We start from the raw sequence: 222,887 nt of genomic DNA on the forward strand, positions 1-222,887 counted from the left end.
AGGCACGGCGGGGTGGACCACACCAGGGTCTGCAACAGAATGCACCCCCACTCCTACCTTCAGGCTGGGGTTGCCACTGGCCCTCAGACTCCAGAGCCTAAGGCAGTGCGTGAGATGCAGACCCTGGGGGAGCACACAACAGTGACTGCGCCCAGCCTGACACTACCTGGGGTCCCCTCCAGCACACCCAACTGGAGAAGCAACATAGGTCTGGTGCCTGCAAGCAGGGCACAATTTTCACTTGTCCCCTGAATAATTTGTCACCAAGAACGGAGACACACACCCACATGCCAGTGTCCACGGCTCCGCAGGTGCCTGGGGCCGACCAGCAGGGAATGGATCAGGAAGGAGTCCCTGGCTGCGCTGCACAGCGCCCAAGGTCCTGAGCACTGGGGCCGGCCTATCCTCTGCTTAGCTCTTCCCTGGGCTGGCAAAGGCAGCAGAAACCAGACAAGAGCGGCGCCCCCACTGCGCCCGCCCACAACCGGCCAGCACTAAGGAGGTCCCTGCAGGAACAGGGGAGCGCCTGGCACAGGGCAGGAGATGCCTGCAGGAAGAGTTGGGGGGTGCCAGCACAGGCGGACGGTCCCTGTAGGGAGGGGAGGGGGTGCCGGCACGGGGCGGGAAGTCCCTGCAGGGGGGAGGAGGGGGTGCCGGCTCAGGGCGGGAGGTCCCTGCAGGGGAGGGGAGGGGGCGGTCTTCCAGGGGAAGAGAGGGGAGGGGGTGCCGGCCCTTCAGGGGAGAGGACAGGGTGCCAGCCCTGAAGGAGGGGAGGAGAGGGGGTGCTGGCACGGAGGGGAGGCCCTGCAGGGGAAGGCAGGGGAGAGGGCGCGGGCGCGCGCGGCTGGTGCTGCGCTCGCGGCCCGTCGCGTCGCCCCCGCGGGCCCGGCCCGGACAATGCCGCTCGCAGGGCCGTTAGCCGCCCGCGCCCGCCGAAGCCGGGGCCGCTCCCCCCCGCCCGGGCGCCGGGGGCCGCGCGATCGCGGCGGCCCGCCGGGGGTCCCCGGGTCCCGTCGCGGCCGCCCCGCCCCACCACGGCCCGCGCTCCAGGGCCCACTCACCAGCGCGATGGTCGCCGTCGCCATCTTGCGCCCGTCGCCGCCTCACGCCCCGCCCCGGCTCCGCCCGCGCTCTCGCGAGATCTGGAGCGGCCGCTGCGCCAGGGGCAGGCCGCAAGTCTCGCGATGAGGCCTCTCGGCCCGACGGGGAAGAAGAGAAGCGCGCGCTTCCGGAGAGGTGGGGCCGGGCACGCCCCCCTCGTGGCGCCAGTACCCCCGCGGCCTCCCCCTCAGCGCTGGGCGCACTGCTTGGGGCCGGAAGGAGGCCATCTGCAGATGGGGAGTCTTCCGCTCGCATCAGTGCGGCCTCAAGCTCCTTGCGCTTGGGGATTTTATAGCCGCGGATTAAGGGATTATCCGCCGGTCATTCGAGGTGTTGGTGACACAGGCCGTGGAGCCCAGAGCCCCCAGTCCCCGAGCCCCGTATGAAGGCCCCCAGATCTCAGTTTTGCCGTCATGGGTCTGAAAGAAAGGAGCGATTCCTGGGCCTGAAAATCGTAGGGGAAAGGGCGTAAGAAGGCGGCACCTGGTGAGAGACAAGTGGAGCTACTCGCCTCTGTTCCTACTACAGGGTCAAACACAAGCGAGGCCTGAACGTGGAGGAGGAAATGAGGGTGGTTCCTGTCTTTGCTGCTGCTGCCCATGTCTGATGGCCAGTTTCTCCTCGCCTTAACCTCACACAGCAGACTCCTCACAGCTGCAGTTCTGAGCTCAGAAGAAAAGTCGGGAGCTGGGGCGCTGAGGGGTTCATGGGCAGCACCTGCCTGATGCTCGCCAAGTGCCGGTGCTAAGGTCGTCTCAGCTATAAGTACAGCTCAACAGCTCAGCCTCAGCAGGCGCGAGGAAGAAAACACAGGAACATGGATGAGGAGCCATAGGAGGAGAAGTTTTAAGGATACCCTCAGAGATGTGCTTGCATCTGAGCCAAGAAGATGCTGTCAAGAAAGGACATTGGACTGAGGGGATAACTGGGAGGGCTGGCATGGGTGCTCGAAGGACCAGGCCGCTGGTCCCTCCACAGCATCTCATGCTCCCCCAAGCATTGCTGGGTATAGCCCTGATGCTACCCAGCACCACCAGTCTGAGCACCAAACCGTCAGGCTCTCATTACCAGACCAGCATAGCTGGGAGGTGCCTTGGGCTTCCCCGAGCACTGCTTGGGAGACCTCCAAAATAAATAACATCAAGCAAACTAGAAAAAGAACATTTACAAATGAAAAACATGAGAGGAAAATAGTCCAATACAATAATTGCAGTTGTTGGATAACATTAGGTTGTCCTTGCTCCTCCCACAGGGAGTTTAGGTTTATTGAGCTACTCCCACAACAGTGCCCTGAGGCACACCCAATTCCATCAAGCACGAGTAATCCTATATTGCTTTTCTCTTTTCTTTATGTCATTTGCATGGCTTAGCAATGCCCTTTTTTTGTGTAGCACGGTCATGAAACAAACTCTATTATGACCCAAAAAGAAGTAACTGAATAAGGACCCTGCTGGCCTGGCCTGAGGACTATGGTCTGGAATATGTAGCAAGATGTCCCCAGAAAGAGCCAACCTTTACACTTAATATATCTCTTACTGTGTTTATGCAAAATGACATTGCTAGAAATATTATAAGAAGTAAATTTACTATGATTGTTTAAATGGATGACTAGCTGAGGAAAGGAGAAAGCAATATACACCCTGGATGGAATCCCATGCTTGAGGGGATCTCCTAGCAATCTGGAGATGAGATTTTGTCCTTGAGTTAATCTCCTGAAGAAGTGGCTTTACCTCTGTTTGTTGTGATGACAGTATCAGTAATACAGTTGTTATGACAATGTTCAACCCTACCTTTGTGTATCCACCCTTCATGATTTCTATATAACTATGCTGTAAGGGAACTAGAGGTTGAGGACTAGAATGTCGACGACTGGAAGTTGAAGACTAGGAGAATGAGACTTGGAGACTTTGGGACTTTGAGGTCTTTGAGGACTAGAAAGTCGATGACTAGAAGGAGGATGAGAACTGAGACTTTGGGACTTTGAGGAGTAGAAGGAGGACTAGATGACGATGATGACTGGAAGTAGAGGACTATGAGACTACGACAAGATGAAAAAGAAGAGATAAAGAAAGAGAGGACTTTGAGGTCTACCAGAGACGAGGATGTTGGACTATGATGGCTGGGACAACCACCAAAACTATGACTACAGTTGTACTGTAAGGGCAGAGATTGGACTATGCTGGGAGGAGAGAGAAATAAACTGTCTGCCAAACAGCCTGGGTTCCTGTTTCTCCGTTCCCCGGGCCTTTGTCCATCCTTTGCCATTGACCGGCCTGGGGAGGTGACTCTTGGCCACCTTGAGTTCCATGTGTGCCCCTGTTTTTCTCTTGGAAACTCAAACGCAGGCAAAGCAGAGAGACAGAAACAGAAAGCAAGGAGGTCAGAGCCTGGGGGCACCTGGACTTTGCACCACTCCCATCTTGGTGGGAAACTAAACTGTCACCTTGGTGGACAGTGAGGTATCCAGAGAACTTTGTGGTGGGCACAATCCTCTTTTCTCTGCGCACTTTCTTCTCTGTAGTGTGGTCCCTACCACATTTCCATGGAGGGGGTACCATCACTAGCCCTTCTTTGCTGAGGAAGATATGGAGACACAGACCAATACCAACCAGAGGGGTACAGTAGCATGACCCCCAGACCCTAGACCCATAACCACAATTGACTGCCCCTCTCAAAAGATAAGCCCAATTACTTGTCCTAAAGCAAGCAGCAATCAACTACCAGAATGGAAGGATGGAGGGACAGGAAATTGCCTAAAACTGAGGCTCTGGAGCTCTGAACAATCAGTGACAGAATAGGTCTCTCTTAGTGCATTTTGGAGAGGCCAGGAAGATGGGACAAAGGAATAGCACTGAGACACTGAGCACATGCCCCCCAGTAACCCTGCTGACTCCGAGCAGCTCTGTATCCTGAGTACTGAGCTCCAAATCATTAGGCCCAGCACTATCGGGACAAGTACTGCAGGCAATGGCCCTGGACTCCCTAGCACTGTTAGGGACCTTCCCTCTACACAGAAAGACACAGCCTTGAGTATTTCCAAAATTCTGAAATGATCAAGAGATCACAGCTCAGAATTCAGGAAGCCGTGGGAGTGCTTAGGTCTAGAAAATAATGTTATCCGCTCATCTTAGGATCCTGGGAAGGAGAAACTGCCAACCTGGCCATGCTTTGTACTTCCTCACACTAACAGGCAACTGTGAGGAGCATAAGTGCCGGGTCAAACTCCATTGCTTCCCACACATCCTTTCTCAGGAAACTTGGAAGAGGTTTGTTGTGAGGTCAATAGAGAGTGAGTGAAGAACACAGAAAGGAGAAAAGGGTTCAAGAATGTGGGTCCAGCTTTTTCCAGGAAGACACAAAGATAGCAGACATTCAGACAGAATATGCCAACCAAAAGCAGCTATCTTCCAAAATAAGAAGAGGGTCCTCATTGGAAAAATCAGCTAGGAGGCGCTGTTAAGATACTACAAGAACATCAGTCTGGGCTTCCGGACCTCAAAGGAGGCCACTGTGAGCATCTGCATTGACAAGAAACACCCTTTCATGGGTAATGTCTCCATCTGAGCAGATCCTCTCTGACATGGTGACCAAGATGAAGATGCAGAAGACCACTGTTGTCTGCCAGGACTACCTCCACCACATCTGAAAGTATAACTGCTTCAAGAAGTGCCTCAAGGGGGCTGGAGTGATAGCACAGCGGGTAGGGCATTTGCCTTGCATGTGGCTGACCCGGGTCCGATTCCCAGCATCCCATATGGTCCCCTTAGCATTGCCAGGAGTAATCCCTGAGTGCAGAGCCAGGAATAACCCCTGTGCATCTCCAGGTGTGACCCAAGAAGGGGAAAAAAAAAGGTGCCTCAAGCCCTGGCAACTGAAAACCTCCACACTCCACAATCACCGCCATGTTCCCTGCCAGACTCTACTGCTCAGGATGAACCTCATCCAGAAATTAATCTGTTGAAAAACTCAGGTATGCGGGTTTGTGACTGAAATCTCCAGGTTTTTATGGAGTCAGGGGTGGGCTAACCCCATCTCCCTGAACTTCCAGAAGCCCTGGCAATCATGCACATGCCCCAAAGCCATCATCCAGTGAAAAATTAACTCTAGGGGCTGGAGCAATAGCACAGTGGGTAGTTTGCCTTGTTTGCCTTGCACACGGCTGACCCAGGTTCTATTCCCAGCATCCCATATGGTCACCACCAGGAGTAATTCCTGAGTGCAAAGCCAGGAGTAACCCGTGTGCATCATCAGATGTGACCCAAAAAGCCAAAAAAAAATTAACTCCAGTTGTTATCGCCTCATTAAAATTTGGGGGCTGGTGCTGGAGTGATAGTACATCAGGTAGGGCATTTGCCTTGCATGCGGCCAACCTGGGTTCTATCCCCAGAATCCCATATGTTCCACTGAGCCACTGTCAGGAGTAATTCCTGAGTGTAGAGCCAAGAGTCACCCCTGAGGATTGCCAGGTGTGACCCAAAAAGAAAAAAAAATTGGGGAACTTCCTGGAGCATGCTGCTGTATTAGTGGCCGCACAACATCTCAAACTACAACACTGATAAACCAGGAATAGCACACCTGATTGGGTGGGATGTAACGTAGAAGGTTACCAATCTCAATCAACAAAATACAAACACAGAAGGCTTAACCTATAACAACATCTTAGCACTCTCTTCTACAAGGATTTAATGGCTCCATGGTGAATACAACAATCTTCACTAACTTTCTTCAAAGGAAATATTCTGATCATTATTTTAGAAATTTTTTTTTCCTTTTTGGTTCACACCTGGCGATGCACAGGGGTTACTCCTGGCTCTGCACTCAGGAATCACTCCTGGCGGTGCTTGGGGGACCATATGGGATGCTGCAATTGAACCCGGGTGGGCCAAGTGCAAGGCAAATGCCCTACCTGCTGTGCTATCGCTTCAGCACCCCCCTTTTTTTAAATTTATTTTTTAAAATGTTTTTTTTTGGGGGGGGTCATACCCGCAATGCACAGGGGCTACTCCTGGCTCTGCACTCAGGAGTTACCCCTGGCGGTGCTCAGGGGGCCATATGCTGGGAATTGAACCCGGGTTGGCCGCGTGCAAGGCAAATGCCCTACCCGCTGTGCTATTACTCCATCCCCCCCTTTTTTTTTTTATAACAAGCAATATAAAATAAATTATTGAGGGCTTGCTATGGGGGCAGGCTTAGGAGTGGTTGGAAAAATTAGAAATAATGATGGTGGGATTGGTGTTGGCATATTGAATATCTGTAACAAACCATCATGAACAACTTTGTAAACCACAGTGCTTATATAAAGTGTAAGGTGGAAAGTAAAAGAAGCATCTCAAGAACATGCCTGTGCACCAGTTCTGCTTTGGTGATGTGCATATTGGCGACATTGTCACTCTGGGCAAATGTCAGCCGCTCATCGAGACCGTGCCCTTCAATGTGCTCCAGGTGACCAAGGTCGCAGGCACCCTGGGCAGTTCCAGAAGTTCTGAGTTCATGTGACCCTGACAGAATAAAGATCTTTTCTATTCATGTTAAAAAAAAAGCGTGGGCCCATGTTGACAGCAGGGCCAAAGACGCCAAAGCAAGCAACAGAAGGCAGTGAGAGCTAGCACAGAGGGCCCCTGGAAAAAGAGGAGGTCAGCGGTCAGCGAAGTGAACCAAGCATGGCAGGGAAGCTTGGGCAGGACAAAGCAATGAGATCTGAAGGGAAAATGGAAGAAACCACAGACAAAAGGCAATTATTAACCCCAGGGCAAATAAACAGATGATCTGAGGGCAACTCGTCCCTAAGCCCAGTGTTGGTGAACTTGTAATTCTGTGCATCACTGGCAGTAACATTTCTGCCACACATAGGACAGAGGCTGAGAACTGAGGACACCAGTAGGAAACACCTAATGTAAAAACAAAAACAAAGAAACGACTAAAAACCCTGACCAAAACCAAACAATAAACCAGTACAGATCTGTGTGGTTTTGTGAAATGGATTTCTCAAAGCCTGGAGAAACACTGTGAGAATTAAATTTGAGGACGAGAGAGCAGGCTGCATGCATTATTCATTTATTATTGGCTTCAAAAGCACATTCCACTGTTTTTTTCCTTCACAGGGGTGAAGGTTTGAACCAACACAGTGGTGTTGGAGCTACTTATTTCTATGCCCAGATGTTGCTTCTGGCAGTGCTCAAGGAACCATGGAAATCAGTCTCTGCTCTCCCACACATCAAGTGTATTCTAGCCCTTTGAGCTGTCTCACAACACCCCCCTCCCATTCCATTTTCTCAGGGAGCTATGCCTGGCTGTGCTCAGACATTACTCCTGGCTCTGTGGGGATTGGGGGACCATATGAGGTGCCAGGGATCAAACCCAGGTTGAACAAGTGCAAGGCAAGCAATTTCACTCCAGTACTATCTCTATGCCTCCTTCTGCTTTTTAAGTAGTGTGCACATGTATAAAGCAAATACATTTATATATTTAACTTTGCAGAGATCCAAGTTAAAACCTCAACAGAGACATGATTAGATGAAGCTTCGGAAGGACTGACACTTTCAAGTTCAGTTTAATCACAACCTCTGGTGCATTTTCCACTTGAACCGTTTCAGATGAAGCAGACATCTGAACATCAGGACTTCCAGCTGGAATGTGTGCGTTCCTTCAGACTTGTAATCTTACTCGGAAGGCGTGAGCACTGGAATCAGGTCGTAGTGTTGGAAGTATAAGGTAACAGGCGTTGCAGGAAGTCTGCATATTAAAGTGATAGGCCTTGCTTTGTTCTGGTGAGGTGAGAGGTGGAGCGATGTCTGTGCTCCCAAATCTGTCACTGTCACTTTACATGGCAGAAGTGTTTTGCAGATGATCAAAAAGCTCAAGAAGAGATTTTCCTGATAGCCAGCCTGACCCCAGAATGCTATCTGGGCACACAAAACCACACAGACATCCAGGAGGGAGACTCAACCTGTTGTTGCAGGTCTTGAGGAAGGAAGACGGGGCTGTGAGCCAAGACTGAGAACAGCCTTAGAAAATGGGGCTCCCACCTACCAAAATGTATGTGCCAAATCTGTCGGCCTCTCCAAAGAGGAACAAAGCCCTCCCCACCAGCAGGATTTTAGTCTGGTGAGGCCTGTGCCAGAATCACTAAAGCTCGAGAATGAGTTGATGTCAGAGCCTGAAGTACCCCTCTTCAGAGCAAACAGACAAACTAAAGCGTCAAGAGCTTTGCTGGACTGAGACTGGAAGTGCTCACAAAGAAACCCAAATGCCCTAAATTTACACATGCAACTAAAAAGGCTTAGAAGTGTTCAGCGATTTTGCAAATGAAGTGGAGGTGGTTGGGGAGAACCAGAGCTGGGGACAGGCAGCTCTGAGTGGCCAGCCCCAGTGGGGAGCTTGAGCCCAGGCCAGACTGGAGTGCAGGGGAGGAGGCAGCCCCTGAAGGGGACTGAGCCCAGGGCCCAGTCCCAGGACTAGGAAAAGTCAGAGAGGGGCTCATGGCGACGGTGACGGGGGTGCAGGAGTCACATGGGCTGACACTTGAACTTCCTGGGTTTCTGCACATCTGGTCTGCGGCTTTGGCTGGCCAAGCCCTGCCCAGCACTTGTGGGCACTTCACCACTGGCTTGCAGGGGATGGAGATCAGGTTTGTGGTACCAAGTGGGGACGGAGAAACTCCTGGGGGCTGATATCTGTCCAAGCAGAGGCTCCTTAGTTGGGAGGCGCCCAGCAGGGCAGCCCCTCGCTCAGAGGTCAGTCGCCAGCCAGACCGTTTGAAGTGGGTGAGGAAGGTCTCGCCTGGGAAGTAGAGGCCCTGGGAGGGGTCCAAGATGGCCCAGAACCCCATTCTAGGACAGGGGATGTCTAACGTGATTTCATAGGCTTGCTTGTTTTGTCTGCCCACCCCAATAGCCCTCCCCGGCTCTCCTCCTGGAAGCTTCGGGAAGCAGAGCTCCCTCACTAGCTTTTCCTGGGTTTGCAGGCAGAAGGCAGCTCCTGTCCCTGCAACCCTGCCCTGTGCCAAAACTAAGCATCCCAGTGGGTGGCTAGGCCTGTCCCCTGGGGGTGGGGGAGCATGGTCAGGGCTGAGCACCCCGGTACTTGAGGAAGGTGCTCTCCAGGAAAGTGGCCAGCTTTGTCCGGTCGTCCTGCGAGGGGGTGGGGAGAGGTGTGAAAGGCCGGCAGGATGAGGCCCACCTGCCTCCCTGCTCCTGGGGCTGCTCATGTACCTCATGGAGGAAGCCATAATGGACGAGCTCAGCCGCCAGGTCCGGGGCACTGTCCGCTGAGACAAGGACAAGGAGACTGGGGCCACGCATCACCAGGCACACCTCCCAGGGCTGGGCCCACTGCGTCCAGGGCCAGCCAGCCCGCCCACCATGCCAGGGCCTCTCTATCCACCACCCCCTTCCCCACAGGCCTACTTGGAAGCAGATCGTAAGTGAGCTGCCGGTGCAGCCGGTCCTCCAGCACTAGAAGCAGAGTGAGCTGGGTGGGCAGAGGTCGAGGTCAGCTCTGGAGCCCACGGCAGTGGGGGCACCTCCAGTCTCCCCGGCCCCACCTCACTCACATGCCAGCGTGCCTTGTCCTCGCTTCTCTCCAGGTTACACTGCATATGGATCACCTGTGGTGGGGGTGGAGTGGCAGCAGGCTGCGGTCAACCCCAAAGGCTCAACCACTCAACCACTGGGCAGATGCTGCCTCTGAGGGCCGGAGGCACAGGGGGAACTGGGAAACAGGCAGATCTCCAGGGGAGGCCTAGAAAGTAAGACGGGGATGCTTCCCCGGGCACTGATCAACCTGGACAGAGGGGCTGTGGGAAGTGGAATAGCAGGGATGTGACAGGGCAGGAAGACAGGGGGGCCAGTGGGCCCTGGGGGAGCTTCCCTGTGGGTAACGGCCTCCTGCTGCCATGTGGAAGGGGACAGGAGAAAGGAGGCCAGTGGGCGGCTCCTGATGCTTAGGGGCAGAGCCTCTGGAATCCAGCTGCAGAGCAGGAAGAAATGGGGCCCTGCCAGGAGGTTGCCTGATGCCCGAGGGACAGAGCCAGCACGGGGAGGAGTCTGAGGCTGGCAGTGTGTGGGAAGGAGGCATCCCAACTCTCCTGCTGAGGACCCCACAAAGACCTAGCGGCTGGCAGCTGGAGGATGTGAGTGGAGCAGGGCTGGGAGGGAGCATCCGGGGTCCAGCTTGCATAGTGGGCATGGGGCTCACCTTCCTGGTCTCTGAGTCAAAGGGCTCCGGCGTCGGGGTTTTGGCTTTCTGGGCCTCCTCTGGCGGCGGGGCCAGCACCCGGGGCAGCCCCAGGGGCCGAGCATCAGCAAAGTTCATCAAGGGGTAGATCCCATTTCTGGGGACAGACCAGGGGTGGCTGGGGGCTCAGGTTTGCTGCTGCCCACTTCCCAACCTCATGCCATGCTCACCTGACATCCTCCAGGAACTTGTCCAGCTCTAGGAAGGATACCTCCGAGTACCTGGCCCAGGCAAGCAGAGAGTGAGGGGAGCCCAGGCGGGAAGGATAGGCCTGGGGGAGGCCGGGAGGTCCACTCACCGCCACTGCAGCGGGGGCCGCGGGGGCCGCGGGATCTCTGCCAGGACGGCGTGCAGGTCCATGGCCTTGGTCTTCTCCTCCACCACGTTCTCTGGCATGAGGTCTGTGGGCCATAGGGAGGTCAGGGGCAGGGTGTGGGGGTGGCAGCCCTCCATAGTCCGTCCAGCCCGCCCACCCTTACACTGGTGCTGGATGAAGCAGTGGGCGGCCAGGAGCTTCAACGAATGCACCTCAAACAGCACCCGGTGGAACAGAAGGTTGTGGGCAGAGGGTCGGTGTGCAGGGTCCCGGGCCAGGCAGGACAGGATGAACTCCTGGGGTCAGAGGGCAGAGGCGCAGGGGTCTCTGCTCTGACCCCACAGTGTGAGGAGATGCTCCCTGTTCCTCATGGGACAGGCAGGCCGTAGGCCCAGAACTCCTCCTGCAAATGCTCCAAGGAGCACAAGGGGCACCTGCCAGCCCGAACCCCAGGCCCACTCTGCACTGCTGAGGACACAGCCCAACTGCTGCCCCTCTGCCAATTATGGAGGAGCTGGGGGTCCTGGCCTGGCCTTCCCTCCGCTCACCCACCACCCCCACACTAGCCTGCCCCTGGACTGCAGCCTGGTGGCCTGGGTCCAGCATGGCTGCCACTGCTCCCTCCAAGCCTCGCCAAAGTCGAAAGTAGCTGACTCCTCAGAGCCTCAGTTTCTTTGTCTGTGAGATGGGCTGGATAGTGGTGCCTGGATGCACTGGGCACCTCCCTGGGAGCACCTTGATGGGGAGGAACGGGGGAAGACAGGCTTGGGGCACGTGCTCACCCGCATATTGGCATCACTCAGCGAGTGCCTGGCTCGAGCGATGGCCTCCTCAGTGACCCGCGTGTCCCCATTAGCTTGGATCTCCAGGACGGCCATCTGGGGAGCAGGGCAGAGTCAGGGGGAAAGAGCTGGGAGTGCAGGGGTGCCCCCTGGGGTACAGGACCTGGGGCTGTACCTCCAGAGCACACATTCCGAAGGAGAAGATGTCCACGGCGGTCCTGTCAGCCACCTCTGAAAGGGAGGAGCGTGTGGGAAGGAGCCTGGAAGGGAGGGGTGGGAGACAAGGCACAGGCCACCTCCACTCACCGCCATATTCGGGAGGGAAGAAGTGCAGGTTCCGCTGTTCCTCCTGCTCTGCCAGGATGGGGCTCCGGAGGTCGTCTGGAAGGGCTGTGGAGATGGAGAGAGCCTGCTGAGTGGGCTGAGGGGAACACCCCTCCCAGGGGAACTCCCGCCCCCCCATGGGGACCCCCGCCCTCCCACCCCCCCGCACCTACGCACCATTGGAGAAGATGCGGTGCCACACTGCGGGAAGAAGAGCTTAGTCAGGCGAGGGCCTGGGGCTCCCCAGCGGAGCTCCAGTGTCCCTCCCCGCCCTCCCCCGACCCCCCCAGCACCAGAGCCGATCTTGATGAGGCCGTTGTGTTGGATAAAGATGGTGTCACTGGTCAGGTTCCCGTGGATGATGGGGGGGCTGCAGGCGTGCAGAAAGCTGAAGGCAGAAGTCTGGGTCAGGGCTTGGGAAGGTGTGTGCTGGGAGGTGGGAGCACAAGGAAGGCTGCACAGGGTGGGGGCTGTAGGGAGGCGGGGGGGCACAGGGAGGTGGGCTCAGGGAGGGGTGCAGGGAGCTGAGGTGCAGGGAGGAGGATGCAGGGAGGCGGGACACAGGGAGGGGGCCCAGGGAGCTTGGCACAGGGAGTGGGGTGCAGGCAGGTGGGAGCTGGGGTGCAGGGGCATGGGAAGGGGGCATAGCTGGGGCACAGGGAGGGGGTGTGGGGAGGTGGGGTGCAGGGAGCTGGGGCTCAGAAAGGGGGCTATGGGAGGAAGTGCAGAGAAAGGGCACGGGGAAGGGTCACAGGGAGGGGCATGCAGTCAGGAGGGAGCTGGGGCGCAGGGAGGCGGGAGCGGGTTAGGGGCACAGGGAGGGGCCGTGGGGATGTGGGGCACGCCTGGGCAGGCGCAGTCCTCACCTGAGCGCAGACAGGATCTGTGTGCACCAGCGCTTCCAGGCCTGGTGGCACATGGGTGCGGTGGGTGAGAGGGGTGCAGAAGGCCTGACATGCCAGCCCTGCACCCTGTACTGCAACCCGGGTTCTGTCCCAAGCCACCTTGGTGCCTGCACAGCATCTCTATCCCACTCCCCAGTCCCGAGCCCCATACCCGGGCATTCATGGCCTTATGGTTCTTCTTAGTCTTTTTGAGGAACTGCTTGAGGCTCCCTGAGGACACGTACTCGGTGATGAAGATGACCTGCGGGCAGCTGGGTTGGAAACCTGCCCCGTGGCAAGGGACACTCCCCACCCACCGTGGCCGCTGCCTGCTCTGTCCAGCTCACCCGGGCGCGTGCTTCTGAGGCGTCCAGCCAGTACTTGTGCAGCTTGACGATGTTGGGGTGATCCACCAGCACCAGCTGCTCGAACATGGTCTGGATCTTCTCCTGCAGAGGGGTGGGAGGTCACAGAGGGTACGGAGCAGCAGGGTGGGGCTGTGGGCAGGCCTCACCTCATGGGCAGCGAAGGCCTTCCTGTCTCCGAAGTGCAGCTCGTTCCACACCACCTCCACCCCCTCCTCTGTGTCCATGGCCAGGAAGGTACTCTGGACCCCCGGCATGTTGCCCTGGTTCACCTGGTAGGGGGAGTTGCAGGTGCCTGTAGACTCAAGCGCGCCGAGGGTGGGGCCTTTCCTGTCGGGCAGGCCCCGGCTAGCTGTGGGCTGCGGGGGGGGGGGGGGGGGGGGGGGCTCAGGGGGGCAAAGGACGGTGCCCAGGGCAGGGGCTCAGGGGATCGGGGTCGGGTTACAGGGGTTGCCCGGGGTCCGGCCACTGCGCCTAGAGGCCCGAGGCGCGGCCCAAGGAGGGAGTGCGTCCCGCCCAGAAGAGGGGCCGCGCGCAGGCCCCGGGAGCCTCGGGCCTGGGCTCCTCGCCTCGCGGCTCGCGCCCACCTGCTCGCGCCGCTTCTGCCAGCGGCCGCACGGGCTCTCCTCCAGGATGTCGCTCTCGTCCTCGCTCTCGTCCTCCCGCTCCCGCTCCCGGCCGCGCCTCGGCGTAGGCTCCGGGGCCGCCATGGCTCGGCGGGCGCAGCCGCCGCCTCTGCAGCTCCGCCCGCACCCGGGAGCCCGCCGCGCCTGGCCGCCGCCGTCGGGATCTGCTCCGGCTGCGGGGTCGGTGGCGCGGGCGCAGCGGCGGGGGTGGAGCCGACCCGCCCCCAGGAGCCGCCTCCCGGGGCCCCAGCCCGAGTGGCGCTTCCCGGGGTGGGCCGAGCCCGCGCCCCGCCCGCCGGCCGCGCCCCGGTCGGTCACGCCCCGGCCGGCTCCACCCCGCCCGGCTCCGCCCCCGACCGGCCTGGTCTCACCCCACCCGGCTTCGCCCCGCGCCCCGGCCCCGCCTCCTACACGCCCTAGGCCCCGCCCCGCCCCAGCCGTTCAGCCCCTCCCAATCCCCCCCCCGCCCGAGCCCTGGCCCCTTCCCGGACACCCTGATTCCGCTCCACCCCGCGCCATCCCACGCCCCGGCCCCGCCCCGCCCCGGACACCCGGGCTTCGCCCCGCCCCGAGCCCCGCCCGCCTGACCCCCGGGCCTGTACCCCGCTTCCCCCCCACCCCGAGCCCTCGCCCCGCCCCCGGGATTTGCTCCGCCCCTGTCCCGCCCCGCCCACCTAGCTACTGGTGCCCCGCCCACTCCCCCGCCCCAGAGGGCCCGCTGTTGGCCTTGGCTACGGTCCTAGCGCGGGCAACACCCATGCCGGCCACTCCCACGCCGCCAGGACATGCCTATCCCGCCCGGTCCCCACCCAGGGGCGCGGGCAGACGGGGCGGCTGCTGGTGGCGGCTCGGTTCCCAGAGAGGTCTACTGGGAAGCAGCCCTGCCCAGCTCCTGGCGCCCGCCACACTAGCGCCACCCCCACCCCGAAGTGCTCTGAAACCGTGGTTCGGTGTCGGGGGTCCTGCCGAGCCCGCGGCCGCATCTGGCTTCGACCTTCCCTCCCACCCTTCCGCCTCAAGAAAGATGTGGTGTGTCGGGGAGACAGGACAGCGGGTAGGACTGTCCCATAGGGTTCCCTGAGCAGCGCCATGAGAATTCCTGAGCGTTGAACCAGGAGGAACCTCTCAGCCCCTTACCCCAAAGGGAAGATAGGGAGCATCACCACCAAGGGTGGCAGAAGGACACGGACATGCTGACTGGCCCTTAATCCATGACCACAAGCTGCCCCGGTGCTGCCAGCCTGGGTTTTCCTTTGAGTCCTGCACACTTACCATAGGCTGCCATCTCTTCTCTGTGCAGTGGCTCCCTGCAGCATGGCCCTAACAGGAGGGAGCCCCCAACCCTTCTCGGGGCCATCCCTCGCCTGTCTCAGCCAGAGGCTCCCTCCACCGGCCTGGCCACCTTCCTACTCTCCACTATCACTGTTGTTGGTTCCTCAGCCACCTTTCATTTTAGGCGCTGCTTGGGGCTTACTCTGGGTAGTGTTCAGGGAACCCCGTGGGATGCTGGGGATCAAACTCAGGTCTGCTGCATGCAAAGCAAGTGTCTGTCCCACTGTATGATTGCTTGGGCCTGCTGCCCTTCATTTCTAGGGAGAAAAGCTGGAGTGGGTCAACTTTCTCTCCCGACCTCCACCTGTCCATCTCTCTCCCATGCCTTCAGTTCCCCTGAGAGAATCCTGGACGTGCCCCGCTGCTTCACTGCTCCCTGCCTCCCTCCTCCACCCTCACAGGGGAGTCCACAGGAGAGCAGCGCCTATCCCAGCACTGTCTGTGCTGCCGGGCCCACGGGGCAGATTTGCACATTCAAATCCCACACTCACCCTTCACCAGCAGGCCCTGGGCCCTGGGCAGCGGGGCGGGGGGCAGCCTGGCAGGGTCCTGCTGACCCGGGGACTGGGGCCAGCAAAGGTGCCCTGTGCTGCTGATGGCTTAAGGTGGGGCCTTGGGTCCTGTGGTGTCAGCCTGAATTCCCCAAAGGGCAGAACACTGAGGTCAGCCACACTGTGGTCAGCCATGCCCAAGGGAGGGACAAGGAAAGCCTGATCCGGGCCTGTGGGGGATGGGGGAGGGTGGGTTGGGGCTCCAGCGGGAGAGGCTGTTGGGAGTCTGCTCGCTGAGAGCCTTTCCGGAGTGGAGTTCATAGCGCCGCGGAGTGACCCACCCAAACTGCGAGCACAGAGGCTCCCCGAGGTGGGGGGCTATGAATCCAAGTGTGGAATTGGGGTCCTCTGGGGGTTTCTCTCTGGCATGAAGGCTGAGCTCTGCCCTCCGTGGGGGCTGGCTATATGCTGTTTGCTGCTCACACACATAGGCACACCCCTGGCTGGCATGCACTCTGTCCAATGTCCTTGCAATCCACTTCTCTCAGTGACTTAGCTCAAATGTCACCTCTCCTCTAGGCTGTCCCCTCCTCTGCCTACCTGTCTTTTTCTTGGCCTTTCTCACTTTATTTATCTTCTTCACATTTGAAACTTGAGCTCCAGGAAGGCAGCCAGCTTTCCTGTGGTGCTGCAGCTGCCACCTGCCACTGGGCAGGCCCTCCGTAGACAGACGTCATGTGTGTCTGTGGTGGCAGGGGCACAGTTTGGGGAATGGGGGGAACATTTGAGTGGAATTCAGGATCAATTTCCCCACTTTCTTTGCTTCCAGGATCAGGCAAACATATTATGTCATTAGTGGCCTGGAACCCTGCCCAAATAAAAGACACCCCCATATCACGACTTCTGATAGCTGTGACTGTGCCCTGTGACTGGGGGTAGATCTTACAACTAAGATATAACTAAACTAAGGACCTCAAAAGAACTCATCTGGGATGGGGAGGGGTTGGGCCTCTGATGCCCTCAGGAAGGGGTGGGGGCCAGGGGCAGAGACCTGAGCAGAAGACTGTGAGGATGCGCCAAGACTGGGAGCACCCCAAGAGCCCCTGCCCATGAGCTTTCTGGGGCCAGCCACCCGCTGACACCCTGACGTGGCCCTCTGTCTGTTGCCCTGGCCCCATGGAGACACACAGGCTTTCTTCCCCAATGTTCTGGTTCTCTCCTGCACTCCATGCTTTCTGGCATCTGCTCCTTGGGCCTGTCCACCCATTCCCATTGTCCAGAGGCTGCTGGTGACGCCTCTTCTATCTGACCTGCTGTGTATGTGGGTCCCTGGTGCCCTTATCATGTACCTTTATCAATAGAAATTCATGTGGGGCCAGGGAGAATACAGTGGATAGGTAGGTGCTTGTCTTGCAGACCTGGGTTTGATCCCTCGTGTCCCATATGGTCCTCTGAGCACCACCAGGAGTAATTCCTGAGTGCATAGTCAGGAGTAACCCCTGAGCATTGCCAGGTGCAGCCCATAAACCAAAGAAAGAAGAGAAGGACTGGAGCAATAGCACAGTGGGTAGGGCGTTTGCCTTGCACGTGGCTGACCTGGGTTCGATTCCCAGCATCCCATATGGTCCCCTGAGTGCTGCCAGGGGTAATTCCTGAGTGCAGAGACAGGAGTGTGCATTGCTGGCTGTGACCCAAAAAGCAAAAAAAAAGAAAAAAAATAGGGGAGGGAAGGAAGGAAGGAAGGAAGGAAAGAAAGAAGGAAGGAAAGAAGGAAGGAAAGAAGGAAGGAAGGAATTCACTCAAGATGCCGAAGGTGTGGGGTTCCTCACAGTCCTAAAGCCTGTCCCAGAGCCCATCCCAACTGGAAGTCACATGCCAGTGAAAGCCTGTCTAATGCCTTTACATTCACAGTAGTCCCTTCCCTTCGTAAGGGCACCTCCATTCTGGGGAGTGTGCACAGCTCACCTGGGACCTTGTCTTCACAACTGTTTGCTTCTTGTCACCTAGTGGCACATTTTTGCCAGTCACACAGTGTTTATGGTGAATGTGTATGAGCACCGGGAGGACAGGAGGTAGACCCTCTGAATCCCTGCCACTTTGGGGCTTGGGGGACTGACTTGCAGAGGGGCCAGCATCTGCGATGGCCTGGTGCTCCATGGCCTCATGACCAGATAGGCCAATGTTTCTAAGACTGCCCCTCCCAGTCTCTCACCCAAATGTCACTTTTATCTCCTTCTGTCAGATCAGCCTCGGGGAACCCAGGAGTGAGCTCTGGTTCACCTTCTTTTCTCCCATTGACCACCCAAGACATGGTGATCTGGGAGAGGATGTGAATCGGTTATGAGGGGACAGTGCCTGATAGCCAGGGGCTGTGGGGTAGGGCCTGGAGGTGGCAGGCAGCTTGTGAGAGCTGAGGCGTGCTCTTGCTGGAAGCTATCTCGGAAGGTTCCGGGGACCAGCTGAGAGCTCCTCCAATGTGACAGATGTGTAAGGGAGGATATATACATTTTCAGAAGAAGAAATATTCTCTTCTAGAAAAAATAGTGAAAACAAGCACCACAAGAGGAATAGTTTTGCATTTCAGTGAGGACCTGCGGCCAGCCCACAGGGAGTGGGAAAACTTGGAAACAAGAGAGACAGGGAGAAAGAGAAAGAATTTGGAAGACCTCCTGGGCAATCAGTAAGTGATGGAAACTTTTCTAAAGGACACTGGGAAGGTTGTGCTGTATTATTCATCAACAAACCCCAGGAAATAAAAGCCTTGCAGAGACACATGTAAGAGGGCGAGGGACCATTCTCAATGCAAATGGCTCCAAGTTATGTAATCTGGGCACTATACTGGTATAATTAAAACCTTCTGCAGTTTTGTGTCTTTCTCTTCACCCCAAGAAAAGTTAAAGAGACTCTGTGATAAAGAGGGCAAGACCAGACTGGGCTGTGCTGGAGACAGTACCAGGGTGAATGCTTTGCATTTGGTCAACCCTGGCCCCATCGGTTGGCAGGAAATGACCACCCTCAGTGATCCAAAGCAGCCTTGCAACCCCTAGCTTTGGAGTGACAGGAACCCCGAGCCCTGGCTGGTTGGCACAGGGCAGGGGACATGGTGCAGTGGCATCCCTCCTCACCACCATACTGGAAATTGCCTGCCATGACCTTTGTCTGACATTTTCCGCCCTGACGATGCATCCCTTGTATGTGCAGTGTTTGTTCCTCTGTAACATGTGCTCATCTTGCCCATCAGAAATGCACGGACATTGCCCTGAAATCACTGCCCATGCAGATTGTTAGGGCCTGTTCAAACTTGTTTGCTGGCCAGTGAAGCCTCTGAGGTTCTTCTGAGATCCAGTGAAGCCTCTGAGGTTCTTCTGAGATCCTTGGCTGACAGCATATATATCAAGTTGTCACTTGTTAGACATTCCATTTTATTTTATTGTTTTTTTGGGTCACAGCCTGCGAGGCACAGGGATTACTCCTGGCTCTGCACTCAGGAATAAGTCCTGTGGTGCTTGGGGAACCATATGGGATGCTGGGAATCCAACCCGGCTTGGCCATGTGCAAGGCAAATGCCCTACCCGCTGTAATTATCACTCCAGCCCCAGACATTCCATTTTATTCAGTTCAAAACATGTAAAGAGGTCAAATTGTAGTTTGTCAAGAGCAACAGAAATGTGGACCAGCAGAAGGCTGGCAGACACTGCACGTGGGGGAGAGGATAAGGCACTGGGGGCTGGGGAGGCCTGGTGCTCCATCATGGGGTCTATGGTCTCTCTGGCCAGCTAAGCCAGGCAAAGGAAGTACCCAGCTGTCAGGCTGCAGCAGCTGAAACCAGGAGAAAACATTTGTGGAGATGATTTACACTCATTACTATGGGAGCGATAGCACAGCGGGTAGGGCGTTTGCTTTGCACGCGGCCGACCCGGGTTCGATTCCTCCATCCCTCTCAGAGAGCCTGGCAAGCTACCAAGAATATCCTGCCCACACAGCAGAGCCTGGCAAGCTACCTGTGGTGTATTCAATATGCCAAAAAACAGAGACAAGTCTCACAATGGAGACGTTACTGGTGCCTAGTCGAGCAAATCGATAAACAACGGGACGACAGTACTACAGTGCTACTATGGGCGGCTGTTTGTTATTTTTATTTACTTTTTTTGGGGGGGGGTCACACTCAGCAGTGCTCAGGGGCTATTCATAGCTCTGTGCTCAAGAGTGACTTTCTGAGGTACTTGGGGACTCATGCTATGCGGTGCTGAAGATTTGAACGGGGCTTGAAGGAATGGGAAGCAAGCAAGCATTATAACCCCAGTAGTTATCTCTTTGGCCCTTGGAAGCTGTTTTTAATTTTGATTGGTTTTCCATTGCTTCTATGCAGTGTCTGTCAGTCCTCCAGGTGGCTAGAATCTATTTCTCATACACATTTGTTTCTAATCACAGTTCAGGGCTCTGAAAGCTTTGGAATCCCCTGAGAATACAGGGGATATAGGTGTCTATTGTGGGGTAGCTTGGAAGTACTGGAGACAGGTGGGTGCCAGGAAGGCTGGCACAGTGGCTGGAGGCATGGAACTCTCATCCCACAACCACATAACAGTGCCTGACTCTGCCACCCATGTGACCAGGATTGGGCAGTGCCAAGGCAAGACAGGTGCCCGGAAAGGGCATAGATGCTCCCTGCTACCTGTCTTTTGCTGCATATCTCCTCCACCAGCTGCCCCAGTTCTGCCTTCTGTATTTGGTGTTTTTTTCAGGGGGTGTCTCAGCATGAATGCCTGACCTTGGACACACCGTCCCGGCCAGTTCACCACAGCCCTGCACCAGCCTGGTCCTGGAAGCGCCCAGCAGGTGGGCCTTGAGAAACTGGGCAAGTTTCTCTGGCTCATGGTGTGGGTCCTGAGCCTCCAAAGGCACCTGTCTAGGTCTGTGACAGCAAGATTGACTCACAGAGCCCCCTGACAGCTCTCGGAGGCTTGGAAAGGTCTGAGCTTCCTCACCTCAAGAAGCTCCTGTCGGGACTGGAAGAGATAGCACAGCAGGCAGGGCATTTGCCTTGCACGCGCCCGACCCCCAACATCCCATATGGTGCCCCAACCACCATTGGGAGTAATTCCTAAGTGCATGAGCCAGGAGTAGCCCCTGTGCATTGCCGGTGTGACCCAAAAAGCGGAAAAAAAAAAAGAAGCTCCTGTCACCAGCCAGGGCACCGGAGTATATTCTGGGAGCAGAGCCTGGTCCTGGAAGCGCCCAGATGGTGGGCCTTGAGCATTTACATGAGTGTGACCTGAGGAACTGGGTGAGGTGCTCACTGGACAGGCAACGAGGATTCAAGGGACCCAGAATGAGACCCACACATTCTTCGTGGGAAGACCAGAGGCATAGGACAGGAATAGTGCTGGAAGAGGAAGGGGGGAGGAGGGCCCACAAGGGTGTCCAGACATGGCCCCAGGCCCTCGAACCTGGGTCAGCACTCCAGGGGGGGTCAGGCTCAGATGGATCTGGGGTGTGTCCCTGAGCTCAGATTATGTGACTATCCCTCACTTCCTGATTGCAACAAGCCAGTTGCCGTGGCCCTTTGGCATCTGTGTATCCTGCCTAGCACGTTCTAAGGGTGTCCATGTGATGACTCTGACCATCAGGGGAACCAGGATGAAGTGGATGGAGAGGCACATCCACTGTGACATAGAAAAAGAAAGAAAGGAGAACATGGAATCAACAAAGCAGCCTAAAACAAGGACAGAAATGTTCATGTGGTCTGGGTTGAAGCCAAGCCCTTAGTCTCAGAAAACAGCTCTATAAATCACGGTGACAACAGAAATAGAATTCGGAAACACCAATATATATGGAGGTTGGACAAGAATGAACTACTCAGGAATCACCACTCTAAATGAGGGGTGATCACAGAGGAAGGATTCAGGAATCAACACTAAAAATATAGGGTGACCAAGATGTAGGACTCAGGAATCACATTTTAAATTCAGGGTTACCATAGAAATACAACTAAGGAAACACTACTATAAATGCACGGTGGACCTAGAAGTATGACCAAGAGACCATGATGAGAAAACAGAGAGCTAGGATGGTAATACCAACGCTGAACAAAACAAAAAAAAACAAGATACAAAGAAATCAACTGGAGACTCAAAATGGATTTAAGTAAGTGAGGAGAGAGACAGAAAGAGGAGGCCAGTGTCGGGGTCGCGCACGCAGCGCCGCAGCAGCTGCAGGTACGTGAGGTTCTCGTGCGTGTTGGGGTCGAAGAAGCCCTTGGTGTCGTCGCCCGGGTCCGCCAGCACGCGGCTCATCTCCTCGTCGAAGTAGCCGCGCTGGTAGGCCACGTCCACGGGCACGCGGTGGCTGTGCACGGGGTCCACGATGCCGCCCGTGGCGATCTGGGCCTCCAGCAGGCGGATGCCGTGGTCGTGCACGATCAGCTCCTTCTTCATGGCCTGGAAGAGGGAGATCTGCTCGCCGGTGTAGGGGTCGGTGTAGCCGGTGACGGCGCGCTCGGCCGACAGCAGCTTGTCTCGGATCTCGCCGCCCACCACGCCCGCGGCCACGGCCTCCTCCACCGAGAGCCGGCGGTCGTGCACGGGGTCGATGATGAAGCCGGTGGCGGCCTGGGCCTCCAGCAGCACCAGGGCCGTGCCGGGCCGCAGGACGCCCTTCCACATGGCCTGGTAGATGCTCATCTTCTCCTGCTGCCCGGGCCGGTCCCTGGCGGGCACCAGCACGCCCGCGATGCAGCTCTCGCCCTCCAGGTAGCGCCGCACCGAGTCCATCTCGGTCACCTCCCGCAGGCTCTTGGTGCCCTGGGCCAGGCCGCGCAGGGTGTCCGCGTCCAGGATGCCCGACTTGCCCAGCTGGCTGGCGGACACCTGGCGCCGCAGGCCGCGGAAGCGCACCTGGCTCAGCCTCTCCTCCGCCTCCTCGATGAGCTGCGAGAGGACGGCCTCCAGGGCGGGCAGGGCCAGGGCTCCGGCCGCGTGCTGGGCCAGCAGGTCGTCGCGGCGCGCCGGGCTCACGTAGGAGGAGCACAGGACGTCCCACAGCGCCACCACCTGCCCCTGGAACTGCCCGACGTGCACGTGCATGGTGGCGGCACGCAGGGCCTGCTCCTGGCGGCGCCGGGCGGCGGCGGCGGCGGCTTCGTCATCGGCTGCGGCGGCTGCGGCGCTGGCATCGGCATCACCATCACCATCACCAGCGCCGTCGGCCCGGGAGGGCTCCGGGTCGCCGTTGGCGTGCGCCTCGGGACCGCGGGGGGCCTCGTCCGGCCGGAGCCGGTCCCCGCGGTGCCTGGCCGTCTCCTCCGAGGCCCGGGCCCGGGCCTGCTCCTCGGCCTCCTCGGCCTCCTCGATGATGGTGGTCAGCCGGCGTGTCAGCGCGGACAGGCCCAGGCTCCCCGCCCCGAACTGGGCCAGCAGCTGCTCTCGCGTGGGCCCGCTCAGGTAGCCGGACGCCAGCACGTCCCACACGGGCACCGCCGGCCCGCGCAGCCGGCCCACCCTCACCTCCATGGTGGCGGCGCGCAGCGACTCGCGGGGGTCTGCCGGTGCCGGGCGCGCGCCGCGCCCCTCCTCGGCCCGGGCCAGCTGCGAGGCCAGGGAGGCCCCCACGTCCTGCACGCTGAGGGTGCCCGCCCGGAAGCCCCGGAGCAGCTCCTGCCGCAGGTCCTCGGACACCTCTCGGTAGAAGAGGAGCTCCCAGACCGACAGGCTCTGGCCCCGCAGGGAGCCCGCGCCCACGGCCACACGCGCCTGGCGCAGGGCGGCGCGCAGCTCCTCGCTCAGCTGGTGCAGGGCCGAGCGCGGGCCGGCCAGCTGCAGCATGTACAGTCCCGTGTCGGGGTCGCGCACGCAGCGCCGCAGCAGCTGCAGGTACGTGAGGTTCTCGTGCGTGTTGGGGTCGAAGAAGCCCTTGGTGTCGTCGCCCGGGTCCGCCAGCACGCGGCTCATCTCCTCGTCGAAGTAGCCGCGCTGGTAGGCCACGTCCACGGGCACGCGGTGGCTGTGCACGGGGTCCACGATGCCGCCCGTGGCGATCTGGGCCTCCAGCAGGCGGATGCCGTGGTCGTGCACGATCAGCTCCTTCTTCATGGCCTGGAAGAGGGAGATCTGCTCGCCGGTGTAGGGGTCGGTGTAGCCGGTGACGGCGCGCTCGGCCGACAGCAGCTTGTCTCGGATCTCGCCGCCCACCACGCCCGCGGCCACGGCCTCCTCCACCGAGAGCCGGCGGTCGTGCACGGGGTCGATGATGAAGCCGGTGGCGGCCTGGGCCTCCAGCAGCACCAGGGCCGTGCCGGGCCGCAGGACGCCCTTCCACATGGCCTGGTAGATGCTCATCTTCTCCTGCTGCCCGGGCCGGTCCCTGGCGGGCACCAGCACGCCCGCGATGCAGCTCTCGCCCTCCAGGTAGCGCCGCACCGAGTCCATCTCGGTCACCTCCCGCAGGCTCTTGGTGCCCTGGGCCAGGCCGCGCAGGGTGTCCGCGTCCAGGATGCCCGACTTGCCCAGCTGGCTGGCGGACACCTGGCGCCGCAGGCCGCGGAAGCGCACCTGGCTCAGCCTCTCCTCCGCCTCCTCGATGAGCTGCGAGAGGACGGCCTCCAGGGCGGGCAGGGCCAGGGCTCCGGCCGCGTGCTGGGCCAGCAGGTCGTCGCGGCGCGCCGGGCTCACGTAGGAGGAGCACAGGACGTCCCACAGCGCCACCACCTGCCCCTGGAACTGCCCGACGTGCACGTGCATGGTGGCGGCACGCAGGGCCTGCTCCTGGCGGCGCCGGGCGGCGGCGGCGGCGGCTTCGTCATCGGCTGCGGCGGCTGCGGCGCTGGCATCGGCATCACCATCACCATCACCAGCGCCGTCGGCCCGGGAGGGCTCCGGGTCGCCGTTGGCGTGCGCCTCGGGACCGCGGGGGGCCTCGTCCGGCCGGAGCCGGTCCCCGCGGTGCCTGGCCGTCTCCTCCGAGGCCCGGGCCCGGGCCTGCTCCTCGGCCTCCTCGGCCTCCTCGATGATGGTGGTCAGCCGGCGTGTCAGCGCGGACAGGCCCAGGCTCCCCGCCCCGAACTGGGCCAGCAGCTGCTCTCGCGTGGGCCCGCTCAGGTAGCCGGACGCCAGCACGTCCCACACGGGCACCGCCGGCCCGCGCAGCCGGCCCACCCTCACCTCCATGGTGGCGGCGCGCAGCGACTCGCGGGGGTCTGCCGGTGCCGGGCGCGCGCCGCGCCCCTCCTCGGCCCGGGCCAGCTGCGAGGCCAGGGAGGCCCCCACGTCCTGCACGCTGAGGGTGCCCGCCCGGAAGCCCCGGAGCAGCTCCTGCCGCAGGTCCTCGGACACCTCTCGGTAGAAGAGGAGCTCCCAGACCGACAGGCTCTGGCCCCGCAGGGAGCCCGCGCCCACGGCCACACGCGCCTGGCGCAGGGCGGCGCGCAGCTCCTCGCTCAGCTGGTGCAGGGCCGAGCGCGGGCCGGCCAGCTGCAGCATGTACAGTCCCGTGTCGGGGTCGCGCACGCAGCGCCGCAGCAGCTGCAGGTACGTGAGGTTCTCGTGCGTGTTGGGGTCGAAGAAGCCCTTGGTGTCGTCGCCCGGGTCCGCCAGCACGCGGCTCATCTCCTCGTCGAAGTAGCCGCGCTGGTAGGCCACGTCCACGGGCACGCGGTGGCTGTGCACGGGGTCCACGATGCCGCCCGTGGCGATCTGGGCCTCCAGCAGGCGGATGCCGTGGTCGTGCACGATCAGCTCCTTCTTCATGGCCTGGAAGAGGGAGATCTGCTCGCCGGTGTAGGGGTCGGTGTAGCCGGTGACGGCGCGCTCGGCCGACAGCAGCTTGTCTCGGATCTCGCCGCCCACCACGCCCGCGGCCACGGCCTCCTCCACCGAGAGCCGGCGGTCGTGCACGGGGTCGATGATGAAGCCGGTGGCGGCCTGGGCCTCCAGCAGCACCAGGGCCGTGCCGGGCCGCAGGACGCCCTTCCACATGGCCTGGTAGATGCTCATCTTCTCCTGCTGCCCGGGCCGGTCCCTGGCGGGCACCAGCACGCCCGCGATGCAGCTCTCGCCCTCCAGGTAGCGCCGCACCGAGTCCATCTCGGTCACCTCCCGCAGGCTCTTGGTGCCCTGGGCCAGGCCGCGCAGGGTGTCCGCGTCCAGGATGCCCGACTTGCCCAGCTGGCTGGCGGACACCTGGCGCCGCAGGCCGCGGAAGCGCACCTGGCTCAGCCTCTCCTCCGCCTCCTCGATGAGCTGCGAGAGGACGGCCTCCAGGGCGGGCAGGGCCAGGGCTCCGGCCGCGTGCTGGGCCAGCAGGTCGTCGCGGCGCGCCGGGCTCACGTAGGAGGAGCACAGGACGTCCCACAGCGCCACCACCTGCCCCTGGAACTGCCCGACGTGCACGTGCATGGTGGCGGCACGCAGGGCCTGCTCCTGGCGGCGCCGGGCGGCGGCGGCGGCGGCTTCGTCATCGGCTGCGGCGGCTGCGGCGCTGGCATCGGCATCACCATCACCATCACCAGCGCCGTCGGCCCGGGAGGGCTCCGGGTCGCCGTTGGCGTGCGCCTCGGGACCGCGGGGGGCCTCGTCCGGCCGGAGCCGGTCCCCGCGGTGCCTGGCCGTCTCCTCCGAGGCCCGGGCCCGGGCCTGCTCCTCGGCCTCCTCGGCCTCCTCGATGATGGTGGTCAGCCGGCGTGTCAGCGCGGACAGGCCCAGGCTCCCCGCCCCGAACTGGGCCAGCAGCTGCTCTCGCGTGGGCCCGCTCAGGTAGCCGGACGCCAGCACGTCCCACACGGGCACCGCCGGCCCGCGCAGCCGGCCCACCCTCACCTCCATGGTGGCGGCGCGCAGCGACTCGCGGGGGTCTGCCGGTGCCGGGCGCGCGCCGCGCCCCTCCTCGGCCCGGGCCAGCTGCGAGGCCAGGGAGGCCCCCACGTCCTGCACGCTGAGGGTGCCCGCCCGGAAGCCCCGGAGCAGCTCCTGCCGCAGGTCCTCGGACACCTCTCGGTAGAAGAGGAGCTCCCAGACCGACAGGCTCTGGCCCCGCAGGGAGCCCGCGCCCACGGCCACACGCGCCTGGCGCAGGGCGGCGCGCAGCTCCTCGCTCAGCTGGTGCAGGGCCGAGCGCGGGCCGGCCAGCTGCAGCATGTACAGTCCCGTGTCGGGGTCGCGCACGCAGCGCCGCAGCAGCTGCAGGTACGTGAGGTTCTCGTGCGTGTTGGGGTCGAAGAAGCCCTTGGTGTCGTCGCCCGGGTCCGCCAGCACGCGGCTCATCTCCTCGTCGAAGTAGCCGCGCTGGTAGGCCACGTCCACGGGCACGCGGTGGCTGTGCACGGGGTCCACGATGCCGCCCGTGGCGATCTGGGCCTCCAGCAGGCGGATGCCGTGGTCGTGCACGATCAGCTCCTTCTTCATGGCCTGGAAGAGGGAGATCTGCTCGCCGGTGTAGGGGTCGGTGTAGCCGGTGACGGCGCGCTCGGCCGACAGCAGCTTGTCTCGGATCTCGCCGCCCACCACGCCCGCGGCCACGGCCTCCTCCACCGAGAGCCGGCGGTCGTGCACGGGGTCGATGATGAAGCCGGTGGCGGCCTGGGCCTCCAGCAGCACCAGGGCCGTGCCGGGCCGCAGGACGCCCTTCCACATGGCCTGGTAGATGCTCATCTTCTCCTGCTGCCCGGGCCGGTCCCTGGCGGGCACCAGCACGCCCGCGATGCAGCTCTCGCCCTCCAGGTAGCGCCGCACCGAGTCCATCTCGGTCACCTCCCGCAGGCTCTTGGTGCCCTGGGCCAGGCCGCGCAGGGTGTCCGCGTCCAGGATGCCCGACTTGCCCAGCTGGCTGGCGGACACCTGGCGCCGCAGGCCGCGGAAGCGCACCTGGCTCAGCCTCTCCTCCGCCTCCTCGATGAGCTGCGAGAGGACGGCCTCCAGGGCGGGCAGGGCCAGGGCTCCGGCCGCGTGCTGGGCCAGCAGGTCGTCGCGGCGCGCCGGGCTCACGTAGGAGGAGCACAGGACGTCCCACAGCGCCACCACCTGCCCCTGGAACTGCCCGACGTGCACGTGCATGGTGGCGGCACGCAGGGCCTGCTCCTGGCGGCGCCGGGCGGCGGCGGCGGCGGCTTCGTCATCGGCTGCGGCGGCTGCGGCGCTGGCATCGGCATCACCATCACCATCACCAGCGCCGTCGGCCCGGGAGGGCTCCGGGTCGCCGTTGGCGTGCGCCTCGGGACCGCGGGGGGCCTCGTCCGGCCGGAGCCGGTCCCCGCGGTGCCTGGCCGTCTCCTCCGAGGCCCGGGCCCGGGCCTGCTCCTCGGCCTCCTCGGCCTCCTCGATGATGGTGGTCAGCCGGCGTGTCAGCGCGGACAGGCCCAGGCTCCCCGCCCCGAACTGGGCCAGCAGCTGCTCTCGCGTGGGCCCGCTCAGGTAGCCGGACGCCAGCACGTCCCACACGGGCACCGCCGGCCCGCGCAGCCGGCCCACCCTCACCTCCATGGTGGCGGCGCGCAGCGACTCGCGGGGGTCTGCCGGTGCCGGGCGCGCGCCGCGCCCCTCCTCGGCCCGGGCCAGCTGCGAGGCCAGGGAGGCCCCCACGTCCTGCACGCTGAGGGTGCCCGCCCGGAAGCCCCGGAGCAGCTCCTGCCGCAGGTCCTCGGACACCTCTCGGTAGAAGAGGAGCTCCCAGACCGACAGGCTCTGGCCCCGCAGGGAGCCCGCGCCCACGGCCACACGCGCCTGGCGCAGGGCGGCGCGCAGCTCCTCGCTCAGCTGGTGCAGGGCCGAGCGCGGGCCGGCCAGCTGCAGCATGTACAGTCCCGTGTCGGGGTCGCGCACGCAGCGCCGCAGCAGCTGCAGGTACGTGAGGTTCTCGTGCGTGTTGGGGTCGAAGAAGCCCTTGGTGTCGTCGCCCGGGTCCGCCAGCACGCGGCTCATCTCCTCGTCGAAGTAGCCGCGCTGGTAGGCCACGTCCACGGGCACGCGGTGGCTGTGCACGGGGTCCACGATGCCGCCCGTGGCGATCTGGGCCTCCAGCAGGCGGATGCCGTGGTCGTGCACGATCAGCTCCTTCTTCATGGCCTGGAAGAGGGAGATCTGCTCGCCGGTGTAGGGGTCGGTGTAGCCGGTGACGGCGCGCTCGGCCGACAGCAGCTTGTCTCGGATCTCGCCGCCCACCACGCCCGCGGCCACGGCCTCCTCCACCGAGAGCCGGCGGTCGTGCACGGGGTCGATGATGAAGCCGGTGGCGGCCTGGGCCTCCAGCAGCACCAGGGCCGTGCCGGGCCGCAGGACGCCCTTCCACATGGCCTGGTAGATGCTCATCTTCTCCTGCTGCCCGGGCCGGTCCCTGGCGGGCACCAGCACGCCCGCGATGCAGCTCTCGCCCTCCAGGTAGCGTTGAACACACTTTTCTTTCTGGACATCCTGAACGGTACAACTACCTTCATCCAGTGCCTGGAGTATATCCTTTGAGATTATCCTGGACTGGCACAGCTCTGTGGCGCTGACCTGCTTACGGAGACCTCTGAACCACTGTGTCTTGTTCCTCTTCTCCCTGTCCTCAATCATCGTGTATATCACTTGCACCACCTTTCTTAGGGCGTTTTTTGTGTCCTCTTTGTACTGCTTCACCAGCTCAATCTTCTCTTTCTCTGTCACGTACTCTGAGTTCAGCAGCTCCCACACCGATGGCCTCTGGCCCCGGTACCTCCCCACCTGCACATCCACATGCTCAGCCTCCAGTGCCCTTCTGGTCGCCTCATCAATGTACTTGCTATCCCCTGCCCCTGGGTCAAGTGGCAGCAGTGTCCACCCTGTTTTCTCATCCCGGTGGCACCTCTCCTGAAGCTCCTGATAGGTCACCTTCTGCTGTGTGTTGGGGTCCAGAAAGCGTCTCTTCATGTGTCTTTTGTCAGCCACCAGTATGTATGTGTCCTGGCTCAGACAGCCATGTCTGTAGGCCATGTCCAGTGGTAGTCGGTGGTGGTGCCAAGGGTCTACTGCACCCCCTGTGGCCACCTGCACCTCCAGCAGCCTGAGTGCATCCTCCCTCTTGACCAGCTTCTTCTGCATGGCCTGCAACAGGGAGAGTCTGTCTCCCGTGGCCGGGTCCTCGAAGCCCTGGGCCGCTTTTCCTGCATTCAGGAGTCTCTCTCGTAGCTCCTCATCCACTAGGCCCTTAGCCACAGCCTCATCCACGGACAGCTTCTGGTGGCTGTGGGGGTCCAGCAGGAAACCTGTGGCTGCCTGAGCCTCCAGCATCTGGACTGCCAGCCCTGCAGGGATGAGTCCTTTCCTGCAAGCCTCACAGAAGCTCAACACCTCCTGGGTAGAGGGTGCAGTCACCCCAGCAATGCAGCCGCTGCCTTCCAGATAGGTCTTCACCTGGGCCTGCTGGCTGAGGTCCTGCTGCTCACTGGTCCCTGCATGCAGGGCGTCCAGGGCCTTCTTATCAATGATCCCTGAGTTGAAGAGCTGGGCAGCAGTCACCTCCCCACCTGTGCCTGCCACCTTGATGACACTGCTCTTCCTTTCTGTTTCCTCTATGGTTGCCACGATGGTCTTGAGCAGCTGCTCCAGGCTCAGTCTGTGGGCTTTGTAGTCCCAAGCGAGCCCTCGCTTCTGTTCCTCAGTGAAGTAGGGAGAGGACAGCAGTTCCCAGATGGACACTGTCTGCTGGGCAAACCTGCCCATGTGGACTGTTGTATGTGCAGCCTGCAGCGCCTGCCTGGTGGCGTCATCGATATATATGTACTCTTCTCCCTTCTTCACCACCTGCAGCAGGAACAGCCCCGTGTCGGGGTCTTGCACACAGCGCTCCAACAGCTGCAGGTACGTGAGGTTCTCGTGGGTGTTGGGGTCGAAGAAGCCCTTGGTATCGTCGCCCGGGTCTGCCAGCACGCGGCTCATCTCCTCGTCGAAGTAGCCGCGCTGGTAGGCCACGTCCACGGGCACGCGGTGGCTGTGAACAGGGTCGATGATGCCGCCTGTGGCGATCTGGGCCTCCAGCAGGCGGATGCCGTGGTCACGCACAATTAGCTCCTTCTTCATGGCCTGGAAGAGGGAGATCTGCTCGCCGGTGTAGGGGTCGGTGTAGCCGGTGACGGCACGCTCAGCAGACAGCAGCTTCTGGTAGGTCTCCTTCCCAAACAGCCCTTGGGCAAAGGCATCTTGCACGGTGAGCCTGCGGTTGTGCACAGGGTCGATGAGAAAACCAGTGGCAGCCTGGGCCTCCAGTAGCACCAGAGCTGTGCCCGGCCGCAGGAGGTGCCTCCGCAGGGCCTCTGAGATGCTCATCTTCTCCTGGGTGCTCTGCACAATGACCCCAGCGATGAAATTGCAGCCCTCCAGGAAGCGTTTCACACTGTCCATCTCTGTCACCTCCTGCACAGTTCTCATCCCCCGACTTAGCTCATCTAATGTCTTCTTGTCAATTAGCTGGGACTGAAAAAGGTCATGGGCTGACACTTGCTTCCGGAGGCCTTTGAAGGTGGTCTGCACCGGGTGGCTGTCAGCTGCCTCCACCAGAGCTATGAGGGCATTGCCGGCTTGACGCAGTGCCGTAGCCCTGCCTGACTGACAGAGTGCTGCCAGCTCCCGCCGCTTACTGGGCACCACATACTCCGAGTGCAGCAGGTCCCAGAGAGACACGCTGTGCCCCTGGAACCGGCCTGCGCTGACCGGCACCTTCATCGCCCTCAGTGCCACTGCTGTATGCTCGTCCACTTCCAGGGCTGTGTCCTCGGCTAGCGACAGCAGTCTCAGACCTGTGGCATTGTCCAGGATGCAACGCTCCCTGAGCTGCTGGTATGTCAGCATGTCCCGGGTGTTGGGGTCAAAGAAGAATTTGCTGTCTTTGTCCTCTGAGGTCAGCGTCTGGCTTGTGGGCCCATCCAGGAAGCCAAGTCTGCAGGCTGCCTCCTGAGGCAAGTGTACCCCGTGGATGGGGTCCATCACACCCCCGGTGGCCAGCTGCACCTGCAGGAGGGGGAGGCCCTCACTCCGGGGCACAAGCCCCTTCTCCACAGCCTGCCACAATGATAGGGGGGTCCCTGAGACAGGGTCCACGTACCCAGACACGGCTCTCTCAGTCTGCTGGAGCTGCTCGCCGAGCTGCCCGCTCACCAGGCCGGCCCTGACTGCACCTTCCACCGACAACCTCTGGCTGGTCAGAGGATTAATAAGGGCACCTGCTGCCACCTGGGCCTCCAGCAGTCTGCGGCCAAGGCCCTCAGGCAAGAGACCATTCCTCATGGCCTGGGCTATGGTCACTTTGGTCCCTGAGGGCTGTAGCAGCACCCCAGCCACACAGCCTGTGCCCCACAGACTCGCCTTCACCTCGGGCAGCTCAGCAACCTCCTCAGGGGACTGCCTGCCCTCAGCCAGCACTGCCAGAGTGTCCTGGGTGATGACGCCAGCATCCAGCAGCCAGACAGCAGGCACCGGGCCCCGTGGGCCAGGCACCGTGACACGGGCCCGTGCCAGGAGCTCTGCTGCCTGCACCCACTTGCGCACGGTGTCCAGTAGCTGCTCCATGCTGCTCTTGCCCACCCTAAACTCCTCCACAAATGCCCTGCGCTGCTCCTCAGTGAAGTGTCCAGAGCCCAGCAGCTCCCAGAGTGATACACCATCCTCAGAGGCTGGTGTGGCCTGCAGGGCAGCCTGCACCTGCTGGTCCGTGGGCAGTGCGGGGGTGGCCTCTGACAGGGGCAGGAGTTGCAGGCCTGAGGCCTCATCCCTCACGCACTGTTGCAAGAGGTGAGCATAGCTGGTATACCCCCGGCCATCCAGCGTGGGGAAGGTCTCAGCAGAGCTGCGCAGAGCTGCATCCATTTCTGGGTCAATGTAGCCCCTCTGGATAGCCAGGGATGTGGGGAGGTGGTGGTGGCCAGTAGGGTCAATGACCCCGCCTGTGGCCACTTGGGCCTCCAGGAGGCGGGTAGCCTGCTCCTTGGGGATAAGACCCTTCTTCATGGCCTGAAACAGGGACACCTGCTTCTCTGAGAAGGGGTCTCTGAGTCCTGTGACGGCATCTTCAGCACGCTGCAGCTGGCCATACAGTTCAGGCCCCACCAGCTTCCTGCGCACAGCTTCCTGCACAGACAGGCCACTGGGACTGTGGGGGTCCAACATGGCCCCGGTAGCTGCCTGGGCCTCCAAGAGTGCCAGGGCGACACCAGGTCCCAGAACCTTCTGCTTCATAGCCTGGTACAGGTTGAGCTGCCGGTTGGAGGGCTGCAGGAGTACCCCTGCTACGGCACCCAATCCCTGCAGGTATCTGCGGACAGTCTCCTTGTGCAACAGGGCCTCGGGGTTGACCTCCCCTGCTAGGACCTGCTCCAGGAGCTCCTGGTCGATGATGTGGGACTCCAGGAGCTGGTAGACAGTGATCTGGCCTCGCAGTGTAGGGAGCCTGATGTCTGCCCACCTGCCCATCTCTCTCTCCAGCTGCTGTGCCAGCTGCTGTAGTGAGACCTGGTGCCGCCGGAAACTCTGCAGCAGCTGCCGGCGTCGGCTCTCGCTAAAGTACTCTGAGTTGACCAGCTCCCACGCGGACACCTGCTGGTCCCGGAACCGCCCGTACTTCACCTGCACCAGCAGGTTCTGGAAGGCCTGACGGGTGGCACTGTCCACCAGCTGGGGCTGGGCAGTACCTAGCGGCAGCAGGAACAGCCCCGTGTCGGGGTCGCGCACGCAGCGCTCCAGCAGCTGCAGGTACGTGAGATTCTCATGCGTGTTGGGGTCGAAGAAGCCCTTGGTGTCGTCGCCCGGGTCTGCCAGCACGCGGCTCATCTCCTCGTCGAAGTAGCCGCGCTGGTAGGCCACGTCCACGGGCACGCGGTGGCTGTGCACGGGGTCCACGATGCCGCCCGTGGCGATCTGGGCCTCCAGCAGGCGGATGCCGTGGTCGTGCACGATCAGCTCCTTCTTCATGGCCTGGAAGAGGGAGATCTGCTCGCCGGTGTAGGGGTCGGTGTAGCCGGTGACGGCGCGCTCGGCCGACAGCAGCTTCGAGAACACATCAGGCCCGACCACACCTGCCCGTAGCGCCTCATGCACAGAGAAGCGCCTGTTTGCTTTGGGGTCGATGATGAAGCCGGTGGCGGCCTGGGCCTCCAGTAGGATAAGGGCAGTGCCTGGCCGCAGGATGCCCTTCTTGCGGGCCTCGTAGATGCTGAGACGCTCCTGGGAGCTCAGCAACAGCAGGCCAGCGATGCAGCCTGTGCCCTGCAGGTACCTGTGCACTGAGTCCAGGCTGCCCACGTCCTGTGCTGTGGCCTGGCCGCGTTCCAGCTGCTCGTACATGTCTTGGCCGATGATCTCCGCCTGCAGCAGTTCTTTGGGGGTCACTGCCACCCGCAGCCCAGGGAAGGTGACTCTTGTGGTGGCAGCAGCCTGCTCTATGGTGGTCCTGAGCGTGGTGGCTAGCACCTCCATGGACAGGACCCCTTCCTTGTATTGCTGGGCCAGTGCTGCCCTCTGTAGTGCTGGGATGGCCTCAGAGAAGAGTAGCTCCCAGAGAGACACACACTGACCCTGGAATTTGCCTGTGGGAACAGTGGCCTTGGCTGAAAGCAAGGCCTGTCGGGTGCTGTGCTCAATGAATGGGGGTCCCAGGGGCTCATTTCCCAGGGTACCCCCTGAGAGGGGCAGGAAGGCCAGGCCTGTCTCGGGGTCAGTGACACTGCGGGCCAGAAGCTGCCTGTAGCCCAGGCTCTCCTGGGTGCTGGGGTCCAGGAAGCCGGAGGCCTGTGAGAGAAGCTCACGTGTCTCCTCATCCAGGCAGCCAAAGCGCACAGCAACCTCCAGGGGAAGCCGGAGCCTGCGGGCAGGGCACACCAGACCACCCGTGGCCAGCTGCGCATCCAGGAGTCGCAGCGCCAGGGGCTTGGCCACTAGCTCCTTCTTCATGGCCTGAAAAAGCGGAATACGAGAGCCACTGAAGGGGTCGTGGTACCCAGTCACTGCCTCCTCTGCCACCAGGAGCTGCATGTGGAGCTCTGGGCCAACCAGGCCTGCTCGCACAGCCTCCGCCACACTCAGCCGCTGGCCGCTGGCCGGGTCCACCAGTGTACAGGTGGCCGCCTGGGCCTCCAGGAGCCAGAGAGCTGCACCTGCGGGGAGCAGGCGCTCGGCCACCGCCTGGGAGAAACTTTTCTTCTGGCCAGCGGGCAGCAGCACAACCCCTGCCAGGCCCCCGGAGCCCTGCAGGAAACACCGGACCTCGGCTCGGTTGCCCACCTCTATTGTGGACAGCCTGCCCTCCTGCAGGCCTCGGGCTATCTCCTCATCTACAACTTCAGCTTCCAGAAGCTCAGCCAGGCTCACTGACCCACTCAGGGTGCGGAAAGTGATCTTTAGGGGCAGCAAGGCCAGCCCTGAGCGGGAGTCCCGCACGCACCTGCCCAGGAGCTCTGGGTAAGGCAGCTGCTCCAGGCTGTTGGGGTCGAGGAAGCCTGGGGCCTCCTGGCCAGGCTTACCCGACAGCAGATTCTGCCACGTGCCCTGGTCCAGAAGGCCCTGTTGGCAGGCCAGCTCTGGGGCTACACGGATGCTCTGGACAGGGTCCACTAGGCCCCCAGTGGCCAGTTGGGCCTGCAGCCAACCTTTCCCCAGAGGAGGGTCCACCACCTCCTTCCCAATGGCCTGGAAGAGGGCCAGCTTTTCGCCTCCATAGGGGTCAGGATAGCCAGTGACGGCACGCTCAGCAACTAGCAGCTTCTCCTTCAGCTCCAGGCCCACTAGACCTTGCCTCAGAGCCTCAGCCACAGTGAGCAGCCGGCCTTGGGTGGGTTCCACCAGGCCCCCGGTAGCCGCCTGAGCCTCCAGCAGAGCCAGCCCCAGCCCAGCCGGCAGGAGGTTCTGTTTCATGGCGGCGTAGACACCCAGAACCTGGCCTGAAGCCTCCACATACACCCCTGCGATGCTCCTGGCCTGTGTAGTCACAGCCTGGGGCTCTGCTCCTGGCACAGTCTTCGTGGCTGGGGGGATGAGAGCTGGCTCCATGCCGCTGCGAACGGGTGAGTCCAGAGGAGAGGCTGTGTGGCCGTTCATGGTAGCAGACCCCTGAGGATCCTCGCTCTGCTCACTCCCTACAAAGCACAGGAGGGTACAATCAGGGACCCCCAATTCCAGACCCTGTCCTGTCTCTAGGTCACTGGCTCCTGAGGCCCTAGATGCCCAACAAGATGTAGGAGGGGCCCAGGGCAACAAGGCGCTTCTTGGGGAATGGGGGCAGCTCTTTCCTCCTGTACCCAACCCAGTCTGAAATCCTCAAACTGAACCACCAGCCTGGGCCCTGGAGCAGCCAACCTTGGCCCTCTCCTGCTCCTTAAAGCTTCCTGCATGCCGTCCCATCCACATGGCTGCATGGTCCCAGACCTCCCCACTGCTCCCCATACCCTAAGGTCCCTTACCCTGGGCCCTATGTCCAGCTCCTCTGGGTCAGGTGCTCTCTGTGCTCACACCCCTCAGCCCAGAGACCAAACTGGTACTGGGGGGGGGGTGGGTCCTAGGCAGGGCCAGCCTCTGTTCTACTGTCTTAGAGCCTCATAATGCCTCTACCCCCTGTCCACTGCACAAACCCACTGACCTCCCCTCACAACTGCTCAAACCAGGTCTCCCTTCCCACACCTTCCATATCTTCTCACAGCCAGTCTCCCTGCCCACCTGCTTACAGCTGCTCACAACTATACACACCTAGTCTTCCGCTCACACTTGCCCATATTGTGCCCACACCCAGTCTCCCTGCTCACACCTATTCACACCCAGTCTCCCTGTTCACCTGCTCACACCTGCTGTTCTCAGTCCATGCTCTGCTTTGCTGGTTCTGAAGTGTTCCCAGACACAAAGTCCCAGCCCCAGCACCCATGGACAAGGCTACACTGGGAGCTGAAGTTGGGGGCTGCGGGAGCTGGCAGTGGTGGGGTGGGCCCCAGGGCCGGGGCATTCTGGCCCCAAGGCAGGAATCTGTGTTTCCTCCTGCACCCTACTCTTGGCCAATACTGCACTGCATCCACATACACCCCAGCTCCCATGGCTCCTACAGTATCTCCCCATGCTCCACAACCTACCCAGTAAGTGTGGACTTAGGCTTGTGCCCCACTGCAAGCCCAGGCCCCCAGCAGTGACAGCCACGCCACTGGCCTGACTGACAGGCAGGCTCCTCAAGAATCATCTCAAGCAGGTCCCCTCTTCAGGGCTACGGGGCTCAGGCCCTGGGCTCCACTGAAGTCACTGTGAGCCCTCACCACTGACTGGTGCCTGCTAACACCCTCTGGAACAGATGTCGGACCTCCACCTATCCTGGTGCCCCCCCCCATGCGAGTGCCTGCTGAAAGCCCGGCCGGCACCCGGGTGGGCTGGAGGATAACGTACAGGGGAACAGAGCACCCCGGGGAGTCTGGGCCGCTGTGGCTGATCTCTCCGGAGGGCTATCAGGGGCCAGCTGAGCACCCCAGGCTGTAGAGGGCCCTGTGTGTGTGTGCCAGCCCTCTGGGGACAGTGCAGAGATGCCCCAGCCCCAGCCTTGGTGTCTGTGCTGCTCCCTATAGGAACACTGTGGCCTGGCACATGGCCCAGGAAACAGCCCGAGAGTAGGTGGGGCCTCACCTTCTCCAGGGCCTCCTGGGTCCTGCCCACAGCTCCAGGGTTTTCTCAGAGCAGGGCCCACACATGGGGCACAGTCTTGCCCACCCAGCGTCTGTGGCCTCATGGCAGGTGAGACCTCGTGATTCCCCCCACCACTACACCCGGCCACTTAGCTGCCCTCTGGGAGAGGGGCAGTCAATGAGGGCACTAGAATCACGCTGCACTGGAGGTGGGGGGGGTTCAGCATGCTCAGGGCAGGATCCCACACATCGGGACGCTGAAGTGCAGGCCTGCCCCACCTCTGCTAGGCACCAGCTCTCAGCCCTTCCTCATGTTAAGTGGCAGCAGCATGAGGACGGTGCAACTGGGCCACCTGGACCAGGGGCTATAGGTCCTTCCTGCCATGGCATGAGCCCCATCCTGAAACTCTGTGTGTGTGTGGGGGGGAGGGCTTATCAGAGCTGGGGCCCGGTGACTTGTGTCCAACAAGGACAATCGTGGGGGTCATGGGACCCCTCAGCCCTTGCCCTAGTGTGAGGGTGTTTGGGCCGGGGGCAGGTGGGCCAGCAGCGATGTGGAGCTTTGTAGGGGTAGGAGGCCTGCCCAGCTGCCAGTGACCTTGGATTGGGGTGAAGCTCTAGTCCTGCCCAGACAGAGTTGGGGTCCTGAAGTGGCACTGGAGGTGTGAGGGACCTAGCAGAGGCAGCTAGATACAGGGTATCTGTCGGGCTCCTGGGGGAGGAAGCGGGGTGCCCATGAGGACCAGGCAACTTCTATGCCCCCAGACCAGACCGACTCAAAGACCAGAGGCAGGCAGGGTGTGGCCAGAAACTTTGCGGGCTGCCTTCTGGCAGATGCCCCAAGGGGTCCCAACCATTCCTGAGGAGGGCAGGGCTGCCAGTTGTCACAGGACCAGGGGAGGGACAGGCAGGTGTGGGCCAGGGACCTTTGCCCTAGAGAAACAGTACTGGGAGCTGGAATGAGGGTGTGAGGCAGTGATGAGCCCCCACGCAGCCAGCCCAGTTCCTGGCCTGTCACTACCCCTCCCCCCGCCCCCGCTGCCACTCCGGCACCAGGCACATTCCTGCACCTAAAGGGAGAGAGAGGAGGGAGTCCTGGGGAGCCAGGGGACTGCCCTGCACTTCTTGGGGCCCTACAGGGATCAGCACTGCCCCTGTGCTGGGACTCCAGTATGAAGGTAACTGCCCAGCACAGCCCCCGTGTCTGCCCGGGCAGAGGAGAGCACCCCAGTGCCACCATGCCGCCAAGCCTGAGCAAGAGTTCCGGCTCCAACCTGTCCCCCACCCCCAGAACATACCTGCCGTCTGGGCGCGTCCTCTGGCCCCCTCACACCTGTTCGCCAGAGGTCCTGGCCCCCAGCGTCCCACCTTCCTCCTGTGGCCTGTGCTCCTTGTGGGGTGGGGTGGCGGGTAGGCGCACAGTGGCTGGTTGCTGGGCTCAGCGGGATTTATACCTGCCCCAGCCCCTCCCCTGCTGGGGCGGGGGCAGGTGGGGGTGCCTCAAGCGGGCGGGGCCACAGGTACCAGGTACCGGGAAGGCGCAAGGACCTGGCCCGCCCCTTTTGGCAGCCCCCTTCAAGAGGAGGGGCGGGAGGGGGCAGCAGCACCATCTGGGAAGGAGCCAGCTGGCCTCTGCGGCTTTGAATGGACTTTGCAAGGGAAATGCAGCCAGTTCACTTTCCAAAGGTGGCGCAATTACTCCTGAGCCCCGAGGGCGGGAAGGCTCCGCTCTTCCGCTCTTCCTGGAGCCCCTCTGCAGCCCCTGCTGCAACCCCAGGACCTTTCAGGGACTCTGCCTGTTCCCCCTCACTGTACCAGATGGGAAGGGGGGGCACCAAGCCATCCCCTGTCTACCTCACCTCTGCTTGACTCCTGTGGGTGCTGGGCAGCCAAGCTGGGCTGCACTCGGGCCCTGCTTGGTCCGTCTTGAGCAGATACTCATCAAGACCACCCTGGGAGATGTGTGCAGGTGTTGGGGGCCACAGCCCTGCCCTTTGCTCTGCTGTGAGCATGCTTTCATCATTCTTGCCCCACCCTATCCAATGGGCTTCGGGGAGGACCCGAACCTGTGGGTGTGCAGGGCTGGAGTAGGCCCCGGGCCCCTGGAGACACCAGCTCTGCTGCACCCGCCCTCAGGAACCACACTGGAGACCTGGAGCTGCAGAAGGGTGAAGGGCCACCCTTTGGCTTTCCAGCCTGCTCTGGTTGCCTCTACCACAGCAGAGTTCCGGAAGCTCTTGGCCCCTCCCACACTGGGAAATGAGGTTGCGGGGATGAGGGCAGGGCCCACTGAGCAGCTTTCTGAGGCTTGCTTAGCAGACCCTGACCTTGGCCTTCCAGCTCCAGCCCCTTCTGCACCTGACAACCAAGCCTGGGGGCCCTGAGAAGCAGGGCCGGAGCTTCACAGGCACCCTGGCTGCTCTGAGGGGAAAAGGAGAGGAAGGGGGAGAGGAAAGAGGGAAGAGAAGGAAATGCGGGATGGGAATGGGAGAGGAGGATGGAGAAGGGAGGGACAGGGATGGGGAGGGGAGAGGCTGAAATGGGGGAAGGGAGAGCCAGGAATGGGGAGGGGGGGCAGGAATGGGGAGGGGAGAGAGAGGAAAGGGGAGGAGAGAGACAGGAATGGGGGAGAGCCAGAACAGGGAGGAAAGGAACAGAAATGGGGGAGGAGAGGGACAGGAATGGGGAGGGGAGAGGCAGGAATGGGGAGGGGAGGGGCAGTAATAGGAGGGAGGGAAGGAGGGAGGAGGGGTGCAGGCTGGTTTCCAACTCTCCCACACCTCCACACTACCCAGCTTCCAAGGTTCCTGCCAGGTGGGGCCCAGTACCTCCATCCTCACTGGCCATCAGCTCCATGGCACCCTAGATCTGCTCAGTGCACCTGAGGCCCCGGAAGACACCCAGAAGCCACTTTGAGTGACCCTCTGAACCTTGTGTCCCTGCTTCTGTGGGGCCTCAGCTGGTCCCACTGGGGAGTGTGTGCGAGCCCTGTTCACAGTATTCAGCTGTGGGGGGAGCAGCGCTGCTGGCACCCCTGCTCCCAAGGCATGCGGATGAGGCCAAGTGGACACCCTGTGACTGCAGGACACAAGACGACAGCTTCCTGTCGTTCAAGGACACTGTGCTTGCTAGGAGCATGGGCTTCACGGCACCCTAGGCCATCCAGAGGCTTCCTGGTGGTCTTTGGGGTGACCACTCCCCCGCAGGCTAGCAACACTATTGGTCCCACCTGCCACCCCTGCCCAGATCCTTGCCTGTGAGCAGGGAGTGTCCAGGCTGGGGACTAGGGCTACTGCCCTCTCCAAGGCTAGGAGCCAGGAGGGGCTGTGCAGGCCACAGGGAGACACTGAGGGTCCCTATAGCCAGGAGGCTACAACCCAGCAGTGCCTGTGCATGCTGTAGAACCCCCTCTGGGGGGTCTGAAGGGGTCTGCCCACCCGGCAGGTCAGACCTACACATCCTTGCTGAGTCCACCTTTAGCCTGATCTGCGGGTGCAGCTGGACACTGCCCAAATAGTCCAGCTGTGGGCACAGTGCAGTGACCATCTCGGCCTTTGCTTCTGGAAGACGTCGGGAGTGGTAAGGCTGCAGAGCAGGATGACCTCCCCTCCCCTCAGCCCTTCACATCACTCTCCAGTCCACCTTCACTATTGTGAGTGGGGATGAGGCCACTGACCATGCCAGGTCTGCCCTGGAGTGACCTGGGGAGGGAGGCCATGGAGGTCAATGCTGCCCCTGCCCAGGTTGATGGAACAGGGGCAAAAGAACCATGTCTTTGCAACAGGAAGACCTTCCTCTTCCAGACCCACCCCTGCCCGCTCCCATTGGGCTGGCACTGGCCATCCTCCTTCAGTCACCCTTGCCTGTGTGCACCCTTCACCAGGCTTCCTGACACCCCTCAGGTCAGCTATGCTTCTAGAGTCCCACCACTTGGCCACTCCCTCCTCATGGCCTAGAATGAACCAGCCTGGAAGCCCCTTCTCTGAGGCTCGCCGATAAGGGAGGGGCAACTCCCTTAAGAGATGGCCCACAGGTTTCTAACGTGCATGAGAGTTCAGTGATATACACGCGGGGGCCACTTAACCATGCACCCACTGCCCACCTGCCCATTCTTCCACATGTCTATCCATTCACCCAGCTGACCACCTCATTCACTCATCCATCCACCTGTGCACCTACCCATCCACCCAGCCACTCATCCAGCCACCTAGCAACCACCCACTCATCCATCTATACATCTACCCATCGTCCTTCCCTCCCTGCACATCATATGCCATTTATTTATCCACTCATCTGTCTATCTACCCACCACGCATCATCTGTTCATCCAATTCATCTCTCCACCCCATGCGCTATCCACCCATCTATCCATCCATCCCTCCAGCTGTCCAGCCATCTAGCCATCTTCCCTCCCTCCACTCACCACCCACCCATCCATTCACCTCTTCAGCAACCCACCCATTCACCCAGGCAGCCAGCAAACCCCCATTTACTATTCGTCCACCCACCTATATCACCATCTTCTTAACCTTTCAGCCCTCCATCCACTGTGCACCCATTCTCCAAACACTGCTGGTATTTCATTTGACAATCTTCTATCAGGTAGTGGACATTGTGTCCAGCAGATGTACAAGGGACTTCCTGTACTTGCTGCCAAATTAGCCTTCAGACCTTTTCTGGAGCCAGTCCTTGCTGGAAGGGGGTCCCCAGAGGCCTGCCCTACGTGGGAGGAAAGGAGGGAGGGAGATGCCAGCATTCTGGGGATATGGACTACAAGCCCTGTGCCCAAGACCCAACCCACCCTTCCCTCTGACCCTGTGGCCACTCGGGCCCACCTGGCTGGGCTCCACACCTTGCCTGGACTTGCCTCTTTCACAGGGTTTGTGTCGCCGTTGCCCTGGGAACATTCCATGGAAAATATTGGGTGGGGTGGGCAGGCAGGCAGGCAAGGGCAGGCCAGAGACGCGCTGTAGGTGGAGGGGTGGCAGACGCCTGTCCCGGGAGGGGCTCACATGTCCCACACACCACACGGCCCACCCCGTCCTTCCCGTTCCCTTCTCAGTCCCCACCCTGGCCTGGGAAGCGCTCTTGTGTGGCCCTTTAGGGGCTGTGGGGCCCAGGAAGGAGTTCACTATATGGCACCTCTGTGTCCACCCAGGTCCTGCCCTTGTAGAGATGGGGGGAGGGGAGGGCGCTGGGGCCTGCCCGCCTCTGCACAGTCAGCCGGAGCTCCATCCTCCCCCTCATCCTCAGGCCCCTCGCCATGGAGTGGGAGGCGGCCTAGAGCCACCCGCCACTGTGTGATTGCACCTGGGCTGTGTCAGCCTCTGCTGGGACCCCTCCCTGCAGCAAGGCCACTGTGGCAGAGGGTGGGGAGGCTCTGGGCTTTGGCATCGAGCACTGGGTCAGGGGCCGGCTGAGTCATGGGGTGCAGAAACTCCACACGGGGCTCCCAGAACTGAGTGCTGCGAGCCATGAGAGGAGGGGGCCCAGCCAGGCCCGGACCCCACCGCACACTCCGCTGTCACTCCAGAGACCAGGGACACTTTGGGCTGGAGGTCTGCACGCAGGCCCAGGGACCCCCTAGGCCCCTACGCAGCGTCGAGCAATGCTCTGCGCTGACATCTTCCAGGGTCTGCCTGGCCCCAGCCTCCACACTGGTGCCAATCCTGCTCCTCCTGGTTGTAGTCTGGCCGGCCCTGCCACTCCAGTCTCACGGGGGGTGGCGGGGGGGGGGGTAAAGACCAGGCAAGGGCAGGGCTGTGCCCACACACACCCTGTACACACGCATGAGCACGAGCATACTCGCATACTGCTCACCGATGCACGCACACGCCTCAAATACTCCAGCTCACGCTCTCCCCTGTCAGCACTCACACCTGCTCACTTGCCCCTACCAGCACTCATCCCTGCTGACACTCACCCCTGCCAGCACTCACACCTGCTCACACTTGCCCCTGCCAGCACTCACAACTGCTCACACTTACTCCTGCCAGCACTCCCCCTGCTCACACTCACCCCTGCCAGAACTCACACCTGCTCACATTCACCCCTGCCAGCACTCACACCTGCTCACACTCGCCCCTGTCAGCACTCACCCCTGCCAGCACTTACCCCTGCAAGCACTCACCCCTGCCAGCATTCACAACTGCTCACACTCACTCCTATCAGCACTCCCCCTGCTCACACCCCTGCTCACACTCATTCTGCCAGCACTCACCCCTCACACTTAATCCTGCCAGCACTCATCCCTGACAGCATTTGCACCTACTCACACTCACCCCTGCCCATGGTCACCTCTATCCACACTCACCCCTGCCAGTATTTGCCTCTGCTCACACTTGCCTGTCCGTGCTGACCTCTGCCTGTACTCATCCCTGCCCATGCCTATGATTTCATTGTCTGTTTTCACCCCATCCATGGCTCACCCCTGCCCACACCTGTGTATGCCCACACACATGCCCACACATATGCTCACATATATGCCCACATTCACCCATCCCTGCAATAACTTCCACATGGCTCATGACCACAAATGCACACACAGCCTCTCCACTCCATGGTTTGGCCAGCCTGGTCAAGGTGTCTCTACCAGGAATACATGGTGGCATGACCCAGTGGGGCTGCAGTGGCTGGAGGTGAGCCTTGCTGTATCTGGGGTGAAAGGTGCCAAGTGGGGACAGGGGGCACATTTAGCTGACCCAGAGGGTAGGAGGGGGTTCCTGCTCACAGCAGACCTGCACTGAGGACTGGAACCAGGCTGGAGGGCATGAGCGCACTCCTGCCCTCTGTGGAGTGGGGGGCATTCAACACGTGTGCCAGGGGTTTCCCAGGGAGCTCTGGTCTGCTGGTGCTTGAAGCAGAGGAGCCTCAAGTTCAACCAACCCCAGCTGAAAAAGAGCAGCCGACGCCACGCCCCTGCACCCCAGGGAGGGGTGGGTGACCAAAGGCTTCTCAGTCACCAGAAACCCAGCCTAGAGAGGGAGTGAGACAGGGAGGAGGGCAGGGAGAGGATGTGGGAGGTGTCTGTGCTGGGCCCATGGGGACCCCGGGGCTCCCTCCTATTTGCCTAGTCTGGCCTGTGGCCGCTCCAGCAAAAAGAAAAATAAAAGTGGAAATCTCCCTCTTCTCCACGACCCTGCACAGGCTGAGGTGATGTGCCAGTCAGTTCCCCGCACCTGCGGTCATGGCACATGTCTTTGGAGGGCACCAAGACTCCGCCGTACAAGCTTGAGGCTGCCTGGTGTGTATAGCTCCAGATGTCTGCTGCCTAGACCCTGCAGCCCCCTGAGCGGCGGAGGCTTAGAGGGGGCCTGTCTTCTAGAGTGAGGACTGTCACTGACCTCCCAGCACTCCAGCCAGCACCCACCCAGCACCTCTGCCCACCCCCCACCCTCCCACTGCCCACCATCCCCACCCCTGCTGCCCACCCATCCCCACTCCCGCTGCCCACCCACCCCCACCCCTGCTGTCCCTAGCACCCCAGCCAGTGTGCAGGGATTCAAGGGCAAGGTAGGGGTTTCTCCTGGCCACAGGGTCTCAGGCCTCCACAGTGAACCACACTCCACTCCACTGACTGGGTCATAGGTAGGGGCAGAGGCAGAAAGGGTGTTGGTATGTGGGGGTGGTAGTGGGGCTTCTGCATGTGGGGTGCAGGAGGTACTGCCCATGGGAACTTCAGGGTATATGCTCGGGCTGCACCATATCAGCAAAAAGGGGCCCTCCTGCTTCTCCAGAATTTCTAGACCATCGGTGACGGGAGTAGGCCAGGTCACCCAGGGAGGCCACCCTGAGACCCAGGTGTCCTTATTTGGAGATCTGCAGGTCTGCCAGGGATGTGGTCGCAGCCAGGTGAGGTCACCAGTGGCCCTGAGCCAAGCTGTCCCTCAGAGAGAGTACACGTGTGCAGACACGGGAGAGGCCGGGTGATGACAGGGACCAAGGCGTAGTCAGGTGCGTGGCGCCAGGGACTGGCAGCCGGGAAGAGTGGCAGGGTCTGGCCAGCATGTCAAGGACCTGAAGTCAATGCCAGCCCTCTCAAGCTTTGCTTTGCTCCGCTGTGGTATTTCCTGCCCTGGCACCCCACCCCTTGAGTCTGCCCTGGCCTCACTGCCACCCTGGCACCTGATCTGACCATGACGGGTCTGCAGGAAACAAACAATGACCTCCAGGGCAGGTCTCAGGTGGCCACACAGAGTGAGGTGGAGATGCCCGTTGCTGCAGACCTCTCCGCGCCCCCCAGCAGCACCCCAGTTCAGCCAGCCCTGGGGTGCACGGCAGAGGTGCAGGAGCAAGGACACACACTGCGTCAAGTAGGGCTGCTCCCTTCATGGGCCACCACTGCCTGTCCTGGCCATGTCCTCTGAGAGCCCCAAATCACCTCGTAGGATCCCTGGACTGCCCCCTCTTACCCTCCCCCAATTTGGACTCTGTGCCCCAGATCCGGTTTCACACAGCATCATCTTTCATTTCTCTCACTGCGTTTCTCCGGGAACTCAGCCCGGTCTCTGGCACCTGGAGCCACCCGCCTGTACAGGGGCCCCCACCTCGTTTCTGGAGCAATTACTAACAGACCCAGGCTTCAGTCTTCCCCAAAGAAAGTCCCTACTAGCACTATGCCCTGGGCCCACCTGGGGACTCCTCTACTGGGGGGAGACACCTGAGCCTGATGATAGGTCAGGGCCTCCATGGAGGCCCCAGCTCTGCTTTCATGCCTTCAGCCTGTGGAAGGGTCGTGGCAGCAAGTTGTGGGGCATCTCATTTTGCTGAATGAGGAGTGGAGGTCTCCCTTATTATCCTCCTGAGCTCCCATGATGGGGCTGTTTCCTGGCTGGGCCAGGTCATGGAGCCATCTCATCCCCTGTCCCCACCCATCCCCCAGCCCTACCTAGCCTCATTCCCAGAAGCAGTCGTGGGCGAGGGGGGCAGCAGGAAAGAGGGCTGGGGATCCACATGATGGGTTTGTGCGAAATCCATGTGATGAATCCGTGTGTGATGGGTGGGTCTGTCTGATGGGTCCATGTGTAACAGGTCTTATGACAGGTCTGTGTGACAGGTCCATGTGTGAGGAGTCTATGTGACGGATTCACACATGATGAAGCTTTGTGATAGGCCATGTAATGAGTCTTTGAGTCCATATAGACCTATTGGTCCTGTATGATAGGTCTATGTGATGGGTTCATATGTGAAGGTGTGACGGGTCTGTGTAACAGGTATGTGTGATGAGTCCATGTGAGAAATTGTGTGATGGGTCTATATGATTAGTCTGTATGACTGCCACTGCAGGTCAGAGACAGTTCACAGATGCAGACCCAGGAGTCTCAACAGCCCTCAAACTGACCCAAACCCCTTGGCTTCTCCCAAGGAAACAAAAAAAAATGTGGAGAAGGATGGGCGGTGGCCTGCTCCCCTCTTTGCAGGCACACCCCAGCTACAGGGAGACAGGGTGTGGCCGCAGCAGATGGGTGACAGAGCAGCTCTAGAAGTGCATGGCAAAGGATCTGCAAGAAAGGAGGGGGACTCAGGAGCCTCCAGCAGCCCTCCTGCACTCTCAGCTGGAGTGCCCAACAGGCAGCGAGGAAACATGGACCCAAGAACCAGGGGGCCTGGGGAAGAGCCACACTTAGTGCAGAGGCCACAGAGGGGGAAGTACATGCTCTGGGGCAGGTGCTCTGATAAACTGACTGGGCGATGCCCCCAAACAGCATGCTTGCAGGCCATAAAAGGGTGAGCTGTGATCACTTATCTGATCTGACAAAGGTCAAAGGACTGAGCTGGGGGAGAGCTCCTGCACCTGGGCCCCACAAAAATCTGCACCCCAGATCCTGGCTGGGCTATCTGGAGGCCGCATAGCTGGTGACCCTGGGGAAGGTCATCACAGGCTCCTGCAAAAAAAAAATCCCTCTGATGATTTTGGGGAGACTGACTTCATGGGGAGTTCTGGAGTTTGCTGTTGGAGGCGACTGCGACTCTGACACCCAAAGCAACTGTGATGAAAGCTGAAACTAGTTGGTTCACAGAGGCCTAAGCAGTTCTGCCCCACACATGAACTGCACCCATGCAAGGGATCAGGGTACCAGCAGGCTCAATGCTTGGCACCCACGACGTGCACTGCCTGTGAGACATCAAACCAGGCTTTGAAACAGACGGAGGGGGAGAGACAAGGCGGCAGTGAGGCACTTACCTTGCACGCGGCCGACCGGCTCGATCCTTGGCACTGCAGTGACAGTGCCCCCGCCTCCATGCCAAATCCTCCGAGGGCGCGAGTGTGAGGGCACGGGCATGAAGGCGCCAGGGTATGAGGGCACGAGGGTGTGAGGATGCGGGTGTGAGGGTGTAAGGACGTGGGTGTGAGGGTACTGGTGTGTGAGGGTGCAGATGTGAGGGCGCGGGTGTGAGAGCGGAAAATGGGGGTGTGGCCTGAGGACAAGAGGATGGAGCGAGGGTGGGAGGATGTGGAGGCCATAGGACGTAGGGGCAGGAGAACATAGAAGGGAGGGTGAGAGTTCGAGAGGGTGCAAGGGTACAGGGGTGCAACTGCACAAGGATGAGAGGCCGGTGGGTTGTAAAAGGTAAAATACTACCTTTTACCACAACGAGAGAGAGAGAGAGAGAGAGAGAGAGAGAGAGAGAGAGAGAGAGAGAGAGAGAGAGAGAGAGAGAGAGAAGAAAAGCACCTAGCCCCTGAGGTCAGTGAATTTAACTTGATTTTAACCTGTGTCAGGATGGGGCACAGCAGGCTTTGTGGTAGGGAACGCAGATACTCTTGGGTATCTTCCTGAGGGCCCTGGCCTCAGAACACTACACCTGCCTGCCCAACCCATGGGATAGTACCACGTTTACACTGCATGGGGCTGCTGGGATGCGAACCACCTCTCTGCATCAGGGAGTGTGAAGTTCTGCCTGGCACAGGCAGGGAATATAGTACACAGACACATCGGGGTGATAGAGTACACAGATACGGGAGGGTGATACTGTGATGAACAAAAGTGAGATGGGAATCAGGCTTCCCATGGTAGGGTAACAGAGCGAGGAGCAAAGCAAGGGCAGGAGCCAGGCTCTCCTTCACAGAGATCAAGACCTCTCACAAAACAGGAATAGGAACCTGGCTTCTTTAACAGGAATCAAGACTTCTTTTTACAAACTAGGAACAGGAGTCAGGGTTTCCTTCAAGGAATCAAGACTGATTCACAAAGAAAGAACAAGAACCAGGCTTCCTTTCACGGGAATCAAGACTTCCCTTCATAGAACAGGAACAGGAATCAAGGTGTTCTTCACAAAACAGGAGCAGGAGCCAGGCTTCCTTTCACATGGAGAGAACCAACTACACACACCAAGTAGATTCAAGTGACCCCAGCATGGGAGCATGGATACCTTGCCTCCATAAACTTTCTTTTTGTTTGCTTAGTTTGGGCTGGAGGGATAGCACAGCGGGTAGGGCATTTGCCTTGCATGCAGCCGACCAGGTTCAATTCCTCCGTCCTTCTCGGAGAGCCCGGCAAGCTACCAAGAGTATTCCGCCCGCACGGCAGAGCCTGGCAAGCTCCCCATGTCATACTCAATATGCCAAAACCAGTAACAAGTCTCACAGTGGAGACGTTACTGGTGCCCACTTGAGCAAATAGATGAGCAATGGGATGACAGTGATACAGTGATATAGTTTGGGTTTTGGGTTTTGGGCGACATGTGGCAGTCCTCAGGGCTTATTCCTGGCTCTGTGCTCAGGGATCACTCTGGCAAAGTGCAAGGCAAGCACCTCAACCCCTGTACTATCCAACCCCTGAAAAATTAGTCATTATATAGTTTTCTTAAACTGCACCAACTCTACTGCTAGGGTATTTATTGTAAAGTGAAAGAGCTGGGAACTGTTGAAGAAGTTCTTTGATATTCTTTGCAGTGGGAGGCCTGGAATTTGCATCTTAAAGGGCCCTCCCTATATTGCAAAGGCATCATGCCTCAGAGACAATCTGCATTGTTGGCTCTCACACTCCATCTTACTGCAATTTATCCTCCCAAGAGATTTCAGCCCCTATATTCTTAAAAGGGTCCATGGGTGATGTCCATCTTTGTAATTCTTTAATGCTGGAAAAAGGGGGCATTTACTCTGCTTACAAACAGGAGTGAAATCTCATACTAACAATAGAACTGGAGCTCAGATAATGATTTATTAGGTTTTGATGTGGCCAAAGTCTGAAAGAGAAAATGATTAGATGCCGCAGGAGTATAATACTTACTTTTTTTGACCCAGGAGAACAGAGTGTTTTAACACGACAATGGTCACAGGTGCAGATAGTACAGCAGGGAGGGCTCTTGCCAGCATCCAGATAGCTTGGATCTGACCCCAGGTGTAAGATAACATTGTTTGTCCTTTCTCCCTTGCTATAAGGAGATTAGGTTTATCACAGTGCTCCTGAGGCACTTCCATTCCACTGTGTCTATCTGTAAACTCCTCTCTATGCTCTCTTCCCCAAACGGTCTATTACCTTTTCTGCCTAATCAGACTGTTAACTTTGTAAGGTCAGATTCCTCAGAAGTCTATGATTTTATATGTCACTGTCACTGTCATCCCGTTGCTCATCGATTTGTTTGAGCGGGCACCAGTAACATCTCTCATTGAGAGACTTATTGTTACTGCTTTTGGCATATCCAATACGCACGGGTAGCTTGCCAGGCTCTGCTGCACAGGCTCAATACTCTCGGTAGCTTGCCGGGCTCTCCAAGAGAGGTGGAGGAATCCAACTCGGGTCGGCCTCATGAAAGGCGAACGCCCAACCGCTGTGCTATGCTACGCCCAACCAGCCCTCGATTTATATGTATGAGTGAAATATCTTTCTCCTCTCCTTTTATCTTATGAATAGCTTACTTTAAAGCAATGTCCTTTTTGTATAGACAAAGGAAGACAGTTAATATTATGCTTTTATAACTTGGGTGTAAACTGTCTCTAAACAATCCGTACTCCAGAGCCTCTGCTTCCTTGACTTAAGTCTCAGTTGCCTTTAGTTCCTAGTACCACAAAAGCAAGGACCCGACGAGGGACTAAATGGATACAGGACAAGCTGTGAGCTACCCTGGCATCAAAATGAGCCAGGCCAAAGTGCCACAATACTCAACTATAAGTTGAGAGCATGGTCATGGACAAATGCTGTCATGATCCAAAAGTAACAATGAGATTAGGACCCTGCTAGGGATAGGAAAGACTAATTTGGTCTGAGCACTGTAATCTGAGATCGATGGCTCCAGGAGGGCAATTCTATAAGCTTAATGTATCTCATACTGTGTTCATACAAAATGATTAATATGAATGTTTATGTTTGTTGGACTAAGGAGAGGAGAAACACACCCATATTTGCATGTAGGCCAGTCATCTTGCTGGATAAGAATCTGTCCTGGAAGTAGCTTCCCCTGAGGGAAGGACCTACATCCACTGATTGTATGATGATACCTATGTGTAACCCCTCATGAGGAGGATTTAACTAAGTGGGAAGGTGGAGGTGGGGGGATGAACCAAGAGGAGATTGGAATAAATGGCAATTGAGACCAACCAACCTGCCCCTCAGTCCTTTCTTCACTGGCCCATTGCCATCAACTTCCCGGGGTGGGGAAAGTGGCATGACACTACCAAACGCAGATGGCGGGAGAGATAGGGTGCCAATCCCCCCCCTGGTTTACACACCCAGGCATTGTGCATTGTTCCTGAAACCTCACCGGTAGTGATCCTTGAGCACAAATCCAGGGGAAGTCCTAAGCAGCTACCCCCTGTACCCCCCCAAAATTAAAGGAATGATCTCATTAAGAGTTTGAGCTCCCTTCAGCATCCCAACAAGTCTGCTGCAAAAGAAACTTTAGTTCTGTTTTAACTGGCCACCTGCAAAAAAAGATACGTTTATTTAAAAATAGATACAGAGGGCCAGAGAGACAGTGCAGGAGTTAAAGTGCTTGACTTGCATAGGTTCACAGCAAGAGTTTTTTTTTTTTTTTTTCTTTTTGGGTCACACCCAGCGATGCTCAGGGGTTACTCCTGGCTTTTCACTCAGGAATTACTCCTGGCGGTGCTTGGGGGACCATATGGGATGCCGGGGATCAAACCCGGTAGGCCGCGTGAAAGGCAAACGCCCTACCCGCTGTGCTATCGCTCCGGCCCCCCACAGCAAGAGTTTGATCCACTGTCTGTTAAGAGTCTGGTTACTAGAGTTAGGTGGAGCTGATTTTTTTGTTTGTTTTTTGGGTCACACCTGGTGATGCACAGGGGTTACTCCTGGCTTTTCACTCAGGAATTACTCCTGGCAGTGCTCAGGAGACCATACGGGATGCTGGGAATCGAACCCGGTAGGCCGTGTGCAAGGCAAACGCCCTACCCGCTGTGCTATCGCTCCAGTCCCCTGGTGGAGCTGATTTTATCCTGGAGTGGTGGACCCAATTAGAAATTCTGTAAAGTTTTGCAGCAGTGGTAGTGCTCAGGATAATTTGGTAAGGTTCCTTCTGTTTAGGCAGTGGTTGATCTGAAAGGGATTCAATTTTCCGGGTTTTTAGTAAGACCCAACTACAGGGCTGGATTTCGGGAGAGTTAATTTTCCCTTTGGGTGAGGCAAAACTGCATTTTCATGTTTTTTTAATTGTCTGCTGCACCTGTCGTAGATTATAATGTACTTAGATAATTCTAAATATCTTGAGTCCAGTAAGAAGTGTGTGGTTTAGAGGAGCTTACTATGTAGTAGCTCAAAGGGACTAAGGTAAAGTTTGGCCTTAGATGCTCTGTTCTAGACCTGGGAATGGCTACAGGTAAGAGAGGAAACCATGACCCACGTGTCTCTTGACATAATTTCCCCAAAAATCTTTTGATGGTTGAATTTATCAATTTTTCCTGATGATTTGGGGTGTCAGGGTGCCAGACTGTGTGGAGTTGTGGAATTTATAATCTTTAAATCAAAAAAAGTGAGGGCTGGAGTGATAAGCGGGTAGGGCATTTGCCTTGCACGCGGCCGACCGAGTTCGATTCCCAGCATCCCATATGGTCCCCTGAGCACCGCCAGGGGTAATTCCTGAGTGAAGAGCCTGGAGTGACCCCTGTGCATCGCCGGGTGTGACCCAAAAAGCAAAAAAAAATTTGCTTCACACCCAGCGATGCACAGGGGTTACTCCTGGCTCATGCACTAAGGAATTATTCCTGGCAGTGCTCGGGGGACCATATGGAATGCTGGGAATCGAACCCAGGTTGGCTGTGTGCAAGGCAAAGACCCTACTGTTGTACTATCGCTTCAGCCCTTGGAGGTGACTTTAGAAATGAGATATTCCATAGTCACTCTATAGTGACCTGGGTAAGCCAAAGCTAGGGCTTAAATAACTTTTTTTTTTTCACATGATGAGGAGGGGAGATAGTTTCACATGATGAGAACCTTTGTCCATACAAAGTCTGCTGGCCTTCATGCAGTTGTTGTTATAATAGAAAGTGCCAAATGCACTGAAATGCAAATAAGCAAAGCCATAAGCTGACAAGTGGATTAGGAGTGTACGGTCCTTGCTCCCAACAGAACACATTGGAAGCTGGCAAGGACCCCCTAGCAGCATACTGCTTGGTAGTCAGTGCACAGGGACAGTGACCAAGTCCTGATCGACAGGGTGACAGCAAATTACATAGTGAATGTGGGGGGTGACGATCCAGGGAAAGAGTGAGTGAGGGGCTGGAGAGATAGCACAGCGGGTAGGGCGTTTGCTTTGCACGCGGCCGACCCGGGTTCAAATCCCAGCATCCCATATGGTCCCCTGAGCATGGCCAGGGGTAATTCCTGAGTGCAGAGCCAGGAGTAACCCCTGTGCATCGCCGGGTGTGACCCCCCCCCCAAAAAAAGAGTGAGTGAACTCTGGAAATGTAGGTTGAAAAAGACACAGTCTGCAACTGAAGACAAGAGAGCCTTGGAAACATAGGGCCTATAAGCAGCACGTGTACAATCTCTGAGATGCAGAATTTCAGGCCCAGAGCATTGACTTGACCCCCTGCGAGGAGCAGCTCCACTGCAAGAACAAAAGCCATGCTTAGAATGCCAGAGAAAACCAGCTCTTTCTTGGAACCAACAGTTCCAAGCTCTTTCTGTCCCTACAAGCTAGCAATAAATTTGACAGGCAGTTTGGGGAGCCAGCTAACATGATGGAGGCAAAGGCACACATTTCCCAATTTCAAGTGGAATTGTGGGCCATGTAAGTCCCTGTGAGTTGTTGAGACCCTGCCTGGCTGTTCCCCCAACACAGCACTATTTCCCATTCCCACACACATGTTCATTCCTTACGTCTATCTGAGGCATATAATTTCTTTCTTTTACTTTATGATACTCATCCTCATTTGTGGAAATTTGCTTACAACTCTACTTGCTAAGGTGTATTTGAATTTCTCCACATGGAGAAGCCTACTCTCTCTCTTTCTCTCTCTGCTTTTGGGTCATACCTATCAGTTGTCAGGGCTTATTCCCAACTCTGTATCCAGGGACAACCCTGGAGGTGCTCAGAGGACCATACTTGGTGCTGGGATTGGAACCCAGTCTTGTTTTGGTAAGAGTGAAAATGTGAACTGGGAAATTTCACTTTCAGCTAACGTACCAGTGAGTGCTTGCTCCGTCAGCTGATTCCCTAACCCTCCCTCACTTCAACAGTGGAATTAGCGATTAAGATACAGGCTTAATCTTAAGTGGGGAATAAAAAACCAAACCCCACAAGTAGCAAAATCTGCTGAGAAGAGAGAGCAGGCTGCTGGCTGACAACGCAGAACTATTTTCTCTCCCTCAATCAGTGGCTGGTCGTCCTAGGTTAGGCAGGGCACAGCCAGGACTTTGCTCCCCACCTGATCAGCCCCCAGGGATGACTGGGACCCTGCTCCATTGGTGGAGCAGGAACTCAGAATTGTGTTTTCTGTGCTATTTGTGAACCAACAGTAGTCCTCGGCCTCCTCTTCTACTGAGGAACTCATCGGGGGAGATCTGGCAGCCTGAAGTCATGAGGATGCCTAAATGCTCAGGCATTTATGAGTTCTTACCGCCACCTTTGCTGGTGTGCAGGAGCATTACTTACCCATACTGAGGTCAGAGGAGTCTCTAAAGAGTTACTTAAGTAATGTGGAGTTCATGTCCAATTCAATCAGCTTAATCAATGACTGAAATAAATAGCAGTACTCCTACATAAAAAAATAAATTAAAAAAATATAAAACAAAACCAACAGGAAGTCATAGGGACTTGAAGAGTCAGAGGTCACCTCTTTGGTTTTCTTCTTCTTTTTTTTTTTTTTAACTTTTTCGGTCACACCAACAATGCTCAGGGGTTACTCCTGGCTCTGCACTCAGGAATTACTTCTGGCGGTAATTACTATTTGGAAGACCATATGGGATGCCGGGGATTGAATCTGGGTGGGCTGCATGCAAGGCAAATGCCCTACCCTCTGTACTATTGCTCCGACCCCTCACCCCTTTGTTTTCAGAGTGACTTGATTCAAATAATTGGCACTAGCTAGCTCGATGAATGGCAATGCGAACATTTGTGGAGCACTTTGCATGGATGGGACTCTGAGCCAAGAACTTTTAATAAACTCATAAGATTAAAAAGGAGGGGCTGGAGCAATAGTACAGCAGGTAGGGTGTTTGTGTTGCATTAGACTGACTGGGTTTGATAACTGCATACCCCAGATGGTCCCCAATCACTCCAGGAGTGATTCCTGAATGCAGAGCCAGGAGGAGTAAGCTCTGATCATTCTCAAGTGGAATTGTGGGCCATGTAAGTCCCTGTGAGTTGTTGAGACCCTGCCTGGCTGTTCCCCCAACACAGCACTATTTCCCATTCCCACACACATGTTCATTCCCACAGTCATATCTCATGCCCTCTGCACTGGTACTTGTCACTGTGTCTGTCTGTAGTTGAGGTCACTCATGAGTGTGAGGGAAGCTCTCCATGTCCCACCCTGGATGTCCTTGGGACATCTTGGCTCTGTCTCTCTGCTTATTTTAGATCTCCATCTGCAGGCTTGCTTGACAGAGTGTCTACGCAAATGCTTGGTCTAGATTTAATTGGCCAGTTTTTCAGCTGATTTGCCCTTCAACTGTTAAATGCCGAGGTTCTCTGGATCCAGGACACAGTCCCTTTACCGAGGAAAGGCAGCCACCTATCTTCTCAGTTGGGTTTAGAAACCTCCAGTTAGGACAGCTACATGCCAAAAAATGGGCTCAGATCTCTACCTAACACCATGTACAAAAGTCAGATCAAAATGGATTAAAGACCTCAACATCAGACCAGAATCCATAAGGTACATTGAAGACAAAATTGGCAAAACCTCCAAAGACATTGAATCAAAAGGTATCTTCAAAGATGACACACCACTGGCCAAGCAAGTGGAACAGAGATAAACAAATGGGACTATCTTAAACTAAGAAGCTTCTGTGCCTCAAAAGAAACAAGGACTAAAATACAAAGCAGTCTACAGAATGGGAAAGGATATTCACCCAATACTCATCTGATAAGGGCTTGATATCAAGGATATACAAGGCACTGGTTGAACTCTACAAGAAGAAAACATCCAACCCCATCAGAAAATGGAGCGATGAAATGACCAGAAACTTTCTCAAAGAAGATATCCGAATGGCCAAAAGGCACATGAAAAAATGCTCTTTGTCACTAATCATCAGGGAGATGCAGATCAAAACAACAATGAGATATCATCTCACACCACAGAGACTGGCCCACATCCAAAAGAACAAAAGCAACCAGAGTTGGGGAAGATGTGGGGAGAAAGGGAGTCTCCTTCACTGCTGGTGGGAATGCTGACTGGTTCAGCCCTTTTGGAAAACAGTATGGGCGATTCTCAAAAAATTAGAAATTGACCTCCCATTTGACCCAGAAATACCACTCCTGGGAATATATCCTGGAGAGGCAAAAAGGTATAGTAGAAATGACACCTGCACTTGTATGTTCATTGCTGCACTGTTTAAAATAGCCAAAATCTGGAAAAAAACCTGAGTGCCCAAGAACAGATGACTGGTTAAAGAAACTTTGGTACATCTACACAACGGAATACTATGCAGCTGTTAGAAAAGATGAAGTTATGAAATTTGCATATAAGTGGATCAACAGGGAAAGTATCATGTTAAGTGAAATGAGTCAGAAAGAGAGGGACAGACATAGAAAGATTGCACTCATCTGTGGAATATAAAGTAACAGAATAAGAGACTAACACCCAAGAATAGTAGAAATAAGGACCAAGAGGTTTGTCCCATGGTTTGGAAGCCGACCTCACATGCTGGGGGGAAATACAGCTCAGATAGAGAAGGGAACACCAAGTAAAGGGTGTTTGGAGGACCCGCTTGGGTTGGGAGATGCATGCCGAAGGTAGACTATAGATCAAACACAATGGCCACTCAATGCCTCTATTGCAAAGCACAATACCCAAAAGGAGAGAGAGAGCAAAAGGAAATGCCTTGCCACAGAGGTGGGGGGGGTGTGGAGCGGAGGGGATGGGGGGGGGGGGTGGGAGGGATACTGGGATTATTGGTGGTGGAGAATGGGCACTGGTGGAGGGATGGATACTCGATCATTATGTATAACTGAAAGGCAAACATGAAAGTTTGTAAGTATGTAACTGTACCTCATGGTGATTCACTATTAAATAAATAAAATATTAAAAAAAATAAACCGGGGCTGGAGCGATAGCACAGCGGGTAGGGCATTTGCCTTGCACGCGGCCGACCCGGGTTCGAATCCCAGCATCCCATATGGTCCCCTGAGCACCGCCAGGAGTAATTCCTGAGTGTAGAGCCAGGAGTAACCCCTGTGCATCGCCAGGTGTGACCCAAAAAGCAAAAAAAAATAAAATAAAATAAAATAAACCTCCAGTTAATTTTTAAAATTTTTTAAAATTTTATTTACTTTTAGTAAAGTAAATAGTAAAAATAAGAAAATAGTAAAAATTAATTAAAATCATTAGAAAAATTAGTTAAAATTGTTAGCAAATTTTTTTTTCGCTTTTAAAAATATTTTGGGCCACACTCAGTGATGCTCAGGTGTTATTTCTGGTAGTACTCAGGGGACCGTACAGGATGCTGGGTATTGAACTAGTTTGGTTCTGTAAAGGCAAATGACCCACCCACTGTATTATCACTCTGGCCCCAAACAAGGTAATTTTTATTGAACAAAACTTACTTAGAAAGATGCAAGGGGGTTGGGGATAAAGAAAAGAATACATGTTCAAGAAAGAATGCAGCAGCTGGGGGCTGGAGCAATAGCACAGTGGGTAGGACATTTGCCAAAAAATGCGGCCGACCCAGGTTCGATTCCCAGCATCCCACATGGTCCCCTGAGCACCGCCAGGAGTAATTCCTGAGTGCAAAGTCAGGAGCAACCCCTGAGCATTGCCCGGTGCAATGCTCCAAAAAGCAAAAAAAAAAAAAAAAAAAAGAACGCAGCTGGAAAGAAGAAACAAGTGAGATGCAAGGCCAGTGGAGAACACAGGCTTGAAGAGTGAGCGAGCCGGAAACTTTCGCTTCAAGTTTTGATGACATCTTCCATGTCCACTTTTCTCTGTGGTTGCTTCTGAGCTTGGTGTCCTATGTAAGAAATTATTCCCAAATCAAGCAACAAAATTCCAGAGAAGACTTACTTGGCGTGTAGAAACTTAGCTATGCTACCAAGCTCTTTATGGCACCTTCTGTCACCAGGAGCACCATCCAGTGCCCAGAAATAGTTGTGAACACCTACACTGGAAATAAGAAATTCCTGAAACCAACAATCTAATCTTTTACTTTAAGAAACTAGAAGAGTTGGGACCAGAATGATAGTACAGCAGGCAGGATATTTGCTTTGCATGCAGACAAACTGGGTTTGATCCATGGCATCCCATATAGTCCCCTGAGCACTGTCAGGGGTAGTTCCTGAGTGTAGATCAATGTAACTCATGAGCATCATAGGTGTGCCCCCACTGGCAAAAAAAAAAAAAAAAAAAAAAACAAGAAAGAAAGAAACTAGAAAAGTCTTCACCATGTCAATAGCCCAGCTTCACAGGTCTTAACTAATCTCAGAAGAGACACCAAGCCACGTTGATAAGTTGATAATACTCAACGGTATACTGGTTTGGGGGTTGAAAACTCTGGGGCTCCCTCAGAAGGGGGCTGAGCCAAGTACCTGCCCTACTGAAGCCCCAGCAGCTGCACCCATACCCCACAGCTGCCACCATAAAAACGACCCAGCTTCACTGCAGCATGACCTATCTTGAAAGAGATGCCAAGCTAATGAAATTCCCAGGAACACTAATCTTCGGGCTGAAAACTCTGGGGTCTCCTCAGAGCAGGGGTAGGCATCCTCCCTCCACCCTCCTCTACTGCTGAAAGCTCCTGAAGCCACATTCACATCCCACAACCACCACTACGTAATGACCCAACCTCACAGCTTCTTGAGCAATCTCAAAAGAGATGCCAAGCTGATGAAAGTCACAGGAACACTGATCTTTGGACTGAAAACTCTGGGGCCCTCTCAGGAGAGGGCGCAGCTATAAACTATCCCATTCTACAGATCCTGGAACTCCTAGAGTACATGATCACATATGTGGCCACTAACCTCCAAGTCCCACAATACTGATAGCCTAGTAAGAGCATAGCAAATTAGATGGAAAGTAGCATAGAAATCAACTAAACGCAATTAGCAAAACCAATAACACAGAATAACATAGTAACAAACAGCTCAGTAAACCTCAGACAATGACTTCAATAACCCCATTGTGCGATGTAACAATTTTGACAAATTTTATTTTACCAAACTACTTTGTGTTAATTTCACTTACCATTTTTTTTTTTTTTTTTTTTTTGCTTTTTGGGTCACACCTGGCGATCGATGCACAGGGATTACTCCTGGCTCTGCACTCAGGAATTACCCCTGGCGGTGCTCAGGGGACCATATGGGATGCTGGGATTCGAACCCGGGTTGGCCGCGTGCAAGGCAAACGCCCTACCCGCTGTGCTATCGCTCCAGCCCCTCACTTACCATTTTGTTGTAACAAGCAATATAAAAAAATTATTTTGTGCCTGCCAAGGAGGCAGACAGGAGAAGGGTGGAGAACTGTGGACAATGGTGGAGGGAAGGCCACACTGGTGGTGAGATTGTTGTTTAAGTTTCTTAAAGTAAAAGATTGGATTGTTGGTTTCAGGAATTTCTTATTTCCAGTGTAGGTGTTCACAACTATTTCTGGGCACTGGATGGTGCTCCTGGTGACAGAAGGTGCCATAAAGAGCTTGGTAGCATAGCTAAGTTTCCACACGCCAAGTAAGTCTTCTCTGGAATTTTGTTGCTTGATTTGGGAATAATTTCTTACATAGGACACAACAATGACTGAAACAATTGTATTAGGAACAACTTTATAAACCATTGTGTTTAAATAAAATTTAAAAAACAAAGAAACTAGAAAAGGATGGCTGCAGAGAAGCAGGAGGTAAGGCATTTGCCTTGCATGTGGCCAACCCTGGTTTGATCCCTGCTAATACATATTGTTCCCCGAGAACCATCCTGAGCACGGAGTCAACCACCCTGACCACCACATGATATGGCTCAAAGACCAAATTTAAAAGTGGAAAAAGATTAATAGCATGATCTTCAAAAGATCTGACAGAAGCAGTGGACAACATCTGATGTCATTCATGCAAAACCCCTCAACAAACCAGAAGAAAAGGAATTTTCTCAGTCTTCTGGACAAGGGTGCCCAGAAGAACCCACAGCCCACACCTTTGACCTGTGGTGCCATGGTGGATATCTGGGCGGCCATTCTCTCCCTTCACACTGTGCTGGAGGCTGCGGTCACGTACATGGGCAAGAAAAGACCCAAACTGCTGAGTCAGCTGAGAACACTCTCCAGGCAGCTTACTCTCCTTTCTTATAGGAAAGGTCAAGATACAAGAGAAGTGTCTAGTTTCAAAAGGTCAAGGCACAAATAGTGTCTGATTTCATAGCAGCATTGAGCAGTGTAAGAGAGCAACCCCCAGATACAGCCGTGCACAGCCCTACATGTGTGGAAAACCTTGGGAATGAGTCTTAGCAGAGAAGTGCAGGTTTGTACTGAAAACCCTCAGAACTCTTGAAGGGAATCAGAACAGTCCTGAGTTCAGGGTGTCAGTGGTGAGCAGGCTTTGAAGGTGGCCTAGCATTGCAACAGCCTCTTGCAAATATGGACAAGGGACCTGACTCTTCAGTTTTTATTTTTATTTATCTATTTATTTATTTATTTTTGCTTTTTGGGTCACACCCGGAGATGCTCAGGGGTTACCTCCTGGCTTTGCACTCAGGAGTTACTCCTGGCAGTGCTCAGGGGACCATATGGGATGCTGGGAATCAAACCCAGGTCGGCCGCGTGCAAGGCAAACACCCTACCCGCTGTGCTACTGCTCCAGCCCCTGACTCTTCAGTCTTTAAAAACAACAAAATCAGAGCTGATTTTAAATTTTTTTGTTTGATTTGGGGTTATACCTAGTTGTTCTCAGGGCTTACTCCTGGATTTGTGCTCAAGGATCACTTCCAATAATACCATATGGAATGCTGGGGATTGAACCTGGATCTGCCATATGTCAGGCAAGTGCCCTACTAGTTGTATTATTGCTCTGGACCTGTTTAAAAATAGGTTTTTTTGCTTTTTAAATTTTATTTTACTTCATAAAGTTGAGCTGGAGCGATAGCACAGCAGGTAGGACGTTTGCCTTGCATGCGGCCGACCCAGGTTCGATTCCTCCATCCCTCTCAGAGAGCCCAGCAAGCTACCCAGAGTAACTTGCCCGCATGGCAGAGCCTGGCAAGCTCCCCATGGCGTATTCAATATGCCAAAAAATTGTAACAAGTCTCATAGTGGAGACATTACTGGTGCCCGCTTCAAGCAAATCGATGAGCAATTTGACAGGATGACAATCATACAGTGATTTATAAAGTTGTTCACAATAATGAATTACATTTAATATTCAAATACAATTGCCACTATCATTGCACCTTTCCACCACCATATTTCAAATGTTTCTACTCCAAGTCCCAAATTGTGCCTCCCAAAGTTTGGTACATTAATGGGCTAGAGTATGAGAGGTCCAGGAATTCTAAAATTTAGAAGATGATTATACAAAAGATTCACTCTGGGTGAGGCCAATGTTGCTCTCTTCCAGGAACTTTATTTCTGAGTCTCTGGATCATGACCATTGATAAGATTCTATGGCACCAGGTGCAGTTTGTGGGTGTGACTGCCAAGCTACTGAAAAACTTGGGAGATGGGGGGGAGGAGGCCCAGTTCTGCTCCGAGTGAGTTTGGAGATTTCAGTCACTGGTCCCGCATACCTGGGTTTTTCTGCAGGTTCCCTCAAGGGTGAGGCTTGTCCGAGCCTATGGAGAGTGGCCATGAGCATGATAGCAGTTGGGTTCTGGGGTTTTTCAGTGGCCAGGGAGCTATTGGGGTGAGGAAGGAAACTCAACCCGCCCTCCTCTGAATTGCCCTGGTGAAGACAACCTGGTGTGGACTCTGGACCCTGTTTAAAATTTTACTATAGGGCTGGAGCAATAGCACAGTGGGTAAGGCATTTGCCTTGCATGTGGCCAACCTGGGTTTGACCCAGCATCCCATATGGTGCCCTGAGCACCGCCAGGAGTAATTCCTGAGTGCATGAGCCAGGAAAACCCCTGTGCATCGCCGGGTGTGACTCAAAATAAATTAATTAATTAAATAAATAAAGTTTTACTATAGATTTTGTAGTAGTCAATTTTCCTGTCAGGTGACATGTCCCCATTCTCATTCTCACCAGCCCAGAGCAGGAATGATGGGGCCTGCTGGGGAGAACCGCCAGGCTGGAAGTGTATGTGGTCAGGCAGTTCTGGCAAATGGAGTTTGTGCCCAGGTGTCAGGCAGGAAGGGACAATCTGTTACAAACAGCACTGGGAAGGTTGGGCATCCGCAGGAGGGAGCTAAGTCCCAGCTGCTAGTATGAAGATTGATCTATTTTAACCAAACAACTAGGAGCCGAGTGGCAGATCAAAGGAGAACTGTCAAACACACAGGTACAGGCCAGGATCTGGGCAGGACACAAAGTGTGCACTGTGGCTGTGCTGGGGGAGGCCACGGGGAGGGCAGGCCTGGTAAAGGAAATGACACCCAGGGTTGGTTTCATTGTTGTTGTGGGGGTATGTTGTGCTTTTGTCTTTAATCTGTTTCAAATTATTTTTTAACTTTCCTTATAATTTCCTCTTGACCTATGATAACTTAGGAGTATGTTGTCAGATTAGATATATTATCAGTTTTTATTATTTTTCTTTTTTTTTCAGTTTTTATTGTTATGTTTAGGTCTCACCTGGTGGTGCTCATAGCTTACTCCTGGTTTTGCATTCAGGGGTCAGTCCTGACTATGCTCAGAGAACCATATGTGGTACTAAAAACTGAAACCAGGCTATAGTCAGGTGGAAGGCAAATGCCTAACCCACTGTGCTATGTGCACTGTACTCTGGCTCCAGTTCTAATTAGACATTTCACAGATTTAAGAATATTCTTATCTTCTTCCTACAAATTTGTCATTTCATTCTTGATTCCAGTCCTTTTAACTTTATTGGGATTTATTTAGATTTATTGAGATTTATTTAGGGCCTAGCATATGATTTGTTCTAGACTATTTTCTATAAATATATGTGTATGTGACATATATAAAAATATATAAATACATAATATATACATAAATATATGTGTATGTGCACATGTGGTGCTGGGAACAAACCCAGGGCATCACATGTACAAGGCAAGTGCTCTACTGTTTAGCCAAGAATGCTCCCTGGCCCCAAGAACGTTTCATCTAGTTTTAAGAAGATTGTGCATTCTTCGATGGCTGGACACAATGCTCCATTGTCAGTTCTAGTCTGTCCCTGTGTCCTTCAAGTCTTCTCTGCCTGGTTGACCTTCTGTCTTGTTACTTTGTCACGCTGAGGCTGGAATAATGAAGCTTCCAGCTGTCACTCACATTCCTCTCTTTTGCTCTGTCTGGTTTTGCTTCCTGTAGCTTGAGGCTTTGTGGTGTATATGTGTTTAGAAACACCAGATCTCCTTGGTTACCTCACTCTCATAGCATAAGAAGGTTTCCTTTATATCTTGGTTGACTTTGTCAAAGGTCTGGCTTTTCTGCTTTAATTCCTACCTGGGCTCTTCTTTCTGTTTTTTTTTGCTTTTTGGGTCACACCCGGCGATGCACAGGGGTCACTCCTGGCTCATGCACTCAGGAATCTCCCCTGGCGGTGCTCAGGGGACCATATGGGATGCTGGGATTCGAACCAGGGTTGGCCGCGTGCAAGGCAAACGCCCTACCCGCTGTGCTATCGCTCCAGCCCCTGTTTTTTTTTTTTTAACTTAATGCCAAAAACAGTAACAATAAGTCTCTCAATTAGAGACGTTACTGGTGCCTCCTTGAACAAATCATTGAGCAAGGGAACTTAATCACAAAGTTACAGTTTCAGGCATATATTGCTCCAACACTAAATCCTTCACCTGTACCCCCTTACCCTTCACCAATGTCCCTAGTTTTCCTCCCATCCCCAGCCTGCATCTGTAGCAGGCACATTTTTCCCTTCCCCCACTGTCCTAGTGTTCCCTCCCTAACTTATTCCCCCTCCCCTGCCCCAGTGCCAAGCTTCCTACCGAAGACCAGTTCTCCTGCTCTTCATTTATATTGCCATTGGGCATTTACTCCTTGATGAGGTTCCTTTATATCCACAAATGACAGAGATCTTTCTGAGTCTGTTCCTCTCCCTCTGGCTGATTTTACTTAGTGTAATATTCTCCAGATCTGTCTAAGTTGCAGCAAATTACATGACGTGTATTCCATTGTGTACATGTATCATAGTTTCTTTATCCAGGCATCTGTCTGTGGGCATTTGGGTTGTTTCCATGTTTTGGCTGTTGTATATAGTACTGCAGTGAACTCAGGAGTGCAGCTGTCTGTTCTGATTTGGGCATTTGGGTCCTTGGAATGTATTCCCAGGAGTGGAATCGCTCGGTCATATGGAAGCTCAATTCAGAGTTTTTGTTTTGTTTTTATTTTGGGGCCACACTCAGCACTGCTCATGGCTTATTCCTGACTTTACACTCAGGAATTACTGCTGGCAGTACTTGGAGAGCCATATGGGGTGCTGGGAACCAACTCTGGTCAACTGCATGCAAGGCAAATGCTCTCCCCTCTGTAATATCACCCCAGCCCTGATCAATTCCTAGTTTTCCGAGGAGTGTCTATATTGTCTTCCAAAAAGCCTGGACTAGTCAAGATTCCCACAAGCAATGAATGAGGGTCCATTTCCCCCACACCCTTGCCCACACTAGTTGTTTTTCTTTTTGATGGGTCTCTCCTTTCTAATGTTTTTCTCAGTGTTTATCTGGGCTGCCCAGCAGCATCTGACAACCTCGAATCTGGATTGCTGCCCACTCACCCAGTAGCATGCAAACACTTCCTCCCTCCTCCATTTCACCCGTGATAACCACCATGCTGATGCACAAACTACATCTTTATCTGGAGTGTGAACAGTAGCATTGATTTATGTTTACCTTCATCTTTGCCCTTGGAGATTTTCTTAGAGGTTGGACCTGATGTCCTTTCATTCAGCCTGAAACTGTCTCATTAATGATCCTCATAACCATAAAAACTCAGCCCAGATTTATTTAAGACCATCTTAATACTTTTATTTCATTCTTGAGGAATAATTTTCTGGACACAAACTCCATGCATGACAGTTTTTTCTCTTAGCACCTTGAGAGTGTCATCCTGGTGCCTCTGGCCTACAATGCTTTTGATGAGTAGCTTCTGAGGGTCCCTGAGTATCACCAGCTGCTCCTGTCCTGTTTGTGGAGGCTACAGATGGCTGTGCTCATGGTTTACTCCTTGGCTCTGTGCTCCGGAATCATTCCTGATGGGGCCTAGGGAACCACATGGGGTGCCAGGGATCAAACCCAGGTCAGCCAGTTGCACAGCAAATGCCCTACACACTCAACTATCTCTCTGGCCCTGCCTTTCTCCTGCCATTTTAAAAGTTTTGGTACTTGACCTTCAGGAGTTTCATTAAGTCTTAAAAACATGTTATTGGAGGGGCTAGAGAGACAGTAAAGTAGATAGGGTGTTTGCCTGGCAAGTGCCTAACATGGGTTCCATTCCCTAGTACTCCATATGATCCCAGAGTGCCACCAGGAGTGATCCCTGAGCACAGAGCCAGGAGTAAACCCTGAGCAGTGCCAGTTGTGGCCAAAAAAAATAAATAAAAGGAGGTGTGTCTTTTTTTTTTTTTTTTTTTTTGCTTTTTGGGTCACACCTGGCATTGCACAGGGGTTTCTCCTGGCTCTGCACTCAGGAATTACTCCTGCCGGTGCTCAGGGGACCATATGGGATGCTGGGAATTGAATTCGGGTCAGCCACATGCAAGGCAAACGCCCTACCCGCTGTACTATCTCTGCAGCCCCAATAAAAGGAGTTCTGATGAACAGACAAGTCTCTTTACAGATCAGGAATCAAAGTTAGATGCACCAGGTGTGCATCTCTTTGAGTTTCTCTTTCTTGAAGGTCCTAAGGCTTCTTGGATGTATCTACTAGTGTGTAATGAGATGTAGGAATTTTGGACAATAGTTTCTTTTAATGTTTTTCTGCAGCTGACCTCTCTCTTCTCTCCAGGGAGTACCATTACAAACATTGTGATACAACTGGAGCTGTTCAGGTTTTAGTCTATTTTTAATTTCTTAATAACTGTTTCTTATCCTGAACCCTCACTTCTGCATGTTCAGATATAATGTTAAGGGGCTGGAGAGACAGTATGGCTGGTAAGGCACTTGCTTATGCTGAGGTCCTGGGGAAGGACCAGAATACACGCTCCTGTGCTGCCAGCACACTGAGGCCCGGATGGCCAGGGTGGCCCTCCTGCCTGTGGGGGTCGCTACAAGCTGGGAATGAGACACTGGAAACTGGCCACTGGAAATTCCTGCTGCAAGTAAATAAGGGGGCTGCAGATGTGGCAGCTGTTTGTTTGAGCCAGTCTGCGTTGTTTTCACTTGGCAAGAGAGAGCGGAAGTCTTGATCTCCTTGATCTGCAGATCAAGGCTGCAGCCTCAATCAAACACGGAGTTCATTCATGCCCAGAGACTGAAATAAAACCCAAGTGCACAGTCTTTTCAGTACTGTATCATTGTTTTTACTTTACATTTTATCACTTGGAAGGAGACACGTCAGGAGTTCCCCACAGCCCGGTGGTGTCTGAAAACTCCAGCTCTCCCTCACCTGTGCATGAGTCCCATAGTGCGTGGTTAGTGGCTCATCCCTGGAGAAGATGACCAAGAAGGCTTCAGGAGATGGCCTGACCATTGGAGGGTCCCCACCGCATTCCTCTGGTGGTATTTGGGTAGGAGGGACCCAAGGCCTCACAATGACCCTGGGCTGCCACCTGCTGGCACCCTCATGAGTGACTCCCAGGCCCTGCCCAAGTTCAGGACGCTGGAGGGAACCGGGAGTCCAGGGGAGAAGGGACCCGGCTGCTCTCTTCCTGTGGGTGCCCCTGCTCTGGGCCCTAGCACAAACCCTGTCACAAGAAAGCAAGGCCCTGACACAGTGACAGGCAGCCCAGATGTAGGTGCCAGCTGTTCTCCTGGGGCGGAACCAGGGTGAGTCCCAGAGAGGCCCCAGCACCCTGACAGGAGGTGTGATGGTGGGGTGCCCCGTGCCAACCTTACACAGCTGTCTTCAGACCAGGGCGCTGGCCAAACTGCTCTCGAGGTCCCACGGAGAAAGGCAGCTGAGTGGGCAGAAATGGGATGTCTTGGGGCTGGAGCAATAGCACAGCGGGTAGGGTGTTTGCCTTGCAGGCTGACGACTGGGTTTGATTCCCAGCATCCCATATGGTCCCCTGAGCACTGCCGGGGTGATTCCTGAGTGCAGAGCAAGGAGTGACCCCTGTGCAGTGCCCGGTGTGACCCAAAAAGCAAAAAAAAATATGCCACAAAACAGGAGAACCTAAAAGAAATGGATGGATTCCTTGATTCCTACAATCTCCCAAGACTGAACAAAGAAGACTTGGAATACCTGAATAGGCCCATCAATGTTAAGGAAATTGAAACTGTAATCAAAAACCTCCCCCAAAACAAAAGCCCAGGCCCAGATAGTTTCACTGGCAAATTCTTCCAAACATTTAAAGAAGAACTGTTGCCTGTTTTCCTCAAACTTTTCCAGGAAATTGAAAAAACAGGAACTCTCCCAAACAGTTTCTATGAAGCACACATCTCCCTAATACCAAAAGCAAACAAAGACACCACTAAGAAAGAAAATTATAGACCAATATCCCTGATGAACACCGATGCGAAGATCCTCAACAAAATACTAGCAAATAGGGTCCAACAACCCATCAAAAAGATCATACATCACGACCAAGTGGGATTCATCCCGGGGATGCAAGGATGGTTTAACATTCGGAAATCAATAAACATAATCCATCATATCAACAAAAGTAAAGATAAAAACCATATGATCGGGGCTGGAGCAATAGCACAGCAGGTAAGGCGTTTGCCTTGCACGCGGCTGACCCGGGTTCGATTCCCAGCATCCCATATGGTCCCCCGAGCCCCGCCAGGAGTAATTCCTGAGTGTATGAGCCAGGAGTAACCCCTGTGCATCGCCGGGTGTGACCCAAAAACCAAAAAAAAAAAAAACCCATATGATCATATCAATAGATGCAGAGAAAGCATTTGACAAGATCCAACATCCTTTCATGATGAAAACCCTCACCAAAATGGGGTTTGGAGGAACTTTCCTCAAGATAGTCGAAGCCATCTACCACAAGCCTACGGCAAGCATTATCCTCAATGGGGAAAAACTAAGGGCCTTTCCTCTAAGATCAGGCACAAGACAAGGATGCTCACTCACACCACTCCTCTTGAATATAGTACTGGAAGTACTTGCGATAGCTATTAGACAAGAAAAAGAGATTAAGGGCATCCAGATAGGAAAGGAAGAAATCAAACTCTCACTATTTGCAGAGGATATGATACTATATCTAGAGAAGCCTAAAGCCTCTACTAAGAAACTCTTAGAAACAATAGACCTATACAGTAAAGTTGCAGGCTACAAAATCAATACCTAAAAATCCATGGCCTTCCTATACGCAAACAATGAGGCAGAGGAAAGGGACATAAAAAAAGCAATCCCATTCACAATCGTGCCCCAGAAAATCAAGTACCTCGGAATCAGCTTAACCAAGGAAGTAAAAGACCTCTACAAAGAAAACTATAAAACGCTACTCCATGAAATAAAAGAGGACATGAGGAAATGGAAACATATACCCTGTTCATGGATAGGGAGAATCAATGTTGTCAAAATGGCAATACTCCCCAAAGCATTATACAGATTCAACGCGATCCATATAAGGATACCCATGACATTCTTCAAAGAAACGGATCAAGCAATCCTAAAATTCATATGGAACAACAAACATCCACGGATAGCTAAAACAATTCTTGGGAAAAAGACGATGGGAGGCATCACCCTCCCCAACCTCAAACTTTACTACAAAGCAGTAACAATTAAAACAGCATGGTACTGGGACAAAGGCAGAGCCATAGACCAATGGAACAGGGTGGAATTTCCCTACACACAGCCCCAAATGTATGATCATCTAATCTTTGATAAGGGAGCAAGAGATGTGAAGTGGAGCAAGGAAAGCCTCTTTAACAAATGGTGCTGGCACAACTGGACAACCACATGCAAAAAAATGGGCTTAGACCTTGACCTGATACCATGCACAAAAGTCAGATCAAAATGGATTAAAGACCTCAACATTAGACCACAAACCATAAGGTACATTGAAGACAAAGTCGGCAAAACCCTTCACGATATTGAAGATAAAGGTATCTTCAAAGGTGACACAGAACTAAGCAATCTAGTAAAAATAGAGATCAACAAATGGGACTACATTAAACTAAAAAGCTTCTGCACCGCAAAAGATACAGTGACCAGAATACAAAGACTATCCACAGAATGGGAAAGGATATTTACACAATACCCATCAGATAAGGGGTTGATATCAATGGTATATAAAGCACTGGTTGAACTCTACAAGAAGAAAACATCCAACCCCATCAAAAAATGGGGCGAAGAAATGAACAGAAACTTTACCAAGGAAGAAATACGAATGGCCAAAAGGCACATGAAAAAGTGCTCTACATCACTAATCATCAGAGAGATGCAGATCAAAACAACCACGAGATACCACCTCACACCACAGAGACTAGCACACATCCAAAAGAACAAAAGCAACCACTGTTGGAGAGGATGTGGGGAGGAAGGGATCCTTCTACACTGCTGGTGGGAATGCCGACTGGTTCAGCCCTTTTGGAAAACAATATGGACGATTCTCAAAAAATTAGATATTGAGCTCCCATTTGACCCAGCAATACCACTACTGGGAATATATCCCAGAGAGGCAAAAAAGTATAGTCGAAACGACATCTGCACTTATATGTTCATCGCAGCACTGTTTACAATAGCCAGAATCTGGAAAAAACCCGAATGCCCTAGAACGGATGACTGGTTGAGGAAACTTTGGTACATCTATACAATGGAATACTATGCAGCTGTTAGAAAAAAGGAGATCATGAATTTTGCATATAAGTGGATCGGCATGGAAAGTTTCATGCTGAGTGAAATGAGTCAGAAAGAGAGAGACAGACATAGAAAGATTTCACTCATCTGTGGTATATAAAATAACAGAGTGGGAGACTAACACCCAAGAATTGTAGAAATAAGTACCAGGAAGTTGACTCCATGGTTTGGAGGCTGGCCTCACATTCTGGGGAAAGGGCAACTCAGAGAAGGGATCACCAACTATAATGTAGTCGAAGGCCATGCGGGGGAAGGGTGTTGCGGGCTGAATGAGGGCTAGAGACTGAGCACAGAGGCCTCTCAACAACTTTATTGAAAACCACAACAGCTAATTAGAGAGAGAGAGAACAGAAGGGAATGCCCTGCCACAGTGTCAGGGTGGGGTGGGGGGGAGATGGGATTGGGGAGGGTAGGAGGGATGCTGGGTTTACTGGTGGTGGAGAATGGGCACTGGTGAAGGGATGGCTTCCCGGACTTTGTATGAGGGAAGCATGAGCACAAAAGTGTATAAATCTGTAACTGTACCCTCACGGTGATTCACTAATTAAAAATAAATAAATTTAAAAAAAAAAGAAAGAAAGAAAGAAATGGAATGTCTTGCAGCGCTCCCCCAGGGTCCCCAGGTGGGATACCCTTGGCTGCAGGGGGTTGGGAGCAGGGGGATGGAGGGCTCCAAACTACCGGAGGTGCTACAGGTGAGAATGTTGGGCTACGCGTACTTATGTGTACGCGCCTTTGGGCCAGCACCCCTCACCTGCCCGGTGACACAGCCCACCCTGACACCTGAGGCCTTCACCCCGCCCCTGGGACATCCTTATCCCAACCCCTACCTCGGCCTGCCCTCGCCCCACCACACCTTTACCCACCACGTGGCTTCCTCACCCTGACACATGACTTCCTCGCCTGCCCCATCACGCCCTCAACCCTTACTTCCTTGCCCTGACACGTGACTTCTCACCCCGCCCCTGTTACGCCCTCACCCCCATGTCCTCACCATTCCCGGCTTCACCCAAACACGTGAGGTCGGGGCCAGGCCCCCGTCATGCCTCATCTCCTTCCCCACTTCCTCAGCCCCCACCTCCTCATGCTGACACACCACTTCCTCTCTCCACAGAGGTTCCTCACCCTGCCCCGAGGCTTCCTCACCCGAGCTTCCTCACCTCTCCTGCTGACTTCCTCACCCAGTCTCCATGTCTTCCTACCCCCCCACACCCCATGACTTCCTCAACCCCACTTCTTCACCGAGGTGACTTCCTCACCCAGCTTCCGTGATTTCCTCAGCCCCAGGTCTTCCTCACCCTACAGCCCTCACTTCCTCCCCCCTCACTACACCCCTCACCTCCATGACTTTCTCAACCCCATTTCTTCACCTGTGTGCCTTCCTCACCCTCATGACTTCTTCCTGTGACATGTCCCACCCGCAACTGCAGGAGAAAGCTGCATCCATCCCCAGGCCTCTGTCAGATGCTGGACTCTACTCATGTGAGTGTAGTTCGCTATCGTGATCTATGGGACGGTTTTCCAATGTTTATGATCTCAAATGGAAGCTGTGGAGGACACCCATGTCACCTTGTGATACCACTATCCCCATCTTAGCTTCATGCTTCTGAGCGACTGATGTGACTCGGCTCCACTCAGCCCCTGCACCCCTGTTCAGTCTCTGGGTGGCCAGAACCCTGGGCTCCTAGGCTAGACCCCACTCCCTGGGTTTTGGGGTAGCGCCTTTGCTTGCTTTGCTATTTACTGGGCCCAGACGGAAGGGGAGACATTTGTCCCTATGTGCCGCTTCTCTGTGAGGTTTTTGTGTGGGAACGTCTTCCTTTTTAGGGGAAGGGGGGATGGCTGACCAGCTGAGGGCAGTGCAGAGGACCCCCGTGTCGGCCTCTCTCCAGGACAAGCTGCAACTGGGTATTCTGTGTTGGCTTCGTGTAGAACCACTGAACCTTTGCACGGCAGCTGCCATGTTTTCCTTCCCCTGCGCCAGCACAGGGTCCCAGGCCGGCACATATCACTGGCACTCGCCAGTTTCTGCCAGAGATGTACCGGTGTGTTAGGAGGCAGCTCCCGCGGGGCGCTGGGGACAGTGTGAGAAGGAATTAGAGAGCTCTGCAGAGAGGTGCCAGGCCAGGGCTGATTCCTGCGACCATGGCGGCAGCAGAGTCCTTGCAGCTAAGTCCTGGGCGTGTCCAGGCCTCCATGACTCCAGGCACTTGTGTGTCTCCTTGGGCGGCCAGTACTCTTGCTGCACTTGTTCAAGGGCTCGCCTGCTCGATGTCTTTCAATGTCCTGGGATCTGAGTGCCCTTCTTCCCTCGGCGGCTGTGGAGAAAGGTAGCAGGAGGCGGCAGCAAAAGGCACCGTTTCTGAGTTCAGTACACCGTTCTGTACCTTCCTCTGCCCTGACATTTCATTCCTTCCCTGCTTAGCTTTAGGGGTAGTTTGTTCTTTTCTTTGCCGGTGAGGATTTGATTGGAGCGGATCATCTCTCGGTGGTGTCGTGTGTGCAGAGTCCCTGTGTGTGCGGTGCTGATCCATCCCAGTGGGGCCGTTTCCCTGATCTGTGGGCTCTGTTAGCAGGTGCCACTTGATTTCCACAAATTTGTGAGTTTTCCAGTTTTCTTCTGGTGCTGGTTTTTAACTTGCTCCTGTTGTGGTCAGAGAAGATAGTTAACATTACTATATTGCCTTTTTAATTCCTGTGCCTTGGTGATCTGTCATTAACTGCATAAGTGCTTGCAGCTGCTTTATTGTCTTGCTATAGTGAAACTTCTGCTAATATAGAATGTTCTTTGTCTCCAGTGGTCTTTCTTAACTTAAAGCCCCTTTCATCTGATACTGAGACAATCCTTTCTACTTGACTTGTCCTCGCATATGATTTGTTTTCTCTTTCATTCACTTTCCTTCTCCTTGGATCTTTGCATTTGAGCCAAGTCTCTTCACACAGGATATAGTTATGTCATAAAAACAAACCAAAAAACTTTCTTCCAATCTCTGTCGTTACTAAGGAATTTAATCCACTTAATTTTTTTTTTTTTTGGCTTTTTGGGTCACCCCAGCTGTGCACAGGGGTTACTCCTGGCTCTGCACTCAGGAATTTCTCCTGGCGGTGCTGGGAGACCATATGGGATGCTGGGAATCGAACCTGGGTCGGCCGCATGCAAGGCAAACGCCCTACCCACTGTGCTATCGCTCCAGCCCCAAATCCACTTAAATTTTAAAGAAATGACTGTTCTTTGGTTTCTTTTTGTTCCTCATTTCCTGCCTTACAGCCTCCTTATCGTGTGTAGCTGTTTTTACTTGGTGAAACATTTACAGCCCATTATCATTTCCTTTTAACGTTTGTTTTTAAACCACACCCAGCAGTGCTCAGGGCTTATTCCTTACTCTGCACTCAGAGATCACTGCTAGAGAGCTTAGGGAACCATATGGAGTGCCTGGAATTGAACCCTGGTCAGCCACGTGCAAAGCAAGTGCCCTAGCCACTGTACTACCACTTTGGCCCTTCATTTCCTTTCAAAGGAAAAGAGCCATTCTATAGCTCTTTTCTTTGTGGTTGCCATGGGGATTGTGTATAACTGCCTGCTACTGTAACACTCTCACTTGAATTTACACCAGATGAACTCTAATGATCTACAGACTTTGCTTCATGACACCACCATCGCAGTTGTTGAAGTCACAAAATCACATCATCTTACTAGTCATTTTTAATGCATTGGTCTCATTTAGGGAATTAAATGTGGCATTGCAAACCACTGATAAAAATTCCTTTACCACCCGAGTGCCCTAGAACAGATGACTGGTTGAAGAAACTCTGGTACATCTATACAATGGAATACTATGCAGCTGTTAGAAAGAATCAGGTCATGAAGTTTGCATGTAAGTGGATCAGCATGGAAAGTATTATGTTAAGTGAAATGAGCCAGAAAGAGAGAGACAGACATAGGAAGACTGCACTCATCTGTGGACTATAGAATAACAGACTATAAGACTAACACCCAAGAATAGTAGAAATAAGTACCAGGAGGTTGTCTCCATGGCTTGGAGGCTGGTCTCTCATTCTGGGCAACTCAGAGAAGGGAACACCAAGTAAAATGTGATTGGAGGTCATGTGGGGGAAAGATGATGCGGGCCCAATATAGGCTAGAGACTGAACACAATGGCCACTCAACACCTTTATTGCAAACCACAACACCTAATCAGAAAAAGAGAACAAAAGGGAATACCCTGCCATAGTGGCAGTGTGGGGTGGGGGGAGACGGGACTGGGGAGGGGGGAGAGGGATGTTGGGTTTACTTTTGGTAGAGAATGGGCACTGGTGAAGGGATGGGTTATCAAACTTTGTAAGGGAGAAACATGAGCACAAAAATGTATAAATCTGTAACTGTACCCTCACATTGACTCACTAATTAAAAATAAACTATTAAATTAAAAAAACAATAAATAATTTGTTCAAATAAAAATGATGTAAACCACCAAAAAAAAAAAAATTCCTTTACCCCGGCTTTCAGCCCGCTCCACGGCCTAGCTGTCACGCACACAAGCTTCTGCCAGGTGCTATCTTGGCACACCAACAGCCCTGGTCCAGAACTCCCAATTGAATCCCAAAATGGATTAGTGCCCTACAGAGATGTCTCTGGAACCCAACCATCTACAATCTAGGATCCCAGAAGCACGTGACGGAAAAGCAGCCGCGCGAACTCTCATGATATTCAAAATGAGCAATGGAAAATAAATTATCTAGCATCTGCCCTACCGTTTCTCGTGAGGAACCTTTGAGAGTCGCATTGGGAATCTCTTGAATGTGACCAGTCTCTTCATTCACTGCTTTCAAAATTCTCTTCTGTGTTTGAAAGTTTGATTTTTCTGTGTCTTAGTGGATTTTTACCAGTTCATTGAACTTTTTGGATATTTATATTTATGTCTGTCATCAAATTTGGGGATTTTTCAAAGCCTTACTTCTTTTTTTTAAAAAAAAAATACATAGAGCTTGGGTTCAGTAGTCCATTGCTTGCCTTGCAGTGTGAAGGCCTCAGTTTGATTACTGGCACTGCAGAAAAATAAATATAAATAAATACATAGATTCAACAGGTGTTTCTTCAGATACTTTCTGCCTTTCTCACCAGTTCCTCTCGCCACGACTGTGCTGTTCCTGAGCACCCAAACCGGGTGTGATCTCTGGTCTCACAACAGAAGGTGTACGAGCCCCTTGGCCAGGATTGCACCACATGAACACGCGGGAACCCATTGCCATGAGTGTGTAAAACCTGGTCATGGGGAAGGCAGAAAGGGGAAAACAGCACAGACTGTGGTGCGGGCGAGGTTGCCCGTCAAAGCTGTCTTGGGGAGCAGCCGCAGCCGCTCTTGCTGTCCCTTCCCGCCTCCACAGCCACTTGTCCCCTTAGTTTCCAGTTTTAAATGGGATCTCTGTCAGGGCAGGCATGTCGCTCCAGGTGTATTAGGTGGAGCAGATGTGGAGTCTGGGCACTGGCAGTCCCTTGCCCTGTAAATGAAACAAAATGTCTGTTTGGAATGAGCTAGTTCCTGGGCTCACCTAAAGACAAGCACTCAGCCTTTGGCAACCTGTGGTGTGAGCAGAATCTCTGTGTGGATGGATGGACATTTCCTCTATCAAACACATTTCTGAGGTCAGAAGCCACAAGAAGGGCCCAGAGTGAGAGCCACTGACCAGCAGATGCCAGTCATGCCAACTCTTCTGGGTACAGGTGTTGGAGTCTGCAGGCTAGCTGCAGACGTCTGGGTAGGCGTCCAGAGTAGCCTGGCCCTGCCATCCTGGTGCCTTCTCCTTGCATCTTGGTGTTCTGCACCCCAAACACACACCTGCTGGATTGGGCACTGGGACAGGTCTGAGATGTGTATCGGGACAGAAACTGGGATAAGGCCTGGGACAAGGGCTGGGACAGGGACTTTGGGTGGATATTGGGACAGGAACTGAGATAGGGCCTGAGATGACAAGCACCCTACCAGCTGTACTATTATTGTGACCCCACAACTGTTACTTTTACCACACACTGACCATAACTTCCTTCAGGTGCTGATTGCAAAGTCTGCCACATACAGGCTGTAACTTTGGTCATGTATTGACTAAAAATATTATATATTTTTTGTCAAAATTAACTTTTTTTTATTAAATAAAGTTTAAAAATGTTCACTGTAGAAAAGTCAACAAGGGTTTTAACAAAAGCAAAATATATCTTTTTATACAATATATGTAATATATTAGCAGCAAATTACTTCTGAGGTTAACCTTTATGTTCTTTTAGTTATATTAAGAAAGCAAAAACAATGTGTATTAGTATGGAATGTCAGCTAATCCACTCTTTAATTCTGTGATTTGGGCCTTCCAGTATGATTCTCACTAATGAACCAGTTTAGTCTGGAAGTAGAGAAACAAAGTGGCTGTTAGAATGCCTCATGACTACTACTTCACAGTCACTCCTGTCTTTGAGAATAACAAATAAGCACCATACAAACAGGTCTGTGTGAAACCAAACTTTTAAGGGTAAGAGTGGCCAAGTAGACCACGTAGCACTTACGTATCACTTTTTTAAAAATGTAGGGACATGGGGCTGGAGTGATAGCACAGCTGGTAGGGCGTTTGCCTTGCACAAGGCCGACCCGGGTTCAAATCTCAGCATCCCATATGGTGCCCTGACCACCACCAGGGGTGATTCCCGAGTGCATGAGCCAGGAGTGACCCCTGTGCATTGCTGGGTGTGACCCAAAAAGCGGAAAAAAAAAATGTAGGGACATATAAACTTTAATCAGATCAGATAAACATTCAATCCCATTTGTTTATCCATTTAAAAAAAAATCTTAGTAGAAATTGTCATGACCTAACGAACTCCATGCATACAGTGTGTATATACACAAACAAGTCTATTAAAAAAAATCTTTGAATTCAAATGAATTTCTAAAGTGAGCTGAAGCCAAAATCTCTCATTTAAATATATATATAGAATATAATTTTAACAACTAAAAGTCTCTAATTAAAGTTTTTTTCTAGCTGATCAGAAATTCTGGCAATTGAGAATTCTGATGACAAAAAAATCCAGCTGCATCCAGCTTACAAATAAACTACCTATGTTTTAAAAGTTTCCTTTGGATTCTTTTACTCTAGCATTCGAGACCCCCATTCTGCCATTCTAATTAACTGGCTCAGATGTCAGGTTTATATCAATTACATCTTTCAGTACTGGCTATTGTGAATTATGGCAATGGAAGAAATTGCACCAAATTTTAAAGGCAAATAAGGAAAAATTCAGTGTGTACTGTTAACAAGATAAAGTACAAGAATTCCCTTTTCACATCAATAAAATACAATCCTTTAATGATTTTCGAGATAGCATCTTAATTTTTTTTTATTTTGTTTTTTAACTTCTCAAGAGAATGTTTTTATAGCAGCCACTTAATTTTCAATTAAACTAAAACAGTAGAGTGAATTACTTTTATTAATATACAAATCAAGTTATCAAAAGACGACTTCATGTAGTCTTCCCCTTAAAGATGGCACTTGCAGGAACAAAGATGCAGAGATGTCTACAATTTTCAGATGTTTACTTGAAATGATTCTTCAACAGCAGTTTGATATTGGGTTTCCTCATCGAGCTGAAGAGTCACAAATTCTACGTAATCAAATTGATGTCTTTGATTTAGGTGACTAACAAAATTTCTAGTAATCTGGCTAGGATCTCCCCAAGGAAGAGACACACAAATAGGACAGGTCACAGGAACTATCTGAAATAGGTGATTACTGTTGCAATGATCTAGTAAACGCTGTCTGGTAAAATTTGATTCTTGACATAAGGGACACTTAAAGGTTGGATGTCCAGAACTTGTATTCTCTTGGTAAGTTTCTGTGTTAACAGATGTGGATGTTTCACTCCTATTACTGCCCCTACTGAATCTTGAGAGATCTTAAAGTTTGGAATAATAGAAGAAACACCATATTCATCTTGATACTTTTTTTTTTTTTTTTTTGCTTTTTGGGTCACACCTGGCAATGCACAGGGGTTACTCCTGGCTCTACACTCAGGAATCACCCCTGGCGGTGCTCAGAGGACCATATGGGATGCTGGGAATCGAACCCGGGTTGGCCGCGTGCAAGGCAAACGCCTTACCCGCTGTGCTATCGCTCCAGCCCCTCATCTTGATACTTTTTACAAGATTTGTAATGATGTTTCATGCGATAGAATTTAATCTGTTTTGCACAGCATCTGCAGCTACCAGAAAACTTCCTCATGATATTTTCCAGGTCTAAGGCCCGTTCAGGACATGCTCTCTCTCGTCCAGTCACCTCTCTCTCTCATTGCAGTCAGGAAACATTTTCTACAAAAAACGTGCTGACAGACCGCGGTCTGCACGGGCGTCTTGAACACCTCCTGGCACACGGGGCAATAGAAATCATCCTCGGTGAGGCCGGAACGATAGCACAGGCGGGTAGGGCGTTTGCCTTGCACGCGGCCGACCCGGGTTCGATCCCCGGCATCCCATATGGTCCCCCAAGCACTGCCAGGAGTAATTCCTGAGTGCAAAGCCAGGAGTAACCCCTGAGCATCACTGGGTGTGACCCAAAAAGCCAAAAAAAAAAAAAATCATCCTCGGTGTACGGGGTGGCCCCGGAGAGCTCCTCGGCTATGACAGGGCGGCAGAGCGCGCGGCGATAGCGGCGGCGGCAGCCTGGGCCCGGCTCCGTTTAGCCCCAGAGCGGCGGCGCCGAGGCCGCGGCCTACCCCGCGCATGCTGGAACAGGGTTGGCTCTGCGCGGTGCTCGGGCCGCAACTGCCTAGGCGAGCCGAGGGCGGGCGGGGAGGGGAGTCCTAGGTACTCCCCTAGGAATACCGGTGCGGGCCAAGCTCATCAGCCCGCACCGGGCCGAGCCTGAAGCTCACGGCGCGCCGCGATCCCACTGCCCCTGCCAGCTCTTCCTCAGCATTACGCCGCCTGCCAAAAATATTATATATTCTCTATTATATATGAGTACAAGCTATATTTTTGCACATGCCTGCTGTAACTTTTGCTACATACTGGCTGAAACTTCTGCCAAGCACTGTCTGTAACTTCCAAGTACTTACCGTAACTTCTGCCAACTATTGGCTGAAACTTCCTCCAAGTACTGATTGTAACTACCCCAAGTGTAAGCTGTAAATTCTGCCACATACTAAAATTTATGCCAAATACAGGTTGTAACTTACAAATACCTACTGTAACTTCCTCTGAGCACTGACCACCAAGTATTGATGGTAACTTTCATCAGTGCCGACTGTAACTTCCACCATGTGCTGGCTCTAACTCCACCGTATTCTGACTGTAAATTCCACCTGTCCCATACATGGATGTGTTGCCTGTCGAAAGTAGTGTGGGTCTGGGGGATGCTTATGACTCCCCAGACTTTGTTGCAGGAGAGAAGCACTTGAGAGCCTGCTCGGTAGTTTTTGTCTGGGTGCCAGGAGAGACCCTCTACCTCTTGGGGTTCTTCCTGGGCTGGATGAGTGATCACACAGCCTCAGATGGGTTAGAAGTGAAAAGCAGATTTCCTGACCCATCTGGAGAAGAAGAAATCATTGTGAGGGTTCTAGGATTGAGGGCTCATCTCCTAGGTGGGGGCACCCAGTGCCAGAGTAGGGAAGACTTCACAGGACGAGGAGAGGATGACACATTTTTTTGGAGTAAAGATTAGTTTCTCAGGTGGGGGGAGAGTATAGTTACAGGAAGTCCTGCACCAGAGTAACATCCGCACACTACTTTCTTCATGCCATGAAGAGGGACAGCATTAGCCTCTTCCCTTGGGAGAGTGAGAGCTTGGGGTTGGACCTGCTGTGTCATGCTGAGAGGAAGGCGTCAGCCAAGGAACCGGCCAGACTATGCAGAGCAGGGCCCCAGAGCGCGTCCATATGCAACCACACAGTCTGGTTCCCACACCTCCTTTGTGAGCTAAGTTTAGACTTTGTGCCAAGCATCACACTAAGCTTCCTCAAGCCCCACTGAGTCCCCTCCACACAGCACCCACTGTACAGACCACACACACACTCAGACAACTCAAATACCACAGCACACATCCTGACATTCACACCCCACATCCAGTCCCACACTCAAACCACACACCCACCACATGTATCACACAGCACACTCCCTCACATTCACACCCCCTCACACACAACACACACAGCACACTTCCTCACATTCACACCCCCGCACAGGCACGCCACACATTCACACCCCACATTCACTCATACCATACATGCGCATACACATACCACGCACAACACACACAGGCATTTGTATACAGCACACAGCCACACTCCACACGGGCCTGGGAAACTATTCTGGCTGTGGTCACTGTAGATAAGTCTGCTTCCCCGTGCCCTCATGCAGCAGCTGGAGGTGGAGGAGCGACTGCTCCCTCTTGGCGGTATTACAGTCGCAGTGCTGGGAACAGCGTGTCTGTGTGGATGCATGCTGCTGTATCTTTGAAAGGGCGACTGCAGCAGTGCCCTACATGCCCGGGAGGCTGGGTGGTTCACTGTCCACCAACTCTGTCCTCCAGCCCCACCACCCATCCCAGAGTGTGGGACAGCCAGTCTTTCAGGCTTTAGCATGTGAGGGCTCTCTCATGTTCTGACGGTTGCTCTGGTGACTAATGGGCGTGCTGAGAAAGAGCCTGTTCTGACGCCCTTTGCCCTTCGAATTGGGCTATTTTCTGGTAAGAGTGTGGTGCGTTCTTGACAGCCTGGATGCTCCCCTCTAGCACCTACCTGCCTTTGGTGCTGAAGCGCAGGACTCTTGACTTAGCCCCGAAGTCACCAAGAGTATTCCACTTTTTGGTAACACATTCCGTCAGGCCCATTCTGACTCACTGTGTGTGATGGGAGGCTCATTGTTTTTTGTGTGTGGATGAGGTGGTCCAGCATTGTTTGAAAAGACCCTCCTTGCTCCACAGGATGGCCTCTGACCCCTGACTGCATCATTCTGTTTCTGGGTGTGCTGGGTCTGCTTCTCTGCCTTGTCCCCTGTGGCCCTAGGGACCACATGCTTGTGGGACATCTTACTCATGGTCTGAGTGCTCAAGCTGTGGCCTTCCCTGACCTTTTTCACTTTCATATTTATTTCAGAGCCAAATCCTGGAGCAAAAAACAAGCAAGCAGCAAAGCTGGTGGGGTGTCTGGACCGCTTCAATGGGATAATGTCTCCCCAGTGAGGCCTCCAGCTCCTCAGCTAGCCTGTTTCCCCATTGTTGCTGACAATCATTTTCTTGGCAGTCACCTGAATTACCAGTGCTCAGGTCTTCACCAGCCTTCTATCAGAATTATTTCTAAGCATCGCAAAGTCTGCAGAATTGTTAAGTGACCTTTAAAATCTCATGTCTGACTGTTGTCTGAACGCAGGCTGCCGTCAGTTCTTGCAGCTCCATCTGTGCCCCAGAATTCTTGCGCCTCACTTAACTGTGTCTAGCACTTTCCCACACATTCAAATTTTCTACATAGGTGCTCGTATCATGGGAGGGTGAGTAGAGACAGTCTTGGTTTTTCCTGTCAGCAAGAAAGCCGTTTATTTATGGTTTATTTCCCTGTTGCCTCAGACTAGTAGGCCCTAACACAGAATGTCTTTTCCCGATCTTGTGGAGTAGTATTTGTCATCCCCACTACCCACGTGTTTGCTGTAGACACTGTTGCTGTTTTCCTGGGTGTCTCCATCTTGTTAGGAGTAGGCTTCTCAGCAGCCGGGGTGTGGCTGAGCAACAGAGCACGTGCTTAATATGTTCAAGGCACAGGACTCCATCCCTGGCACGACGTGAACCCCCAGAGCACTATCAGGTGTGGATACTATTAAAAAAGGATAATAAAATTACTTTCTCTTCAATTTTTAGAAAAAGTATATAAACTAAGATTTTTTTTTTTTTCTGGACGGTTGGGTAGAATTTCCCAGTGGTGCTGTTTTGTTTTGTGGAAAGGGTTTTATTGATTAATTTCTTTCCATCTTTATTTCCCCTTCCCTTCCCTCTCTTGATATTCCTGTGATGACCAGGGGTTGCACACATTAGCTGCTGGTGTTTGCACACTTTGCACAGTTTTATTTATTTTTTAATTTTTTAATTTTTTACTTTTTGGGTCACACCCAGCCATGCTTAGGGGTTACTCCTGGCTCTGCACTCAGGAATCACTCCTGGTAGTGCTTGGGGGACCATATGGGATGCTGGAAATCGAACCCGGGTCAGCCGCGTGCAAGACAAATGCCCTGCCCGCTATACTATTGCTCCAGCCCCTCGCACAGTTTTTAGTTGTGATGCTCATTTGGGATCATGCTGATGGCCATGGTGCTCACACATCTGTAATTCTGAAGTTCACCAACTAACTCTCATACTCCCTCATGGTGCTCACAAACACCCTCAGCTGTGTGTAGTCAAACATTCTGTCCCTAGAGCAGAGCCACAGGCTCATGTGGGCAGGAGTGATAGTACAGTGGGTAGGACCACTCCACTTGCCTTGCATACATTCAGTTCCGGTTTGATCCTCGGCACCCCATATGATTCCCCCAAGACCCATCAGGAGTGATCCCTCAAACCAAAAAAGAAATAAGCTCAGCACTTGTGGTGGTGGCGAAGTGGCCCTGGAGGTCTGACTCATGACTGGGTGCTTGCAAGGCAAGAGCATTTGCCATGCTTGGGCCTGTGAAAGTTTTTAAACTTCAGGTTCTTTTTTTCCTGTAAGTACAGGGCCATTCTGGTTTTCTCTCTCAGATCAGCTTTGGGAATTGGTGTCTTTTTGGGGGGTGTCCTGGGGGGGGTGGTGAACCACACCTGGCCGTGCTTAAGGATCACGCCTGTAGGCTTGGGATCACTCCTGGCTCTGTGCTCAGGGATCACGCCTGGAGGCTTGGGAGACTTGAAATCAGTCATTTTGTTTTTAACCTTCTTCCTACTTTTCTCCCTGCTTCAGTTAAGAGATTTGTCTACTCTGTAAATTGTCTCCCAGTTTTCTGTTTCATTGATTTTTCCTTATTACAATTTTCTGTCAATGGCCCTAATTTTCTTCTTTAATTCCCATATTCTTCTGACTTTGAGTTTGGCTTCCTCTTCTCTTTTCTATAATTTTCTCCCAAGTACTACTTTAGCTGCCATCCTCAAGCTGTGATATGTTACGCTTAAAAATATATAATAAAGGCCTGAGAGATAGTACAGGAGGTAAGGTGCTTATCTTGCATGCAGCCAACTCCTTTTGGTCCCTGGCACCACATACGGCTTCCTGAACACTGCCAGGTGTCACTCCTGAGCACAGAGCCAGGAGTAAGTCCTGAGTAAAACTAGATGTGGCCCTGTAGGGTATCATTGGTTTGTCCTTTCTCCCTTGCCACAAAGAGTTTAGGTTTATCTGGTAATACCCATCACAGTGCTCCTGAAGCACCTCCATTCCTCTGTGTTTATTGGAATGTAGCTCTAAACATTTTAGGACAACATTGGTATGTCCTGTTCCCCTTGCCACAGGAAGCTTAGGTTTATCACAGTGCCCCTGAGGCACTTCCATTCCACTGTGTTTATCTGTAAACTCCTCTCTGTGCTTTTTTTTTTTTTTTTTTTTTTTTTTGCTTTTTGAGTCACACCCAGCGATGCTCAGGGGTTACTCCTGGCTCTGCACTCAGGAATTACTCCTGGCGGTACTTGGGGGACCATATGGGATGCCGGGGATTGAACCCAGGTCGGCCGTGTGCAAGGAAATGCCCTGCTTGCTGTACTATTGCTCCAGCCCCTCCTCTCTCTGATTTCTTCCCCAACTGGTCCATCATCTTTTCCCCCATCACCTTTTCCCCCTAATCAGACTCTGTTAACTTATAATGTCAGATTCCCCAGAAATCTATAATTTTATATGTATGAGTAAAATACTGCCTTTCTCCTCTCTTTATGTCCTTTGAATAGTTTACTTTAAAGCAATGTCCTTTTTGTATAGACACAGGAAGATAGTTAACATTATGTTTTTGTAACTTGGAATTTAATTGGCTTCGAATGTTATTCATTCCCGGGCATCTGCTTTCTTGACTTAAGCCTCAGTTGCCTTAGTTCCTAGCACCCCAAAAGCAGGGTCCCAACGAGGGACTGAAGGGACTCAGGGCAAGCTGTGAGCTACCCTGGCATTGAAATGGGCCAGGCCAAAGTGCCACAATTCTTAACTATAAGTTAAGAACTTGATCATAGATAAATGCTGTCATGATCCAAAAGTAACGATGAGACTAGGACTCTGCTAGGGATAGGAAAGACTAATCTGGCCTGAGCACTGTAGTCTGAGATCAAGATGGCCCCAGGAGAACAATTCTATAAGCTTACTGTATCTCTTACTGTGTCCATGCAAAATGATTAATATTATGAATGTTTATATATTTGTTGGACTAAGAAAAGGAGAAACACACCCATATTTACCTTTAGGCCAGTCGTCTTGCTGGATAAGAATCTGTCCTGGAAGTAGCTTCCCCTGAGGGAAGGACCTTACATCCGCTGATTGTTTGATGACACTTATGTGTAAGCCCCAACCCCTCATGCTTGGGGATTTAACTAGGCTGTAAAAGTGGGCTGGGGCGTTCCCGATTGAGAGCCAGGAGGAGAAGGATAATGAGAGAGGCAGAAGGAGATTGATGAGAGATTGAGAAGGAGATTGAAGTAGCATGGGGGAGGGAGAAGCAGGAGGAGAATCAGAGGAGAATGGAGATGGAAATGGAATAAACTGCAGCTGAGACCAACCAGCGTGGCCCTCATTTCTTCCTTTGCCTGCCCATCGCCATTGGCCTCCCCGGGTTGGAGGAAGTGGCATGAGACTACCGAACACAGGCGGAGAGAGTGATAGAGTGCCGCTGCCCGTTTTTGTGTTCACACATGGCCCCCCAAACCACAATACAAAAATACATAAAATTTTAAGCCCAAGTTTAAAGACATAAATTGTATATGCACAAATATTTAAGTACAAACATTTTGATCATTTCAAATACTAATTTCCATCTTGATTTATTTGACACCTGAATTATTTGGAGATAATTTTTCTTTTCAGATATTTGGAGAGTTTCCCAGATATGTCTTGCTCTTGATTTCAGATTTTACTGTCAGTCCTCATTTTTATACCATTTAAAGCCAGTTAGATTTCCTTTGTGGCCCATGTCATGATCCCTGTGGTAGCAGCAGAGAGGCTCTCGACTCCTGTGGGTCCGGCTGCTCTGTTGTCTCGTGCCCTTTGGGGGCCGGTCTCAGCTGCTTTGTCCTCTTGGTGGACTGTTTGCAGGAATGGTGCTGGCCCTTCCAGTCTTCTCCATCTCAAGTCCCTGCTGGGGCCTGCACGACTGCCCTGCTCCTGTCCTTCCATCTCTGTGATTATCGTCCTGTTCACTGGAGCAGAGTGGCAGTCTCTCCTTTGCAGGGGACTTTCAGCAGCCCCCACAGATGGGGATGCAGGCCTCCCGGGGTGAAGGTCTCTCTCCTTGGGTCATCATCTGAAGTGTCACAGGCTCACTGTTTCCTTGGCTGCCGTCTACACTGGCTCCAGTTCCCCTTAACCCACACAGCTCTCCACTCGCCTCTCCACTGTGCTGTGTCTGTGTAAAGGTCTCTTCTCTCTGAAGGAAACCCCGTGGACCAGTGCTCACCCAAACTCAAAGGACTAGCGTGACCTTTCCTGTAGTATATCCCCTATGACTTTTAGCCTTTCTTATATCTGATTTCATTATCTCTCTCTCAATTTTCAGATACCTTTTACCTCAGCAAAGATTTCTAGGCTGAGGTGCTAGGGATATGGCTCAGAGGGTGCTACATGTGCTCAGCATGTGTGAGGCCCCAAGTTCAATCCCCAGCACCACATGGTATCATTGCCCCTGAACACTGCCACATATAGACTCCCACACCCCCAGCTCTTCAGGAAGGCCACCGGAAAAATGATTTCTAGGTTGACAGCCACTCTTTTTTAAGAACTGAGTCCAGGGTCTCAAACTTGCAAGAAAAGCTATTTCCCTAACCCCTTCTTTTTTTTTTTTTAATTTAAAAAAAAATTTTTAATAGTTTATTTTTAATTAGTGAGTCAATGTGAGGGTACAGTTACAGATTTGTACATTTTTGTGCTCACGTTTCCCCCATACAAAGTTCGAGAACCCATCCCTTCACCAGTGCCCATTCTCCACCACCAGTAAACCCAACATCCCTCCCACCCTCCCCAGTCCCGTCTCCCCCCACCCCACACTGCCACTATGGCAGGGTATTCCCTTTTGTTCTCTCTCTCTGATTAGGTGTTGTGGTTTCCCTAACCCCTCCTTTTTCTTTCTTTTACTTATTTTGGTGGCATGGAGAAGCTTCTAAGCCTTGCTCTGAGATCTGGGGGCCACTGGCTCTGGGGGCTTGATAGCTCAGTACTCAGGCAGCCGTGAAATGTGGAATTGACCACCTATGTGTGCACTCTGGGCCCCAGCTGACTCCCTGGCCCCTTTCCTCAGTCTTGGTCAAAGCTCTCTTTCTGTTCCCACAGGAGCCCTGCTCTGCTTCTGTCCCTGCTCTCTTCTCCTTTCCAGGTTTGCTCTCGCTCTAGGCTCAGGACAGAACTGTGGGTACCTCCATGAATGTCCTCAGCTTGTTGAGCTATTGGATCTGTGGGTTTATAGTTTGCATGAGCTGTGGAGAACTCTTAGCCCTGACCCAGGGGCTGTTCCTTCAGTTTTCATACACCTGTAGGCCATGCAGTGATGCTCTCTTTCAACGCTACAAGTGACATCCTGGTGCTTTTTAAAATACTTTACAAGCCTAGTGTTTCCTCGGAACTTCTTAGGAATACAGGATACATTTATCATATGCGTCATTGTCCTTGTGATGGACCTCATCACCTATGCCCTAGGGTAGCTGGCTCTCCCCCACCCTCCCAGGCTGCAAGAGCATGATCTCACTGGCCCAGGGGCTGGGTTAGGTGCAGGCACGCAGCTTCTCCCTTGCTGAGGCCTGGCCATTCCTGTCTGCTATAAACACTTTCCTTCTTTGTTTGGGGATGCAACTCAGTTGCTTGGCAACAGGAAGATCTTTCCACGTCTTGCTACAAGCTTGGCTGGGTGAGACTGACTCCTGAGAAGGCAGTGAGATGGAAGACAGGCCTCCATTCCTGCCCTGCATAGCCCTCAGCCCTGCTTAGGGCATCTGCCAGCCTCAATGGCCACAGGACCCTTAAGCCAGGCCATTCCAAGGCTCACTCTGTGCGTGCCCACCTCTGGGTGCCACCCCTTTCTTTGCCAATGTTTTGAAAAACCAAGATTTGTGGTATTCTAATGGTATGTTTGTTTCCAAATTAAGGGGTAATAGGATAGTTGTTATTTCATCATAGACATGAAGTTCTGTTCTGTCTCTTAACTTCCAAATTCAATACTGCAGTTTTTCTTTTTCAACCTTGGTAAAATATGTATAACAAGATTTTCCACTGCCAGGAGTATATCCAGTGGCATCAGGAAACAAGGAACATACTTGTGCCTCACCCCTCCATCAGTTTAAGGTCAGTTCATCATCTTGAACTGAACTTCTATCCCCACAAAACATGAACACCCCCATTCCCAGCATCTGTCCTGTCTGTCATGAGGAAATGCAGAAGGAGGACCAGACTTCTGATGGGTCCTCGCACAAACCCTTATAAGGGCATATGCAATCTGATTGGCCTTTCACAATCATCTATACACCCTCAATTCCATATATCATCCAGTTAGTTGGCCAGATGATTCATGTACATTGGGTACAACAGTCGGATAGTAGAGACAATGAAGGGGTCAGGATCCATAACATAAATACTGGTAACTGTAGAGATTGGGAGAGGAGGATGAGAGGGTGAGAGAGGAGAAAAAGGAGGAGAGAGGATAACAGGTGTGAGTTGTGAAAAGTGAGAGGAGGTAGGAGGAGGTGTGAAGAGATATGAGGAGGTAAGAGCAGGTAAGATAAGTTGAGAGGAGGTAAGAGGAGGTTGAAGAGGTGTGAAGAGGTATGAAGTGTAAAAAAGTGAGAGGAGGTCTGGAGAGATGTGAAGAGGTAAGTGGAGGTGTGAGGAGCTGTAAGGAGATAAATGGAGGTGAAGAGGTGTGAGGCATGAAGATGTGAGGAGAGGTGTGAGGAGGTATGAGGAGATGTGGAGGGCGTGAAGAGGTAAGAGGCGTGAAAAGGGTGTGAGGGGTTGTGAACCCTAACACACAGAAAGCCCCACCAACCCCTCCCCCTTAACCGCAACCCACTTCCTGCCCCGAGACTCACTGTCCGCTCTGTGCTACAGAGCCATGTCATGGGGCTTCTCTCCTGTTGCCAGCGTGAAGTTTTAAGGCTCTTCTCTGTGGGCACCAACATGACTTGTGCTTTTGGCTGCATCAGGAATGTTCCACTGATGGAGAGGCTCTGCCTTGTTTGCTTGCTATGGCCACTGGACATTTTTTTTTTTTTTGCTTTTTGGGTCACACCTGGCAATGCACAGGGGTTACTCCTGGCTCTGCACTCAGAAATTACTCCTAGCGGTGCTCAGGGGACCATATGGGATGCTGGGATTTGAACCCGGGTCGGCCGCGTGCAAGGCAAACGCCCTACCCGCTGTGCTATCGCTCCACTGGACATTTCTACCACTAGCGGCTGTTGCTCTGTGACCAAGGGCACTGTGGGCAAACTCTTCTGAAAGTTTCCACTTCTCTGGGGCGTGGCACGGCTGAGTTGCATGGCTGCCTGTGTGCCTGACCACACCACCTGCGTGCCATGGTCAGATCCCTGCCACATCACTGAGTCCTGTCACCATCATCTCTGATTTAGGCCATCAGGAGGGTACAGGTGGTGGTATGCATCTGTGTTTAGGATGCCACCCACTGTGACTAAGCCCTCCTGCCCTCGAGGATATGCTGCTCCTCCTTTGGAGAAAGGCCTCTTTATATAGTGGATCTTTATTTCGGAGTGAGTCAGTTTCCCATGTTTCACAGAGGCCCTATTTAGGGAGAGGTTTTCCTCTTGTTTTCTTCATTTTCTTTTTCCTCTCTTGATGTCCTCTGATGCACAGGTTTTTTTCATTTTCAGATTTTGGGGGCCATTCCCAGCAGTGGGTGGGGGTTAGTCCCAAGTGTGCTCCAGGCACCAGGTGAATTGTTGCTGAATATTGACCCCTAGTGCTTTAGGCTTCATCAGTGAATTGCCTCTTTTCCTCCTCCCAGGGAAGCTTACAGTGCTTTTACTAATCCCAATCCCCTGAGGTTATCTTTAAGTTTTCCTTTGTGTTTTACCCCTCATTGTTACATTCCCCAAATCAGTCTTGGTTATTTATAACCCAAAACTTCTGGTAACTCTGGACTTTGTATTTGAAGTGAATTACTTGCTTTCCTATTTCCGCTTTAGCCTTTTTATATTTTACTATAGAGCAAGGTTCTTTGCTTAAACACAGAAAGACTGGTTAATGCTGTGCTCCTAATATTTGGTAGTTGATTGACCATGAAATAGATCTACTCCTGAGCATCTGTCATAATTACTTAACTCAGGCTTCAGTTGCCATAGTACTTAACACGCCACAGAGGGAGGTCCCCCCACAGGACCTGAATGGACCCAGGGCATGTGAAAAAGCTACTCCGGCATCAAAATGGGACAGTCTAGAAAGCATAAAAGCACAGTCTTGATGTAAGCCCTATTATTTTTTTTTTTGGTTTTTTTTTTTTTTGCTTTTTGGGTCACACCCAGCGATACTCAGGGGTTACTCCTGGCTTTGCACTCAGGAATTACTCCTGGCGGTGCTTGGGGGACCATATGGGATGCCGGGGATCGAACCCGGGTCGGCCGCGTGCAAGGCAAACGCCCTACCCGCTGTGCTATCACTCCGGCCCCTGTAAGCCCTATTATTTAAGAGATAGGATCCCCTTGGGGAAGGACAAACTGAACTGGACTGAAGACTTAGTCTGGAATTTACGGTAAAAGACTTGCTTGTCCTCAGAGCCCAGAGAACTAAGTTTTGGAATCTATATCTCTTACTGTGTTTATCCAAATAACTGCAAGTATTAATAAGAAGTAAACTTAATTGTTTAATATGCACAACTAAAGGGAAAGAGAAAAGCAAAGTATCCCTGGGAGAGAGGGAATCGAACCTGGTTTGGCTATGTGCAAGACCAGTGCTTTGCCCCTGTACTGTCTCCCCTGCCCTGTTCAGCTGGTTTTTTAACTCAGAATTGTCTCCTTGAGTTAATCTCCCCAAAAGAATCGCCTCTGACGAAACACTTTCCCTCTGTAAATGATCAATCACACCTGCATGCAGTTCTGTACCATGAACCCCTTTTAGGTGTTCTGTAAGTATGCTAGCAGCTCTGCGTTAAACGGGCCATTTTTACCATCTATTCATGAGTCCCCTGTCTCTTTGTTCCTCTGCTGGGGAGGCCTGAGGAGACTACTCTTGGCGCACCCATACTTTGAACTCACAGCCGTAGTGCTCAAACTCAAGCCTGCAGGGCATGAGCTCAGCCTGCTGCACTATCCCTCCAGCCCTGTGTACCAGGGTTTCATGTTTATGGCATTCAACTCAGCTATTTTTTCCTTTCCGTGTATGTGCTTGGGGGTCACATCTTAAGAACCCACTGTCTGAACATTATTTTGAGTTATTAAACTCTTTGGCTAGTTTCTGCAAGCGCATTTTGAAATGATATTGATGTGTATATGGTGGGAGTATGACTTCACTCTAGCTCTTAAATGTTTAGTTTTGTTAACATCTTTTGTTAAAAAGACTGTCCTTCCTCCATTGGACAGATGACATCCTTGTTAAAAACCAGCTGAACAGGGCAGTGGAGACAGTACAGGGGTAAAGCACTGGTCTTGCACATGGCCAAACCAGGTTCGATTCCTGGTACCATCTTTGCTACCCTGAGTCCCACAGGGAATGATCCAAGTTCAAGCTAGGACTGAGTCCTGAGCACCACTGTATATTTCCCAAACCGCACCCGGCCCCATCTCTGATCAACTGACCATAGGGCTAGGAACTTACCTAAGAACTCCACTCTCTCCCACTAATCTAGATGTCCATCTCATGCATTGTAGTACATTGTTTTTATTATTGTAGCTTTGAGAAATTGTGATTTCTCTAACCTCGTTCTTTTACAAGATCGTCTTGACTATTCTGAATGCCTCATATCTTGGCTAAATTTTAGGATTAATGACTAGGTTTCAGCAATTTCTGCAAATAACCTACCTGGATGGAGTCTGTCGGTCAATTTTAGCAATATGACTCTGAGCAATATTAAGACTTCCAGTCTCTGCATATGGGTGTATTTCTGCTCAGGCAGTCAGCTGCTTTAGAGTTTTGCTTTGCAGTCCTGGTTGCTGTTGCCGGCACTGTAAGAGTCACACCTGGCAAAGCCTGAGGCCCGGGCATTGAGCCCAGGCCTCACACATCAAGGCTGGTGCTCTGCCACTCAAGCCAGCCCCAGCCCTCTTCTTTCCTTTTATTTGCTCGTGTTTTATTCTTTGTGATGCTTGAATAGGTTTTTCCATGGAAGCTCCCTTTGGCTTCACTGAATTTAACTGTGCTTCTTGGCCATGACTCATCCATTTGGAAAGATCTGTCAGTGATTGTTTCTTCCCGGAGCTCAGGGTTGGCCCACTATCAGCTTCCCACCTGCCTCACTCTCACACTGCCAGCTACTTATATCTCTGAATTTCCCCACTGTGATTTTGTTCATGTCTACCTTCCAGTCTTTTCATTTTATTAGGGGCCGGGGAACACCAGAACACCCCATGGGTGCTCAGGGATCACTCTTTGTGGGGCTCAGGGAAACTTACGTGGTGCCCAGGATCAAACCCAGGTCAGCCACGTACAAGGCAAGCACCCTCCCCACTGTAGGATTGCTCCTGCCCCTCAATCCATTTTTCAGGTGAGCCTGATTTGCTCATTTACTCAAACCAATAGTTTTAAATGTTATTACTGTTTCCAGAAGTTCTACCAAATTCTTTTAAGATCTTGATCTTTCTATTTATTAGATCTTTTGGCTACACCCAGTATTTCTGCTTTTGTGCTCAGGAGCAACTCCTATGTGGCACCAGGGATTCACACTAGGGGCCATGGGATGACGGGCAAGCACGTGCATGTGTGTCTGCGTGTGTGCGTGCATGTCTATGCACTTACCACCTGGTACTATCTCTTCAGCCCCCTCCATATCCTTCTCAGATGGAACCTTATTATATTCTGTTCTTTGTTGTCTTAGTCATTCCAAACAGATTTACTAGCTGCAGTTTTCAGTCCTGTAGGCCCTGCTTTTGTTTACTCTGGCTTCCTTGTCCTGACTTGCTTTCATTCATCCTGACCTTCCAGTTCAACAGGCACATGTTAAAGTGTTTGATCTCCTTTGGCTTGGTTCTGATTTGGTTTGGGGGCCACACCTGTCACTGCTTGGAGGCCTGCATGGTGACTGGGATGGAGCCTAGGACTCCAGCAGCCAAGTGTGCACTCAGCCCCTGCAGGCTTAAGAGACCCCCGGGCAGAGAGGGCCAGGCTGAAGCAGCTCTGCTGAGGTGCCCAGACCCTACAGAGAGGCCTAAAATTATAAACGTCAGTGGAAGCAGCGTCCTGGCAGAACCCGACCAAATCCAAGGGTCCTTGTGGCTGCCCCCTTTGGCCATAAGGACTTCTAGTCCTCACTTTCCTGTGCAGCTTGTTCCTGCTCAGGTGGGGGTTTGAGTCTGGCCTAGGGGAGTGGCAGCTGTCCAGTTTCTTACCTGAGGCTTCCGTCCGGCCAGCACGATAGGTGGTTGGGAAGGAGCTGGCTGGGTCTCACCTGGAGGAGGTCAAGCAGGGTGTGGGGGGAATCTGGGCCTGTCACTCTGTGCTGAGGAGCACTAGCCCCTCTCCCACCCAGGTGCTCTGAGCCCTCATCAGCCTGAGTTAGGGACAGAGGGGATCAGAGCCTCAGCCTTGAGAGGAGCTGGCCCTAGGATCTGCTCTGAGTCTGGCAGTGCCACCCCCTCACTCCTAACCCCCTTCTTCCTCTCAGCTCCTTATGTGGGTGCCCCCACCTGGCCAGCAGCTCTGGCCCCTGGCAGCAGAAGGGGGAAGCCAGGCTAGGGATTTGCCCATGAGTCCCAGGCCCGGGCATCATTCCAGCCCCTGTGCAGGTGGCTGCACCCCCAAATCTGTGGGTATGGAAGTGGATCCACAGGGGAATTAGATGGAAGGCCAGGGGGCCAGAGCAACTGTACAGCAGGTGGTCACTTGACTTGCATGCCTCTGACCTGGGTTTGATCCCTGTCATCCCATATGGTCCCCAAGCCCACCAGGAGTGAGTTCTCTGAGTGCAGAGCCAGGACTAACCCCTGAGCACTGCCGGGTTTGGCCCCAAAGCAAGAAGGGTCAAAGGCCAGAGCAGCAATCCCAGCTGGCATGACTGGGACCCTACAAAGAGGCACCAACAAGAACGTGCTGGAAGGGGCTGGAGCAATAGCACAGCGGGTAGGAGGTTTGCCTTGCACGCGGCTGACCCGGATTCAAATCCCAGCATCCCATATGGTCCCCTGAGCACCACCAGGAGTTATTCCTGAGTGCATGAGCCAAGAGTAACCCCTGAGCATCTCCGGGTGTGACCCAAAAAGAAAAAAAAAAAAAAAAGAACGTGCTGGAAGGGCTGCATGTAGGGACCCAGATGGCGTGTGTGTGTGAGGCTGCATGTAGGGACCCAGATGGCACGTGTGTGTGTGTGTGTGTGTGTGTGTGTGTGTGTGTGTGAGAACAGGAACATGCTGGAAGGGCTGCATGTAGGGACCCAGATGGTGTGCGTGTGTGTGTGTGTGTGTGTGTGTGTGTGAACAGGAACATGCTGGAAGGGCTGCATGTAGGGACCCAGATGGTGTGCGTGTGTGTGTGTGTGAACAGGAACTTGCTGGAAGGGCTGCATGTAGGGAACCAGATGGTGTGTGTGGGGAGGAGGGGATTCTGTGGAGCATCCTGGTTTTGAGGTGAGGTGGGAGGTAAGGGTGACTGGACCCCACCACCCATGCCTCCTTCCTCATCGTGGGCTCCTGAGCGTCCCCAGGATGAGGTGTACTGGGCTGGCCGAGATAGTAGTGAAGGAACAGTGGGGGAAGGGGGTTTCAAGAGGGCACTGCTGCAAAGGACACTAGGAGCCCAGGAGTGCCAGCAGGGGCATGGTCACATGCTCTCTGATATACCACGGCAGGCAGCAGGACGTAGAGGGAGCAAAGCCCCAGGGTTGTCAGGCAGCAGGCATGAGCCTGGCTGCATGGATAGCCCAGCCCAGCTCCTTGTCCCATGCATCCCGACTTCTGCAAAACACCTGCATACCTCAAGCAAGCAGGTGTGGCCCAGGCCAGGGGGTCATGTAAGGAGGTGGGCGACACAGATACCTAAAGATGGGGCCCTCGCCCAAGTCTGGAGAAGTGACCAAGATACATGTGGTCGTGTCCTGGAAGTGAACAGGCCCTGAACTCCAGTCCCTCAGGGCAGGTCCACTTCCCCGAGCCCACAGGTCACGGTCCTCTTCCAGTGTAAACAGGTGAGATGGTGGAACAGATGAAGACTAGGCCAGGACTCAGGGTCTGAGCCACCCTGTCCTCACACAAGCAGGGACCCAGGGCTTCACCAGGTGACCAGCAGTGGTGCCATAAGGCTCCACCATGGATAGTGCCACACAGGCAGATGCCATGCCAGTACCTGCTCAGGCGGGCCTCAGGGACAGGACCGACTCAGCTGCCTGCACATGGCAGTTTCTTTGGCCACACAGAGCTGAGCCCTAAGCAGGGGCCACGACACCCACTCCTCACGTCCAGAGAAGAGGCAGAACATGAGAAACGTTGGAATTGCTTTATTGGGGCGAGCGGTGGGCCCGCCCGTGGTCGGGTTAGTGTCCGCCCTGGAAGAGGCAGCCTGAGGCCCGTCCCCGCCCACTTGGGTCAGGGGAACATGCAGAAAAGCTCAGGGGCAGAGGTGGGGTGCAGGCCCCAGGCCAGGAGCTGGTGGAATTGGAGGGCTGGGCATCCTGGCTGCCTGGTACCCTGGGAATAGGCTGGCAGCATCCCCAAGCCGGGTCCCTCAGGCTGGAGGGGCCTCAGGGAGAGAGTGAACTGGTGCCGGCCAGCCCTCAGGCTGAGAGTAGCCCGGTGGGGACTGTAACTCAGGATCGGGGTCTCTCACCCCTACCAGGGGCCTCAGGGTCTGGGTGCAAGGGAGGACATGGAAGGCACTTTCAGGGAGCTGAGGCTAAAGACTGAGCCCAAGGCTGGGCCTTGAATGCAGGTCTGGGTGCGGGGACTGGGGGGTGGTGCTCAAGCTCTAAAGCAGGACAGGACCACAGGAGACAGGGGCCATGGGATCTGCACCCCAGTCCCTGCCTCGCCCCAGCAGGCATGGGGAGGCTTCCCAGGGAGAAGCCGGCTGGGAGCCCTGCCAGGGAAGGAGGCTCGCAGCACCGAGCAGCAGGAAGTGGGAGGGGCAGCTGTGAGCCTTGCCCACAAGGGCCCTCTCTGGGGAGATAATGGGGGGCCAGCTCTGGACCCCCCAAGGCACCTGGCTGTGGTAAGGGGCAGGTCAAGGGGGCAGGAAGACCCCGGGCAGAGGGGACGGGGCTGGAGCCTGGGCGGCCCCGTGCCCACAGGGGCTGTCTAGGCGGCGGTTATTCATGGATCAGTCTTTTTGGTAAAACCTTAGGCACCACTTGGGAGGAAGACACTGTGAACATGAGAGAAAGCCCAGTGCTGGGCGGGAGCCTGGCCACATGCAGAGGTGGAGGACAGGGGCAGGCAGGGGCTCAGGCCACTGCAGACTCAGGGCCTCCCAGGGAGGACGTGGACCCCGAGGTATAGCGGCGGCCATAACCCGTGGAGGAGTAGGAGGAGGAGGAGAAGGTCATGGAAAAGCCAGAGCCAGTGGCATCAAAACTGCCACGGCGGGAGCCGGCACGGGAGCCCGTGCGGGAGCCGGCACGGGAGCCGGCCGTGGAGCCAGAGCCGCTGATACTGTAGGGGCTATAGTAGCCCTTGCTGGACTGGGCGGCTGCCTCTAGCAGCCGCAGGCCCGTGCCCTCCTCCACCATGCTGCGTTCCATTGCGTCCCTGTAAGAGATCTTCAGCTTGGTCTTGGGGCAGGTGAGATACTTGGAGTACGCACTGACATCTCGCAGCTTCTGGGCGGTGCGGGCATCCACAGTGCCACGCTGCAGGGCCTCGTCCAGGGGCACGCGGCCTGGTGTGTCGGGTTCGACCAGGCCGCCGGTCAGGTACTGCACCTCCAGGAAGCGCTGGCCTGCCTCATAGTACAGCCAGCCCTTCTTCAGGGCCTGAGCGGCAGACATCTTGGTCTTGGTGCGCGGGTCTTCGAAGCCACAGAAAGCCTTCTGGGCCAGGTTGATGCGATCCACCATTATCCTGTCCACCAGGCCCCTGTTGACGGCGTCGGTGACGGGGAAGCGCTCGCCCGTGACAGGGTCGATGATGCCGCCTGTGCAGGCCTGCGCCTCCAGCAGCCGCTGGCCTGTGATGTTATCCACCAGGTTACGGTGCATGGCCTCTGTGATGGACACCTTCTCCAGCGTCTCCGTGTCTAGGATGCCGGCCACGGGGCCTGTCTCCTCTGTGGGGTCGGACCAGGCGGCCAGCTGGGTCCTAGACACAGCAGGGCTGATGGGATAGGAGGAGGATGAGCCAACGGAGGAGGAGCGGGAGCGGAAGCCACCGGCGTTGCCTGAAAGCATGTCAGCAAACTCGGTGATGGAAAGCGTGCCAGCACGGTACTGGTCTAGTGCCGAGCGGTCAATGAAGTTCTTGGTGATGGCCTCATCAATGTCGTACTGGCGGCCTGAGCGGCGGTCAATGATCATGGACTTGACCACACCATCTGAGGAGGAAATGGTGATTTCCTCCCACTCGCACTCCTGTTCTGAGAGCTCCAGATACGTCTGGTGGTCAATGAGGCCCTTGCGGTAAGCCTCGTACACCGACATTTCCTTGCCCGTCTCAGGGTCCACTATCACCACGCGGCGCTTGCGCACCGATGACTTGGAGGATGTCTTCCGCTCGCGCTTCTTCTCCTTCAGCGGCAGCAGGCACAGTCCCGTCTGGGGGTCAGTGATGCAGCGCTCCATCAGTTGCAGGTAGGTGAGATTCTCCTCTGTGTTGGGGTCAAAAAAGCCCTTGGTGTCATCGGAGGGGTCACTCAGGATCTCATTCATCTCCTCGTCAAAGAGACCGCGTTTGTAGGCCACATCCACGGGCAGCCGGTGGCTCTCCTCAGGGTCAATGACACCGCCTGTGGCAATCTGGGCCTCCAGTAGACGGATGCCATGGTCCTTCAGAATTAGGCCCTTCTTCATGGCCTGGAAGAGGGAGATGAGCTTCCCTGAGTAGGGGTCCTTGTACCCGGTCACGGCACGCTCGGCTGACAGCAGCTTGTCTTTGAATTCAGGCCCCACGATGCCCATGCGCACGGCCTCCTCCACGGTCAGCTTGAGCCCCTTGATGGGGTCGATGACATAGCCAGTAGCTGCCTGTGCCTCCAGGAGCTCAAAGGCTGTGCCTGGGCGGATGATGCCCTTCTTCATGGCCTGGTACACTGACAGCCGCTCCTTGGTGGCATCCACGAAGACGCCAGCAATGCAACTTGTGCCCTCCAGGAACTTCTGCAGGTTCTTGGTGACCTCCTCGATGGAGGTGAGGCCCTCCTGCAGCTGCAGCGCCGTGGCCTCATCAAGGACCTGCGACCGCACCAGCTCCTCCACTGTGATCTGTTTGCGCAGACCGCGGAAGGTCAGCTTGCGGGTGTCCGAGAGCGGCAGGAGCAGCTGCCCACTGCCTTCATCTTGCCGGCACCTCTTGATCAACTGCGTGTAGCTGAGACGCTCGTCTGTGGATGGGTCCACGTAGCTGCGCACCTCGCTGGGCTCTGACAACTGGTCATACGTGTCCTTGTTGAGGTACCCCCGTTGGTAGGCCACTTCCAGAGGCAGGTGGAAACCCAGGCGGGGGTCCACAATGCCACCTGTAGCAAGCTGGGCATCCAGCAGCCTCAGGGCCTCCTCGGCTGGAACAAGCTGCTTCCTCATGGCCTGGAAGAGCGAGATGGTCTGCTCTGTGTAGGGATCTCGATAGCCCGTCACCGCCCGCTCAGCTGACAGTAGTCGGTCATGCAGTTCAGGGCCCACCAGACCCTTCCGCACAGCCTCGTCCACAGTCAGACGCTCACCCTTCGTCGGGTCCAGCAGGAAGCCAGTGGCTGCCTGTGCCTCCAGCAGCTGTCGGGCTACCTCAGTGCTCAGCAGTCCCTTCTTAAGTGCCTGGTAGACGGTCAGAGTCTGTTTGGAGCCAGGCAGGTAGATGCCAGCCACACAGCCTGTACCATAAAGGAAGCGCCAGGCAGACTCTGCCTCCAGCACCTCCCGGAGGCTCTTGGTGCCCGCCCGGAGTAAGTCATAGGTCTCGCGGGAGATGATCCGGGCTTCATACAGGTCCTCAGCCGTGAGGCGGCGGCGCACGTAGTCGTAGGATGCCAGGTTCTGTTGGCGGATAATCTCTGTCTTCTCGATGATCTCAATGATAATGATGATCATGCGCTCCTTGGTCACCCGCCCTGCCTGGAAGTCGGCCATCAGCTGAGCCCGCTGCTCCTTGGGAATGAGGTCGGACTGCATCACCTCCCACAGGGACATGGTGGAACTGCCCTGGCTGCCGGCAGCCCCAGGGATGTCGATCTGTGTCTCCTCGAATGCCCGCCGGGTCTCCTCCTCCGAGTACACCTGTGTGGTCTCTAACACCTCAGCCTGCTCTGCTCCCTTCAGCGGCAGGAGACGCAGCCCCGTCTCGGGGTCTTCTACACAGCGCTCCAGCAGTTGCAGGTACGTGAGGTTCTCGTGGGTGTTGGGGTCAAAGAAGCCTTTGGTATCATCACTTGTGTCCGCCAGTACGCGGCTCATCTCCTCGTCGAAATAGCCACGCTGGTAGGCCACATCTACGGGCACACGGTGGCTGTGCACGGGGTCAATGATGCCCCCTGTGGCGATCTGGGCCTCCAGCAGGCGGATGCCATGCTCCCTAAGGACCAGGCCCTTCTTCATGGCCTGGAAGAGAGAGATGGTATTGCCTGAGTAGGGGTCCTTGTAGCCGGTGACGGCCTTCTCTGCTGACAGCAGTTTCTCGTGCAGTTCGGGGCCCACCACGCCTGCCTTCACGGCCTCATGGACGTAGAGACGCTGGTTCCGCACAGGGTCCACCAAGAAGCCGGTGGCTGCCTGGGCCTCAAGCAGCAGGGTAGCTGTGCTGGGTCGCAGCAGGCCACGCCGCATGGCCTCGTAGACCGTCACTTTCTCCTTGGTGTCCTCCAGGTAGATGCCAGCCAGGCAGCCACGGCCCTGGAGGAGCAGCCGCACCGAATCCACCTCCGACAGCTCCTTCACAGATGTCTTGCCGTTCTTGAGCTGCTCAAACTGGGTCCTGCTGAGGATGCCGGCAGCTAGGAGCTCGCTGGCGGGCACCGGGGCACGCAGGCCGCTGAAGGACAGGCGCTCCTGGCGCACAGTCTCCACCTCCTCCACGATGGTGATGAGGATCTTGATGATCTTCTCCACGGTGACCTTGCCTGAACGGAACTGCCGCAGCAGTTCTTGCCGCTGCTCCTCAGTGAAGTACTCGGAGCTGATGAGCTCCCACACCGTGACTGTCCTGCCCTGGAAGGGGCCCACAGGCACATCCACAGTGGCCTTCTGGAAGGCCTCCCGGGCCTGGAGCTCCGAGTAAACCTCCTCCTGCCGGGCCCGGGCTACCTTCTCGGAGATAGGCAGCAGGCTCAGCCCGGTGAGCTGGTCAGGCTGGCAGCGCTGCTGGAGTTGACTGTAGGTGACCGGCTCCTGGGCCTGGGGATCGTAGTAGGTCCTGGCGTCATCCTGGGCTGTGGACAGGGCTCTGCAGGTGTCTTGATCCAGGTAGCCCCGGGCATAGGCCACTTCCAGGGGCACACGGTGGCTCTTGCTGGGGTCCACAATGCCGCCTGTGGCCATCTGGGCATCTAGCAGACGTAGGCCCTGCTCCTTGGGGATGAGGCCCTTCTTCAGGGCCTGGAACAGGGAGACGCTCTGGCCTGAGTAGGGGTCTCGGTAGCCCGTCACGGCCTTCTCAGCTGACAGCAGCTTCTCATGCAGTTCAGGGCCCACCAGGCCAGCACGCACTGCCTCGTCCACAGTCAGCCGGGCACTGGTGGCAGGGTCAAGGATGTGACCCGTGCCAGCCTGCGCCTCCAGCAGGCCCACAGCTACTTCGGGCTGCAGTAAGTCCCTCTTCAGGGCCTCATAAATACTCAACCTCTGGCCCGTCTCCTCCAACCACACGCCAGCGATAACACTGGTGCCCCGCAGAGCCCGCCGCACGGCCTCCATCTCAGTGACCTCCTGCACTGAGCGTTCCCCCTGCTGTAGCTGGTGGTAGAGGCCGTGGTCAATGACGCCGCTCTCGAGCAGCTCAGCAGCGGGCACCAGGGCACGCAGGCCCTGGAAGCAGAGCTGCCCCTTCTGCTCCTGTTCTTCTACCACCGTAATGACGATCTTGATGATCTTCTCCACAGTGACCTTGCCCGAGCGGAACTGCCGCAGCAGGTCGCGCCGCTGCTCCGCCGTGAAGTACTCAGAGTTGATGAGCTCCCAGATAGTCACAGTTCTGCCCTGGAACTTGCCAAATGGAGCCGACACCGTGGCCTTTTTAAACACATCCCTGGCCTCAGAGTCAGTGTAGACCAGCTCACCGCCCTTGCCAGCCTGATCTGTGAGTGGCAGGAGGCGCAGCCCCGTCTCGGGATCTTCCACACAGCGCTCCAACAGCTGCAGGTACGTGAGGTTCTCGTGGGTGTTGGGGTCGAAGAAGCCCTTGGTGTCGTCGCCCGGGTCTGCCAGCACGCGGCTCATCTCCTCGTCGAAGTAGCCGCGCTGGTAGGCCACGTCCACGGGCACGCGGTGGCTGTGCATGGGGTCCACGATGCCGCCCGTGGCGATCTGGGCCTCCAGCAGGCGGATGCCGTGGTCGTGCACGATCAGCTCCTTCTTCATGGCCTGGAAGAGGGAGATCTGCTCGCCGGTGTAAGGGTCGGTGTAGCCGGTGACAGCACGCTCGGCCGACAGCAGCTTATGGTGCAGCTCCGGGCCCACCAGGCCCTCCTTTACAGCCTCACTGACAGTCAGCCGCCGGTTGCGCACGGGGTCGAGCAGAAAGCCAGAGGCTGCCTGGGCCTCCAGCAGGATGAGAGCCGTGCCAGGGCTCAGCAGCTGCCGCTGCAGGGCTGCATAGATACTCAGCTTCTCATTGGTGGGCTGCAGCAGGAGCCCAGCCAGGCTACTGTGGCCCTGCAGGTAGCGGCACACATCCTCCCTCTGCGCGAGCTCAGCCACTGTGGTGCGGCCCTGCTCTAGCCGCTGCAGGTCCTCGGCACTCAGGACGCCCACCTCCCGCAGCCTCTTGGCCGGCACCTTGCGCCGGAGGCCGTCAAAAGCCAGCTTGGGCTCCGACTCCACGGCGGCAGTATCGGGGACATCTCGGCCATTGGGCAGGGCCTTGATAGTGCTGACTTTGGTGGCAACCTCCTGAGAGTGAGCCAGTGCAGCCCTGTGCTCCTCTTCTAGGCGCTGCAGCCGCTCCCGCAGCCGCTGATTCTCCTCAGCCAGCATCTGCTCCTGCTGCAGCCGTTGCTGCTCTAGTCGCTGCAGCTCCTCCTGTTTGTGTCGCACGCCTTCCTCAGCCTCACGCTGCCGGCGCCGGGCCTCCTCCATGCTGGCCACCAGCTGCTGCTTCTCCTGTTCCATCTGCTGTTGCTGCCGCTGCTGCTCCTCGCGCAGCTTCTGCGCCTTGGCCACTTCGTCCTGGAACAGCTGCTCCAACTTGGCCTTCTCCTGCTCAATGAAGTGCTCGCGCTGCAGCAGGCTGTCCTTCTCCGTCAGGAAGCTCTGCTGCAGGGCCTGCGTCTCCTGCAACAGCTGCTCCTGCTGCACTGCCTGCCTCTACAAAGGAAAAGAGGGTCAAGGAGGTCAGGTGGGGGCACTGGCCCCCCACCTGAGAGCACAAAGAACCTGCCACTGCCCCCCAGGCCATCACCCACTGGCATAGGGAGAGGGACCCAGTACCTCCTGGGATTTGAGCTGCAACAGGTGAGCCTCCTCCTTGAGCTTCGCCTTCTCCCGCTCCAGGGTGGCGATGGCCTCCCGCAGGCGCTCAGCATCGTGGTCACTCTGCTGCCGCTGAATCTCCAGTGTCTGTACCAGCGTCACCTTCTCCTGCGTGGCCAGTTCCGTGCGGTGCAGTTTCTCTCCTATCTCCTCGGCCTGCTTCCGGAAGCGCTGGGCATCCTCTTCAGCACGGGCCTGCGCCCGGCTCATCTCAGCCACCCGAAGCTTGAGACGCTCGGCCTCGGCACTCATCTCCAGCTGCCGCTGCCGCTCAGCCTCCAGGGTGCGCTGGAAGCCTTGCGTCTCCTGCTCCAGTTGCTGGGCCATCTGCTCCTTGTCCTCCTGCAGCCGCCGGGCCTGCTCCTGGGCCAGCTCCTTCTGCTGCTGCAGCAGCTCTGCCTCGGCCTTGAGCCGCGTGGCCTCTTGCACCGCCTGCATCTTCTCCTTGAGCATCTTCTCTGCCAGTGACCGCTGCTGTGCCAAATCCTCTTCGGCCAGCTGCCGGAGTCGGGCGGCCTCCTGGGCAGCCACACTGAGCCGGGCCGCCTCCTCCGCCACCTGCTTCATCTTCTCAGCCTCCTCCTGCAGGAAGCGCTGAGTGTTGTCCTTGTCGCGCAGGATGAGAGCCCGGTTCTCAGCCTCAATTCGCGTCTTGAGCTTGCCCAGCTCCTCCATCTGCACGCGCACGGAGAATAGCTCCTCCTCCACCTGACTGCGCTGGCGCGTGGCCTCCGTCACCTCTTCCTTGAGTCGCTGCAGCTCCTCGTCCAGAATGCCCTTCTGGTGGTCAGTCTCCTCCAGCTTTAGCCGCAGGGCCGTGAGCTCCTGCTCCACCTGTGCCTTCTGCCGCAGTGTCTGCTCTGCGAACTTCTTGTGCTTCTCCATCTCGGCATCCGCTGCTTGTTTCTGCCGCAAGGCCGCCTGCTCGGCCTGGGCACGCCGGGCCGCCTCCTGCTCAGCTTCCTTACGCAACTTCTCGGCGGCCACCTGTGCCTGCGCCCGCGCCTGGGCCTGCTCTTCTGCTGACTGCTTCAGCCGCTCGGCCTCCTCCACCTGGTGCCGCGACTGGGCGGCCTCCCGCTCTGCCCGCTCCCGGGCCTCCTCCGCCTCCTCAGCCGCCCGCCGCGCAGCCTCCGCCTCGCTGCGCAGGCGCTCCAGCATGCTCTGCTCCTGCTGCAGCGTCTGCTGCAGCTCCTGCTCCTTCTGCTGCACGGAGAAGGCATGTGCCTTCTCCTCTGCCTGCAGCCGCTTCTGCGCCGCCTCCTGGGCCAGCTGCAGCTGCCGCGCCGACTCCTGCTCTGCGCGCTCACGGAGGCGCCGGGCCTCCTCCACCTTGGCTTTGAGACGCTCCACCTCCTCCAGGGCAGCCTTGCGTTGCCGTGCCGCCTCCTCCTCCGCCGCCAGACTCCTCTGCACACGCTCCTCAGCCTCACGGCGCCGCTGCTCCTCCTCCGTGGCCAGCTGGCGCTGCCGCGCCGCCTCCTGTTCCGCCTGCTCCTTGCTGCGCTGCGTGTCCTCAGCGCTGCTGCGGATGCGGCACAGCTCCAGCTCCAGCTCCGCCTTGCCGGCCGCAGCCTTCTCAAAGCTCGCCTTGAGCGCCAGGATCTCCTCCTCCACCTGGCGCCGCTGCCGCACCGTGTCCTCCACCAGCCCCTTTTGCCGCTCCAGCTCCATGTCCGAAGCCTTGCGCAGCAGCGCCAGGCGCTCCTCAATGTCCGCCTTGTGGTGGGCCGCCTGCTCCTCCAGCAGCCGCCGCTGGAAGGCCTCGTCCTCGGCCAGCCGCCGCAGCCGCTCGTTCTCCGCCTCCTTCTCCTTGAGCGCTATCTCCGCCTCCGTCTTCAGCCGCGTGGCCTCGCTGATGGCGGCCAGCTTCTCGGCCAGCACCCGCTCAGCCTCCGAGCGCTGCCGGGCCGCGTCCTCCTCCGCTAGCTGCCGCTGCCGCTTGGCCTCCTCAGCCAGGGCCCGCAGGCGCGCCGCCTCCTCGGCCAGCTCGCGGAAGCGCCCGGCCTCCGCCTCTAGCCGCTGCTTGGACTTCTCGCTGGTGGAGCGCGACTCCTCCTCGGCCCGCGCCTTGCTGGCCAGAAGCACGTCCATCTCCGCCCGCACCTTGGCCAGCTCGGCCTCAAGCTCCTGGCGCTTCTGTGTGGCTGACGCTGCCTCACGCTGCAGCCTGGCCAGCTCCTCCTCCAGCAGCTGCCGCTGCTGCTCCCCCTGCTCAGTCTCGGCGCGCAGGCGGATCAGCTCCTGCTCGGCCGCCAGCCGCTGCTGTGCGGTGCCCTCAGCCAGCTGCCGCTGCTTCTCCAGCTCCTGCTCGGCCAGCTCGCGCAGCCGCACGGCCTGTTCCTCAGCCTTGCCGCGCCGCCTGGCCTCGCGCTCCGCCTCCTCCTTCTGCTTCTCGGCCTCGGCCTGCGCCAAGGTCTTCTGCTGCGCCACCTCCTCGGCCTGCAGCCGCAGCCGCAGTGCCTCGTTGGCTTTCAGCTGCCAGCACTCCAACTCCCGCTCCGCCTCCTCCCGAGCGCGGTCGGCCTGCTCCTGCTGCTGCGCGCACCGCTCAGCTTCCTCGCGCAACTGCGCCACAGCCAAGTGTTCCTCCTGCAGCGTTCGCTCCAGCTGCGCAGTCTTCTCGGCAAAGGAAGCGCGTTTGGTCTGCAGCTCCATTTCCGCATTGCGCTGCGCCGTCTCCAGGGCCACCTGCGCCTGGCGCGCACGCTCGGCCTCGGCCTGGCGCATGCGCCGCTCCGCCTCCTCCGCCTGCAGCCGCACCTCCTCCAGTGCTTGCAGGGCTCGCTGCTTCTCTCGGGCTGCCTCCGCCTCGGCTTTCACCCGCAGAGCCAGCTCGGCCTCCGCCTGCCGCTTGCGCTGATTCTCGTCTTGCACCTGCCGCCGCAAGCGCTCAGCCTCCTCCTGCGCCTGCCGCTTCTGAGTCTCGGCCTCCTCCGCCCGCACCCGCAGCGCCTGCAGCTCCCCCTCCGCCCCGCCGCGCTGGCGCTCCGTGGCCTCCAGCTGCAGGCGCACCACACGAATCTCCTCCTCGATGCGCAGCCGGCTGCGCTCCGCCTCCTCGGCCTGCCGGGCCTTGGCCTGGATCTCTGCCTCAGAGCTCTGTCGCAGGTGCTGCAGCTCCTCCTGGACGCTGCGCTTCTGCTGCTGGGCATCCATGGCCACCTCCTCTCGCCGAGCCACCTCTTCCTGCATGCGCCGCTGCAGCTCCTGCGCCTCCCTCTCAGCCTGTGCCTTTGCCTGCGCATGTGCCTCAGCCAACTGCCGCTGCTTCTCCAATGCAGCCTCCACCTCGGCCAGCCGCTCCCGCTCCTCTGCCCGCTGCTGCTCAGCCAGCCTCTGTGGCCGTAGCAGAGAGAAGAGAGAACCAGAGAGCGGTGAGCACCCAGTGGCCACCAGCTACGCGTGTGACAAGATATGCCCACCCCCACAGTTCACACCCACAGCGCTGTGGGGCGGGCAGACGTCGCAGCCTGGGGAGGGGGCCAGCGTGCACACGCCCAGCACTTGGGCAGCAAGAGCAGCCTGGCGCCACCAAGCTCACCACAGGGAGAGAGCAAAGCAGGTTTGTGGGACCCACCAGCCACGCCCACCGCGCAGCCACTTCTGACCACAGCTGACACCTGCCAGCCGGGCTCTGGCCACCTGACACCTGTCCCTGACTCCTGTCCAGTCCTGCATCCCTGCGGATGGGGCAGGCCTGAGCCAGCTTGGAAAGGTGACCTGGACGCCATGGTAGCCAGCAGAGGGTGCCACTGAGAGACCAGACAGTGCCCCCACACACACACCTGAAGTAGTACCTGCCCCGCACCTACAGACACCCCTTTCCAAACCCCCACGTCCCAGCAAAGTAGCCCCAGAGGTCCTGCTGAGGGGCACAGGATAGCCATTGGGAGGTCCGAGCCAGCGTAGAGAAGTCCACCACAGGGAGCAGCAGCACAGTGCCAGGCCAAGGTGGGGGAGGCCATGGGGACCGCCCTTGGGGACTGTGGAGGGTGCAGGATGGGCTGTGCGCAGTGGTCTCAGCCGGGTTCTCAGCGGCCGTCAGGGGCAGGGTGGACAACAGGATGGCCTCCCCGCCCCAGAGCTGTACCTCTTCCTCCTCCATGCGCCGCAGCGTCTCGCTGATGAACTTGATGTACTGGCCAGTGAGCGTGGTCAGCTCGCTGTAGCGCATGCGCAGATCCACATACTACAGGCAAGAGACCAAAGGCGGCCAGGTGAGCACAGTCCCAGCCCAGGTGCTCCCCCACCCCGCACCCCAGCAGCCCCAGCGGGGCCTCACCTCCTGGATGACACTCTCGGACCCAGACTGCACCTTGGGCTTCTTGGCCGGAGAGGCCACTGGCTCAAGCTGGGCCTTGTACGTGACCAGCTGCAGCTCATAGTCCTACAAGGACACACTGATTCACTACCAGCTCCCGTCCCCAAGCCCCTAAACACAGCCTTTCCAGGGGAACCGCCCAGGACTATCTGCCCAGGCCTCACCTTGATGGCGTTTATATACTGCTTGGCGAACTTTTGGCATTCTTCCACCTTCTCTGCGTGGCGCTCGATCTCCTCGAGCAGTGCCTGGGCAGGACCACATGGGTGGTCAGGCTCAGGCCCCGCCCCAAGGCTGGCGCCGCCCCGCCGGGCCACACCCCACCCCGGCCCTGCCCACCTTCTCCTGCCGCAGCTGCTCCCGTACGGCCTGGCAGTTGGCCAGCGGCATGGCCTGGATGCGATCCTGCCGCTGCTTGGCCTCCTGCAGCCAGGCCCCCAGCGGATCGGCGCTCTCCCGGTAGTACCGCAGCTGGCGGCCCAGCTGCTCCAGCTCCCGCTGCCGCAGGTCGGCCTGCGCCAGCACTGCCTGCCAGCGCTCCAGCAGCTGTGTGACCTTGTCCCTCCAGCGCTCCACCTCCACGTCCCGCTCTCCATGTCGCTGCTGCAGGCGCTCGCCCACCTCCTGTGCCCCCCGCAGCTCATCCCGCAAGGTGTCAAACATGTGCTGCTGCCCCTCTGCCTGGGCCCGGAGCTTCTGTTAGGGTCAGAGACCGCACAACTTTAGCCGGGGCCCCTGCTAGCCCAACCCTCCTGACCACATGCGGGCCCAGCAGCGGCACCTTCAGAGTGGCCTTGGTGGCCTCCAGCTCTGCCAGGGAGGCGGGCACAGCCTGCACCTCCTTCAGCTGCTCCTCATGTGCCTGGAGCACCTCCTCAGCCCCCTGCGTGCTGCGGATCACCAGGCTGATGGTCTTGAGCCTGGTGAGGAGAAAGCAGGAGTCATTGGCACCAGGGGTGCTGGCACACAGGGACTCCCAGGGGGAGGTTGTGAGGAGAGGGTGCACCGGAGGGCTCACAGGGAACGGGCAGGGGCTGTGGTGCCATGCAGGGCCCTGACAACTGGTGACATATCAGAAGCCTATGCCTGTGCAGGCCCAGCCAGCAAGGAGGTTGTGGAGGGGGCTGGGGACACGAGGACCCCTCACGCTCCTGGGGTGACTGTAGGTGAGGGAGGGGATCCAGCTCCTGCAGCAGGGGCTCAGATTCTATTCCTGTCTGTGACCTGGACCCTCCCTTCTGGCTCCAACCCTTGATCCCCAGTCCTTGTGGGAACCCCCATATCCCCACTCTCTCCACCCCAGGAAGTCCTGTGGAGCCCTTGGCACAGTCCAGACCAGCCTCTTCTGCCATCGGTGTGGCCCCAGCCTGGTCCCTCAAGTGCACCTGCTAGACTCAGCTGCTGTGCCGTCCGGAGTCGCCACTACTCACTTTTCCAGGTAGATGGCAGACAGGCTGCGGACCTGCTCCAGCTTGCCCAGGGTCAGCTCCAGCTCTGAGCGCAGCGTCGGGGCCGCGGGCGATGGCTCGGGCAGGCCCAGGATCTTCTCCGCCTCAGCCGAGAGCCGGGCCACCCCCTTGCCCAGCCCTTCCACTTCCGCTTGCGTTTTCTGAGAACAGAGAGAGCAGGCGTGAGCAGTGCTCAGAGCCAGGAGGGCTCCCCTGGAAGGCAGAGAGTATGTGGTGGGGGGGGGGGCCTGCCTGCTGCTCGGCAATGCGCTGGGCACACTCGCGCGCGGGCTCTTTGTCCAGGGGCAGCCGCAGGCGGTGCACAGTGCGGCCCTCACAGGCCTCCAGCTGCAGCCGGATATCCTTGAGCTCTGAGATGCAGCGCTGACAGTGGGATTCCTCTTGTTCGCCTGGGGGATATTCCTGTCAGCTGCTGGCCACCACCTGCCCAGACCCGCCCCCCCCCCTAGTCCAGTGCCACCCCCTACCTTGCTCTACGCTCTGCAGCAGCTGTTGGTAGTGGCGGCTGCAGGAGCCATAATCACGCTCAGCTTGCAGTCGGTCTTCAGGCCCAAAGCCCCCCGCATCCTGGCTGTCCCGCAGGAAGGCCTGATAGTGCAGTTCGAGGCTGCGCAGGGCCTGGCGCTGTTCCTCAGGCTTGAAGGTGCGGAACTAGAGTGGGTGAGGAGGAGCAGGAGACAGGGCTGAGCGGGCGGAACCCACACCTCCCCCCAACAGACCGCCCCTCAGGCTGGTGGCCATACTGTGACTAATGACCAGGACCGGATGAGCTGCACGTCACGGCTGAGGCTCTGCCACGCCAGAAGGCTCTTCATGTCCACGTGGAGCTGGTGCCACAGCGTGACCAGAGCCTGGTGCTGGGTCTCCAGCCTGGCAGGTCAGGACACAGTCAAGGATGTGATGGCATTTGCCCACCTCCCCCACTCCGGCCCCTGAGCATTATACCCACCTGCTGACGGCCTCCAGTGCCTCCTGGTTGGGCGGGGGCACGAGGAAGCACACGGAGGGCACTGCGGCCTCGCCACCCGAGCTGCCCAACACCTGCCAGTGGAACGGCTGCGCAGCACCCAGCAGCTGGCACTCATCCCCCTTGTGTACTGTCACCTGTGGTGGGCAGAGTGGTCACGGCACTGCTCTCACACCCGTGCTCTCCCGGCCACACTCCCAGTCTGCCCACGGCTCACCTCCACCTGCTTGTAGTCACACACAGCCTGCAGCGGGACGCGGCCCTGCACTGGGTAGGCTGGGTTGCGGGGCTTCAGCTGCACAATGGCCTTGGCCCTCTTGGCCAGTCCTGAGAGGTGGCCCCGGTACTCGTTGAGCTGCTCCTTCTCATCCTGCCAGGAGGGGAGGCGAGGAGGGTCGGTAGGAAGCCCACCCCAGACACCACAGGCCTCACCCCTCACAGCGGCAGGGCTGGGCAGGGAAGCTCCCAGTGGTTCCCACGGACTTTCTTTTCCCCCTGCTCTCCCAGGCAGCTTCGGGCCCCAGTCCTGGGCCTTCCCTGACCCAAACTTTACCTGTGGAAACTCCCCTTCCCCCACCAGCGTTCCCAGGCCTGCCCCTCCTGGGCCCCAGCTGCACGCCAGGCAGTGACCACAGCCACAGAGATAGTAACGGAGCTCCCAGTCTGGGCCTCTCTGCCCAGGGATCCAGAACGGGACAGCCCCTACCCCACTTCACATGCCCCACAGCACTGCTTCTGGCCCCAGAGTCAGCACCTCTGGAGAGGCCTTCCCAGCACCTATGTGGCCTGTCTCTGGCCTGAACATAGGCTAGAACCCCCAACTTCCGGCCTGCACTGCCCTGGGACCTGTATGCCTAGGGGTCTGTCCCACGCCTGGGATAGGCGTTCACCTGGGCGTCCTGCAGCAGGTCCTCAAGGCGTGTGACAGTGATGGCACGGTCGCAGGTGTACTTCCTGCGCATCGTCTCCTGCAGCTTCTGCAGCTGCTCCTCAGCCTCCCGCACGTCGGAGAAGAACTAGGGACAGTGGGAAAGGTCACACGGCAGCCCACCAGCGGCCCCATCCCAGAGACCCCCCTGAGAACCGAGGGTGGGCGGAGGGCCCAGCAGGAGGCTTGCGGTGCCCACCTGGAAGTAGGCGCTGTTCTCCTTCAGGTGTGCCTCGATGCAGCAGCACAGCTGCAGGACCCAGCTCCACTGCGTCTGCAAGGCCGCTTGGAAGGACTGCAGAGTGGGAGGAGGGGAGTGATGGGTGCCCACCCTCAAGCACAGCCACCCCAGGTACGGCGGGGGCATGTCCCACAGCCTACCTCTACTGTGGGCCGAGCAGGATGGTCTTCCCGCAGCAGCCGGTCCCCCGTGTTCTGGATCTCCTTGATCTTCCTTTCTTTTAGCTCCAGCTCACGCATCAGGGCCTGGAAGAAGGCCACGATCTCAGCAGGGCAGGATGGCTTCAAGTCGCCTCTAGCCAAACACGGGCTGGGGCCAGGCTAAGGGGCTGCAGGGCCTCACCGAGTAGCTCTCCTTCTTGGCCGTCATGTTGCTGTTGCGCTCACTCCAGTCGAAGCCCACTTCCTCCTCCTCCTTCTCGTTCAGCCACACCAGCTCCTTGGTGGCGGCAGCCACAAAGCCGTGCAGGCTCTCCAGGGAGCGGAGGCGGGCCTTGGAGGAGTTCTGTGGGCAGGCTGAGTCAGCAGGCTGCCCCTTTGGGGGCGCTCCCCCGCCCCCGCCCCGCCCGCCTGTGGCCAGCTCTGCTCACCAGCAGCTTGGCGTACTGCAGGTCTAGCCGGCCCAGGCTTTCTCGGTAGGCACCCCGAGTGGCCGGTGAGATCTGGCCCTGCAGAGAAGGGGGCGTGAGCCTGCAGCGCCCAGCCCACCCACCTCCCACTGCCTCCCCTGCAGGTGCCTGCTCCACACCTCATCGGCTCGAGCACGCTCCACCTTGGCGCGGAAGTCCTCGATGGACTGGTGCAGGCCGCGGTGGCTGCCCAGCTGGGCTTCCACGCTGGGCAGGTCCCCGCCCCACTCGGCCACGTCCACCCGGTGCTGGTTCTCCTCCACCCAGGCTAGCAGGTCCTGCAGATAGCGTAGAGCTGAGTCCTCAAGCTCAGGGCGCCTCTGCAACGGCACCTGGGTCACTGGGGTGACCTGGGCCGCTACGCCTGCCTTCAGTCGGAGGTTGTACTCAGTGCGGATGGCCACCAGGCGCTCGTGCAGCCGGTATACCCTGGGGGTGAAGGGGAGGGGGCAGGTGTCAGCCGGGCCAGGCTGCCTGGACTGCACGGGCCAGGGAAGAGCTGTAGTGGGCCCACCTGCGGTACATCTGCTCGCCCTGTGGGTGCCGCCCATCTTTCAGGGCCTGCACATCGTTGAACAGCAAGCGGATCATGCCGTCTGCCTTGTCCAGGTCCCTCTCCACCTCGGCTGCCCGCTGTGGTGTCTTGCCTGCCACCAGCAGCCGGATGTCCTGCAAGGCAAGTGTCCTGAGTATAGGGGCCTTGCTAAGCCTCATCTCTCCCCTCCCCACCCACTCCAGGCAGACTCCCAACATGCACTGCTGGTCAAGTGGCCAGCCCCAGCAGGGGAGCTGGGCCCAGGTCCAAATGCTGTGCCCAGGATCCCATGCCTCATCTTCTACCATCCCTTCTGGAAACTCCCTTCAGTGAGCGCCTGGCCTGGCCCCCCGGGAATGGGTCTGGTCCGGGTGCCCCCACCCTCCCCCAGCAGTGAGCGGTCCAGGGCAGGCCAGGGCAAGGCAGCAGGCCCCAAGCAGCTCTGACTGGCTGCACCCCAGGGGGAGGAGCTGGAGCCTGTTCCCTCCTGCCTGCTGACTGTGGGCTCCTCCCTCCCAACCCACCCTGCCAGGCCCTTCCCCCCCTCACCGACTGCAGAAGGGCGTCGGCCTGGTTCAGCTGCTCCTCACACATCCCCGCCTCCATCTGCAGCTTGCTCACCACACGCTGCAGACGCTCCAGCCTGCAGCCCGGCCCGGGAAGTGTGAGCTCAGGCCGCAGCACCCTGCCCCCAGCCTCCCCTCCCAGGAGCATAAGTGAGGGCTGCTAGTGCTCCCGCTCCCCTCCGGCTGCCCAGTCACACTGGCCGAGGTGGGCTGGGTTTCCTAGCCTGGGGGGGGGGTAGTTTCCTACCCACAGTGACTCATTCCCGCCCGCGCCCAGGGGTGGCTTTCCTGCCACCACAGCCCGCCCACCAGAGGGCCCTGCCCAAGTTCCCCCCAGCACCGCGCCCCACCTCTCAAACTCGCTTCGAAGCTGCTTCTCGCGCTCGAGGATGGCCACGTGCAGCTTGCCCCACTCCTTCTCCACGTCCAGCGGGTGGTAGCCGGGGGGCACCTTGAGCTGGCCGGCTTGCACAGCCCCCTGTGGACAGGCCACGTCAGCGGGGGCAGGGCTGAGGCCGGCCACACTGGAGACTTCCCAGGCCCCGCTGGAGTGCCCCCCTCACCTCCAGGGACTGGTAGATGCCCTTGGACCGGTTCTTGTCCGCCTCCTTGGCTGGAAGCTCCGTCTCCTTGAACTTCAGGAACTGACACCACAGGATCTAGGGGGGATAGGTGTCAGCAGGCACAACCATGCCCCCAGGCCCAGGCCCTGGCCGCACGTCAGCCTACCTCGATCTCCTCAAAGCTGGAGGGGCAGGTGCGTTCCTCAAAGGCCGCTGTGTGGTGCCGGATCCACTGTAACAGCAGCACCACCAGCTCGCGGTACTCCTGCCAGCGCAGCTGTAGCTCCTGCAGGACAGGAGAGCCACACCCGGCCCAGGGTCACTCCTGGGGCCGGCCCACAGCCCACCCCTGGGTCACTCCCGGGGACACTCCAGGGGGGTCAGTGCTCCCGGCTGCGCGTCCCCAAATTCTGCCCCAGCTCACGTTGGCCTTCACCCCATCCTGTGCATCGGGCACCCGGGGCATGGCGTCATAGAGGGACGAGACATAGGTGATGATGGACTTCTCGTCAGGCTGTGAGACGTCCACGTCTGTAAGAGAGCAGAGTTAGGGGCCAGCAGGTGGTGGGAGACGGGGTGGGGCAGGGGCAGGGGCAGGGGCAGGGGCTGGACTGAACCAACCTTCCGGGTCCAGGAGCCGTGTCACCCCCAGGTCCCGCTCGGCCACGGAAAAGGCCTGGTCTAGGTTCTCCAGGTTGGACTGATGGTACACCTTGTTCATGTCCACCAGCATGGGCCTGTGGGCGGGAGGGCAGGCGGGCAGGTAGGCAGGTGGCACCCAGAAGGCATCGAGCCATCCTATCCTGCCCGCACTGGACCCTGAGCTGCCTGCAGGGGCCCACCTGCCCAGCCCCACACCTGTGTCGGTGGATGATGGCGTTGAAGAGGCGGCCGTCACGCCAGCTGGTGGTGAAGTTGTCACAGCGCAGGCCCTGGTAGCCCTCCACCATGCGCTGGGACCACAGCAGCAGCTTCTCCTTGGCCGTCATGTCCTCCGACTGCCCGCTCACCTGGATGTCCGAGATCTGCCCACCACAGGCAGCAGGCAGTGCTCAGCCGTGGCCACCACCAAACCACAGGAGCTGCCAACAGCTGAGGCCAGGGGGCTCCGGAGAACAGGCTGCGCCCCCAGAGCTGCTCCCCAGCTGTACCACATGCAGGCCAGCGCTGACCCAAAGCTTGGTCCGAGCTGGGCAAGGGAGACCGACTCTGAGGACCTTCCTGGCAGGGGGCAGGGGTCTCTGGGTGGGGTATGCTGTGCCAAGCACCGCTGTCCCATCTCTGGTGCCTGGGGGTCCTGCCATCTGCCTGTCCCGCTTTGTGTCTGTCTGTCTGTTGGTGACTCAGCCACATGCCAACGAAGCTGTGCCTGCCCAAAACTCTGAGATTTGCCATTTCCTGTGTGGCTGGGGCAGGCAGCAGTGAGTCAGCGGGTCCAGCCTGGGCTTCTCTAGAACCTTCCCTGGGGCAGGCAGGCACTGCTCCAGCAGTAGAGAATGCATTCCTCAGCAGGGCAGGGAGATTTTGTGGCCCAGCCCAGGGCCAGAGGGCATGGAACAGGCAGCCTGGGAAAGGCTACCTCAGGCCAGATACAGCATTGGGGCTCTGCAGGGGGTTGGGGGCACCAGAGTAGGGTCCCTCCCCCTACCTGGAAGTGCAGGATGATGGTCCATATCAGGCCAAGAGTCAGCTTGGGGTTTCCATCTGCAATGTCATCGTTGCGGATGTTCACCAGCTTCACCTGTGAGCAAGCCACCCTCAGATCAGCAGCAGGCCAGTTTGGGGGTGCAGGATGGGATGGGCAGGGCGAGGGCCTTACCTGGCGGTGCCGGAGGTAGTCCAGGGCAATCTGCACGTTCTGCAGCTTGTGGAAACGCATCCTCCCCTTCTCCCGAGGCTGAGCGAGGAGGATTGAGAAACGCCAGTCAGTGTCCCCAGGCAGCCTCTCTGGGGTCACAATGTAGCTGCCAGCCCCCCTCAGGTCCCCCACCATGAGCAGCAGCTCATCCCTCGTCCCCAGGACACCCCCACCCCAGCAGGGCGGGGACCCCAGCCAGGGCCAGGCCTCAGCTCGGAAGGAAGGAAGGGGGTGGGGAGGACACAATAGCCAGGAAACCGCAAGGAGGGTCATGGCTGGGCAATCAGCAGGACGTGGGCAGCTGATGCATGCCCACCCAAGTGCCACCTGTCCGGGTGAGCGGGGCTCCCGGTCTCGGACCAGCGGGCACCACCACTCACCAGGCGCAAGCTCCTGATTAGGTCCCGCTCTCTTGGCTGTCCCGCCAGAGCAGGGCAAAGGGTAAAGGGCAGAGGTCAAGGTTCAGAGTCCAAGCAGCAGAGAAACCAAAGCAGAGCAGAGCATGAGGTTAAGTTTTGGGGAGCCAACGAGGGCAATAGGGCCGGTACCCCAGGCCCCAACCCGACCGTCCAGGCCACGAGCAGGGTGAGCGCGAGGCCGGCTGGACACAGAGCCAGGGCTGTGGGGGCCACACATACCAGGCTGTCCCCCGAGAGCACCTCCAGCAGGGATATGAGGTTGTGGCCATCACGTAGGTCTTCGTACAGGTCCCTGATGTGCCTCTGGGCCTGTGGGAACAGGGCTGGGCTGAAAACGGTATCCCTGAGCCATGCCAGGCCCAGAGAGAAAAGAGGGCCACAGATGTGCCTGTCCCCTAGAAGGCACCTACCTCTGCCCGCCAGTGCTACACGGAGCCCAGAAGGAAGGAGAAGAGGAGAAAGGAGGCAGGGCAAGCGTGGGGAGAAGACAGAAAATAACAGGGTTCAGAGATGAAAGTGAGCACAGGAGCAAGACAGGCACAGCACCTGAGCCTGCCTGCAGGGCAGGGGCACCCGCCCCACACCCCTGAAACATGCACACACACGGTGGGGGTGCACACTCGGGACACGCTCCCACACACACACCACCCACCTTGATAAGATGCTTGTTGACCCACTTGGTGAAAGTTTTTTTCTGCACACGGTCCCGCTCATCTGGGAAACACAAGCCAGGTTACTGGAGCCCCAGAGAAAACAGGCCCCACAGAGGATGAGGTGGCCTGGTCCCGCCCGGCCATTGTCTGCCTCTGGGGGTGGGGTCAATCTGGCAGCCAGCACCCAGACACCCCCCTCCCACAAGTCCCAGCCTGCTCCATCCCACACACGGGCAATGCGGATTGTGGAAGGGGGAAACCGCACCTTGCATGGAGAGGCCCTTCCTCAGCGCCAGCCAGCCCACACCCAAGGCTCCGCCAGACCCCTGAGCAGGTCCACATCAGGTCCTCGACCCCTGCCCCCTGCCCATGCCCGGCTGGCCATGCACACTGCCCGAATCCCTCAGAGTCACCTTTCCCTAAAATGCGAACAAGCCTGGGCACCCCTCCCTGCCCGCGTGCCAGGCTTCCTGCCACAGGAAGCGGGCCTTCCTGCCCGCTCTACCTTTCTTGCCCTCAGAGGCCCTGAGCACAGCCAGGTAGAGGTTGTCCTCCGAGTTGGTCCTCTCTTGACCCAGACCCTCGGGCTCCGGCACACGGAGCCGGTGCTGAGACATGGTGCCGCCCCCTCCGCGTTGGTCTGTCCGTCGGCCCGTCCCCGCGCTGCGCCTGGCACCCACGGAGCTCTGGCTCTGGCTCTGGCTCGCGGGACTCCAGGACAGCGGCCGCGCCCGGCCGGCCCCGCCCCGCGCAGCCCCGCCCCCGGGGTGGGCCCCGCAGGAGGAAGCTGCGCGGCAGGAAGTCGCTTTCCCCATGCGGGGGTGGGGGTGGGGGGAAACCGGGGACTCCGCGGCCCGCGGGGGGCACCGGCGGGGACCGGCCCGAGGGGGCCGCGTGCCCGGGCAGGGGCCGCACGGCTCGCTCCCCCAGCGCCCCCGGAGAGAGGGGAGGAGGGGAGCGGGGGACTGCCATGAGTCAGGGTGGGGAGGGGGCCCGGCGGGTGAGTCAGCGGGAAGGAAGCTACACCTGGGGGCCGAGGGTGGGGGGCTGTTTGCGGTGGGTGGGACCGGACAGCGAGTTGGGTCGTAAAGGCGGAGAAACAGGGCAAAGGGCGCGGGGACACCCAGCCCCGCGCGTCACGAGAAAGCGGGCAGCGCCCACCGCAAGAATTTTCCAGGCGCATCTGGCCTGATGGGATCCAGCTGTGAGCGCGCGCCCCTCCCCGCCCCCATTCCGGGAATCGCGGCCCGCCCACTGCCCGCAGCGTTCCCGCTGGCCACCGGGGGGCGCCCACACCCCACGGCAGGGGCGGACCCGGGGCGCAGGCGGCCTCGAGGACCCGCCTTGGACCCGCCTTGGGAGCTCGGGGCAGCGAGCGCGGGGGCGCGGGCGCCGTCTCTCCGCCGCAGTCCTGCTCCTCGCCATCTGGGGACCTCCCGGTGGACAGGCCCAGCCCAGCCCCCTTCCCGAGGCCCTCACGCCGCACATCCTGCCGTCCCTCCGCTGTACACCCCACAGAAGCCCCCGGGCCCGGACGGTGCCCCCAGCGACTCAAATTGAGGGGGCCCACGCTGGTGGCTAGCTGCGAGAGCCGTGGGTCCACCGCGGCCCCGACGCGGAAGCCCCGCCCTCTGCTCCTCCTTCCCCGGCCGGGGAGCCGAGGCCAGGGCGGGGCACCGCGGTCCCTCCCCACCCCCGCCCCTCGCCGGGCCCGCACCTCCCGCCAGGTACCGGCGGCCCCGGCCCGCTCCGGCAGCCCCCGTGCCCCCCCCGGCCCGCCCCGCGGCGCATAGGCCGCACCCACCTACGCAGCACAGCTGCTCCGAGAGGTAGCGCCGCCGGGCGCGCCCGCTGCCCGAGTCCAGCCAGCGCGGCCCGTCCCGCAGCGCCTCCTGAGAGGCGAGCGCGCCCCCCGCCCACCAGACGCCGGCCGCGGCCATGGGCCCGGGAGCGCCGGGGCCAGCGAGGACGCCGGGCGCGAGCGGGGCCTCCCGGGTCCCGCAGCTCCTCCGTCTGCCGGCCGCGGGCGCGCGGCCCAGACCCGACGAACCTGCCCCCTGGCGCCCCGCCCAGCACGGGCCAGGAAGCCGCACCCCACGCCGGGGAGAAGACGCGAGCAGGGGCCCTACCGGACCCTGCGCGGGGCGCCCTACGCCCGCCGGGGACCCGGGAAGGCGGTGCCGGGAACCCCCTACTGGGGGCACGGGACCAAAGTGAGTGGGGGGCGGCCCGGGCCTCCCACCGGCCGCGGGCGCTGAGTCAGAGCCGCGCCCCAGCCCCCGGCGCCGCCCCAAGCCTGTCGGACTTCAGGCCCAGGGGACCTGCCGCGGGAGCCGCGCTCGCAGGGCAGCCCCCTGGACGCACGGCCTCTGCCCGCAGTGCCAGGTCCCAGCTGCCGTGGGCTCTGGCCCAGGGCTGTGACTTTGCGCCCCGAGGACAAAGCCGGCCGGACGCTGGACGCGGGGTGGGGGGGGCCGTGAGCGGGGTCCGCAGCCCGCACCGCCACGTGCGGGTGTTGGTGTCCGCGGGAAGGGGCGGTAGGGGGGCGGCGCCGCGCGCGCGCTCACCTGGCTCCTCGACCGCCGGCCGGCGCCCCCTGCGCCAGTGCCACACAGCGACCAGGGTGACGACGTGGCCCACGACCACCAGGGAGGGGAAGAGGCTGCCCGAGGCCTCCATCGCTCCGGCGGAGCTACCGGGAACCGCCGCGCGGGAGGCCCCGCAGCCCGCGGGGTGCAGCGAGGCGAGGGCGGGCGACACGCACGGGACCGCCCCGCCTGCGGGACCGCCCCGCGCCGCTGCGGGCCGCACCGAGCGCGCGCGGCCGCCGCCTCCGGCCGGCTTGGCTATCGGAGAAGCGCTGTCCCTCAAGGTTAGCGGGCGCCTTAACCCCTGCTTCCCCGCGGCCACACCCCGGAGGAGGGGCCACTCACAGTGCCCCCCCATCCCGCGCGACCAGCGCCCCGGCACCCCATTGGGCCTCGGAGGGTGCCCTCTGCTGACAGCTGCCAGGCGCCCCCGCGCTGGCGGGTACCCAGGCTTGCAGCCCCCCCCCACCTTCCTCAAAGGACACATGCACCCCTCCCCCGTCCTCTGGTCCCCAAGGGAGACAGGGAAAGGACAGCAGGCCGGAGGGGTGCCTGCTGTGCCCCTCGCCCTCTTGCCCCCCACCACGGCCCCAGGGGCTGTCACTGGCTGTCCCAGGCTGCCCACGTACCCGGCACGATCTTCATTGGGGACAGCGGTGGGAGGCAGGGGATGCGGGACTGGACTGGTGGGGTCACGGACCCCACACGGGCAGCGGTGAGGCGGCAGTGGCCGGGAGGAGGGCAGGGAGCTGCCTCAGCAGAGCCGAGTGCAGGGGGAGGGCGGGCAGGGGGCCCGGGCTATAAATACCCCAGGACGGTACAGCCGTCATTTGTCCAGAGTTAGAACATGACGCACCGGCAGGGCCTCGACGGACTCAGCCTGGCGGCCTGGCGGTGCCACCTGACACCGGCTCCCACCGTGATGCTAATAATAAGAAGCTGCCTGGAACCAGGTGTCAGGGAAGGCAGTGGGGCCTAGGCAGGCTGGTGCCCAGGATAGAGGGGTGCGGTCTCCTCCCAGCCTCACTTCCACACACACATGCTTAAGACAGCACAGCAAGACCAGAACCGCCTTGGCAAAGGGCCCAGTGAGCCTTGCTCCCAGCCGCCTCAGCCCCAGGGGCACACCTGCCTGCAAGGTCACACTGCTGACCCCGAGTCCCTGCCGGGCCGAGCGTCAGGTGCATGGAAGCCCAGCACAGGGTAGCACGTCCACACTCCAAGCCGTCCCGGACTCGGGAGTGCAGAGAAAGGAAGGCCCCCGGGGTGGGCCCGGGCAGCTCAGGCCAGCAGGCGAAGAAGGGGCAGCCTGAAGTATGCTAGGTGCAGAGCTGCAAGACCCCCAAGGGAAGGCAAACGGAGCCCACCCTCACCCAGGCCACGCTGGGTGTGGCCACACCCGCCTGGCCAGCCACACTGCCTGGCGCTGGACACACCCCGGCCTGGCCTCACGCTGTGCTGTGGAAACTCCTCTCGGCAGGGAAACCACCCACCCCACGGCAGCTCCCCATGCTCCCCACAGCCGGCCGGGAGGTGGGAGGCAGCTGCCCGTCCACAGCGGCACCCTGGCAACCCCAAGACCCTCCCCACAGCTCCTCCAAGGCGTTACTAACCCCTCTAACCCTCATCCTCCTCCCCAAGTTCTGACCATGGGGCAAAGCAGCCCCCTGGGGCAGCAGCCCGTGCCCCACCACCCTACCTTGGCCCAGCTGAATGAGCTCCTCCATGCTGTACCTGTCCATGGCGCCCAGCGGGGCCAGAACAGGGCCAGGAGGCAGGAAGCCGGGAGCAAAGAGAGGCAGGAAGGACAGAAGGAGGGACGAGGGGCGGCTGTCACGCCCCCAGGGCCTCCCCACCCAGCTCTTCCTCACGCCACCCCTTAGTCAGCCAGTGGGCCCTCCCTGAGCCTCTGCACCCCCGAATGGCCCCTCCGTCCCCCACAGTCCTGCTCTCCCCACCTCCCTGACACCCTCAGTCTCAGAGCTGGGCCCTTCCTCCAGCCATCCCCCTTCCCCACTGCCTCACCTGTCCCAGTCTCTGTCCACCCGTGCCTAGCCCGGGAGCCTGTCTGAAGGACAGGCCAAGGGCCACCAGGGAAGGGGCACAGTTGGCAGATGCTTGGCCTTCCGAGTTCGTCCCCAACACACGGCCCTCAGTACACAGCCCGGGCCCCGCAGACTAATAAACATAGAGCTGCTTCTGGCTTTGCTTTGTGGCCTCCAACAGTGGTGGCCAGGGGCATTGAGCAGCACTCAAGGGACATGTGTGGTGGCAAGGTGGAGCCTGGACAGCTGCATGCACAGCCAACATCATCCCACTGTGCCTCTCGGGCTCAACCTGGGCTCCTGACACACACAGCCATGCCCAGGGAAGGCAATTTATAAGTGACTGGGGCCCAGCACTGCAGACCCCACATTGCAGTCCAGCAGACACCCCAGTGGGCACCCAGTGGGCCAGGGGGCTCATCCTCGGGGAGAGTGGAAATCACTGCTGGCAAGACCTGCAGACACGTTTCCACATGGTCCTCCCTTGACCCCTGGGCCCTGGGACTGCCCTTCCCCAAGGGACCCCTGCACCATTCTCCCCCCAGACTCAATACTGTCCCCCAGGAACCCCAACACTGTCCCTAGGACCCCAACACTGTCCCCTGGACCCCCGCACCGTCCTCCCCAGGACCACCACAATGTCCTTCTCTAAGACCCCCTCACTGTCCTCTCCCAGGACCCCCACACTGTCCTCCCCAGAACCCCCACACTGTCCTCCCAGGACCCCCATATTGTCCTCCCCAGGACCCCACACTGTTCCCCTGCACCCTATTCAACATAGGGCCTTCCTTCTGGCCAGGCCTGGCCTGCAGCTACCTCAAGCCCAGTAGCCCTGCAGGCCAGGGTGGCAGCAGGCTGGGGGGTGTTTGTGAGGTGGAGCCCACTCTCCCTCCTGCACCCCCTGACCCCACGGCGAGAGTGACCCGGGATCAAGGGAAAGGCAGACCCCGCCCACCCTGCCTGACTCAGCCTAGCTGGAGCTCATTTCCTGTTGGAAACTCTGAGGCGACAGAGGCTGCGGCTGGGAAGGGGCCACTGAGTCACCTCCGCCAGGGCTGAGGGCCCTCTGCCCACCACAGCCACACCCAGCCCCTCCAGCCCCGAGCCCCGCCACCACTGTCCGGCCACAGCCCAGGCGGGAGGCAGGACACAGCAGGGCTGGGCGGGCTCACTGGCCTGAGCCTGCCCTTCATCCTCCCCCAGGGTGCCACCTGCCCACCTGCCCACCTCGCAGCCCTGGCCCAGCCCTCCAGACTCCTCCCAGCCCCAGATGGAGGCAGACTGGCCAGTGGGGACCTGTTGGGGGGGGGCATTCAGACGCCAGCACCTGCCCCCATTTCTGCCTACACAGAGGGGATCTGAGCAGTCTTGGGGTCCACAGAGGTGCCGCTGGGGTGGATGCGTCCCCTCCCAAGGACGCTCCACGCCAGCCCTAGCATGGCCACCTGAGTCGGTGGCCCCAGCCCCCCAGGGCTCTGGAGCAGCCAGGGCTGGGCTGACAGTTGGCGCTGCCCCTCCCAGCCCTGTGCCCACTGCAGCTGTCTGGGGCGGGGCAGTCCTGGCCCACGCACTCCCAGGCCTTCCCACCCCAACGGCACCAGGGCAGGGCCTTGTTGTCCGGACCTGGCACCCAGCCGCACCGCGCACGGGGGCGCCCCCTGCCGGGGTGAACAGGACCTGCACCCCCCACCCCACCCGCGCTGACCTGTGGCTGGGGTGGGCTCTGGGCCAGGGCTTGCCAGCATTCCCCGGCTGACGGTGGGCACCACGGGGGTCTTGGGGCCACCCTCCTCAGCCTCCTTTCGGCGATATCCTCGCTGCTCCTCGCGGCCTGGCTCCTCGGCGGGGCCCCTCTTGGGCAGGCAGCTCAGGGGCCCCTGTACAGACTGCACGTGAGGACCATGGCGCTTGGGCATCACCATGGTGACGGGGCGGCGCACGCGCTGCTGTGAGGCAGGCACGATCTCCGGCGGCAGGTGCAGGTACTGGCGCAGGTGGACCATGCCCTCGTTGGTGAGGTACCAGTACAGGTGGCGCCAGGCAAAGGTCTCACGGACCAGGCCCCGCGCACGCAGCGAGCCCATGGCCCGCAGGACCTGAAGGTTGGTGACACCGGGCACGTCGGGGTGCGGGCTGCGGGGCCTCAGGTCCTTCTTGGCCACCATCACGCCCTCCCTGAAGAGCACCTCGTAGATGGCCCGCAGCTGCTCCAGCGGCATGAGCATTCCGGCCACCATGGCTGCGATGAGGTGGGCACCAGCTCGTGCTCTGGCTGTGCGCTCCCTCGCGCGGTTCCCGCCCGCTGCCTCCTCCCCCTGGGCGGCCGGGCCGGCCCCCTCTGACTCAGCAGCTGGCGGCCCCTCCCACAACGCCAGAGGCCCCTTCCAGTGGGGTGCACCCTAGGCACCCCTCCCTGCCCAGGCCCCAGGGCTCGGCTCCAGCATCTGCGATGACTTCAGCTCCCAAACACTTCCTCCGAAGTTCCTGGTCTGGGGGTGCGCCGGCCAGAGGGATTCCTCCTCAGGCTCAGAACCCCAGCCACTGTTTGGGGGATGCATGAGGTCCTGGACGGGTGTGGGGCTGCATAGGCTGGCTAGGGGGCTTGGGTTCTCCGTGGATCGGGGGTCTTGGGGAGCCATGCTACAGCACAGGGACATGCGGGCACCATCCGTGGCTGTCCGTCATCCGTGGCTGTCCGTCAAGCAAGCAGAAGGGACAGGACCACCCCGGACTTCAAATACCACCCAGTGGCCCCCTACTTAACACATCCTGTGCCAAGCACCGGAAGCCCATTCCCGAGAGCTCAGAAGAGAAAGTTCCCGAGTCTGCTGCGGCTCCTGGCCTGGGGGACTCCGCGGCGTCCCTCCCCCACCCCAGCTGTCTTAGACATCAGCTGCCAGCGGGAATCAAAGTCACCGAGTCTCCGCAGACACCCTGCCCCGTGTGCAGCACACGCTCCCGGGGGGCACCACCCAAGCCGGGGCGCCCCCAGCAAGCGGCCAGAAGCTGCCTGAAACAGCCTGGCGTTGGGCCCTGTGTGGCTGCCGACCACACCCATTGGCCGGCGCAGGCCCCACAACTGCGGACTCCAATCTCGAGCGCCCGGCGCCTCCGGAGGGACGTGGGCATCCACCCGCACCCAGATCCATCCGGATGGGCGCCCCCTCCCCCAAGGCGGACACACCCATTCCCACCAAGCACCGCTCACCCGGGAACCGGTTATAAATAGGGCGGGGGGTGGGGGATCCTGAGGTGGGAGGCGCCGGCGGGCAGGCGGCCAACGGGCAGCGCGCGGGGGCGGGTTTATGGGGCTGTCACCATGGCACCGCCGGTCGGATCCAAACACGCGTGTGCCGCCTCTCCCTCCCTTGCACACACGCCAGCGCGCCTTCAACCACGCGCGCTCACAAGCACGCGCGCAGAGGCGCGCGCTCACGGGTATGCGCACCCACGCATGTGCCTGTGCCTGCTCATTTGCACACTCAAAGGCGCTCAAGCACGAGCGTGGCCCCGGGATCCCGGTGCAAACTTGCTGGCCTCGCAGCCAGCTGTCCCTTCCGTCCTGCGCGCCCCCGCTCCCCAGCCGGCACCCTACAGCCGCCGCGGGCACCCGGCTAGCAATGCGGGAGACCAGATCGCCAGGGCGGTGGCAGCGGCGGCCACGCCTCCCCGGCCGCGCCCAGGCCCTCCCCAGCGTCCACAGACTCTCCACCCCCCAGAGCCCGCAAGGATTCCAGCTCTGACCCCGCCTTGGCCACCCAGACAGCTTTTCCCGCCAACCAACCCGTGCACGTGCACCCCCACTGTGCCAAAATGATCCCAGAGTCCCCAGCTACCACAACGGATGCGCGCGGGTCCACGCGAGGCAGCCCCACACGAGTAGGCGCGGGGGTGGGGGGTGTTCTGGGGAATCCAGCAGCGTCAGGGACCAGGGGACGCACGGAAGCGTCCCCAGCTGTCCCTGCTGCCTGTCCCTGCAGGCCCGGCTGGGGCACCCCAGGCCCGGGGTGTATGTCCCTGCCCCCACCCAGCGGAGCTGCTGAGCCCGAGGCTGATTCAGCGGCGCTGACCGGGGAGAGGGGGGCCCTCCAGGTTTCCAGGGCAACAGGCCCGGGCCCGCGAGCAGCCCCCAGCACCCCCCCCCCAGAACAAAGGGCCACAGTGTGGACTTGCCCGGGGCAGCCCGCCCGGCGCCTCCATTCTGGGATCCCGCGGCCCTGCCCGGTTCCTCCCCACCCCCCGCGGCAGGGTGGGAATGCGCGGAGGCTCCCGGACCCAGCAGTGTCCCCGGAGCAAGCAATCCGCCCCGCCCCGCCCCGCCCTGCCACTGCAGCCCGCCCCGCCTCCCGCCACTGCAGGGCTGCTGGGCTGCGGCCGGGAGCACCCCCCCCCCCCGCACGCCCCGCACGGACCCCCACGTCAGCTGCGGCCGCACAAGGCCCAGGGATCTCCTGCGGCTGCAGCTCAGCACCCCGAAGCATCCCCCGAACCGGCGACCCGACCGCTGGCGGGCGGGGGTGGGGACACCTAGCCAGAGGTCACTGGCGGACCTGCGCCTCCGCGGACTCCACACCCCCAGGCCCGCACCTTTGAGGGAGCTGATCTCGTGCTGGATGGCTCGAGAGGGGTCCATGGTCCGCCGTGAAGGGGGCAGCGCCGCGGCCACCTGGCACAGTCCAGCCGGCACCGCGCTGCCCCGGCCAGAGCCGCAACCTGGGGGCGGGGCCCGGCTCAGGGGTGGAGTTTGCCGGCATGGGGCGGGGTTCCGGTTGATCAATACTCAACGGAGGCCTCCCTGCACAACGCCCCCACAATGGGCAGCTGCTGGCCAGATCCTACACACGGGGTCTCGGCTCCGGCCACCCCTGTTCTGCGCCGCTAGCCCAGCCCTCCTCCCGCCAATTCTTCCACTCCCTGGCAAAGGAGGGGGGGCGAGTTCTGCCCCTGCTTTGTCCTGCCTCACCTGGGGGTCTCCTCTGCCTGCTCCCCACTCAGGAGGCCCTTCCCACCGACTCCACCATATCCTGCGGGGACGCTGTCCTCCACCACCAGGCACAGGTCAGACCCAGAGTCCCAGTCTCTCCCAGCAAGCATCAGTCAAGCTGCAGTTCTCAGTGCAGGGGCAAAGGCAGCCCCCGAGAGACGGCGCCAGTCTGCCCGCACATCACAGCAGGCTTCCTGTGGGGGACTGCTGAGGGGCAGGAGGCCAGGCAGCAGCCCAGCTCCCAGAGAGAACAGGACGGAGGGAGGCTGCAGACTGCACCTTACCAGGCTCTTGCTGTGCCAGGGCACAGAGGTGGGGGCAGGGAGCAAGCCTGGCTCTCCCCAAGGGCCTCAGGACAGGGTCATCAAGGGGGCTGGTTGCTGGCCCCCAGGTATAGACACACAGAGCAGTGACATCAAATATGGGTCATTAGGCAGTGGCACCAGAAATGGGCCAAGAACATGAGACACGGGCCACAAGCAGTGACCACTGGGCAGTGGCTGGGGCCATGCGCCACGAGTATCAGAGACCTGTGGGAGGGGAAGGTGCAGGGCTTGGTGGCCCTGGGCAGCAGAAATAGGACCCTGCTGAGCCTGCCCCCAAAGACACTGCTGCCACCTGCACGATTGAGAACAGGACCACAGTCCATCATGGGTCAGCTCAGTTCCGTCCCTCGCTGTGGCCCTGAGCTTCACCAGGTGTGGACAAGCAAAAAATAAGTGAGGACAGGTAAAGGTATAGGCCAGGTATAAGGCATGCACACAGGTCCCATCCTGGCATCATACAGGGTCCCCCAAGCCCCTCAGGACATCAGATATGAGTGAGCACAGAGCCAGGAGTCAGCTGTGAGCATGCAAGGTGTGGCTCAAGAACCTGGTGAAGAGCAGGGACATGGTGGAGCGGTGGTGTTGGAACATTTCACTCCTGACCTGCATTAACAGGTTCGTAAACTTTTGTGTCAAAAATTAAAATTTGGGCTGGAGCAACAGTATAGAAGGTAAGGTGTCTGCCTTGCATGCAGCCAGCCAGGGTTCAATCCCAGGCACCATACATGATCCCCAGAGCCCCATCAGGAGTGATCACTGAGTGCTCTGACCCAGGAGTAACCCCTGAGCACTGCCTGGTGTGGTCCCCAAACCAAAAACAAATCAAAAACTTTTAAAAAGCAAACTGCAAAGGCAGTGTAATGACAGTGCTGGGCAGTAAGGGGCCCCTTAGCAATAGGATTGGTCCTAGAATTAACTAGTTTTACAAAAATAATAACAACAGGTAACTGAGTAGTTCAAAGTAGCTTCGACGTTCCACAAAGAGTTTGTCGGGCACAATTCCCAGGCAAGACGACACTTAGGGGCCTTCCTGAGTAACAGCCGCCATGCAGGCCTCTGGAGACCAGGGGCCACCAGGGGCACCGAGCATGCACACACTGCAGGGACACACAGGCTGAGCAGGCACCCTGGAGGGCTTGAGGCCCAGCTCAGGGGGTCCGCAGCTCAGGGGCTCTCTCCCCCAGCATGGCTGGGAGCCACCCTTCTCAGCAAGTCAGAATATATTTGAAAGGAAAGGAAGCAGAGAAGGGCCTCCGCACCCGGGTCCGGGCTGCAGCCAGGCCACACACACCCCTCCTGGCAACACACACACACACATACACACAAAACACACACACAAGCACGCACACACACACACACCCGCCTCCTGGCACTCCACTGGACGGGAACTGCTGTGAGCACCCTGAGCACCACTTGGGCATCCCATATGTGCCCTGCGCACTGCCAGGAGTGATCCCTGAGAGCAGAATCGGGAGTAAGCCCTGAGCACCCCCAGGTGTGGGCACAGATGCTACTTTGCCCATCACTGGAACCAGAAACCCTAGGAAGACTGGAGATCCAGCAGGAGGCTGAGAGCTGTTCACTACAGCGGATCTGATACCAGAAGCACGAGCAGCACGGGAGTGGGGGCCACACGAGGGACAGCCCAGGGGGAGGGAAGTCTAATCTAAACACATGTAACACATGACACACCTGTTGCATGCATGTAACAAGAATGACACATTCAACATGTTTATGACATACCTGATAATCCATGGCATACATCTCTCAGGTGACTCACACCTGATATATCTGAGACATGAGATGGCTGGCACACCTGCTGTATGTCTCCCATGGCTATGACATGCATGATATATGACAGGTTTGCAACACATCTGTGACATTCATTCATGTTATATGCCATGCACAGCTGTGACATATCTGATACACATGATACATCTGTGACATGTATGACACAAGATGTGAGATGTATGGCACATGTCTGACCCATCTGTGAAACATCTAAGACATGCCCAACACATCCATGATACACATGACACACCTGACACAGCTGTGACATGTATGACATATGGCTGTGAGATGTCTGATACACATGATACATCTGTGACGTGTATGACACATGGTTGTGAGATGTCTGGCACACATGATACATGTGACATGCCTGGCACATGTCTGACCTATCTGTGAAACATTTGAGACATGCCTGATGCATCCATGATACATGAGACACACCTGACTGACACACTGTGGGGTGGGTCTGTAAGGAACTGCTGGGTGAAGGTACAGTCCCAGCCCAGCAAATCACCCCTGCACACACTGCAGCCCCACCTGAATTCAGGGCACTGGCTCTGGAAACAGGCCAGCAGTGTGACTCAGTGGAACACCCCGCATTATGTGGGAGAGGCCACTGCAGGGGCCCCGTGCAGGGGTGCAGGAACCAGGCTTACGAGCCAAGGACGCCAGGCCCCTGAGCTTGGGGCTGGCCTGTGTCACAGAGGCACTTCTCCGTCCCATGGGTGAGCATTGTAGAAAAGCCTGCTGCCACAACACACCTGCCAGAACAGCCACTGGACCTCGACACGGGTGGACCCAGAGGGCTGCGGGGAGCTGAGTGAACAGCAGAGCTGGGGAGCTGCACGAGGGTGGCAGGATGAAACAGAGACCACAGAACATGGCAGAGAGGAGGAAGGGAGAGTTAAAAGGAAGTATCAAGGAGTTGGGCAACACTGCCTGCTCGGATGGCAGAAGACACTGAGCTGGAGTGCAGTGAGGGATGACGGACACTTCCCACAGGGACTCCGTCCAGCTACTGTAAGGGCCAGCCCTGCCCTCCCCTCTCTCTCCTGTGCTCCTTCCTCCTTCCTCTCTCCCCTTCTCCTCTGTCCTTGCCCCTACTCTCCCCTACTCGCCCTCTAGACCCTCCCCTCTCCCATCCTCTTTCCACTCATCTCCCCATCCCCCACTGCTCCCCCTTCCTCCTGACCCCAGCAGGGCAGCCTTCTCCATGCCCCAGGGGCACAAGCTTCCTCCCACAGGACAAAGCCCTGATCCTTTCCCAGCGCCCCCCCCCCTTCTCAAGGCCCAAGGGTGTGGGGAAGAGGAGGGGAGCACCCCCACTCACATTCCTGTGCCCCAGGCAATGGCACACCAGACTGCATAGGTGAGGCCTATGCCCACAGGCACCATCCAGGGGCCTCACGTCCTCACTGGAGCCTCCCCCATATCCCTGAGTCCTGGCGTCCTTATCTCTGAAGCCTCGGCCTTGAGGCTGCCTCTACAGGCTGCCCTGGCCTGCGCTCCAGTCTTTCCGGGCCTCAGGACCCTACAGCCGCCAGGCCCAGCCAGCGTGTTCCAGCACAGCCAGTCTCCCAGTTAATACACACCCCTGAGCATGACACCCCCATCAGTCCCCACATACCTCAGCACTGAACAAATCAAAGACAAATTAAGGAGGAAGATTCTGGCAACACGCCCACCCAGTCAAACAGAAGGCCATGTCAGGCTCACCGCAGCTGCTTGCCCAGGACAAGACCAGAAATGGGCAGACTGTGGGCACAGGACACCCAGGCAGGAGCGCGGCAGGCACCAGGCAGGGGCAGGTGCCAGAGCAATATGGAACGTGGGGGCAGACGGCTGGTCTGTCCGCAGCCCACTGGCACACTGCTCACAGGAGAGCTAAACTTCAACCAAGCTCTCTTAAGTTTGGTTCTTTTCCATTTGGGAGCCATATATGTCTGTAATCAGGGCTTCTTCCTGGCGGGCTCGAGGGACCATACAGGGTGCCGGGGATCCAACCCAGGTGGGCTGAGTACACACAAGTGCCCTACCCACTGAACTACCTCCATGGCCCCCAAGTTTATTTTTTATTTATTTTTATTGTGCTAGAGATTGAACCCAGAACCTCACTCATGCACAACAAGTGATCTACTGTGGAGCTGCATCAGTGGCCCCTCAACCAAGTTTTCCTGAGAAAGCAGCAAACCGGAAGCATTTATTGCAGAAGAGGAAGTTCATACTCCGAAAGTGCAAAAGACTCTTGGAACTGCAGCGGGAAGAGCAGCAGGTGTGAGTGTGCGGGCACACGCCAGCACCTCAGGCGGCTCTGCTGCTGAGACCCCCAGTGCCGCCAGAGGAAGGGAAGGAGGGCCATGAAGGTGTCAGGAGCATGAGCCATCCTAAGAACGAAATCAGGTCCTCGTGGGCTCATGTCAGACAGACGCGAGAGGTGAAACGAAGCACCTGTGAGCCTTTGTGATCAGAAAAGGAACCACTTTTGTGACAGAGACCAGAACACCTGGGAAAATCTGCCACAGAGACCGAGACCAGGGGAGCGGCCTGCTTGGCCCTGAACTCAGCCCTTGTCCAGAGCATGGGGATCAAGATGGATCCAAAGCCCAGCTGCTCCCCAGCCCTAAGGACTGGAGAGAAATGAGGCAGGGGAAGAAGGCCCAGCAGTCCCAGGCCACCCAATTTCCTCAGGACAGAAGGCACACATGCGCCCGCAGTGAGCTAGTAGGGCCACTCCTGCTGCAGCATAGGCATGGGAAGCGGACAGGGCCACTTACCAGAGGGAGCCCTAAACCCCACATGGGTTGACAAAGCCAGTGGCACAGGAATCATCCAGGATGAAGAAGTACAGAGAATGACTGACACAGTCACCCCTGGGTTCACAGTCACGGGATGCTTGGCGACTCCCACCCCCACCCTCAGCTACTCCTAGTCCACCACACACTCAGTGTACCCCTCTCAGAGTACCCAAACTCAGGGTACCCCCTCAGATTACCCCTCTCACAATAAGTACTCCACACTTGGCATAGCACCTCTTAGAGAACCCTCCTCTCTTAGGGCTGGAGCAATAGCACAGCGGGGAGGGCGTTTGCCTTGCCTGCAGCCAACCCGGGTTCAATTCCCAGCATCTCATATGGCCCCCAAGCACTGCCAGGAGTAATTCCTGAATGCAGAGCCAGGAGTAACCCCTGTGCATCGCTGGATGTGACCCAAAAGCAAAAATAAAAAAAAAGAGAGAGAGAGAGAAAGAACCCCCCTCAGAATACCCCCTTTGGAGTACCCCAAACTCAGTACCATCCACTCAAAGTACATTCCTCTTAGAGTAACCCCCTCTCAGTACCCCCACTGAGTATTCCACACATACAGTATCTCCACGCAGAGCAACTCCATCTCAGAATATCCCAAACTCAAAGTACCCTACACTTGGAGTGTTCCCCTCTCAGAGGAACCACTACTCAGAGTACTCCCCATTTGAAGAACCCCTTCTAGGGTACTCCCACACTCAGAATACGCCCTCTCAGAGTATCCCAAACTCAGAGTACCAAGTACCACTTCACACAATGTACCTCTCTCTCACACAGTGTAGCCCCACTATCACAGGGCACCCCTCTTTCACAACACATGGTGCCCCGTCTCAGGAGCACCTCTCTCACACAACACACCACTCTGTCAGGACATTCTTTCATGGGGCCCCCTCTCTCACAGAACGCCCCTTTCTCAGGACAGCCTTCTCTCACAGGACACTCCTCTCACAGGATACCCCTATCTCACAAGTCAACCCTCTCTCACAGGTCAACAATGCTCTGCATGGGGCACCCCTCTCTCATAGGGCATCCCTCTCACAGAACCCTCTCTTACAGGACACCCCTCTCATAGAACACCTCTCTCACAGGACATCCCTCTCACAGGATACCTCTCTCACAGGGCACCCTCTCACAGAGTACCCTCTCTCACAGGGCACCCTCTCACAGAGTACCCTCTCTCACAGGGCACCCCTCTGTCACAGGTTACCCCTCTCACAGAGTACCTCTCTCACAGGACACTCTCTTTCATGGGGCACCCATCTGTCACAGGGCATCTCTCTCACAGAACACAGGACAACCACTGATTCCCCTCTCACAGACACCCCCTCTCTCACAAGACACCCCTCTCTCACAGGATACCCCCTCATAGGTACAACCCTCTCACAGGGCACCCCTCTCTCACAGGGCACCCTCTCTCACAGGGTCCTCTCTTTCTCAGGACACCCCCTCTCTCACAGACACCCCTCTCACAAGCAACCCTCTCTCATAGACACCTCCCTCACAGGAACCCCTCTCTCATAGGACACCCCTCTTTCACAGGGCACTCCTCTGTCACAAAGCGCCAGAGTCTCTCACAGGACACCCATCTCTCAGGGAACCCTCTCACAGGGCACCCTCTCTCTGGGAACCCCTCTCTCACAAGACATTCCTCTCATAGGGCATCCCTCCCTCACAGGCACTCTCTCCCACAGGACACCCTTCTGACACAGAACAACCCTCTCACAAGACACCCATCTCAGACAGCACCTCTCTCACAGGGCACCTCTTTCTCACTTGACACCCCTCTCACTGGGCATCCCTCTCAGAGAGCACCTCTGTCATAGGGCACCCCTCTCAGAGAGCACCTCTGTCACAGGGCAGCTCTCTCACAGGACACCTCTTTCTAGGACACCACTATCTCTCAGGACATCCCCCTCAAAGAGCACCTCTCTCACAGGGCACCGTCTCAAAGGACACCCTCTCACAAGTGATCCCTCACAAGACATCCCTCTCACAGGACACCCCTCTCATATGACACCCCTCTCTCACAGGACAATTGACATCTGGGGACACCCCTCTCACAAAGCACCCTCTCACAGGCTACCCCTCTCTCACAGGGCACCCCTCTCAGAGCACCCCTCTCACAGGCACCCTCTCACAGAGCACCTCTACTTCACACGGCACCCCTGTCACAGAACACATGACATGTGGGATACCCCTCTCACAGGACACCCCTCTCACAGAGCACACTCTCACAGAGGTACCCTCTCTCATAGGGTCCCCTGCCTCACAGGACACCCCTCTTTGAGCAACTCTTTCACAGGACACCCCTCTCACAGGGGACCTCTCTCACAGGACACATGACAGGTGGGACACCCCTCTCACAGGGCACCCGTCTTTCACAGGACACCTGTCTCAGAGCACCTCTCTCACAAAGCATTCCTCTCACAGAACACCCCTCTCACAGAACACCCTTCTCTCACAAGATACCCCTCTCACAGGACATTTCTCTCACAGGGCATTCCTCTCACAGGGCCCACTCTTCCACAGGACACCCCTCTCACAGGAGACCCTTCTCACAGTACATCCCTCTCACAAGACACCCCTCTCTCATAGGGCACCTGTTCACCAGGCACGCCTGTCACAAGGCACCCCTCTCACCGGACACCCTTCGCACAGGACACCAGTCTCTCTCATAGGCACCTCCTCCACGGTGCTCAAAGTGCCCTGCCCCAGCCGAGGGCCCATAGCAGGTCACTCACAGTCGCCATGTTCACTCTCAGCCTGTGTCAGGCCCTGTCAGCCCACAGACAAGGTCCTTCCAGAGCCCCTTAGAACGGCAGCACTGGAGCTGGGGGCCAGCTGCCCTGTGGCCTGAGTGTTAGGTTCACAGATAACCAAGCTCAGAGTCCAGGGAGGGGGAGGGGGCAGCGAGGACGGTGCCAGGCACCATGACACAGGACAGCCAGGGAACCCCCAAGCTCGCCTCAGACATGCGACACTGCTCCACCTCTGTCCCACCAACCCACCAACTGGGGTGTCGCCCCAGTCCACCCCACCCAGCTTGGAGTACAGCCACACCCAGACCCCAAGAGGCCCTGCCCCTGGCTCTGGCAGGACAAGCGACACCCCCTCCACCCCCCAGACTGGCCCCGCAGACAAGCCTCTCACGGGAGTCAACCCTGCCCGCACGTCAGGACCACCTCATCTTTCCGCACCCAACAACCCCCCCTAACTTGGGCCTGCAGAGTCCCTGTGGGTGCCTGTGAGCAGTCGTCAGCAGGCTCAGGGACCTGCCATCACAGTGGGGGCGCACTAAGGCCACCCAGGCTCAGGCTGGGGTCCCAGAGCTGATGAGTGCCGGACCCCAGGCAGACACCCGGGCTCGGGGGACTCCAGGGAGCGGGTGACTCAGTCAGGAGGGGCGTGGAGTGGAGGTCAAGTGGGTGCTGAGGCTGACTCGGAAGGGCAGCCGAGGGTGGAGAGGTCACGTGCCCACGTGGACACGGCTGAGCCCCCAGCTGTCACTCGGCACTAGGCGCAGAGACCAGGGAAACCCAGCGCCGCTCTCCCAGCCCAGGCGAGGGCCGCCAGCTGGTCCCAGGGCGGGCGGGAGCCAGGCGCCTGCAGAAAGGAGGACAAGTATGGCCCCAGGAGCCCCTCCACACCCCTCCCACGCACGGGAAGGCCTCCATGGAAGGCTCTGGAAGGCAGCGTCCTCACCCCGAACAGAGCTGTGGGAAGCCAGAGGGCACCCCAGCGCCTGTCCAGGGTTGACAGGTGGGCACTGTGCTGCCCGCAGGGGGCTGGGGTGAGGTCAGCACTGGGCACAGGAGGCCCTGCCCCTCTCTCCCTGAGCTGCCCTTGGGGGCAGAGCCAGCAACTGTCCCAGGACTGGCAGCTGCCACCACCAGGCCCGGGGCCCCCCACCCCTCGCCTCCGCAGGCTGGAGGGGGCTGGGAGCCGACCAGCAGGGACCCCACAGGCCAACCCCTGCGGAGCGGGACCTGGCGCCTGCCACGTGGGGGAGGTGAGCAAAGGCCGCAAATCTGCCCCCCACGCCGGCCTGGGACAGAGGGGCACACGTGCCCGCCGGGCGCTCCCGGGCTCGGCCCACCCCGCCGGCTCACATGTCTCCTATTATGGGCATGAGCGCGGGCCCGCGGGGATACCCCGCTCCGGCGGACCCGCCGGCCTAGTGGCCGCTCCGGGACTAGCCGAGGCCACGGGGCGGCGCGGCCCCTACCTTTGTACTTCTCCCGCACCTCCTCGTATGCCTGGATGAAGTCCTGCTCCTCGGGCTGCTGCGGCGGGGCGGCCATGCGGACGGCGGTGGGGCGTGGGGCGCGGGACGCAGGGCGCGGGGCAGGCTCGACAGCGGCGGCCACTCTGCCCCCGCGGCCGCGCGCCGCTTAAAGGGCCGCCCCCGCCCCGCCCCGCACCCAGGATGCCCCACGGGTGGGGCGGGGCCGCGAGCCGGGCGGCCACCAAGGCGCCCCTTGCCTGCCCCTGGTCCCTCCCCCCTGCCCCCGCTCTGTCCCTGCCCGGAGCCGGCGGAGCCGCGCCCCGCAGGAGATGCGGCGCGCGGGCGGCGCGGGGGACACCCGGAAAAGCTCCTCTCCGCGCGCGCGCCGGGGGTGGACAAGCCGAGGCCAGCGGCCAGGGGGAGCCGGGGTACGCCCGCTGCTCTCCTGTCCGCGGTAAGCGCCTCGCCCGCGACCGGGGGCAACGCGCAGGGGCGTTCCGCCGGCTTTGCCAGGCTGCCCTTCGGGGACGGGTCCCACGCCTGCCCCGGGCCCAGCACTCCGCTCCGAGAGGCGGCAGCCACGCCCCGGTTGCACCCCGGCCTCTCGCCCGCGGCGCGGCGCTCTGCCCCGTGCCTTCGCTACACGCTTCCGACCCAGGAACCCAGAAAGAACCCGCGGGGCAGGTGGGCATCGGGCCCGCGCGGCGCGGCCGGCAGGTGGCGCCCACCGCGGCCTCCCGCGGGCCGCCCCAGGCCCCACCAGCAACCCGCGGGCAGCCCCGCGGCGCGAGCCGGCCGCAGACTCACCTGCGATGCGCACGACCGCGCGCTCCGCGGGGTCCAACACGCCCCCGTTGCCCCCGGCGCCGCCTCCGCTCCGCCGGCTGCGCTGAGTCTTTCCCAGGTTCCAGGGCAGCGTGTCCCCGGGGCTGGGCGAGCCGCTGCCTCCACTGGAACCGTCCTCAGCCACCGGCCGCACCTCGGCGTCTTCGCCCGACATGGCCTCCTGGGTCGGCGGGCAAACAAGCGGCCACAGGTCGAGGCGCCCTCCTCCCCCCGCTGCCCCGTCTGTCCCCATCAGCACGGGCTTCCGCCTCGGGTCCACGTCGGAGACGCCCCGCTGGGCCCGCACGCTGACCTCACCTCCTCCTGGCGGTGCCCGGGTCCCGCACCGCTGCTCCCCTTCTCTTCGTCGCCCTCTCGCAGACCCCTCCACGCTGCCCTCCGCTCCCACACTCAGAGGACACTGACCGCACCCTCCGCTCTGCCTAAGGAATGGGGCCGCGCACGCCGCCGTCGGAGAACCCACAACCTCGACCCCGACCCCGTTCCCTGGCCCCCTCCCCGGGCCCCGCAGCGCCGCCTATAAATAGCCGAGCCGCAGCGGCGTGGGCCGCGGGCCCGGGGCCGCCGCACCCAGCGCGCAGCGCATCCCCCCCCCACCACCACTACCCACCCCCCCCCCGGCCAGGCTGAAAGGCGCTCTGTCAGCGCGGGGCTGGGGGCGCTGGGGGCACAATGTGGCTCTGTGCCGCCGCCCCGTGCCCGCGGTCTGCCCGCCCAGCCCACACCCGGCGCCGCCCGTCCAGTTGCGCATTCGCGGGCGAGCGGCGAGGGGCCTCGCCTACCTGGCGCTCCCCTGGGCAAGCTGGGTCCCGCCGCCCCGAGAGCGCTGCTGCCCCGAGCGCGGAGGCGACGCAGGCGGGGCAAGCCAGGAGCCCCGCCCCGGCCGCTCGGCGAGCGCCGCGCCCGCACCGCCCGGAGCGCGCGAGCGCGCGGTGCCCGTGCGGGCCTGGCGCCGGGGGCGCGCGGGGCCGAGCCAGCGCGACTCCGCCCCCACTGCGGGCAGTCGGCGGGGGAACGCGGTCGGGACCGGCGTGCGCGACGCTAAGGCGCCGTGGAGTCGCCCGAGCGCGCGCTGGCCCTGCCGCGAGAGGCTGCTGGACACTGCCCTGCAGCCGCCAGCCCCGGCCAGGGTCGTCCCCCCATACAGAAGTCGGAGCGGGCTGCGCGAGTTCAAACGCATGTTTATTGCAACGAGGAGCGCCTGGGGGCGGGAGTCCGGTTCCAGGGCTCTGCTGACCCCTGGTGGTCGCGGGCCCACACACCACCCAGTCCACCTGTACCGGGCGTTTGGGATTAGGTGGCTCGAGCTGGGCCCCCGGAATCCTAAGGCAGGTGCTGGCAGGTGATGAGGTGGGTTGGCAGCGCCTGCGTGTCGTGGAAGATGACGAAGATGCTGGGCTGGCGCAGGCAGTCCACGGCGCTGTCGAAGCGCAGGGGCACGTCCCCGCTGGGGTCCCGCAGAGGGGGCGCCCGCAGCCCGCGGCAGCCCTGCGCGTAGTCGCCGGTCAGGACCCGCGCCACGAACACCGCCTTGTGGCCGTCAGCGTCCGGGGGCGAATAGCGGTCCTGAACCGATAGGGAGGCGCGCCTGGCGAAGTACACGCCCTGGCCATACAGCGTACCTGGGGCGGGATGCGGGTCAGGGCCTGGGGGCCACGACACCCGCCCCGCCAGCCCGCACCCACCGGCTCAGAAGCGCCCCGCTCTGTCCTCTCGGCCTCACCGTTACGGCCGCAGAAGCTGCGGTTGAAGCCGTGGGCGCAGATGTCAGCGACCGCAGCCGCCGACGTGCCGTGGTACAGGACGTGCTCCAGCGGCCGGCGCTCACAGCGCTGCTCCAGCTGCTCTCGGTGCAGCTCGTATTGGTGCCGCAACAGCGGGTGGCTCACGCGCTCCACCTGCGGGGGCGTGGTCAGAGCTGGGCAGCTCCTGAGGGGCCTGCAGCTGTGGCACCTAGCCCGAGGCCAGGCTCACCCGTGGGCTTCCATGCAGGGAAGGCCGAGAAACCCCATAATTGCCAGCGCAGACGCCGCACAGCTGCTGAGATGTGGTGTTGGAGACGCACAACCAGCGCTTGATGTCCCAGCTTCACCAGTTAAGTCCTCAGGCCAGGAGATGCTGGACCCCCTTCCCTGACCCAGCAAGGCATCCCAGCAAGTGGAGTCTGAGAGGCCACACAGAGGAGGCGGTGCAGGCCAGACAAGACTAAGGAGGAGCTGTGAACCTGCTGGCCAGCCCCCTACAGCACAGGGGGCAAGGTGACAGAGGGGAGGGCAGGCAAGGGCAAAACACAAAGGCGCCCATCCCTCCAGTATGAGGTGAACAGCCCCATCCATCCTCACACCAGCCTCCCCAGGGAGCTCGGGGCTTCCCATGCACAGGTTTGTTCTCCAAGAAGGAAGAAGAGCCATGTCTGTCCCAGTTGGCACATCTGTCCTGTGTGACCCTGACATCATCAGGGCAAATGATGAACAGTGAGACACGCCAAGGCATGGCACGGGGGCAGAGACAAACGCTCACAGCCGCACCAAGGACAGCTGCAAATAAGCCTTCAATGCAAAAGAGAAGGAGTGCCCCCGGTGCTCCCTGACCTGGTGGGACAGGAAAGAGCCAAGTGTTGGCCTGGAAAAGGAAGAAGGTAAAAGCATTCGGAGCATGCTTTCAACAGAAGGTAAAAGCGTGTCTGAGGCTAGGGTATTCTCGGATGCAGCACAGGCCTAATGATGGATTTCATGGCCTGGCTTCCTTGGGAGTTCCGTGGCCATCACAGGCCATCAGCCTGTAAGAGGCAGGGAGAAGCCCTGTGGCCAGAGGAGGCCTTCACTGCCGGCCTGACCCCAGAGCGAAGGGGAAAGGCGCTAAGGGTGGCAGGAGGCGTGGCCAGGGAAAGTGGCTCCCTCAGACTGCTGAGTTGTTTGCTTGAGGGAACCGGCATACAGCACCCACAGTCTTCCCTCAGTACAAAGTGGCAGTTGCCAAACCCGAAGAAAGGGGTAACGGTCACCACCCAGGGTGACTTTAGGGTCGCCCAGGGGCAGCCTAGCGGAAGATGAGGCAAAGTCTGGACCACTTCAACTCAATGGTGCTTGAGTGGGGCCCCTGCTGGATCCCTCTCACCCAGCACTCAGCCCTGCACACTGCACTATAGACCCCGGACCACCTTCTGCCCTTCTCTTCCTCCAAAGCTGCTGCTTTCCAGGCCTGCCCCTGTCCTCAGCCCTGCCTGCCTTCACCCTCAACTCCCAGCTGCCTTCAGATCTCTGGCCTCTACCTTACATTCTTGCCTGTGACCCTCCTGACAGAACACTATCAGTGCTCCCTCTGGCTGCATGTCACACACACATGCACATGCACACACACGCACATACTCATGCATGTGCTTACACATATGCATGCATGTATTCACACATGCACACACTATGCACACATGTGCACACGCACGCACACAGTCCTCCCACCATCTGCCAGTCTGGCTTCACTCTGCTCCCACCCATTTACCAGCATCTTTGGAAAGACATCTATTCGCAGAACAGCCAATTTAACAAGCTGAGGGGCTGAAAGGTCTGCAAGGTCACTGAGCTGCAGAAAGTTGTCAGCCAGGGCTGGGCGAGCAGAAGAGTCCCCAGAAGCCCCAAGCCCCGGAAGCCCCAGAGCAGAAGAGCCAAGAAGCCCAAGAAGCTCCAGAAGCCCCAAGCTTGCTGGATGATGCTCCTCAGAGGAGCCACCAGATGGCAGCACAGCCCCGCACCCTGGGGGTGTCCCCAACCAGGCTTGAACTGCCCAGCAGAGCCCGATGCTCAGAATGCAGGCCTGCACCAGCCCCCTGCATCTCCCAGCCTGCTCCATATTGCACAGCTACCAGTAAGGACGCTCCTGAGCTAGGAGGATATCGACAGGCCGCTCACCCTGATCACACGAATGCTGCCGGGGGCAGTGTCCAGGGTGTCGTAGAAGGCCTGCACCACCTCCTGGAACTCCCCGCTGCCTTCGGCCACACTCTCCAGCCTGCCCAAGGGTGTCTTCAGCTGAGGCTGTGGCCCTGACCATGAGGCAAGAGGTGTCAGGGCCAGGCCCAGGCGCTAGCCAAAGTGTAGGGCCCCCACCCCCAAAACTGGGACCCAACTCACGAGTGGGGTCAGAAGCCACAGCCACACTGGCCAGACTCTGATGACCGCGGCCAGCCAGCAGCGCTGCTAAGTGGCGGGCTGCCCTGGCAGGCTGCTCCCCAAAGCCACGGAGGACTGTGCGGTCGCCATAGTGGACCACGGTCACACCATAGCGCTGCTCCAGGCGTCCCCAGAGCTCTGCCGGCAGCGGGTCATCTGAGAGCTCCACAGTCTCCTCCTGGAGCAGTGTCTCCAAGGCAGCCTCCAAGGCCCTGTGCAGCGCATCCACATCCTGCTCGAAGGGCACATGGACGTCCAGCTGGGCACTGCTCTCCGGGCCTCCAACCTGGCGCACATCTGCCTCTAGTGTGGGGGTCTCCAGCAGGGAGAGGGCCAGGGCTTGCTGCAGCGCCTGCGCCTCCTCCCGCGCAACCTCCTGGCCGGGCGGCCCCAGGGAGCGATGCAGGGCCAGCTGCAGAGCCGCAGCCTCCTCCAGGCCAGCCCCAGGGCCCGGAGTCGTGGGCTCCTCGTGTGGGGATGGTGGCTGCTCCTCTTCCTGGGGCTGCTTGTCCCCCGGCTCCAGAGGGAGCCAGTTCTCCCCATTCTGGCCCCCAAGCGTGGCCAGTAACTCCCGGACTTCCTCTATGGCAGGGAGAGACGCCAGTGAGTCAGGGGACAGGACAGGAAAAGGGGAGGGGTCAGGCAAAAATGTGAAGCAGGCAGGAGACAAGAAGGGCCCAAGTGCACAGGGAAACCAGGGTGCCCTACCCAGGCTCACGTCCTCTTTGTCACTGCCTGTGCCATCCATGGTCCATGCTGTGTGGGAAAGGGTCTCGGTGGGGTCCACCTGGCAGGAGGGAGTGTCAAAGGCCCCCAGTCTCCCAGCTGAGTGAGGACAGGTGGCCCGGGGCCTGACTGGGGGCAGGGCTTGCCCTACCTCAGAAGGCTGGGTGCCCAGGGTGGCCATGGCCAGACGCTCTGTCACAAACACACACTGGAACTGAGTCTCCAGGTCCTGGAGCAGGCTCTGACCGTCGGCACTCAGCAGGAAGTGGGCACTACCCGGGTGCGTCAGGCTCAGTGTGTGGCAGCTCACAGTGCCCAGCAGGCTCTGCAGGAACTCCTCAGCCGCCTGGCATGGGACTGGGGCACCACAGAGCTGCAGACGCAGGGGACCACAGTGGGGGTCAGGCCTCACATAGCCCTCCATTGGAGAAGGGGCCCGGGGCTTGATTGTCACTCACCCGAAAGCCGGTCACCTCGGAGCCCTCCAGCGGGACGAGGCCTACATCCCCCAGGCCTGCCAGCAGGTCAGCGTGGTGCAGCTGCAGGAAGCGCAGCGCTCCGGGCTCTATGGACAGCACCTTCTCCACCTGGACCGCATGGCCCGGACACTCCACAGCCCCGGGGCTGCGTCCCTGCCCCTGCGCTGGAGACCCTGGGCGGGCCCCCGCCTGTCCCGCTGGGCTCGGTGGCCTCAGCCCTGGGCTCCCAGGTCCTACCCGTGGTGGGGTCCCCCGGGGCCTCGCCTGGCCAAGGCGCTCTACAGACTCTGCAGGCACAGCAGCTCCAGGGGACCATGCCGCCTCCTCAGAACCCGCTGTCACTGTCCCTGCACCTTCTGGTGTTCCTGGGAGGTCAGGGCCCAGGGCCCCTCTGCTGCTGTCCTCGGCCGGCCCCTCAGGCTCCAGGATGTCGTAGTGGGGGACGAGGTGCAGCTCCCTGCCCTGCAGCCAGTGTTCCCGCTGCAGCACCCGCTCAGCCACTGTGGGGAGGGGAAGTGTGAGGCTCCTGAGGGGGGTGTGCCTGTGCCTCTGTGTGCACGTGTGAATGTGAGCAGTGCTGTCCGGTGCATCCACTCACCCTGCCACTGCTGGAAGGTGGCCACGGTGCCCCCGCAGCCCTGCAGGCTGCGCAGGCCCTCCAGAGCACCCCCGCCACTGCGCCGCTCGTTCTCCAGATACAGCTCCAGGAGTGGCTGCTCCCCTGGCGATGTGTCCCCCACCACACGCACCGCTCGGGCCTGTGGCACCCGGGCCACGGACACTGAGGCCCCCTCAAGGGCCAGGGTGCTGGCTTGCTCCTCCAGGACACAGATGTCTGCGGGGGAGGGTCAGTCAGCCCCAGGCACCTTTCCCAGACACCCTTGCCCCTCCCGCAGCTCACCTGCCTCCATGAGGGGCTGAGACAGCTGGACCAGAGCGCAGTCAGGGCGCTGGCTGTCCAGGGCGTGGCAAGGCTGGCCCGAGAGCCCCGCAGCCCTAAGCAGGGCCTGGACGTGCTGCTCCAGGCGCTGGGGTGCGATGCCAGGGGGCAGTCCTTGGAGCAGCAGGCGGGCAGGGGCACATGGGGGTGCGGGCCGCAGGCTCAGCCGCATACCACACAGACTGTGCTCCTGGGCCAAGACCCTGGATGCATCTGGGGGGAGAGGGAGGTCCTCAGAACCGCAGGGGGCACTGCCCACCCTCAGACCCTCACCTGCCACCTCTCACCTGCTCCCTTCTGGAAAGTGAGCACGCCCCCACGGCCCAATCTCTGCCATCTCAGCACTGGGCCTCCCCCAGAGCGCCGGCCGTTCTCGAAGTACAGGGTGAGCAGCTCGTCGCTGACGTTCGGGGGCAGCCCGCTGAGCTCCACGGAGGCCCCCAGATCCTCAGCCATGGTTCTCCCAGCGCCCTCCCGGCGCCTCCCCCTGGCCGCAGCCTCCAGCCCCGACGAGCGCGGAAGTCCAGGAAAGTAAAAGCGAAACCTGGAGACGAGGGAGGGCCCACCTCAGCTCCCGCCTCTCGAAGGGGCGGGCCGAGGTGCTCCTCCCTCCTCCAGCCTCCCCTGACCCTCACAGCCAGTCGCCTGCACCTGCCCTCCCACCTCGGCTCTCCCCATCCCCATCACACTGTCCTAACAGCCCACCTGCTTTCACACCCCTGCCTCACCGCCCCGCAGACATTTGCATCCACCCCACCTTTGCCAGCGGTCCCTGCACTGTCTAGCACCCACTTCCACCTGTGCTGCTCCCCCAGAGCCCTGAGCACCTGTGCCACGCCCACTGTCCCGCCCCACAGAGAGGGCAGGACTAGTCCTTGAAAGCACCAACTGCTTCGGCCTCACTGGCCTGGTTAAAGTCAAAGTTCTTTGGAGAAACTGATGCCCAGGCCCTGCCCAGGCTCAGCACACCCCCCCCACCCCCAGGCCAAGCTGCAGCCCCCTCTCCAGCCCAGCAGACCCTGGCACGGGCCCACGCCCTCCACCTGCCTGGGGCCATGATACCCTTCCCCTCAGCGAGCTCTTGGTGGAAGATTTAACTGGAGAGCCAGAGCGACAGTATAGCAGGGAGTGCACTTGTGCACGCAGCCAACCCTGGTTCCTTCAATATGGTCCCTGGGCCCACCAGGAATAACCCTTGAGTGCAGAGCCAGGCGTGGCCCCCCAAAACAACTGGTATGAACTATGAACCTGAAAGTCCCTAAGGAAGGCTGGGATGGACGAGCCCAGCAGTAGAGGCTGGTGAGGCCCTGGGGGCCAGCAGCACACACCAAAGGTGAGGTGAGGGCCCTGATTCACCTGGCCCAGCCCGGCCTGGACTTGGGCTGTGAATTTTCTTTCTCCTTTAAAAAGAAAGTATGAATATCTGTATGAATATCTCAACTGTATGAATATCTAGTTCTATGAAATTCAGGTCATCCCTGCTCTGTCTGTTCTTAGTCCCTTGTCACAGCCTTGACCTTCTCTCCGTGTTGCACACTATCCGGGAGCCAGGGCTACAGCCACTTGGCACTGTCCACGAGGTCTGGGAACCCCAAAACCGGTGGTCATGGGAGATCAGCCACGAGGAGGGATGTTCCCACCACACAAGCACAAAACACAGCTACTGGTGTTAAACACCCACTCACTGCACCCCACGCAGCAGAGTTCTGAGACCTGGAGCCAGGGCAGGGCTATGGGGCTGGCTGTCCATTGGCACAGGCAACTTTGACCTCAGCCCCAGAGCAAAGAAGCAGAACTAGGGATGGCCTCCCAGCGGCTAAGATGAGCTCAGCCACCTCACAGGTCTGCAGTGGGTCTGGGCTCAGTGACAGAGAGGACACCGCAGTAAGCTAAGCCTGGATACGGGAACACTTGGAGGGAAGGGGGACACTAAAGGGAAAGACATTGTTGAAGGGGAAGGAGGAAGAAGCACTGCATGCAGATCGCAGGCTCAGAGTCCTCACAAAGTCCTCCACTCCCTGAGCCCTGGAGGAAAGGTGCCAGCAGCTCTGGCAGGAAAGTTGCCAGCAGCCCCGCACGACCCTACTCACCCCACGGAGCCCGGCCCCGCCCCCGAATCGTGGCCCCGCTTCCGTCGCACGGCCCCTCCCCGTCATAAGGCCCCGCCCCATCATGAGGCCCGTCCCTGACGCCCAGGCCCCTCTGTGTCTGCGGACCGCGAGCCCTGTCCCCGACGCCCAGGCCCCGCCCCGTCACCAGGCCCCGCGGCGTCTCCGGCTCGCAGGCCCCGCCCCCGACGCTCAGGGCCCGCCCCGTCACAAAGCCCCGCCCCGTCACAAGGCCCCGCTGCGTCTCCGGACCGCAGGACCCGCGGAAGAGCCGACTGCGTGCGGGTGCGGTGCACGCGCTGCGGCCTTTGACCGCGCGGCCGCGTAGCGGACACGGTGCGCACCAGCTCCGGGCGCCCCGCAGCCGGTGAGTCCCAGCCCCGGCCGAGCGGCGGTTCTGAGCCGCCGGAGGCTCGCCGAGCCGTCCCCTACCCCGCAGGGCCCTGCGCATCCGAGCAGCGCGGCCCGCGGGGGGCGAGGGCGGCGGAGACGGGGGAGGGCGGCTCGGCAGCCCCCGGGGACGGGAGGCGGCGGCGAAGCCCGCGCCGGCTACCCCTAGCCGCAGGGCCGCCGCCCCCGCCCGCTTTGTTCCCCGCACCCCCGCACCCGCTGCTCGCCGCGCCCGCCGGGCCCGCCGGGCCCCGGTGGGGCCTGCTGTCTGGGCTCTCGGGGCACGCAGATGGCCGAGGGATTTGCGGGACGCAAATAGCCGCGGGCGAGAGCCCCGAAAGCTGCTTAGACTCGGCCACGAGGTGTGGGGGCCCCGCCCGGCCCGGGGGCGCCAGGGGTCGTGACAAGGCTCCTCCGGACGCGGCTGCGGGCACAGCCCGAGCCCCGGCCCCGAGTGCGGCACATCGCCCGGGCCGGACCTTGGGGCTGGCTGCAGCGGCCCGGACTGCGGGCCCACGGCCAACGCGCTGGGTCCCCAGGGTCGCCACTGCCCCTCTGCCGGGGGCTCCCCGCGCCCCGGGCAAAGGTCCTGGATCCCCAGTTCCGCCCGGGCGCCAGCGGTGACGGTCACCGCGGCTGACTGTTCTCTCTTCCTCCTCTAGGGGGAGCTCACGCAGCCTGAGGCCATGCCCCATGAAAAGAGTTTCTTGGTATCTGGGGACAACTATCCTCCCCCCAATCCTGGATATCCTGGGGGTCCCCAGCCCTCCATGCCTCCCTACCCTGGAGCCCCATACCCCGGATTCCAGCCTTCTTCCTATGGCCAGCCTGGATATCCCCAAGGCCCCGGCCCCTACCCTCCAGGAGGGTACCCTCAGGGCCCCTATCCCCCTGGGGGGTACCCCCAGGGCCCCTATCCCCAAGAGGGGTACCCCCAGGGCCCTTACCCACAGAGTCCATTCCCCCCCAATCCCTATGGACAACCACAAGTCTTCCCAGGAATGGAGCCTGGCTGTGAGTAATGGGCTGGGGGCAGGGGGTTGGGTTCCTGGGCCCACCAGTGGGCACTCACCCAGGCCCCTCACCCCCCAGCGACTCAGCACGGGAACTACCACGAAGAGGGACCGCCATCTTACTATGACAACCAGGACTTTTCTGCCACCAACTGGGATGACAAGAGCATCCGCCAGGCCTTCATTCGAAAGGTGGTGGGAGCAACCAGGCCTGGGTGGGGGTGGAGGCGGGATCTCGGGGCAGAGCCTCGTGCAGGGCCACTGAGCCCCCTCCCTCCACAGGTGTTCCTGGTGCTGACCCTGCAATTGTCAGTGACTCTGTCCTCCGTGGCCGTGTTCACATTCGTCGGGGAGGTGAAGGGCTTCGTCCGGAAAAATGTCTGGACCTACTACGTATCCTATGCATTTTTTTTCATCTCCCTCATCGTCCTCAGTTGCTGTGGGGAGTTCCGGCGAAAGCACCCATGGAATCTCATTGCCCTGGTAAAGCCATGCCCACCCACCCCCAGCCTGGCCCCACTGCAGGGGTGGGGTAGCCGATGCCCTCACCAGGCTCTGTCCTCCCTGCAGTCGATCCTCACTGTCAGCCTGTCATACATGGTGGGCATGATCGCCAGCTTCTATGACACCGAGGCAGTCATCATGGCTGTGGGCATCACCACGGTGGTCTGCTTTACAGTGGTCATCTTCTCCCTGCAGGTGAGGACTGTCCCCTCCCCCAGGCCCGCTGGTCTCTGTCCCTGGGCACCCTTGGGCCGTGGGCCCAGGTTGCAGCAAGCCCTCTGTGCCCATCCCCTGCAGACCCGCTATGATTTCACCTCCTGCATGGGCGTGCTGCTGGTGAGCATGGTGGTACTGCTGATCTTCGCCATCCTCTGCATCTTCATCCGCAACCGCATCCTGGAGATCGTCTACGCCTCCCTGGGCGCCCTGCTGTTCACCTGCGTGAGTGGGGGCCCTTTGGGGTGGGCGGCTGGGTGAGGCTTGGCCCTCAACAGCACTGTCCCCACCTCCACTCCAGTTCCTGGCAGTGGACACCCAGCTGCTGCTGGGGAACAAGCAACTGTCCCTGAGCCCCGAGGAGTACGTGTTTGCCGCCTTGAACCTGTACACGGACATCATCAACATCTTCCTGTACATCCTCACCATCATCGGCCGCGCCAAGGAGTAGCCCAGCCCCTGCTCAGGCATAGGGCTGACCTGGACCCTGCCCTGGCATGGCAGTGCCAACTGAACCTCCCCTCCCTGGCCCCAGCCTGGGAGGGTACCCACCCCTCCTGTCTCCTGTGTGTATACTGCAGATACTCCATGTGGGCCCACTCTGCCCACAGCACGGCCCCTTCCAACCCCCCCAGGGCCACCCCCTGTCCACTCACTGCTGCATGAGCCCCACCTGCCAGCCTGCCCCAGGTCCTAGGGGAGAGGGAATGAGCCAAGAGGTGAGGGTGCACGTCCCCCTCCCGTCCCAGCTCCCCTGCCTGGTATAGACACCCCTATCCCCAGCGCCCTTCTGTGCCAAGGTCTCCTGCGCTGAGCCCGAGGCAGAGGCTGGAACCCCACAAGGAGGACTCCTCCCTTTCCCTGCTGTCTCGAAACACCAATAAATGGGACCTTTCGCGCTCCGGCACTGCGCGGTGCTCCTTACGGGCCCTGGGTTGGGGGTTCGCTCACCCCAGCAAGCCCTTCCTGGTCCCCTCCCAGTGCCTGCCTGCAGAGCCCCCCAGATTCCTGCCTGCTGAGTGGTCTGGGAAGGGTGCCTAGGGGAGGCTGCGCTGTGCCTCTTCCTTCCTGCCCACCCAGGAGAAGCATCACAGGGCCTGGCACAAACCCGTTCTGCAGAAGGGGGGCCACAGGCCTCTGACTCACTGCCCCAGCCAGGCAGACCCTCACACCTTGGTTCACTCACTGCCCACCAGCCTCCATTTCCTGAACCCTCTTGTACCCCCTGGTTCTAACATGAGGTCAGGAGTTAGCCACTGTGAGTATCTTTACCATCCACTGGGGGTTCCACTGGGAGGCATCATGCCCTCTAGTGACCCCTTACCCTGGACGTCCCTCTGAAAGACATCCCCTACCAACACAGCAGCCAGTGTTGCTGCTGCTGTAAACAGACCTGCAGTTTACGGGGGCATCCCCGTCTCTGCCCCCCACACACCCCTGCTGCTTCATGGGGGCTCTGGGTGGGGGTGTCCGATCCCCTCCCCACCACCCTGGTTGCCAGGAGACTCGTACACCCCTCATTCCATGCTAGCCCAGGCAGTGCCAACTGCCGCAATGGCTCCAGCTGGCTTCAGCCACAGGCTGGCTCTATGGGGACAGGTGCTTCCTTGAGGCCTCTTGCTCTCCATCACCCTGGTTGACCTTGCGTCAGAACCAGCAGGTGTGTTACCCACTCTGCTCTTGGGCATTGCCATTCTGTTCCAGGTGTCCTTGTGGGCAGGAACCAGCAGCACTGACTCACATGCCACACCCAGCCAGGAGGGAACTGGGCCTTCCTAGACCATGGGCACCGTGAGCAGGCAGAGGGGCCTTGGGAAGAATCGGTCAGCACCATGTGCAGGGACAGCTGCCTGCCCAGGGCTCAAGGGTGGGCTATGCTGGCCTGTCATGAAGGAGCAGTGCCAAGCACCTCACTGTGTGTGTCAGGTCGGGACCATCCTGTGGTGGGGCATGTGGGACTACTGTGGAGAGCTCTGGCACACGGCCTTAAGAGGCAGCTGTGGGTTCAGCGTTGCACTGGTGCCAGCCTGCTGGCTGCGTGCACCGTGTGCTCTGGGGCAGGGGCTGGCGTGAGGAGTCGGGCTTCATGTGGATTCCAGAGCTGACGACTTTCAGGTCCCACAGAAGTAGCCTATCAGCACAGCCTGGGGTTGCTAGGAACGGGTCTGGCACCCGCAGATAGATAGGGCTCAGGGTTGCTAGGAGCAGGCCAGGCACCCACAGATAGAGCCCAGGGTTGCTAGGAGCGGGCCTGGCACCCACAGATAAAGCCCAGTATCTATTCAAATTAAACAGGTTTCCACAGCACCAGTGTCAGACATGGCCCTCTGTGGCTGGAATGAGACCAGAGCCAGATCTCTGAAACCACATCTGAACCCAGACAGTGGCCCTGCCAAACTCCATACTGGCCAAGCAGTGTCCTCATCCTGCTGTGTGCTGCTGTGGCCACTTCCCCTCCCCCCTGCAGACCTTCACCCTGATTCAAGTCTCCTTCCAAAGTAGGAGTGCCACCACGCTGGCTGTAGACTCGCCCACGTCCAGCAGAGCAGACCCGCTTCCCCACCTCTGCCCATGCCACCCCACATAGGCCAGACAGGACGAGTCCATCCTAGCATCCAGCCCCGTCCCGACAAGTAAACCATTCTAAAGGTCAGACCCAAACCCTCATTTTTCAACCAGAATGTTAGTTTGAGCATGGAGTTTGGGGGTAAACCTTCCTGCTTCCCATGTATGTGGCCCTGGTTTGCATTCCTAACACCAAAACCTGCCTAAGTAATCACTTAATCCACTCACTTTCAAGATTAAAAACAAACTGGCAGGGCCAGAATCAGACCAATGGGTAAGGAGTTTGTCTGGTGGCTGACACAGATGCTATCCCAGCATCTTGTATGGTCCCCCAAGCACCACCAAGAGTAATTCCTGAGTGCAGACTCAGGAGTAATCCCTGAGCATCACTTGGTGTGGGGAAAAAAAAAAGTGAGGACCAGAGAGATAGTACAGTGGATAGGGCACTTGCACTGCCAGGAGTAATTCCTGAATGCACAGCCGGGAGTAAGCCCTGAATGTGACCAGGTATGACCTGAAAACCCAAATAAGACAGACACAACTCCCCATTTCCCAGCATACAAAGCAGCATTGGCCTGAGGCGTGTGGGAAAACCACAGCAGGATGACCAGAGACTTGGCAAGTGTCCACTGTGCACATGTGTGGCTGAGAGTTTCATCTCCAGGGCCTCCCATGTGCACAGATGACAGTCAAGGGGGCTCTGCTGATTGACTCCCAGCACCACATACAAACCGGCAACCCTGCAGCCAAGAGAACGCCGGCACCGTAGTGTGAGAAGGTATCATGAATAGAAAATCACCACAGCGCCTGCTCTGCAGATACAAAATTCAATCTCCAAGGAGATGCAAGATTCACAGATACAGCTCCCAGCTCCCCTCTGCCAACGCCCCACGGCCACACCCCATGCGCCGCCACTGCAGCGGCCCAACTCCACTGCCTCAGGGTCACTCTCTGCAGACACCAAACTGTGAAAAATCCAGGTACACCGAGTTTTCAGGCTGAGGATTCTGAGGTATCCTTAGAGTGGGAGCAGGCGACTCTGGACCTCCGGAAAGCCCAGCAGCCATGTCCACATCTCGTGCCGCCATGTGGACTCACCCACCATCTGGATAGTGAGGTTGCCGCAGCTGCCTACACAGCCACAGAACACCTCCCATTTCCACAACACTGACAGCCCAGTAGGAGCACCAAACTAGATGGGAAAGTAACGCAGAAGCTAACAGAACAGCCCAGAAGGCTCAACTAGCTAAAAACAGCCTCGTAAAACCACAGATAGATAAGAACTTAACAACCCTGCAGAGAGAGAAAACAATTTCGACAGATTTTATTTTACTGAAGTATTCCAGTAGCCATTTATTGTAAAAGCAATAGAAATTATTATGTGCCCGCTAATGGGGCAGACTTGGGGGGAGTTGGGAAAATGTGGACAATGGTGGAACTAATGTCATGTCACTCTATTTGTAGGATTGATAATGGAACACTGAATGTCCATAACAACTGTATTATGAACAACTTTGTAAACCATGGTGTTTAAATGAAAAAAAAAAAAAAGGAATTTTAGCGATAGTACAGGAGGTAAGGCACTTGTCTTACATGCAGCCAAGCCAGGTTCAATCCCCAGCATCCCATATGGTCTCCTGGGCACTGCCAGGAGTAATTCCTGAGTGCAAAGCCAGGAGTAACCCCTGTGCATCGCCATATGTGACCCAAAAAAGCAAAAAAAAAAAAAAGCATTTAGGGGACTGGAGAGCTAGCACAGTGGGTAGGGCGTTTGCCTTGCACTCGGCTGACCAGGGTTCGATTCCCAGCATCCCATATGGTCCCCTGAGCACCGCCAGGGGTAATTCCTGAGTGCAGAGCCAGGAGTGGCCCCTTTGCATTGCCAGGTGTGACCCAAAAAAGCCAAAAAAAAAAAAAAGCATTTAGCAGGCTTGTTCTTCAAGCCCGTGTTCTCAAACACATATCTTCCTTGCTTGTCTGTTTCTTGCTTGCCTTTTTCCACTCTGGACAAGCCTATATTGTTTATCCTCAAATGTGCTTTTTCTTTCTCTCCCTCACATCTTTTAAATAAGCTTCAACGTTTTGTTTGTTTTTTGTTTTGGGGCCACATCCAGCAATGCACAGGGTTTACTACTGACTCTGCACTCAGGAATTACTCCTGGTGGTGCTCGGGGGACCATATGGGATGCCAAGGATCAAACCCAGGTGGCTCTGTACAAGCAAGTGCCCTATCCACCGTATGATTGCTCCAGCCCCTCAGTAAAACTTTCTTCACACACACACACACACAAAAAAAAGCAGATTGTAGGAAATTTTGTTTTGTTCTTTAGGGGGCAACTCCTGATTGTGCTCAGGGCTCACCGCTGGCATCATTTGAGGACCATATGTGGTGCCAAGATCAAACCCGGGTCGGCCACATCCAAGGTGGCACCCTACCCATTGCATTATCTCTCCAGCCCCAGATAGTAAAAAGTATCTTAAGAAGTCACAGGAGAGGGAAAAAATGGATAGAAAACAAGCAAAAGATATGAGAGAAGGTAAAATATGTTCATAGATAGAGCTCTAGGAAAAGACAGGAATAAAGAAAAATTAGGGTGAAGAAATCACACAAGAAAATTTCCCCTAGCTAATAAGACAGCAACCCACAAGCCCCCAAAGTGATACAGAAAGGTCATGCTGGCCTCGTGAAACCCCTTTAAAGTGATTTCGTGGGGCCAGAGCGGTAGTACAGTGGGTAGGGAGTTTGCCTTGCATGCGGCCGACCTGGGTTCAATCCCCAGCATCCCATATGGTCCCCCAAGCACCTCCAGAAGTAATTACTGAGTGCAGAGCCAGGAGTAACCCCTGAGCATCGCTGGGTATGACCCAAAAAAGCAAAAATAAATAAAGTGATTTTGTGAGCCCTTGTTGTGGGCTGATATGCCCAGCCCAATCCCAATTTCTAGGACCTCACATTGGTATCTTTTCTCAAATTAAGTCATTTGTGACTGTGTATTCAATAAATGTGTGTGGGCTCTCTTGCCACTTGTGTTGAGATGCTTCCCCAACCCTGGCCTGCAGCCACTGCCAACAAACACAGGAAGAAGGGAACAGGGCACCAGGCCTTTTATTCTCCTTTTATTCCAATCTCGGTCCCACTATTTATTTCATTCTTCCTGCGCAGTCTCACTGAGCGCCCCATTCCAGTCTCACACTGTCCCTCATTCCCATAACCTACTTTCCCCATGCTCTCCCTGTGCCCCGTCTCGCTGCCTTCATCTACAGCCCAACCTCCAAGAGTCGGGGGTAGCAACTACACATAGGGATAGGGCAAACAGCACAGTCAACATATGTAAAGCCCTTTCTTCTGTGGAAGCTCTCTTAGGACAAAGACCTCATCCTGCTAGGAGATCCACTCAAGGGCAAAATTTCATCCTAAGGACCTATTTCTCCTTCCCTTAGTCCATAAGCAACCATCTTAGATTTACTTCTTAATAATCTTTCTAGTCATTTTGTATGGAGACAGTAAGAGATATACTAAGCTTATAGGGTGGCTGTCCTGGGGACATCTCACTATATATCCCAGACTACAGTCCTTAGGCCAGATTAGTCCTTCCTAATCCCAACAGGGTCCTTGTCCAGTCACTTCTCTTAGGGTCATGACAGAATTTGCCCGTGACCATGCTCTTAACTTATTGTAAGTTTTATGGCACTTGGCCTGTCCCGGTTTGATGCCAGCATAGCTTACCACTTGCCTTGGGTCCATCCAGTCCCTTCGTCAGGACCTTGCTTTTGGAGTGCTAGGAACTAAGGGCAACTGAGGCTTAAATCAAGTTAATATGACAGATGCTCAGAAGTAAAAATATTTTTCAGTCAATTAACTCCCGAGTTATGAAAGCATAGCATCAAAAGCATGTAGACACTTCTTCCTATGTCTATAAAAAAGGATATTGCAGGGCTAGAGTGATAGCACAGCAGGCAGGAAGTTTGCCTTGCACAGGGCCGACCCGGGTTCGATCCCCAGCATCCCATATGGTCCCCCAAGCACTACCAGGAGTGATTCCTGAGTGCAGAGCCAGGAGTAACCCCTGAGCATCGCCGGGTGTGACCCAAAAAGCCAAAAAAAAAAAAAGACATTGCTCTAAAGTAAACTATGCAAAGGACATAAGGGAAAGAAAAATAATATTTCACTTACAAATACAATATCCAGAGTCCTTAGAAGGATCTGACCTGACAAGTCACAGGGTCTGATTTGGGGATATAGGTGATTAACAGATAGGGGAAGTAGAACACAGATGAGAAATTAAAGGTAAACACAGAGGAAGGGGAGTACCTCCAGAGCACTGTGATGTGTTCAACCCAATAAACTTAAACTTCCTGTGGTAAGGGAGAAAGGACAAACCACTGTTATCCTATAGTGGCAAATGTAATTAGTGGAGATGCAGTCCACACGAGAGCAAGGTCTAGCCCTGATCCTACAGGATGGCAGATTCTGGACAGATATGCCCAAAGGTACAGAAACTGTGTCACCACAAGCCAAGGACTACCAAGCTTGGAGAGATGCCCTGAGCAGATGGTTCCCAGAGCCACTGACGGGGCAGGCCCTGCTGACTTGCTTGCCCACTTCCTGTCCAGAACGGGGAGATAATAGACTTCTGTTGTTCCAATCATTCTTTTTTGTGGGATTTATTACCACCATCCACACAAACTTACATATATGGAGAATATTGGCACTCAAATCTGACAGGCTCATTATGAGAAAGAAAAGTTACAGGGCTGGAGAGATAGTACTGTGGAAAGGGTGCTTGCCTTGCATACAGCCAACCCAAGTTCCGTACCTGGCATCCAAGATGGTCCCCCAAGTACCACCAGAAGGAATTCCTATATGCAGAACCAGGAGTAACCCCTGACCATCACTGGGTGTGGCACCTCACCCCCCACAAAAAAAAAGAAAGAAAAGTTATAGCCCAATATCTCTTATTAAATAGATATACACACTCCCAAAGAATGAACAAATGAGGACTTCGATATGGTAAGCAAATATATGGATGAACATAAAATATTCATTTCATCATTTTAAAATTTTCTTGTTTGTTCTTTTTGGGGAGTACCACAGCCACTGAGTCACTCAGCCACTGAGCCACTCAGCGTTACTCCTGACTCTGTGCTCAGAAATTACTCCTGAGGGCACTGGAGTGGGGTGGCACCAGCCCAGTCTCCAGGTCGCCCCGGCCACCAAAAGTCACGCCCTCCACCCCCCTTGGCGCCATTCAACAGAGAAGAATCCGGGTATTCCGGTAAGCCACGCAGGCCGGAGAATGGTCTGGACCCCAGACCGGGCCAGTGACACCGGGGAGCCAGATGGAGGTGGTACAGCCAGCACGCCTTCTCCACGTGGAACCCCAGCGACACTGAGCAGCAACTAACATGGCTCCGGGATGCAGGACTCCAAACCACGAGGCTGCTAACACAGCCGCGTGACCTTTTCTGAAAAATGAAAACATACAATCTATTGATGCCATCCAGCATGTCTGACTGTTGGAGGAAAACCTCCAAATAATCATAATGAGATTCCCTTTGAAAACTGAATGTAATCAAAGTAAGGAAAGAGTAAAGTGAAAAATGTCTGCCACACAGGCAGAGGGGGAGTGAGAAGGGGGTTATGCGGGGGTTTGGTGGTGGATCAAATATGAAAACTTTGTAACTGTATTTCACAGTGATTCAATAAAAAATAATTTAAAAAAAAAAGAAATTACTCCTGATTGTGCTCAGGGATGCCAGAGATTAAACCTGGGTTGACCAGATGCAAAGCGAGCACCCTACTCCAGCCCCTTAAAATTTATCTTAAAGATGATATACTTAGAAAGGTTAAAGTATTTATGCAAGGCCTCACTCAAACCCTTTGTCATGTCATAGTTTTTGAAAGTAGATTCACTGTCACTATATCACTGTCAACCCAGTTTGATCCCCAGCACCCTACAGTCCCCTGAGCTCCACTAGGAGTGAGCCCTGAGTGCAGGAAACAAGAATCACATAAGCATGTGGTGCTGAGAACATGACATTCAAGCTACATTTTTTAAAAAAGCATGGCATGTTAGAGACCATGGCAGATGCCCCCTTCCACTGTTCCAGTCTGGGTAAACCACTGGGGGTCCTTACAGGGCTCATTCTACTCTCACTCCTGTTCATGGGGGTTTGCTGCAGAGAACAGATAGAAAGCCAAGTCAGTAGCGGCACACAGGGCAAAGTCTGAAAGCAAACACACCAGCTCCCAGTGTCTGCTCTGTGTGAAGTCACACAGGAAGACAATACATGGGGAAATACATGTCCAGCAGGAAGTGTGTTAATGACTCAGCACCTGAGGGTTTTACAGGAATCACAAAGGTTCCTTTTCCGTAGCATGTTTGAAAGTTGCAGACCCCTCAGAAGCAAATCAAAAGTTCAGCATGAACCCTGATGTTTAGACTAATAGTTCAGAGCCAGTGAGTCATTCTTCCCAGTTTATCACTTCTAGGAGCCTCAGGCTTCTTCCCCAGCTCCTTCTCCAGAGGCGTCAAAGCTTTGCAAGTGGAAGACAATGAGAGCAGTCTTGGGGCTGTCATAGTGATACATTTAATAAAACATAGGCAGGTGTGTCAACTGAGAGTAACAAAACATGTGTGGGCTGTAACCCTGGTAGAGAAAGCAGGGCATTTGCTTACACACATTTGCTTGCACACAACTGACCAGGTTTGATCCCCGGCACCTCATACGGTCCCTGAGCCCTGGCAAGAGTGATCCCTGGGGGCTGGAGTGATAGCACAGTGGGTAGGGCATTTGCCTTGCACAGGGCCGACCCGGGTTCGATCCCCAGCATCCCATATGGTCCCCCAAGCACTACCAGGAGTGATTCCTGAGTGCAGAGCCAGGAGTAACCCCTGAGCATCGCCGGGTGTGACCCAAAAAGCAAAAAAAAAAAAAGTAATCCCTGACCTCAGAACCAAGAGTAAATCCCGAGCACTGCTTGGTGTGGCCCTAAAACAACTAAAAAAAAGAAAAGAATAGAGCATTTCTGAGAGTTATCTTTAAAATATTAGAGAGGTGCCATGTTCATGGGTCAGAAGACACGACTGTGTTAAAATGTCAATTCTCTACTAACTGATATAGAGATAACACAATTACAATCAAAATTTCCTTTTTGGGGCCTTTTTAGGATAGAAATTAATAAACACCTAAACATTTGTTTGGAAATGCAGAAGACTGAGAAAAGCCAAAACAATTTGTAAAAGAGCAAAGATGAGGGCTGGAGCGATAGCACAGCAGGTAGGGCGTTTGCCTTGCACGCGGCCGACCCCAGTTCTAATCCCAGCATCCCATATGGTCCCCTGAGCACCGCCAGGGGTAATTCCTGAGTGAAGAGCCAGGAGTAACCCCTGTGCATCGCCAGGGGTGACCCACAAACAAACAAAAAAAAAAAAAACAAGAGCAAAGATGAAGAACTTATATAACTTGATTTAATGATTTACTACTATAAACCTACAATCGTCAAGATCACATGATGTCATAAAGAAAGAGTCAGACATATATATGATAAAAGGAACTTGCAAGGTAGGCTAATAACAAATGCCCAAAGGCCACAGAAATGAAACACTGATCTCTAGTAGGAAGCCAGCTATGCTCACCACTATACTACCAACGCTTTTTTGTTTGTTTGTTTTTTGTTTTTTGGGTCACACCCAGCGATGCTCAGGGGTTACTCCTGGCTTTGCACTCAGGAATTACTCCTGGCGGTGCTTGGGGGACCATATGGGATGCCAGGGATAGAACCCCGGTCGGCCACGTGCAAGGCAAACGCCCTACCCGCTGTGCTATCGCTCCGGCCCCCACTGTTCTCTAGTAGGAAGCCAGGGGAGGGGTTGGGGAGATGGTAGGGCAGTGGTGGAGGGAAATGGGCCTCAGGGGGGAGGAGATAGTGCTGGATTGTGTCAGGCTTGAAACTTACCAATAACAGTTTGTAAACCACTGCCTAAAATAATTTAACTGAGGCACCATGATTTACAAAGTTATTCATAGTTTAGTTTCAGGTATACATTTTCTAACACTTATATCATCACCAGTGTCAATATTCCTCCACCAAATGACCCATTTCTCTCCTACCCCCCAGCCTGTCTCCTTGACAGGAACTATTCTTGTGGATGGGGACACATCCAGTAGTGCTTGGGGCTTACTCCTGGCTCTGCACTCAGGGATCACCCCTGGCTTCAGGGCATCATAAGGGGGTCGAAGATAAAACCTGGGATTACGTTTTAGCAATAAATGAAGCAAATTAATAATACAGCCACATGAATACTCAGAAGTAAGCTCTGGGGATGAGGTTCAGTGATAGAGCATGGTGATGAACAAATAAAACAGAAAAATTATGTGGGACAAAAGAATCAGATACTGAAGAATGGACATTGTATGACTGAACTCCAGAAAATGGGCTGGAGGATAGTCCAGTAGGCAAGTGGGCTGCCCCAGGCTCGATCCCTAGCACACTAGAGTGGTTCCTGAGCAGAGAACCAGGAGAAAGCCATGAGCATCACCATGTGTGACCCCAAAACAAAAAGAGATCCAAAAAAGACTAAGCTATGTGGGGCTGGAGAGATAGCACAGCGGGTAGGGCGTTTGCCTTGCACTCGGCCGATCCGAGTTCAAATCCCAGCATCCCATATGGTCCCCTGAGCACGGCCAGGGGTAATTCCTGAGTGCAGAGCCAGGAGTAACCCCTGTGCATCGCCAGGTGTGACCCAAAAAGCAAAAAAAAAAAAAAAAAAAAAAAGACTAAGCTATGTGGGCAGAACCAAGGTGAGAATGGTTAGAAAAAGGCACAAGGAAACTCTCCGGGGTAACAGACACGCTCTACATCTTGTGGTGGTGGACAGATGGTTAAGACATTGGTCAAGACTCATCGAATAGTTCACTTAAAATGGGTAGCACTGTAGCACTGTCCTCCCGTTGTTCATCGATTTTCTGAAGCAGGCACCAGTAACGTCTCCATTGTGAGACTTCTTGTTACTGTTCTTGGCATATCGAATATGCCACAGGGAGCTTGCCAGGCTCTGCCATGCAGGTGGGATACTCTCAGTAGCTTGCTGGGGGCTCTGAGAAGGATGGAGGAATCGAACCCAGCTAAGCCGCGTGCAAGGCAAACACCCTACCGCTGTACTATCGCTCTAGCCCAAAATACTTCCTTAAAATGGGTGCATTTTATTAATATAATCAATTGCCTGTATTCTACTTTTGTCTTGTTATCAGAGAATAAAAGATAGTTTGGGGCTGGAGTGATAGCCCATCGGGTAGGGCGTTTGCCTTGCACACGGCCGACCCGGGTTCGAATCCCAGCATCCCATATGGTCCCCTGAGCACTGCCAGGGGTGACTCCTGAGTGCATGAGCCAGGAATGACCCCTGTGCATCTCCAGGTGTGACCCAAAAAGCAAAAAAAAAAAAAAAAAAAAAAAGATAGTTAACCAGAGGCTAAAATATTAAGCAGCAGAAGAAAGGGTCTTATAAAGGGTCTTATTTAAGAATCTTATTTAACCTTTATCTTTTTTTTTTTTTGCTTTTTTTTTTGGGTCACACCCGGCTACACACAGGAGTTACTCCTGGTTCTACACTCAGGAATTACCCCTGGCGGTGCTCAGGGGACCATATGGGATGCTGGGATTCAAACCTGGGTTGGCCGCGTGCAAGGCAAATGCCCTACCCACTGTGCTATCATTCCAGCCCCCTAACCTTTATCTTATTTTATTTATTTATTTTTATCTCAGGGCTGAGACCACTTAATTTGGCTACACTATTTATGGTAATCATTACACCTACGTAACCTGGGATAGGAAGCAACTAGAAATGAATGAGGCCTGAGTAGAGCCAACACTCTAAGCTTCCAGGAGGTCAGAGATTTTGTTTTGGTTTCAGTTACACCCAGCAGTGCTCAGGTGACCAGATGGCTCAGGGGACCCTATGGACATATACTCCAGCCCTCTTGCTCTCTCCTCCCTCAAGACAGAGACCCAAGGCAAGGTGAGTCTTGTGTGGTCCTCACTACTTCTGGAGAACAACTCTGTGCAATACTGCTTTTGGAACAGGGAGACTCCTAATTCCTATCTTCTTGCATGTCAACTGTCACTTCTGGGCCCAAAGATGGAGCCAGAAAAAGCACGTGTCTCTCTCTGCTGACCAGCTCTAGTTCAACACTTCTGAGAAGACAGGAAGTACCTAGGGTGACCTTTGGACATTTTGTGGGTAGAGTTGGATGTTTATTAAGCAGAAAGATTCCCTGGTGAGTAAAGCAATGGGTATTCACAGAAGAATCAGCAGCCCAACAGTCACTGAGCATTTGATGACTTGCGCAACTTCATAACTTACCAAGGAACCAAGGAATGAATGCAAGTGTAGTCGGAAAATGGCCCATACAGAGAAAGCTCTTAATATCCAGCGGGTGACAGTGAAACCAAAACCACAATGAGATGACAAAATCTACTTGGTTGGAAAAAAATGAATCAGTCTGGCAATACCAAGTGGTGTAGAAGACACAGGACATATTGCTGAGAGATGGGGTCAGTTATTCAATCAATCCGCGTTGTATTATGAAGCTAGAAATGTGTATTCCTACGATGTAGGGAGCCATTTTACCTTACTGATCTTATCCTGTCACTATTTGTTTATCACTAGCTAACCACATGCCACACCTAGCAAAGGTTGCCACTCCTAATCTTACTGATTTTATCCTATCAGCATTTCTATTGGGGGTCCTGGCATGCATACTATACCACCTCCTCCCAGCAGGGAGGTATAAATACTGTAACTGCCATAGAATAAACGCCTTTTCTCCCTCCTCCGGGCTCTGCGTCTGTTCATTCGGCTGCGTCCCCTTCTCAGCCCCACAAAGGGTTCTCCCTGCTGAACAGAACGAGACCTCCACATCGACCTCCACACTGCAACCCAGAACTCCACACCTAGGTAAGCTCAGGATAAGCTTCTGCATATCTCTGCTGGCAGACAAGTCCAAGAATGTCAGCGGTGTTAGTGTTCATGTTCGCAACCAAATGTCCACAGATGAAATGATGAATACACACATGGAGCTGGCACAGTATAAAAGTGCACACTCATCAGATGAAAGGATAACAGCCATGTGGAGCTGTTTGTCATTAACTTTTCTCTGTCCATAGTGCAATACAGTGAGAATTTAATCACAATGAAGCCTAAGTTTGGAAACTCAGTGCTCACCAGCACAAAGTGGGAGGCTATTGCAACAATGTTGCAGTTTTACTTGACAGTCTGAGGCATTTCTCTCCCAGAAGAAATACACTTTTTTGGGGAGGATCACATGACTGTCTCCGGAGGTTTTTTGTTATGGCCTGCCGGAGAGCAGCCTGTTCAACCCCCTTTTATTTAGTAGGTTGATGTACTAACCAATGATATTCAGCCACATAGGCAGAATATGCAAATTAACTTAGCCAACGGAAACAATATCAAAGTCAGTTAAAGTAACAGTAATAGTAACAGAAAAGGACATTTACATCCAGGCCTAGCTAAGCCTGAGATTATGGGATGTTGTATACCAACAGGAGGCTCAGCATTCTTGGCACTGACATGCCACTATCAGACCAAAGCTGCACACTTACAGTGAGAGAACTGACCCCACCTCCAGGATCAAATCCAAACTCTGCCTAGACCTCCAGACCCTGGCAACTGCAGGGCCACGCTCTGCCTCTCCTACCTGCTGTGCACACCAGCTGTCTTCAGCTCCTCCGCTCCAGTCTCTGTCCACTGCCATCCCAATTTCCTTTAGCTTGCCCAGTTCCTCCTCACAGACTCGCTTTCAGAAGTCATCCCGAGACTGGCACTTACCCACTGATAGTCACTGTGTGAGTGAGCTGTGAGCCCCTGAGCAAAGCTCTTGATGTTCACTACCTGGATATCTGGCATGGCGTAGGGACATGCACAGTGCTCCATCCACCCTGGCATAGCGTGACCAATGTCCAGTGCTCTGTTTACCCTGACATGGTGTAGGCACACACTTGGTGCCCCATCTACACTGGCAGTAGAGGAGAAGAAAGAGGAAGATAAAGAAAATTAAAAATTTGACCCAAAGAGATGTGGACAGGATAAGCAGTTTATGAGACCGTTCAATCCAGAACGCTGGCTCTGGAAATGGACAGAGTACTGGTGTGCCTACGCCATGCCAGGGTAGAAGGAGCACTGTGTCTGGAGGTGGAGTGCTGCCCCCTAGGGGCCGTGCCTCTGCTCTATCTCCATCCCCTCCCTCAGAAGAGGTTGCTCTCTGAAAGCCCCTTAGAACAATAAAGATGATGATTATCATAACTTAAGGTCCTCAGGCATTTGACAAGAGACCGTTATTCTCCATCTGATGCTAACTGGTTTTAAGCAATAAATATTGTACATGGAGGACAGTTGGGCTCTCAGTGCATGAGGCTGTTAGTCCTGACCCCTTGCATCCCCTCTCTTATCCTGACCTTTTTTTTTCTCTTTTTGGGTCACACCTGGCAATGCACAGGGGTTACTCCTGGCTCTGCACTCAAGAATTAATCCTGGAAGTGCTCAGGGGACCATATGGGATGCTGGGAATCGAACCTGGGTTATCCGCGTGCAAGGAAAACATCCTACCTGCTGTGCTATCACTCTAGCCCCTTCCTGACACTTCTTAATCTTCACGGCGTCCCTGTTTCAGGCCTGTTCATCCAGGGCTGGACGCTGACAAAAAGAAAAGACACGAAGCCTGCAGAAGGTGAGGACAAAGGAAAGAACTGAAGGTTCCAGACTAAAGTTCTGGGTGCCTGGGGGCAGGGCACACACGGCAATGCTCAGGGGTTACTCCTGGCTCTGCACTCAGGAATCACCCCTGATGGGGCTTGGGGACTATATGGGATGCCAGGGATCAACCAGGTACAAGGAAAGTGTCCTATCCACTGTAACATCTCTCAGCCCTTATGTAAACTTGAGGGTTTTTGAGGACCACTGCTACATACTGAAGCAACTGGAGGAGCATGCAGAGGGTCCCTAATCCAGTTGCCAAAGAGGACAGTGATGCCCAAAGATGGCCCTGACTGCTCTGCACAGTGTCTGCTCTCACACTGCCCAGTGCATCGCCTCCTCCCGCACACTGCCCAGTGCATCATTTCTCACCTCCCACACTGCTTGGTGCATCATCTCCTCTCACCTCCCCAGCAGCGTTAACACGCCCCAAGCCCTTCCCCTGTAGTTAGAGTCATGACACTGTCCTTGTCTCTATCCTCTCTGGGTTGGAGGAGTACATGGCAAGTGCCTTACCCTCTATACTCTCTCTCACCCCTGTAAGGTTTCCTCGGGACTAAATATTTGGCGACCAGCTCATGAGATAGTGACATTCCTAGAACCAGAGATCACAGTGCCCTCTTGTGGAAGACAGCGCTTATTTGGTGCCAGGAAGCTATCAGGATACATTCCATACTTTCTCACATCACCCCCCACAGGTAACAGGAAGCCAAACCAAGCGCACAGGTCCCGTTGGTCTCTGTTCACTTTTCCCACCCCAGACAGCTTAAAATCCTGCTTAGTCTCTCCTAGACCGCAGCTTGACTCCAGTCTCTCCAGACATTCGTAGGGAGCGCACCCCCATAAACTTTCCCTATTTATTCACTTTATTTGTCCCTGTCCACGTGTCTGCACCAGATGAGGTCTGCTATCTGTCAGTCCCCAGGATTACTCTCCTTTACTCAGAGCCAACTGACCCTGACTCTCAATCACTCCTACAGAATAGTTTCACTGCAGTTTCTAGGGTTGGACCACAGGCCTGTACCCCATCATCTAACCAAGCTAACACACAAATCTAAGCATCACAGAGAGCAAAGACAGCATCAACTAAGGAAAGACCAACAGTCAGGCAAGACTAAATGGCGGAAGACATTTGGGGAAGAGTGCATTTTCATCTGCTGCAGGCAGGCCCTGGGCCAGATTCAGAGAGAGCAGAGCACACATAGCACAGACCTAGGCCTGCAGCTGAGGCGGGGGAGGGGGCAGACTCCCCATTGTGAGATGCACATAGAATACTCAGCCCTGGCTGGTCTCCAGCCCATCCTCACCCCACCCTCCTAGCAGGGGTGTGGTGGAGAGGGGCTGCCTTAGAGCCAGTGGACACCCTGGGGAGCAGCCTCCTCAGCTGCCACTGCCAAGCCCTCTGCGCAGCCAGCAATGAAGACATTACCCAGCTCTTGGAGCCTGATGAGGAACACGGTCATGGGCTCTTGAAGGACTGTTAGGAAACTTCAAGGGGCCAGAGAACACAGACAAAAGAAGGCGCTGTGCTGAGGGATTCAGAAGAGGGAAATGTGAGCCACCACAGCAGGGAAGTTCACACTCCAAGGGACACCAAGGCTGGTAGTCAGAGAAAAGCTGTGGGTGCATGGGGTCAGAGGGAAGCATGGCCTGACATCCAGGAGTCCAGCATAGAATGTCCCCAGGATAAGCTGACAGAGAAGAACAGCTTGGCCCGGAAGGCAGGTGACAGGCTGCACCCCCCACACCAGCAGACCCTTCGCTGGCGGTGAGGTGAGCATGAAGGAGCTGCCCCTTCAAGAGCAGACTTGGCACTGTGGTCCTGCGGGAAGGAAAGCTTCCCTCAAGAGTGAGATTGCCCCAACAGAGGGGTCTGTGCTATTGGGCCCTGAGCCAGGCCTGGAGAGCTGCCGGAGAGCTGAGCCCGTTCCAGCAGGAGGCCACGGAGGAGATACAACCTCTGACCTCACAATACCCAAGACTGGCTGAGCTGACCTTGCAAACTCTGGCGTCCTTCCCAGCCCGGGCAAGGCCCGGGGCCCTGGGCAGCCTCCAGGTGTGGTGCCCTCACAAGGGCACCCCCTTCCGTGGCCCTGGGGCATGTCTCTACTCACCAATTATGAGGGGCTAAGGCAGCAGATAGAGAGGCTGGTTCGGGAAAATGAGGAACTGAAGAAGCTGGTGAGGCTTATTCGGGAGAATCACCAGCTCAAGACGGCAATCAAGACGCAGGCAGGGGCCCTGGGCATCAGCGGGTTCTCCAGTGTGCTTGGCGAGACAGTGGCCAGCTCTCCTCCACACCAGGGTAAGGGCACAAGTCCTGGGTTCAAGGAGAATGGGAGGGCTGGGTGATGCCACAGCAGGTGCTGAGGGACAGTAGCAAAGTGAGAGAACACAGCCCCTGGGGTGAGAGGACCATGCCTGGCTCATCCATTCACCATCTTCCCTGAGGGCAGAAGGCTCCACAGGGCCACAGATTGAGTCTCCAGGCTCTGGAATTCCATGTGCACCCGTCACTCCCTACCTCCGCCATCACTCTCCACTCAAACAGGGGAGGCAGTTGACTACTGAAACGAGCATCCCGCAAGTGTCACAGCCCAGGCTTTGGAAACCAGGTGTGTGTGGAGATTATGCAGAGAGTGAGAGCCAGAGACTGGGCAAAGAAGTTACAGGGATTTTTCAGAAACATAGTAAAGTGTCTAGATGTCAGGGCTGGAGCAATAGCACAGCAGGGAGGGCGTTTGCCTTGCATGCGGCCCATCCGGGTTCGATTCCCAGCATCCCATATGGTCCCCTGAGCACTGCCAGGGGTAATTCCTGAGTTCAGAGCCATGAGTGACTCCTGTGCATTGCCAGGTGTGACCCAAAAAGCAAAAAAAAAAAAAAAAGTGTCTAGATGTCCCGTGAGCCCAGAGGGCAGGAGCTGGCCAAAAGCAGAAAGGCACCAAAAGGCCACAAGACTGAGTGTAGGTGCCAGAGAACAGTCAGCTGTGAGCACTGAGGAGAGAGAGTCCCCTGGGGGTGGCATATTCTCAGGATGTGGCAATGAGAGGCAGTTGCAGGCGAGTCAGTGATGAAATGCCCTCCTGTTCATTGCAGCCACACACTTCCCTCCCCCAGACGCTGCCCTCCCTGTTGCTAGAGAAGGGAAGGGCTGGGTCCTTCCTAGGTAGCTGCCCACCCACCTATAGGACCTGCCACAGGTCACTGCTCACCTGTACCTCCCTCTGCAGCTTAGACCCTCTGCTCTCTAGAGGGCCACAGCAGCTTTCGAGGTGCCACGTCTTTTCCAACTCTGTGAGACTGGGACTCCTCCTCTTCCAGGGTTCTGAGGGAGCCCTCTACCCACACATCAACCTACTACTTGTTTATCGGGTTTGAGGCCACAGCTGGCAGTAGCTCAGGACATACTCCTGACTTTGTGCTCAGGACCATTACTGGCAGGTTCGAAAGACCACATGGGCCCAAATTTGTGTCAGCTTTGCACAAGGAAAGTGGCTTACATGCTCAGCCTCTCAGGCTTAACCTATCTCAGCTGTGCAACTGACTACTTCCAGACTGGGTTCTGAGCCTGCCTTCCCCTTCAACCTGCTTCCCCCTCCACCCATTGTATGCCCTCAGTCCTCCACAGGAAGTAGAAATCCCCTTGGAGGTGCCTGCAAGCCCATGTGTCCCTGGAACCTAGTTAACTCTGCTCTAGCCTGTTTCTAACTAGGAATTTGTCCACCAGGTTGCTAAGGTCCTCTGTCTGTGTCTCTGCTCTATCTTACATCTCCTGGAACCACATCCTGTCACTCCTGTAAGTTGCCTCCTTTGGCTCCATTCCCACAGGCTTCCAAACCACCCACCTTGGCCAAAGCCTAGCTCTGCTCCTTACTGTCCCCCTCACTAATTACAACGATCACAAGCCAATAGGCCCCTCTCCTCTGGAAGGTTCTTCCACTAATAATACAGACAACAGAGATTTTTTTAAAAAAATACACTAGGGAGGTAAAAGGCTTAAGAAATCTCACTATTCAAGAAACTAGACTGACATCCTACTCCCGATCTAACGAAGCAAGATTTCTCCTCTGCTGGATTCATAAGAGAGTTCTAGAACCACTTCAGGTCTTGCAACTCCTGATGGATCCAGCTTCTGGCATTAGGAGGAGCTTTCAGGAGGAGGGGAGTTCAGACAACTGGGAGTGAAGGGGAAAGAGAATATCTAGGAGGAGGAGCTCTTGGGCAAACGCCTGTTTCTGGGGGGTTAGAAGAGTAAGAAACAGGCCAGTACAGTTAGAGCCCAGTTTCTCTATGTGGTGAGTGATAACGAGTGTGATATGTGTGCTTTGAGAACATGTTGTATGGATGTATGTGAATGCAGTATGTATGCTCTTTTATGGGTTGCTATGTGTGAATGTATACATAGCATGTTGGTGTTTGGGCGACTGTTATGTATGCACTAGTGTTTGTGAGTATATAAGTATTGAGGTCAGTGAGCAGTGAATAGTGTAGCTATTGGGTCGGATCACGGATCACCTAGGGCTGTGAGTGGCAGGTTAAGGACCTTAAATTTGGTCCTAGGCAAGAAGACATTGGTGGTTTATAATAGAGAATCAAGTTTGTGCTTGAGAAAGATCTTCCAACTACTGTGGGAAAAAATATTCAATGTTGATGAAAGGCAGGGTACTGGGTCAATGGGCTCTTGCATCATCTGGTAAGAGAGGGTGGAGTGAACTAGCAGAGAAGTCAATTCAAATTCCTTTGTAGGAAAACTAACTGCTTGGATATGGGTGTGGAAAAGAGAACCCAGAGGCTGTCTGTTCCCCCACACAGAGACCTCGGTGTTACTTCCTGATAATGCAGAGTACTCTGGTCAGGCCTAATCAAAGTGGATCCTGTAGGTCCCTGAAAGTTGCCTCAGAGGATCTTCCTCTTGCCACTTCCTCTTCTCCCTGTCCTTGTGACTGGCCTTCCTTTTAGTATTGATTATTTTCAATCGACCCTTTTGAACTCAACTTCAATTTCTCTTTCTGGGCCCACTCTCCTCGTCCCTGATTCTTTAGAAGTCTAGATCTTCCTTTCACAACAGAGAGAGGAGCCAGAGAGATACTATAGAGGGTAGGGTGCTTGCCTTTCACATGGCTGATTCAAATTTGATCTCCTGCACTCTCTATGGTCTCCCAGGCACCACTAGGAGTAATCTCTGAGTTCAGAGCCAGGAGTACCACCTGAGCACTATTGGGTATGGCCCAAAAACCAAAAGGAAAAAAAATAGGTCCTTTCAGGTGCTGGAGAATAGTACAATGGGTAGGGTGACCCAGGTTCTATCTTGGGCATTCTATATGGTCCCCCAAGCCCACCAGGAATAATCCCGGAGCACCGAGCCAGAAATAATCCCTGAGTACCACTGGATGTAGCCTACACACACACACACACACACACACACACACACACACACACACACACTCACACTCACACACACACACAATGATGTCAGAGAACCAGGAGTGGCTATTGGAAGATAAACAACAGAGAAAGGGACATTTCAGAATGAGGAAAGGGTGTCTGAAAAAAAGAGCATGTTTCAGTGTTAGCGGAAAGAAGGAAGGAAGAGTGACTGTGAAGGCCAGGTGGGAAACAGGGAATTCCAGAGCCATTCCTTTCATTTCCCCTGTAAAATTTTCATTTTCTGAATGATGGAACTGGGAAGATAGGAAAGACTGAAACACAGGAGCCTCTCAGACTTTGTAATGTACAGCACCTGTAGATTGTAAGGGCCACAACCACCAATCTTCTCCAGCAATATTTGGTGGCAGAGAGGCAAGCGAAGAGAAGGCAGACAACTCAGCAAGAGTTTGGGCACATTACAGAGGAAGTAGAGACTGCTGGGCCTGTTGTGAGAACGGAAAATAAAGAGGCTGGTATGGTAGAGATCAGTAGAGGCTCAAAGACCAGGTAGCCAAAAATGTTCTTTTTTTTTTTTTTTTTGTTCTCTTTGGTTTTTTTTTTTAATTAATTTTATTGAATCACCATGTGGAGGGTTACATAGTTCTCAGGATTATGTCGGTTATACAATTCTCAAACACCCTTCACTTCACCAGTGCCCATCTTCCATCACCAACCCCCCCAGTATACCTGCCGCCCCCTCCCACCTCCCCAGTCCCAACCCTTGCACATGATATGTTTCACTTCGTTTACGCCTTATTTCGATTACATTCCATGTTTCAACACACAACTCACTACCGTTGTTGGGGTTTCCCCCCAAAAAGAAAAGCAGTCCTATTGCCAAGGAGGCATTTGATAGTTCTCCATTGCTAAGAATATAGAGATATTAAGTCTCGCTGTTTGTTACATAGTTTTTCTTTTTCCCCCTTGCCCCGCGCCACCGAGTTCACGCCTGTTTTAGTAATCGCCACGCTGCCTGACAAGGGAAAAAAACCCGAAAAGGATGGTTATTTCCCGTCATCAGCAGGCGTGGGGCTCTGGCTTAGTTGATAGACTAGTAGAGTGTCTGCAAGCAGTCTCTGGAACCGAAGGTCTTGCGCTGGTATCGGCTCCGGCTCGAGATTCCACCAGCGTCCCGCTGTTCCTTGTACATAATTTTTCCCCTTATATCCCATTCCCACGCCACCAGGTCTGTTTGCTTAATGGACATCACACTGTAGTTGATGACACACCGCGTTTCTTCCCAAGAAAGAAGAAAATTTCTTCTCAGCCGGCGTGGGGATATAGCTTAGTTCAGTCTAGTGAGATGGTAGCCAAAAATGTTCTTCCAAGCAAAGCAGAAGGTAAACTGTGTGTTCAGAGTGGCCATCTGTGTAGCAAAACATCTGTAAGCACTGGGTGTTGGTTGCCAAGGTGCAACAGGTGCCAAGACATTCTGGTTGTGGTCCTGTGAATGTGGCAGGGGGTAGATGCAGTCAGGACAGATTTAGGACAGCAAGGCCTCCTGCTCCAAATGCATGATATTCACTGGGGTTCTACACAGGACATGGAAAATGGCTGGGCAGAAAGAGCTGCTGGAGTAGAGGAGAAATGAGAGAAAACAGTGTTCAAGTCACAAAGATTGTAAGATGGAGTATGCCTAATCCCACACAAAAGTGGTCAGAATGGAAAACAATCAAGACAGGGCCTGGCTGACAGAAGAGCGCAGATTATCAGGCAAATCTTGCTGTCTGGACTTCCCCCACTGCTCTTTCCTCACCCCCTCCTCCCCAATACCTGGAAGCACTCAAAACCTTCTAATGGTGTTACAGATTGGTTTCCACCTTTTCTTCTTTTCTTCATAGCGCACTTTACTCTGGTCCCCACCATGTCCTCGGGGCCTCACAGCCCACATTCCAGGGCCTGCCCTTCTATCAATGTTCAAGTTCAGTCGGCCCCTTCCATTCATACCCAACTAAACTCCTCAGGACAGTTCTCAACATCACCCAGAACTGCTCTTATCCCATTACCCACCCCCCCAGGACCCCTCCCAACAGAATACAGTCCTGCAGGACCCAGCTCTCAGAATACATCCTCTCAGGGCCTGTCCCTTCAGACATTCAATACCCTATGGTTCCAACCCCAACCCAACCCTCAGGAGCCATCACCTCAATACTGACCCCTCAAGAACTCTGTCCCCTGAGCAATCCACCTGTCTAAGGATCAGGACCTTTTTCTGTCAGGACTCCTCATCCTCAGGATTCACCTGCTCCTAGGACTCTCTCCCCTCTAGACCCCTCTTCCTTCTGGTCCCCTCTTTCTTCAGGACTCCCCTCTCTTCTCTTTCTCTCTTTCTTTCTCTCTTTCTTTCTTTCTTTCTTTCTTTCTTTCTTTCTTTCTTTCTTTCTTTCTTTCTTTCTTTCTTTCTTTCTTTCTTTCTTTCTTTCTTTCTTTCTCTCTGTGATGTTCACAGCTTACTCCTGGTAGGGGCTGGAGCGATAACACAGCATGTAGGGCATTTGCTTTGCATGCAGCCGACCCGGGTTCGATTCCCAGCATCCCATATGGTCTCCTGAGCACCACCAGGAGTAATTCCTGAGTGCAAGAGCCAGGAGTAACCCCTGTGCATCGCCAGGTGTGACCCAAAAAGCAAAATAAAATTTAAAAAAAACACTGCTTATTCCTGGTTCTATACTCAGCAAATACTCCTGGTTGGGCTCAGGAAATCAAATCTGGGTCAACCGCTTAGAAGGCAAGTGCCCCACCTGCTGTATTTTCACTCAAGCACAAGACTCCACTCCTTCCTATCCCTCTTCCCTAGAACCCTCTTTCATAAGAATGCCTTTTCCCTTATGCCCTCACCCTCTGGACCCCTTTCCCACAGAACCCCTCTACCTTTTATTCCTCTCTCCTCAGGACACCTCTCCTGTCAGGAAACTTCATCTCAGGACCCTTCTCTACACAGGATCCCTCTCCCCATAGGACCCCCTCTACCCTCATAATCCTTCCCCCTGAAAAAATCTCTCCTATCAGGAGCCTTATCCCATAGGACCACTCTCCCACAGTATCCCTTTCCCTTTTATCCTCCTCCCCTCAGGACCCCTGTCCCTTCAGGACCCCTTTCTTCTCCCCACTGAACTCACATACCATCTCCCACTAGTCATTTTTCTGCTGAATTCCAGTCTCTGAGGTGACTCTGAGGCCCACATCCTCCAAAATCCAATCTAGCCCTTGGGACTTTTGCTCCACCCACTCCTCTAGCTCCACCCACACTAGCTCCACCCCATGATGCTCTCCCTCAGACTCAAGCCCCACCTCCAGACTCTAGCTCCACCCACGAGTCTACCTCAGACTCTAGCCCCACCCCCAGACACTAGCTCCACCCATGACTCTCCCTCAGACTCTAGCCGGCCTCCAGACTCCAGCTCCACTCACCATTCTACCTCAGACTCTACTCCCTCCCCAGAACTCTACTTCAGCTCCACCCTTTCTATCTGCTTGCAGAAATGAGGTGTGGGCTACCAGGCATCCCCTACTGCTTCTCCCCAAAACATGAGGCTGTACCTGGGGGCTAGCAAGTGGGGAGAGCCTCCTCAGGGAAGTGAAGGTGCCATTCTGTTCTGCCTGGGTAAGTGGGAGGGAGGGAGCTGTAAGGGACCTCAGGGGGCAGAGGGGAGGGTGCCCATTCCAGCCAGGATAAATGTGAACAGCAATTTGGGGAGTTCTCAGAAGTCTGAATAAACTATTCAATATACACTTTATCATATCTTTTGCATTTGCAAATAGAATACACAAGCTTTTCTGGTTTTGTTTTGTTTTGCTTTTTGCATCACACCTGGCGATGCTCAGGGGTTACTCCTGGCTCTGCATCTCAGAAATTACTCCTGGCAGTGCTCGGAGGACCATATGGGATGCTGGGAATCGAACCCAGGTCGGCCACGTGCAAGGCAAACGCCCTCCCCACTGTGCTACTGCTCCAGCCCCCAAGCTTTTCTTTTTCAGTCCAGCAGAACAAAACTGGGGTTGAAGAAATTCTCTTTTTTCTCTTTTTATTTTATTCCCACGTGGTGCTCAGCAGGCTCCCAGGCCACTCAGGGATTCTCAGCTAGTTGGGCTGGTGGTTCCATCTAGGCAAGAGGTGGGATGGAGCTGGTTCCACTAGGGCCACTCCAGGTACTCAGGCGTTGAACCACAATAAGCCTCATCTCCAGAACAGACATATAAATACAGTGAGTTCTGAAGCTCTGCAGACTAGGAAATAGCCAATTATTGCTAGTCTCGGGCTTCTTAGGGAGCAGCAGAGGAATTGCAAGAGATAGTCAAGGTCTCATGTTGGCACTACACAGGAAGAGGAGGGCAGGGGTCTCAGGTTCTGTGGTGGGGGAGTCTCCCAGTGGGGTCCTAGGACTGAGGGGAGAGTGTGCTGGACAGCTCCCTCTGAGCCTGCTCAGTGAACACCGCTGCTTCTCAGCTCTGATGCACTGCTTGAGACCAAGAAGAGCTTGATTCACAGATCTAAATTAAAGTTTTAGGATCCAGGGTTGTGGCTAGTTGGCAAAGTGCATGCCTTGCACGCCTGAGACCTAGGTTCCATCCCTGGCACTGCAGAAAAATGAAAAGAGAAAGGTGGAAATAATTCGTCACTGTATTTGCATCAGGGTAAAAGCTTTGGACTGAAATCTCTTTAACAGGGGCTGGAGCGATAGCACAGAGGGTAGGGCGTTTGCCTTGCACGCAGCCAAACCGGGTTCGATTCCCAGCATCCCATATGGTCCCCCGAGCACTGCCAGGAGTAATTCCTGAGTGCAGAGCCAGGAGTAACCCCTGAGCATCAGCGGGTGTGACCCAAAAAGAAAAATAAATAACAGAAATCTCTTCAACAGACTGGTCCTGGGTTCAGGCAGAACACACCTATTATTAGCCCTGCATAACTAGTCCCCAAAATTTCAGTGTGCCTGTCTCCCAACTAGAGATGTTCACTAGCTTACTTCTGTGCTTCTCATTCGTGACCTTGCCATGACTCCAGTGAACTTTTTTTAAACTGCAAGTTTACTGAAATACTATTCATACACCATATGATTCCTCCACTTAAAGTGTACAGTGATTTTGTGTGGATTTGGTTTTTTGGAGAAGTGTGACGGGAGCTTGGACCATACTTGGCCATGTTGAGGGCTTCCATCTCTGTGCTTAGGGGTCACTCCTATTGGTGTTTCAGGGGACCATATGCGGTGTCCAGGATCAAAGTGGGATCAGCCATATATAAGAGATGGTTCAAGGATCCTGGTCCCTGCAATGGTTTTTCATATATTCATAGATTGTACAAACATCATCACTGTCAATTTTAGGCCACCTTTTTGTATTTGTTTTGGAGGCCACACCCCGGTGGGGCTCAGGGCTTACTACTGATTCTCTACTCAGGGATCAGTCCTGGTGGTTTCAGGGGACCATATAGGATGCCAGGGATCAAGCCCAAGTCAGCCGCATGCATGGCAAGCGCCCTTCCTGCTGTACTATTGCTCCAACCCTAGAGCACTTTCTTCAGCCCAAAAAATACCCCCTTTGGCATTGAACTCTGCTTCTATCCTTAGCTGTAAGCAATAGCTAACTAGATTTTCTATCTACTGATCTGCCTATTCTGATTTTTGTTATCATTGTTGGGAGCAGGGACATGGTACCCATGATGGGACCTGGGGCCTCATACTTGCCAGGCTTGTGCTCCCTCTCTGAGTCATATTTGCTGCCCCTGGATTTGCCTGTTATAGACATTATATATGGAAGTAGACTCATGACCGGGTTCTCCCATCCTTAGAATGTGGGTTGTTTTTTTTTCTTTTTGGATCACACCCGGCATTGCACAGGGGTTACTCCTGGCTCTGCACTCAGGAATTATTCCTGGCAGTGCTTGGAGGACCATATATGATGCTGGGAATTGAACCTGGTTTGGCCGCGTGCAAGGCAAATGCCCCACCTGCTGCCTAGAATGTTTTTAAGGTGTATTGATATTGTGGCATGAATGAGTGCTAATGTGTAGGCCAGGGCTTTGTTGGTCTCTGAGCATGAGAACTATCACACTGCGTGGATGAATTACATTTTGTTTCTTAGTTTATCAGCCAATACTTTTGTTTCTTCCTTCTGTCTGTTGTGTATGAATTTTGTTTCATTTCTTTTTTTTATTTTTGGGTCATACCTGGTGATGCTTAGGGGTTACTCCTGACTCTGCACTCAGGAATTACTTCTGGCAGTGCTCGGGGGACCATATGGGATGCTGGGAATCGAACCCAGGTCTGCCGAGTGCAAGGCAAACGCCCTACCCGCTATGCTATCGCTCCAGCCCCGAATTTTGTTTAATTTCTGTACAAATGTTCTTTCATCTCTGAGATCTGTACCCAGAAGTGGAATTCCTGGATCATTGGTAACTATTATGAAACCCACACTCTACTTAAAGAACTCCCAGATTGTTCTCCAAAGGAACTGCACTCCATCACCTCCCCACCAATCTTGTAGGAGAAACCCCATTTTCCCACATCTTTGCCAGTACACATCTGACTTTTTATCAGAGTCATCTTAGTGGGTGAGAAGAGGTAGTTCATTATGGCCTTGATTTGTATTTCCCTAATGATCAGCATTTTTTCACATGTTCATGACAATTGTATATCATCTCTGAAAAATGTCTGTTCAGATACTTTCCCCTCTGTATTTTGATTTGGACCATTACTTGGCAGTGCTTTGGGGTTATAATACATACATACATACACAGTGCTGGGGATTAAATGGGGGTCAATCCTGCATGCAAGACAAGTGCCTTAACCCCTGTATTATCTTTCAGACCCCATTGCCCGTTTTACATTTTCATTTCCTTTTTTGTTTATTGGGCCATAATCAGTGGTGTTCAGAGCTAACTCCTGGCTCTGACGTTAGGGGGTCATTCCCGGCAGGGCTCAGGGGACCACATGGGGTGCCACAGATAGAAACTGGGTTGGCTGCATACAAGGCAAATGCCCTCCCCATTGTACTCCAGCCCTGATTTTTTTTTCTTTTCAATATTGCTCAGGTTTTGCTGGGTCCCTTGCAATTCCATATGAATCTTAGAATAAGCTCCATAAAGAAATTATCTTAAATTCTGATAGGAATTGCCATGCATCTGTACAACAGCTCAGGGAGCATTGCCATCATAATGAGATGAAGTTTCCAATCTCTGTACAGGGACATTTTTCCATGTACTTAGATTTTTAAAAATTTCTTTCAGCAGAGGCTGGAGTGATAGCATAGCAGGTAGGGCATTTGCCTTGCACGCGGCCGACCCGGGTTCGATTCCCAGCATTCCATATGGTCCCCCGAGCACTGCCGGGAGTAATTCCTGAGTGCAGAGCCAGGAGTAACCCCTGAGCATCATCCAGTGTGACCCATAAAGCAAAAAAAAAAAAATTTCAGCAATGGGGGGCTGGAGCGATAGCACAGCGGGTAGGGCGTTTGCCTTGCACGCGGCCGACCCGGGTTCTAATCCCAGCATCCCATATGGTCCCCTGAGCACTGCCAGGGGTAATTCCTGAGTTAAGAGCCAGGAGTAACCCCTGTGACCCAAAAACAAAAAAAAAATTTCAGCAATGTGTGTGGAACATACATTTTTCATTTCTCTTGTTTAGTCCTAAATATTTTATTTCATGCTATTTTCTCTACTTTTGTATTATACGTTGATGGCATACAGATAGCCCTGATGCATCCTGCAGTATGTTTTCTGAGGTCCACACATACCCAACACTGCCAGTTGGGTCTCATGCCTCTCCACAGTCACAGTCTATGGAGTGATTTTATGGACATTTCTTCTGTCATCAGGTTAAGTCCTTGGCACTTAGAAGTACAAACTTTAGTCAAATAGCCCTTAATCCTTTCCCTGTCCAGTTTTTATTTTTATTTATTTTTTGGGTGTGGGGGCGTGCATACCTGATGATGCTCAGGGATCATTCCTGGCGGTACTCAAGGGACCATATGCAGTGCCAGGGATGGAACCTGGGCCAGCCTCCTGCAAGATGAGCACTTCCCACACTGGTGTGCTCTGGTCCTGGATTGTACACTGTCATGGTTGGAAGCAAATGAACTGAGCAGTGTTGAATATGGGAAAGACAGGGACAGACAGCCGGAGGCCGTGCTCAGCCACTTCTGCGTGCCAGTTCCAACCCTCAATGAGTGCCCCAGCAGAGCCCCACTGAGAATGACATTGGGGTGCCCCGCAGAACATTTCCTCACATTGGGGGCAGGAGAGACAGTACAGCAGGAAGGGCGCTTGCCTTGCATGCGCTGACCCGGATTCCATCCCTGGCACCCCATATGGCCCCCTGAGACTTCCAGGAGTGATCTCTGAGCTCAGAGCCAGGAGTAAGCCCTGAGCACTTCTGGATGTGCCCCCAATCTAACAATGCAAAGAACTTGCAGCATGCTTGTGACTGGGGCTGGCAGTGACCAATGCGTTTCCTCTGATTTTCCTGCTTCCACTATGCCCTGAGGTAGCATGGCCCACCTTTGTCAGCAAACGTACTACCAAGATCTGCATCCCCCAAACACCCGCCCCTGCACCCCCTTCTGCTCTAGTGGGTTGTCTCCCCCCAGGTAGCCCTCTCCTGGAGGACCCATAGGGTCCAGAGCTGTGTGGGGCCCCCAGCCCCCTCTAGGCTGGGGTTTGGCCTGAGCCCCGAGGGGAGTCTGAGGGGTGAGTGTCTCAGGCCGCCAGCCACTTCTCAGTGATGTCTCTGGTCCCCAGGTGTCTACCTGCCCCCATCCCCGGCAGCACCCAGCGATGTTATCCTGGAGGACATAGGGTTCATGACTCTGGCGCCCCTCAGCGAAATGCTCAGCAACTCACAGCCCGATGCACTCAACGTGTTGCTGTCTGGCCCAGCCTCACTGCCGCTCACCAGGCCCCTGGACACCTCCCTGGGCCTGCCCTCATCTGGCACCCTAACCTCCAGCAGTCCCTTGGCCGGCCACATGATGACGCCCCCTGGGGGCACTCTGCCCAGCTCCCTGGCAGGCCCCCTCTCTATGAACAGTCCCCTGCTCAGTGCCACAGTGGCCCCCATTGGTGTCACTCCAAGCCTCCTGGCCATGGGCAACCTAGTGTTGCCGGAGGTGCCAAGGCTAAGAGTGGAAGAGACCCCCCAGGCACCCAATACCTCAGCTCCTGCAGTGCCTCCTCTCACCCCCAAAGGTAATTGAGGATCTGGCAGTGGGAGGGATTCTACCCCTGCAGGGAGGGTCCTGCCCTTCTAATCCCTCAGGGCCTGGCAAGCTCTAAAGCCCTGTCCTTCTAACAACCCCCCACTCCCTCCTACGGCTCTAACCACCCCCACCTGTCCTGCCCTTTTAACATCTCCCCAGAGTCCTGCCAGCCTTGCTACCCCCCCCAGGGTCCTGCAGGCTTTAACCCTTTCCTCTCCTCCAGTTCCTTCCCACATTTCAGCCCCACCACACTCCACCGAGCATCCCCAACAGAACCAAGAAACGGAGAACTTCAGCGTGACATTTGTAGGTGCACCCGTCAGGACTTCCAGCCCTCTGCACCAGGGAGGCATGCCTGGCCCCATGCCAGCTTTCTACAGCACCTCAGATGCCCGGACGCAATCTAGTACCCATCAAGGGCCAGTGGCTCCTGCTTCAGTCCCCACCTCCCCAGCTGTCACCCTGCCCGCCCCACCCCCGACACCCATCCCCCATTATGCCCCACAGGATAGCCTCTCAAACACCACCCAGAATGCTTCCCACACCCCGGCCCACCTCTCGCCCAGTGTCCACTCCCCTTCACGGGCCCCCTACTCCCCACCTCAATCCTCCTCCTCCCCGGCTTCGGTTCAAGACTCCCGGGGCCCACGTGCCACGGAGCCGGGTCGGAAGAGTATGCCGGAACTGGACCGGAAGCTGTCCCCTAGGAAGCTCAAGACCCAAGGTCAGTGACGGGGAGGGGCGGCCCGGGGCTCCAGTGCCCCGGCCTGTGGGCTGAGCCCTCCATGTCCACAGAACCGAAGCAGCTGGCCTGGGAGAGGCTGGTGGGGGAAATCGCTTTCCAGCTGGACCGCAGAATCCTGTCTGGCATCTTCCCGGAGCGTGCACGTCTCTATGGCTTCACTGTCGCCAACATCCCCGAGAAGATCATCCAGGTGCAGTGGCAAGTAGCAGGTGGCAGGAGGGGAACTTGGGTGCTCAGTGCCCCCTTCTCTGGCCGCCTTGTCAGGCACCGGCACCCCCAGGGCAGAGTGCGGGCTGAGTTGCCAAGGGTTTCAGGGGTGAGCCTCACAGTTGCTTCTCGGGGGCCAGGCTCTCCCCAGGGGTTCTCCACCCATCGGGTGCAGGGTGAGAGGCATAAGGCACTGCTGTGGGAGTCTGCTTCTCCCCTGCGTTGAATCCCTCAAGTCCCCATCTGTCCTGCTGTGTGGCCTCTGCTGCTGCTGCCGACGGTTTCACCCCATGATGACTACTGTGGAAACAACTCCCATAGGGGGAGGGGAGGGACAGTCAGCGCCCAGGCTCCTAAGAGGGGCATGAGGCACCAGGCCAGAGGCCCCTTCATTCCTGAGCCCGCAAAGAGCATCCCTGCTGCACCCAACTCAGCCTGGAGGGCTCCCAAGGATGTGGCTGGGCCCCTCTCTGCTCCACCCCAGGCCTTGTCTGCATCTGGCTCCTGGCTCCTGGGTTTTCAGTATGGACTTTAGAACACTTTTACCCAGTTCCAAGGAAACTACCCTCTGGGTGATATGTGCTGTGTAGTGCCCTGGCCGCCTGTGTGGTCTCCTACACCCTGCTTGAGACCCACGAACAGAGCTCATGGCCGGCCCAGCCCCAGGACTGCAGACTTGGCACCAATTTTTTGATTAAATGGGGAGAGTTCATTTGTCACTCCCACAAGCCCTCCTGAGCTGGTGGCAGTAGCACCTTGCGACTTGCCTCTGGGCATCCCAGACCATGGCTGCTCCTATGTCATGTCCCAAATGACACTCTGGGGGGCCAGAGGGATGGTTCAGCAGGTAGGGCTCTTGCCTTGCATGCAGCCGACATGGGTTTGATCCCTGTTATCCCATATGGTCCCTCAAGCCCGTCAGGAATGATTCCCAAGTGCAAAGCCAGTACTGACCACTGAGAATCACTAGGTATGACCCAAAAAACAACAAATGACCAACCAAATAACACCTGGGCCATAGCACCTGTGCTAGTGCAGATGTAGGCAGCGACAAGCAGCCTCCTGAGGTATCTCTACATGGAGACTACCAGAGAGCAGTAAGCAGGTGGAGCAGTGCCCCAAGCCTGACACCAGCTGTGACTTGCTACATGTTTCTTAAGTGGGGAAGGTCCTAGTGAGACAAAGAAGGTCACAGCATGGTCCCCTGCTCTCACACTGCCTGGGAGGCTTGACCATGGTCTTCTGGGCCACCTTCCTTAGGGACACCAGGTCCCGGGTGCAGACACAGCCTCTACACAAGCTGGCAGAAGCATAACAGGATTTAGGATGAATGTTTAGGGGTTCTAGGAAGACGCACAATTGACCAGTTTGCTCTGCAACTGCCCAGAACCACTCCCGTCACTGCCCCCAGAACCGTGCAGGGGGGGTGGGCTGAAGAGGTGGTGCCCATCTTCCAGACTGAGGGTTCAGGAAGGCATTAGAAGTATCCAGAACAGGCCAGAGGAATTTCACTATCTGTCCATCACCTTAAGTTTTCTTCCCTCCTCATTTGACTTTTTTCTGTTCTTGACCACTCTTGGCTAATTTCTCAGGGCATATTCCAAGCTCTGAGTTCACGAATCACTGGCTGCCAGAATTGAACCTAGGTCAATTTACACAAGGCAAGTACCCTACCCACTCTACTATCTCTCTGGCCCATTATTATTATTTTTTTTATCATGAACGATATTGAATTTTCTAAACATTTTTTCTATTTCACTGAGAATTATATGTACCCAACTCCTCCTCTCAACATATCCCAGGCCACTGAGACAGTGCAGAGATCAAAGCACTTGCCTTGCATGTGACTGACCCCCACTCAATTCCTGGAGCCATATTTGGTCCCCCAAACATGACCAGGAATGATCTTGAGAACTACAGAGTGTGGCCCCCAAACAAAACAAAACAAAACAAACCTGTTTTATTATCAAATCACATGAGGCCAGAAAGATGATTCAAGGGCTGGAGCCACGCTCTGGCTGAAGACATTGGGTGGCGTGACCCAAGCCAGCAGACACACAGAAAGACTTGCCAAACATCTTGCTTCAGATGCCGTGTTTTAATTTTTTAATTCCCCCCCAGCTAAGCTGGGGCAGGGCTCTGTCGGAGCGGGGTCATCTGGCTGGCTTCTGCGGGCCGGCTCCTGGGACAGAACTCTGTCCAGGCCTGTCTGGGCCGGGGTTGACCCGCTGCTGCAGTTCCACTTTGCCCATTTTTTGTGGAACCTCCATCTAACCTTCAAGTCCTGTCTCCATGTTTCTGTTCTCATTTCCCTCTGCCTCTCTTGGATCACTTTATTTTTCCTTGAGCACTTAGATCACTTTCTATTCACTGTCCAACACCTAGGCAGTGTCCCCTATCCTCCCTTGAAACATGTCCCTGAAACTTCAAAACTACCTGTCATATGGTACATCCCAGAAGGGAAAGTTAAGCTTGGGAGTGGTGGCAGCAGCAGCCCCTGGGCCTGTGGTCATCTGGGGTCGCTGTGCACGGAGGGGCCCTTTCTCTGCTGTCCAAGTCCACAGCCCACACGCTCTCCCTCCTAGTACAGGCTCCAGGGCCTTGTTCTGTGGGGGTAGCTGGAACCAGGGCCATGCATGCAAGACTGCACTTCCCTCAGGCACCCTCTCTGGGGTCATCCTGTCCTCCAAATGTCCATCTCCCATCTCAAGGCTGCATCCTAGCTTGTTTCTCGGCTCAGTATCCAAACAGTATATACAGGCCGTGGAGGGGGCTGGCCTTGCAACACAGCCCACCTGGGTTTGATCCCCAGCACTCCCAATGGTCCCCCTGAGCACCACCAGGTGTGGCCCAAACACAAAACACTCCAGTGCCTGGGGACACAAGCTGAGCCCTGTGCAGTCCCTGCAGGCATCTCCCAGGGAAGGGGTCAGGCCGTGGGTTCCAGTACCCCTTGGGCCATTGCCTGACACAGTCCTGGGGAATCTCTCCCTCAGGCTTCCCTGAACCCCCACAACCACAAGCTAGACAAGGATCTTTGCCAGACCCTCACCCAGCGCTACGTGAGCATCATGAACCGGCTGCAGAGCCTGGGCTACAATGGGCGGGTGCACCCAGCGCTGACTGAGCAGCTGGTGAACGCCTACGGCATCCTGCGCGAGCGGCCGGAGCTGGCGGCGTCAGAGGGCAGCTCATACACCCTGGAGTTCCTGCAGCAGGTGCTGGTGGAGACGGTGCACCCCAGCATGCTCAATGACTCGCTGCTGCTGCTGTCCTGCCTCAGTCAGCTGGCCCATGACGACGGCAAACCCATGTTCATCTGGTGACACGTCAGCCCCGGCCATTAAAGCTGCAGCAGACCCGCTCTCAAGGTCTGGCACAAGCCCCACAGTGTCTAGGGAAGGCACAAGTGCAGGCAGGGGTCCTCTGGACCCCTACTGAGGGCAGGACATCAGGAGACGGAGAGCCTGGAGATGGGGTCCAAGCACTGGGAGGAACCGACTGGGCTCATGCTGGCTGTGGAGGCAGATGAGCAGGGCAGGACCAGGAGGTGCCTGGAGGAGACGGGGACAGGAGTGCCAGCATGGGAGGATGGGAGAGCTGGAGCACACGGGTGCCAGCCTGGGGTGTGGGGAGCACTGAGTCCTGCAGGAAGGAGTGCTAGAGAGTACTGACCCAAGTTTCTGCCTCCGCCCCTAGGTGAGTACATTCTAGATTATGAGCAGTCTTACCGGGAGGTCTGGGGGAGGGACAGGAGGGGCAGGGTATAGGGGTGAGCACACAGCCCAGACAGGAGGCAGGGGCGTGCAGAAGGGGTTGCTCTCCTCAAGGTGTTGCATGGTGAAGCATGGTTCTTGCAGAAAATTATGAGAGCAGTGATCAGGCAGGGCACTCGGCAAAGCCCAGGGCCATTTCCTTTCCCTTCTGCCCTCCGGCCGTGGGGCCCCAGCTCCACACACAGCTGCACCATGTGGCCTTGACCCCTGACTCCCTGTAGCTCAAGTGCATGCACCAAAGAGTGGACCAACAGCAGAATGTGGCCACTGAGTCTAGCCCCTGCTCATGCAGCCACCACCTGCCTTCCCCCCCACCCCCATGCCTGCGTCCCTCACCCCTCTCACACCCCTCCCTGCAAGCGCTGCTCCTGACTGGATGAGGCCGTGCGTGGGTGCCAGGCTTCCCTGGTTGCTGCTGCTGCAGGCCTGGCACTTCCCCTGCCCTGCTGGAAAGCCCGCGAGGCCCAACAGCACAACCAGCGCAGCTTCATGCTGCTCAGCAGCCTCAAGCGGCAGATCTGGACTGGGAGTGCAGGTGTCCGATTGTGCCCAGCACGTGCCCAATCTGGGTCCCGTGTACACGTGGAGCTCGAGTGCGGCGCCAGGACGCGCTGGCCTCCAGGGCCTGCTCTCCGCACAGGTATCCCAGGTGTGGCCAGGGACGTCCTGGCGGTTGCACACCCAGCTGGGCTTCCTGGGAGGGTGCTGCATCTTGGGTTTCCTACACTGCATGGCATGCACCTGCACACACCAAGTGGTGACACCTGCGGACAGATGACCAGGTTGGGGAGGGCACCCCACGCTAGCGCTTGCTGCTGGGCCGAGCAGTTCGAGGAGGTGGGCACCTTCAGCGTGTTCTGAACTTGGACAACTGCTCCCCAGATGAGCAGCGGCGGCTCACGGAGCGCACGGAGCAGGAGCACCCGCTCTTTAGCCGCCTCTGGGACAACTGCCACTGGTCCTCAGGACGCGCCCGCAGCTGCCTGCTGCCTGCACCAAGCGCTGGGGACTGCCCTGAAGGCTATTGCTGCAGGCCTGCTGCTCCCCCTTCTAGCAGCGCGCTACCCGCTGGATACCCTGGCACCCCCAGCCGCCCAGGTCCCAAAGTGCAGGAGTGGGACATAGGGCACAAAGGCTGGTGGGGCAGCTGGCTGGCCTGCAGAGCAACAACCCCACCTGAAGCCCACCCCCCAGGAGGCGAAACAGGTGCCGCTCAGCACCTCCCCTTCACATTTTTACGGCCACCGCAGGCACAGAGAGACCAACACAGACGCAGTGGGCTAGGCCTGTGGACCGCGGGAGCTTTACTGCGTGGCCTCACACGGCTTCCTGGGCCCGGCGATACTCGTAGACGCTGCCCCGCTCCGCGAAGACTGAGGACTGTGGGGGCGCACCCGGCTCAGGCGCGGGGTCCTCGGGGTCTCCGTAGCCCCCGCCGCCTGGGGTGTGGAGACAGAACACATCCTACGGGGCAGACAAAGGGCAGCTTCAGGGGCTCGGAGCCGCAATAAATCCGTTGCCGTCCAGGAACGGGGCTCCCCGGTGGCAGTCCTTCCTTACCCCAGGATATACGGACACCGAGGTCTTCCCACCCAGATTCACTGTTCGGCCGTCCTTGCGGATCAGGAGGTTGAGGCCGCGGGCACCGGGCTCGCCCCCTGCGGGAAGAAGCGGGCGGCTGCGGCGCTGGGCGCAGGATGGGGGAGGCATAGGGGGGCGGGCGCGAGGAGGCCGGGGCGCGCTGGGGCGGCGGGTTTGCGCTCACCGTGCAGTCCGTAGGGCTGGAAGGCGCGGCGCTCAGTCAGCACGGACAGTACTGCCTCCTCGCGGAACAGCAGCTCGCGGACCACGCCGTCGCCGCCGCGAAAACGCCCGCGGCCGCCCGAGCCGGCTCGCAGTTCGAAGCGGCGCAGGATGACGGGGTACCTGCGGGGCTCGGGGCTCAGCACGGCCCTCCGGGGGACCCCGCCCGCGCCCTGGCGCCCGCCCTGCCGCTCACCGGCTCTCCAGGATCTCCGGGTCCGTGATGCGCGTATTGGTCATGTGACTGTGCACGCCGCTGCGCCCGTGCCAGCTGGGACCCGCGCCCGCGCCGCCCGCCACCGTCTCGTAGTAGCCCATGTGAGCATTGCCCAGTGTCACGTTGTTCATGCAGCCCTGCCCCGGGAAGAGGCGCTGGGCTCGGGGGACACACCCCGCGTGCCAACCCGCCTGCCCCGCGTGTACCCACCCTCCCCGCCGCACCTGGGAGGCAGCGCAGGCCCCAAAGGCGCCCAGGATGACATCAACCACGCGCTGCGACGTGAGCACGTTGCCCCCCACCACGGCAGCCTCGGGGGACGGGTCCAGGATGGAGCCGCTGGGAATCACCACGTGCACCGGCGCCAGGCAGCCCTGCAGGGCGCGGACAGCTCAAAGCGCTGAGCACTGTCTGGCCGGTTCCGGCGAGGTTCCTCCCGCTGCCCCAGCCCTGACTACCCGAGGCGCACCTGGTTGAGCGGGATGTCGCGGCCCACCAGACAGCGCAGGCAGTAGATGAGCGCCGACAGAGTGATGGCCCGCGGGGCGTTCAGGTTCCCGAACACCTCCGGTCCGGTGCCGCTGAAATCGAACACGGCGCTGCCCTGCCCACCGGGAGGAGGTGTGGTCAGCAGCCCAGCCCGGCCCGACGCCCGGCCCCGCGGAGCCCCACCCCTGAGCCGCACCTGGCTCAGGTCAATCTGCACTCGCAGGCAGATCGGGGAGCCGTCGTCCAGGTGGTCCTCCGAGGACACCTCGAGGGGCAGTCCCTGGGCCTGTCGGGCAGCCCCAAAAGCCCGCAGCATATCCCGGACGGCCAGCTCGGCGTTGGCCTGAGGGTCAGAGAGGGGCAGGCGTTGGGCAGGCGCCCCCTCCCCTTCCGGCCCACCCCTGCGGGACTCCGCCCTTTCCCTCCTGCCCCGCCCCCAAGGGGCCTGGCGCCACCTGGATGTGGCCCATGTAGGCCTGCACCACGTCCAGTCCATACTGTTCGATGAGCTCCTTCACCAGCTGGATGCCCTTCTGGTTGGCTGCCACCTGGGCGCGCAAATCTGACAAGTTGTCGTGCAGGTTCCGGGTCCCACTGCAGCCGGGAATCTTGCCTGGTGCCTGCAGGGCCTCTGTCACAGCTGCAGGGAGGGGACTCCCTGAGTGCCCCCCAACTCCCCTCAAGCTCCAGCACCTGCCTGGCTCACCACCTTTTCTGCATGTCCATGAGAGTTCTGTGTCCTCAGCACACTATCTGGACCCCCAGGATTCCCTAGCTGCTCAGTATTGGTCTCATTCTCACCAGCCCCACCCCTTGGCCTGTAGGCAGCCCACCGCACCCCTGGAGGAGGCCCTGGCACTCCTCCTCTCCGAAGGCACGGCTGCTGGAGGAAAGGGAAACCCCACAGGTCTCGCCAAAGCCCCCTGACGCCCTCCAGACAGTGGCTCAGACCCAGAAAGTTCTCTAGGAACCCCCAGACCTCCCACAGCCCCTGTTAACAGGTGAGCACCTGCCTGCCCACCCCTAAACCACTGTGGCCTGTCGGCCCAAGCAGAACTCAGTTCAGCCCACTGGCCCTGACAGTGACTCACAGCACTACACCCCACCTGTCCCTCATGCTCACCATCCTCCTGGAAGACGCCCCCCTGCACTAGTTTGAAGGACAGGAAGACGGCGCCCTCCTGCTCCAGAGATGTGGAGTGTGGGGGCATGGAGCCGGGCGTTATGCCCCCGATGTCCGCATGGTGCCCACGACTGGCCACGTAGAATACAGGCCTGCTCTGGCCCAGCCAGAACACCTGGAGGCGGGGCAGGGAGGTATAAGCATCAGAGGCATCGGTGGGCCTGCCCAGGGCACCACACTTTGCGGCCCTCACCGGCGTGATGACGGTCAGATCAGGCAGGTGGCTGCCCCCTGCGCTAGGATGGTTGCTCAGAAGCACGTCGCCGGGGTTCAGGTCAGTGCCTAGGTGCTGGATCTGAAACCCAGAGTCGGGAGCTGAGGTAAGAGCCCGGGTCCGCCACACAGGGAGCTCAGGGCAGAGACCAAGGGATGATGAAGTGGAGACAGAGGCAGGGGAAGGACAGCCAAACCTGGAACTGCACGGTCTCCTGCATGGCGCCCAGGTGCACAGGAATGTGGGGGGCATTGGACACCAGCCCCCCATCAGGTCCAAAAAGGGCACAGGAGAAGTCCAGGCGCTCCTTTATGTTGGTGGAGATGGCTGTGCGCTGCAGGATGCGGCCCATCTGTTCTGGGGGCGCAGAGGGACAAGAGGTGCCTGCTGATCTGGCCCTGCCCATAGATGAGGCCCCAACGCACCCAACGCAGCAAAGCCAACCCTTGTGCGATCCAGCCAGGATCCACCTGGAGCCACCCCACCCACCCACCCACCCACCCACAGGACACAGGAGATGCCCTTAAGGCTCTGGCCTCACCCTGTGCATGCCTGTGGTCAACTGCACCCAAACAGGCAATCACACCCTCCCCCCGCATGCTAAAGGCAGGCTCTGGACCACTGACCAGCGATGCTCATGAACCGGTGTGAGAAAATGGACAAATGGATGGGGTCCAGCTGGGTGCCCACTGTGCAGGAGAGTTCAGCCCCCACAGAGATACGGATATCCCCTGTGTCCGTCACCTCTGCCTGGCAGCTCGGCTCGACCAGAATGGTGCTGGGGAGGGGTGCAAAGGGGCTAGAAGTGCTGGCCAGAGCCAAGGGGGCCAACACAGAGGCTCGGCAAAGCCCCTCTCCCTCCAGCAGCCTTGAGCCAGAGAAGCCCCACTAGGCAGACCGCAGCCCCACCCCACCCTGGGGGCCTCCATGCCAGCCAGGCCTGGGCCCACCTGTTACTGTCGATGATGAGGCAGGGCCCCTGCAGCTTGTGCCCAAAGCCCAGCTCTCCCAACAGGTACACGGGGGTCTCCTGGTACCCCCCCTCAAAGTAGCACTGGGTCATCTGCGGAGGGCATGTGGATCAGCACCCTCTCTTGGTCTCCCTGTCCCGGTGTCCCATGGGCTCCACTGGGCAGGCCATGACAGGGCCACCAACCTTGTGAACCTGGGGAGGTCCAGTCTGCACTTTGGGGACATCTGTGAGGCAGAGGCCACTGTGGCCGGTGCCCCTCACCCGCACATCGTCCACCACAACAGGCCGCTCAGGAATGACGAAGCCAAACTCCCTCATGTACCTGCAGAACCATATGGGCGCCAGCCATCAGGGGTGGCAGTCATCTGCCCCCCCAGGCCCTGCCACCCCTGCTCACGCACCTCTCCACAAAGGCTGCCAAGAAGTCCCCGGCACGCAGCGAGCAAGCAGTGGCCGGGTGCTGGTGCGCTGAGACCATGAGGGCACAGTCTGTGCCCTGGTAGCGCATGTGCAGAAAGCTCTCAGTGCTAATCTGAGACCTGCAGGGGGCATCCACACAAGCTGAGGCCCCCAGCGAGCCCCATCCAGGCTGGGCCGCCCATGGGGGGGTATATGCAGTGAGCCCCCCGCCCAGCCTGCCTCCCTCGTACCTAAGGAAGCCCTGGGCCTGCAGCGCGTCCACACACTCCTTCCCCAGGCGGCTGAGCCTCTGGTCCAGCTGCACAAAGGTCTCAGGCACATAGGGCAGGGCACAGGGCTCCTGTGCCTCATGTACCACATTCGCTAGGGCCAGCCCCAGGGCAGACAGTAGCCCACTATGCCTGCAGGACAGGTGGGGATGAGGTGCAAACTCCACACCCAGACCTGCCCCGGCCGCACCCCATGCAGGCAGCAGCCCTACACACCTGTGAATGTGCACCGTGTCCATGCCCAGGGCCCGGGCGATGGCACAGGCGTGCTGCCCTCCAGCTCCCCCGAAGCAAGCCAGCACATGGTCTGAGGGGTCATGCCCCCGAGCCTGTGGAGCCAGAGGGATTCAGCAGAGGCCCCTACAAGCTCCCACACCGTGGAAGGTTTGAGTGGAGGGGGCAGGAGGGCAGGCCAGCATACCTGGGTGAGGGCCCTAATGGGACGGCACATGGCCTCGTTGGCCACACGCACAAAGCCCATGGCCACTTCCTCTAGGCTCAGTGGCGTGGCAGGACCCGGCCCTTGAGCCAGGAAGTTGTTGACCTCAGTGGCCACGACCTCCATGGCTTTTCTGGAGGCCTCAGGGGATAGTGGCTGGTCCTCGCCAGGTCCAAAAATGCAGGGGAATGAAGCTGGCAGGAGGCGGCCCAGGAGCAGGTTGGCATCCGTCACGGTGAGAGGTCCCCCTGGGAAGATCCGTTTCAGGGCAGACGTAGCAGGAAGGGGTGGCCAGGGATTTCAGGGAGCAGATGGCTCTTACCTTTGCGGTAGCAGGCAGGACCAGGGTGGGCGCCAGCCGACTCAGGCCCCACCACAAAGAGGCCTGACCTTGGGAGATGAGAACCGTAATTGGAGGGGGCTGGAAATGGGAAGAAGTGGGTATGGCTCCTGTCCAGGCGAAGGGGCACACTAACCTGAAGAAGAGGCGGGAGCCCCCACCGGCTGCCACCGTGTTTATGTCAAGCTGAGGGGCCTGGAGGGTGACCCCAGCTGTGCTGGCCTCAAAGACGTGTTCAAATTCACCGGCATAGCGGCTCACATCAGTAGAAGTACCTGCGGAAATGGAGTTATGAGGGCATCCCAGGCACCTGCACAGGCGCCTGGCCCCCCGGCCTCCCCTCGAGTCCTTACCTCCCATGTCAAAGCCGATTACAGGCTGTCCGCCCTCTGCCCGGTAGGTGGTGGCCGAGTAGCCCACCACGCCCCCAGCGGGGCCCGAGAGCACTGCCCGGGAGCCGCTGAAGGCATCCATGGGTGCCAGGCCACCGTCTGAGCGCATGAACAACACCTGCACGTTCTGGGGAACAGTGAGGGACAGGTGGGGGGAGGCAGAGGACTGGGCTGGGCGGTGCGGGTCTGTGGACCTGGGTGGCCAGTGTGAGAGGAGCTGGCCGCTGAGCCGGGAGCCTGGGGGCACTCACCTTGAGCTGGTCCTGAAAGCCTCGGCAAAAGCCCTGCACGTAGCGCTGGATGGTGGGCGTGAGGTAGGCGTCAGCGCAGGCCGTGTGGCCCCGCGGCACGATGCGCACCATGGGCATGGCCTCCGAGGACAGCGACACGTGCTGGAAGCCCAGTTCCCGGGCCAGCATGCCCACCTGCTGCTCATGATGGGCCCACCTGGACGACAAGCCAGGGAGGCTGCCACCGAGCCCAGACCACACGCCCTGCCGGTCCGGCCCCGCCCCCACCACCGAGGGAGGCCTGAGCCCTGCCCCCACGCACAGTGGGAGGTCTGAGCCCCGCCCCCTCTCTGGGTGGGAGGTGAGCCCCGCCCCCACTTGGCTGGCTGCCTCCAGCCCGCACATGCCCGCGGACATGCCAGTACCCCTGCAGCTCACACTCACGTGTAGGAGTGCATGAGCACAACCGCCAGGCTGCGGATGCCCCGCGCCAGAAGCCCCTCCAGCTGCCCGCGCAGGCGCTCCATGTCCACCGGCTGCTGCACCTCCAGCAGGTCCCCCGTGCGGCCTGCCCGGGGAGCGCGCACGAGCCGGTCAGCCGGTCAGCCGCTATCCGCAGTCCCCGCGGGCCCTCTGCCTGCACCCGCGAGTACCTTTGACCGGCGTCCCGGCGTCCGGCTCGCCCCGGTAAAGCACCACGCGTTCCTCCACCTCCAGCACCTCCTCGTACAGCATGTGGGGCATGGGCACGGCCTGGGCAGGAGAGGCGCTGAGCGGGTGGCCGGCCTGGCTAGGGCACGCAGCCAGGGGACAGGCCCCCCGGACAGGGCGGCAGGGTTCCCAGGGAGGCGCTGCGCCCTGTTCTGTAAAGCGGCAGCGAGAGAGCCCTGCCAGCCGGTGCGAGGGGGCAGCACATCCCTGAGCACACGGAGGCCAAGAGGGCGTACGCCAGGCTCACCAGGTCGAAAAGGTCCCCCCGGGCCTGGGTGCCCACGTGCAGCAGGTCGCGGAAGCCTCGTGTCACCAGCAACGCCACGCGATCCCCCTGCCGCTCCAGCAGCGCGTTGGTGGCCACCGTGGTGCCCATGCGGATGCTGGCGATGAGGCTGGTGTCCAGGGGATGGTCCCGGGGCAGCTGCACGCCCCCCTCCTGGGGAGCAGGTTCCGGGTCAGGCCTGCGCCGTGAGGCCCCTGACCCCGGCCCCCGCTAGGCCCACCTGCTCCAAGATACGACGTATGCCCTCGGTGGGCGCATCTGCGTAGTTGGCGGGGTCCTCGGACAGCAGCTTCAGGACGCGCACGTGCCCCCCGGGGCACTGGGCAAAGACGTCGGTGAAGGTGCCCCCGCGGTCGATGGCGAAGTGGAAGCGGCCTTCAGGGTTACCCATGGTGGCCAGGCCGGAGTCCCGCGGTGACTCCGCAGCCAGGGCTTCTGGACGGAGTGGACAGCGGAGATCACGGAGATGAGGGGACCGCGCAAGCCCGGCCAGGTCTGGGGTCCTTCGGCCCCTGGACGCGCGCCGGCCCAGGTGAGCAGCGCCCCAGCCCCCACCGCCCGCCCGACCTTGGGGGGGGGCCGACCCGCTGCGGGGGGCCGCGGGCGGGGCTGGCGGCCGACGGGGCGGGCCGCGGGTGCTGGGGCCTGGCGGGGGTGCGGGGCCACCGAGTGGGGACCCCGGCACACCTGCGTCGCTCCGTCCGGCGCTCCGGTAGCGGCGGCGGCGGCGGCGGCGGCGGCGGCGGCGGCCGGGCTAAGAGCTCCAGGCCTCTGGGCGGGGCCTGCAGGCGCGGCGGAAGCGGACCCGCCCCCACACGGCCTGTCCAGCGCGCCGGCCCGAGCCGGCCTGCCCTGGCCCCGGCGAATGGGCCCGCCTCAAGCCCTCGAGCCCAAGGGGCGGTCCGGGAGGGTCCCGCTGCGGCTGCGCACCTGCTGCCCGCAAGCACCCGCAGCCGCCGGGGGCCCGGCTTGAACCTGGACGTCGGGACCGTCTCAAACTCCCAAGCGCGCTGCAGAGCGGCACCCCGAGTGCGCCCAGGGTGGGACGGTGGGGCAGGGACCCCCGCCCCGCCTCTCCGCATAGCGGGCAGTGCCTGAGCTCTGCTTAAACCGATAGAGTCTGGCCGTTCCTGAAATTACCCCCGCTCCGTGATGGAATGACCCTGGGCCCTCCTGGGCACAAGTAGGTGGGAAAGGGGCCAGGATGGGCCGTTGACCTCGGCTCTCTCACCCAGTGCATCGCCCAGACCCTGCACCCCGCAACCCTGTCCACCCTTCCTGCCAGCCTCTGGCTCCGGCCCATCTGTTTGAGCCAAGTCCCTTTATCCAGAGCGTCCCCTCCGGGTCCCTGGGCAGCACAAGGTGTCCTTGGGCACCTCACTAGCTATCCCACTGTCCCCATCCTAGTCCTCAGACCCCACTACTTCCCAACCTGACTCCACCCCACCAGCCTACGTCCCTGCCGCTAGCCTTTGCACAGCTCACAGCTACGCTGGCCTCTAGCTCTTCACTGCACCATCAAACAGCACTTCCCACCCACCCCCAGGAGGGCTGAAATCCCTCAAAGGTGGGAGAGAGCTTGGTAGCTGACGGGCAGGTTTTGCATTCAGCCAACCTGAATTCTACTCATAGCACCTTACAGAGCAGCCCTGACTGCCAATTGTAGTCCTAAACTAAACACTAAAATCAAAATTAGAGCAAAACAGCACCACAGTGATAGAACAGCAGGTAGAGCATTTGTCTTGCACATGGCCAACCGGAGTTCCATCCCTGGCATCCCATAGAGTCCCTAAACCCACCAGGAGTGATTCTAAAGAGCAGAACCAGGAGTAAACCCTGAGCTAGGTGTGACCCCAATTTTTTTTAATGCACTGTAGCACTGTCGTCCTGTTGTTCATCAATTTGCTGGAGTGGGCACCAGTAACATCTCCACTGTGAGACTTGTTGTTACTGTTTTTGGCATATCGAATACACCACGGGGAGCTTGCCAGGCTCTGCCACACGGGCAGGATACTCTCAGTAGCTTGCTGGGCTCTATGAGAGGGACAGAGGAATCAACCCGGGTCGACGCGTGCAAGGCAAACATCCTACCCATTGTGCTACCGCTCCAGCCCAATTTTAAAATTAAAAAAATTTTAAATTAAAAAATATTAAAGCAAAAGCCGTAAAGCACTGGTTGTCTCCCTTAACTTGCCTTAGGAATGGTGCGTGTCCGAGAGGCCCCCTCTGCTGGAACTGCACACCCACTCCTGCTGCCTTGTAACAACACTCAGCCTGAGAGATGTGCCCAGCTTTGCCCTGACGTCACTTCCTCTCCCGCTGGCACTTCTGCCCCCTCGCCTCTTGGGACCACCTACCTGCCAGGGCATGGGTGGAGGGTGGGCACAGGCATTGAGCTGGCTGCTGGTCATTGGCTTGGAATCCACCAAACAAATGAGGCCTCAGCTCCACTCACCTCTTTCTGCATTCTTGGACTTGATGGTTCTGTGCTGGAGCAGCAGAGCACTGGGGGCCCCCTCAGCCAGGAGTGGGTGAGGGGAGAAGCCAAAGCTGGCAGCCCGACTCCTGAGTACCAGCTTTAGCTCCTGGTTCTCCTGGATGAGCTGCACCAGGCGCCTCAGCTCCTCATTCTCCTCGGCCAGCCGCTGGATCTCTTGCCGCAGACTTTCATAGCAGCTGAGGAGGGACATGCCCGGCCACGGGGGAGGGGGTGGGGGGCGCGGGGGGTGCAGCTGCCAACGGCATGGACAGTTACCCCACCATTGTGAGGTCAGCAGCTGTCCATTACATTCCAGCCTCCAGAGCCTGGACCCAGCGCTTCCAGCAGTTCTGTCCTCTGGCCTGTGGCCCACTGGAGCACCCACAGTTGCCCCGGGTCCTGGAGCCCTCCCAAACCCCTTCTGGAGCATGCAACTTCCAACGGGGAAGAGGAGGTCACCCAGCAGCTATGTGCCTGGGCATCTGAAGGGCCAAGAAGGAAATGTGCGAGGTCCCAAGGAAGACCTACTGCTGCCCAGCTGTGGGGACCAGACGATGGGGACCAGCTGGACAGGACCGAGCCATAGCTCCGGAGGGCATCATGGAGAATTGTAGGGAGCCATCTTACAGAGCTTGACTCTTATTGTCTAGTCAAGCGGAGGCTGCTTGGGATTCCTGTGATCTTATCATTTCACCATTCGTCTCACTAGCCAACGGCCATGCCTGATCACATTCTACTACTGTTCCTATGGGGGTCCAAGCATGCATACTAAACCACCCCCCTCCCAGCAGAGGTATAAGTATTGTAACTGCTGGGAATAAACTCTCTCTCTCTCTCTCTCCTCCTCCTTCTGGCTTTGCGTCTGTTCATTTGGCTGCGTCCCCTCCTTAGCCCCATGAAGGGTCCTCCCTGCGGGACAGGATGGGACCCCATAGAGAATTGAGATGGTGCCTGTGATACTGGCTTAGCACAAAGTGGCCTTGTCACTGGGAGATTGGTGCCCTGCTAGAAGTACCACATTCGGAGTCACAGCCTGGCTAGAAAGGGGCAGGTGGCAGGGGCCTGAGAGGAGGGGTACCATGGGCCAAGCTGGGCTCTGGCATTAGGAACGGAGCAGACATTTGCTGTGAGGCCACGTCCTCTGCTCCAACTGCTCCTGGCTCCTGTTTTCTCACTCTGTCCATCTCCACAGCTGGCTGAGGGTGGATGCAGGCAGCAGATTCTTCTGGCCACAACATTTGGGGGACTGGGCCCCTCTGCACTACATTCCAGGGCCATCACCCCAGTTCTTAGACTTCTGGCCCCAAAGGTGACAGGCCGGACCCTCAGTGTCCGGGGCCCTGGGAGCCATGGCCAGGCTCCAGTACTCCCTGTGCTGGTGTGGGCCCAGCACATCAGGTATGCCCAGCAACTGGCACAGAGACCTGAGACCGCTGACCTACCAACAGGTGCACAGACAAGTCTCTTCCTGTTGGGAGAGGTGTGAAGTGTGACCCCAGGCAAGGGACAGCCCTGGGGTGAGGGAACGTGGGCAGCCTTGAGGAACAAACAGATCAGAGTCAAAACACTGGAATGGAGGAAACCTCAACTGACCCTGGAGGAGCTTGAGATCCCAGGGAAGATAGCACTTGCGGGAGGCCTGAGGGCTGTGCTCATCCCTCTGTTCTCAGTCAGCTCTGACAGTGGTTGACACGGGCACTGTGCCTCCTCATGCAGTTGGCGCCTGGCCTGCTGTGCTCTGCAGCCTCTCTAGAGGCTTAGAAGCTGATGAGAAGGGCTGTGCAAGGCTGCCAGAGAGGAAGCAGGTAGCCACAAGATGGAAAGACTCTTCCTTTGGGGGTGTGGGTGGCTGGGGGCAGACCCATTGACTTGGGAACTCAGGCACCACCTTTGTGGCCTTGGGGTGTCAGTCTGCATCCCAGGAGAGAAGGCTCCAAGAACTGATGCAGTGTGGTCCAGTGACCAGTAACTGGAAGTGGGACTGGCCATCTGTAATTCAGAGTCCCTTTACAGGAGCAGATGGGGATAGCAGCTGGCACATCCGATCACCTCTGAGTATCCATGGCTCAGCACCACATATGGTTCCTGGGCACTGCCAAGAGTGATTCCTGAGCACTGCTGGTTTATCCCCAAAACTGAAGATAAGAAAAGAAAAGGGAAAAAGAGAGAAAGGAAATGCTGGAGAGTAACAGCAGCATGTCAAGGTCTGAACAAAGTGTGTGAAAGCTGAACTGCTCTTGGGGAAAGACTTGCCTTCCAGGTTTACCCCTCCCCACAGTCCCTACCCTGGGGTTCCATCCATCTTGGGGAGTGGGAAGGAGGCAGGCTCAATCATTGCACTGAGGCATCCTGCTGGGGCCTCCCGCTTAATCTAAGTCTCTAGAACATTCCCTAGAATGCAACAAACACCACCATTTATTGCCATCAACCAAGTACAGATTCCTCCCTTTTATTTCTCAAGGAGTTCCTGATCTCCAGTTCTGGCCTCCAGTTCTTCTGAATGTTCGTCCCAACTTTAACTTTGTAGGCATTATGGAGGAAATATCCCATTGTGTACATGTGGCTGGGCTGGAGCAATAGTACAGCGGATAGGGTGTTTGTCTTGCATGCAGCCGACCCAAGTTCAATTCCTCCACCCCTCTCGGAGAGCCTGGCAAGCTACCAAGAGTATCTTATTTGCATGGCAGAGACTGGCAAGCTATCCATGGCGTTTTCGATATGCCAAAAACAGTAACAACAAGTCTCACAATGGAGACATTACTGGTGCCCACTCGAGCAAATCGATGAACAATGGGACAACAGTGACAGTACATGTGGCTAATAAGAGTTTAATAGCTAGTAGAGTATAATAGTTTTCTTCTGGGCCCAAACTAAAAGACCTTGAACTTTATCTTGGTTGCCATGTGAATATATTCTGCTTCAAAGGCTTTGTGAGTGCTGGTTTTCTTCCAGTTGAGCTGCGTTAAAATCTTGAAAGACATCCTTCAAGTATAACCCCCTAAACTCGCTCTGCCAGTAGAGTGGACCCTGTTAGGTCCACTCCCACAAGGATCAAGTTAACTAGCCAAACAAATTCATTGAGTTCCCCAGCATCCTCATTTGCATGGACTTTGGAAGGTACTTTTGAAGTGCAAAACAGAAGTGTTTCTAGAGGCATAGTACAAGGGTTAAAGCACTATTGGAGTGACCCCAGAGCACAGAGCCAGGAGTAGCTCCTGAGCATCGCTGGATTTGGCCCAAACAAAAACCGGTGTGCATGAGTATGGAGAGACATATTTACATGTTCAAGGCATATGCAGGGGGACGAAAGGCCATGTCAAGATGAAAAAGGAAGTAACTGCTCTGAAAGAGTATGACCTGGATCTGGAGAGAGAATCCAGCGCTTGAGGCACTTGCCTCACATGCACCATGGATTTCACCAGCAGCATCACCTGAACACCGCCAGGAGTGGCGCCCAAACAGACGAAAGGGCGACTCAGGTAGAACACCGAGTTGCGTGTCTTTTCAGTGGATAAACGAGAGCAGAAAATGAGTCGCGGCACGGGGGACACTACGTTCAGGACCGCGGAGGCGGCCGGGGAGGCAGCCCCAAGGCTCCGTGCGGGCGCAGGCCGAAGGCCGGATGTCCTGGGGCCGCCCCTGGACATGGCCGAGACGGAGACCTCCGGGATCCGCTTTCCGTGGGTCTGCACCCCGCAGCCGCAAAGCCCACGGGAACGGAGACGAGCAACCGGAATCCGAAATGGGGAACTTCCCGCCCGGACCGGAAGTGTGGCACCCGCAAGCTTCATGTTCGGCCAGCGGAAATGGGGACAGGTGCCCGGGAACTGTCGTGCCCGGAACTATAGTAGCCCAGGAACTGTGGTGCACCGGGAACTGTAGTGGCCCGGGAACTGTAGTAGTCCGGGAACTGTAGTAGCCCGGGAACTGCAGTAGCCGGGAACTGTAGCAGCCGGGAATTGTAGTGCCTGGAACTGTAGCAGCCCGGAACCGTAGCAGAGGGCACTGCAGCCCCCGGAAGCGGCGCGCACGGATGCCAAGCAGCATGGCGGGGCTGGAGCTCCTATCGGACCAAGGCTACCGGGTGGACGGGCGGCGCGCCGGGGAGCTGCGCAAGATTCAGGCGCGGATGGGCGTCTTCGCGCAGGCCGACGGCTCGGCCTACATCGAGCAGGGCAACACCAAGGCGCTGGCGGTGGTGTACGGCCCCCACGAGGCGAGTGGCCGCGCGCTCGCGCCCCCATCCCTCCGGGGTCGGCCCCACGGTACTGCCCTGCCCTTCTACAACCATAACCACGTTCATTTCTCATTCCCGCCGCGACCAAGTCCAGGATAAAAGGGACTTTCAATAAAACTGAAAGAGCTGCTGGTGCTGGGGGCACAGGTCCTGATCTTCTCTGGACGGGAATGGGATCAGGCCCGCGGAGTGTATGCAAGCGCCGAAGCACGGCATCCTCAGCAAGAGGCTGCAGGGGGACTCTCCGCTTAAGAAAAGGGACCCATAAGTTAGACCTCTGTGGGCCAGGGGCCAGATTTGGTATTTTGTAAGAAGTAGATCATCGGGCTTGGTTCTTGTGAACATGTCGTGATGGACGGCAGAGGCTATTTGTAGGCTGACGGGGGGACATGGCAAGGAGTCATGTGAGCCAGATGGGTTAATGAGTCCAGAAACCTACAGGTTGGAGAGGGTGGGTGGGGTATGAGGGTATGAGCCAGGGGGAACCGGGAAGTATGGCTGTCCTGATGTGTCCTTCCTCCACCAGATCCGAGGCTCTCGTTCTCGAGCCCTGCCTGATAGGGCCCTGGTGAACTGTCAGTACAGTTCTGCTACCTTCAGCACAGGAGAGCGTAAGCGGCGACCTCATGGGGACCGAAAGTCCTGTGAGATGGGTCTGCAGTTGCGTCAGACCTTCGAGGCAGCCATTCTTACCCAGCTGCATCCACGTTCCCAGATTGATATCTATGTGCAGGTGAGCAGGCTGAATTGTCTGTCTTCCACCAGAATGGGGGGAATCAGGAGGGCTGCGGGGAGGAGGGCGGGGAGAGCTGCCTTGGGTACTGATGCCACTTGGGTCCTTGCAGGTTCTCCAGGCAGATGGTGGGACCTATGCAGCATGCGTGAATGCAGCCACACTGGCTGTACTGGACGCTGGGATACCTATGCGGGACTTTGTGTGTGCCTGCTCTGCCGGCTTTGTGGATGGCACAGCCTTGGCAGATCTCAGCCACGTGGAAGAAGCAGCCGGCGGTCCCCAGCTTGCTCTGGCGTTGTTGCCAGCCTCAGGCCAGATTGCACTGCTTGAGATGGACGCTAGGTTGCATGAGGACCACCTGGAGCAGGTGCTAGAGGCTGCTGCTCGGGCTGCCCGGGATGTGCATGCCTTGCTGGACCAGGTGGTTCGGCAGCATGTACGTGAAGCCTCTCTCTTGCTGGGGGACTAAGTTCACTCAAGGCCACAATAAAGCCACCCACAAAGCCCCTCGCACATGAACTACATTGTTACTGCAATATCAGGATTCCAGTTGCAGGAGGGGAAGGGAAGCATAACCCCAGGGAAAGCGCTTGTGTCAGGAAGAGGTCCCACAGGAGCTGGGGGTGGGGCTCTGTAGCCCAGAAGCTGCCTTGCACAGATGGCGCCCTGGCTTCCATCCCTGGCACCCAAAGAAAAGTGTTCCAGACAGCTGAGTGTGATTTGGGCCTGGCAGGGTGAGCTTTCGGGTCTGTTCCTCAGAGCCAAGGTGCTGGGCACTCAGACTGCTATGGTCAGTCAGCAGCATGGGCTGCCCTACAGCCTCTGGATTGTGGTCGAAGTGAAACGGCCTATTTCCCCTGCTTGGAGTGGGGAAGTCCGCCTACACAGTACAGCTCACCCGCAGCCTTTATGCACCACCCTTGCATAGGGCACTCCCCTCTCCAGAAACTTCCTCACACGGAGCCCTTGCCACTCTGCTATCCACCAGCTCTTGCAGGCTGCCCCCCCCAACAGCCCAGGTCCCAGGCCGGGTTAGGAACGCTCGGCACCTGACGCTGCACTGGTCCCAATTTCACTAAAGTCGTCGTCGTCATGGGGGGAGCGTGGCGCGCTGACTTGAATTCTCTGACCTCTAGGCAGCCAAGGCGCGGCTCGCTTGCGGCTGGCACTAGGGGCGGGGCGGCGGGGACCGGAAGCGCGCGCGCTGGGGGCCGGAAGCGCGCGTCGGGGGCCGGGAGCCAGGCCAGAGGCGCGCGGCCAGAGCGGCGCGAGCTGCGTTCCCGAGCCGGCCGGCCATGGGCCTCCTGTCGGACCCGGTGCGCCGGCGCGCGCTCGTCCGCTTGGTGCTGCGCCTCAACGCGCCACTCTGGTGAGCCGGGCTCGGGTGGGGGCGGCGCGGCCCGGCGGGCCCCGCTCGGCCCGGCCTCCGCCCTCACGCCGCAACCTCTCCCCGTAGCGTGCTGAGCTACGTGGCGGGTATCGCTTGGTTCCTGGCGCTGGCCTTCCCGCCGCTGACCCAGCGCACGTATATGTCGGAGAATGCCATGGGCTCCACCATGGTGGAGGAGCAGTTTGCGGGCGGTGACCGCGCCCGCGGCTGGGCCCGGGACTTCGCCGCGCAGCGAAGGAAGTCGGGGTGAGCAGCGGGGCGGGGGGGCGGGGCCGGAGGACAACGGCGGGGTGGGTGGGACAGCGGCGGGGACCGGGCGCTCTCTCTGCAGGGCGCTGCCCGTGGCCTGGCTGGAGCGCACCATGCGGTCGGTGGGCCTGGAGGTCTACTCGCAGAGTTTCGCCCGGAAACTGCCTTTCCCAGATGAGACCCACGAGCGCTATGTATTAGACTGGGACCCCGAGGCGGGAGGGGGGGCGGGGGGCGGGCGGGGGATTCTCAGGGCAGGGCCCTGACCAGCTCCTCCCACCCTCGCAGATGGTGACTGGCACCAACGTGTATGGCATCCTGCGGGCACCGCGTGCGGCCAGCACCGAATCTCTGGTGCTCACCGTCCCCTGTGGCCCGGACTCTACCAACAGCCAGGCGGTGGGGCTGTTGCTGGGGCTCGCGGCCCACTTCCGCGGTGAGACTTGGGCTGTTGCTGGCCAGGGAGTGGCTGGCTGTTGGAGCTGGCCGCTGATGCTGCTTCTGACCTCCAGGGCAGATTTACTGGGCCAAAGACATCATCTTCCTGGTGACAGAGCACGACCTGCTGGGCACTGAGGCTTGGCTAGAAGCCTACCATGATGTCAACGTCACGGGTGGGTTCCTCTGCGGCCCCAGGGCAGCGTCTCTGGGAGCTGTGCGCCCTGTGACACTCATGCCCCTGCCCCTACAGGCATGCAGTCGGCTCCTCTGCAGGGCCGGGCTGGAGCCATCCAGGCGGCTGTGGCCCTGGAGCTGAGCAGTGATGTGGTCACCAGCCTCGACGTGGCCGTGGAGGGGCTCAACGGGCAGCTGCCCAACCTTGACCTGCTCAACCTCTTCCAGACCTTCTGCCAGAAAGGGGGGTTGCTGTGTACACTGCAGGGCAAGGTGGGCCTCTGGCTGGCGGGGCCCAGGACATGCCCCATGGGCATCACTGACCTGTGATGTTCCCCCAACCCTCAGCTGCAGCCCCAGGACTGGACATCAGTGGATGGGCCCTTGCAGGGTCTGCAAACGCTGCTGCTCATGGTCTTGCAGCAGGCCTCCGGCCGCCCGCACGGCCCCCACGGCCTCTTTCTGCGCTACCGTGTCGAGGCCATCACCCTCCGCGGCATAAACAGCTTCCGCCAGTATAAGTATGACCTGGTGGCTGTGGGAAAGTAAGTGCCTCCCGCTGGATGCCTCCCCTGCTTGCAGGGTGTGGGGAGAGAGGTGGAGGCCCGGCTGGCCCTGACCCCTGTCTTGTCGGCAGGGCTTTAGAGGGCATGTTCCGCAAGCTCAACCACCTCCTGGAGCGCCTGCACCAGTCCTTCTTCTTCTATCTGCTCCCCGCCCTCTCCCGCTTCGTCTCCATCGGCCTCTACATGCCTGCCGCTGGCTTCCTGCTCCTGGTTCTCGGTCTCAAGATATCCTCCCTCCTCTCCCTGTGGCCACTTCAGGTCCCCTCCACCCCACCTGGGAGAACCCCGGGTGGGGATTGGGGTGGGCCCTAGCTCCCCACCGCAGCTCTCGTCGGGGTCCTTGACCAGGCCACGCTCTGGAACTGTGGATGCATCTACATGAGGCTGGAGGGGGCTCTGAAGAGGCCAGTGGCACCCCTGGGCCCAGCCCTCCCCTGCCCCCGGCGCAGGTGATGGGCTCCTCTGCTGTTGGGGTGGGCCCCAGGGCCCCAAAGGTGGAGGCAAGACTCCAAGTGCCCATGTGCCCTGCAGGGAGTGGGGCTGGCCTCGCTCGTGGCGCCCGTGCTGATCTCTCAGGCCATGGGGCTGGCACTCTACATTCTGCCGGTGCTGGGCCAACATGTGGCCACGCAGCATTTCCCCGTGGCTGAGGCCGAGGCTGTGGTGCTGACGCTGCTGGCCATCTATGTGGCTGGCTTGGCCCTTCCACATAACACCCACTGGTGAGGAGCTGGGCTGGGTGGGTCTCAGCAGGGGGACCTGACTTGGGTGGCTGCTTCTGAGCATCTCATTTCTCAGGGTGGTGAGTGCACAGGCCCCAGACAGGGGATGGATGGCCCTGAAGCTGGTGGCCCTCATCTACTTGGCACTGCAGCTGGCCTGTGTCACCCTCACCAACTTCTCACTTGGTTTCCTGTTGGCTGCCACCATGGTGCCCACTGCTGCCCTTGCTGAGCCCCGTGGGCCCCGGTATGTGCTGGTTGCAACCCTCCCCCATGCCCCCCCCCCGATGTGCCTGAGCAGGGCTCAATGCACCTTGCTGCCTCTGAGTCCGCTCTCACCCCAGGCCGCTCTATGCCGTCCTGCTGGTGCTGACGAGCCCGGCGGCCACGCTCCTGGGCAGCCTGTTCCTGTGGCGGGAGCTGCAGGAGGCTCCACTTGCGCTGGCTGAGGGCTGGCAGCTCTTCCTGGCGGCACTGGCGCAGGGCGTGCTAGAACACCACGTCTACGGCTCTCTGCTCTTCCCACTGCTGGCGCTGGGCATCTACCCCTGCTGGCTGCTCTTCTGGAACGTTCTCTTCTGGAAGTGATCCCGGGGGCCCCTCGGTGTCCTCAGAATAAACAGGTCTTTGGTTTCTCCTCTTTTGGGGCTGCTGGCCTGTGCTCTGTGTTGCTAGTCGGGCAGACTGCCTACTCCACAGGGACACTGCAGGAGAGGGGTCAGTCTGGAGGGACCCCTGTCCAGCTGGGATCTGGAGAGCCAAGTACACGGTCTGGGCTGTGCACGGGGCAGGGGGTCTGGGTAGCAGGGGCACAGACTGGGGCCACAGCCTGGAATGGGCGTGTGTGGGACCATCCCAGAGGAGAGATAGAAACTGGGGCGGGGAACCAGCCTCCACCCTGGAGGGCGTCTTCAGTGCCTCAGCCTGGAAGGGTTTCCTCTTCACAGGGGTTCCAAGGTGCCCCCCGGCAGCACCCCCTAGGCCATGGCAGGCTTCAGTGGGACCTCGGAGACTAGCCAGCCAGACCAGTGGTGACCATGCCCGGGGATGCTTAGGGCTCACTCCTGCAGTGCTCTGGCACCTTGGTCACACTGGAACAGTGACCCTTAAACCGTACCAGGGTGTCTTGAGGAGGCACCTTGTCTCTGTGCCCTGTAACCAGGGGGCCGTGCCAACACCCAGGGGCTGCCAACCCTAGGGATCAACTGCTGTCATCCCCAGAACATGTACCCTAGGAACTTTTCTTTCCTGGAAGCCACCATTGGCCCCACTGAGGGGCTTCTTCATCCTGGGGGCCCGAGCTGTGACCAGACAGTCACTGCTATCTTCAGGCCACGAGCTGGAGACACTTCCTGGAACTGGCTTCTTTGGCCCCTGCTGGGCCCTCCTCTAGGCCCTCGTAGATACAGAGACAGCACTTCTGTTCTGGAGGCCCAGTACCTTGTGAGCATGGGAGCATGGGCTGAGCCTGACTTGCTGGCCTGCAAGCTAAGGCTGAGGAGCTTGGGGCAGGCACTGCTGTTGTTTCTGCTGTGGGCCCTCTACACATTGTTTTGGGTTTTAGGCCCCACCTTGCAGTGCTCAGGAGTGACTGCTGGCAGCGCTCCAGGACTCAAACCCAGGTGTCAGTGGGTGGCAAGACCAGCATCTTAGCCCTGTGCTGTCTCTGACCCTCCCGTGCATCTTAAAAGAAACACAAAAATACTGGGCTCAGCTACTGGAGAGACAGTACAGCAGGTAAGGTGCTTGCTTTGCACATGGCCATACTGATTTTGATCTCTGGAATCCCATACAACTCCCCAAGCATCACCAGGATTAACTCCTCCATGCAAAGCCAGGAGTAAACCCTGAGCATCGCCAAGTGTAGACCAAAAAAACATCCCCCTGCCCCCCTCCACCATTTCCCTGTCCCCCAAATCTTTGCTTGAGCCCCTATGTGACTCCCCAGTAAAGACTCTCAGGTGTGGCCTGGGACTTAAGGAAAGCAGGAGTTGTGGTGTTAGCCCCACACACATGACAGGAACCTGCCCCCTGTTGAAGCGTCATCCATAGGCATGGAGAGTGGTCACACCTGTGGGAACAAGTAAGGGCCATTGGCCGGCCCCAGCCAGGTCTCCCTAATGCCTGTGCCTGAGTGATGGGGCAGCAGCAGGTGTAGGAGAAAGTACCCCCTGCCCTGTGACAAGGTGGTGCAGGGTGGGAGGAGCCAGAGGCCTTGCTCATTGGAAGACAGAACCAAAGGTTTGCTTCAGCTTGTGAGGTGGGGTGAGGGCTGAGAATCAAAGCCGCAGCCTCCACATTGCCCTCAGATACCCACTGTACTCCCCAGGCCTGACCCTGCACAGATGCAGACCTGCCCATGGTCTTCAGTGCTCATCTCAGATCTGCTCAGTGCCTGATCTTCCCCCAGGCTTCAGCATAGGGCAATCCTGTGAACTGCCCCAGGCTGCCGCAGCTTGTCCCCGTGCACTTTTCATGATGCACCACCTGTGAAGCTACCAGCTATTCCCCATGTGCTAATGCAAAACTAGAATTGTTTACTTTTTTTGTTTTGGGCCACAACCAGTGGTGCTCCAGGCTTACTCCTGGCTCTGCATTCAGGGATCATTCCTGGTGGGCTTGGAATCCACCTTTGGAACCCCCAGGGATAAAACCAAATGGCACAACCCACACTGCTACCACAAGGACCAAATACAAGATGATCTCACCATGTATGAAAGGGTCATAGGAAACTGTTTAGCATCTACCTAAGGGGGCAGGCTGGGGTGGTGGTGGGAAGGTACAATGGTGGTGGGATCAGTGTTGAAATATTGCATGTCAATGATTATTGTGAATAACTTTATGAAAAATTAAAGAAACTAATGCGGTTTATGCCTGCTTCAGTCAGCTTAATCAGTGGCTGAATAGCAGCACTCCTACATAAAGTATAAGGATCATAGGTCATCATGAAACAACATAGCTACCAATTTAACCAAAGTGACTGAAGATTTACAGAGAGGCTGAAGAGATAGTGCCAATGTTAACTTCCTTGCATGCAGCAACCCCAATTTAATCTCCAATACTACTTACAGTCTCTTGGGCACAACCATGAGTGGTCCCTGAGCACTGACCTAGGAGTATTCCTAGAGCACTGCTGGGTAGGGCCCAAAGAACAAAAAAAAATTTAGGGAAGATACAAAACACATAGCAAGTTACTTTAGGAAAACACAAAATCTTTGCTTTCTAGGAAGAGAATGTAATAGTAAAACATTTTAAAAAATTTATTAAGGGAAGTTCAATAAACTAAGAGAATACTATCCTTTCAACAGAGAGAACTAAATTCTAGGGGCTGGAGTGATAGCATACTGGGTAAAGCACTGGCCTTGCAAATGGCCGGCTCGGGTTTGATTTCCAGCACCATGTATGGTCCCGAAGTCCTGCCAGGAGTGATCCCTGAGTGCATAGTCAGGAATAAGCTCTGAGCACAGCTGGGTATGGTCCAAAAAGGAAAAAAAAGGAGGGAGGAAAGAAAAGTAACCCTAGACAATGATTTTATCAGGTTCCATATTACCGTACTGTCCCCCAAACACTGCCAGGAGCAATCCCAAAGCTGTGGACTCTAGCCCCTAGCAAAATGGGAATAGGCTCACCCCCAAAAAAAGACCTACTTAGAGTTCAGGGTTGCAATACTTAAGAAGAAGAATAATGTGATGGGACATGATTTTTTTGGGGGGGGTTTGGATCACACCCGGCAATGCACAGGGGTCACTCCGCCTGGCTCATGCACTCAGGAATTACTCCTGGCGGTGCTCAAGGGACCATATGGGATGTTGGGAATCGAACCCGGGTCAGCCACGTGCAAGGCAAATGCCCTACCCACTGTGCTACTGCTCCAGCCCCGGGACATTACGTTTTTAGAGATTAAGAAGTTTAGATTATTTTGGGAGCTGGAGAGATAGTACAAGGGGTCACATGCTTGTATTACATGTGACCCCAGAGTGTGAGTACAACCTAGAACCAGGAGTAGCTCTAGAGCACAGTCAGCTGTGGCCCCCAAAACAAAATAAAAACAACTTTATTTAGAATTTGTTTTTTAAAACTTTTTGGTGTTTGGCCCACAGCCATAGTTCTCAGAGCTTATTCCTGCTGGCTCTGCATTCAGGGGTCACTCTGAAGTGACAGGGCTTGGAGGACCCTATGTGGTGCTAAACTTAGGTTGGCCACATGCAAGACAAACTCCTTACCTTCCAGGCAAGCAAGTGACTGCTGCTGGCTGCGCTGCGGGTACTCTGAGGTGTTGAGGATGGAACTCAGACCTCTGAGATGCAAAGCTTGTGTTCAGCGCATTGAGTGATCTCCCCGAACACTAGCTGTATATATATTTTTTCATTAAAGTTGACAGTTCTCGAGATTCAGTTCTTTTTCCCTGTACAGGACACCCAGAATATCTTTTATTTCCAAAGTTCCGAAAAAGTTGGGTTTTTTTTTTTTTCAGTCATCTCTGGGGTCCTTTGTTTGTCCATAGCTGTCACATTCAGGATCCGGCACTTAATAGGTACCACGTAGATGAAGACCGAGCGTTCAGGCTAGAGAGGTGCCATCCTTTCTCCTGCGTGTGACTGCTGGGTACCCAGCGCAGCTCCAGAACCACGGTCCTGGCCCACAGTCAGCCATGGTCCTGGAGCCAATTCCTGCCCGACCCGCCCTCGCGCAGGTCCCGCTCAGACCCCGCCCCTCTCCGCAGCAGGCCCCGCCTCGCGCGCCCGCCCCGCTCAGACCCTGCCCCTCCTGCGGCAGTCCCCGCTCAGACCCCGCCCCCAGCTCCCAGATCTCGCGAGCTTGCAGGCCCGTAGGGCCGACGGGAGGGCGGCCGCGCTGCAGACGGCCAAGATGGCGGTGGCGGCGGCTTCTCTGCGCGGGGCGGCGCTGTGTCCGCGGGGCGCGGGGCTGCCGGGCGCGCGGGTTCGGGGTCTGCTGTGCGGCGCGCGGCCCGGGCAGCTCCCACTGCGGACGCCTCAGGTGAGCGCCGGCACAAGCCCTAGGAGACGCGCGGCCCCGCAGTCCCGTGAAGGTCACGGCGGAAGGCTGGGTGCGGGCGGGCAGCAGCGGGCGGGAGGCCCCCTGGGCCCCCGGCCCGGCCCGGCCCCAGGCGCCTTCCGAGGGCGGGATGCTGGGCTCGGGCCGCGCGGCGGCACGGCTGGGCGGGGGGCGCGGGGCGCGGGCGCGAGCCGGCGGGGGCTGCGGGGGCTGCGGGGCTGCTCCCGGGGGTCGGCGCGACCCCCAGCCCGGCCTTCCGGCCTTGCGCCCACGGGTGACCTCGGGCTGACCTCGGCGCGCAGTGACCTTGGCCCCAGCGGGTCCGCGGGCTGGCGCTGAGCGCGGCTCTTGCAGGCGGCGGCCCTGTCGTCGCGGGCCGGCCTGTCCCGGGGCCGCAGGGTGGCGCTGACCGCGCTGGGCGTGCTGGCGGCCGGGGGCGCGGGCCTGGCCGCGGCGCTGCACTCGGCCGTGAGCGCCAGCGATCTGGAGCTGCACCCGCCAGGCTATGCGTGGACGCACCGCGGTCTTCTGTCCTCGCTGGACCACGCCAGGTACGAAGGGGGGGCGGGGGGCGGGGGGCGGGCCGGAGCCCGGCCGGAACCGCCGCTCACGCGCCCACCCCGCCCGCAGCATCCGCCGCGGCTTCCAGGTGTACAAGCAGGTGTGCTCATCGTGCCACAGCATGGACTACGTGGCCTACCGCCACCTCGTCGGCGTCTGCTACACCGAGGAGGAGGCCAAGGCAATGGCCCAGGAGGTGTGCAGGGGCCGGGACGCCAGGGTGCGGGCGGTGGGCTGGCGTGCTAGTGTGCTAGCCGGGGGCTGACGGGCTTCTGTGCGGCAGGTGGAGGTCCAGGATGGCCCCAATGATGATGGGGAAATGTTCATGCGGCCAGGGAAGCTGTCCGACTACTTCCCCAAGCCCTACCCCAACCCTGAGGCCGCGCGCGCTGCCAACAACGGAGCACTGCCCCCAGACCTCAGCTACATCGTAAGAGCCAGGTAAGAGCTGCTGAGGGTGTGTGGGAAGCTGGCCAGGCCCCGGTGTGGGTGTGAGCCCAGCAACTGCTCCCAGGCATGGCGGTGAGGACTACGTCTTCTCCCTGCTCACGGGCTACTGTGATCCACCGACCGGCGTGTCTCTGCGTGAGGGGCTGCACTTCAACCCCTACTTTCCTGGCCAAGCCATCGGCATGGCTCCTCCCATCTACAATGAGGTCTTGGAGTTTGATGATGGTGAGCAAGCCCCACCCTGCGGATGATAAGGCTGGACCCTTTCCCCAGGGCTCTGCTCCCGGGCTGGGTAGGGCAGGGTTTCTAGCAGCTGCCCTCATCTCTTACTGCACAGGCACCCCAGCCACCATGTCCCAGGTAGCGAAAGACGTGTGCACCTTCCTGCGCTGGGCATCCGAGCCTGAGCATGACCATCGCAAGCGGATGGGGCTTAAGGTAAGTAACAGCAGGACTGGGGCCTGGAAACAGGAGGGCTCCCCTCTGCCCATCCTCTGAGCCTGTCTCGCCCCCAGATGTTGATGATGATGGGCTTGCTATTGCCCCTGGTCTACGCCATGAAGAGGCACAAGTGGTCAGTCCTGAAGAGCCGGAAGCTGGCTTATCGGCCACCCAAGTGATCTTGCCCAAAGCCTGCTTGCCATCCCATCTGAACAGGAGCCATCCTGGGCCTGGTTGGGCCTCAGCTGGCCACCTTGGCCAAGACCCTCTTTTTGGGGGATGAGGGGAGGGGGCAGGAGGCTGGGCTCAAACTCCAGAATCTTCAGCCCTAATCATGGGAATAAATTAAGTTTCTCAAAATACATGACTGTTTGCTTGATATGATGTGGATTCACAGGGGAGTCCAGGCCCAAGAGACCTTTGCCTGTACCCACAGAACCCCAAGGATATCTGGTGGGGAGGAAGCTGCCTGGGCGCAGGTGAAGACAGGACAGAGTTCACCTGGTCAGGGTGGGAAGGCTGGGTTGCTGCTCAGGACAGAGGTCAGTGACAATCTGCATGAGGTGAGAGAAGCCAGGCAGCAGGGGGCGCCATGCCCTCCCAACAGCAACTTCCTGAGCCTTTCTGAAGCTCCCCAGGAGGGTAGAAGGGATGTCCTAGCGTAGGGGAGAGGTGGGAATCCGGAGGGAGGGATGGGTGTGCCAGGGTGCAGGCAGACCTCCCTGCTCAGTAAGGCGGGAACTGAAACCCAGGCTGCTGCACAGACAAGTATACTCGCTGGCTCGGAGCATCTTTAATGTACTCATTTTTGGTTTGGGGTTTCTGACCCAGCCGTGCTCAGGTCTGACTTCTGGCTCCTGGGCTCAGGGATCACTCCTGGGGGCTTGGGACCATATGGGATGCTTGCAATGGAACCTGTGTTGGCCGTGTGCAAGACAAGTGTCCTTTACGCTATCACTCAGGCTCCTCCGAGCATCTTAATGACAGCCGCTGGCCCTGCCCTCAGCATGGGATCCTAGGAGGATTCAAGTGGAGGTTCAGGGGCTGTAGACCTGGGGGAGAGAGGCCCCTCTCCCTGGAACTCTGCCACTCACTCCCTTCCCCACCCCCTACCTTGTGGGGGTGTCCAGGTGCAGGGCCTCTGGGTGCCACACATCTCACAGCCAGGCCGGCTCGGGGGGTTGATGTAGGTGCAGGATGGGCAAGACCAGCCGGACTGGGGAGGGAGGTGTGAGGACAGTTGTCCACCTGCCCTTGCGGTACCAGGGTGCCGAGCCACCCACCCTCTCCGGGTCCGTGCTCACCTGCAGGGGGCTAGGAAGGCTGTTGCTGGCTGGATGCGGGGCACGGGGCAGCTGCAGCAACTGAGGAAACCAGTGGCCTAGCTCCCTGCTTGTCTTCCAAGGGTTCTGAGGGCTGGCTCCTGCTGACAGGGGATGAATTCAGTTCTGACTGAGCTAGACACAGGGCACTATCCTCAGCCCCCGCAAGGACTGACCTGGGGCTTCATGTGAGGCCGAGAGCAGGTAAAGGGAAGCGGGGTCCCCATCCTGGCACACCCCATAAGAGGCGAGGCTGAGCTCAGGCACACAGAGATGCCGTCCGATGACCCAGCGCTGCACAGCAGGTGGGAAGCCCAGCTCCGAGAAGACCTGGGGCCAAAGTGGCAGGTCAGAGGGTGGTGGGGTGCCCTCCCTCCCCGCGGGTCCCCCACACACTCACCTGCTCCTGGAGGGCTGCTACAGTGTGGTGGGGGCAAACCCGCAGCACAACATGGGCTGAGGACGCAGCGTCCTCCACAGTGACCTGCAGCCTGGGCCAGAGTCGGGTCAGCAGGGAGCAGGGCCCCGGGGGAGGGGTGGGGGGCTGGAAGCAGGCCAGGCCTCACCTGATGGGTCCAGCAGGGAAACTGGCCTCCTGGAGCGAGATACTGAGAGCCACGTGGTGACGGGCCAAGATGGCTGCTGCTTCAGCAGCCCCCTGTCTGTCCCCACTGGCAATGGCACGGGCCAGGCGTTCTACCAGCTCCTCTGTAGGGAGAGGGGAAGAGCTGCACAGATTGGCACAAGTCACTCCTGCCGCCCCAATACCTGCCTTTACCTTTCTCCACCAAGTCTTCTGGGCTCCAGAGAACGTCCATTTTGGGCGGGGGGCATCTGGGGGGCCCGGACAGGGAAACAAGACTCGCTGGAGGGCCAGGGGTAGGGAGTGAGCTCTCGCCACCTGGGAGGGAAGAGCAGGCAGGTGGGCCCTCATCCCTACATCATCCCCAGGTCTCCATCCAGGGCTGTCTCCATCCTGCCCTGACTTCACGTCTCCCTGCCAGCAGCGGGCTCCCCCTGAGCCCATGCAGCTTGAGGGGACCTCTGGCACTCCACCCTCCCCGCAGCCTGCACGGCTGATTCTATTTTGGTTTTGGGCCACACCTGCCAATGTTCATGTTACTTCTGGCTCTGTACTGAGGAATTACTCCTGGCAGTGCTTGGGGGATTGTATGGGATCTTGGGGATAGAACCCAGGTTGGTCATGTGCCAGGCAAATGCCCTCCCTGCTATACTCAGGCTGTAGCCCCTTGTGTGTGGTTCTTGAAAACCCCCCAAGTCGTCCACAAGAACAGCTAAGGCTGCGTCACTCCGCAGACTCTCTGCTTGTTCTTACAGAGTGGGCTGCTGCCGTCTCCCCAGGCCTCACTGGCCCCAAGGGTCCTGAGCTGGGCAGAGCGCCGGAACCCAGGACCAGGGCTTGCAGCCCTATGCACATCATCCTTGGGGTTTGGACGGTGGCTCACCCAAGTGCTTCCCCACCTTCAGCACTGCCAAGTTTCTGCAGGGAACACGCTTAAGAGACTCCTTCTTCTGCTCCTCAGCAGGCCTACCTGGTGTCCACACAGCTGGTGAGGAGCGATGGGGCATTTGCCTCCTTTGGCACATGTGTGCTGCCTGGGCCTCACTTCCATATACCGTGTGCTTTTCTTTCTGACTCTCTGGCAGCTCTGCTCTCAGGAGCCACTTCCTGTACGCCCTGCCAGAATCTCTTTTCTCACTGCATCTCTCCTGGCGAACCTGGCCAGCATTTTCTACAAACACACATCACCTCACCAAATCCCTTGCTTCTGGCCAGATTCACAGGACCTTGTGGCCAAATTCACCCCTTCCAAGACAGGTCTGTGATCTGGCAGCAGCTCGACTGTCTCTTCACTCGCCGTCTCATGCCAACCACCAACTCTCGTCAGTTATGAATCTAGCCGGGCCCACACACCACTCCCCATCTCTCCAGCCCTATTTACCACATCATGAAGTGCCCTAATCACTGCCATTTCTTTCCCTTGGCGTTTTGGGATTCCACCCAACAGACAGCTCAGGGGCTACTCCCAGCTCAGTGCTGGAACTGGACCCTGGCATCCCAAAGGCAAAAAAAAAAAAGCATGAGCCGCAGCCCCTTCACTAGTCTGAGCCTGCCGCTCCCACCTAGCACCTCCCCGTGTTCACCCTCGCAGACCGTAGCTCTCCACCCTGCTCTTTTCTCCACTTTCTCTCCCCTGGAGACTTTTCAGCACCCCAAGCAGAGTGAGGCAAACAGACTCCCTCTTGCCCAACCCTCGCCGCCTGTGGGGTGCAGGTGAGCTCAGCCGCCCCAGTACGAACCGTTTTGTCCGTCAAGGGTGGCTCCTCGAAGCAGGGCAGCCCACTGCTGTGCCTCCAGAGGGTCGGGAAAGTTTAGGCTGAGGGTCCCCGGGCCTCCAGGGGGCGGCCGCAGCTCATGCTGGTGGGGACTTCGGATGGTGTAAGAGACCAACTCCAAGGGCCACTCCAAGTTGACCTGCAGGAGCAGAGGGCGGGCTCAGCGCCTCCCCTGCAGGAAGTAACTTCACCAGAGACCAGAGAGACCTCGGCAACAGCAACAAACCACTACTCCCGCCCCCAGCCACCGCCGCGCAGCCCCGGGAAAGGGAAGTAAAGGCCAGCAGGCCAGAGCTGGGAGGCAGGAGAGCCAGGCTCTCGCCCCGCGGCCGCACTCACCACCCACCGCCCCGCGCCTCGCCCCGACCCCCGCCCGCACTCAACGCCCACCGCCAGGTGCCCCGCGACCCCCGCCCGCACTCACCACCCTGCGTCCCGCGCCCCCTCGCCAGCACTCACCGCCCCGCGCCCCACGCCCCCCAGCTGCAGCCGGAAGCGCCCGGGCCGCTCGGGATCCGCGCTCAGCTGCAGCCTCCGCAGGGGCGACCCGGCCTCAGGTCCCGCGCCCAGAGGGCGCACCGCGGCGTGCACCGCCAGCAGCACAGCAGCCGAGTCTGGGTCCGAGTCTGCGGCCGCCGCCGCGCCACCCGCCGGCGGAGCCATTTCAAGTGCGGGCCCGGCCCGGCCCCCGCCGCCGCTTCCCCGGGCTCGGGCTGCCGCACGCCACTGCCGGCCGGAAACCTACGCCGCGCGCCGGGAGTTCCGGGCGCGGCCGGGGCCTCGGCAGCCGGCGGGAGCAGCTTCGGCCCATCCCTCTGGCCTCTCCGATGGAGTGACGGGGCGCGGGAGCACCAGGGGGCTTGGACGCCCGGATGCCTGGACAGTGCGTCCGTCCCGAACCCCGAAGCTGCCCAGAGACCCCGCATACCGCCCTCCGAGCCATCCCGCCCCGCCCGCTCGGGGACCCCGGCCTCGCGGGGCGGGGCAGGTCACGGCTGAGGCCAATGAGCGACGAGGAGGGGGCGGGCTCGCGCCCGAAAGGTGTGACGGACAGGCGCCCTGTCCAGTAGAAACGGAAGACAGGACTGAGTGGCGGCCACCGCCCCCAATGGTTGTCCTGCTCTGGATTCCGGGGGCGGCTGCCGGCCATTCAGAGGTGTGGGGACGGGCCTTGCGGCCGCTTGTTGTTGTCCGGTCCGGGGAGGCAGAGGTCGCTCGCGGCTTCGCTGGGGGACTGGGGGCGGTCGGCTGGCAGGTCGGTCGCGAGAGTCGGGCGCCGTGCAGGGGCGAGGCTATGTCGCGGTGGCAGCCCGGACGGGCCGGCTGGGCCGGGAGTAACGGGACGTCTTCGCGGAGCTTCTTCCCCCGGATATCGTGCGGCCCGAGCGGAGACCGCGGCGCCGCCCCCCGGCCGTGAGAGGCCCGCGCCGCCCTCTCGGCGCACCACAAGCCGGCGCAGCCCGATCGAGCCCGGCCCAGCAGGTGGGTGAGCGCCGGGGCCGGGCGCCGGCTCGGGCCCTGCGGGACTACGGGCCCCAGCAGGCCGCGCGCCGCCGCGCCTGCGCGCCGGGCGCTCTGCCCCCTGGGATCTGAAGTTCGTCGTGCAGGGCGGCTGGTCCCCCTGGGTTCGGGCGGGAGGCGGACGCTGCCCAGTGGCCAGACAGCGGGCCCTTGCAGAGACCGTGGCTGCACCGTCAGAGCCTGGACACTTGCCATGGCGGGTAGAGAGAACTGAGGAACCTCTGATTTCTTTCACCTAGAAAGCTACCTTGAGTGGGGAGGAGAGTGTAGGCTCTTAATGTGGTTGAGGAATTCCAGCTGAGGGGCCTTCGCGGGCCCACAGTGCCCCCCATAGCGGTAGGGCTCCCGCATCCGGTGGGAGATGGAGGCTCAATGTGCAAGAGGTGTGGCCGACCGGGGCGCGCACCTGCAACTCTCAGGTAACAGGACAGCAGCCTGGCCCAGAGCTTGGGAGTAGGCTGGCAGGAATCCCGCTTGTTGCAGGGGCTTCTGCTTTCTGGAGGGGGCTGAATGCAGAGCCGGGCCAGCACCCATGAAGCTGCCCCTTCCTTAGGCAACAGCAGCTAGCTCCTCAGCGCACAGGACTTCTCCGAGGACATGAAGCTGTTGGAGAACTCCAGCTTCGAGGCCATTAACTCGCAGCTCACCGTGGAGACGGGAGATGCTCACATCATTGGCAGGTAAGGCCAGGGGTCGGGGTGGGGTGGGGGTGGGTGGGCTCTGGGAGACTGGTGACTCCAAGGTCACTCTGTCTCCACCCGAGTGGAACCTCGGTGGGTGACAAGCTCCACGGCTGCCTGTGTCACAGGATTGAGAGCTACTCATGCAAGATGGCGGGCGATGACAAGCATATGTTCAAGCAGTTCTGCCAGGAGGGGCAGCCCCACGTGCTGGAGGCACTGTCCCCGCCACAGACGTCTGGCCTCAGTCCCAGCAGGTGAGCCAGCGTGGAAACTGCTCCAGGGCTGCTGGGACAGGGCTATGCTAGGCTGATTCTTCTCTGTGTAGACTGAGCAAGAGCCAAGGAGGCGAGGATGAGGGCCCGCTGAGCGACAAGTGCAGCCGCAAGACGCTCTTCTACCTGATCGCCACACTCAACGAGTCCTTCCGGCCCGACTACGACTTCAGCACGGCACGGAGCCACGAGTTCAGCCGGGAGCCCAGCCTCAGCTGGGTGAGTGCCAGGGGGACAAGGCACCCCCTCTGCTGTACCCCTTTTCCCACTCTGCGTGGGGCCTCCCATCTCAGAACTCTGAGCTCTGCCTGTGCTGGTCCAGGTGGTGAATGCAGTCAACTGCAGCCTGTTCTCGGCCGTTCGGGAAGACTTCAAAGCCCTGAAGCCGCAGCTGTGGAATGCAGTGGACGAGGAGATCTGCCTGGCGGAGTGTGACATCTACAGGTGTGCTACATCCCTGTGGGGCTGGGGGCAAAGGGGCCTGGGACCTTACGCTGCCATACTCCTTAGCTACAACCCAGACCTGGACTCGGACCCCTTTGGAGAGGATGGGAGCCTCTGGTCATTCAACTACTTCTTCTATAATAAGCGTCTTAAGAGGATCGTGTTCTTCAGCTGCCGCTCCATCAGGTTGGCCCCTGCCCACGCCCTCCAGCCCCCACTGTGACCCTTACTATTTACTACCCAGCGGTTTCTGCCTCTCTCATGTCTCTGCCCTCCCTGGACATCCTGCGTGGGCTCGGTGGCGGGTCCTAAGGCGGTTCCCCCACCTCCCCCAGTGGGTCCACGTACACTCCCTCTGAGGCGGGCAACGAGCTGGACATGGAGCTGGGGGAGGAAGAAGAGGAGGAGGAGGAGGAGGAAGAGAGCGGGGGTGGAGGCAGCGAGGGAGGACCTGAAGAGAGTGGCACCGTGGAGGAGGACAGGTACGTGCTGGCTGTGGTGACCCGGCCCCTGAGCCTAGAGCAGCCAAGACAGCCTGGGGCCCTCTGCCTGACCCTTCACGGCCTGCTCTGTGCCTGCTCCTGCCCAGGGTCCCAGTTATGTGTATGTGAGGGGCAGGAGCAGAGACCCCGGCTTCATCCAGCTTCAACCAGTGCCTGGACCTGCCCACTTGCTGCTGACCCGACCCCGGTGCTGCCACAACTCCAGCACCATCCAGGTCATTTTGACTTGGCCCTTGGCCTCCTGCATATGGACGTCCACTCAGCCCACAGGCTTCTGCTGCCCACATGGTGGCAGGACTGAACAGTATCGGGCCTGTTGGGTAGAGCCTCTGCCCTGCCCTAATGAGCTGACTGGACGGGGCTGCAGGATCATAGAGTTTATTTTTGTATTTTGTACTGGCTTGGGCCTGGGCCTGCACACTCCGGTCCCAAGGGCCAAGACCCAGCAAGCAGGCCGCCCAGTGGTCATTCTCCTAGGCCTGGCCAATCCCGGACGCCCACCTGTAAACCCCACCTTGCCCACTGGGCAGTGTGCACTGAGTGTCACTTTGCTGCAGCTCGTTTGTTTCCAATAAAAGTTTGTGACTTCACTGGCCTGTGGTGGATAGCTTGTAGGGGGCGGGGCGGGGGCGGGGCCTGGGCGGGACACCATGTACCCTAGCAACAGTTGGCCCTAGCAACAGTGGGCCGGCCGTAAGCGCTGTTGATCTGTCTGGGCCAGGAGGTACAGCCACCTGAAGACGCCCAAAGCACTGAAGAAGAAAGTGATGGATGGACGCAAGTGGCTCCTGGTTCAGAACGTGGGCTAATATGATATCTGACTTGGGGGCGGGGCCTGTGGCAGCACGTGTTTTAGCAACCGTTGGTCCGAGGAGCTGTTAGGTCGTCGAGCCCAGGACCAATAGACTTGTGGAGCAGTGGAGACAGAAGTGATGGGTGTGTGCAGTCCCTTTCAGTCTAGCTCAGGACATGGGCTGGGGAGCCGGAGAGAATACAGGTCTTCAGGCAGGAGACCCTGGTTTGATTTCCTGGTGCCACATACTCCCCCCACCCCCCAGCGCAGAGCCAGGAGTAGGCTCTGATCTCTACAAGCTGTGGCCCAGATTCTACTCGCCTCCCCTCCAAAACCAGGACATGGGAAGGTGACCCTCACTCAGGAACTGGCCCTGCCAGGAATCCCAGCTCCCAGGGCAGTCTCACCTGCCAGAGCTCTTAGGGCTGCTGGGATGGGGGGGCCCAAGACTGAGTGAACATCCACCTGCAGCCTCATCGTCCAGCAACTCACAGCAAGCGATGCACCTGTCCTTGGCCACCCGTGGCTACCAGCTCTGGCAGCTGCTCCGCTCCAGCCTCCACAGCGTTGTGGAGAAGGTGTGGCACCTGCCTCTGTGGCTTCTGGGATGGTCTGGGGCTCCCGAGGGGTCCCTGAGCAGGTAGGCCACTAGCTTCCCCTGCAACTCCTCCCCTCCCCCATAGGAGAAGACCGCTGAGCTGTGTGAGACGCACTTGACACATGGGCTGGAGCCAGTGCGCATTCTCAAGGTGGCAGCAGGGCTGAAGTCTGTGGTGCAGGGCTTGGAGGGGAACCGTTTTGTGGTGCTGGATGGTGCAGGCTTCCTGCACCTGTACCGGGACAGCGGCATTGTGGAGAAAAAAGTCAAGGCCCCAGTGGCACTGGCAGGGCTGGTGAAAGTGCTAGGCCAGCTAGATGCTGTGAGTGGCTTTGTAGGCTGGGGCCCCTTCGGGTTGGCCCTCCTGAGGCCGGATTTCAGCCTGCTATGGTTGAGTGAGCCCAGGAAGAAGAGGGTGCCTGAACACAACCCCATCTGCTGCATGCTGGTGCCAGATCAGGAGCAGCTGCTGGTGGCCGAGGCAGGAGGAGGCCTGTCCCTCTGGAAGTTCCATGCAGGAGGGCATCTCCTGGTGCCTTTTAGACCATTTCTACAGCCAGAGCCAAGTCCTAGAGGTGCACTTGTTCGGCTGGTTCTGGGTCCTGAGACAGCCCAGGGCTCCTGCTGCTGCTTCGCTGTGTTCAGCTCTGAGGTGTTCACCTTTGACTTGCACACCTGGACCTTCACAGATGTGCGCAGGAATCTCCATAAAACGTGAGGAGCCTGGGGCACCAGGCAAGGTGTTGAGGGTCAGCTGCTGTTGGAGCCTGGCCGCACTGGTGCTCTGAGTCCATTTGCTTCTTGGCCCACAGTACCATCATGGACCTGGTATACTGCGGAGAGCTGAAGGTCACAGTCACAGCTTCCCGTGACAGCACAGTGAAGGTGTGGGAGGCAGACTGGCAGATCAGGATGGTGTTCCTGAGCCACACAGGTGTGCCATGCCGCAGGGCTTTGAGACCAGACTTCTACCCAGCCAGGAACTGCCTTCTGCCCCTACCTGTGCCACAATCCTGGCCCTGCTGGCTATCTGGGGCTAAGTCTCAGAAACGCCCCTCCTGCAGGCCCAGTAACAGCTCTGGCTCTGCTTCCCGACACGACCCTGGTGGTATCAGCCTCACAGGACGGGACGATGCGCACGTGGGATCTGCAGGAAGCGGCGCAGGTGGGAGAGGTGGTGCTGGACTGCCCAGGACCAAACCAGCCGCTGGGGCAGGTGACCCGCCTGTTGCCGCCCCCCGACCTGGGCCGCCCACTGCTCTCATTGCGCGTCTCGAGCGTGCAGCTGTGGCGCTTGCGCACGCTGTACTCGCCCCTGGCGCAGCTGTCGGCGCCGGTGCTGCACCTACAGGTGGCACCCCCGCCGCCAGGGCCGATGCAGTCCCCGCTGCAGCCCCCACTGCCGACGCGCCTCGTGTGCGCCTGCGCCGACGGCTGGGTCTATCTGGTGTCGGTGGTGACCGGGCTAACAGTGACCGCGCTGCTGCTCCAGCCCGACGACTGCGCAGCCGCAGTGGCCTACTGCCTGCCGTGGGAGGTCCTGTGCGTGCTGACGCGCAACGGCCACCTGGTGTTCGCCACATCCGCCTGCTGCCCCATGCGCGTGCTGCACCGAGAGCGCCCGCCGCTGCCCCCCGGCCCCCGGCCCTGCTGCTTGCACCTTTACAGCCACTTCTCGGACCCCAAAAGCGCGTCCGACACTTGGGAGATGGTGCGCCAGCGCGGGGCTGAGGTGCGAACCTTGGACGTGGCCAACACCTGGAAGGACAAGAACCGGTGGGTGCCAGGGCCCGACAGTGCACAGCTGGAAGAGGACCAGCATTGGTGGGTGGGGCTAAGTGGGCGTGACGACGGTCTCAGGGTTGGGTCTGGGCGGGCGGGGCAAATGGAGAGTGCCCTAAAGCTACTGGTGCCTTCAGGTACCTGACCCTGGTAGGACACACGAATGGCACACTGGCGGTCCTGGACTTGTTCTCCTGGAAAACCACCTTCCACACAGACGCACACTGCCCTACTCCCGTCACAGCCATCGAATCCACCTGGAACAGTGTCGTCACCTCAGGTCAGTACCACCGAAGGTCAGCTCAGCTCAGTCTCCTCAGGTCAGTACCACCAAAGGCTTAGGCACTCTTGCTTCTGCTGCAGGGGAAGACCTGATGGTGAAGGTGTGGCGAATCTTCCCCTATGCCGAGGAGAGCCTTAGCCTGCTATGCACCTTTGCCTCCTGCCACCGGGTGGTAGCACTGTGCATCCTGGGCAGGACCATTGCCATGGCCTTCGAGGACCCCAACAATGCCACCTATAGCTTGGTGCACCTCAGCCTGGACCATGGCATCCGCCATGACCACCGGCCCCAGGATGACCCCACTGACCACATCACCAGTAGGGAGCAGGGCAGAGGGGCAGTCTGGGGCCCACAAGACTCTAGCCCTTGACCTCATCAGCCCCTGCCTCTCCAGGCCTTTGCTGTTGCCCCTCACTGAAGCTGTACGCCTCCTCCAGCCTGGACCGCACTGTCCGCATCTGGACAGCAAAGAACCGCCTGCTGCGGTGGGTGGATTGGTGAGAGACTTGGGAGGTCTCAGAAAGCTGTGGCCACAGCTAAAGTCTTGCCTCCTGACACCCCTCCAGACTCATGCTGCTGGATGGGACCCCTCAGGCTCTGGCCTTCTGTGGCAACAGTGGGGACCTGGTGTTGGCACTCGGCTCCCATCTCTGCCTCATACCACACAGCCTTTACTTGCCCACATTCTACCTGCTAAAGGTGTGTAGGAGCACAGGGGTGGGGATGGGGGTTGCAGGAGCACAGGGTGTGTGTGTGTGTATGTCTGTGTATGTCTGTGTGTATGCAGGAGCACAGGGTGTGTGTGTATATATGCAGGAGCACAGGATGTGTGTATGAATATATGCAGGAGCACAGGGTGTGTATGTGTGTGTAGAAGCATAGGGTGGGTGGGTGTGCAGGAGCATAGGGCAGGGATGGGGTGTAGGAGCACAGTGTGAGGATATGTGTGTAGGAATACAGGGTTGTGTATGTGTGTTTGTGTTTTTTATAGGAGCATAGGGTGTGTGTGTGTATGAAAGAGCACAGGGTGTGTGTGAGGGACACAATGTGAGGTTGTGTGTATGTCTGTGTGTGAGTGTATGTATGTAGGAGCACAGGGTGGGAAGGGGTGCAGGCAGATCAGTGCCCAGACCAGCCTGAGGCTCTTTCTTTCTGTTTAGAAACTGTGCCAGAAAACTCCCAAAGTGGTAGATGACCCTCCGTTGCCTCTTACCTGCCATGCGTCGCTGACCACAGTCCAGCTGCAGAGGCTTACCCTGCAGGGGACAGCCAGCTGCAGACATCCCAGCAGGCTCTCAGAGCTGGCCCTCAAGCCCTCACCCAGCACCTGCGGGTCTGAACCAAGCACAATCCCCTGACATCGGGCACCGGGGCTCCGGGGTTCCTGAGCCACTATAAACCTGCCAGGGCCCTGGTGGGGAGTAACTAGACTGCCCAGCACAGCCCTGCGGCAGCTCTGTCCACATCCACCTGAGCTCCTTTCCATCCGCAGCACCGCCTTGCCACCCAGTCCCACCACACTTCAGCAGCCTGAGCCTGAGGAGGTGGGCTCACCCTGCCCATTCCCCTGGGGGTGCCTAGGGTTCCTGTGGAGGTCTGGGAAGCTGGACTGACCCCAGACCCCTGTGGCAGGACTTGGAAGCCCTGATCCGCCGGGACCATGACCTGCAGAAGCTGAGACTGGGACTGGTGTTACCAGTGCGGCAGATCTTGTTGTCCTTGTGGCAGCACCAAGAGGCCTTCGAGAACTACCTGAGTGCCATCTATGGCGTTGACCTGAAGGTGGGTGAGCAGCCAGCCCCACCAGTCCTGCTTCTTGTGGCAGCAGGCAGCCAACAACTCTTCTGCGACCCCTTGCAGGAACTGTCCCCAGGCCATGCCACCCAGGGCTGGTGCTCCATGAACCTCTCCCTGGAGAGGGAAGCCAGTGCCAGCTCCCTTTTCCTGAAGGCTGAGGACCACCTGGCTCCAGAGGCCACAAGGATCTCGGACACGCCCTCTGACCACCCTCCCAGAGTTTCCTTTCCCATCACTCCCACCCCTCAAGAAGTGCACAGCAAGGCATCCCAGGTGAGCCCCTATCCCCTGCCCCCTGCCCACCAGCACTGCCCACCATAACTCTCCCTCCCACCCCCAGCTGCTGGCCTGCTCCTCCCTGAGCAGCAGCCTGCACCTCAGCCTAGACCTGCAACTCCAGGACTTGGATCGGCGCCAGGAGTGGAGGAGGAAGTTGGAGCAGCCCCTGAAAGCCCCCCTGCAGAAACCAGTGAGGGCCCTGCAGGGGGGCTGCCTGTGGGTTCGGGCACCCTGCTCTGTACTGAGTGCCTCTTCTCTGCCCAGATCCCCCTGCTGCTGAAGAGGAGACCCGAGGAACTTGTCTCGAAGTTTCAGGGCTTCTTCCCCGCCATACTTGGGTCTAGTGCAGTAAGGAAGTGCCGTCCTCCGGGCCCCCCTCTCCTGTATACTTCACTCCCGTTCCTTTGCTGAAAATAATTGTGTTGGCATCTGACCCACACGGCTCCCTCCACCCCCTGTCATTACTCTTGCTTTCGGGTGAAGCAGGGGACAGTGCTCCTAGCGCTTGCCCAGGTGCCAAAAAAGGGGACCATGCAATAGGGTGTCCTCCCTCACAGCCCTCAGAATTTTCTTCATCCTCCCACCTGCTCTCTCCTCTGGAGGCACCTTTCTCCACCCTCCAAGTTGCTATCCCAGTCCCTGCCCCAGGGCCAGGCCAAGGTGTGGGGACTTAAGATGTCAGGACCCCCCAGAGACAGCAGTGCTCTGTCCCCAGTGGGGGCTGCTGGTACTGAGTGTGCAGTGGGCAGCTGAATTCTGGGCCTGCCTGAGCATCCTTCATTCCATCCACCCACAGAAGCCCCCGCTGCCTATCCAGTTCCCAGGCTGCGTGCCCAACTCGGTGGTGCTGCAGCAGTTGTGGCTATGTCGGGAGCTGAAGGAGCTGACATCCCTCTCACAAATGCTTCTCTGTCACCAGCTTCCCAATCAGCACCAGGCAAGGGGCTGGAGGGCAGGAACAAGGGTGCTCCCTTGTGACCAGCAGGTGGCTTATGACTTCCTGTCTATAGATGATCAAGGCCTGGGGCAAAGTTTGGCCATCCCTCAAGAGGTGGCTATGGCGGCGGAAGTTGATCCTGTATGGGGATAAGGAGGAGGAGGAGGAGCAGGTCTCGGACTCGGGGAGCATGAACGTGCAGCAGGTCACCGTGGAGGGCAAGCAGGAGCTACAGGTGGCCTTCTCATGCTGCCCTGGGCTGAGGGTGCGGGGCCAGGGCAGGAGGATGGTCAGGCTTTAACTGCTCTCTCCCCTGAGGTCTTGGAGCAACTCCTGCAGAGACAGACCCATGGTGGTAGCCCCTTAGATAATGCTGAGCGCCGCCAGCATGCCCTACACTCTATGAGAGAGGAGCGCTATCGGCATCTACCTGCGTTCCTGACTTTCTTCGTTCTCCAGAACTGGTTTAAAAGGCTCTTCCCCACCTTCACCCTGGAGGTCTGGGGAATCCCGACCCCCAAGAGGGGCGAGTGGTATGGGCAGTGGTTTCAGTGTGTGTGTGGGGTGCTCAGTTGGCTGCGACTATCCACATAGGCATACCCCGAGATGGGCACAGTAGATGGCCTGGCCTTGCAGTTTATGGACCTGTTAGGAGAAGCATCCTGGACTGATCGCATCCACCTTCTGCACGCACTGCAGAGGCTGCTCCCCAGCATGAGCCAGAAGCTGCGTGACCGGCTGCACGACCTCATGGTCTTCATGCTCAACCAGGAGGAGCCCCCCCACCTGGAGGTGCACTCAACCTTGTCCTGCCCACATCTGATCCCCCAGTCCTTTTCCTATCTCTCCACCCTCACTCTAGCTGCCTTGCACAGGATGAGACACAGAAGAAGTTCGTGATGCTGGCACTGCAGTTGCTTCTGTCCTGCTCCCTAGAGTCCAGAGAGGTGATAGTGCAACTCTTGTCCTACTTCCTCTACTCGCCAGTCTCCTGCTGGTGAGTTCTGCACTCTGCCTACTACTGCTGGGCAGGGCAGAAGGGGGGCTGCCTCTAAGCTGCCTATACCCATCCCAGGCCTGAGATCCAGAGTTTGCTGGCCAAGCTAGGCCTTTGTGACCCACATGGATTCCTGTTCAAGGACATGCTGACCTGGGTGCAAGGCCCAGACTTCTTTTCCAAGGCCCTCCTGCACAAGCGCTGCCAACAGAAGCTGGAGGAGCTGATGCAGAACATGGAGGTGTGGACAGGCTCCTCGCAGCCTCCAGAGGCCAGGGGAGAGCCAGGCACCTCTTTCATCCTCCCTCAGCCCTTGCTGGTGTTCTCGGGTGTTTCCAGTGACAGCCTTGGGCGCTGTCCTGCCTTACTATGTGGGATGGGGCCTATGAGCCTTGGGCAGTCACCTCCTGCACTGGCTGCCTCCCTCTCAGATGGCGGATACTACACCACCACTGACGGACACTACATCAGAGCTGCTATCCATTTCAGCACATCCCCGTCTTTCCAAGGACACTCTGCTGCAGATGCCGTCCATCTCCAAGGCACCCACTCCCACCCCTCCGAGGCTTACAATGGTGGCCTTGCCCAGGGAGGCGGAGGGGAAGCCGGGGGAGATACAGCTCCTGATGCCCTCAGCCCAGCCCCTCAGCCTCAGGCCCACCCGTCACATGCTCTCGGAGATTCTGCTGCAGTTCTCCTCGCACGTCTCGCACACCTCCATTCTTGAGGATTCCCTGCCGCAGGAACACTCAGACTGGTCACGGATGCAGGTGCTGGACCTGAAGGCCATGGACGCACTCAATTTCTTCTGTGAGCAGATGAGTGCCCGGGAGGGTTTCTTCCAACCGGAGAGGCTGGAGAGGAGGTTCCTGGACCTCCACGTCGGTCGCAGCCTGCTTACAGGGAGCACCAAAGTGGTGGTGCCCCAGACCAAGACTGGCGGCCGCAAAGGGTAAGAATGTTTTGGATGGAGGCTGGAGCAATAGCACAGCAGGTAGGGCGTTTGCAGTGCACGCAGCCGACCCGGGTTCGATTTCCCAGAATCCCATATGATCCCCTGAGCACCGCCAGGAGTTAATTCCTGAGTGCATGAGCCAGGAGTAACCCCTGTGCATCGCCGGCTGTGACCCAAAAAGTAAAAAAAAAAAAAAGTCTTGGATGGTGCTGGTGGTGGGAGGTGGGGGCGAGGCCTGCAGGGGGGGGCAGAGTATGTGGGCAGGGTGAGACGCGGGGGCGGGGCAATGTTTGGGGGTGAGGCATAGATGGACGAGGGTGGGGGTGGGGAGGCCAGTGGGAGCGCGGCAGTGTTGGGGTGGGACGGGGCCTATGTGGGTATGATAAGACCCGTGGGCGGGGCGCTTGTGGGGGCGGGGCTAGACCTGTGGGCAGATTGGGCAAGGCCTGAGGTACAGCTGGCCAATCCCCATCCCCGGCTGCGTCCTCCTCCTCCTCCTCCTCCTCCTCCTCCTCCTCCTCCTCCTCCTCCTCCTCCTCCTCCTCCTCCTCCTCCTCCTCCTCCTCCTCCTCTTCCTCCTCCTCCTCCTCCTCCTCCTCCTCTTCCTCCTCCTCCTCCTCCTCCTCCTCCTCCTCCTCCTCCTCTTCCTCCTCCTCCTCCTCCTCCAGGCAATACCGCATTCACCGGCTGCAGGAGATCCAGGCCCGGGTCCCTGCGCGGCGAACTAGGGCAGCGGCTGCGTGGCAGAGAGGTGCGTGGGGTCTTCCGTCCCTCCCTCTCTCCTGCGCAGTCCAAACGCCCCTCTGACTCCGAACTGCCCTGCTGCCTCCCAGGCCCGAAGCCGACTCAGCCTTTGGGCCGCATCCGGGCGCTGAAGCTGCCTCTGCCACGAGCGGAACTCCGGCCCTTCCCACCGGGCTGGCCCCGACCGGCCCGCCCGCTTCCCCCTCTGCTGCTGCAGCCCGCCCTGCAGCGCTACTTTGTGCCCCAGAGCTCTGATCCTGACAGATATACCTAAGAGCCAGAGGCCTCCGACTGGACCCCACCTGCCCCAGAGCCCTTTCCTGTCCTCTGCCTGGCCAGTCGCCCCTGACCCTGCCCAGGCTGGAATAAAGAGCAGTGGCCACACACTGCCAAGCCACGAGGTGTCCTCTCTGTCTCTGGGGGTCTCCTGGGCTGGACAGGAGGCACTGTGGGTTTTCACTCGTCTGCCCAGGGGGACAGCCCCAACATGAGCCTGGTGCACAGCCCAGACTCCTGGGGTGACCCAGCAAGAGATCTCTGTGCTGGAGAGAAGATCATATATCCATTAAAGGGAATTGATTTGTAGTTGAAAGATCTTTGCAGAGAGAGAATTCCAGACCCAGAAGGCTTCAATAGGGATTTCTAGCAAATGTTTTGGAAGGAGACACTCATTTTACAAACTTTCAGAAAACTGAAGGTGTGGGGGGGAATACTTCTCCCATCCGGAGGCCAACAAGCAGAGAAAGACCTCACAGGGCAACAATGCAGAAGATGCCCGCCCTGGTTTTCGGTGTGAAAATCAGTCCCCAACCAGATGGCAGCAAACGGAACACAGCAACTCACAAACACAAGGCCTCTGGTAACAGAGATTCTTCCAAGAACACAGGCTGGTGGAGCTTCGTGTTCCTTGAGAATGAGTGCTCCTATGGCAGTGAGGCTGGAATCTGCCCAGGTGGGGTGTGGGGAGTGTGGGGGTGGGGATGAGTTTAAGCATGGGCGCATCGGTGACTGAGAACTGTTTCCCTGGTCAGCCAAGAGCGATGGTTGAACAAAGGAATGGGACCATAGTCTGGTTAATAATAAGTGACCGTTTTAGGGCTGGAGTGATAGCACAGCAGGTAGGGCATTTGTCTTGCATGCGGCCGACCTGGGTTCGATTCCCAGCATTCCATATGGTTTCCTGAGCACCACCAGGAGTAATTCATGAGCGAAAAGCCAGGAGTAACCCCTGTGCATTGCCAGGTGTGACCCCCCCAAAAAAAGTAATAATTAGTGACCGTTTTAGTCTCACAGAGTTAGTTATTTTTTAGTTATATAGAAATCATGAAGGATGGGGGTACACAGAGTTGTGGTTAAACATTATAACAACAAACAGACTTATAAAGCCCTTCCTTC

General features: G+C 57.5%; 14 protein-coding genes across 43 annotated transcripts in view; 7 read left to right on the forward strand and 7 right to left on the reverse strand.

The window, feature by feature from the left end:
* Positions 1-1,127, reverse strand: part of PUF60 (poly(U) binding splicing factor 60) — a 7,190-nt gene extending 6,063 nt beyond the window's left edge. For 2 of the 4 annotated variants that reach the window (XM_004618636.2, XM_004618634.2), the window contains exon 1: positions 1,062-1,127. In XM_004618636.2, coding sequence (XP_004618693.1) covers positions 1,062-1,085 — 24 coding nt within the window. In that variant the 5' untranslated portion in view covers positions 1,086-1,127. The remainder of the gene's footprint in view (positions 1-1,061) is intronic. The other 2 variants (XM_004618637.2, XM_004618635.2) reach the window with 1 other exon arrangement.
* Positions 1,128-7,139: 6,012 nt separating this feature from the next.
* Positions 7,140-13,974, reverse strand: NRBP2 (nuclear receptor binding protein 2). 2 transcript variants are annotated; one of them, XM_055127973.1, is made up of 18 exons: positions 13,594-13,974; positions 13,156-13,278; positions 12,989-13,090; positions 12,814-12,903; positions 12,624-12,664; positions 12,051-12,145; positions 11,935-11,958; positions 11,740-11,823; positions 11,609-11,664; positions 11,434-11,529; positions 10,815-10,947; positions 10,634-10,736; positions 10,506-10,556; positions 10,297-10,453; positions 9,653-9,706; positions 9,507-9,570; positions 9,312-9,367; positions 7,140-9,230 (listed from the first exon to the last, which is right to left on the reverse strand). In XM_055127973.1, the coding sequence occupies exons 1-18, from the start codon at positions 13,714-13,716 to the stop codon at positions 9,162-9,164; spliced, it is 1,521 nt and encodes a 506-aa protein (XP_054983948.1). In that variant the 5' UTR covers positions 13,717-13,974; the 3' UTR covers positions 7,140-9,161. The 2 variants fall into 2 exon arrangements, with proteins under 2 accessions (XP_054983948.1, XP_054983950.1); XM_055127975.1 differs by having other exon boundaries at positions 10,297-10,432; positions 13,594-13,971.
* Positions 13,975-21,595: 7,621 nt separating this feature from the next.
* On the reverse strand, positions 21,596-35,479 carry EPPK1 (epiplakin 1). Its single transcript, XM_055124496.1, has 5 exons — positions 27,595-35,479; positions 25,942-27,561; positions 24,289-25,908; positions 22,636-24,255; positions 21,596-22,602 (listed from the first exon to the last, which is right to left on the reverse strand). The coding sequence occupies exons 1-5, from the start codon at positions 35,477-35,479 to the stop codon at positions 21,596-21,598; spliced, it is 13,752 nt and encodes a 4,583-aa protein (XP_054980471.1).
* Positions 35,480-94,468: 58,989 nt separating this feature from the next.
* Positions 94,469-135,499, reverse strand: PLEC (plectin). Of its 21 annotated transcripts, none has more exons than XM_055127041.1 (35): positions 135,349-135,499; positions 134,528-134,726; positions 114,960-115,021; positions 114,718-114,732; positions 114,527-114,616; positions 114,269-114,304; positions 113,850-113,927; positions 113,679-113,771; positions 112,889-113,055; positions 112,652-112,767; positions 112,455-112,561; positions 112,197-112,316; positions 112,031-112,126; positions 111,818-111,945; positions 111,451-111,544; positions 110,881-111,035; positions 110,486-110,795; positions 110,328-110,405; positions 110,081-110,242; positions 109,879-109,983; positions 109,697-109,792; positions 109,460-109,585; positions 108,787-108,939; positions 108,552-108,706; positions 108,346-108,472; positions 108,070-108,253; positions 107,834-107,991; positions 107,564-107,742; positions 106,915-107,053; positions 106,473-106,829; positions 106,298-106,381; positions 106,095-106,199; positions 105,903-106,001; positions 101,768-105,148; positions 94,469-101,644 (listed from the first exon to the last, which is right to left on the reverse strand). In XM_055127041.1, the coding sequence occupies exons 2-35, from the start codon at positions 134,718-134,720 to the stop codon at positions 95,426-95,428; spliced, it is 13,767 nt and encodes a 4,588-aa protein (XP_054983016.1). In that variant the 5' UTR covers positions 134,721-134,726; positions 135,349-135,499; the 3' UTR covers positions 94,469-95,425. The 21 variants fall into 21 exon arrangements, with proteins under 21 accessions (XP_054983016.1, XP_054983017.1, XP_054983018.1 ...); XM_055127042.1 differs by lacking the exon at positions 135,349-135,499 and adding an exon at positions 134,864-135,012; XM_055127043.1 differs by lacking the exon at positions 114,718-114,732.
* A 253-nt stretch (positions 135,500-135,752) lies between these two features.
* Positions 135,753-142,975, reverse strand: PARP10 (poly(ADP-ribose) polymerase family member 10). The gene is made up of 11 exons (XM_055127592.1): positions 142,968-142,975; positions 141,165-141,421; positions 140,839-141,090; positions 140,536-140,772; positions 139,917-140,437; positions 139,610-139,831; positions 139,441-139,519; positions 138,694-139,314; positions 138,472-138,605; positions 136,290-136,464; positions 135,753-136,188 (listed from the first exon to the last, which is right to left on the reverse strand). Exons 2-11 carry the CDS (start codon positions 141,331-141,333, stop codon positions 135,890-135,892), a joined length of 2,709 nt encoding a protein of 902 aa, XP_054983567.1. The 5' UTR covers positions 141,334-141,421; positions 142,968-142,975; the 3' UTR covers positions 135,753-135,889.
* A 219-nt stretch (positions 142,976-143,194) lies between these two features.
* GRINA (glutamate ionotropic receptor NMDA type subunit associated protein 1) lies at positions 143,195-146,015 on the forward strand. The gene is made up of 7 exons (XM_004618646.2): positions 143,195-143,352; positions 144,038-144,389; positions 144,468-144,580; positions 144,671-144,871; positions 144,959-145,087; positions 145,190-145,333; positions 145,410-146,015. The coding sequence occupies exons 2-7, from the start codon at positions 144,062-144,064 to the stop codon at positions 145,557-145,559; spliced, it is 1,065 nt and encodes a 354-aa protein (XP_004618703.1). The 5' UTR covers positions 143,195-143,352; positions 144,038-144,061; the 3' UTR covers positions 145,560-146,015.
* Positions 146,016-162,549: 16,534 nt separating this feature from the next.
* Positions 162,550-180,919, forward strand: SPATC1 (spermatogenesis and centriole associated 1). The gene is made up of 5 exons (XM_055127920.1): positions 162,550-162,760; positions 174,611-175,057; positions 175,310-175,792; positions 175,864-176,003; positions 179,017-180,919. Exons 1-5 carry the CDS (start codon positions 162,550-162,552, stop codon positions 179,344-179,346), a joined length of 1,611 nt encoding a protein of 536 aa, XP_054983895.1. The 3' UTR covers positions 179,347-180,919.
* A 150-nt stretch (positions 180,920-181,069) lies between these two features.
* On the reverse strand, positions 181,070-188,637 carry OPLAH (5-oxoprolinase, ATP-hydrolysing). 2 transcript variants are annotated; one of them, XM_055127917.1, is made up of 27 exons: positions 188,450-188,633; positions 187,983-188,197; positions 187,724-187,915; positions 187,419-187,518; positions 187,210-187,333; positions 186,787-186,982; positions 186,497-186,662; positions 186,280-186,418; positions 186,126-186,193; positions 185,786-186,051; positions 185,581-185,693; positions 185,326-185,496; positions 185,077-185,214; positions 184,859-184,997; positions 184,653-184,765; positions 184,329-184,480; positions 183,899-184,059; positions 183,682-183,783; positions 183,429-183,603; positions 182,761-182,945; positions 182,502-182,648; positions 182,286-182,420; positions 182,041-182,190; positions 181,796-181,953; positions 181,562-181,722; positions 181,357-181,454; positions 181,070-181,260 (listed from the first exon to the last, which is right to left on the reverse strand). In XM_055127917.1, exons 2-27 carry the CDS (start codon positions 188,151-188,153, stop codon positions 181,114-181,116), a joined length of 3,867 nt encoding a protein of 1,288 aa, XP_054983892.1. In that variant the 5' UTR covers positions 188,154-188,197; positions 188,450-188,633; the 3' UTR covers positions 181,070-181,113. The 2 variants fall into 2 exon arrangements, with proteins under 2 accessions (XP_054983892.1, XP_054983894.1); XM_055127919.1 differs by lacking the exon at positions 182,502-182,648 and having other exon boundaries at positions 188,450-188,637.
* A 5,583-nt stretch (positions 188,638-194,220) lies between these two features.
* On the forward strand, positions 194,221-196,271 carry EXOSC4 (exosome component 4). Its single transcript, XM_004618648.2, has 3 exons — positions 194,221-194,457; positions 195,005-195,211; positions 195,324-196,271. Exons 1-3 carry the CDS (start codon positions 194,275-194,277, stop codon positions 195,681-195,683), a joined length of 750 nt encoding a protein of 249 aa, XP_004618705.2. The 5' UTR covers positions 194,221-194,274; the 3' UTR covers positions 195,684-196,271.
* Positions 196,272-196,410: 139 nt separating this feature from the next.
* On the forward strand, positions 196,411-199,396 carry GPAA1 (glycosylphosphatidylinositol anchor attachment 1). 2 transcript variants are annotated; one of them, XM_004618649.2, is made up of 12 exons: positions 196,411-196,583; positions 196,671-196,850; positions 196,936-197,047; positions 197,142-197,289; positions 197,366-197,467; positions 197,545-197,741; positions 197,817-198,013; positions 198,106-198,259; positions 198,388-198,483; positions 198,566-198,756; positions 198,833-199,003; positions 199,101-199,396. In XM_004618649.2, exons 1-12 carry the CDS (start codon positions 196,510-196,512, stop codon positions 199,342-199,344), a joined length of 1,866 nt encoding a protein of 621 aa, XP_004618706.1. In that variant the 5' UTR covers positions 196,411-196,509; the 3' UTR covers positions 199,345-199,396. The 2 variants fall into 2 exon arrangements, with proteins under 2 accessions (XP_004618706.1, XP_054981554.1); XM_055125579.1 differs by lacking the exons at positions 196,411-196,583; positions 196,936-197,047 and having other exon boundaries at positions 196,722-196,850.
* Positions 199,397-203,585: 4,189 nt separating this feature from the next.
* Positions 203,586-205,586, forward strand: LOC101555423 (cytochrome c1, heme protein, mitochondrial). Its single transcript, XM_004618651.2, has 7 exons — positions 203,586-203,754; positions 204,127-204,323; positions 204,403-204,529; positions 204,617-204,774; positions 204,848-205,008; positions 205,121-205,221; positions 205,299-205,586. The coding sequence occupies exons 1-7, from the start codon at positions 203,626-203,628 to the stop codon at positions 205,401-205,403; spliced, it is 978 nt and encodes a 325-aa protein (XP_004618708.1). The 5' UTR covers positions 203,586-203,625; the 3' UTR covers positions 205,404-205,586.
* Positions 205,587-205,731: 145 nt separating this feature from the next.
* Positions 205,732-209,898, reverse strand: SHARPIN (SHANK associated RH domain interactor). The gene is made up of 9 exons (XM_055125580.1): positions 209,364-209,898; positions 208,869-209,043; positions 207,325-207,447; positions 207,113-207,254; positions 206,947-207,037; positions 206,723-206,876; positions 206,529-206,647; positions 206,338-206,440; positions 205,732-206,239 (listed from the first exon to the last, which is right to left on the reverse strand). Exons 1-9 carry the CDS (start codon positions 209,565-209,567, stop codon positions 206,202-206,204), a joined length of 1,149 nt encoding a protein of 382 aa, XP_054981555.1. The 5' UTR covers positions 209,568-209,898; the 3' UTR covers positions 205,732-206,201.
* Positions 209,899-210,087: 189 nt separating this feature from the next.
* MAF1 (MAF1 homolog, negative regulator of RNA polymerase III) lies at positions 210,088-212,917 on the forward strand. 4 transcript variants are annotated; one of them, XR_008628474.1, is made up of 8 exons: positions 210,090-210,386; positions 210,979-211,105; positions 211,234-211,362; positions 211,434-211,599; positions 211,703-211,824; positions 211,891-212,010; positions 212,138-212,306; positions 212,414-212,549. XR_008628474.1 is itself a non-coding variant. In XM_004618652.2 (8 exons), exons 2-8 carry the CDS (start codon positions 211,023-211,025, stop codon positions 212,433-212,435), a joined length of 789 nt encoding a protein of 262 aa, XP_004618709.1. In that variant the 5' UTR covers positions 210,090-210,386; positions 210,979-211,022; the 3' UTR covers positions 212,436-212,577. The 4 variants fall into 4 exon arrangements, 3 of the variants coding, with proteins under 3 accessions (XP_054981557.1, XP_054981556.1, XP_004618709.1); XM_004618652.2 differs by having other exon boundaries at positions 212,160-212,306; positions 212,414-212,577; XM_055125582.1 differs by having other exon boundaries at positions 210,088-210,386; positions 210,909-211,105; positions 212,160-212,917.
* A 312-nt stretch (positions 212,918-213,229) lies between these two features.
* On the forward strand, positions 213,230-221,879 carry WDR97 (WD repeat domain 97). The gene is made up of 23 exons (XM_055129629.1): positions 213,230-213,698; positions 213,804-214,432; positions 214,531-214,652; positions 214,783-215,494; positions 215,638-215,780; positions 215,864-216,100; positions 216,178-216,268; positions 216,350-216,482; positions 216,944-217,116; positions 217,276-217,327; positions 217,416-217,565; positions 217,644-217,853; positions 217,921-218,049; positions 218,124-218,207; positions 218,656-218,796; positions 218,870-219,031; positions 219,115-219,294; positions 219,391-219,588; positions 219,672-219,793; positions 219,872-220,034; positions 220,225-220,745; positions 221,417-221,499; positions 221,582-221,879. The coding sequence occupies exons 1-23, from the start codon at positions 213,621-213,623 to the stop codon at positions 221,764-221,766; spliced, it is 4,698 nt and encodes a 1,565-aa protein (XP_054985604.1). The 5' UTR covers positions 213,230-213,620; the 3' UTR covers positions 221,767-221,879.
* The last annotated feature ends 1,008 nt before the right edge of the window (positions 221,880-222,887 follow it).

This window comes from Sorex araneus, chromosome 2 (assembly GCF_027595985.1).
Source record: "Sorex araneus isolate mSorAra2 chromosome 2, mSorAra2.pri, whole genome shotgun sequence".
NCBI classification, from domain to species: Eukaryota; Metazoa; Chordata; class Mammalia; order Eulipotyphla; family Soricidae; genus Sorex; species Sorex araneus.

What these genes read in the sequence shown, in the direction of transcription:
- GRINA (XM_004618646.2), top strand. Translation starts at nt 144,062, where the DNA reads ATGCCCCATGAAAAGAGTTTCTTGGTATCTGGGGACAACTATCCTCCC. An exon ending in CCCAGGAATGGAGCCTGGCT is followed by an intron (nt 144,390 to 144,467) that starts GTGAGTAATGGG and finishes CTCACCCCCCAG; the next exon opens with CGACTCAGCACGGGAACTAC. An exon ending in GCCAGGCCTTCATTCGAAAG is followed by an intron (nt 144,581 to 144,670) that starts GTGGTGGGAGCA and finishes CTCCCTCCACAG; the next exon opens with GTGTTCCTGGTGCTGACCCT.
- EPPK1 (XM_055124496.1), bottom strand. Translation starts at nt 35,479, where the DNA reads ATGAACGGCCACACAGCCTCTCCTCTGGACTCACCCGTTCGCAGCGGC. An exon ending in CGGCGCTGGTGATGGTGATG is followed by an intron (nt 25,909 to 25,941) that starts GTGATGCCGATG and finishes CAGCCGCCGCAG; the next exon opens with CCGATGACGAAGCCGCCGCC. An exon ending in CGGCGCTGGTGATGGTGATG is followed by an intron (nt 22,603 to 22,635) that starts GTGATGCCGATG and finishes CAGCCGCCGCAG; the next exon opens with CCGATGACGAAGCCGCCGCC.
- WDR97 (XM_055129629.1), top strand. Translation starts at nt 213,621, where the DNA reads ATGCACCTGTCCTTGGCCACCCGTGGCTACCAGCTCTGGCAGCTGCTC. An exon ending in TCCACAGCGTTGTGGAGAAG is followed by an intron (nt 213,699 to 213,803) that starts GTGTGGCACCTG and finishes CCTCCCCCATAG; the next exon opens with GAGAAGACCGCTGAGCTGTG. An exon ending in TCCCCACCTTCACCCTGGAG is followed by an intron (nt 219,295 to 219,390) that starts GTCTGGGGAATC and finishes CTATCCACATAG; the next exon opens with GCATACCCCGAGATGGGCAC.
- OPLAH (XM_055127917.1), bottom strand. Translation starts at nt 188,153, where the DNA reads ATGGGTAACCCTGAAGGCCGCTTCCACTTCGCCATCGACCGCGGGGGC. An exon ending in GTGCTCATGCACTCCTACAC is followed by an intron (nt 186,983 to 187,209) that starts GTGAGTGTGAGC and finishes CTTGTCGTCCAG; the next exon opens with GTGGGCCCATCATGAGCAGC. An exon ending in AGGAGACCGTGCAGTTCCAG is followed by an intron (nt 183,784 to 183,898) that starts GTTTGGCTGTCC and finishes TCTGGGTTTCAG; the next exon opens with ATCCAGCACCTAGGCACTGA.
- EXOSC4 (XM_004618648.2), top strand. Translation starts at nt 194,275, where the DNA reads ATGCCAAGCAGCATGGCGGGGCTGGAGCTCCTATCGGACCAAGGCTAC. An exon ending in TGGTGTACGGCCCCCACGAG is followed by an intron (nt 194,458 to 195,004) that starts GCGAGTGGCCGC and finishes TTCCTCCACCAG; the next exon opens with ATCCGAGGCTCTCGTTCTCG. An exon ending in AGATTGATATCTATGTGCAG is followed by an intron (nt 195,212 to 195,323) that starts GTGAGCAGGCTG and finishes GGGTCCTTGCAG; the next exon opens with GTTCTCCAGGCAGATGGTGG.
- SPATC1 (XM_055127920.1), top strand. Translation starts at nt 162,550, where the DNA reads ATGTCTCTACTCACCAATTATGAGGGGCTAAGGCAGCAGATAGAGAGG. An exon ending in GCCTCCTCTCACCCCCAAAG is followed by an intron (nt 175,058 to 175,309) that starts GTAATTGAGGAT and finishes CCCACATTTCAG; the next exon opens with CCCCACCACACTCCACCGAG. An exon ending in TAGGAAGCTCAAGACCCAAG is followed by an intron (nt 175,793 to 175,863) that starts GTCAGTGACGGG and finishes CCATGTCCACAG; the next exon opens with AACCGAAGCAGCTGGCCTGG.
- NRBP2 (XM_055127973.1), bottom strand. Translation starts at nt 13,716, where the DNA reads ATGGCGGCCCCGGAGCCTACGCCGAGGCGCGGCCGGGAGCGGGAGCGG. An exon ending in CTTCCCTCCCGAATATGGCG is followed by an intron (nt 11,665 to 11,739) that starts GTGAGTGGAGGT and finishes CCTCCCTTTCAG; the next exon opens with AGGTGGCTGACAGGACCGCC. An exon ending in AGGACAAGGCACGCTGGCAT is followed by an intron (nt 9,571 to 9,652) that starts GTGAGTGAGGTG and finishes CTGCCCACCCAG; the next exon opens with CTCACTCTGCTTCTAGTGCT.
- PARP10 (XM_055127592.1), bottom strand. Translation starts at nt 141,333, where the DNA reads ATGGCTGAGGATCTGGGGGCCTCCGTGGAGCTCAGCGGGCTGCCCCCG. An exon ending in CACTTTCCAGAAGGGAGCAG is followed by an intron (nt 141,091 to 141,164) that starts GTGAGAGGTGGC and finishes CTCTCCCCCCAG; the next exon opens with ATGCATCCAGGGTCTTGGCC. An exon ending in CACCTTCCAGCAGTGGCAGG is followed by an intron (nt 140,438 to 140,535) that starts GTGAGTGGATGC and finishes CCCTCCCCACAG; the next exon opens with TGGCTGAGCGGGTGCTGCAG.
- SHARPIN (XM_055125580.1), bottom strand. Translation starts at nt 209,567, where the DNA reads ATGGCTCCGCCGGCGGGTGGCGCGGCGGCGGCCGCAGACTCGGACCCA. An exon ending in TTCCCTGCTGGACCCATCAG is followed by an intron (nt 207,038 to 207,112) that starts GTGAGGCCTGGC and finishes ACTCTGGCCCAG; the next exon opens with GCTGCAGGTCACTGTGGAGG. An exon ending in GCCTTCCTAGCCCCCTGCAG is followed by an intron (nt 206,441 to 206,528) that starts GTGAGCACGGAC and finishes CTCCCTCCCCAG; the next exon opens with TCCGGCTGGTCTTGCCCATC.
- LOC101555423 (XM_004618651.2), top strand. Translation starts at nt 203,626, where the DNA reads ATGGCGGTGGCGGCGGCTTCTCTGCGCGGGGCGGCGCTGTGTCCGCGG. An exon ending in AGCTACATCGTAAGAGCCAG is followed by an intron (nt 204,775 to 204,847) that starts GTAAGAGCTGCT and finishes AACTGCTCCCAG; the next exon opens with GCATGGCGGTGAGGACTACG. An exon ending in GGTCTTGGAGTTTGATGATG is followed by an intron (nt 205,009 to 205,120) that starts GTGAGCAAGCCC and finishes CTTACTGCACAG; the next exon opens with GCACCCCAGCCACCATGTCC.
- GPAA1 (XM_004618649.2), top strand. Translation starts at nt 196,510, where the DNA reads ATGGGCCTCCTGTCGGACCCGGTGCGCCGGCGCGCGCTCGTCCGCTTG. An exon ending in ATGAGACCCACGAGCGCTAT is followed by an intron (nt 197,048 to 197,141) that starts GTATTAGACTGG and finishes CCACCCTCGCAG; the next exon opens with ATGGTGACTGGCACCAACGT. An exon ending in GCTCGCGGCCCACTTCCGCG is followed by an intron (nt 197,290 to 197,365) that starts GTGAGACTTGGG and finishes TCTGACCTCCAG; the next exon opens with GGCAGATTTACTGGGCCAAA.
- MAF1 (XM_055125582.1), top strand. Translation starts at nt 211,023, where the DNA reads ATGAAGCTGTTGGAGAACTCCAGCTTCGAGGCCATTAACTCGCAGCTC. An exon ending in TCTGGCCTCAGTCCCAGCAG is followed by an intron (nt 211,363 to 211,433) that starts GTGAGCCAGCGT and finishes TTCTCTGTGTAG; the next exon opens with ACTGAGCAAGAGCCAAGGAG. An exon ending in TTCAGCTGCCGCTCCATCAG is followed by an intron (nt 212,011 to 212,159) that starts GTTGGCCCCTGC and finishes CACCTCCCCCAG; the next exon opens with TGGGTCCACGTACACTCCCT.
- PLEC (XM_004618641.3), bottom strand. Translation starts at nt 121,830, where the DNA reads ATGGTGGCCGGAATGCTCATGCCGCTGGAGCAGCTGCGGGCCATCTAC. An exon ending in GCATCTACCAGTCCCTGGAG is followed by an intron (nt 111,946 to 112,030) that starts GTGAGGGGGGCA and finishes GCCTGTCCACAG; the next exon opens with GGGGCTGTGCAAGCCGGCCA. An exon ending in GGTCCTGGTCATTAGTCACA is followed by an intron (nt 108,254 to 108,345) that starts GTATGGCCACCA and finishes CACCCACTCTAG; the next exon opens with TTCCGCACCTTCAAGCCTGA.